The following is a 288,358-nucleotide window of genomic DNA, read 5'->3' as shown; positions in this document are numbered from 1 at the left end:
GCTCCTAATTGCACCAAAGTTTTAATTGATCTTTTTACATCCTGAAATCCAACATTTGAGGTGTGACCTTCCAGACTTATAATACCGACTTCACAGTTGAGGTGCAAGCAATAGCGCCGTGGAAGATGGCATTTAGTGGCTTTAATAGTGAGCACCTGAGATGAGTAGCAGTGTGATCACACTAAGCTGAATAGAAGAGGTGGGATATCAGATAATTAGATTCATTGCTTGACTTAAAAAGGCCTGTGAATTTTGATTTTGTTCAGCATTCATGATTGTTTTATTTTAATACTCATCTAGTGATATTAATCATTACAGCTACTGGGCCCCGCGCTGTCATGTTTAATAATATCACAAGTAGTGAATTCCTCTCAAAACAGACATCAGGTCACCGAATGTTCCACACTTAGAACAAGCGCTGTGGAGAAATGCAATAACAAATGAATGATCGATGTGCAAGACAAAGGCAACGGGTAATTTTGTTACATTTCCATATTTCCGTGGAGGAAATGCTCCGTTCCTCCTTCAGCATGTTGAAGAAAACACTAGTATCCATCATCTCAATAATCCATGCAATACCTGATTTTAGTTTTGTGTCGTATTATTGCAACAATAGAAGGTGCAGGCCGTTTAACAGAACTAATGGAGAAGGGCATGACCCCATTCTCAGGGGACCGTAAAGTCCCGAGATCAACAACATGAAAAAATAATGAGTTGAGCCTCTAAAAAGGCAACCGCAGCAGAGTAACATAATGATACAGTAGCCGGGCCCAGTGTGCATACTGGCTGCTCTTTATGGCCAGCGTTGCTCGCCTGCATCCCACTTCAGCTCTTTATTAAAACGACTGTAACTGATAAGCAGATGTACAGAGCAATATGATAACATGGGGGACTCCAGCTTATGTGATCAGCTGCTTGTATATACAACTGGGTTGTTTTAATACATTTAAATAAAGACAATGGAATTAGACATAAATAGAAGCAAAGGAGAGTGATCTTTATAAGAGATTAAATATTGTCTAAACACGAAATTAACCAAAAATTTAAACGTGAAGTTTTCACTTATCAGCCATGTTGTTTCTAGTAGGGCTGCAACCAACAATTATCCTTATAGTTGATTAATCTGCAGATCATTTTCTCGATTAATCGAATAGTTTTTTGGTCTATAAATTGTCAGAAAATGGTGAAAAATATCAATCACTGTTTCCCAAAGCACAATATGACGTCCTCAAATATCTTGTTTTGTCCACAACTCAAAGCTATACAGTTTACTGTCATAGTGGAGTAAAGAAACCAGAAACTATACCGGTGTATACATCAATCCGGATTGATATATCGACTGAACGATCAACAATCTAATGTCATTGATGCAAAGTGAAAACATCAATACATATCAATACTTTAAGATACGCCTTTATTTTGATTTTCCCATGGCACATCTGTTTCACCATTTCTGTCCAAGCGAACCTCAATTACAAACATCTAAACAGTGCTAGCATTATTGACAAGCCGCTCACCAGCATTGACCAGCAACCAGACCTCCAACAACAGGAGGTCTATTTTTATTCCTTTTATTAAAAAGAATTGATTGTTTTTCATTTAAATCTCTGGAAAAGCCCAGTAAAAAGAAAAATATCAAATCATATTTTAGTTGTTATTTGTGAGTTCATGTAAATGTAACTGATTGAGTTAAATGGGCATATGATATTATCTCATATCGATCACAGTCCCTTGAATTGAATCTAATCGACATTGTGTCGTGGCAGACTTTGTGATATCAGCAAATATTGTATCGTTATCCAAAGAATTGATATAATATTGTATCGTGATGAAACTGGTGATTTACACCCCTAGAACATATTCACATTTAAGAAGTTGGAATTTAAAAATGTAGACTTTTTTGCTTAAAAAAATTACTCAAATGGATTGATCGATTATCAAACTAGTTGGCGATTTAATTTAATAGTTGAAAACTAATCAATTAATTGCTGAAGCTCTATTTTCTAGCCAACTTGTAATAGTCTTGATCTTCTAGTTCTTATTACAGTACCTTCCACTTAAACAGTAGAAAAGCAACGTTTTTTTTATTGCTTAACATGATACAGTGACACTGAAAACGACTTAACCGCCCATGGGGAATACAAATTTCTTTGTATTAGTAGTGTCAGAGGTTGATAGCTAGCCGAGTCACACCAGGTACAAAAGGGTGCTGAAAAATAAATCTGTTGTACAGTAGCAAAGTGAAATATTGCTTGAACAAAATGTGGGTGAATTGTTTTTTTTTCCCCGTCATTTTTCTTTAAAAATGGACTAAAGTGACTTTTTGTCAAATGGTTCAAAGAAAGAAATGCCGACCTCCATCCTCTCTTGAATTATTTCCCGCTGCACAGTGGATATTTTTGCCCAACGCATGCACGTAATTGTATCCTTACAGCTGTGATGGATGAGACTCAAGAGTTAAAGTCTTATAGATTTTGTAGGCTTGTGCAGTGTTATTTTAGCAGTCTCTTCCGGCTTTCCCTGTTCTTTTGAGTAGACGGATGAAGGTAGGTATGGGCACAGTGAGGGCAATGGAGTGTGGCTTGCCTCAACCCTGTCACTTTGATAGAGTGAATACATTGTGAGAGATAATGGAAACTTTCTATTCAGCGAGGGCTGGAATAAAGAGAGCCTTCCTACTCATTCATCAACATTGATTACTGTACAGCCCATGGCCTGGAAAGAGCATGGGAGCACTAGTCCTCACAAAGACTCTGCTGAATTGCAGGTAGAGGAATCAGAAAACAACAAAAGTGCAATACTGGCCTTTTAAGAAACATCACCCCAATTTGTTTTAAGGTGAAAGCCCTACAAGATCTGAAACATTGAGCTTTAGGGTTATAAGGGAGCTTGTATTGTATACAGCACTGCGGAACAACCTGTGATATTTTTGCTACTGGTATTGGGTAACAAGTTGCAGTAGCAAAAATATTTTACTAAATGTATTAGGGCTGTCAATTTAAAATATTTAATCACATGATTGTCCACAATTAAGCGCAATTAATCACACGTTTTTTATCGGTTCAAAGTATACCTTAAAGGGAGATTTGTCAAGTATTTAATACTCTTATCAACATAGTAGTGGACAAATATGCTTGCTTTATGCAAATGTATGTATATATTTATTATTTGACATCAATTACCAACACAAAACAATGACAGATATTGTCCAGAAACCCTCACAGGTACTGCATCTAGCATAAACAATGTGCTCAAATCATAACATGGCAAACTGCAGCCCAACAGGCAACAACAGCTGTCAGTGTGCTGACTTGACTATGACTTGCCCCAAACTGCATGAGATTATCATAAAGTGGGCATGTCTGTAAAGGGGAGACTTGTGGGTACCCATAGAACCCATTTCCATTCACATATCTTGAGATCAGAGGTCAAGGAACCCCTTTAAAAATGGCAATGACAGTTTTTCCTCGCCAAAACTTAGCCTTAGTTTGGAGCGTTATTTAGCCTCCTTTCCTACGAATGCTAGTATGACATGTTTGGTACCGATGGATTCCTCAGGTTTTCTAGTTTCATGTGATACCATCTTCACCCTACCTTTATAGCTGAGCCCAAGACAACATAAAAAATGCAAGTTGCATTAATGCATTAAAGAAATTAGTGGCGTTAAAACAAATTTGCATTAACACGTTATTATCACGTGAACTCTGATAGCCCTAAAATGTACACGTGCAGCTCAAAAGGCCAAAGTCAATAGTGCATTCAATGAAATTTGACTTGAGAGAAGCACAGCCTTTTGCCTTTAGGGACCCCATTAAACACTGATAGTGTACGTATATTATGTTAATAAAGTCACAGTGAAGACATTGCATGATATTAGGACTTCACCCCAGAGTGATGGTTTGATAGCTGCTCTGCCTCCTCTCACATCGGGATCTTGATAGTATAGTATTCACATAAAGTTGTTAAGATAGCTGGCCCTGGAGGACATATTACCATGCCACTGTGTCTTTTCAGGATCTGTGAATGATTTTCACACATTAACAGGGACATATGACAGATCAAGGTCAGTGCTTAATATCAGTATTTAACAATCTTTTAAACCAAAGGTTTATACCGTGTGCTGCAATCCAAGATATCTTTATTGACTGGCCTTTTTAGAGTTTAATATGTCTTTTACCCAAGGATTCAAAACAGTTCACCTTCCAGGTTTGCAGAATTCACAGGCATATGTATTTAATATACTGTAATTTTTTCATTACCAGTTCTTTTTTTCGATTCTTCTTTTAGCATAAAATGTCTAAACATTTTGAAAAGACCAAATGGCTTCTTTTTTTTTCTAACCACCAATCCAAAACACAAAGATATTAAATTCACGGTGATAGAAAACAGAGAAGATCAACACATATTTGCTCGATAAATGACCTGAATTTATCATTTGATTTGTGTTGATCAGTAAATTGTTGCAGTACTATTTTCAGCTGAAAGTGACACAGTTTAGAAACATTACAGCACTTTTTTTTTTTTTAATGTAGCTCCTAATGTTTAATGTGTGAAGGCGCTCTGCTTAGTGATGCAACCCCCATTTTTGTCACTTCAGTTGGACTCCTTTCACTTCTGTAGTGGTATGTGTGTGGGTGTGTGTGTGTTTGCAGTCTGAGCTGCATGTGAAGTACTTCAAGTTTCAAGTGACAATCAGAAACAATCAGAAAACATTTTTTTTCCCCCGCTGCTTGATGAAGCCAAAGCAGCAGCGATAATTGTCATTATAATATGAGCTGCTCAGTTTGCTGCGACACACTCCAGTGGTGCTTGCTTGTCAATATTTTCTCTCCTCCTCCAGTTCCCTGGAGCAGGTACTGTATATCGCTCACCTTATGGTTGAGCACCTTGCGTTCCGCACCTCATTTAGAATCTGTTCCGTCAGCATTACTCGGGTGTCATGTCATATCACACAACGAGCTGGCTATCAACTTAAAACTGTTTAAGTTAAACAGACCGTGTTTCCTTATTCATTTGTTTGGGCCCAGGAGTGAGAGAAGCTGACTGCATCAGTGGGCCGCCCTCTAAACTCCCCAGTCCACATCCTGTAATATCCAGTGTAGCACGATTTAAGAACAGTTATCGCTGGAAAACATGAAAAAAATGTTGATTCCCACATTTACAGCACTAAACCCGCTGGCTCACAAGGACTCTAAATTAAAGCAGTTTGTAGCAAGCCACAGTCTTAAGAATAGCTATTTTCTATCAAGTGGCAGTTAGCTTGATAACAAGCCCGGCGTGTTAGCTTAATATCATTTCACCAAAGTTGTCTGGAGCATAGTGAAGGCTGCGCTCTGCCACGGCTCTATGGCCAGAGGCCTTGTGATGCATACTGAACAATTCAGAGAGCAACGCTATGAAAATACAAACAGGAGTTCTGGCAGTGCTGCGAATTAAAACGAATCACAGAAAGCACCATCACTCCTGACTTTTCAACATTTTGTGATAAAGGGCGGATATTAAAACAGACATCAGACGTGAAAACTGTCACATGTCACATACACACGGTCCGGTTTGATAAATGCTTGTCAAACTTGCTTCATTATTACAACTCCCGGCTTTGTTTGTGCTGACAGTGTTTTTCTCAATCACTTGTTCTTGGACAAATTGAGGTACAGTACTTGAGTTATCAGTATGTATAGGCCTGTTTACTCGGCATTTACAGTGCGACGCTCGCCTCGACAGATATAATTACACACAGCAGACACCGACAAGAATGGATGAAAGTTAGCAAAATACATTTCTCCCCTCATGATTCACTGCTGAATTTCAAGGTTTCAGACTCTGCGAGGGTAAAGCTTTCTTGGTGACCTGTCTTGGCAGTAATACTGCCACAATAGTTTACAATCGGAACAATAAGAAATCTTGCTGAATAAGCTGTCGTGTGTTCATGTGAGAGCAAGACCCGTCTGCTCACCCTGTTCAGCTCAAGTCTCGGCATGAAGCTGGCCCTTTGAAGACCCTTCCAGGCAAATCCTCCGAGGTGCTTTCATTGGTTATTCAATTGATAGGTATGGCAATGTGACAGCAGCAAAGGCAGCTACATAAAGCTGAATTATTTTTTAATTACATCACATTAAAAAGCATACATTTATTAAATAGGACCAAGTGATTGCACAGATTTGTCAAGAAATCCAAGATTGATATGTCAGTGAAATGTCTCCAAGTACAAGCTATAGGTACGAGTGCATCAAGCATCCGGTGCCCTCGGCAGGTAAACAAAGCCGTAAATATGTAAATGAAGAGTGATCTCTGTTACAACAGCTGCTACTTGCATACAGTACATGCATCGGCCTGATTGGTTTGACTGTTTAGCATAATGCAAGTATTGCAAGGTGGCAATTCCCCGGGGTGAAATTGTTTTAGAGGAGATGGCGGCCAGATGTGTCTCACCAAGAATATGCAAAGATTCAAATGTGGCTCTCGCAAAGTGGGTGTCAGCTCACTTGCTCAAGCGCTCAGACAAACACTAAAATGGGAAGAGAAAAGTCACAACATAACAAGTGCTCTGGCACAAAACAGTTTTTAATGTCAACAACATACCTTTAGTGAGAACACTTTATAGAGTACGGTCTAGACCTGCTCTATATAAAAAGCGTCTCGAGATAACTTCTGTTATGATTTGACACTATATAAAAATCAATTGAATTGAATTTAACACAACAAGCACTCGACTGTCGGACAGTTTGGGGCCGTCGGTGAGCGTCTGCCGGCCTAGTTTTTGTGGTGTGTCCCGCACCGTCGGCTCTAGTCTGCCCACGTCGGAGGTTTTCAGCAACATGTTGAATCGGCGGCGGAACCCGTCAGTGAGAGAAATCAGTCTGATTGGCTGTTTAGCTTAAGCGAATGAGTGCACGAGAAGAGAAACGGAAGTGAGAAAAGCCGACGAGTAAAGTCAAGAGGGCACACACAGAAGGCTCCTTTAATTTTTCATCTTCATCTCATCTGATCATTCCAATACATGGATATTTTCACGACATGAACATCTGGAATGAAGCTAAGTGGTGAGTGAGAGTGGTGTGTAAATGGTCAGCAAACGGCGCTTTGTTTCATTTACGTATCATAACACAACGGCTTGTATATCCGCCGTCCTCGGTCTTCCGGTTTCCCTTTTTGAATGACGAATACTACCGCCACCTGCTGGTGTGGAGAGTTACTTCCTCTCACGCAGGCGCAGAACGTACGAGCTAACTGGCGGTCAGCTGTAGTCTTTGCGGTGTGTTCAAGTGCAACCCGTCGGCCAAGACAAAGGCGACGTGAGGCGACGCAACAGTCGGCCTTCATCGCCGCTTGATGTCTGGTTGATGTGTCTGGGCTTTTCAGACAGATCACCCAAAACTTCCCTTCTGCACCAGAATACTGTAGAGCTATATAGTTTTCCCTGCCATCCTTGTGATGATGTTGTGATATCGAGACGCAGGACCAGAGAGAGATATCTTGCTTCCTCCTCATCTATACGGCTCACGCTGTTATGAACATATGAAGTCTTATCTGGCTCACCAGGATATAGAGATCGACTTGCAGACTCCGGCACAATGACATAAAGAATTGTATTTGACCTTGGAGGTGGGGGAATTTGGCTCAGTACAACATGGAGTCAAATCCATCATAGAGTAGTCTTTAAAAGTTTATTCATATACTGTATCTCACATGGCAAAAATGACCATTTTCAGTCCTTATTTGTATCATTTGAAAAGCTTATTTGTGTTCTGACACAAGTTAATCCTCTTCCTGTATATTATCTCTGACATGATGTGTTCAAATGAAAGGGAAGCTGCATGTTTTCCAGTGAATGGGTGTGCTGCAGTCCAATTTCAGCAGGCTACTGTGGGCTTATTAAACATGTTGGACAGTGGGTGGGGAGACAAATATGTCCTTCACACAGAGGATTAGATATGATCAGCTTGTGTTTCCCACAGCTAGCCCAGCCCACTCAGTGTACACCTCAGGACTGCATAGTTAAGCAAACAGAGGAGCCTGGAGTCAGGCGTGGTTGCTGGCAGGCCGATGAAGATGAGCGAGGAGGACTGGTATGCATGTAGAGAGGGCAGGAATATTCCTGTTTATGTAGCCTGTTTGGATTAAGTCCTGTCTCCATTTTATTGTGTGTGTGTGTGTGTGTGTGTGTGTGTGTGTGTGTGTGTGTGTGTGTGTGTGTGTGTGTGTGTGTGTGTGTGTGTGTGTGTGTGTGTGTGTGTGTGTGTGTGTGTGTGTGTGTGTGTGTGTGTGTGTGTGTGTGTGTGTGTGTGTGTGTGTGTGTGTGTGTGTGTGTGTGTGTGTGTGTGTGTAAAAGGAAGAAACACTTTCAGATCATAGCTGATTTATTGATTAGCGTTTCCTTTCACTGCATAATTATTTAGTCAGACCACCTTCATTTTTGTCAATATCACTGTGCACATGCTGCTGTCATGGTTTTCTGTTGTAACACTGGATTCTTACTCAAGCAGGATGCTTAAAAGAAAAATAATTACATAGTTAGGCCTATAATTGCTTTCAATATGAAGCAGCACCGCGTGCAAATGTTTGCAATTTCATATGTACATATAGAATGAGTCACTTGTTATTCCAGTTGTGTATATGCAACATAATAACACGCACTCTTGCTATTATTGTAACATTTATTTCAAGCTAATCTCAAACATTTGTCGACAAAGCCGCACCAGAACAAACCTCACCGTCGATTTCCTGGTATTTAGTTGGCCGGGAAACAAGGAACTGTAATTGATGGAGCAGGTCAGCCCATCCTGGTAGCAAGCTGGGCTGGTCTCCGTAGATAGCAACGTACAGCAAGCGCACTGCAGAGTTGCTAATGGCATTTATTATGAGTGAAAGAGGTTTTGCTGGGCCTGGTTGAGTATTGTTTCTGTCATTCTGTCAAGGTCTGCAGCTTGTCCTCCTTATATGCTTTCCAAGGTCTCTGAACCCACTATCACATAATTACAATCACACAACACGTATCTGACCCGTCCTTGTCTAACTGTGAATTTACCTCGCAGTGAACTGGTAATACTGTAGACTGAGAATGATTTTTTTTTTTTGTCTATCCGTGTAGGAGGAATAAGAGGAGAAGAAAAAAGCCAAGAATTAGGATAACCAAACCTGGAGCTGCCAGATTTCACATTAGTTCCACCTCTTCAGCCAACCACGTAATATTATAACAAAAATAATAAGACTGATAATAAAATAATCATCAAAATGCTTTAAAAAGAGCAATTAACAAGAGAATGGGAATGATTCTGGCCCTTCAGATGATTTGAAAGCTGCTCTGATTGAATGGAACCTCGACCTAATACAGACAGACTTTTTTAAAATTCTGGTAATGATTCAAGTTTTGTGTCATGGTGGTGATCAGTGGTGATCAATTAGGGAATTATGCCTGAATGATGATGTGGCTGACACGGCTGACAATGAGTCTAAATTCTACTATGAGTTTGCCGCACGCTATAAGCTTTGTTTCTGCAGGCGTAACAGAAGGTACACCGCAGTGCTTTCTTTTCTTTCTAATTAAGTTTACTTGTTGCGTTGGGATCTTGGGCTCGCTCGCCATGACCACCCACTGGAAATGAGACTTGTCATACTTTCTTCAGTGCCACATCCACTTGATGAGATAAAAAATAGAGCGAACGTAGGTGCAAAGACTCGCTAAGATAAATCTGTCTGAACTCTCCCATTATGTGCCAAGTGGGACACAGAGATTAAATCTGCTGTTGACTCGTGGGTTTATCAGCAGTCACATTGCCCTTGGTGAGGCCTCCTGTTGCTTGACTTAAGCACCGCTTGTGGCCATGTTTGTCTTCCTTGAAAAGATATTAGCCTTTATAATTGAGATGGGAGGGTTGGCATCCAGGCCTTGATGTCCCATTTCGAGGCTATTTCTTAGCACTCCGCCGAGCAAATTAACTTTATTTTCTGAATGCAGCCATGAGCATCATGAGCACTCAGCTTCCAGTCCTTGTGTAAATACATAATCAAGTTGTCATAAAAATGAAATGCTTGCAGAAAGAAACAGACTATTACATACTAATTTATTATAAAATGACAATTGCTCTATCCTTTAAGCAACTATGGGGTTTGTTTGCTGCGAGTTTGTCTTCTATGAAGTTTAGATAACCTCATTCAAATTGCTATAATGTTTGCGTCAACAGTCTTTAGATAAATATTGACGACGACAGATTTATTTCATCTCAGAAAAAACTGTCTTGAAACCGTTTTTACGTCATCAAGTTTGTCATATATCCTGTTTTCACCGGCTTTAGTTGTTTAATGGCAGAAATGATTGTCGTTGATTAGAGTACAACAGTGATATTAGTCGGTGGTGGCAGACAGCAGATGATATCTGTCTTACCTGATTGTGGGAGGCTTATATAAACGACCCCATTATAATCAGGGAGATTGAGCAAACTTTAGATTTGTGTCGAAGCTGGAAGCTCTGTCTCTATTAAGTGTGCAGTTTGACCTGAAAATCACCAAAAATCATGCTTGGAGGGCTCTCAGAAAACTCTGCATAACATCTTATGCAATTTAAGGAAGGTAGCTCCTCTCCAGCTGAGGATAAGTTGTAGATCTTTATCAACAGAACTGAAAGGAATATGACTTTTTTTCAGACAAGTTGAGCTGCACTGTCTTCTTATCTTCATGTAACACTTAATGCTAGATAACACTGATGGGCATTATAGCCTACAAAACATTATTAAGTACCTTTAATTAAACCATTAAACATTTCAATAATGTATTTCTACTTGACATTTTTACATAGTTGCATGAAATTTGAGCAATGCAGTGATGACACGATGACTCTCGACAAAGATGTTCTTGTAGTTTGTGTACATTTACAGCATAAGAAGTGTTTGTAATCAAGGGTATTTCTTAAAATTAATAGGAATAGTTGGCTTACACTTGCCTGGGTCCAGACCTTTGAATCCGCCCACTCCACCGAGTTCAAGTTGACTGATTCGTCTGGCATCGTGACATGAAACAGCGGTTTCTCGGTTAAAAAATGATCGAACCAATAGGGCTGGGCAATGTATCGATATTATATTGATATCGTGATGTGAGACTAGATATCGTCTTAGATTTTGGATATCATGATATGGCATAAGTGTTGTCTTTCCCTGGTTTCAAAGGCTACATTACTATAAAGAGGTGTCATTTTCTGAACTTACCAGACGGTTCTAGCTGTTCTATTATTTGTCTTTTACACTTTACATTATATCCACATTACTGACCATTATTTATCACAAATGGCATTTTGTAAATATTTTGTGAAAGCACCAATGATCAACCCTACAATATCGTCGCAATATTGATATTGAGGGTATTTGGTCAAAAATATTGTGATATTTGATTTTCTCCATATGGGCCAGACCTACGACCCAATGAGCGCCGCAGGGAGACTAATGATTAGCCAATCAGTGCCAGAGTTGGGACTGTTGTGAAGCTTTGTCAAGCTGTGCGCCGTAGATGGCATGTCTTCTCAATATCTCTCAATATCGCCCGACATCGTAGTTTGTTTTCACTTCGCTCAGCTCAACTCTTAAAAGCCGCAAAAGCAGTAGCTACTAGGAGTGTAAGAAAATATCGATACACATGAGTATCGCGATATTATGTTTTGTGATACTGTATCAATTCTCCAAAACAATGTATTGATTTTTAACTAACCTCTTAAAAATCAGACAGCCCTCCATCGGGCCCAGCGATCCTTCGGAGGTTGTAGCGGGCTCAGTTTTAAAGCTAGAGTGGTATCATATGAAACTAGAAAACCTAAGGAACCAACCATGTCATACTAGTTTGTCAAGAAAGGAGGTTAGTTAACGCTCCAACCTTGCACTAAATTTTGGCGAGGAAAAACCGTCATGGCCATTTTCAAAAGGGTCCTTTGACCACTGACCTCAAGATATGTGAATGAAAATGGGTTCTATATGTACCCACGAGTCTCCCCTTTACAGACTCGCCCACTTTATGATAATGTAATGCAGTTTGGGGCAAAAACCATGCTATTTTTTGCAGTACAAATGTTATTTTCGCATATTCTAAAATGGTGCATTTCTGGTGTGTTCTTTATACTATGACATGTTTCTAGGATAAAATAAAAAAAATGGCATTATATGGCCTTGCTTACAGTATCGCAATATATTGCAATATATTGAATTGTTACCCCAGTATCATGATATGTATCATATCGCCAGATTGTTGCCAATACACAGCCCTAGTGGCTACGCATCAGTGTCGACTTAAAATGCCGTTAGGTTCAGCGACATACATGAAACCTGCCTTGCCGGAGGTCTGCGCTCTCCGAGTGCACTTCTAGTTTTACAAGTGGAATCATTTGCATTTTCCAATATGTAGGGAATTGATTAATTAATTAAGAAAATTAATGTAATAATGTAGTAATAAGTAAAGTAATAGTAATATCATAATGCCCTTATAATGGAATTGAAATGTCCTAGCACAGTGCCTTTTAATGAGTTCAATTACTTGGTTATAACGGTGTCATAACCTCTTCATGACAGACTAATGAAGATTAGTTTTTGTCATGCAGTTGTAATGTAATTAAATGATCTTATTATGTGCTGCTGATCAGTTTGCAGGCAGTCCAGTGATGAAGCAGACACTTTTGAGATGACATCACTGTGCAGACCACCACTTCCTTTATGATTTGAATTTGGTTATCCATCTTTGGCAACATGACATTACCAAGACAGTGCTTTCAGCCTTTAAGGCTCTGCTCTTCTAAGTGCTTTATTATCTGTTTCATCTATGTTTTCCCGGAGTCTAAAACATGTTCCAGGACCGCATCTGTCTGTGCCATTTTATATGTGGTGCCAGTGGCTGGCAGTGTAGTTACAAGGGCACTAGAGCTGCAGCCCTTTTCAGACTAGGCAGATGGATATGAGTCATGAGCCGAAGATTACGCCAACCAGTGGTCGATGAAATGGCAGACGGGTGAAGCATCCCATTAGCTATGTGCTATAACTGTTATCTTCCTAATTACGTATTCACTTTGGGATCATTACGACTGGATGTCACCATTTTTAGCTGAAGAGGTGGTAGGAAATAGGTCTGACTGCTGGAATTAGTGTTTTCTGTAATGCTACTCTATTCACAAAATCCATCACGGTCATAGTAAGTTGTTTATGGCATTACATACGTTACATTGTCTTAAATGAGACTATTCAAATAAATTAATATAATAATACAGCTCAGATGCACAAATTATTAGCATTTAACTGATGTATGTTTAAAAGTCCTTTCGGATTCCTTATTCAATTATAGCTGAATTCTCAGGGGCTATGGGGAAGTGATACTCCGCTGATGTTGAATAATTAGATTAGGACAATAATAGGATTCAATATATTTCTTTGTCCTCCGTGGCAGATATTTTAATAGGAGTTGAGACCCTACCAGGCCATTAGCCAGATGGGTCAGGGCAACTTAATCTCCAAACAATGTCTGCAATGGAGCAAATGACCTAATTAGCTTCATAATACAGGACACACCACACAGTGAGGCACAAATGAAAAAAAAAAAAATTGTAGTTCTCTATTAAGTGTAATTATACATGTTTTTAGTGACAGCAGTAAAACAGACAAGCTGTGAGTGGCACAATGACACACCCTGTCAAACCAAATACTCTAAAATATGAGTAAATTGCTCTTAGTTAAGAAGAATATTCTAATTGATATTTTTTTTTTTTTTTTTTTTTACAACTGTTGACCCTTCAGGCAAACTCCGAGACAGTTGAGGATAAAAAGGCTCTAAAATAAACCTTTCCTCAAATGTTCTCATATATTTAAGACTGATTTAAGAGGTGATAACCTGCTCAGTTAACCTCCGTTCTCTTTGTTAAGTGATTTCGAAAAGGAGTCTTCTCCATAAAGCATCTCGAACCCCCGTGGGTGCCATCGTGGAGTTCTGCTCATCTGGCGACGTAACATGGATCATTTGTTTTGAGATTCAACTGATTAGCTTTTATTTACTGAAATTCAGTCTGTTTTGACAAGCTGCTCTGTTGATTCAGGAAGTACAGTGTAATGGGCTCGACACATGGTGGGCGACAGAAGACAAAGCCTGACGAATCACGCCACCCCCCCACCCCACCCATGTGAGGGACTCGGCGATCGACTGGTGATGAATACGGGTCCAGAGCGGGTCACCGTGCTAGTTGTGCTTGGTGAACATCCTGGTGAAAGGAAAGGAAAGTGTCTCAGTTTTTAATAGAAAAAATAATAATAAGGATGGACAAAATGCTCATATTCATATTTGGACTTTTGGGGGCACTATTTCCTTTATTTAGATAGTATCATAGACTGTATGAAGGACTGTATATAAGAAGTGGACGTAGTCACCGTGACGTCACCCATTGGTTTGTCGACTGCCGTTTTGAAGCCTCGAGTTCTGTGTTTTTGGCCGTCGCCATCTTGGTTATTTGCAACCAGAAGTGACACGAGAGGGTGGAGCTAAGTACCGAAGTACCGAGCGCTGAATAAGACATTTTCAGCTGCCTAAAATATTACAGGTAACTTTCATGAACTGAAAACACAGTGTATTGAAGAAGACTTGAAACTAGCGATTGAGACCATAAACTCATGTTTACAATGTTTACTGAGGTAATAAATCAAGTGAGAAGTAGGCTCATTTTCTCATACACTTCTATACAATCAGACTTCTTTTTGCAACCAGAGGAGTCGCCCCCTGCTGGCTATTAGAAAGAATGCAGGCTTAAGGCACTTGGCTTCCCTTTTCAGACCCGGAGGTCGCCCACCGACTGGATAGTATATGGTTGAAGCAGACTGGAAACACAGGCAGAGACAGACGGGTTAATAAAAGGTCCCTGGCTGAACGCAACCACGGGAAGCTGCAGTTATCTGGTATGCTTCTTAGACAAAGAGGTGACACTTTGTTCTTTGTCCTTGTTTTATTGAAATGAATGCAGCAGAGGAGACTTGGCCAACTGTGTCTTAATGCCCCCCATGAGTTATGAGTGCCACAGACATTTTACTCAAAATAGCTATTTAAAGGAAACATCCTCAAACAATAACATTTCTACTAAAACAGAGACAAAGAAGTGACCTTTTTTTCCAGATTAGAAAGTGATTCACCATCTGATGTCGTCCAAATGAGGTCAGCTGTAATTCAACTGCAGTTATCCAATTATAACACTGGAGGTGCTGCATTATGCACCTATTCTGTAAATCTTGAGAATGAACATAAAAAAAAAAAAAACAGCGAGGAAGAGGAGTGTGTGTGTCCATGACCGAGTGTGTGAGTGTGTGTGTGTGTGTGTGTTTGCAGCTAATAATCCAGCAGCACACAATGGCTGTGATGCTGACTGACGGTGGCTATCTATCCCATTTATGAGCACGGGGGATTGTGGGAATTACACATCTTTACACTCACCTAACAACCACCCACAGCCTTGTTTGACACCACCTCATGTGGCCTGCTGTTACAGTAGTTATGAATGAATTGTGTTTAACTGGGGAAATGGTGGCTACATTTGTGAAACATTTGTATTGGGCCTTGCAGGCAACCTTGATGCTCACAGAGTAGGTGTCATTTCCTGTTGAAGTGGCCATTGTGATATGGTTTTATTGTGTCCCTGTGGCTGCTTCTGTGATCTGACTCTCTGTTTCTTTCTAATACCAGAACAGCAGCCAAAAAACAAGACAATTAAGGGATGTTTTTTTGTTTTAAGTGCTAAATACTTGTGCAGTAGAAGAGGAAAAAATAGACACAGTAAAAGGTGAAATTACTGAATTACTGTCAGGTTTTGGTTAGTAAGGAAAGTCAGGCTTCAGTTTAGGCTATTTATTGAAGTAAGTGTTTTTTTTGTTTTATCTAGGGATGCACTGATTTATCGGTCAAACATCGGTAATGACCGGCTGATTCTAAATCTGTTTGATTGAATTGCTCATTCAAAGACAGTGTAATGAAATGCTAAATGACTTTAAAACAGCTTAGTTATTTTTTTTTTAATAATGAAAATGTCTTTGACAGCAAAAACCAAATAAACAACAACATTGATATTGGGTATTAGCCAGATTTAAACTTTGATTTAGATTATCAGCCCAGAATCTCACAATCGGTGCATCCCTGGTTTTGTCAATCAGAAAAATGATTAGTAAAATAAATGAGTTATTTCATAGTGTTTTTTCTCTTTCTCATGAATAACTTGCCTGTTACAGACAAGGTGACATCATGCCATGACATTTCCCGTTTATATTGAATGCACATGCAAGTCACATCCATTGCCCTTAGGCATAAATGTGAGTGTGAGTGATTGTCTGTTGAAGCCCTCTGATTGACTGTTGAGACGTTCATTGTGTTTCCCCGCCTTTTGCTCAATGTGTGCTGGGGTTGTCTCTGTGACCCTGAATAACAATGAGGGGGTGAATGAATTATTTATTTTATATCGTTCAGTACTAGAGAGCGTTTTAGACGTGAATGACGCGGCTTCCCTCTCAATCCCGTTAGCCAAAGTCCACATCCTCGGTTTGGAGAGTAAACTTCTGGGATTTTTGTCTGACCTTTGTCGTACTTGAGCTGTTGGACAGTGTGCCAAATCTGTTGTTGGTACGAAATGAAAACATCTCAATTGTATGCCAAAAAACAAGCCGTAGAGGTGTGACCTCAAGACTGATCTTTCACACCAAGCAGAGCACAGTTTCAGCCCTGACATTGATCAGGGTCATTTCGAGGCTCCCTTTAATTTCTGAACGGTAATTCAAATATTTCCCTTTTCCAGTGTGAAAGTAGTCCCCCCTTTTAAAGAATATATGACCTGTAACCAGGGATTTGGTTCATGTAAATACACATAAAATAAAGCTGTTAATTGTTATTATTTAAAGATACTTAAAGGTCCAGTGTGTAGGATCTGGCAGTATCTAGCAGTGAGGTGAGGAGATTTCAACCAACTGAAGCCTCTCCCATGAGCCAAGCGTGTTGGAGAGCTAAGGCGGCCGACTCGATAACGCAAATGGCCCTCTCTTGAACCATTTGGAGCAGAGCCAATGCGTAGAGTTTTTGTGTGTGTGTGTGTACGTGGGAAGTGAGTGGTGAAGCAAGAGAGAGAGAGCGGCAGCACCCGGAGCGAGGGCTACTGTAGAGCATGGCGGCGCAACGCGGCGGACTCCATGGAGAGGACCCGCTCCCTACGTAGCTATAGAAACGGCTCATTCTAAGGTAACGAAAACACAATGATTCTTATTATCAAGTTTTTACACTTAAAAAAAAACATACTTATTCATATTATATTCAATTTCTGTCAATAGATCCCTCTAATAGTTACACACTGGTCCTTTAATGTATTTCTTAAATCAGTATTAGAGGTTGTTTGAATTGCTTGAACATCAGCATCCTTCAAGGTTATTTTCTTCATAATGTAATCTTGAAGTTTGGCATAATGCCATTATTTCTTCTGCCAAAAGACTTCTTTTTCTGCCCAAAAGTAAAACTGCCTGGATTGTCACACTTGTGTCTGTTGAGATTCCACAGTTTTTTGTCAACGTTCCTCTTTCTTTTTTTTTTTTATCCATGGATCATAAGTTGTTTGTTTGTTTGTTTATTTATTTATTTATTTATATATTTTGAAAACAAGATCCATTTGTTTTGACAGATGCTTGTTCTGGGGTAGCGGCCAAAGCTCAGCTTGATTTTCTGGATTGTCACGCAAGACTTGTGGTTTATACTTTGTTGTCGGACAAACAAAATTGTTCACTTGGCACGTTGGTGAATAATTATCTCTCTGATGTAATTGTTGAACTTGTTTTTGGTTTTGGGAGGGAGGGAGGGGAAAACGCAGGACATTGATTTCTGTCTGGAACAGTGCTTTGGCCTCGCTACTTGTTAGTTTGGCTGGCGTATAAAGCCCATGCAGATGTAGCTCTAGTGCTGTTTTAAAGTGTTTTGGAAGGCTACGGCAGAAAGATGAATCCAGGTTGGATTCCAGGGATGTTTGAATGCTATAATCACGTGAATAACAGCAGACATTATTTTGAAAGATTGAGGAAGTTTCCATTTGCTTCAGGCGCAGCGGTTTAGTTTATGTGTCTGAGCTGATGTTGTGTTTGGAGCAGAAGAATTACTTGTGGGAGATTTAAGCCGGCCCGATCAGGAATCCCTCGAGATTTGACAAGTCATGCCCTTCATGCAGTAGCTGTTAATTATGTGTTTAATCGTTTAGGATGTCTTTACTTTCAATCTTAATAACTCACCCTTTCCCCTCAAGCACTTAGCAAATGCGGTAGATTAGAAGTCACGTTTGAAGGTATATCTCCAAAGGTGACGGCAATGTCATTTTTCACGGGGCATAAAAATTGGTGCCAGGCGGAGGTTTTATGTGGGCTTACAATGGAATCCAAATGCATGTGATTTACAAAGTGGAGAGGAAAGTAGAAACACATCTATTTACTGTTGCTGCCTGCGACAGCCTCGAGTGATCAGATTTAATCCTCGCAGGTAGCTAATAAGCTTTTATCACAGAGGAGGTTTGTTCCTTTCTTTGTGTGGGGATGGAGCCGGTAACGAACACACGGCTCTCCTCGCTGACAAGGGTGTGTTTATTCAACTGTTTAACATCAATTCAAAGGTCTTGTCTGCCTGCTCTAAAAGCCTCTCTGCAGAGCAACAATGCACATAATATGATGCTGGCTTGATTGAGACTTAAAATTAGACCAGTTCTTATTAATTCCTTGTTTTCATTATTTTTTCTGCAGTGAATAATGTTCCCCGTTTTCTCAAAAGTGTGATCTGCTTCCATCAGTCAGAGGGTTTATCTTCTTCACAGTTTACAGTCAAAACTAAAATTGAACGTTACCTCAGAGAACATCCACAAAATGTGTTGCAGTGTTGTGTGCGCCACTTCCCCCCCCCACACCCACCACCCCACCATCCATTTTTGGATTGAATGCTGCTTCGTCGTTTGTTTTCTTAGCTTTGATAACGTTGAATTGTGGCAAATCTTTTTATCCACGCAGATGTTTGCAGCAGCAGTCAGTCGCTAACGGTTCACACAGCCCTGCTCCGGCAGCTGGCGTTACCTCAGAGGACCGGTTCAATCACAAGAGGCTTTCATGTGTCAAAGAATTTGAATAGTGACCTCTGTGACTCAGCGGCACGCTGGAGATGTGTTCTGCAGGTTGCAACGCTAATCTTGGCTGAAGTCTAAACAGGGATTTATTAGCAATGCTGCGTACATGCATAACAAATTCCCATCTCGGCCCCATTTTAAAAGCTTTTGAGTATTCTGGAGGTGTCGGCAAGGATATTTGGAGGTGAGTTTAATTAGAGCACAACTCCCATCTGCAGTGCTGGCAAAAGAATGCATAATAGCTTGAAGACACAAGAAAGCCGCTTTATAAGCTTGTCATGGTTTTGATTTCTTTACACTTTACTTTATTTCTTTACTGTCCTAGAGGATGGCTGCAGAAACTGAACAACTTTCTGTTATGGGCAGGACAAGTGTTATTGCAGACATTTAATAAGATGTTTTACATGTAGTATAAGTTAACCTCAGGCACTCAAAGTAAGTCTTATTAAAATAAAGGTGTCTCTCTCTGTGTGTGTGTGGCTTGTATGTAAATGCACTGTTCAAATATGAGCGAAAGCAATTGATTTTTCTTTTCCTTCAGGATCGAGCCAGCAAGAGTCTGCAGCATGACGACACAAAGGGAGGGTAATTGTTGGTCACGTATATCTTGGCCAAATGTTGGCTCCTCAAACATCACTTCCAAGTAATGGAAGTGGGCCAAAGAAGAATTCATTATCATGCAGCTGCCAGAGCCATTGCAGCCATGACCTTATGATAATATAGGAACATACACATTTGTGATAGGGTTCAAAGATCCGTTAATAAAATGAAAACATGCTCATTATCTAACAAGGTAATTTCCAGATTAAAGAATTATTTATGTCTTGGTGTTCGGTGAGATGGCCGTGTTCCCACCTGCTTTTAGTTACAGTCATTTTCCAAGACCTCGCAGGGCAGCGTTGCTTTTACACTGAGCTCCAGTAAAAGCCGATAACTGGGTTAACAGAGTTTTAACATGATCATGAAGAAGATTTCCCTCGTTAGAGACTTTGCATGGATTGAGCATATACCTGTGAGAGAGTATTCCCAGATTAGTCGGTGAGGATTAGGAGCAGTGAGCTCTCAGCTCAAATATGGAGATGGCAGCGTGTCGGTTAGTGAGAACAGTCTGTCTCTGCACACCTTTTATCCAGATACAGAGCAGCAGCTCTCTGTCACCGTCCTGATGTGTGCCTCTGTTTGAAAAACATTGCTTTGAGAGTGTGAGAATCAAGATTTCATGATTACTTCGCAGATTAATACCATATTACAGTCAAGGACATCAGTTTTGTTCTGCCAACACTCCTATTTTAGAATATTTAAGGTGTGATAAATGCTATTTTTGCTGCACCGTGGCAAAAATTTGCCTTAATACTGTGTATCTGCAGGGGTGGTTGACTAAGTCTTAACAATGACTTTGCTACAGTTTGAGATTCCTTACTTTCAAAACTAAATTTTCAGCCCCAATTGTCTGAAACCAGAAATGCAAACAAGTATTGTTGCTGCAATATTTGCAGCGTAATATCTGTTAATTTCCTTTTACAAGGGATGTACAGTAGAAATTCTGTACTTCTACAAATGATGTTTGTGTTTGTTCCTAGTAACTATCTAACTAATCTCTACTCAAAATATGACATTGTTTGAGGCAAGACACATTGGCCATTTAAGATTCATGTGTAACATTTAGGGGGATCTATTGGCAGAAATGGATTATAAAATTAATAATTATGTTTTATTTCGATTATAATCACCTGAAAATACAAATTGTTGTGTTTTCGTTAGCTTCGAATGAGCCGTTTATATCTACATACAGAGCGGGTCCTCTTCACATGTTTCTCCCAAGCAACAACCTCCGGTGCCGAGAAACGAAGCTAACGCGAAAGTACCGAAAACCTGAAGTTCTTCAAATGGCCACTTGAGGCTGGCTCCAAAAGCGAGTCAATCCCCATAAACCCCCATGTTAAAATGCCCAACTTTACAGCAGAAATAAACATGTTTACAGCCTGGTACAAAAAACGGTTTTGGTCTCTATAGCTAATTTCCCCGTTCATGACAACTGTACGGGGGGGGTGAATTTTTATATAACTCATCCGTTTAATTTATGTTGAGGCTCAAAGTTGGGCATAATTGAGGGCGTGCCGCATTGAGTGACAGGTTGGTGCCTTACTAGGTCGCTAGCTGCTAGCTGTCTGCTATTTTTGGATTAGCCGTGAGTTAGGCTGTGTTGTCACTGCCATTATGGCGCCGGCCGGGGCCACCCACTTTGAGCTTCACAACGGCTCTTCAGAAACCTATGGGTGACGTCACGGAGACTACCAAAAACTGCCTCTAGATAGGCCTGTTCACGTTTTCGCATGGGCCACCGTAGTTCTCCTACATGCTGCAAGTTTCAGATGGTTGCAATCTGCAGCCTCACCGCTAGATGCCGCCAGATCATGCACACTGCAGCTTTAAAGACTACAACCATTGTATTGGTTTGGTATGAGAACTTTCAGCTATCAATATCTCAAGACCTTGGTACAAGAAACCGAAAACTACACTCAGTGAACTGACCCTTTAACATTGCTTTTATTTAGCATAAATTATAAGGCCTTCATTGTAACTACGAAAATGAAATGGTCACAACTCAACTGACATGTTTTTTTCCAAATTCCTTTTTTTGCCACCCCGGAAATTAAAACTGAAATCAAAATGAAACGGTGACCAGCAGGCCAGCACCTTAGTTACTCAACCACATGAGGTGAATATAAAACTAGAGGTCCCATTACTCTCTTGGGTTTGCTCCAAGCCTTTCCCTTCTTCTACAGGTTTCCCCATACTTTATTTTGCATGTACCTCAGTTTTGAAAGGGGATTAAGAGCGCCGCCGTTCTCTGTAGTGAACACTCAACATGGAAGCAGAGCAGAAGGGTGACCTCCCTCTCTGGCGCTCTCTTGATGTGGCGTTCAGGTATGAATCAGACAGCCAGCTGTGACGGCTGATCATGGAAGCTGTCAGCCAGAGAACTTTTCAAGGCAGTCCAGGTTCATCGCCAACTGCTTCCGAGCAAGATTGATGCCAGGGCTGCGTTGAAGGATTGCTCTCTGGTGCAGTCATTGGGCACGGAGATTGAGGCTCACCCATGGCAGAGCAATGGTGACATGACTCATCACCGGAGAATTATATGGAGAGAAGGGAGATGGAAAACACAAGGTCCCTACTCAATCAATCCTGTTTACTGGAAATTCCGAATGAGCACCAAATTGGAAGATCAGAGTACAGTAAAACAGGAAGCCTGGAGCTGACTTGCTTTTTTATTCACAGCGATGCCGTTTGTTCTGCAGTAGATGTTGTTTTTTTTACTGAATGCTGCTTGATGTACTGAATAGCGCAGCATCCCAGTGGTTCACAAACAAACCAGCAAAAAAATAATGGCTTAAATACACAACAGCAAAGCCCAAATTCCCCATGCATTTCACTACTTTGTCCAACGATGGGCCATAGTAAACCCTAGTTAGATTCCATAGATGGAGGAAAACAAGCAACAGGGGCTTAAAAAGATGCCTTTCAGCAGAAATTTGGCAGTTTAGCTGAAACAGGATTCTGAGTACACAGTTGCTGTCCCCAACAGGCTTGTTTAACAGTGCATGGGATGCAGTGGAGTGCTGCAATGTCATTGTGCCACAGAGAAATGTCAAATGCTGTGTTAATATTTGGTTATCGGTGCATCCATAATGTGGCTCTTGATAAGAAAGGCATTTTTGTCATTCTCACTCAGACTGATAGAGTTTGTTGTGCGACTTTTATTCAATAACAATTTTTCATGGAAGATAAAAGTGTTGTCATTCTGTAGCGACGTAGTTTAAAAAATGGCACATACCCATATTTCTTGCTTCATTTATTTCTTTTTTTATGGTCCATCATTCATTACTTTCATCCCCCCATCGTTTTATTTGACTTCACAAAAGTGCCTCGTGCTCAATGATTTTTTTTTTGAAGTATAGATGGGCTCTCCAGACAATTATTTTACCGGAGTGAACGATTAGCTCTCTAAACAAATTCCTCTACCTATTCCCACCAAGGAGGACTGAAGGTCATCCATCTGTCTGGCTCCATTTTTCCTGTGCTTTGTTGTTGAGTTGCTTTTCCAATATGTGAGGAGAGTCATTCCGTTCAATACACCGCCTGCCCGGGCACTACTGCACGGCACAGTGATAAATCACAACACAGAGAAACAGAACTTTATTTGCATTCAGCTTCCATCCACTTTTGAAGCCGCAGATTTGGAATTGAATTTTTCCCCCTCCCAGCTCTCTCTCTCTCTCTCTCTCTCTCTCTCTCTCTCTCTCTCTCTCTCTCTCTCTCTCTCTCTCTCTCTCTCTCTCTCTCACTCTCTCTCTCTTCAGTAAGAGGCTATGATCTCAGAGCTCTGAGCTATCTACCTTGTTTTTTCCGGGGAAACCTGATTCAGCTTGAATCTGTTAAAGCGCAGCGTACATTTGCATACCCATATAAATGCCACTTGCAGGTTACCGTGTTCTCGGCTCAATAGCAGGAAATCCATGGGGGGAAAAATCACTTTTAGTGCAGTAGTCTTTCAATCCAGCAAAAACATTAGAAAGCGCATGGTCATTTATGTCGCCATAAGTTATGGTGATTACGGTGAGAGGGGAGAGCGGCTGGGGCAGGCCCAGAGGATGCAACCCGCCACCAGGTTTTGGAAGATAAACAGCGGGGCATGTGGCAGGATGTTGACTGGCTCCCTCCTGGCTTTTGCGGGCTGCAAAGGGAATCTATCACGTCAAAGAGGCCATAGCCTCCAGCACACTCCAGATTGCTCCCTCTGCATACGTACTCACACACACATACACACACTCACACAAGCGTGGCCGCTCAAGGGCTGGCCTCTTCCACTTGACCGCTCTCGGTGGCAGAGAGGGTATATACTCCCCGTGACAGTGGCACTCTGTTGTCCTCCTGGAGACGGAGCTCAGCCCCTCCAACCTGCCTCTCTGCCGAGAGCTGGCCCGCATCGAGCCTCGTGTGCTGTGACCTTCATGTCCTACAAGCCGGGGTGAAAAGGCGATCCTGGAACGACAACTTCCATCCAGCCCCCTTGCCGGACGATGTTTCCTCTATCTGCTCGTTGTGAATGAATTAGAGATAATTTTGCATTCATCTGTGAGTCAAATGAGTCAACAGTGTCGCCGGTGTGGAGCCAGGCTAATCTGCTTCGCTCAATCCTGTTTGAAAATGACAGAGTGCTGATGAAGCCCGAACAGAATCAAAGCCACTGATTCATCTGAAGATGCCAAGAGATTGTTCCCCCTGGGATGCACAGTTGAGTGTGAGACACCCTTTGGAAACAGGAAAACACTGATCTCCAAATATTTTCAACCTTATTTATCTTGTTTTATTTATTCAAACTGCATAAAAAGGACACACCCTTCATTTTTAGAATATCCACCCCATGTTGGATAAAAACAAAATTACCAATCATTAATAAATTAGAAAAAGTAAATAATTTAACATAATGGTCGAACATAACATAGAATATATTATCATTGTAAACTACACAAAGCCTCAACAATAACAGTCATGTATATTTTTAAAGTGTAGATATAAACTCATACACTGACAGAACTGAATTAAATTGTTTTCTCTACATTGTGCCATTTGTAAGCCGCATAAAAAATTAAGGGATTTCCCCAATTCTCAAGAGATGTCAAGCTTCTACAAGTACACACTTCTGTGGTAGGACGGCACTGTTGCTGCTGCTGCTGCTGCTGCTGCTGCTGCTGCTGCATGGATTTACATGACATCACCATAATCAAGGACGGAAAGTTTTACTCCAACATTTTTTTTCCCTTTTCAAGAGTTAAGTATTTATATGATGCGTTGGGCATGAAAGTTTTGAGCAAATACCAAACTTCAATGTACCTGAATGCTCCTATATAGGTTTGATAGAGGCATAGAGTCTTTATGCATTCAGCATTCAACACATTTATAAATTTGGTTGTTTATTTCAGTCACAGTATCACTATTGGTGGAAGGTCACTTGGGAACACAAATGTTAATTTACTGCAGAAATTCCTCCTCCTACTCTAATACCAGTGGTGATTTATATTGCTTCACCAGATTATAAAAATTAAGATAATAGAGGCAGGGAATTCATATATATTTTTTTGTTTATCATATTTGTATTAGAGCTGTCAGAGTTAACGCCATAATAACACGTTAACGCAAATTTGTTTTAACGGCACTAATTTCTTTAACGCATTAACGCAACTTTCGATTTTTAGGGTTGTAGCGGGCTCACTTTTAAAGCTAGAGTGAAGATACTGGTATCATATGAAACTAGAAAAACCTAAAGAGTCCATTGGTACCAACCATGTCACACTAGCTTGTCGCAAAGGAGGCTAAATCATTTAAAATTATTTTCAAAGGGGTCCCTTGACCTCTGACCTTATGTGAATGCAAATGGCTTCTAAGGGTACCCACGAGTCTCCCCTTTACAGACATGCCCACTTTATGATAATAACATGTGGTTTTAGGCAAGTCATAGTCAAGTCAGCACACTGACACACTGACAGCTGTTGTTGCCTGTTGGGCTGCAGTTTGCCATGTTATGATTTGAGCATATTTTTTATGCTAAATGCAGTACCTGTGAGGGTTTCTGGACAATATTTGTCATTGTTTTGTGTTGTTAATTGATTTCCAATAATATATATATTTGCATAAAGCAAGCATATCTGTCCTCTCCCATGTTAATAAGAGTATTAAATACTTGACAAATCTCCGGTACATTGTGAACAGATAAAAAAAATTTAGATTAATCGCGTTTAACTATGGTCAATCATGCGATTAATTGCTAATAAATATTTGAATGGATTGACAGCCCTAATTCATATTTATTTTCTGGAACAATCTCGATTTAACATTTACTCTCGTGAGCCCAACAGAGATGATGCTGGTAGCAAACCTGCAGCTTGACTGACAGACTTAACTGTTCAGTGTAATTAACACTCTGACAAGTTTCTTGAGAGGATTCCACCGTCTCAGCACAGTAGCACAGGTTATAGGATTTTCTTAGGAGTCACAAGTTACTTAAGTCATTAACATCACCACCTTCACATACATGGTTTTATGCACCGCTGGCCTTAGCACCATTAAATACATTAAGCACGCCGTGATTAGATCTTGAGTGAAGGCATTATGTGAAGAATTGATTTGATCCTTTGAATAATCATTCTCGCTCTCTTTAATATAGTCAATACAGTGGGCAGTAATGAGCAGCATGCAGGATTACATTAGAGGTCCTTCGACATTTCACTGGGTCCCAGATTGCTTCGGGCACAGACATCCCTCCTTGCTAGGCCTAATGAAGCATTGTGCACTCCTGTGGCAGCCTACTTAATCTCCCCCACCATGGCTGCATTGTTTGGGAAGAAGCCCCGTGTTGGGGAGGTTGGAGGTGTGAGCCCAACTTCCCATCAGAGTTCACAGAGTCGACATAAGGTGCCATCTGTTTGGGTGTTCGGTGTTTTAAGACTTTGTTTGATTGTTGACGAAGCACTGAATTATTTCTGTGGTTCTCAAATTATTGCAATTGTAACATCTGTAAAATGTGTGTCTTTGTTCTCGGCTGCCGTTCCCGGAGCACTGATAGCAGGAAAAAAAATATGATGTGAAAATTTAGTATTTTTATAAACAGTGTGTTTTTTTTTGGTGTTTGTTTTGCGGTAAAAAATAAATACATTTTTACTCTGTCATGTACTGTATAAACTATTACTAGTTATTCCTCATCTATGAAGTTTCTCAATCAGCCAGGTTATAGGACATCTAAAAGTACAAAGTCATAGGCAACTGGATTCTGCTAAATTATCAAAAAGGCAATTTTTATATATCTCTATTGCTGCATTGTTGCTCCCCTTCTCACAGGTAGGTTTTGGAAAATTTAAACTTTGTTCCCTGTTCAAGCACTAGCATATAATGATCTATACTGTACATGCAGCAGTACTTTGAAAGAAAAATAACTAGGGCTGTCAATTGATTAAAATGTTTAATCCAGATTAATTGCACAATTGTTATCTGTTCAAAATGTCCCTTAAAGGGAGATTTGTCAAGTATTTAATACTCTTATCAACATGGGAGTGGACAAATATTCTTGAGTTATGTAAATGTATGTACTGTAACTGTATGTATGTATTATTGGAAATCAATTAACAACACAAAACGATGACAGATATTGTCCAGAAACCCTCACAGGTACTGCATTTAGCATAAAAAATATGCTCAAATCATAACATGACAAACTGCAGCCCAACAGGCAACAACAGCTCTTTGTTTGTAAGCCCTGACGAAGACCTACAGTGGTCAAAACATGTTGGCTTTTTAAATGATTTAGCCACTACAATATAGGCTTTTTAATATATTCTCTTCCTCGTTGCTACTTTTTTGATATTTTGGAGTGCCTAGATTGCCTTCCTGTTTATTTTTTCCCCCGTTTTCCAAGAGCACCCGACATGTTTTGCCTTACGACTGAACACACCGAGCAACCAGTTATCTCTCTTTCCAAGCAACAACAGCTGTCAGCGTGTCAGTGTGCTGAGTTGACTATGACTTGCCTTAAACCACATGGGATTATCATGAAGTGGGCATGTCTGTAAAGGGGAGACTCGTGGGTACCCGTAGAACCCATTCTCATTCACATATCTTGAGGTCAGAAGTCAAGGGACCCCTTTGAAATTGGCCATGCCCATTTTTCCTCACCAAAATTTAGCCTTCATAGGCTAAGTTTGCAGCCTTATTTAACCTCTTTCCCGATAAGCTTGCTATGGTTGGTACCAATAGATTCCTTAAGTTTTTGAGTTTCGAATGATGTTAGTATCTTCACTCTTCAACCTCTGAAAGATCGATATAGCAAGTTGCATTAATACGTTAAAGAAATTAGTGGCGTTTAAACGAATTTGCGTTAACATGTTATTATCGCGTTAACTTTGACAGCCCTAAAAATAACCATTTACTTTCCACTGATCTACAATAACTAAGAGGGTTAGAGCGGAGGCTGCAGTGCCAGTCACAGCTCTGTTTGAATGATAGTTGCAGCAAAGATACAGAAAAGAAGGATTTTCTTGTTGATGGCCACCTCTGTAGGTTGGATCTGCTCACTTGTCACAGTTTGCCACACTGGAAGCCAGCAGCACGCACCCTGAAAAAAAGTTTGACATCTCCTTTGTCTCTGAAAATGCCGGAGCCCCGACACCGCCGAACGCCGACTGGCTTTTCTTCTTTATGATTATAGAGTCAGCGAGTGCTTCACCAGATGTCATCACACTGTTCTGTTTATGTTGGCATGTTGAGGGGTGAAACATTGTTATAGAAATGCATTACCACCCTTCATTAAACTGAGACCAATCGCAGGCAGGATTATGTAAATGAACCCTGATATGAGAATCAGTATGCCCGGGACAGCGGTGCCAAGAAGAGCTGGCTGGGAAGCTCGCACTCAGAGCCAAGAGTCTCTGGCTCCAGCAGTGGAGAGCATGTGTTGGTCTCGATGTTGGAGTTGCTTTGCATTTTCGCTCCTGACAGTCTTCATCATCCGTTTGGAAATCGTGGAGGTAATTGGGGAATATGTCAGCGCCGAGATAAAAAGGTAGTCATTAACTCCTCTTGGAGGAAGCTTTTTTCCCTTATTGTTCGACAAATTCGGTGCAATGGTCCAGTTTTAAGAACAATCACAAAGCAAATCAATCAAGTAACGACCTTAGCCATCTGTGCATCTCCCTGTTCTTTTATCACATCAAACTGGCTGGTTACAATCTGGCACGCGCACATAGGCGCATACATTCAGACACAGGGAGGGAGGGTGACACCCAGTCATTAGCAGCATATTTTTGGAGAAATCGCTTCTGTTCTGTTGCTGGAACTGTTGCAATTAATCTACACTGCTTGTTATTTCACAAGGCTCTATGATAAGCTGGCTGCATATTCCAACGAAACAAAGGAAGGGATAAATTAAATACATACTTTTAGATGCGGCTGTATTAGACAATTGAAACAGTCTAATTCAGCGTTTTACAATAACATTAAGTGGTCTGCGCATAGTGAGACTAAACCCGTCAGCTTGTGGAGAGAGAGCAGTACCTGCACAGTAGCTCCAAGAGTCTGCTCACATCCCCACACAATAAAGATGGACATCTTCCCAAGTGGGAACCACCAGGCACATTTTTAATATTCTTGCCATAAGGAAGAGCCTTCATAAGGAGCATCAGCATCTCTGAGTGTGTGGCTGCCCAGAGAAGTAAAGCTCCACAGGGCTGAAGGTAATGGCCATATTGCCTGCAGCTCTACCAGGGGAGGGATGAGTGTTGCCGGAGGCCACTGTCAGGAGAGGAGGGCTGAGCTCAGTACTTGTCACAGCTCCTGTATAAGAACCGCTTTGAGAGCCCTACCCCAGCAGAGTGCTTTCCCCAAGTATTGGTGGAGGAAAATCCTGCTGATATTAGCCTCAGCGTTGCTGCAACAAAGCTCTGATGCCTTCTCTGTGAAATGATGATTAGATGACAGCAGCTGGAGGGATGCGCTGGTTTGAAAATTATACCGTATCAATTATTCAAGGATTCACCTGGCTTCTTCGCTCACTTCCGGGCCCTAAGATTCTGCGACGCTCCCTTTCAAATCTCTTTGGGATGTTCACGGAGTGGCAGAGGCAGCTTGTATGGATGGCTGTGTAAAACAAGGACAACATTAACTTTGACTGGTGTCCCGTGTATCCATAATTAAACTGAACATCATCCCTAGGGCTAGATATATATCAGAAAAGATGAGTCAGGCTATGAGCCTGTGGAACAGCATGAAATAATGCCCTTGGCTGTTAGCACTTTGTCATGAAGCCACAGATCACAATGTGCAGACCCCATGGCACCACAGACCACCACTGGGCAGTGGACATTATTACAGAAAGGCCTGTGGTTCTGATGTGATATAGAGTTTACCCCGAGGATGTGCTACACAGACAGAAGAGCTATTTTTCTTTTATGGTCAGTCTGTCAGTGATGCATTGTACATAATTCAAAATGAGTGGAAATGTGTGGCTTGCTTTAATAGCCTTTAGCATCTCGCAGTGCAGACTGTTGGTTTACTGATGTCTTTTTAAGTGTGCAGGCTCTCTCAGCTTCTTTGATATCAAATTGTGTTTGCAGGATTGTGATGAAAGCCAAAACGTATCACAGCACATTTTGAGTCCACCCCCCCTCCCACGGTAATGACAGCATGCACTTTGTTCAATATATTTAGGTCGTTTGCAGGTAGTATTTACAGTCCGTCTTCCCTAGCTGGGGACAAACACCTTGCCTTTAGCATTAGAGAAGGAGAGAAAATGGTTTTGATGGACGCATCACTGAGAGCTCCAGAGGACTGTCTGAGCTCTCTGTGAGGGATTATACAGAGGTTAGTGTAAGAGGTGCTTCTCTCTTCAGCTAAGCACTTATGAGACCAGGCAAATGTTGTAAGATATTGTATGAACATTTCAACAGCAGTTATATCAGAAAAGTTGTCAGAGCTGTTCTTTTTAGCCTCTGCCTTGCTGCTGTCCGTTTTCATCGAGCCACTAGTCGTTTTAGCATTAATAAAAATGCTATACTTTAGAAAAGCCCAAGGGTTCTACCATTTATAGACATCTCATTCCTTGCATAATCAGTTAATAGAGGCATTTGGCATTGAGAATGACAGCTAAATCTAAGGTCAAAGAGAAGAAGGAAAGGAAGCTGTGAATTTGGTGCAGCTGAACACTGCTACTCGATGCCAACATATTGGGCAGCTCTGGTTGCTCTTTCTGGAAGTCTCCCGGGCCCCTCCGGGAGCAGAAACATGATCAGATTTATAGGGCAACAGCTGCCACCCCGCTTTCCTCAAGCTACTTGGCTGAAAGGAGATTTGTTAGTATTCACTCTCATCACTGATAATCTGATTTTTGACCGAGCAGTATAATGATGATAATTCTTAAGAGTGTCAGCTTATCCCTGACTGCTTCAGTAGACCAGTTAATTTAAGAGTGTGGCTTCCTATCCTCATACAATAGAAAGACACATTGTGTGTGTGTATGTGTCTGTGTGTGTGTGACCGTATGGATATTCTTGACGCAGCCTGGAGGATTTGACTATAAGGAGGTGTTGAAGTGAGGTCGCACGCCGTAGCCGACCTGATGCACATTGATCTGTCTGCACAAGCGCCATTGACTGTACAAACTGCGGTTTTTCAAATGCTCACAAGTCTGTCGTAGATTTGGTAGATCAAGGTGGTATTTTGTTTCAATCAATCCATACGTTGATTTGTCTGTGAAAGGTGATCAGACATTTTCCATCGAACCAACTCGCTGAAGCAATCAGTCCCGTCAAATCCTATAACGCCACTTCAAAAACCTTACTATTTTACTAGGCGTAAATGTATAAATGTGTGTTGCTCCTTGTTTGTCTCTTTATTGTATTTTATTTAATTCAGTTTCCCTCAGTTTTGTCGTGTATGGCTGTAGTTGCAAGTGTATTGTGACATTCATAGTAGCAGTAGTAGTATAGGCTACCATAGGGCTTGGAAATATATATATATATATATATATGATATGAGACTAGATATGGTCTTAAATTTTGGATATCATATTGTCATAATATGGCATAAGTGTTTTTTCCAAATTTACCAGACTGTTCAAGCTGTTCTATTCTATATTTTAAGATTAAAATGGTTCTAACACATTATTCCATGAGTAATAATCAGCTAATTATATAATAATATCACACTTTAGTTTCCAACTCCAAGGTTGAGAACCACTGACTTAACTAAAAGATCCCAGTTGTGTTTGAAGTAGTCATGTTAGTAGAACTAATTGGCCCAGGAGTCGCAACAGTTACCAATCCCTACTCTCAGCTCCACAGTAGGAGGCCTGAGTGTTGTGCCGTACTGGCCTGACTGTGTAAGTTGTCTGAGCGGTATGTACTGTATGGCTGGAGAGTTGGAGGAGCTGCTGTAGTGAGAGTCCTGGGAAGCCAAGGCTCGATAGTTTCAGTGAAAGAGAACGTTCATGCTGAGCCGATGATACAGTCTACTGGAACTCCAGCGATTTTTGTGCCTCTGTCTTCTGCCTGTGCTTCCTTGCCAAAATTGGATACCGTCCTTCTGTCATGAGTCATTGGTTCTTTTCAGAGATGTTAAACCTGTTCAATCTGGCTCCTGCTTGTGTGCCGATGAAATTGAATGAACAGAACGCTTGTAGAAACAGAGTGATTTGTTACTATTCATGAAAGAACATCGGTTTGCCTCAGTGATACTGTAGCTTTACTCCAAGATACATCTTTTAAGTTGTAAATAGAAAAGTTCAACATGTTATTACTCAAATGTTACTGGTTAATTCTTGATAAATAGGTCTTGAGCTAGGCTTTTAACCTGCCTTGACCCTCCTTACACACACTGACACACTCAACTGATCTGGTGTTTCCCCAGTCCAGTAGCCCACCTACCTGCAGCATAACTGAGGCTCTCATTAGTCCTCTTTTTTCGCCGTGGATCCTGGCCCAGATGCTTATGCTATAGTAGTTCTGTCAGGCCAAGCTGCTGGTGTCAGAAATAATGGTACTGTAGGTGTATGGGTAAGAAAAGTGCGATGAGTGCACTTTCTTTCTCTCCAAAAGAGGAATAATGAAGTACATGGTCCGCGTTCCCCATGGGAGGTGTAATTTCGTTTGCACACCTGACAGTCTGTGATGTGCATTCCTTTCCTCAGGAGCAGAGAACATGATTTATTTGCTCTGCTATTTTTGTCTGACCTAATTGGACATTATTCGCATCACATCAATGACAGGTGTAAATGTACCCGAGGAATATCAAAGTTAAATATTATTCCCCAGAGGCTGAAAGTATAGACATTCAGGCTTTACAGTATGAAATACTTTATGCTTGCTGTCCTTGGTTAGTGTTATATTTCCCAGCTCTGTCAGCTAAACCCTGAACACAGAATTAACTGTGAAACAACACAGATGGAGACGGAGAAATACTGTGACAAATCCAGTCTCGTCTTCACACCTTTACAACGGCTTGATGACGTGATCGTAGCACCCTAACTGTGACCGCATGTGGCCAGACAAACTGATGTTCTGTCACCCGTGTCAACAACTCATTATAAACTCATGGTCCTCTTTTGATGCCTCTGATGCTGTTCCAACCTTCACTTTTACTGCGGTTCATGTGTAAAATGTTGTTTGAGCTGCAACCTGCAGTCCAATATCAGCTGGCCTGTAAAACCAGAGCAATCTCTCCTCGCGGCTGTTATGGGATCTTCATCTCACAACAGATGTGTCAGTAATGTGGCCCAGATACTGGAGCTGTTGGTTATTATAGGCTGTTATAAACTGAGGCCTTTTAAGTCACGCTTAACTTCATCAGGGATATCATCTATGACCGGCCCATCTTGCGATGACGATTCAGTTCCTCTCAAGATTTTTAGAACATATTACACAAAAAAGAAAAATATTTTTTTGGTGGAGAGATTTTCATTATTATCTGAGTGTTTGCACTTGGAGGTGTTGCAAAGCAGTTGCTTGAATTGGGCATTGGCTGAAGTACCTGAGTCTCACAGTTGTTTTTTTTAGCCTCATTAGCTGCTGAGAACATTTGCCCAAAGGTTATACCACGTACATACGCATATTCACTATTTGGTAAAATTTTGTGCTACTGTATAAGCCTGTCTTAAGCTCCAAATCATGAACGCTCACAAAGTGGGACTCATTCCAAAAAGGAAAAAAGTTGCTATCTCAGTATGTGAGATCAGATTCATTCAGCGTAAACCACTTGCTCAACATAAAAATGGTCCATTTAATTTTTTTTCTCCAAACAGATTTATTACCAGATTGGACGAGTAGCATTACCTTACAGTTTATGTTACACTTTATTTTTGTGGGTGGCTAGGTTAGTTAAAGCTCCATTTATCATTTGGTATTAACACTGAATCCAATTACTTTGTGTAATGTGAAGGGGATCGCTGTTAGTGTTCAACTCATTATCCCCCTCCATGTGGTTTCACAGCACATTTGCTGAGTGGTTCAATCTCACCACTCACATTTATTATATTTATATACTCACACATATTCCAGCAGACATATTTTTTCAGCAAGCAAAATCTGATATTTTTGCCCATTTAATTGTGAAGCAGCCACAGAAAGTGTACACAAATATAACAAATATAAATATAACTACTCACAAAATGGTACTTAGCTTCTTGTTATCAACATCTATAAATAAAAAAAGTTAAGGTAATAGTTTCAGCTGACTCATCTGGACTGTGAATCAGCGCTCCATCAAGTTGTCACCTATAGGGAGGAGTTGATATGCACAGAGAAGTGTGAGGGAAGTTAGGGAAAATAATTCAAATACTGTTGCTCTGTAATCTCAGCTCAATTTAAAATTCCAATAATATAATTTGTTCATACTTGGCCCAGGATAAGAATAATCATCTTCATGATGTTTTGCAAATAAACTTTCTAATAAACTTTGAATTGCCTTATTTCAATTATATTAATTTCTAAACCAGAACAACAATAATATTGAACCCTTTTTGGCAGAGAACACAAACATCATGATTTAGGTAAACCTACTGAGTGCTTCAAACTGGCCTGATTGGAAGAATTACTTCCATTCATTCATTTGTAAGATGATTGCTGTTGCTAATCTGAAACTGCCTGTGAAATCAAGTGAATTTCTGCTTTGGCTTTGACAGTTACTGTCCTGCTGAAGATTGCAGAAGACTGCATCTATTAGGAACATAACAGGCTGTCATGAATGAACCCATAATCAAATATTGGTATTTATTATGTGATGAATCTCGAGCAGGTTGAGTTTGGCTTGTTTAATTGACGCAGGATCAGTAGTTAAACTGTATAATAAAACATGGAAGAGTGTCTCAGTCTGATAGGTGATTTTTTATTTGTGATGCTGTGTTGAATTTCAGTGAAAGTTGGCAGTTGTGACATTTTTAAAATAGCAGGAACGAGCTTCTGTTTGACCCCTCTCCTGTAGTCGAATGATAAAGGCAACTCTTAGTCTGTTGAATAATTAGAAATCTGTGGCATCTAGTACCTAGAAATTAACATTTATCTATTTTCTATTCTGCAGTTCTTTAGTTCAGCATGCATTTGGAGGTCAAAAAGGAAGCAAATCTTTCAAATCTCCCAAAGGCTTCAGAATAAAATTATTTTTTTAAAACAAAATATTACAAAATAAACTGGTGCGGACTGGTTTGGTTACAGTGGTGCTGCTGATATTTCTGTTGATTCATTAGGGGGGGGGGTACATGCATGGAAAAAAACCTTATTGAGGGACAAAGATGAGTATCAATTTCTTTTCATAATCACTTACAGTAGTCCATAGGCCATAGATCATTCAGGGTCAATAGATTGCTCCAGGGATGACGTATTCTTTTTGTACGCCAACCAGGAAATTAACATCGCCTTGAGTTCCCTCAACAAAAAGCCAATGGGACTTTTCCATTGGCTTTTGATTATTGCAGAAAATAAGCTTTGAGGCAAACACTTGTTTATGGTACACATTTTGTTCAGCAGAATAATCTTCACAAGTTAACACCACTTTTATGATTTTTGAAGCGTAATTGCAATTGCCAGAAGTAAAAAGCTAACGTTAGGCTATAAACAAGCTACTCCACGGTCACATGGGCGTGAGTATACACAACAAGGCTGTAAAGGCGGATGAGTCGGCGTGATGACGTTTAGTAGTCTCATTTAGACACTTGTTAGCAACCGCCTTTTTAAAGACACAAAAAGGCTTCAAAATTCACGAGTATTTACTGACGTATTTTATTTCGTAGAACAAAACTTTAAAATCTCTAAAACTCGTGTTAACCACAGACCTTATTTCAGGCATCTCACTGACAACCCATTCAAAAAAACCATTGACTTCGACATGAGGGAACCGGAAGTGCTAAAATGCGAACTCCTTTCTGGGTTTTAGGATTCATTCCTGTGGCACTCTTTAGATGAGGATGCTTGTTAATCATACTGTAGAGAAGGGGGAAAAAAAACTTTTACGAGTGTAAATTACATAAAAATGACTGTTATGAATTGTTTTTATCCTAAAAGGCAAGTTAGCCTTTATGCTGTAATTTTATTTTTATGGATTTCCTTCCAATAATCCATGTTACTATTTAAAATGGGGTTATTTTGTATCCGAACATTTTTAAATGAAAATAATGTGCAGTGGCTAAATTTACATCAGACTTTCACCTTTCAGAACTAATCTCTTCATCTCCAATTGGATTTCAAGTCATCCATTTACAAATCCTCGATTGTGATGTCACACCTTCATTATGTTAGCCTTGATAACCTAAAAATTCGAATTACCCTAACCATATATTAGATTTACCATTTTTTATGTGAATACTTAATATATCAAAACTACACTGGACACAGATAGAATCTTACATTTCCAAGCTCACACGGTTAATCCATCCCGACAGCCAACAGCGGGCAATCAATCTTAGCGGAGGAAGAGTATTCTCGCTGTCCATCTTGTGAGGAGTGTGATGGAGGGCTCAGCCAGGGACATCACTTAGCCAACACCCCACCCCGACTCCGCCCTCTCTCTAGGGGCTGAAATGATGCTTCAGCAACGGTGTGTGAACGGCCCCTTCCCGCACCATGCATCCATCACTCCCGACACATAGCAATCAAGACACATTAGTCGAAGGGGATTTTACTTTAATTGCGGAGAGGTTGCTTGGAAGGTGGGTTAATAAAAGTAGGGTAAACGCCACGGCATGCCTCTTCTTTGTGGCGTGTAGTAAACAAACACGTGAATAATAGCCTGCACCGGGGAGCGCTTTGTCGTCAAGGGCACATCCAGTGTGGCTTGACTGGGATGACTGCTGAACTGACAATGCTGATAAAATTGAAGCTCTTGTTTTTCTGTCAACATGGGGACATGAGCAAATCTGATGATTGTTAGTCTATGAAGGAACTCTCAGCAAGACTGTCATAGATATCGGTTATGACAGTGTAAAATTACACATCGCACAGGAGGCAGAGAAACGAGTGAAACCGACACTTGTTTAGACAGGGGGCTGAGATCAGAACATGTTGAAGCTGTTGTATTGAGAACGTGAGAAGCTTGCCCTGGCAACAGCAGTCAATAGTTATGTATTTCCTATTTCCTCTGGAGTGAAGAGTAAAGCCATGAATACATAATTGAACAAAGGCGAAATAGTCCAGTACAAACAACAACCCCTGCAAGACCCATTAGTATGAGCTGCTTGGGCTATACAAAAAACTAATTCCACTTTCTCTTCAATGTTGCTGCCGGGGGAATAGGAACTGGTGGCGACACGAAATGCTCCTCGAGCAGAAAAGTCGCTATTAATACTCGATGGATCAAATTCTTTAGCACAAAAAAGTAACAGTTTCCGTGTGAGTGCAATAATGAACATACCGAGCCTTATCTTAAAGCAGTGTCTTCACCCTTAGACCCTGGCAATTGGTGGATTAGAGAGCTATAATTATCGAACACGGTGTGAGAAAATGGTATTTATTGGCATTATCTCAGTTCATGATGTCAGCCTGACTCGATTAACTCCTCCAGTGAAGAGTGAATGAGGTTATGAGCCTTATCAGGTGGGATTGTGCCTGTGAGCTGTTTGCTGTTTGCCTGTTTGCCTTTGTCAGTCATGAAGACCTTCTTATTGATGGCTGGGGTCCGGGAGGCTAAACCGATATTACAGTTTTTAATGGCAGCCGTGCAGATACTGTGCTCCCCGCGCAGCGCTGTGAAACCTTTGTTCTTCCTGCCTCCGAGCAAACATGCCTTTAATCAACTCCTAGACCTTGTGCTGAAGAGTAGCTTTAGAGCTCTGTTAATGAAAGCAGCGATGAGACACACACCCCGTGTCCATAGGCAAGGATTGACGCTTCGACACATTGCGAAGGATGTTTGCAAAGCTATCATCCTAACAACTTATGTCTCCCCCTCATACTCTTGGCACCATCTGAGGTGGACAGACTGAAATGGTGCAGCACGGCCCTGGTGACAGATGAGGTGTTTGTTCTCAGCTGAAGATCTCTGTGGCGATCTCGGCAGAGACAACAGATTACACATGATGGATGAACAGAGTTGACTGCCACTTTGAGTGCAGGCTCCAAAAAAGTCCAATAAGTAGAATGCTGGCATCCATTTCACAAGGATTCAGTAAATCTCCTCTTATCATGGGGTGAAGCCAGGGCTCGAGCTCGAGGACGTCCCGTCGTCCCGGGGCCAAGAAAAATATGATCGGGGAAGATGAAAATTAATTTGAGACGAGAGTTGAAAGAAAAAATACCCGTTATATTAGAATGAACGGCGATGAAAATGACTGCACGTTTTGTGTAGCGCACCGTTATTATTAAACCTCCTTGACAACATAAACACACACACACTGTCAGTGTCCGATTCGTCCTGCACGTACACACACACAGCATATACCGCCGGCCTGTGACCTCACGTCAGCCACAACGGCAACGGGGAAATTCAACCCAAGTCAATAAGGTAAGCTTTCTAGTATTAACGTTACCAATTAACTAACGATAGACTGTTTGATGTTAATGGTAATGTTATAGATAACGCTAGCTAACGAGTCAGCAGCTGACGTTTGCATTTACAGTGAGTGAGCTGACGATACGTTAACTACGAAGAGTCAAAACTCTGCAACAGCTCAAATCATGTTACCAATGTTAACCACTTATTTACTTACTTACTCCTCTTCATCCCCTTGGTAATAAGGCTGCAATGAGATCTCTCCATTGCATGTTGTCCGTGGCAACATGCTGCGCCTCTCCCCATGACAAGTGCATCTTGTCCTGCAGCACTTCCAACTTTAACATACACCAGCTAGCAGGGCCGCTTTTTGGGGGCCCAAATGCAAAGTCTTGTTTTTTGACCAAATGCTACTTTTTACACATAAAAAATATTTTAATTTAACTTAGCTGCAACATCAAAATCAAAACAAACTTGCAAATTGTAAAAAAAAAAAGAAGAAAAACAATAAAATTACTTTAAAATAAAAAAAAGGTTTTTGATAAATTGTAAATTCATGTACAAAAATAAAGCACTTTTAATATTTGATTCATGTTAAAGATCTCTTTGAATGATTAACTGATAATAATGATGAAGAACAAAGATTTTAAATTTGAGACGGTCCGCATTCATTTCGGGACGGCTTAGGTTGTATTTCGGGGCGGCTCTGGGAGGATGGTGAAAAAAGTTAGTTGAGAGCCCTGGGTGAAGCAAAAACATGTTGAACCTACCTTTATTACAGAACTGCCACAACACTATCAAACAGGCGTGATGCATTAGGAAGATGCAACTACAAGGGAGAATAACAACCAAAAAATAGAGAGAGAGAAAAGAAAGAGAGACGCTTAGCCGGTGACTCATTTGCAAGACTGTTCATTACGCAAAATACAGGAATAATCATGAAGGCATGGCAGAGTTTCCTGTTTGGAGAGAAGAAAACAAGTGGACTCAGCTGTTTGATGCCACGGTTATCTTCATACATATGGATCTCTCAGCTGCTTCTGAGAGCGTTGTTCTAGCACATTTGAATCATTGTCAGCTGCTCCTTCCCATGATTGGAACAGTTTTGCTCCTGCAGGGAGATAAGAGGAAGTTTAGGTTAGTGTGTGAGAACGTGGTATGAATAAATACATATTCTGTTAATCAACAGAAATAAATGTGGATGTTCCCTTGTGGTTAGCCAAGGGAAATATCAGTGTGACTTCCAACAGTCGTGGGTCATTCAAAACTATCGTCTCATTGCAAGAGGCTTTACATCTTCTTTCAAAGGCCTTTCAGTAATCTGTGGACGGTGCAGTCTCAAGGTGAATGTGTGTCATTTCTCTTTCTATTTGCTGTGACACGTTGCAGAAAGACTGGATGCCCTCAGAGCACAACTTTGATGATAGCTTGTGATGGCCTGCCCAGGTGCGAGAATAACATTAGACCTGCTGGACAGGTGGCAATGTGAGAGAGGAGGGCTTGGAGGCTCAATAATGAGGGGTATGCCAGCTAGACCCCCATCTGTTGCCATGCACAGAACTCTGATCCATTAAATTGCGGCACATTCAAGTTTTGTCACAGATGAGAAAATGTCTACTCCTCCGAAGTGTGATCGCGGGGTTTCCAGTACCTTGAAGCCATTTTAAGTCACCTGTTAAAGCACATATTTTAATGGGCCATCTTGTGTCTTCCAGTTGAATTATATTTGCATTTACAATTTTTGTTCTTATGAAGAATGTCTACATTTGAAAGGCACCGTATTTTTTTTTTCACAAAGAGCATATCATTTTCTTCTACCTATACTGTACTTGCTCTGTACTTCCTCATGCTATTCTACAGGGAAGCTATTTTTAAAGAGCCCACTCAGCCTGTGTATTCACTAATTAGAATATGTGGCAGTGCTCAGAGGAAGATGCCTCATAGGCAGTGAAATGCAGTGAAGCCAGAGATAAGAACTCTCTAAAAACAGTTAATAAAACAGGTAGTCCTTCTTCTCAAACCCATTTTTCTTCTTAGAGGATCAGTTCACCCACATTACAACCACCCCAGTACGATATAACTGGATGGAATTGTATTTGTGGCACCCAAAGCTTTGAAAAAAATACATTTATTACATTTATGTTTAACAAAAACATTTATATTACTTAAATATCTCTTTCCAGAATCAGTTTCTCAGTGTTTCTCAGCCAGGATCAGTGTCTTGGATAATCCACAGAACACACTGTCAACAGTTTTCATAATGACTGTAGGGAGGTCTTTGGATTATCCAAAGTAAGGAGACATTATATCAGAAAAGATGCATTACTTTTGAATTGCTATACATATTTATTGGTTTAAGCACGAGAAACAAAACCCCATTGATTTCCATTAAGCTAGGAAGGAGGCAGAAATCTGCAAATATTTCAAAACCTCATACATACCATTATGTACTGTGTGTGAGAAAATTAGGGCTATCAAAGTTAAAGGGACTGTTTGTAACTTCTTACACGTATAAATCACCCGGGTCGGTGTCCCGTGCGCGGTAGGAGGACGCGGGGAAGACCGTAGCTTTGGTCTTCAGAGCCAGAGTCTCTGCTGTACTCTGCTCTGCTTCGTAGCTCTAACTGCTGCAGCTCCTCCAGACCAACAGAGGTTTCCAGAGCAAGAAACGTTATCGTCTCTGACCGGGTGCCGGTGTTTTCCCTGTTTCCTCCGGCTGCGGTCGGGAGGCTGAAGCAGGAAAAGTCAACACTAGGATCAGCAGTGATTCATAGAGAGACCTTCGTCTGGTCAGCTAACATTACTGCCAAGCAGCTGAAATATAGAGTGATATTGTGGTTTTAGCTGACGTGTGTTGCCTCACTGTTTTGAGAGATGCTCGTTCATGTCTATTTAGAGCGAGCAAGCGTGAGCCCGATGCTGACTTTCGTTGACTTAACGGCCACAGGTGTTGCCGTTAACAAGCATTTCTGATTCTTACAAACAGTCCCTTTAACACAATAATAACGTGTTAATGCAAATTTGTTTTACGCCTCTAATTTCTTTAACGCATTAACGCAATCGATCTTTTGGAGGTTGTAGGGGGTTCAGTTTAAAAGCTAGAGTGAAGATACTGGCATCATATGAAACTATAAAAACTTGACCATGTCATACTAGCTGGGTATCGCCAAGGAGGCTAAATAACGCTCTAAACTTGCACTAAATTTTGGTGAGGAAAAACTGGCACAGCCATTTTCAAAGGAGTCCCTTGACCTTTGACCTCAAGATATGTGAATGAAAATGGGTTCTATGGGTACCCACGAGTCTCCCCTTTACAGACATGCCCACTATTAATTGATAATCACATGCAGTTTGGGGCAAGTCATAGTCAAGTCAGCACACTGACACACTGACAGCTGTTGTTGCCTGTTGGGCTGCAGTTTGCCATGTTATGATTTGAGCATATTTTGTATGCTAAATGCAGTACCTGTGAGGGTTTCTGGACAATATCTGTCATTGTTTTGTGTTGTTAATTGATTTCCAATAATAAATATATACAGTTACAGTACATACATTTACATAAAGCAAGAATATTTTTCCACTCCCATGTTGATAAAAGTATTACATACTTGACAAATCTCCCTTTAAGGGACATTTTGATCAGATGAATAATGTACAATTAATTTGCGATTAATCATGATAAACTATAGAGAATCATGCGATTAATCACGATTAAATATTTTTATATTTTCATTTAGGAATTGGAATGGGATACTGCAACGACTGTGTCCAATAAAAAAAAAAAAGAAAACACCTGATCCATCTGAAAGAAGCTTGAAAGAAATCCCGTCCTCACCTGACATGCCTATAGAAGGCACAGAGTGACGTGTGTAGGTCACGGTGGGAGATTTTGCACATCATAGTGAATACATCTTTGCTCTGTTCATGCTCTGCGTTCTGCTTTTGTCACTTTGGAAATCTACTTTGACAATTACACTGTGGAAGTGTCATGAATAATCTACCGTATCCATAGGGAGGAATGTGGATAAGTACTGCCTTGGTTGAACCCAAACAATCTCTTCCTTGAGCTATCTTGTTTTTGTGCCATGCTCTTCTCTCGCTCTGCCTCCGCCTATCTCTGTCTCTCTCTTAAACTGTGTCCTTTATTGCACTAAATCCAGCAATAAACATAATAGGGCTGCTAAAGCTACACATGAAGCATGTGTTTCTCTCTTTTGTGGCTCTGCTTAGATATTATGCATTGTTTTAGAGGGGAAGAGAGAGCATTTTAGGGATTAAGAGTACATTGTGGCACAGTGGGAACTGAGCTACTGGGACTTACCCTGTCACCGGGGATGTTTGCGAGGCAAGCAGTTTCCTTGGATTTACCACTCTCGGCCAAGTGGTTGCTGCGTTGCCAGAACCCGTGGTGCGCCCGGTGTCAAAGGAAAGTGAATTCCCACATACCCTTCCTCAGAACCAGTCTGGGCACTGTGCATCTTCTGGCTCATTTCCAGCAGACACATCGTCTCATCCGCAGCAGGGCATGTCTCTGGTCGCGGTGGTCATTGCTTCCACCCTCACCTCTCCTCTCATCCCTGAGCTCTGTCTGGATTGCTCTTGACTTGACTGGCCTGTATCTGCTTAGAGGTTACTTGATTACTCTAAAAAAGAGGGGTGAAAAAACATTTACTCAGTATATTATCAAAACAGTGACATTATGTCATCTTCCCACTCACGTATTGATCACACTGCAGGATAATGTACCAGCTAGAGTCACGACAATAAGTGCTAGCTCTGAAAGAAGCTCATTTCTCAGTCAGTGTCCTAAAGGAACAGTCACATTGACATTGACACTAAGACGAAAAACAGAAATAAAATGGTAAAAGGCTTCTATTTCTTACACAAATTGCTTTTTGTTGACTTGGCTCTACAACTGATTCAAATATTGTAAATTGTGTTCCCTAATCAGTATTTACCCCACTGGATAATAGTTTGCTTTTCATGATTAAATTGGTTTTTCTCTTTTCCAAATAATAAATAATAGTTAATCATTTACAACCTGCTCATTTGCAGTCATACAAAGGGAAGAGGGCAAGAAAGGTAATAATGATAAAGAGAAAAAAGAAAGATAGGAAACCAAAAGAAAAGAAGAAAACAACATCAACCTCTGACCACAATAATTATGAAAGGGTTTTTCACTAACTGGCTAAAATTGATTTTACAGTCCCATTAAAGACAAGAGAAGGCTGCCGAATGCCCAAATCATATCAATGTTTTTTTCCAGTGCACAGAGAGGACCAGCTGGCACTGAGCAGTGACTGAGTCCTGCCATGAGCCAAAAACAATAAAAGCTCTGTATGGTCATGCTGATTCACTTTTATCAGGGAACCATTATATACATATCAGCAGGAAATATTCAGACATGAATTCAAAATTACACATCAGGTCGTCAACAAAGTATCAGGCAAATCGTGTCCAAAGACTGCCACAAAAACACGAGAGCATCCAACAGCTGCCTTAGTGACCCCTTATAAAACTGTATACACATTATATTTGATTCTTTTAATTATGCACTTTTAAATGTCCTATAGTGATCACGTCTAAACTACTTAAATTTGTGCATCTTTCCTTGTGCAACTACTAGTACCTTCACTAGTCCAGGGGAAGGCGTTTGTACATTGCATCGACATACTTGTTATTCACCAATATGTTATGGAAATATTGTTGAGTAACATTCAATTAGAGTAATATCAAACTAGATGGTCGCACCATAAGCATGACTAATGGATTTTAGACTGGGGCCACAGTAGCTGTTAATTGCATTACTTAGTCTAATGCTGTAAAGCATTGACATGAATGAAGCTATTAGTTTCACCAGGTTAATTTGTTGTGATGGCACTGAGCAGCGCCGTCATTGCAACAAGAAGAATCATGTTTTATTACAGTAGAAATGTCTTAATTCAGAGACAGCGTCACTGGCACGAGATGAGGCCTACTGACCGTCTGAACCACAACATTATTCGTTTTGGGAAATTGTAACAATGTATCAAATGAATTCAAAAGTGATGCATAAAGATTAAAAATGATACAGTATGTATGCAACAAGTGGCAAGTATATAAGAGTGCTGCAGGGATGACATATTTGTGTTGGCCCATCCGGAAGGTAACATTGCCCTGGTTCCCTATGGGATTTTGGATTTTGGATAATTGCAGAAAATAACATCTGTGGCAAATGAACACCACTCTGTGTGAATGCAATCACCAGAAGTAAAAAGCTAACGTGAGGCTATAAACGAACTACACCACGGTCGCATGGACACGAGTATACACAACGAGGCCGTGAAGGCGGACGAGTTGGCGCGATGACGTTTTGACTTAGAGACGAGGGAACCGGAATTGCTAAAATGCTAACTCATTTCCGGGTTTTAGGATTCATTCCTGCAGCACTCTATACCTGAAGAATATCCACAGGCGGACTTTAAGTTTAAAGTGGGGCTGTCAATTAATTGAAATATTTAATCGCGATTAATTGCATGATTGTCCATAGTTTATATTTTTATTTTTACATTTTATCTCTTCAAAAATGTACCTTAAAGGGAGATTTGTCACGTATTTAATACTCTTATCAACATGGGAGTGGTCAAATATGCTTGCTTTATGCAAATGTATGTATATATTTATTACAGGAAATCAATTAGCAATAGCGGCCGGGCCGCTTTGACAACCCTGGTTTAAAGTATCCTCAATACTGTGTGAGCATCACAAATACTCGCCCCTAAACCTGCCTCACCTATTTCTGCCTTTTCGATGATTTCTTGTCTCCCAAAATTACTTTCAACAACATCCAGAAAACCTTTTTTTATACCTATTAGCATTATTAGCGTGGCTAGCATTAGTAATAAAGAAACGAGGAGTTTTTAGATTCAAGAGAAAGCCAGAGCCAAGAAGGCTTTTGATTAGGAAGGGCTGACGACAAAACCTTTTGCTGTTTTCCTTTTACATACAGTAATTGTGTAATTGTAGTTCACTCCAGTGTAGCTCTTCATCGTTAGAAGTATCAACACACAAATGCAGAGGAGTCCACTGTAGAAAATAACTCAAAATAGCATCTACGTTTGACCATTTCACATCAAACACTACCGTCAATGTGAAGTAAATGAAGTCGTGAACAGAGACATATATTTGTCATTGAAAATAAAATGGCATTAAACAGCAGGGAGCTGACATTGAAATCAAAACATTTAATCAAAGCTGAAATGGAAACACTGCACTTGACGACTCAGGCATAGAAAAATATGAACTTGGAATACTTGCTGAGTTTTCGAGCATGCACTTACAATCATATTCTATTGATTCATATTTTTTTCGCGTTGTCAATGTCTTTTTTAATGACAGGCTTTTGATCTTTTCAATGACAGCCTCCTCTGAGTGTTTGATTTCCATATAATCTCCATAATGAGGAGCTGGTGTCAGTGTAAGCTGTCACACACTCTGTGGCCATGACTTCTTTTTATACAGCAAAAGCTAATAATCATTTTACATGTCAAAAAGTCAGTGTGAGAAAAGATAATGGCAAACGTGGGCTTCCCAGGTGACACATAAAGTCTCTAGATGCATGAAGTTAGTCCATTAAGCATTGCTAACTAGCACCTTTTGTTAGTATTGCTAACTGGAATGTAGCAAATATTTTTAAACCAGTTAGAGGAATTTCATCTACCAGTTATACAATTCTAAAAAAATCTTGAATTGCTTCCCCAGCTGTGTTAGCTGTGTGCATGTAGATAGCTGTGTAGCTAGCTATGATGCAGTATGTGATGTAGTAATGTTTGAAATTATGCCGTATTGTTTGAACAAGACTCGGTCAAAGCCGAGTACATGGCTGGACCGTGTATTTTCAGTCTGTGAATTTCTGTCTAAATTGTTTCACAAATAGTCAGTGATCATGTCTATAATGTTAAATCCAAGGGTACATGTCCACCAGGTCCGGCGAGGACACTAGGGGACACGCTGCTCCACTCAATTGGCCGTTCAAGCGGTGACGTACCGTCTCATGGAATGCACGTTATTGTTACCTGGTTTTCTTCTTGTCGTTTCAAACAGGAAACAACATGGCGGGTTGCTCGTAAACTTTCTTTTATTCTTCTAAACAATCCACCAAAATCTACTTCTGAAAACATTTTAAGCTAGAAATAGGCGATGCCACAGCTGACCCTAGTGTGACAGCTTGGTCCAAGTTTTGTGAGCCGGACTCGTCGCGCTGGACAGGCTCATTTGCATGAAGGACTGGTCCCCGCCTTTTCATTTTGAAAGACTCAGTCAGTGACAGACTTTTGCGTTTGTAGGGCTGGCCCTCTGCAGGCCAGCCAAAAATGTGTCTTATATGTAAGAGATATGAGATAAACATTTTAGTGATATGAGGCTAAATAAAATACATTACTACGAGATTTAACTTTCATCATGTTGTGCTGCTCAGAGGACAGACATCCATCACTATCATGGACCCTGTTTCTGTTTCTGCTGCCACAGAACTCTGGCCGGCCACTGGTTCAGCTGCAGCTGAATCTTGTTGTAGCCAGGTGAGACCAGGTAACCAGGTTTACACCAGCAGCAGATTTTGAAGGCTGTGTAAAGGGACTCCAAACAGGCACGAGATGAGGCCAATGATGGAGATGGACTGTTTGCCAAAAGCATGATGCCAAATCTTAAACTGTTTTCACGTTACAATAGCTGAAGTTTGTTCTAAAAATGCAGTTTCTAACAAATGTTTTAAGGAAAGTAAAATCCCTTTGTTTTTCTATTGGAGTGCTTGATCTGTCTCTGGCCTGCCTGTCAGCACCAATACAGCCCCGGTGACTTTACCTGCTGCCACTCACAATGAGAGGATAGTTACATACAAAGATGATTTTAACAGGGTTTTCAAAGTTTTACTACTCCATGCCTTCAATGACCTCACTAACAATCACTATACGTCAACTTTTCTATCAAATAAAGCAGCCAGACGATTTAGTTTTGGCCGCACACCTTTGTGATTTGGTATATGCCCTTTAACAAAATAGATCATTTCTGTGCCACTCTTCACATAACTGTTCTTGACAAAAAAAAATGACAATTCATTCATTTTTGTATAATGCTCGGCATTATTACAATGTGTGGGGTTGGTGTCCTTAAAGTTTCTGTAATTCTATGTGGTTTCATATTTGAAATATTTGAAACTCTTGAGTTTGACTTTCACAGAACAGATTCATTTTCATTGTACATTTTAGTTATACAACTTAGGATGGTAATGAATGTATATTACCTTTGAGGTATCGTCAATGAGACATTTTTGTGATCCGATAAATCATAACAAAATATTTGGTTCGTGGCTTTGTGCACACTCGTTCTTTAGGACCTGGAGAGCAGAGAGCTCAGAGTAGAGATTAGGGATATGGAAGAGAGATAAGAGATTAATGTCGCCTGATAAATATTTTTCCTTTGCTTGAGTTTTATTCCCATTCCTATAAAATAAACCAGAGTAAATGTGATAATATTAAGAATTTGGAATTGCTCTGTTACAAAGATGCCAAGTCCATAAAAGGTGCGTTGTGTAGAAAGTTACTGCAGCAACTGTGGGGGATTCTATTCCACTTTGCCGAGAGGCTGCTCCTGGTCAACTTCCCTCTCGCCCCGAGCACCTGCCTGGTGGCACCTGCGTTGGACAGGTCACCACCTGCCTTGCTTAATTCATTTCCAGGAGGCTCTCAGGCTGTCCTCCTGTAGTAGTTATGGACAACCTGTGGCCTTCATGCAGAAATGCAACTTTGAAGGGTGGAGACCAAGCACTCTTTGAAAAAGTGCTCCATTAAGGAGCCACAATCCCAAAAGTCACTCTTGCCCTGGATAGCCGGTATTTCAACATGCAATGGGATGTTGAAAGCTGGTGTTTGAGTAGGGCCTCAGCAGGTTAACCCTCAAGAGGAAGGCCTCATCACTGATGAATCGGCTCCAGCTCTTAAGCTCCACGAATCAGGTTGGGTGGTAAAATTCCCAGGTCGCCCTGCTGGAGTCCCTGTCCAAAGACCGATTCACGGAGTGTACCAGAATCACTCTCCTTGCCACAGGCAGCCCAACATCAGTGACTGGGAAGCAGTATTTTGCATCTGCATCAGCCAGGAGCACTATGGAAAAGCTAGCGTTCTATTTTAACAAGAGCACTGTGACCCTGAGTATGATGGAGCCTGGGTGACAATGTGCCTTACAGTCAAAATCCATTTCTGCAAGAACTGATGGCTATTGAAAGTTTTCTCCTTGGGAAGAGGCATGAATGAAATCCCATTGGCTGGTTTAACAAAAGTTAGCTACTACTTCTTCACTAGAAAAACTAAAAGTAGTTAGCAGTGTTCCATGGGGCACAATTATATGAAAACTCACCGGGAGATTGATCGTTGTTACAGCTTTCTTCTTCACCAGCTTACCTGCGCTGTCATAGAGAAAGCAGGACATGGAGCTGGTGATTATGAGCTTTTCCTCCATGAAAAAGTCAACAGGGCATCAGAGGAGGTCAACCACACTGATGTTCCCTCCTCATTATATAGAGTATATGGAAATCCCTTTCTCTACCCTGGATGTCAAGTCCTCCTCTCCATGCCAAGAGTGACAGAAAATAGTTTCTTAAAAAAAACAAAAAAACATACTCACTGGGGGGTAAGAACACTGAAATGAGAATATCATTAAAAAAATTATTAGAAGACTGTCACTGATTTTCAAAAAAAATCTAAATTTATGCATGCTAATCTAAATATACTGAAACACAAAGCATTCATCAAATACTGCTACCGTTTGATGTCAATAAAACTTTTCAGAAATGTTCTTCAATAATCGCTTTTCTTGTCTACATTTTAATGCCACCGTCCCGTTGTTTTATACCAAATTGTATTGCCGATGCCAAAAAACAAAGTCACTGCAGTGTGGCTGAAATTTTGTTCTTGAACTACTGAGAGTGTTAAGTGCCCCTCATTTTAACATCTCCAACACATCATATTGTCATTCTCAGCAAGTTTTCAATCCAGGCTGATGTGTCATAAAGCACAACGGTGTTTGCGAGCCGATGTGATTTATGAAGCATCTATTTCATATCAAGGTGGAAGTCGATGACTCCAAAAGGCTTTAAGGATGACACTTTGAGAATGTGAACAGATTCATCAAAGTGGATTATCTTTGCGGACGAAAGTACTCTCCAGAGGTTGACCTTCTTTAGAATTCCATCACTGGGACATGGAACACCACTGTGAGTGTGTTTTGAAAGATAAGGGACTGATCTGCCAGGAGGGTGATGAAGCGAGTGTGTGTGCAAGAGCGCCTCACATGTGGTCACATTATGACGTAGCACTGTCCACCGTTTTGTCCCGGAACATTTGTATGAATTACATTTAGTTGAAGGGTTTGTCACCAATGACAACCTGCTCTTTCCCGGCATGTAATGACCTTGAGAACCTCCTCTTCATCCTCCATTTCTATCTGTTTTTCTACCTCCGAGGCAGGAGACAACACAGGTCTGACATGACAGACCAGTGATGAATCAAAGTGAAGACGCTTGACCCAACAGTTCATTCAATTTTGCATTTAATTTCACCCCGACGCTATTTCCATAAATAGCGTCGGAACTCATTTTTACTTGGCTAGAAACACTTCGTTCAGTAGATGTGACATGTATTTGCTCCAAGTGAACAGCATTATCAGCATTTCACAGCTTGAAATCCTCTTTGCTGAAAACAAGGGCAGAGTCTGTTTTACCTTTAAACATTTTCCATGACAACACATTACAGGGCAAAATATCTCCGGAACTTGGAACTGGGCCCAAACTGACTGCCAGACGTCATGCAGGGTTTTCACTTCATGTAAACGTGCGCAAATAAATCCAGTACTGACTTCCACTCACAGCAAGATAAATGTAAACACCTCCGGGTTAGTCTTTTATTCCTCTGAACAGCACAAAGTGACAAGAAGACGTAATACTGTATATCAAAGTACACTATTTTTTGCATCTGTCACTCCCTCCTGCTGTTCATCACATCTCTTTTAAAGGGGAACTACGCCCATTTTCAAAATTCATACATGTTATTTCCAGGGTCTAAGCAAGGGTCAAAGTAGATGGAAGTTCTTGCCGGTACAACTAGGCTACCCCAACCATCATCGCTTAATATTGTTCTCCTCCCACCCCCTTAGCTTCATGCATCCCTGACAACAATTCAATGTCTGTATGGTTTAGAAAGAAATTAGAAACACTTGACATCATGTATAGCAAATTATATATTTACATGGTGAAAGTGCTGCAGAATAATTTGTAAATGTTGGCAAAACTTTTCATGTTTTGAGTTGTTGTTCTGACTCACGTGAGTTTTACCAGTCGGGAACTCGTAATTGCGATTATTCCGACACCACATGAATGCAGCACAAATGCCCTATCTCGCAATGTTAATGGAAGTGAAACAGCATTACCACATGTGTCAACACATCAAGCTGTGATTAGGGATATTTGATACACCACACAGTTGTACCTAGCCAACAGTAGTGCACAGATGCCGTTTCCATGGTTGCCACGCATAGCGCCTGGCATTTACTCACGGAGCTCTTGTCTGCATGAGGAGCGTAGTCGGACCCCGCGGGTCCAAGCGAGTATGCAGGTGGAGTGTCGCTCCCCGTCTGAAAAGACCTTAATGTGTGTACAAACAAACAGACAAATCGAACCAGAAACAGACCCTCCTTGGCGAAGGTAACTAACTGTATGTTGACCTGATGTTAGCAGATGTGTTTTCTTGTCGGAAATGCGATCGTGAGTGATGGGTTGTATGTGGGCTTTGGCAGGCAGCTGCCGGCACTGAATCTTACCGGACTACTTTCACCCCTGGGTCTAAGACAGTCCACAACATATAGTAGTAGTAGTAGTAAGTAAACTTGAACAACTCTCTTCCAAATCCAAAAAGTGCTAAAACCCAAACTTGTGATGTCATAGGGCATAATGTGTGGAACTGCTCCGTAGACAGTGAATTGAGAGAGATGTTACAGATGACACTGAGAGCACCCAGGGGAATGTTCTGAGTATATGGGAACATTTTCTGTTTCGAAATAGAATAAAACTCATTTTGGGTATAAAAAAAAGAAAAAAACTTAAATTCAGTGGGTCCACAAAGTCTCCCATTCATTGTATATGGAGCAGCCACAGTACCCTATGATTTCACAAGTTTGAGACTTACTTCCTTGTTTTCTGGATTTGAGAGAGAGTACACCATATTCACAGATATTAATTGAACTTTCAGGTCATGGAAATAACGTATTGGAATTCTTAATTTGGGTGGTGTTCCCCTTTAAGATTGCCTTCCTAAATATTAGGTTACATTCTGAACATAAATGTGTCCTGTGGAACCAATTCCCACCACCACTCACTTAATATGCCTAAATATACTAATATAGTGTCATTTCTGCAACATTAAAGTCTTGTTCTTCCAGCAAATACAGTAAAACACCCTGCATAAAACCATCTCCGGGTCCAATTGTATTAACTTACACAGTCCTTTATATCCCAACTGTGCAGTGCTTTAGTCAATGTATGAATCGGATGGTTAGTGTAGAGGAAAAAACTACAAATTCTCATCTCAGAAGTGATTGGAATATTATCAACTCAAACATGAAAATATCAGCATAATGTGTAGGTATTTCTCATTTAAACCTTGTTCCCAACATTATTGTTCCACATTGATTGTAAAATTGGGGTTTGGAATTATGCACTTCCCTTGTGTGCTATATGAAGTCTGACAGTATCATCATCATGCTAGACTGAAGCCAGAGGAGTGGTGTGTGTGTGTGTGTGTGTGTGCCATTATCCTGGGGGTTGTCAGATAAAGACTTAGGAGGTTTGAGTCCTGCATTGCCTTAAGCGGGGACCCTCATCTGCATGCACAGGGCCTCTGCAAGGCATTGGTGCAGCCACATAATGTCAAGCAATTTGCTGTAACACAAGGAAATTTGATTTCTAGTAGAGTGGGGAGTAGAGATGGACACTCCAAAATCACTTTGAAACATCTCAGTTTATATCAAATACAGCTCAGCTGGACTGAAGCGTATCCTCGTGGCATGGTGTCATGCACCCTGCGGTGTACACACCAAAAACCATCTCACAGGTAATGCTGAGTGATAGGGGAACTGCAGGCACTGTGGTTGTCTTTGTTGTGGTGTGTTTCCCTTATCATCACTGCCATAGGGTTTTATTGTCTAGCATACCTGTAACACATGCTATTAAACGATTTCTGCTACACACCAGATTTGTTTGGAGGGTGCAGGCTGTACAACTACCAGACAGAAGCTGTAAGCTTGTGTCTTTTCATATTAAATTGCAAGTCTGAATCGTTCATGTTGCTGCATTGAAAACATCTTATTACAACCTCGGTCGAAAAAAGGCAATTTTGTGTCGAACGAGCTATTGAAATGGTAAATCTCGAATCAAATCTTTGTTTTTGCTTCAGGCACAACCTTTTAAGTGCCATGGTAAAGTTCAAGGCTGCTATGGACAGAGCGCTGGAGAAGAAAACAAAAAGGAAAAAGCAAAGTCATCGGCATCACAGTCCACCACGTCATGGCAGTCTAAAAGCTAAACTCCTGCTCTTTCCAATGTGATTAATGGCTGCATGCAAGCTACCACTTCAAAACTAGGCTCGTGAATTGAGAAAAAAGATGAACCTGTGTTAGCCGTCTCGTATGAATATGTCTAACTTGGGTTAAATGTTCGTTTAGTAGACCCATGTTGCACAGTACGTACACATGTCTCTTGCAATAAAGGTAAAAGAGTACAAGGAACATGCCCCAAACATTTAAGAATATCTTATTAGTAGGGCTGTCAATCAACTAATATATTTAATTGCGATTAATCACATGATTGTCCATAGTTAATCGCACATTTTTTATCTGTCCAAAATGTACCTTAAAGGGAGATTTGTCAAGTATTTAATACTCTTATCAACATGGGAGTGGGCAAATGTGCTTGCTTTATACAAATGTATGTATATATTTATTATTGGAAATCAATTAACAACACAAAACAATTGTCCAGAATAAAAAAAATGCTCAAATCATAACATGGCAAACTGCAGCCCAACAGGCAACAACAGCTGTCAGTGTGTCAGTGTGCTGACTTGACTATGACTTGCCCCCAAACTGACATGTGATTGTCATAAAGTGGGCATGTCTGTAAAGGGGAGACTTGTGGGTACCCATAGAACCCATTTTCATTTACATATCTGGAGGTCAGAGGTCAAGGGACCCCTTTGAAAATTGCCATGCCAGTTTTTCCTCACCAAAATTTAGCGTAAGTTTGGAACTTTAATTAGCGTTATTTAGTTTTTAGGTTTTCTAGTTTCAGATGATGCCAGTATAGTAGATAAAAACTGAGCCTGCGACAATCTTAATTTGCGTTAACGTGTTATTATCGCATTAACTTTGACAGCCCTATTTGTTATACCTTCTTATGTGATTGTGACCACTTTGGAAATCCGTCTTTACCTTCACAGTTCCAGAGGTGCTTGTTGGTTGAAATGAGCCTCTTGAAATGAACAGACAAAATATGCAAGTTCAGCTTTATTAGCATACACCTAAAAGTACCCACTAAAACTTTCTGACAATACTGTGTAAACAAAATGTATATGGCACAGTGCATTTGCAAAAATAGCATCTGTCAGACTTTGGCAAAATAGCAGTAGATTTTGTGTATCCAAGATAGACTTGGAGTAGTTAACATGTTTTTTTTTGTTGTTGTCGTCATTTTTCTTTAAATTGTGAAATATTAATTTTCTTTACATTGCAGTTAGTATTTTTGTATTTTAAAGAAGGAACAATAAGTGCTTCTGTGTGACTGTGTCTGATACCAGGAAACGAGTTGAAGAAAGTGAGGAAAATAAACCTCTGCGTTACCGTCTGGTTTTCAGTGCAGTTCAGGTTTTACTGACATCCTCTATAACGTGTACAAGGATTGTATGTTGCATTTATTTTTACAAATACCTGTGTGACGTGAAAAGATGAGTAGGTCCTATTCATCATCACACAGTGGCTACAACATGGCACAGTAGTGTGAAAACAGGTTTTCTCAATTACTCTGGCTCACCTCCCCATGTTTGTGTTGCTCTAAGTGGAGGGACACTCGCAGGCTTTCGTTACATGAAGCGCTCCGATAGAAACACAGTAGAGACAAGATGAGAAAATTGAAGAAGGAATTGGTTTGGGGCATTGTCGGGAGGAACCATATATGTGCCTGTAATGCCACAGTACCTTTCACAGTGATCTAGATTAGTGTTTAAATTGTGGTGTTTTCATTGGACCAGCACCAGAGATGCAAGCTTCTGCGGCAGCGTATGCCGCCAGGGGGAAAGGAGAGCTTGCTTGTGTTGCTCTGAAGGGAGTCACTGCAGTTTGTGGAGGAGTTGGCTCTTTTAATCGGGTTATTCATTCGGTATTATCGCTGTAAAAAGCTGGAGGCACTGACCATTTCTTACAGCTCAACCTCATCAATAATCCACTAAAACACTAAATTATTCACAGACCTCTGGACACAGGTGAGAGGATGTTACAGCTGTTGAACTTTGCCAGCTGTGTCACCTCATGTTCAATAGATTGCACATCCAAAGTTTCTACTTCTGTTACTACTCACAGTTTTGATCTATTGTGATTAAATCCTCCCACACAAAAAGCAGTTTTTCAATCAAGAGCTGCACAAGGACAGATTTTCTTCTGTAAAAAAAAGATAATGTGTTACTCTCCTGTAAGTCTGTATCTTGAACTAGATTTGCAACACTTAAAATGCTCTAAATGAGACACTACAGATTCTCCATGTTCGCTCAAATAAAATTATAGTGTGCGCTATAAAGGTTGAAAATCTTAGTTATTGGTTGTATAAGAAGTGAAGCATCAAAATGATGCTGGAATGACTAATTGATTAATTAGTCTATCAACAGAAAGTTAATTAACAATCCTTTTAATTAGGGCTATGTATTGGCAAGAATCTGGCGGTACGATACGTATCATGATACAAAGGTAACGATTCAATATATTGTGATGTATTGCAATACTGTAATCAAGGCGATATATTGCTATTAATATATTGATTTTTTTATGTTATTTTAGGAGAACTGTCATAGTATAAGCAACATACCACCATTTGCATAAAATCTGAGTAAAAAAAGTTAACTTTTTTTATGCAATCAGCACAGTGGGATCTGCATTTGGATTCATATTTATATTACGATACCTTGTTTTTGAGAATCAATACAGTATCAAAAACATAATATTGCAATATTCAATTTTTTCGATATTTTCTTACACCCCTACTTTTAATAAGCCATTGGTCGTTTAAATCAAAACAATGATGTGCATCTTTATGAAATTTTATAAACTATACAGTTTATAAAATTACTAATTAACTGATTAATACCAAATTCATTAATAATAATAAATACGTGTTATACAGCCCTAAAAAATTAGATTAAAATACAAAACTGGCTACATCTAGAGAGCGAGAGAGCAGATTACTGATGTTATCTCACAAGATTTTGGTTCTTTGAAGCCCAGCATTTCAGCTACCTGCTGCTGTTTAAGGGCCACCAACATGCACAGCTGCCCAGAGCAGCTATTTAAACTGCCTTGTGATTCCACTTGTGAGCATGTGTGTGTGAGCTGAATATGATGAAGTGCTTCCCTGTCAAAGGGTTACTTACAGTGGCGTTGTCCCAGGAGAGTTTGTTGTGTGACACTGGCAGAGGGAGAGCAGTGACCCCTGTGATGGCCAGCTGAGGGACAGAGGCCAGCTCTCACTGTGTTAGAGGACAAACCTCTCAGTGGTCGGTTAAACTAATCACCACAGGGACCAGCCAATATTGCTTTGTTACAGGCCTGCATCCCCACTTCAGAAATAAGTCTGACAGATAAATGAATGCACTTCACTTTGAGCCTCACACAATGCAAATACAGCTAACAAGCAGTCTGACTGACTGCTCCAAACGTATGCCTCTGGTGGCCAAACTGGCCAAAGTCCCATCTTTCTGCCTCGTTGCATTTCTCTTTTTCTTATTGCTTTCTTATCTCATTGTCATTGACATGCTATTATCCATTTCATTGTTTTGTTCCGGCACATATTGCACTCATCCGTCTCGCGTGGGATCCCTGTTTATCCTGCACATGGTTTCTTCCATTTTGTCTCAACATGTCCTCCTTGTCCTCACTAAGGTTGTTAGGTAAAGCTATGCTTTGTTTTGTTTGTGTCAGGTTAAGTAATGCTTTTGCATTGTCTTCATTTGTTGATCAGTAAGAGATCATTTGAGGCATGATATCTGGTCATATGTATAAAATATGTTATTTTGAGTGTTTTTCTGAACCAACATTACCATTTGTCATACTTTGTCTGTCATACATCATTTTTGAATCTCAATGATGAGGCAGTGAAACAGTATTGTTAAAAAAAACTAGTTTATCGAAGTATATTATTCATGCCAACTTAACTAATCAGGCTGTTCTCGTACACTGACTCTAGCTATACCTACGAAAAGTAATGCACTGTAATTCGTGTATATCCAAATTTGTGTGTAATTCACGTAATCGTGAACCAGGAAATATAAAGAGCGGCAAATGCGGCGCATGGAGGCGGTCGGGGTGGATGGTTGGGTCAAAAAATACCAGTACCAATACCTACTTTGATTTCTTCGTCACGTAACTTGCTACTTAAGTAACGCCACTTCCAGTTATTTTAAGCCAAACCACGATCTTTTCCTAAACCCAACTAAGTATTTTTGTTGCCTAATCCTAACCAAATCAATCTTTTGCCTAAGCCTAACTAAGTAGTTTTCTTGCCTGGACCTAAGGAAGTTGTTTCCTGTGAAGACGGAAGTTTATTATGAAAAGACTGTAAACGTGTAAGGAGCGTAAATTGAAACGTGGTGCTGGACATGCGTAGGGAAAACGGACGAAAAAAGAGGAATAACGTTTTCATAAGATATCATACGAACTGTTGAATGAGAATACGTTGAGTTAATCAGTAATGATGCATTGTTTTCCAGAAAGCAAATTAACAGAATATTTTAAACTATGGCAAAATGACAAATGCATGTTTTAGTGTTCTAAACTTTAGAGCAGTGGGCATGAAAGACTGGTAGGGTCATGGCTGCTATGAAGGATAACTAAAATAGGCCATTGTAATGACTAGTCTTTGCATTCATAACCTACAGTGACACACTGTTGTATCATCCTTTTTGTATTTTGTTCTGAATCATCTAATGAGGATTTCTTTAACATTTAGCACTGATTGTTCACTAAACAACCCCTAAAAGAATCAGTAGGAGGTTTTAAGTGATGAACAATGTTCAGGAGTGTTAATTAGCTACTGCTCTCCACATGTTGTCTGTCCAAGCTAATATAACGGAATGAATGTCACTGGTTCACCTTTGCACTGCCTCAGATAATCACTAATAGTATCATGTTGTTGATTAGAATAAAAACAGCTGAGAAATGCTTTGTTTAAAACAGCAGACAAAGACGATATTTGAGTCCCTGGAATGTTACTAACAAATTACAGGTGCAAAACTAATACTCCATGTGTTGACATTGGAGCTGCTCCAGCCTCTCTCTCTCTCAAAAACAGAGTTGATTGGGCTCTTTTTTTTTAATAGATGAAAACCATAGTTTTTTATTTTTTATTTTATTACAATAAAGGCTGTAACTCAATGTATTCAGGTCAGGTAATCACATGAACACGGGGGAACAGGTAGATGTTTGCAGTATTCCTATGCAGTGTTGGATTTATTAAATGCACTCATGCATTTAACCATGCGATAAATGTGTTAAACACATTGACATTCTTACAGAGAAATGTGTTGTTATGTGCCCTGCTATTGATTTTCAGTGGAAGTCCTCTTAGGAATGTCAACGCGTTATACTTTTCAGATAGAATGTATTGATATGCTCGCCGTGTGCTCGCAAACATTTCCAGTTCACAGCAAGGAGAATCTTATCATGGTGTCTGACTTTGTCAACACTATTAAATTTAGAGGGAGTCAGAGATTAATAACTTCCACGTAAGGAGAAAATAGGAAGAGGCGCAGGCTTGGGAGCATACAGAAAGATTAATGAGTGTCAAAAACAATGAATTTTCCATTAGATAATAGAATGGCATACGTTACTTGTAAAGTCTACCCAGCTTCCTCATCAAATAAGAGCTTGTTCGAGGATCACAAAGAAATGACCTATTTTTATAGATAAACATTTTGTCCTTTCTGCAGACTTCAGATTAACACTGACCTATTTTTAAGTCAGAAATAGTACTTTCTTTCCACAAGACTTCATTTCACCAGCTGTGGGTATTGTAATGAGCCTGTGATCACTATTTTTATTGAATGTTTGGCCTGGCTGTAAAAGAAATGCATCGATATGTAACGTGTAGAATTGGCCTTGTGGAGGCTGTTCACTGAGAGAAAAGGCAGATTGAAGGACAATCTTTCAGCTTACATAATACTGAAGGTACCAACATGTAAACACACATACACACATACAGAGCCGTGCCTCTCAAATAGCCTTCTCTGCAAACATGTCATTATTTTTATGATGGATGCCGAGCAGTTCTCAAATATCAGCGGGGAAACACATGAACGCGGCATTGATGAGCATGTTGAATACAGATGCAACTTTGAGCAGCAGAAAGATGGTAAGAAGCCAAAAATTACCCTTGACAGCAACAGAAACAAATGAGGTGTGCAGAGTGTGAACAATGTCACCGGCGCCAGCAGCTGGAAGGGAACGACGGCCTGTTAGCTGTTAGACATTTCCCATAATAGACAGGATGTGTCAGCACACAATGCATTGTAGACCGGAGGTGGAAGAGAGGTAAATACTACAAGAGGAGCTTATTTCTCGAGGAGCCGAGAAGTGCTCTTGTCAGTCAACCTCTGAGTCCACAAGAAACAGCACATTGTGCGACCCCCAGTCGGTGCAGATTTGGTCAAGCTTTTTAAGGAAAAACCTCCAGTCCTGCTTCAGCTGCTACAGCTCTGTCAGAGGCTTCATGCAGGGTGAACAAAAGAAATGCAGAAAAAAATAGAAAAATGTCAAGCCACTCTTCTATGAATGTGTATCGCTGTACGGTAATTTATAGATGAAAACATTTAGTAAATTGCAGATTTGCCAAATTGTAAAAAGAAAAAGGAAAAACAAGACATATAGACTAGGACTGTTAAAAGTTAAAACGATATTAACGTACTAATAATGCATTAACACAAATTCGTTAACGCCACTAATTTCATTAATGCATTAATGCAACTTGCAATTTTTAGGTTGTAGGGGGCTCAGTTTTAAAACTAGCGTGAAGATGCTGGTATCCTATGAAACTAGAAAACCTAAGGAATCCATTGGTACCAACCAATGTCATACTAGCAGAAGGAGATTAAATAACGCTCCAAACTTACACTCAATTTTGGCGAGGAAAAACTGCCATGGCCATTTTCAAAGGGGTCCCTTGACCTCTGACCTCAAGATATGTGAATGAAAATGGGTTCTACGGGTACCCACGAGTCTCCCCTTTACAGACATGCCCACTTTATGATAATCACATGCAGTTTTGGGGTAAGTCATAGTCAAGTCAGCACACTGACACACTGACAGCTGTTGTTGCCTGTTGGGCTGCAGTTTGCCACGTTATGATCTGAGCATATTTTTTAATGCTAAATGCAGTACCTGTGAGGGTTTCTGGACAATATATGTCATTGTTTTGTGTTGTTAATCGATTTTTAATAATAAATATATACATACATTTGCATAAAGCAAGAATATTTGTCCAGTCTCATGGTGATAAGAGTATTAAATACTTGACAAAGGTACATTTTGAACAGATAAAAATTGTGCGATTAATCTCGATTAACTATGGACAATCATGCGATTTATCACGATTGAATATTTTAATCGATTGACAGCCCCAATATAGACACATAAATATCTGATAAAATAAAACAAATAATGCTAAAATCCTATTTTATTTTTCGATAGTGCCCTCTCACAGCAGAAATGACAACTTATGGATGCATGGAAACACACCTTTTTTTAATGTACCAACCACCTTAACTACAGATCCTGCATGCACAATCTCATCAACATTCCCTGACAAATCAGATGTGAGCTGTAAATTATTATAACCTCCTATACCTCACAGATATACTTTAACAGGCAAGATCTTGCAGGAAGACCAGCAGTGAGTTCTTCATACAATTTTCTGTTTTTGTGATGTGTGCTGTGAATGTGTAACATCTGGGGCGGATGTTGTCCGCTATGAATCCTCGAGAGGCTTCTCATGAAGTCTATAGTGTTTCCATGATTTTTTTTTTTTTTTTTTTGTGTGTGTACAAAGACAGACACACAAACATGTCACCTTTGTGGTGGGTGGTTTCCTGTTTGATCCTCTTCCTCTCATCTTGTGACCTGGGGAAATCCAAATGTGAATATTGATGTTTTTCCTAGTGTTTAACTTCTGTCTGTTTGTTTGTTTGTTTTTGGGGCTAGAAATAGGCAATCCTATAATCTTTGCTCCAGGTAAGCAGGTTAGCCGTTTCCTCTTGTGAACAAAAAGTCAATGCACCTCAGCTCTTTTGACAAGGTTTTGCGCATTAAAAAGCCATTGCTTTAACTCTTCTGTCTCAACAGTGTTTTCAGTGTAGTATAGTAGTATATTAGGTTGGAGGGTGGTAAACGTGTCTGGAACTGGGCCTTTTCTGTGGTGTGTGGTGATTTGTCTAATGTTGGGCACAGTTCTATTTCGGATTAGCATTCAGTGCTGATTTTGCAGTTTATGCAATGAGTCTTTTTCAAAAATTGTGCTGGTAAATCTACTGTTAATCTCCTACAGTCTGAATCCCTGGTAACAACATTCTGTCCTCCATTACAACTAACCAAGTGTCTCTACCTGAAAGACAGCAAAGCACCTTATGTAACCAGTTACAGTGGAGACAAACAAAGCGCCTGTCTCTGGAGTGATGATGAAAGGAAATTGTTTACCAATCTGCTATGTTACCTTTGAGTAGTGTGTAATTTGCACAGGAGGTGAAAGTTGAAAGTTATTGAGTAGAATTCCTCCCAGGCACTGTCAGTGATTAGTCCGTAAGGGGAAAGATTTACAAATTCTGTTGCGAATAAACAATTTTACAGCACTTAATTGTTTGGATTACCTGCAATATCCCATGATCCTTTAGCTATATGACACATTACATGGTGATAATCAGTATTCTTCATCCAAAGATGAAGCAGATTTAATAATAGCGTGCTACTGGAATGAGTCCTAAAACCCGCAAAAGAGTATTTTAGCACTTCCGGTTCCCTCATATGGAAGTCTATGGGTTTTTAGTTAGATGCCTGAAGTAAGGTCTGTGGTTAACACACGTTGAAGAGATTTTAACGTTTTGTTCTACGACATAAAATACATCAATAAATACCCCACTCTTGAATTTTGAAGCCTTAATGTGTCTTAAAAAAAGGCGGCTGCTAACAAATGGCTAAATGAGACTTCTAAACGTCGTTACGCCGACTTATCTGCCTTTACAACCTCGTTGTGTATACTCCTGCTCATGCGACCGCGCTGTAGTTCGTTTATAGCCTAACGTTAGCTTTTTACTTCTGATGATTGCATTTTACTCTTCAAAAATCATAAAAGTGGTGTTAATTTGTGGAGATTATCTTGTTGAACAAAACTTGTAAGTATCATAAACGTGTGTTTGCCACAGAGCTTAATTTCTGCAATAACCCAGAACCCAATGGAAAAATCCCATTGGCTTTTTGTCAAGGGAACTTGTGAGATGCTAACTTTTGGGTTGGCCTACCAAAATATGTCATCCATGTAGCACTATATTACCCACGACACACAGGAATCTTATACAGGCAAAGACGAGACAAACTAATACAGAGGCACACCTGAGAATATTTTTTTTTTAAAAACTCCATTTACAATATTGGTTGTATTACTACAGTTTCTCCTATTAATGCACAATGATAAGATTTCACTGTGGAATGTAAATGGAACCAAACTGCAGACAGGTTTATCCACTGAAATGTAACCTGTTGAATAATCTTACTGGTAGAGATGTACTCGACTCAGCATGTTAGGCTGTATCAGAGACATTTTCAATACTGGTACCGTTAACCTGGTATGTAGTTCCATGTCTCATGAACTCAGGTGTCATGGGCTCTGCTTAAGTTTACTTCTTACTATTCGCTTAATACTGTTTGGTTGCTTATTCTCTATTTTATCATACAGTAAGTTGTATCATTTAGGGCATATGAGAGAATACTTGTGAAAGAATCTGCAGAAACATAATTTCTAAGTTGTGTGTAAATAACTATAATCATATTCTATGGACTACCAGCTACAGAATACAGATACCTGTTTTGAAGATGTTAAATAATCAATGATATGACTAAGCTTGTTATTTGTGTTCATGTTTTCTACTGTCGTTGCAATGTTGGATTGATGTTAAATTCTAACATTTCATATGTCATGGCACGGCATGGTATAAATGAATACTGACTACTTACATTTCCACATTCACAACATTTAATCATATACTTCCTGTCACCATGGGTAGAGCAAATAATCCTCATGCTATCAATGTTACTCCTTCATACTGTACTAGCTATCTAACCTGCTGTTTCCTTGCTTTACCCCCTCATGCTATCAGTGGCTGGGACAAAAAGCAAAGCGAAAGGTGAGTTATTGCCTCCATTTTCTTGGCACATGATTTATGTTGCACACAGTTCCCAATAAACAATGTTTGGATCGCCCTTTTATCTCCCCCAAGAGTCCGGGAAGCATTAACATACGCTGCTTTCTGCAAAGCTTTTTAGGGCATTTTTTAACCTTTGTTTCTCCGGGAGAGGTTTGCTGAACATGCTCGCTGTTTCTCAGACACAACCTGCTTCACATATGTATAGATTCACATGTTCACACCAGGGAGCTGCCCGCCTCACCCAGTCATGCTTTTCCTCTATTTGGCCACTGTGCAGCTCCAGTGGAGCAGCTGGGGGGTTGCTCTCGGTTCAAGGACACCTCAGCGGTAGATGAGGGAGGAGAGTGTTTCTCATTTGCTTTCCCAACCCAGATTTTCTCAGACATACTGTGCACTCAAACTGGAGACCTTCTGGTCACAAGCCTGCTTCTCATACTTTTTACTTTACCGCTGCCCTTCAGTAGCCTAATTCATGTTTTGTCCTGATATTTGGCGGTGTAGGTAGTCACATCATTGCCATTCAATCTGATATATTGCCTAATAAATTGTCATTTTCAGATTTATTAAGCACAGATCCAGCACTTAGGGTGTTTCTTCTTTCTTTCTGGCTGCCCACCCATGAATATCTTCTACCTTTTGAGAAAAAATATCCTGCTGCAGAATATTTGATGATTCACAGACCATTTCTCTTCCTTTCATATTGGATATTCATCTTCTGTTATTGCTCATGTTCTTGCTGGCTGATACTAGCATCCTAACATCAATACCCCAGAGTCTAGTGACTCTGCCTGCTATTGATGTCACTGTTAGTGCTCTTACTGGTGGATTGTTCAGATTTTTTTGTTTTGGTTGTACAATTGACCAGTTTGAAATTTGAGGAGCGTCCTGTACTGTTGTCTTTCTTGTGTCTTACAGTGATTCTGCGTGAAATCTAGCTTCCTACGTACTTACTAATATCATGTGCTCACGCATTACTTAGGCCAGTCTTTTTGTTTGTTGTTTTTTTTGTTTCTTTTGTTCATTTTTTTGTGGACATGACTTCAGCCAAAGCCACTGATTAATATTGTTAATGCTCATGAATGAAACTTTTTGGAAAATGCACTGTTTTCTAATTACAGAAGTAATTAGTGGGCTAGTTTTTAATTAACAGAAGATACACATTCAGCATCCGCACCTCTGGAATCTCCTTCAACATAGAGAAGCCTGTTCCGACAGCACTTTCAGCTCCAATTACGGTTAATAACTTTCATTAATAGCGATAAAGATAATGAATATAACCACATGTATCAGTCTTGAATATTGATTAATGGGTTTTTATCAGCTTTCCTGTTGCATGCTAATAATTGCTGTATCATTTGTGGTGTAATTGGCCAGGGAGAAAGATCATCCTGGCAATTGTCAGTATAACGGAAAACATGCCTCTGGGTTCACTTAGTGAGACCTTACATTGAGATGTATTTACTCGCTGAGGACTCACCTGAGCAGATGAAGCGATGCTTTGACTGGTGCCAGTGCAGAGAAAATATGTACTGTTTAAAGAGAGTTATGATAAACTGCTTCATGAGAGAACATTCCATTGACATCCATCCCAAACTCATGTTTTTTCAGCTTAAAGTAGCAATGCAACTTTTAATAGTTTGGGGGGGGTTTGTCTAATGGGAGAAAATGCAGCAACTCTAACAGTAGTAGTAGAGTCCAATTGTGTTATGTAACCATTATAAAGGGTATATTCAGGCAGGTTGAATGTGAATTGAGCAGCATTTCTGTTAGAGGTTACGATACAATACATTTACAGGGCAAGGATTCTCAGTGTGATCAGGTTTCATTGAATATAAAACATATTTCAGACCACATTATTCAGCAGGCTTTGTAGAGGTGGAACAAGAATGCATATATCTCACGGAACAGTCTTCGTAAGTAACATTTGAAGAGCATGTAGTAATTTACTAATCTCATTCATTCCCACCTCTTGGCTCCTCAACATTTTAAAGAAAATCCATACTTGTGGTTATTGCAAAAATATGCAGCATAAATCACTATCAAGCTAATGTTCCACTGAATTCTCATCAATTAAAGCATTAATCAGTCTGTTGGCAGTCCTCTAGAGATGGGTGGATCCCTATTGGGAGCAGTTGTTGTCTGTCTTGCCCCTTGTTTGTCATTATGTAGTTTACAAGCACCAGGATTTGACAAAAAAAAACATAATCCCAAAGTTCATTTGAGCACATCACATGTTCAGCGGTGTAAACAACACCAGTTGAACGTGTAATTTCCTGTTTCACCTGGAGACAGTACAGTATTTCTGACCCACTTTCTGAAGCTGATGTATTGCCACTTTCCCTCTTCCTGCACAGCAGAAAAAAAAAACACTGCTAAGAGTTTCCCCCAGCTGGGATATTTATTGCCAGTTCTGTGGATTGTCCACCCCCTGCCTTCCCCGTCCCTCCCCCACTGTGGCAAATCACAGGGGAGGCCGGCGCTCAGTACCACCTCTGAGTCGAGGGAGGTTCACTTTTGCTCAGGTGCTACTCAGTAACAGGCACCAAATGTCCTTTTTGATGGAAGGTAAAGCTGACAGACAGCTCACTCCGTCTTGGTTATTTCCTCTCTAACAGGCTTCATCGGGCTCTGTAACGGCTCAATCAACCGACTGCATCATTTAAGATCACGCTATCGCTGCCGACTATGAATACAATGCAGAGATACACAGTTGTTGTCGTATGGTAGGTCATCGCTGCATTGTGTCTGCCTGATCTGCTGTGAACTGTTCTTGTTTACAGCTGATGGAAGCATTGTAGAAAAGCACTATAATCCCAGTGCAGATAAAGGATGCATACAGTCGAATGTGTCTTGATAAGATTCCACACAAACACATTTAATGCAAGAAAGATTCATATTAGATTAGGCAAAAACCCCACCAGGAGCCATTTGCACCTGGAATGAAAACAGCAGTTGAGATAAAAACTGCAGCTGGATTGCATCTGAATCAAAAAAATGTTCATGAGTGACATATTTTGTCTCCTCCAGCCTCTGTGCATTTTTTACTTTATTGCCTGATGCAAATGGGGCGCGAAAGAGAGTGACAAGGAGTACAAAAGTAATCACAGCCTTTGCTTTTACCATAATTACATATGGATTTTCTATGACTGAATGAATTGCATATTGGAGGGCCTGTATAGTAAGATTTCAAATGTTCCCTGCTGATTTTAAATTGTGACATTATCTAAAGCTGACTAAGTTGGAAGTAGTTGCACAGTTTTCAAACATGGATCACTTTGGACAGGTAATTTAAAGATTAGCTGCAGTTAATGGATCAGATCTAGATTTAGTGCTAATTAGCTGCTGCCCTTAAATAGTTGCTTAAATCTCCCCAATCAACTAGGCTGATGGCTTTTAAAATGGCACAGCTTATTGAGTGCCTCAGATCAGCAGGTTTGCCATAAACACGAGTAGCGTTTCTGTTGATGTTGAACCAGTAGGGCTTAAATTACACTGCCAGCGTAAATGATTGTTTTTGGTGACACGTATGACCTTTCTGTCATAGAAATAAATTACATGAAATATGTTTTTGCCCATGTTTCTCCCCTTAAGACTGTTCAGAAAAGGTCAGTCGAGGTGAAAACAATCAGATATGATGGGGTTACTTCACGGGCCAGTGGATGAAAGAAAGCAGCCTGTCTTATCTACTCTCATAACCATTCACTTTCAAAGCATTTCCTTTATCAACACTTAAAGTTTAAGGTAGTTAATGAATGTGTCAGCGAGCAGATTATATGCAGATATTATTTAAATGACGGTGTGGTCACATTCATCATGCTGTTTGCATCATCTCTGCATATTCTGCCTTTTATAATGCCTGTATGAATGGATGTACTTTAGGCCTATATACTGTACATGAACCGTAAAGGGAAATTTCACCACTTTTTATGTAGAAGTCCAATCAGTGCTGATGGTAAATGTAGTCCACATGCTGTATTGACCGAGGAAGCTGATCTCTTCTGCTGCGGAGCCGTGCCGGCTGGGCCTACATGTACCAGGATGCATTGCGCGTGAGCAGCGAGTTTGCTACGTCTGATATATACTGTATATACACTAAATAAACTCACAAAGCGTCAATAAAGGAAATATTCTCATACCAAAACAGAAGAATACAACAGTACACCTTCTGAATTCAAGTTTGTCACCAAACTAAGAGAGACTAAATAGAAAGACACACTTCATTGAACTGAACATGAACTAAATAAAACTCACCAAAACCATTAGTCAGTTAGTCTTTCCACTGTTCCAACAATCAGCAATTCTAGTTTTGGTCGAAATAAATCCTTAATTCACAGAGTAAGATGTGCCGCCTCTTCACGCTGTTTCCCCCCGCTGTTTCTCTCGGTCGTGCTGGCTGCCCGCTGAGCTGCTGCCCCGCTACAGCGGCTCGGCGGAGGCTCTCACTCCTTCTACGGAGGCAGACCATTAAATTAGCAAAATCCAATGACATAAATCACCCTGCTGGTCCTGGTCGTCTTTTCCAGTTTTTCTTCGGGGATCCTGAAGGAGATCTCCAGCACACCTCTGTCCCAGTGAGGAGGAAAACACATGGCTCGCTCTCTTTGGGTTGTCGTCGGCGACAGCATCCAACAAAATCTCCCCTTGCTGACATTCATTACAGCAGAATGATTTCGGAGGGAAATCTGAGCAAAGGCTCCACCGGTCGGTGTTTGCTCTCTGCAGCTCAGGTTCTAGAGGGTCCCAGCCGGCCATATCTTCCCCTCTGCAGCAGCACCCTCGATCGGAGCGGCCTCTCTCCAGCTAAATACGGCTGAATATAAGAGAGTCAAAACACTTCAAAATCTACACTGTAAAAATCCTTGTCCATAACATCTGCACTCATATTTTGGGATGCCGTTTTCGCTGTTGGAAACGTAACACAAGCGAAAAGAACATTGTAGTATTTGCACCCCACAGCTACCAAAGCTGAAGTAGCACTCTGTAGTTCTTCCGTATAGCAAGAACGTCACTGCCACGTCACTGGTATACAGAACAGACTTTGCAGCTGGGTAACTGTAGGTTTCTCAATCAATATAGCACGCACTGAGGAATTTATTGCTTCAATCGACTCCATTTACCATGTAACCACATACAAAGTGGCAAATTTCTCTTTAAACTTCTTAACGTTTTAGTTGCAATCTGAGGTTTTGCATTGATCGTATCTTCTTTTCTTGTTTTGTTCAAATAAACGGATATATTTCGTCATTTTGGTATAATTTCATCACTTGCCCTACTCACACATAAAGCTTTACATATTCCATCATATGCCCCAAATAAATAAGCAATTAGTAGCAGCTACTAACAAAGCTGTTGCAATCTCAAGACTATTGCGACAGACAGTAACCACATAAGGGGTTTGCATGCATTAGTATTCTGCATACTGGCAACATCTAGCCTGAATATTCAGAAGTGGTCTTATTTGGACTCCAGTGAATGGAACATGTTGTTTACATGCTGTGTTTGAAAGAGAGCATTGGTGCACTCCAGTAACATACAGTATGGAATATTAATGTGATGAAAAACTTCAGTTTAGCTTTCTGTTTCTAACCAGCAGATAAGCTAGAGGCAGAGCTGCCGTGAATACAAGACGCTCTTCTTGTTTTGACATTTTATCCAATATGCACATACTGCATTATTTTTTTTACATTTGCTGACAAGCGTTTATATGTACCTATACTTCCTAGACACTTACTCACAGCAACACACCTTCATCACACAATTAACCAAATAGTATTTTTTTTATTCAAAACTACATTTTGTTCATTAAATACCAGCTCTACATTTCAAATACATACACTAACTCTATCAAAACAAGGCAAACCCGACTCAATATCAAATAATTATTTCAAACCACTAGTGCAGCACATGTTTTCTATCCAAGAGGAACATAGTCAATCATAGCAAGACAACTTTCAAAATACTAACTAAGTTGATGGCATTACAAAACATGCATTACTTTTCATGTTTCAGATCTACCTGCATACAATAGACAACATGAAATCCATTGTTTTTATCAAAATTAAACCAAGGCACATTGTAGTGTTTGATCAAAATTAAAATGCCTTCATTTTACATGGAAAAAATTGTTTAAAATGCTAATGTAAAATAAAGGCATTTAAATTTTGTTCAAACACTACAGTGTGCCTTGGATTATTTTCGAGGGAGACTTGCATTTTGTACTTTTTTGAGACCATATTCCACCAATGCAATGAGCCCTTCAAAAGACTGAATAAGCACAACACACCTGAAGGATCCAAAGAGCACCTGTATGTGATTACCACAAAGACCCAGCAACGCTACTACTCCATTGTCTCCATTGTTTTTATCATTCACTTTCCTTTTATTGTAAACTACTCTACATGTTTTGGTTAGGTGTCGAATGTGTGCATTTCTGGCAGCCTGCTCTCTGAAAGTGAATGATTCATCTTCAATTTATAGAATGTACAGATCTAATCTGTATGATCTTCAGCATTTGGCCATATGTTCTCGCCCACATCACATCTTACTGTATGTCGTCTCTCGCTATGCAACCTTGGATAGAAATGCTTGGCATGTCTTATCCACCCCTGGTAGCCTATTTCACACAACTTACAGTAAATAAGCTATTTCTCAATGTTTCAATGATCTGTTCATTCCAAAATGCTTATCAGCTGTTTCAGTATAGCTGTTGAGCTGCTGTTGTTGTAGAAGTAGAGGCTCTATATACAGTATATTTCAGGTTTTGAATATTAGGTTTTCATTTCTGGCATGCTGTGTGCAAGCATTTGTAAATAAGACCAGAAAGATCTATATTGGTTAAGCTTGTATGCAAAGAAAATGTTTGCATTTAGAAATGTGTTGGACTGCATATTCTGTGAAAACAACATGAATTGTGTTAATAGGGTCCACAACAGGTGGATGTTGTGTTTATTGTGTTTAGAGTTTTGAAAATGTGACTACGGATTAAAGAAAATGATGTTAGCGATTGTAAAAAAAAAAAAAAAAAAAAAAAACTGTAATTCACACATTAAAGTATGATAAGAATTAGACACTAAGAATTTCTTGAACTACAGAGAGTAGAGATGGCTCAGTTGAGTAGGTTTCTTGAACCATTGTGTGAACTGGTTTAATTGTTTTAGAATGGAGGGTTGTGTTAATTCATTTTCAGTAGTCCTCTGCAGAAGGGTCAGCATTAATCAAAGACTCCCTTTGAGGGAGCGGTGTTGTTAGTTTTGGCAGGAAGACCACATAAATGGTATACTGAGCAATAATATCAATACTGCTGTGGAGAATCATGTGACAGGCAGCCATTATCTGGACAGGCCGAGACAGACACTCTCAGGGCTGATTACGGGTCTGCCTGAGCTGCTGTATCAAGTTCGGGCTTGAGAACTACTCAAATTCAATTTTCACTAGTTATCCTCAACGTACCCAGATTACCCTCATCTCACCCAGAGGGCTGTTCCACAAAAGCAGTATTAAGAAATCCAGGATAACAGGAAAAGCGAGGCTGGCTAGTCAGTGCATCCTGGCTTAATACGTTTCACGTTGGCCAAGCCAGCCTGAGGAGGTGCGACTAGGTTGATCCAGGTGTAAGTAATTCAGATAGATGCACGTTCACGCCTTTCTTCAACAGACCACAAGGTCCATCATAGATTTACTAATGCTGAAATAGAGTAACTATGTACCGCATACTTTAAACCCAGTAAGCAACATCTACCTATGGAAGATTACGAGGAAGTGAAGCATATATGTAAAAAAGACGCTGTAATAAAACAGAGAAAACGTGGCAAACAATAGTGGACCAACTGAATGTGTAAGTAGCCTAAAAATATTTGAATATATTTACTAACAGCTGCTGTTAAGTGAAACTGTTATAATTATACCATTCAAGGAGCTACCTGTCACTTTGCATTAATAGTGAGCAGTGGAAGTTAATATACTATTCAGGAAATTTACCATGAAGATTAATTAAGCTACAGCCACTAATCCACAATGCTAGAATATTACAACTATTATAAAGAATAACAATGATTAATAAATTGCGTTACATACAAGCTTACAGTGTGCAATGGAATGATCACTTACGTCTCTTTGTATTTCCCTCAATGTCTTTCTTTTTATCTCCATGCCTAGGTCCAAGTCCTGCAGGTTTTTTTGTGATTTAAAACGTCAACTCTTTCTAAATAAATCAATGCAGAGGTGATAAGTGTATCAGGGAATAGACTTCTTTCTTTTGATATCTGATTTTCACCTCTGCCAACTCCTTATTTTTTTAAGTGTGTGCTGTATAGACATCTGACAGTTTGTGAATTCTGTAAAACACATATCAATTAGCAAAGCAGGAATTGTGCACAGTGTATCATACTGTATATATATATATATATATATATATATATATATATGCCCGATAAGAGCATTGTCGGCAAATGACCCCCCCCCCCCCCCCACCCCCACCCCCATTCAGTGGGTTAATTAGAAACCCCCCAATAAATTTCACACAGCATCATCCAGGACTGTAACCATCATCAAATATCACAATGTAGCAGCTCCAAAGCAGAGGATGCTGTTAGAATGAATATGAATGAAACAAACAAGCTTTCCTTTCATTTTAATCTGATTCTTATTTTTTATTATTTTATATACATGTATTGTCTGTCTCTATGTGTCAGCCCTGTGATAGTCTGGCGACCTGTCCAGGCTGTAGCCTTCGCCCAATTTCAGCTGGGATCGGCTCCAGCCCCCCCCCCCGCGACCCCGAATGGGATAAATGGGTTACGGATAATGAATGAACTGTCAGATGTCTATACAGCACATGCTTAAAAATACAAACTGAGGGGATTAGAAAGAGAAGTGATCATTTCAATCTACACTGTAAGCATGTCTGTAACACAATGTATTAATCATTGTTATTTCTTTCTCTCCCAGCAGACAAGTGATACCAGCACAATAAAAGGTCAAAAAGCATTATGGTGTCCTCTCCCTGTTGTTTCATGGATGTACAGTACGCTATATAGTTGTTGGTCCAGCAAACTTCATCAGCCAACAACTGCAATAATATATTCATGAAACGCCTAACAACAATATGAATAGCAGTCTTCATAAATACAATATAACCGTAGCAATGACTATCACACGAATAATTATAAAAATATAAAGGAATGGTCACAATGTTAAAATAATAACAGTGTTTAACTGAATGGCAATATTTATTCAGTTAAGTACTCATTTGTATTATCCTGCATTAAAATACCATATTTTAATGCAGGCTAATAAAAATAAGGCAAAATACAGTATATACATAACATAATGGAACAACTGTAAAAAAAACACAGTGGTTCCTGATTGGAGTGAATGCTGACTGAACAGATAAGGCACCGGGATTAATCAAGCCTGGCTGTTAGCCTGGTCTGGAGCAGGCTAGCTGCACACAATAAATCTCCATGGTAACTACTGTAATGTGCCACTGCTTTCATGAAACCAAGTCAATTGAGCCAGGATAACTGGAAAATCTCGGCTTGATCCGCCATCTAGGTTTTGTGAAACAGCCCCCAGGCCTCTATTTAGGGTGTGCATTTCTGTAAGAGAGGAATCACAACAACAAACACCACGAACAAAAGCTGACAGTCATATTAACAGTCTTTATAGGAACAAACTGAGACTATCACTGTTGAATCCAGTCTGGCTCTGTGTTAACACGCACATCTGTCAGTGCCCTATTAATGATGCTGAATCAAAGCGTAGGGCTCAGGAGATCTGCCGTAGATTTGTTCATTTTTTAAATTCCATGTCAGTGAGTAATTATGAAGTTCAAAGGAACAAAAGAGTGCTGTAGAGCAAAGTACACCTATACTTGACCTAACAACTTCACATCAAGTGATATATCTTAACCTCATTTTCAGCTAGTAATGTATAATGGCAATATAATCTTTGGAAGTGTTGGTTTTATTTATTTCAGACAATATAACCACAATAAAATACCAACATACAGGAATGAAAGTGCAGTATCTATATTTATTACACTGCTTTGTTGAATACTCAATTCTGATTGGTCAAGCACGGCATTCTACAGTCTGTAGCGGACCGTTGCTATGTATAACAGACCGTTGCTATGGCCACAGTTCTGATGTCGGACTCTGGTGGACCATATTTGTGTCAAAATACAGATTTCTTAAGTAAGTAGCCGTGTAATAAGCAGGATAATGTACAGCTAGCGGGTCATTGTTGTGAAATAAACCCAGACAGGGCGGTGTCGCACTTGCCGGTCTTGCAATGCCCTGAAGGGGTTTATTTCACAACAATGACCGGCTCGCTGTATATTATCCCTTACTTACTGACCACCTTCAGTAACTAGCATGCATTTATATGCAGTGCATACTTTACAAGGGCATTATTGAAATGGTGCCACATCACCAGTACTTCCTACTTTAATACCAAAAAGTAAACATTTTATTTACAAGAGCATACTATATTTAAACATACATAGTTTCAGAGCTGTACTAGTACTACAGTTGGAAAGCATTTGGGCTCTTCAGTCCAAGAGGAAACTGAAACCAATGCTGTGGCACTATTAAAATATAGATGTGTTTTTCAACCAAGCTGCAGCACTAAAAAACTGTGTGAAGTTAGATTTTCTTCAAACAGAAAGAAATGTTTTGTGTATTTTGTGTAGTTTCACCCCCTCACCCCCATGTTTGCCAGTTAAACCCAGCACATTTCCACTGTTAAGGCTCCCAAGTTGGCGAAAATAAAAAGGATTTCATCACAGAGGCCGGTTTGATTGAAACAGATTCACCTGGATTCCATTATAACTTCAGGATACTGTTGTTTGCAGCAATGTGAGGATATAAAAGATGAAAGCATCCTGGAATGGGCTGGTAAGGTGGTTATAAGTGGACAACTGAGCATAACTTGGAAGTCATTTATACACTGGCTTCACAGATTTGAATTTGTCTTGTGTTAAATTTTCTCAGTTCCCTCTGCTCGCTCTCATGTCCCTCTTCAATAACATTATTGGAAAATACTAGGAAACAATTACCAAAGAAAAGCTGAATTAATGCATTAATCAGTAATTATTTCCCTTGACATATCTAATATTATCAGAGTGGCTATATTGTAGACCTACTCTACCTCACACAGTTGCTTTTACCACATTTTATACTTTATGTAACAGTGCTTATTGTTCTAGCAACAGCATTAGAAACAGTGTTCATGGGTACTTCAAATATTGCTGCAGATGCAATTACCACTATTTATGCAAACAGAAGTTAAAAAGTGCCTGCCAAACAAGCAATTAAAACAATTTGAATTTGAAAAGGCCTTTTTGTTCTGATAGAATTTTAGAGGTGATGCTGATTTAGCAGTCTGAGCTTGTCTGGCAGGACATTTCACAGCCTAGGTGTCCTGACAGTGAAATCCAGTCATCTTTCATCTTGAGAGTAGACTTAGCAACTGCCAAGAGCCCTGCCTGTGGTGTTAAAGCTGCACTCTGACTCATGAGGGGCCAAAAGGTCAGAGACATAGCTGAGGGCGAGGCCTTGACAAACCATAAAAGTTATCAATAAAATCTTGACATCAGTTTAAAAAAAATGAACGGTTGCCAGAGTGGGTGTAATCTGGCTCCTTCACTTAGTCCTGGCCAAAAGCCTGGCTCGATGTTATACCGATTGTCTGCTTGTTTGCTAAAACAGATAAGGAAGTCAAGGCAATTTTATTCAGCCCAATCACAAATTTGCCTGAAGGGGCTTTATCTGTACAGCATACAACATTCTCTATCCTTAGACCTTCGGTAGAGGGAATGACAGGTATAAAACAAGAAGATATAAAAGTTATGTATAAAAGATATAAATGTATGACTCTCCGCATTAGTAGAGCAATTTCATATTGGAGAAAAACTTCACTGGACCAAAATTATGAATGTCATCCAACACTTTATACTTGTATTGAAGGTCATAAGCTGTTTTGAAAAGCATTCAGCTGAAATGACAGGAAATTCAGCTTTGTCAGAGTTTACCTACAGGATATTCTGAGATGTGTAGTCCAGGCACGTATCCACAACGATTTGTATATCTTATGAAAAGTTATTCCTCCAGCAACACATGTACACACGTGTCATTTTTCACGTGAGGAAAAGATGGACTTGGTTAGGATTAGGCATCAAAACTATTTAGTTAGGTTTAGGAAAAGACCGACTTGGTTAGAATTAGGCAACAAAACTACTTAGTTAGGTTTAGGAAAAGATCAACATGGTTAGGATCAGGCAACAAAACTACTTAGTTAAGTTTAGGAAAAGATCGACTTTGTAAGGCTAAGCAACAAAACTACTTAGTTAGGTCTAGGAAAAGATGGACTTGGTTAGGATTAGGCATCAAAACTATTTAGTTAGGTTTAGGAAAAGACCGATTTGGTTAGGATTAGGCAACAAAACTACTTAGTTAGGTTTAGGAAAAGATCAACATGGTTAGGATTACGCAACAAACTACTTAGTTAAGTTTAGGAAAAGCTCGACTTGGTTAGGATTAGGCAACAAAACTACTTAGTTAGGTTTAGGAAAAGATGGACATGGTTAGGATTAGGCAACAAAACTACTTCGTCAAGTTTAGAAAAAGATGGACTTGGTTAAGATTAGGCAACAAAACTACTTAGTTAAGTTTAGGAAAAGATGGACTTGGTTAGGATTAGGCAACAAAACTACTTAGGTTAAGGAAAAGATCATGGTTTGGGTTCAAATAAATCCGGAGTTGGCATAACTTAAAGGGACTATTTGTAACTTCCAGAAATGCTTCTTAACAGCGACACCCGTGGCTGTGAAATCAACGAAAGTCAGCGTCGAGCTCGCGCTTGCTCGCTCTACATAGACATGAACGAGCATCGCTCAAAACAGTGAGGCGACACACGTCAGCTAAAACCACAATATCACTCTATATTTAAGCTGCTTGGCAGTAATGTTAGCTGACCAGACGAAGGTCTCTCCATGAACATGATTTAGATCTGATCTTAGTGTTGGCTTTTACTGCCTCAGCACAGGCTGAGGCAGCGGGGCTCTGCAGCGTGTCTCCCTGCTCTCTCCGCCCGCAGCCGGAGAGAGCAGGGAGACACAGGCACCCGGTCGGTAACGAGACGATAACGTTACTAGCTGAGGAGCTCCGTCACTTCACAAGACACGGCAAACCTCTGTTGGTCTGAAGGAGCTGCAGCAGTTATTTCTGCACAAACGTCCACTGTACATTCACTAGATATTCTCAGAGCTAAACTAACTCTTCTGCAGTGTGGAGTGAGCGCGCGTTCACGTCTAGAGGTGGAGCGAGCTGAGAACGCGCGCTCTCTCTGAGTGAAGGCAGGCAGGCAGAGGAGGAGAGGCAGCGGCCACACGCGAACGCGCATATGCGAGCGCGCATGTGTGGCGACCCGCTACATTTATACGCTTAAAAAGTTACAAATAGTCCCTTTAAGTGCGGACGTTCCGTGAAAATGTATCAACGTTGACTTCTGGTTTCACCTTGGATACATACAGTGGTCTCCTCGGCCAAAGTCCAGTGTTTTTTGACCCACCCATCCACCCCAACCTTATACTTATACTGGTTGACAATTATGTGGATTACATACGAATTGATTTTGTGGGATATATACAAATTACAGTGCATTACTTTTCATAGCTACGAACGGTGTATAATAATAGCCTGGCTCAGGACATGAGCTGAACAGGGTGTAAAATAGCCAACTTGGTTTTACTGACATATCGAGCTGCCAAGTAACACTAGAAAGAAACATCTGTGTGACAGTAATGTATGATGCAATGATAATAAAACTGGTCCCAGAATCAAGCCGTTGTTTACCACATGTACTGTAACTAAAGAGGTGAAGGAATCCGGGTCATCTATAGAAAACTCAGTTTTGTTTCAAAACTATTTGGAGTATTCCCAGAGAAGCTCAACTTTCATCTGTATCTGCTTTCATATAAAATGATTCATACATTTGAGTGGGATGTTTTCAGTGCTGGAGAAAATCTTATTGTTGACCTTTTTCAAATATATGTTTATTGAAGAGCACACATCTTAGCAATGGGTATATACTGTAGGTCTTTAGTTAGTAAGAAAGGTTGAATCAAGGTTGCGTGTCTTCAGAGGAGGCTATACTGGATTGTAAAATATGGGACTCGACCATAAGTCCTGGAGTTATTTACGAAGGAGAACAGTTGGTGTTACAACCTATGTGACCTCTGAATACTTTTAGTATAGGTAAAATGTCTGCTGAACTGGTGGATGAGTCATATGTGAAAGTGTATATTAGTTCTTGTGGAGGAAGGGACTGAGCAAAGTGAGGATTATTTATTCCAACACAAGTAAAAGAGGAGTAACACTGGGAATCCAACAGGATGTGGAGAGCAAAATGTAAGCCACGCTTTTACGAAACTTCACACTGAGTTGGAACTGAGAGCTGTCTGTATTTGTCTCACATGGGAGACAGCAAGCTCCATTATTTCTTGTTCCCTCCACCAAGGAATGCACGCCACAAGAGGCTTCAAGTTTTAATTAAATGGAATATTTATACACTGCGGATGTTCAACTTCCTTTTCTCCCAACATGCTGGCAAATAGGCCACGCCGTTTAGAGTTAGCCAATTAATTACAATTTTGTCAAGTCACAGCAATTGCAGTGATTAATTACTATGTTCTCAAGAGTATATTGTCTATTTAAATACCTTGTGAGTACTATTATTATATTTTCTTTTCCAAACTTTCACTTTTCAGCTTCACAGCATTTACTGTGTACAGGAAATGAGGATTCATGTTTTATGTTAAAAATAGGTTCGGTTTGGTGTGTGTTTTTTTTATTTTAGATTTAGCAATAATTTACAGACAGCCATGGAAATAATGACAGAATTGACATACGGGCTGTCTGAGATTCAAGGTCAATTTTAATCTCTGTACAAAACATGGAAAATTGTGTAGATTAAAGTCATTTTATGTGTAAATCAATCACAGATTACTGCTTTTTTTGCAAGAGAACTTCTCAGACTATTTGGGAATGAGTTATGTTTAAATGTGTCATAAGTATTTGCATTCTTTTTTTTTTTTAACCATTTAGTTTTAGTGGCATAATTGAAATAACCTTCTTGAAATTGTTTTTGTAATTATTGCTTGGACCTAAAAGTATAGGCAGTCTTTACATTGCAATACCAGCAAATCAATTTCAGGCATCAGTTTTCAGTGTGGACACATAAGGGATTTGAAGACGCATGTTACTATATGGCATGTTGTCATTGGCAGGCACTGTATGGCGTTGCCATGACCCATTAGCATGTAGAAGGGAGCTCAGCACCTCCAACATCTCTATTTGCAAAGAAGCCCTCATAAAATCAAGCACCAGAGGTGAACCTGTGGTTTGATTAACTGCCTGGAATTAATTTCATATGAAAATTAATAATTGTTAGCATTCCATAATGAATGGAGGCATCGGCTATTTCTTGAACTATTTTCTGAGTTATTTGTTTTCTTTTTATCCTGCCTGCAGTTTACAGTTTATTCTGCAGTGGTGTGCTTGACTGCTCTCCAGCCATTCATCAAGGCACTGCTTTCCATTATTTGGTGCAGTCAGCTGAAACTGAGAAAGGCTTTTGGGGTGGTACGGCTCATTCTTCCTCCACTAACTCTCTGTTCTCAACAGAGATGTTCCTCGTATTTTTCACCTCATGCCCTGAATCAGTGGTCATTAGACGAGTCGATTAAATTATATATGCAACACGGTGCTCAAATGATCCAGATTTCAGACCTGGTTTCCCAGCATGCTGTGATTTTCCATGAGAATCACATCAAAACGGAACCAAAAGATTTCCACATCATCAATAATAATAAAGCAATCCATTTACATTCATCAGCTACCTCTCTTTATCCTCCCTTTTAAGTACAGTCATAAAGATTTCTATCTCCCTCATATTCACATTTTCTACCCAGCCCACAAGACTCTCAAAATCAATAACCTAAGTATCATATTCTTGGCTTCTAATATTGTCAGACTCGGATTCCATCAGGCTACGGTCTGAGCTGCATTCTTACAGCAGCATGAAGAGAGGCTAGTTGAGATGAAATGAAATAGTTTATCGTTAATGCACACTCAACAGCCAGCCATTCTGAACATCTGTATTCATATTTATACTCTACACCTGCTGCACAGACCTCATCCCACACTAAAATGTATAGTGATGAAGGGCAGATATTTACTTCTGCGTTTTAGCAGACATCTGTTTCTGTGGTTCCCCTTTAAAATCTAATCATCAAATATTTGTTTTTGCAATGAAGATGCTATCCTCTGCCCCCCATTTACATTTCTACCTAATTTCAGCTGTGCAGGTAAATATTTGATTCATGAGGCAGTGTCACTTGATTCTGTGTGAAAGTTAATGTCACAGTGGAGAGATGCGTCAGCAGCATTCTGACTGTGTGAAGCACAGCAAACAACTTGACTAATCTCATGTGTGCTGACATTGTGACTGATGATCAGTGTGCTGGTGGCCCACCTGAATGTGAACCATAATCTCCCAGCTCAGGGTGATATTGCCAGTTTCAGCTTTCACTGGAGTGGGCTCTTTGCTTTCGCACTAAAAAAAAACAAACAGCAGCTCTCAGATCCATCTGACCGTCATAAAAAAACATTGTGAAAGGAGAAAGCACTGCCATGGGACCAATTCTAGCTTTAAGGTTTAGACCCATAAGCAGGCTGATGTTGGAAATGGTCTGATTAAAAGCACATACACACAAAAATCAAACAATAAAAAGGTTTTAATTGATTAAGTTAAATTTTAATGTAAAAATGAGTTCATTTTCAGTTCAGTGTTCATCATTTCATGTTTTTAATCGTAACCTCCCTTTCTGGAAAGCTGTAGGGAAGATGGATTGGAAAGAGAAAGAGGGAGAGAGATGTGATTTATCACATATTGAATTTTTCTTTTACTATAGCACTTCATGATATTCATGCATTACAGCAAACACAAATAGGGCTTAATTTGTGCCGGATCCAGGTCCAGGACTTGTTGGTTTTTCAGTGCCTGCGTTCCGGTACCTATTTGAGTATATCCGCTACCTCTCGTGACATGAAAACAAAAACAACTAGAATTGCACTCGGAGAGCACTTGTGTGTTATACCCTGTGGTTTAAATGCTTAGGCTGATCGGAATCCTTAAAAATATTCCTGAATCCGGATCATGATCCGGATCGCCACCAAAATCGAATGGATTTTTCATTGTGCCACACCACACCCCTCCAAAAAAATTTCATTCAAATCCATCGCAGACTTTTGGAGTAATCCTGCAAACAGACAAACAAACAAACAAACCAACGCCGGTGAAAACATAACCTCCTTCCTAGGCCTTTGGCCTTGGCGGAGGTAATAACATAATATTTCATTCAAAGCATGAAAAATTAGGAATAACTTTTCATAAGATATACAAACTGTTATATGAGGATATGTTGTATAATAACAGCTAAACAAGTGGCCTTTTGTGCTGTGAAATGAGTGTGGCTAAATAAGGGTGTGCGTGTGTAGGTGCGGCGCTGTCCGTAGTACTGAAACGGAGTGGAGGAGATTGATAGACAGACAGAAGCCGTCACTTAGTTCAGTTTCTTAGCCTGCTTGCTTTTCATGGTTGTAAATAGAACTTTCGACCCTGATTCCATTTCCCCACATTGTAGAGAGAGAGAGATTAGTAAATTTAAATAAATAGTGTTTGTTTGTGATGACAGTTTTGTTTAGTTCTTGCCAGTGGGCAACCTCCGGGTCTGAAAAGTGAAGCCAATGCACAAGTGCCTTAAACTTGCAGTCTTTCTCCTCTGGCTGCAAAAAGAATTCAGAAGTCTGTGAGAAAATGGCCCTACTTCTCACTTGATTTATTACCTCAGTAAACATTGTAAACATGAGTTTATGGTCTCAGTCGCTAGTTTCAAGTCTTCTTCAATACAGCATGATGTTCATTTAGTAAATTATGGTCCCATTTAGAGACAAATGGACCATTAAGCAGGGGAGGCTTTAGGGCGTGGCTACCTTGTGATTGACAGGTTGTTATCACGGCGTTGTCCGGTCTGGGAGTTGTCCGTGTTTTCATCTTATAACTTTAACCCTTTCACAGTGTGTTTTCAGTTCATGAAAGTTAATCGTAACATTTTCGTTGCCTAAAAATGTCTTATTCAGCATTTGGTTGTACACCCTCCCGTGTCACTTCTGGTTGCAAAAAAACAAGCTGGCAACAGCCAGAATGCTGAACTCGAGGCTTCAAATCAGCAGTCCACAAACTAATGGGTGACGTCACAGTGACTACGTCCACTTCTTATATACAGTCTATGGTTATAACAGCTAGTTCCGAGGCGTCCAATTTGCTCCAGGCGCTGTGGATTTGTGATGTGTTCTGTGAATTTTTCTCTTCCCCCTCCACCTCCTGATTTACAAATTAAGCACTCATGTTTCAGAGGGCGCCAGCTACTTTCATCAAGATATCTCAGGTTACTCAATCCTCGCCTCACCTATTCGCTGTCATGGCAGGCAGGTCCCATGTTGTCTCCTGTAAATACGTGCAAGCTGTCAAACTGCAGTGCAGCTGGCTTTGACTGAAAATAAGTAGGTCCTTCTCAGTATAATAAGCCTATATCTAAGCACTGGAAAGGGGATGCAGCAATGCCCAGTGTTGAAGTCATTTAGCCTGTAGAACTGAAATGCTTTGTGTTTAAGAGATGGCATATCCTCCCCGAAGGCATCTTGCAGAAGTGCAGGTTTATTCCTCATTTCATCACTGCACTTCACTGAGTCGTCTTGGATCATCAGTGAAGCAGACAACCTTCATACCTCCATTACTCCTCTCAGAACTGTTTGTTCCTTTCACTGAGTTGACTTTTATAGGAAAACACAGCCACGGCTCAACATAATCTACACTTTTACCTCAAAGCTTTTATTGTATCTTTCCTTACCTACAGTACGCATTCGTTTTTTACTGTTAAAGTCACCATGTGTTGATTTGTTTTTTATTCTGTCATAACTTTTGTTTTGTAGATAAAAGACACAGTCCAAGTCAGAAATGTTTAAATGTTTTCAAATATCTGTTTTGTATATCGTGTCTCTTATTTAATGATTTATCTTTCTTTTGTGGAGCACATTGTATTGCATACTTCTCTGAGAAGTTCTTTGTGATTATTGTTTTTTTTACCCATATTACCCTGTTACAAAAGTAAAACCACAGTATTACCAACAATCTTTTTGTTATTTACAATATATTATCTGATTGTTACCTTTGTAATCATCATGGCATTACCCCAGTACAATATATTAACCATTTATAATCCTCTATATAATTACAGAGTTGTAAGTGCTACCACATCTTTTTGTACATAATGTTACATGTTGTGGAATATCCCTCCTTGTCACACACACCTGAACATATGCCTCTTTAAAGTGTGGTCAGTGTGTAGAGGGTCACATAACACAGTGTAGCGTCCTTGGAGCAGTTTGTGGTTCAGTGACTTTCTAGACTATTGCTTGGCGCTGTACTGTAGAAGTAAGGCCGTCCGCCCTCCAATCACCATCTTGAAAAAAATGAAATACAGTCTGTAGTTGGCGCTGGGGATTATGTTTCCACAGAAAGGATAGCATTTGCCACACTCTAGACTGCTACAGAATGTCAAGACTGGAATTTCATGAATGTATTTGTGAAGCCCAGTTAGCTGCGGTGCACAGTAACCTGCACTGACACTTCTTTCAAAACGCCGCTCACGACACGGCCTTACTACTGATGATGTTAACGGCCTTTATTTGCCTCGCAGGCATAATTAAAAGGAATTTCAGCAACAGGTTCTTGCTAAAGCAATTGTACATACCCCAACCATAATGATGACTTGAGGGATTGAGAATTATATTCATTACTGTTTGGATTTTTCTCTTTTTCATAGCATTGTGTGAATAGCGAGCAGTATACACAGGAGACAGGCAGCAAAGCTACTGGAGAGATGGTGGGGATGATACGACAAAAAAAAAAGTTGAAAGTTATGCAGGAACTGACAACAACACCTCCACATGGTACCCCACACACAATGCATCCCCATCCACTTCCCTTTTTTAATATGACACGCATAGCTGATTTTGCTGGATTTCCTGCTGACATCCAGCCAACTGCATTTGAATTATTGTAATGATGACATGATGAAATGGTGACGTGTTTGTCGATGCGATATTGTGCGATTGGGTGTAATGAGCAGATACTGTAACTAATGTGCACTGTTGGAATCATTTTCCCATTACTATTTATAGTCAGCCTCACCTTCACCTCTAGCTGACAATGGTCTCCATCAGGACAATCGAGGTCAAGGAAGGTCCACAGACCTTTGGCTGTCCCAGCCTCCTCTGCTCCCCCATTTTGAGCTGGACTAATGAGGCAGACAGCTGCTCCCTTAGTTGAAATGTCCCTGTGGTGAACTGTACCTGGGAGAGGCAGCTACAATGTCACCTTCATATTCAGGCACATTACAAGAGGAAAACATAGCAGGCTTGTGAAATCAAGAGAAAACATGCACACAGATTAGCTTGTGGACAGTGAAATGCTCCCAGGCAAATACAGCACATTCAGCTTCCAGCATCAACTCAAGAGCTCTGACACAGTTGTTGTTTACTGTTGTCATCCTTAAAGAGGCCGGTCTGGTCAGGCTCATATTAGCCTACACTTTGTCTTCTCACAATTCCCTGCAAAAGAGTATTGGTTTTAGACATCTGTTTCTGAAGCTTGGCAGAGTTCAATAAAACACAAGCAGGATAGAAATGCTTCTGCAATGTAATTAGGGGACTTTGCTGAGACGACAAGTACAAATGTGGAATAAGAAGGTAAAATCCAGCAAGGCTGGGTGATTAGGCCTCATTTGGATGTCTTCTGCACACTGTGACGAGCGGCTGTTTCAGGGCAAGGCAGTCGCTCGGATCGAAGGCCCACAGTGTCTAGGATTATGTGTCAATTTACCACCCAGCTGCAGCTCTAGACTCTACAGCAGAACATGACTACCTCTAATTAGGCCATGCTACCAATTAGGGCCCTGCAATAAGGCAGCGAGGAAGGCGCTCTGGGAGACTAAAACCTACCATTGTCTCCACCGTAAAAAAAAAAAAAGCCCACTGTTTTCTAGCACCAACAGCTGTCGAAGGCTGGAGTCCATGTCAACGAGGCTTTCATTAAGCTATCTTTGCTTTACTGTGCTGTAATGAAGACATTAATGTAATTGGGCGATATGATGACAGAACATTAACTTTGAAAGGTGTCAAGTCTGAATGGTACATTAATGTGATTCAATGAAAAGACAGTAACAAGCAGTCCAAAACAGCAATCTATTCATGTCACGGCCATGACCTCAAACTCTGTCTCATAATCCCACAGGTAGCCAAGGTCAGTTCCCCATAACTCAGAATGTGACGGTGGTGGAGGGGGGCTCAGCCAACATGACCTGTCGTGTGGATTACAATGATAACACTTCCCTCCAGTGGTCAAACCCTGCACAACAGACCCTATTCTTTGGGGACAAGAAAGGTGAGTAATATTCCCGGGGATAATGGGTGTAATGATAAAATGATGAGATATGATAAAGATGTCATAGCCAGATTACATTACTACAGGAGTCGTCTTCATTAATTTTTCAGATTTGGAATGTGCAAAAATTGTCCCTGCCGGCCTGCGAGCACATCTGAATACAGGAAAAAGACAGAATAGGAGGGAAATTACACGTAATGTAGACACAGACTTTTAATGAATTTATGTCTCCATTGATGTCCCAGGGCACAAACTAAACAGAAATAGGCTGCTTTTGAATTGAACTTTTGTAATCACGCAACACTGACAGTGTTGTTTACAACACCGTAACGCCTGTGGATTGTAAGATGATTGGGCTTAATTAGCATTTTAGCTGCCCTACATTTGTATAGCTGTTTGGATGTCACTGAAAAGGAAGCACACTGTTGCAACCTCGTGAAACAAGGCCTGAGCCAGAATGAATTATAATGTGCTCTCACTAGCCAAATCCAATTTAAAGGTGACAAAAGTCTGGAGTTGATAAATTGGAATTGGGGTGAAAGGGAGTATAACAGTGGACTGGTCTTGTAAGGGTTGGGAGTGTTCATATTTCAGTGTTTCTCACAGCATATTACCCATTCCATTTATGCTGTAGCTGCTAATACAATATCATTGGTTCAGTGATTGAAGATTAACTTTCCCTTTGAATAACAATTGATAGGAGAGAGAGAGAGACGCCAGAGTGAACCAACAGAATGAGAGTCACAGTCTGGTTTGAAGAACAACTTTCTCCCTAGCAAGTGATTGGATTTAGTAATGAGGTCTAAGGTGTTTTATTAGATGGAATTACTTCCAAATACAATTAAACGAAAGTTAACTAAATCTTAAATAGATACTCTTGTGTGAATGGCGTTAATGTGCCCAAAGGATTTGAATTCAAACTAAAGTCATTGAACCAAAACCATTCCTTTTTTTTGGTATTCTTTTTCTGTATTCTCTAGTGTAGATAATGCAGCATTTTAATATTTGACTTTGCAGAACCAGTTTTGAAAATCACCAAATTATTTTAGAAAAAAACAACCTCAAAAACCTTCACTTTTTTGTGCTTTGAAGAGATGTAAGACATGATGAATCATTCAAATCGTATCTTTTGGTTATTTCATTTGGCCTAAAGGAAGCTAGCTGGTTTTGTTCACACCTCTCATTTCCTGTGAACACAAGTGAGTACAAAGCCATACATGTAAAACCAGGATGCTGCTGTTGTAAGCATGTAAGGAGCGCTTGGAGAGCACAATATGTATGAGCCACTTTGCCCTTCTTGGGCAGCCATTTATATTGCATGACAGAATCCTTTTTCCTGAGCAATACGGATGACAAAATGAATGTAGGCCCCTCAGCAGAGGTTGCCAGGGCTAAGTATGGGAACACTTCCTCTCCATCTCCTTTTAAACAGCCAAATGAAAAGCTTTATTGGCACAACTAACACGATGCCTGTGAGGCCATCAGGAGAAACGGGAGGCGTGGAACAACACGGGCTTCATGCGAGGAAGAGGGTGGGACACCTGGGAAGAAATCTCTACTGTGCCAAATCACCAGTTAATTGCTTGGCAGAGGGCTGCAACTGTCCTTCTTCTCCCGTTTGTTGTGCCTTCTAGTAGCAGCCAATGAAAAATGTTAGATTCAACCTTATGCTACCTTTCAGTCCAACAACTAACTGCAGACTGGCTGAGCTTGAGGCAGCCAGTTCTCTCCCTCTGATGAACAGCTGGTCATAGAATGCTGTCAGTGAGTACATTAGATTAATGTAGCTAGCTATGTTGCATTTTTCTTGTTCTCAGTGTTTAGATGTTTGCTATCTTTTTTTACCTGCTGTTTAGATGAATCTTTCATTTTCCCTGTGCTTGTTGTCTCTGTCCGTTGTCTCTGTCGTCCACCTCCCTGCTTACAACAATCCCCTTGGGTGTCCATGACAGCATGGCCATATGTTACCGTTTGATGCACATGCAAGTTCCCCCGCTCTCTCCTCACAGAGGTAGTTTGTCATTGTGTGTGTTATCCAAAGAAATTCTGCGTTTACAGCTTTTATGTGTGATTCCGGATGCTCAACACATACAAGTAATGATGATAAAAATACATCTGCTGTTCTGTCTTAAATTAGACAAAACGCTCTGTGAGGCATTTTTTTTAAATCTACTCGTGCTCTTTCCCTCAAGCTCAGTGTGAAAGATAAGGGCATTTGTCTGGATGTGTTTGGAGTTTGATATAAAAAAGGGAGGGAGGAAAACGAGTATTAAAATGACCTTTTAAATCCCTTTCAGCAGCTATAGTGGAGTAAAGAGAAACATCTGTAAAGAAGCTGAAGATCCGTATTATATCAATTGGGTTTGACAGCTGCTGGGTAAAGTAAGACAAAATCTGATCTTTGCCCTGACTATAATTTGTTCCATTTTAATTCAGGTCTGACAAATGAGAATATGAAAAAAGAAGCCCCAAAGAGTAGCTATTACAGTCAAGGAGAAAAGGGATTCCTGTCTTTCCAGAATTTTAAAGACATTGCATACCTTAAGTCTACTCCAGTATAATAGTAAGAAAAGCAAGCATGTGTTTCATTTGCATCAAACATTATCTATACATGACACGTAATTCACGTAATGACCAAATAGGTTGTTTGTCAGTGCCTTACCAAACAGCGTTTTCTGATCTGCCACTCAATGGTAAAGGATTGGTTAAGTTTAGGCCACTTAAAGGTGCTGTGTGTAGGACTTGGCGCCATCTAGAGGTGATGTTACAGATTGCAACCAACTGCCTCCTGTGTGTCAAACGTGGAGGAGAATGATGATTATGATAATCACATGCAGTTTGGGGCAAGTCATAGTCAAGTCAGCACACTGACACACTGACAGCTGTTGTTGCCTGTTGAGCTGCAGTTTGCCATGATATTATTTCAGCATATTTTGTTTATGCTAAATGCAATAATAAATATATACATACTTTTGCATAAAGCAAACATATTTGCCCACTCCCATGTTGATAAGAGTATTAAATATTTGACAAATCTCCCTTTGAGGTACATTTTGAACAGGTAAAATAATGTGTGATTAATTTGCAATTAATCACGATTAACTTTGGTCAATCATGCGATTAATTGCGATTAAATATTTGAATCGACTGACAGTCCTTTTATTAATATTTATTTCTATTTCTGCCGATAGATCCACCTAAATGTTACACACTGTTCCTTTAAACTACCTGGATAAAGCTGGGAAAGGATATGGTTAAAAAAACATTGACAGTTGGTCGGGGACGGAATATGAACTGCGCTCTCTGGTGTCAAAGTCAGACACTTTGTGTACTCACGTCACCAAAAAAAAAAAATAGGTCATGATGCCGTCATTTTTCTGGCAAGGACGGTCTCCATTAATGGCAAGACTACTCCAATTAACCTTCTTCTGTTGCATGTTGCAATTAAATTAACAGAAGGATGTAAAATGTGCACTATTAGTTTAAAAACCCACTGGGATCCCTCAGGTAGGTACTGTAGGTAGGTAGAACATAATCCCAGCAGTGCTTCCTACAAGTTGTGTCCTACAATTTGTCTACACAGCAATGTCACGTCTCATCACAGACGTAGAATTAAGAGATGTGATTCCAGGTGGGAAGGAAATAGTGGGCAGGTGGCAGCTCAATAGCTCCATGTGTCTTTGGTGAGAGTGTAAATGATAAGAAGGACCTCTATCTCATCCTCTCCCATAAGAGGATCAGTCAAACCTCGTGGAGCTCCAAGAGAGTGTTAACCTTGCTGGATTCCCAAAGCCGATCCATATGGGTTGGACTGTCTCTGCACATTTGTCTAAAGCTGAACACAGCCCTCCTCTTATATCATGCCAGCTGGCTCCCTGGCACACTTCTCCTCATCCATTATGTATATTTGAGTCTTGGTTGATTGTTGCCACCTTAGAGGCTTCAGACTACACTATGGCAAAGACCAGCATGCAGATTCCTTAGCACTATCGCTAACAGACCTGAGACAACAGAGATAGATCCCCTTAATAGCCAGGCCAACACATCATTCATACATTAGACCAGGGGTCTCAAACTCGCGGCCCGCGGGCCAATTGCGGCCCGCAAGACGATATTTTGTGGCCCCCACCTTGATATGAAAGTTTAATGTTAGTGCGGCCCGCAAATTTTTTTTTTTTTTTATAAAGTTTTTTTTTTGCGGGCATTTTTTTCATTTTTATTGACAGGACAGTGGATAGAGTCTTGGAAAGGGGGGAGAGAGAGTGGATGCGGAAAGGGCCACAGGCCGGATTCGAACCCGGGCCGCCGCGGTCAGGACCAAGTCTTGTTACACGGGCGCCCGCTCTACCAACTGAGCTAACCAGGCGCCCTCGGCCCGCGAGTTTTATGTGAATGGCAGTTTGCCGCGTTGTGTGTGGAAGGTCCCTTTGTTGCGCGAGCCCGAGCTGAACGAACCTACCCATCACAGTGGGGTATATGGCTCCCGGGGACGGGCAATCGGCCGGGCTTGATGCAAGCAGAGAAACATTTCACAACAACTATGGCGGCGCCCGTGTAACATCGCATAAGCTCGATTAAAGCTTGATTTATACTTCTGCGTTGAATCGACGCCGTAGCCTGACGTGCACCTCTCCAGAAATGTAACTACACGTCGCGGCGACGCAGACCGCAACAGCTGTGATTGGTCCAGTCTCTCAGCGATGCTGAGCGGCCAGGACCCCGGACAACCACAGAAAGTTCTACTTCTCTCTGCCTCCATCTTTTCAATGTTTGTTCACACAAATCCACTCAGATATATTTTCTCTTTTCGGCGTTGCAGTAATATCAGTAAAAGTTCTGTGGTTCAACAGTTATGAGCTCCAACTCCGCTCAGTTTCTGTTTGTAGTACAAGAAGAAGAAGAAGAAGAAGGAAACTCATAGAGACGCCGCCGCCAACTAGCGGTTTGGTGGTGTAATTGCAGAGCAACACAAACACAGCAGGCACAACTTTATTGCGGAGTGACACCAAGTGGAATGAATATATATCTTGTCTTTTTCAAAGCCTGCAGTGAAGAGAAAGGTTGGTCACGAGCACAGACAATTTCAGGAAAAGTGGGAGACGCAATAGGCCATGTTCAGAAGAACCGTTCATGTTCTTCAATGTTCCATTCATGTTCAGGACAGTTCATGTTCAGAAGAACCCATTCAAGTTAAAGAACTGTTAATAATGACGTTTGAGAAGATTGTTTGTTTTTTAACAAAGCTTTTTTTGTGGAATACCTGATGCGGCCCAGCCTCACCCAGACTCTGCCTCCAGCGGCCCCCAGGTAAATTGAGTTTGAGACCACTGCATTAGACCAATTAGCGGGGACCGTTGAACGAAGCGGCTCTGTGGTGGGCTGCCATGATGAAGAAATAGATTTGGACCATATGTCTTTTGTAGAATTATCCCTTTTATATGTTGCCGGGGTTATGAGTTATTATTACTGAGCAGGACAAATGAGAGCAGAGCTGTCCTTTGCTGTCTTCATTATGATTTACTTCACTTTTGGCTTCTGTGGGGAACGGAAAAAACGTAAGTGGCGATGCTGTAGAGAATGGTAATGACATTCCTGGAGGCATGCAGGATGGAAGCAGAATCTTTTGTCAGATACGGTGAATATGAATAATGCAATTAATGGGAAGCTACTGCAGGTTGCATGTCAAAGGCAGATAATGAATTGCTCATTTGAACTACAGCATGTGTTTGTAGCAGAGATATGGAGACATATGCAGCATATACATACTGTACATGCTGCGGCACATTGTACAGCACTTTACCTCATCTCAATTCAATCTCTCAGAAGTTTATGGTTCATCATTCATGACATTTAATTGGGGCATTCAGCTTGGATCATAAAGGTCACAACGCAAAATTGATCTTAATTGGCTTGTAGTAATCAAAATGCTGTTATGTGCTAAATGAATGCTCTAATGTGAGCATTAAAACATTCATTAGCTTGAGAGAATGAAGGATAATTACCAAGGATGCAATTACTGGAGTGAGCACCAATGAAAGCACATTTTAACGTCCATTCTAGTAAACACACAACATTTGATGGTGGGTCTGTTGGAAGCAAGTGTAGTGGACATTTACCTGAGCTTGGTCTCAAATATCTGTGTTTAAATCTATTAGTTTGAAATCCACATGAGCTAACAGGGTTTTTTTATTACCTTGTGAGTCTGTCTCTGTGTGTGTGTGTGTGTGTGTGTGTGTGTGTGTGTGTGTGTGTGTGTGTGTGTGTGTGTGTGTGTGTGTGTGTGTGTGTGTGTGTGTGTGTGTGTGTGTGTGTGTGTGTGTGTGTGAGTGCGTGCGTGCGTGCGTGCGTGCGTGCGTGCGTGCGTGCGTGCGTGCGTGCGTGCGTGCGTGCGTGTGTGTCATCATAGCAAAATGTGGCCCCGGAGACACCTACCGTAGCAGGAACGGGAACTACCACAGAGGAGGTTTTAAGTACTTTACCAGGTGTTTATATTTCTGTCTGTCTGTGGACAGATTTTCTCACCGTGATAGCATCACAACCATGTAATATCGTCACGAAACTTTACAGGTGTGTAGTTGAGATTAAAATGAAAGTCTAGTTTGAAGATGTGTGTGGTCCGAGCAAGGGCGCCAGAAGCAGGGGCGGTAGGAATTGGGAAAGGAGCCATTGGCCCCCCACTTTAAGCCCCTGGTCCAATTTGACGTCGCGGCTGGTGTGATCCCATTGCAAGATGGTCTCTAGTTATTATTATTATTATTATTATTATTATTATTATTAATAATAATATTAATATTGTTATTATTATTGTTATTGTTGTTATTATTATTATTATTGTTGTTGTTGTTGTTATTGTTGTTTTCTTGTTTTTATTTATTTTGCAATTGATTTTACGTTGTTGTTTTATGGACACACCTGGAAAGCAGGAGGAAGGTGTAAAAGAGGGTAAAAGTCATACAGTAGACAACAAACTCATAAGCAACAAATACATATAAAGAAAAAAATCAAGTTAAGTGTGTTTAAGAGTTAAACACACCATGATGTTGATTTATTTCATGGATTTGCTTGGTCATGCTTTCCCACATTTTCTTCAGATGTCTTGGGGTGTGTCTCTCACACTGAAGGGACGCTGAGGGAAATTTCACAAGCCACAAGTTTGCTCTTACAAGTGTTTTGTTTACTTTTCAGTGACTGTTTTTACTGGCAACAAAATGTAGATGGGGTCTCATGGCCACAGCTAATGTCTTTCTTCAGGGACTAATGGGCTTTTAAGTGTACTGGGTTACCTCCAGCTTCACTGAAATGTGAATCTACCATTATGGCACTATACAATCCGCTATTATCACTAATGTGCAGAGCTGCTCTTGTATGTACTATGCTAAGCTCTGTGCCACACTGCACTCTCATGTTTAATGTATAGCTCTATAGAATAATGGAGAATATGTGGTATTTAAATTCCTGTACAAGTTTGAGACCCACCTGAAAAATGTTTAGATCCTTCTTACAGGGGCTAAGTCATTATGTGTTGTACTCTAATATGTCTTTACACACCCTGAAATGTGTAAAACGGCTTTGAAAACTAACAGCATTATGTAACCCCACTGTGACTCGTTGTAATGAAAATTAAATTTAGAAAGTTCGTGATAAAAGGGACTCCAAGGCAGAAAAATTCCCGCAGTGTACAATCAAGCTTATGTCAGTGGGCTGAAAAATGGACAGACAAAAATATATTCTGTCTCATTATTCACCACTTGAAGAGGGGACTTGGCATAGCCGCTAGGAGAATTCCTCCTTCTTTCCTTCCCTCCTTCAAGTGCTGAAAATGAGTCCAATTTGAGTAGCATCTGCTCTGTGGGATCTCTGAGAGCGCGGGCAGTAACAATGGCCCTCTGGAACAAGGCCCTTTCCTTCTCTTAATTGCAGCCACATGTGTGGTGGGAAAGAGCCCCCTGCCTGCACCGCTAGCCCTGGAACATATCCAGAATCGCCCACACAGTCACTGAGTGAGCACAGCCAGCAGCAAACACACTCTAATTGCAAAGAGTGGAGCCCCTGGCTGGAGAGCAGGGGGGGTGGGGTGCGCCAGGACCCCGTGTTCTCGCTGAAGGACAGCTAGTGCTTTCACATTCCAGGACTGGCTCAAAGTGGTTACAGGCCATGCAAAAAAGGGCCAAATGGGGACACTCGGCATTGCCGATGTAACGTATTTTGGCTGAACCTGAGAGCCATCAGCTTGTTTCCAAGACTAATGGATAGATGTAAAATGTCCTTTTCTATCTGGACTGTCAGGAGATACTTCATCATTTTGGATTAGAAACATTGGGTAACATCTGTCTGCTGCTCAGTGGAGTGCAGACGTGAATGCCATGTGATAAGTGCACTTCCAGTTCCTCTGCCTCCGGTTTTATCTGAGGATAGAGCTAATGTAGCTACCGAGCTCTTCTCTTACACATCAGAACAGTGCACCGTATTGTCAGTGTAACTGCTGTTTTACATGTTAAAGGTTATATTGATAAGATTTTTACGTAGACAAATCATTTAAAAAAAAAAAGAATACATTTAGAAAGGTGCCGAATAAAAGTATGGCTTTACCTCAAAAAAATTATTATGACTGTGAATTAATCATTTTAAAAATTGTGACGGGTCCAAAATGAATGTTTTGTTTATATCTGTAGAAGATATCTGACGTTGATATCTGACAGTGTGGGAAAAACGGATAAATGTCTGAGTTTGACACTGGTGTCTCCATCAGGCTGCAGAATAAGTGAATATTTACTGCGGTAACAAGTGACAACTGACATTAGTACATATTAGCTGTCTTTAGCTTAATTCATAAAATTACAACTCGGCATATTTAAACAAAAAAAAACAACAACCAACAGCCATAGTCTAATGTGCTGTCACCAGTTAGATTATCAAAATGAGGAGAATAACAGCTTCAATCCCTGAGAAGCTACGTTAGCATCTTAGCATTAGTAATGGTTTGGTCCAGTTACCTAACGTTATAAAGCAACCGCTTTATCCTCGGGGACCTTCTGCTTTCCGGCTGGATACCTGTACTGCGTGCACATTGATGTCATGACGGGAAAAGGAAATTATTTTCTCATAAATGAAAAACGAATGTGCACGGGAAAAGCACCTGTGGTCAAAGCCGCCCTCGTCAAGTGGAATGATAATGCCTGGTCACGTAATGACTCAACAAAGATGCGAATCAGAGAGGATTTAGAAGTGGGTGGCCGACTGAATCAGAGTTGGTGATTGTTGGAAAGACTAACCAAAACAGTTTTGGTGAAATTTATTTTGCTTCTGTCGAGTTGGACTGAGTTGTGTTTTAAGATGTTCCGCCGCTAGAACAGCTGATCTCCCAGCTGATCTCCCAGCTGAAACTACGGCAGCGGGGGAGGACGGGGATGGGGTGTGCGCATTGCATACACACACCTAAAGTAGGCCTATAGCTATATGTTGCACAATGACTTTTTCTCTACCACAAATGATCTGAGTGATCTGAGTCTCACTCCACTCGGCCATAAAATATGCAGGTTGTGCAACGAACTGGCAACCATTTGTTGTGAAGTGAACACAATGGAACGGGGGAGGGAGAATGCAACATCTAGTGGCTGAATCTTAGCAATGTTATCAATTGTAAATTTAAAACCGGTTCTTGGACATTTTACATTCTGATAATAATTTTCAGCAAAATTGATTGTTAAAACTGAATCTGACAAACTGCAGCTCTCTTGGGAGACCTCAAATTGGTCTTCCACTGACATGGTCGGTGGTGCAAAGGACTGTCAGGGAAACAAGGCAAACATTACTTTGCATTAAAGGGCCATAGCAACAGTATCCCCTGCCCTGAGGGGGAACCGGGGTGTCAGTTTTACTGATTTGAGACAGCCTTGGTAAGGCCTCCATCACAGGAGATGTACTGCGCATTAAGCTGCCATGCTGCAAGGTTGTAGCATACACAAGGTTAGGGTGCCGATTTATGCTTTCTCCTAAGCAGAATGAACAACGCGGGAGCTATCTAGGGTTTGGGGGAAATGAACCTTTTCATCACATTGATTTCCTAAAGCACCTGGAAAAAAGCTTTGTCAGCCGCTGGCATTTGGGTCTGATTGTGACGGATCTGCCCACAATCTGGGCCTCTAGCCTGGATTGGATGCTAGTAGTAGGGTTTTCCTGGCCATACGCTGTTTGAGTAATAGATAACACTTGTCTTAGGGTTATTCAACCCTTTGTACATCTCATTCTATCAATATGTCATTGATTCACGTGCTGTGTAGTGCCAGTGGCTGTCTAACAAAAACGCATCAGTCAAGTCCATCTTTTGTTTAAGTTGTTTCTCAGCCACTTCTTGGGTTCAACCTATCTGAATCAGTATTTCAGCTACTGACATTTAGATTTAGTTCTGTTTTGATGGTAATGTGATATTGCTCGGCAGCCTAACTGGTACTTTAAATGTCACTCGGAAATTATCAGTGGTCTGTACTGTATTTGGTCTCTGCTTTGTGTTGCTTTCAATGGATCGCAAAGATGATGCATTTCAACAAAGACATTAAAAGAAAGACCAAAAAAAATTCTCTCAGTGCCTTCAAAACAGTCATAATCTTGGCTAAATATGCTATTATGGAGCTTCAATGGGGCAACACGGAAGCTCCAGCCATATTTTGCCAAAACAGTGATTGTTTGGATCAGACTGACTAGATGGACAGAGGAGAAGTTTCTATGGGCATTTTGATTGTTTGTTTGTTTTGGGTTTTTTTTTAATTTGGAACATCTTGTCAAAGTAAAATCTGTTGTAATGGACATAAATTCAACCTGGTCACAACTGCTAGAAATATCTTTCACTTTTTACACCTACAGATTTTGGGTGGAATATCACTTGAACCAAAAGATGTCTGAAAAATCCCTCTTAGGAACCAGCCAGAACATTTATCAGCATCTCAGAGGTTGGTTAAGAAGAAGAAGAAAAGTCTGTCTATTTCTCCCCGCGTCTTTTCTCTGTGCGATGCAGAGATAGAGGCATATGCAGGGGAAGTACAGTATGTCATCTTGTCCAAAAGCTTTGATCTTCCCAGCCTGTACTTCCTTATCTTCTGAGTTCCTGTACGATGTTTGTTTAGACCCCATCACCTCTCCAATGCATCCATCCACCAAAGGGTTTTCTGTTTTCTGCCAGAGCCTCTGGGCATTTTCAAGCTCTGCAGTGAGGATGCTTAACTACAAAGAACATCAGGCAGCTTTGTTTCAGGATGCGGTTTGCTACAGTAAGACTATCAAATGTTTGTATTAAGCCCCGTAGCACATAATAAGCTGGCTCTCTGATGGCACAGCTTGTTGTTAAATTTTAATTCGGGCTTGAAGATTGTTTTTATTTACTCTTTATTCTTGACTAACAAAGAGTCTCTAATAAGAAACATCTTAGGGCCATCAATATCTCTATAGCCAATCTTTCTTTTTTTATTTTTAGTGTGTGTGTGATTATAAGATAATGATCATCAAATGATATGGTGTAATTGAAGCTGAAGAACAGCGTTGTTGATAATGACCTATGTCTGTGTAAATCTAATAATCATTTCAGCCAATCTAATTTAACTGTGTACCACACTGCTGCTGTGTATGTTCGGCGCTGGAATCAAATAAATGGGAACGGAGCAGGTAATTAATGATTTTCATAGAGACGTCTTCTTTATCTGATGCGATTTTACATTGGCCACGATGATTAAATCCTAATCAACACCCACTTCTGCTGCATTTTGCCAGATTTAACCTCGTGTACAACAATCCAATAGAGTTCAAATGACTTGAGATGAAAAAGTGTCCGGGGAGCGAGCTGGCCAGGCCTAAAGGGAGCGAGGATTAAGAATGTGTAATTTATTCAATGAAGAGCACTTTCCTTCCTGCCCTCTGTGGTTGGTTGCATGTAGGAGCAGGTGATTTTCAATTTGAAACTGTATAAGAGATGACAGGTGCGAGATGACCTTTTTCAGCGGAGCTGTGTGGTTTTCCCAGGTTTATGAGAGGGTGTAATCTGAATAAGCAGTGTTGAAGGTGGCACTGAAAGGTTTTATTTCAAGCTGTGTTATAAGAATGCCCATTTTGATGATGAATGTTTCATGAATCGTATTAGCAGTAGTGGTTAATTTGAATGAAGCTGTAGCAGCTATTTTTTTTAACTACTATTGTTTTTGTTTTTTACTTTAAGTTTATACTAGACCTGGGCAATTTGGTTGGAATTAATTTTACAATATTAACAAGAATGTTTTAACAATATTGATGCTCGTCATGGTACAGCAAATGCATGAAAAATTCTAAAATGAAATAATCATTGAGGTTCAGTAAAATAAAGTGTGTTTCATGGTTATACATTACATTTTTAATGTCTTTGTTTTTTAATATATAATTTGCTTAAAATCATTAATTTGGTCAACCGACATTTGTAACACAAAAACACAATGTGATTATCCCGATATGATAGTACTGATGTTAATTAACACAATGTTGAATTACTGCTCAGATCTTATCTGCACTGCATTCATTTATCCCATATAGTTACAGTGAAACAGTACTAAGTGGTTCTGTATAAGTCCAGGGAAGGTTTTGGTATCAATGTTCAAAGGGTGAAATGTCACAGGCAGAGCCAGTTGCTAAAAGTGGTAAAGTGAGTGTAAATCAATACCTGGAATGTAAGTGATTACCTAAATAGATATTGTAATCTGGGACTATGAGCTTTTTCTGCTGCTACGCTTCAGTGCATCCCGCTGATGCCTTCGGTATTCTCACTGACTATGAATAAGACGGTCAGGCTAGAATGCAAATGTAAAGAAAATGTTTCAAACCATTGGTCACAATAATGTTTGCTGCATTTGACAACTATTTGAAGTAACTGAATTACAAATGGTACTTCTACAAGTTAATTGCCATCACTGAATTTAGCGTGTCCATTAGTTGACTCTGTCTTTTTTTCTGTGCGCTCTGTGGCTCTTTGTGTCCTCCTTCCTCATACAGCTCTGAGGGACCACAGAATCGAGCTGGTGCGAGCCTCGTCGCAGGAGCTCATCATCAGAATCAGTGACGTCAGCCTGTCAGATGAGGGCCAGTACACCTGCTCGCTCTTCACGATGCCTGTCAAGACCACCAAGGCCTTTCTCACTGTTCTGGGTGAGCATGTCCGCTTTGGCCCAGTCTCCACAGTCCAATTACTTGTGGCTAATTCTTCACGTTCTGACAGCATGAATACATGCACATTTTGAATTATAGCCTGTTCTTTTTCATCACCACGCACGTGTTACTTTGTAGGAAAATAACATTTCTGCATCCCATTTTACCCTTGTCTACTAGAATAAAGAGCTGCAAGCTAGTCATGTTACTATATTGGATTTTCTGCCAGGCAGGACAGCCACACAAAAACAACTCAATGAGAATCTTTTCACACCTGTGTGAGACAGACAGGTGTGTTGAAGGATATACAGAAATAGACGAAAAATAAAAATCAACTCTGTACAATGACCTTCGTCAGGCATCTCTCTGCCAGACAGGAAGAAATTTGCCACAGTTGTCTTGAAGGACAGATTTTGGGTATTTTATCTTTGACATGATATAATAATATTTTCACATTAATCATCTACCTTTGCAAGGTTTTGTCTTTTTTATCATATCTTTTTGTCTTGCTTTAAAAAAAATAATCAAACAAAAAGACAATTTTATCTTGCCACTGAGAGAAGAAAGCATGAATAAAGTGAATTATTCTCAATTAGTGCTGTCAAAGTCAACGTGATAATAGCGCATTAACGCTATTTGGATTTTCGGAGGTTGCAACGGGCTCCGTTTTAAAGCTAGAGTGAAAATACTGCTATCATATGAAACTAGAAAACCTGAGGAATCCATTGCTACTGACCGTGCTTGACGTGAAGGAGGTTAAATAACGCTCCAAACTTATGCTAAACTTTGGCGAGGAAAAGCTGGCATGGCCATTTTCAAAGGGGTCCCTTGACCTCTGACCTCAAGATGTAAATGAGAATGGGTTCTATGGGTACCCACGACTCTCCCCTTTACAGACATTCCCGCTTTATGATAATCACATGCAGTTTGGGGCAAGTCATAGTCAAGTCAGCACCGTGACACACTGACAGCTGTTGCTGCCTGTTGAGCTTGTGTTTGCCATGTTATGATTTGAGCATATTTGATATGCTAAATGCAGTACCTGTGAGGGTTTCTGGACAATAGTTGTCATTGTTTTATGTTATTAATTGATTTCCAATAATAAATATGTACATACATTTGCAAGCAATAAAGCAAGCATATTTGCTTACTCCCATGTTGATAAGAGTATTAAATACTTGACAAATCTCCCTTTAAGGTACATTTTGAACAGATAAAAAAATGTGTGATTAATTTGTGATTAATCACAATTAACTATGGACAATCATGCGATTAATCTAAATCTAAAATCTAAATATTTGAATCGATTGACAGCCCTATTCCCAATCAGTTAATCATTTTTTCATTGTCAGACGAATACAGCCTAATATACATGCATTCAGTATGCTATTTATAATTATATTTCCATGCACCACAGGAGTGCCAGGCCGACCAGAGATCACAGGATTTACCAAGCCTGCCATGGAGGGGGACGCAATCACCCTGACGTGCACCACACCAGGCAGCAAACCAGCTGCCAATATCCGGTGGTTCCGAAATGACAAGGAGGTCCAAGGTAGGCATGTGGTGTTGATTTCACAGCACATTGTATCCTCTGTTACCACTTGTACCCTCTTGGAGACATCATTACTGTCAAGTCATTCAGCTGCAGCATTCCTTTGTGCTCATATTCATGCATTGTTCCACTGGCCGGGGTTTAGTGGTGCCATGATTCTCCTGGCTCACAGCCAGCATTGCTGCTGTCGTTGGACAGCGTCCAAACGTCGTTGGACTGTGGCAGAGCCTTCCACATTTCACTACCTGACCACGGTGAAGACGTGTAGGAGTGCCTGTTATTGATTCTAATTATAAAGTTAACTGTACATCAACAACAAGTTCTGCACCGCATTCTGTTTTCACTGTTCGTGGCACTAAAGTAATGACCATGTACTGTACAGGTTGATTAATAGAAACACAAATCAATCATGCAATACTAAAGGTGATCATCATTAAATCTTCAATTTACAATAATATAGAACATTGAAGCTGCAAACCCTCACATTTTAGAAGCTGAATCCAGCTGAATTTGGCATTTTTGGCATTTTTGTGGATTGGCTAATCGACTCAAGTATGCCACGTAGAAGAATCATGATTTGAGGTCGGCTATCCCGCCAAAACTGTCTGAGAGAAGAAGAAGAAGATGAATTGCATGCTTACTCTGCTGAGGCTGTGCGCTTCATGTTTTGTGTTCACCTAAAAAGACACACAGGTGTTAATTTATCCCACAGTTTCAAATTCCCTGTACAACCTACAATAGCGCTGTTTGCATGTGATGAGTTGCTGGGCATTCGTTCCGCAGGTGGCTCTAAGGTGCTTTATTTTTTTTGGAATAGCAGCGATTAGATTAGTCAAACGAGTCAAGGAGGATGCAAGAACGCACAAGAATGCAAACTCAGAAAGGCCACATAACTAGCTTCACCCAGACGGAAATAAACAGTGACAGAGACAATGCATTAGGCAGCAGATGGTGCAGTGTAATGTGTGCTGATCACACTAAACCAGCAGAAGTTTTCTGTGGTTTCACACAGTGCGCCTTACAAGCTTTCACTTTGTTGTATACCTCTTTCCAAACTGTCTGAAGCTCTGCACTTTGTATTTTTAGAGCTTTTATCACCGTCTTATTTCTGCTTTAAAAATGCAGAAAAAGAGACAAAAACATAAAAAAATAGGAATGGAATGTTTTTTCCTCAATTTGATGGCAGAGGTAAGCTGTGTGGAGCTCTTTAATGTAACGCAGCCTGCTGCAGAGACTCAGTGTGACAGTTGCTCTTTATTGAAGATTTGCACCAGAGAGCTTTTTCTTGGTGGTTCTGTCTGTGTCTGCCCAACATGGCATGATGATTGATGGGAGAGAGGCCGAGATATGAAGTTTTCTTGTTGAAATGACATGCACGTAGATTCCTGAAAGGCCAGTGGAGAGCTGGCTCACAGCGTCACAACCAGACTCGCTGTCCATCTCGAGAGGCACTGACTGAGATGATCTCTATTTTTGCTTGATGTCTTGAGTTGCACTTTAAAATAAATCTTTAAAGCTCAAAACTGAATATCCCTAACATATATCTATATATATAGAGAGATATATATAGATATATGCACATAAAACAAATGCCAAAACGCAATTTAACAGAGTTTAAGGTGTGTATCCATGGCATCCATCCAACTGAACTCCCGTATTTTGTGGATACAAATAAAAATGTAATACCTTCATCCTGTTCCAAGGTCAGCAGGCATCATATGTGCATAAATGAAAATTAAAACAAAAGGATGATTCCTTACATTTGTATTTGATATATGTAATGGCATTGATATGTCATGTGTGAATTGCATATCTCTAAAACTCCATGTCTAAAACTCATCTGCCCAAAACTGGTGTCTTGTATACAAATGTGCTTTTATTAGTTTTACTTGCGTGCGGTGGGTTTTATTAAGCCGCTTGGGCAAACAGACCTGGTGTGATGCATCTCCAAGTCAAAGTGAGATAAAGAACAAAGCAGAGACTGGAGGGCTTGACTTAAAAACTTAATTTCCATGTCAAAGTGTCAAAGAGGAGGAATGTCAATCAGTGCTCCGGATCCAACTCTTTTGTAGGTGCTGCTTTAAAGCTTTCTTTAGCGAGTATGTGCTGGGAGCAGCATGTTTTGCCATTGGTTCTTCCGTGGTAGATCATTGCCGCCAGTGTCTGCTGTCAGTCAAATCTATCCCCACTGGGGGACCCAGTCTACAAAGCTCCTAGATGACAGCAGGTATAATAGCAAAAACATGTCATATTTATTTCATGCTCTGATGATTTGTTTTTCAACAATTTATATGAGAAGCACACAGCATTACAAACCTCAAAATGCAACTGTCATCCAGTGTCAAATAATTTGTTTGCAGAGTATAGAGCCATACAAATTACTTGTGTCGCTGAATGACAGCTAGGCTTCAAATTATAATCTATTGAGGGAAAAATCCACCCACTGTCACTCTCTTTGCATACATAAAGTGGCCTATATATTCCTTTCACAGTGACAAAGGCACATTCAGATACACAACAGCTCCAACATGGACTCATTTAATATTCAGTTAAGCAAGATATCAAGACATTTTAATCTAGACAATAAATATAATAATAATAGTACTATTTTGGTGTTAAATATATGTGCTCCATTTTGAATTGGGCTCCCATCTTGTTCTGTAAAATTAAACAGAGCAAAGATGAAATATCACAATTTAACAACACATTATGGCCTTCATGTTGTGTCTGAAGTAAAGAAAAGGAAAGAAAAAAAGTCAATCTGATCTAATGTTTGAATCTTTTGTGTCACCATACAAAACTGACAGCATGCTATTATACTACCTTATCATCATACAACAGTTTGTATGATACCTTAGAAAAAGTAATTCCTTATTTTTTGTGCGTTTTCCTACGAATGTCCAGCAACACGTGACACACGTGTCAAGTTCCGCTCCAGTCTTTTTAAAATAAACTTCTTCTGTCTTCACACAACTTGGTTAGGTTTACGCAAAGATCGACTTGGTTAGGTTTAGACAACAAAACTACTTAATAGTAGTACTATTAATAATTCTAATACTAATGCTAATAGTACTACTAAATACGGAATTTACGTGACAAATAAATCAACGTTGACTTCTGGTTTCACACAGGATACAAACACCGGTCTCCTGGGCAGGTGTTTTTTGACCTACCCATCCACCCCAATCACTTCCCTACGCAGCGTTTGTCCCTCTTTATGCTTCCTGGTTCACAATTATGTGGATTACATATGAATGGATTTTGTGGGATATATACTAATACCAATTACGGTGCATTACTTTTCGTAGGTATAAATATGAATGATAGCAAGCTCTATACACATACGATGTAACCACTATGCTTTATTAGATAGAAACTACCAGGGAAGTGGTATATGCTATACTTTAGACACCATTCTAACAAAAACACTATTCTAAAGTTTATAATTTACATATTTTTGACTGTTGAGATTATTGATAAAAACAAATATTACACCATTTTAACTTGATAAATCTCCACTTTAATTGTAGAATAATGTGCCTTTTTTTTCTCCTAAGTGTTTATTTGTGTGTGTTTTCATGGACATGAGATGCAGTATGTGACAGTGTTGACCAGAATGTAACATCACTGTGAGCAGGTTCCACCTCGTCATCTGTTGATTTTTTTTAATTTGTTGACTGGATCACTTTCAGTCCAAGTCCTTCGCTTTTGTGGTCTATTTACTTTATTTGTTTGTCCTCTATTTCTGAGAAGGTTTCCATCTTTTACTTTGCTTCTTCAGGTTTGATATTATCGTCTTCATCTAGGCCAGGATCCAAAATTAGATCAAGTGCCTCATTCATACAGGAGCTCAGTGTGGTGCTACCGCTGACGTGTGAACATGAATGGTGTTGTAGTCATACCTTAAGCCATTACCGGCAGAAATGATCTATGTGTTGCTGTTTATATATATGCGCACAGTTTAACTGTAACATTTTTTCAATTATGTGTCTAACATCTGTTGACCTAACTCGAAGAACACAACTCCCTGGCTGATAATGTTTCCTGTAGCTCCTTTGTTTACCCACTCTCTACGTTTTAAGATATGGGGAATATTGGAGAATTTTACAAATGAGCCACATTACAGGAATATACCAACATATGCTGTAGAACATCAAAATGTTTTCTCACATTTATTGCCTTAGATGGTGGTTTTGATCTACTCGACTTTCCACTGTATCTGTTTACCCCTTTAGAACTTAGTTGAAAAACATTTAGTAACCAATAAAGTTTAATGGCCTGGAAACTGTGGAGGAAGTTATAGAGGGTTATGAAAGAGTTATGGATTTTTACGTGGTGACCAAATGTAAGATAAAACTTGTTTTCAGCTTTACCGTTGTAAAAAAAAAAAAAAATTAAACTCTTCATTTTAATGGTAAAATCATTTATGTGCTAAACAAGCGCGTGTGTGAATGTATTTAGGCCTTTTAAATTGTTTCATTCAATTCATTCTCTAAGTGGAGACATCACATTGCTATTCACAGATACACTGGGCATTGATTTGTGCGGCTTCATACGGCGCTCCAGCATCATCTGCTTTAAAGAGGAACCTGAGCTCAGTGCACATCTCTGCTCTGATTTTATTAGTTGGTAATTTCACATTTTCAGCCATTTGTAATAATGCTAACTGTGATCTAAAATGACAACAACAACAGCTAGAGATCATTTGTTTGAAACAGTGTTCCCTGTGGCTACACTACTCAGCCCACTTGTGCGCTGGGAGTATAGTACAATACAGTATAGATACGTGCCAGCCTGTGCTGCTCTCTTCTACTATTGTAGCTGAAACTATTATAGCATGATAAAACATTAGACATTACATTATTTTTCTCTTTTTAATTATTGTATGTGCTGTAGAGGTATATGCATGTACTGTATGTATGTATTGGGGCTGCCCCCTCTTAGTTGATTGGTTGACTAATTGGCCGTTTTGGTCTTGGTAGACTGGGATTTCTGTGTTAGATTGATTGTTCTCTTTGTGCTTTCTTCATGCTGAATGACTTATTTGCAAGAGGCTTATGAGCACAACTCTGGTAAACACAAGATTTACAGTAGTGCTTTTGTGCGATTCTTTAGGGAAAAACTCAGTTTTACAGACATGTCAAAATAACTGATCAATTCGGCGACAGGATCGTGTATGTGTTGGTCGACTTGACTGAGAGTTTCTTTGGTCGGGGACAGCTTTGGTATGTATGTGTTCATATGTGTGCGTGCGTATGTATGTGTGTGTGTGTGTGTGTGTGTGTGTGTGTGTGTGTATATATATATACATATATATATGTGTGTGTGTGTGTGTGTGTGTGTGTGTGTGTGTGTGTGTATACATATGTATACATATGTATGTATGTAATCTGACAATGTATAATATTCTATTAAGCATCTCACTGCATAGACCTGACAACCCCATAAATAAATCGGAAAAAACAACAAAAAAAAACATTAGATTAATGTGTTGTGAGGAAATGTTTACAACTAATCAACAGTCAAAAATAGAAGTAGTTATTTGTTATTTGTTTTTGAGCCAGAACTATTTTTATGAGATTTTCATCTCATTTCATTTTTATTAGTATCAAATTGAACATTGTAACGGTTTCTTCCTGTGCCTTTTTTTATTTTTATGGCTACTTTGATGTTTAATTTAAGTAAACACTGAAATATAAAAACCAAGAAGCCATTTTAAACAGGTGTTACAACTGCATTATCAAATCAAAAAAATGCCTCAAACATGTAAACAAGGCTTAATGAATATCGAACAATACTGTATCATAGACAATTAGTGGCAATGAGTGGATTAAAATCACCTGTTAGCATGGATAGTATTGTCTATGTGTGAACATATTTATGCATTGTACTACACAAGACCACATTGATTCAAACTATGTTTGCCATCTCACATGGGAACCCAACCACTAAGTTACCAGCAGAGCAGTTGTTAGCATGTCCCTTAGGTCTCTTTGACCCTCCAAACACCAAAATACTAAATGGCAAGATTGTTCATTAAGGATGAGCGAGTTCCAGTGTGGGATTAAAGATCCTAACAACTGCTAAATGAGGCAAAAAACATGTTTTCTTCCGAATGTGAGTTTATACTTAAAGGGCTTTCAACAGTAAATTAATTGAGAAATTAGGTCACAGAATGAAAGAAAAAAGAAAAATTCTCAAAACATTTTAGGCTGTAATTATTGGTCAGCAGGCAGTAGGTTGCAAACTGCACCAAGCAGGGGGTTCTGGTGTTAAAAGAAGCAAATGTGCTATTAGAGAATGCCTCTAATGAAATAACCAAAAGCTCAAATTGTTATTTATTCAAGGCTGAGGACAACTTGACCCAATGAACATAAAACAGTAATTAATCTGAAGGGCAGCCAAAATTTAAGTCTTCCAAATTATTCCCGACCAACCCTAATATTATTCTTATTAAACTATAATAATCCTCCACGCCACTGAGGTTCCTCCTTGTTAAAACAGATGCAGAGCTAGTGATTACAGGAGCGCCCCCCGGTTGTCTGAATGTAGATCTGCTTGCCTCTTGGGGTTCTGGTTCAAAGCAGGTGCACCTTGGCACATTCACATTCTTATGGAAGCTGCCTCTGCATGCTCTCTGGCGATGCTAGCAGCCGCCTTGAAACAGACTGACAGCTTCTTCTATGGCAGCTCTGATGCTGCAGGCGACTTGATGAATGAGAGAAAAAGCTGGAGAGATTTGTGTTTGACGCCACAGAGATACTTACTATCCCGCCTCTGTACTTCAGGGCAAAATGCAAGGCCTCTGACTTTCCTATTTGTTCAAATGATGTGTGATGTTTGAAATTAGGTCTAAAGAATGATCTCATTTGTGATGCATTAATCAATAAAAGCGTGTTGTCAGGAGGCCAGTGAGGTTAAATGTAAAATGGCTATTATTACTATTAGTTTTGAAGTTTTACTTTTTGTGTGTCATGCATACTATACAAAAGATATCAGCAATTAATATAAATCAGATCCAGAATAAAGCACAGAAATTGGTGTAAAAAAAGAAAGAAATTACCATTTTGTCATGTCTACTATTAAATTCATAAATTACTAATTATGTACATGTAATTGTATCTTACAGTAAAAGATAAATCAAATTGAAGACTAAATAATTAGTTTATCTTGCATTCTTTTCTAAGCTTCTTTTGAGACAAAGTTATCAAAGAAAACCAAATTATCACCATCTGTACAACAGAAGATTTCAGGATGTTGTCAAGCCATTTCATGAAAAAGTATCACTAATTACAATCACATAATTGTAGTATGTACAGAAGAATAATTATTATTGAATCTGCCAATACCAATGGCAAGAGAAAAAAGACGTGAAGTAGTAGTTTTAGCAGTAATAGTAGCAGTCATAGTAGTAATAGTGGTTCCACTGGAAAGTTCAATTACATAATGAATCCCCTCACACATGACAAAATCAAAGAGAATCAGTGGAGTGGAACAAATGGGACAGATCAGCCCAAAGTGATGATGATATGGGTGATCTGGGTTTCATTGCAAGCGGCTTTTAGTATTTAATAGACCAAGGGATTGAACAATCCTTTTGTGAGGGAAGGAGTGGAGTACATACGTATGTATTGATTGACTCGGGTTTGCAGTGGATGGCAGAAGGTCCAGGGAGAGGAGGGAGGTGTAGGGGGGAGGATCTAAGGGGCTGAGCAGCTCCAGCAAAAAGTCTCTCTGAGTCCGTCGTCAAGTTTGTCTTTTTTTGCCTTGTTCAGGTGCAGTGGACTTGTACGTCTCTTTTCAGGAAAAAGTGACGCTAACGCACAAAGCGTTGACATGAGAGACGCAGCAAACTACAAAGAAATGCTTCCAATTATAAGTTAAGAGGCGTCTCTAAATGAAGACGACATCAGGGCAGGGACGAAACAGACACAAATCAAGATCTGAAGTTGTGTAGAGGGCGAGTGTTTGGGCATGAAACTAAGAGGAAAGAAAGGAAAGGTGTGACTACGACTATGGAAATCCACTCCGCACTGCCGGGTGTGTCTGTTTGTGTTGACTGGGATGTTTGAGTGATGGTCCTGGAGGAGCAAACACACCCAACCAACCGAGTCAATGCTCACACTGCTCTCCCCTCACTATTCACTCTACTTTGACTTGACTTTCAAAGGCCAAGGATGCTCTCCCTCAAAGGAGATGCAGAGAAAAACAACAACAACAACAACAACACTGCAGCTGTCTATGTCAGAAAAGCAACATCTTGAAATAAAATGTTTCTCACGTTTTAGTTAACGTACGAGCGAATTGTTCTGTTTTTCTCTGCTTCTTTTTCAAAAGTATTTTTTTGCATGAAGACCTTGCACAAAAGCCAGAACTGTTCCCCAATAATATTAGTAATCCACGCGTATAATGCACCCCTGTTCATTTTCTGACTCTGCAGGCACCAAGGAGGTGAACGCCACGGGAAAATCATTCTCAGTGAGGAGCAGCCTCCAGTTCCATGTGGACAGACGGGACGATGGCGTCGCCTACACCTGCAGCGTGGAGCATGTGTCTCTGTCGAACCCTTACATGACAACCGAGGTCCTGGAGGTCCACTGTGAGTGCAGTCATACACACCCTGCAAAGCTGGATTAGGTGTAAGATTAGCATTGAGAAGAAATACAAGGATTGAGATTACATTTATGTCTGCAGGTTTAGCTTTGCATTTGTTCAGGATTAGTGTGGGATTAGTTTGCAGGTAAGGGATTAGTACCAAAGCAGAACAGGGATATGGGCCAGAGCTAAGAGCTGCCCAATGGGTAAAGAACTAACTACTGCGGCGCTTTGTCAGTGTTAGAGTTAAAGCCTCTAACACACAGTACTGTCATAGCTTTTGATTTGTTTGTCTTTTCTTCACAGATGCTCCCCATGTGGAGATCACACATTCACTGATTATTCCACAGGAAGGGCAATACTTCAAATTGGAGTGTGTGTCCATAGGCAACCCAATGTAAGTTGGCATTTCTTTACAACTTCAATTTGATTGCAGTTACTTGCATGGAAATGGGCAGAAATTGGACTTGAAATGTGATTTGTCTTCATTACAGAATGTTTCTTCACTTTCTTTCTTTCTTTACATTTAGGAATTAATATGCAGTTAGATGAAAAGAAAATATTGTTTGTATTTTCTTTCCCAGACCTGAACCGGTGCTGTGGTCTAAAGATGGAGGAGACCTGCCAGACATCGAGCGTATGATTGTGGAGGGCAGGGAACTAACCATCACCACACTAAATAAAACAGACAATGGCACATACCGCTGCGAGGCCAGCAACCACCTGGGGACCAGCAGTGCTGAATATATACTGTTTGTATATGGTGGGTACAGTAATGGTTTGTCTTGTTATGGATGATCAGTTTTGCTGTGGCTTCATACTCGAGGCTTTTGCAGCACACTGTGTGCTAACTCAAAGATTGTCGGTGTTCATTACAGAGATACAAAGCCAGCAGGACTTTTCAATCTGGCAATTTAACCGCTAGATGGTGCATGTTGTAATAAAAAAGCCTCTGGATTAAAAAACATAATAACAAAGCAATAATAGCTATATTAAATATGAAAGATTTTTCAATAGAATCACAAAGTTCAGCATTTCCTGGAACCACAATGTTTCTGACAGATAATCTACCGATCATAATGACTGTTGGAGACATGTTTAAGGGACAATTTTTAATGTCAAATTTGCATGGCAAGTAGATTTGACTTTAGTCCTTCAACAGTCATTGGTGATTCATTTATGAATATCAGCGGACGTATGCTCCCCGCGGCCATGAAAGCGAGTATAGCTAATGGATGGATGGAAATTAATAATTATTTTGCCAGTTCAATGTAGGTCAAATTGGTTTGATTTGATTTCAAACACGTAGAAGACCCTGCTAGTGTGTTTGCCAGGTTTAGCTCCTCAACTGCAAATCATGTGCACATTTTGGCTGACCATTTTTGAAAGCGTGATGACAGTTTTAGATTTATTGATGTATTTTTCTCACCCTTTGAGGTAGTCCTTGGTTTCCATTCATTTTTGAAAAAGACAGTACTATGTTATGGTTGTGTGTAGGTGCAGATTGATTTGACAAATTTCCATTGCATTACCTCACAACAATGTTGTAACCCGTGGGCAACCTCCGGGTCTGAGAGTTGAAGCCATAGCTGTAGTGCCTTAAACTTGCATTCTTTCTAATAGCCAGCGGGGGGCGACTCTTCTGGTTGCAAAAAGAAGTCTGATTGTATAGAAGTCTATGAGAAAATGAGCCTACTTCTTACTTGATTTATTTATTTATTTACATTGCAAACATGAGTTTATGGTCTCAATCGCTAGTTTCAAGTCTTCTTCAGTACAGCGTGATAGTAAGATAGTAAATTTTTATCCCATTTAGAGTCAAATAGACCATAAAGCAGGGTATGCTTTAGGGCATGGCTACCTTGTGATTGACAGGTCGCTACCACGGCGTTGTCCGGTCTGGGAGTTGACTGTGTTTTCATCTTACAACTTTAACCCTTTCACGGTGTGTTTACAGTTCATGAAAGTTAATTGTGACATTTTGGTCGCCTAAAAATGTCTTATTCAGCGTTCAGTTGTGCTTAGCTCCACCCTCATTTGTCACTTCTGGTTGCAAAAAAAACAACATGGCGACGGCCAAAAAGCCGAACTCGAGGCTTCAAAACAGCAGTCCACAAACCAATGGTTGATGTCACGGTGACTATGTCCACTTTTTATATAGTCTATGATTGTAACTCCGACAATAATGAATGCAGTCTTGATGTTACACAACTCAAGTAAGTTAAAACAGTTGGCTAATTTATTTGTATGCACTGCATAGAAATGAATGGAAACCAATGGCTGCCTGGAACAGAGAAACAGTAGCAAATCTCTTTATTTATTTTATATATAATTTAGCATCATGAAAATGAACAGCACTACATTGCATCCTGCCAGGTGTAATGAAGGATTGGAGAGAATACAGTAAAAGGTGGCTCCCAACTGACCTTTAAATGTGAAAATCAGGATAGTAAGTTCACTTTCAAATGTTATTAAATATGTGTAATTTTTTGGTTCAAATGTGTAAAAGTAAGGATAATGGCATTTTAGGACCAGTACAAAGTGATTTGTAGTCCTGCAGGTCACCAGTTTGCATACCATTTCCTCAAGATTTCACTTCCAAATCTTGCCTTGGCACTGTGGAGGATAACCCAGTTTACCTCACTGTACTGTACATATCGCTACACAGGTTTAGCTTTGGACTTTTCCTATGAGGAAACGGTTAAAAAAAAAAAGTGTAAAGGATGCAGAATTTAGTTTCCGAGTACTGCCTGGAGGAGAGATAAGTTAATCCCGAGACAGTGGAGCGGCTGAGAGAATAAAGACAGCATGGTGCAGGAAACGGATCATTAAGGCCTCTGCAGCACATGTTTATAACATTTATCAAATACAGCCAAGTAAAAATACAAAAACAAGGAGAGAATATTAAAATTCAACATGGATTTAATTGTTTCCATTTTTGCCAATTAAGCAGTCCCACAGTTTGTTTGGGAGCGACTTATCACAGCTCAGACGCTGGACTTATTCAAGCTCACAGGCAGTTAGTGGATGCACAGCAGCTTCTTTGTTCGATTTTAAAGGCAGAGACTTTTGGGGAGAGGAAGCCCTTCATTTGGGAAAAAAAAACAAAGGAAAAGGAGGGTGACACATTCGTCCTTTCAGCTTTTGCTATCTCAGTCTTTTCTTTCAGCATGCTCATTGTGGGGTAGGCAGTGATGTCAGGCTAGTCCATATCATCCTGTCATATCTGGGAGCCATGGTCCAAAGTTTCAATCCTCACATTTCACAGTCAGAGAGATTTTTCTATTAGTTCAAATGAGTTCAAAGAAAAACATTCAAATTTCTTGAATTAACCTGGGTTTTTAGAGGTATGCGTGTATGTGCCAGGGAGCCGTTTCTCCCTTTCTGACGGATTAACAGAGGAAATAGCGAAATGTATAACCCTCGGCAGCACTCTCACACTAAATACAAAGGTCCTGGTTAGTGGGAAGGATGAAAAATTGAGTTGAGCAGGTAAAGGATGTGCGAGACGGGCTCATTTCCACCGATGATGACAGTCATTCTTCAGCGCTACATCGTGTCTGTCTGAATACTTACCGGGTCTCTTCGGATCATCTCAGCCTCTAAGCCTAATTTGCTAATGACAGGAGAGCTGAGCAGCAATAAATGTCATTGCTCCGCCGCAATTTATCACCGTCTGCAATTATGCTCCTTAGTGCGCTGTATTAAATAAAGCAATGTATTGCACCGTATACGATAATTACTCTGAGTGAGATGTTAGACACATGGTAACAGATAGTAGTTTAGTTAAATACAGTTGAGAAATGACTACATCTGATTGTGAAGCTGCATCCCTGCTTATCACCCCCCACATGTCACTCGTTCATTATACATTTTGACCTCAACAAGCATGACACATAATGAGTTTCACATTCTCTGTGTGTGTGGCCCATTTACCAACCAATCATTAATAGCTTGAAAATATAATAGATATAAGAAATATGAGTCCTTCGTGTACGACTCATCCTGTTCTCAAAGATATTGCTGAAAGAATTCACTCATTCAGAGCTTGAGACATTTGCACAACTCGTATGTTATCATTTGTGCATTTTTTTCATTATTTTACCTGTAGTCACTGAGGTGATAGACCAGAATTAACCCTCTGCACCAGCCACGTGCAGTAATTGATTAGTGCTTTTGTTTTTCCTGTGAGTTCTCTCATGTTGAGCCTGTTCCCCACGGAGAGGTTTGCTTTTGCTCCCCTTCTGTTCCCATTTTCATTCAGCAGATGTCATCACCTTAGTGCCTCCATCTTCAGCTCCCCTGCCTCCTCCCTCTCTAGCCTCTTTCATTCTATTCATTCTATTCTTCAAGTCCGCTAATGCCGACATTCCCACATCAGACATAGGCAGTCACAGCTGCGTTCGCAGGTACGCTTGCTCCCCCTCCATGGCCCCGCCTCAACGCTCCATGCACTCACAAACATGACACTGAACACACTGTTGATGATTGATGAGCTAACAACTGAGCTTTGAGCTAGAAAATAGCATTGTTTTACTGGATGAATTCAATACTCTATTTTTGCTCTTTCCTCTCTGCTTAGTTTTTTTATACACCGTAAACCTCACCAGCATTTTTATTACTGTTTCTGATTAGTTTTTATTATTGGTAGCTGACAATACGTTACCACATCGGGTAGTTACTGTTTGCAAACCACTGCACACATTTACATCTTCGCAGAAGCAGAAAATAGAAAACATGAGTGTTTGTACTTTTGTTCTTAGGCTGGATGATTTCTACCATTACAACCCAACAATAACAACACATGCAATTACGTTTGAATAATGTTTACCAAAATCACATGCTCCATGTGTTTACTTCAGTTCGTCTCTCCTAATGGGATTCGTGTTGTAGTGGTTGGGTATGACTTTTTCCATATTGAGGCACAAGAGCACTCTGCAGGTAAAACATGCTAATTGGCTTAACAGTCGAAATAGCTCCGGTGTTGTGATGGAGAAAAACACAAAGGTTACTTAGATTTGGGTCGTGCTTCATTTTGATAATCAACCTGTGAACCTTAAAGGTGCCCTGTGGAGTTTTCCTGTAAGTAAACAAAAGTTATGTTAATATTCAGTGTTTCTCACCAAAACACATTATGTGTATCCTTGAGGTCTAGCAAACCTGTTGAATGTGTTTCCTTCCTCATAAAATACTTGAAAAGCTGTTTTTGTTTTAATATTGTTGACATTCATGTCTACCAGCTTGCCGTCTTACTGAGACGCCCTTTGCGAGTGCAACTGTCGGTCAGTGGAATAGTTTGAAACTGGCAGGAATGTGTATCGTGTTGACCACATGCACGCGTATGCATTCAAAATGCAAACACTCATAAAAACAATGCTCCATAGCACTACTAGATGGTCAAATAAAACTCTACAGGGTACTTTTAAACTGCCATGATATGGCTTCTAAAAGCTGTGACTTCACTTTTCCGAGCAACTTGTCATTTGGCCGTATTTTTAAACTCCTACCTATCCTTCATCACAGACTGCCAGATATTTGTTGTTTAATACTCTGGTGCTGGCAAATGACATGTTTCCTGATACCTGAATGTTTTAAAGTAGATGAAAAGTCCTGAAGTGTTAAAGAAAAAAACACATTTTCTTATTTACCTCTTGTGTTGCAGATAGTTTTGGTTTTATATTGCCCAGGTTTTGAGATATTTGTCTCTAAGATATGCTTCCACCCTAAAACAGTGGTGTGGACCTGTGAATTCTTTCTGTGAATTGACGCATTAAGGATGTACACAGCCAATTACACACCAAAAATCTCAGTCTGTACACCTTTGTTCTTCATCTTGTCCTTGTCGATGTATCTTGTGCTGCTCTCCCAGTGACCGTTTCCAGTAACTCCAGTTATGCATGCATGTGGCTGTGACAGCAAGCTTTGCTTTTCGCCACTTCTGCACGCTGTCAGCGTAAAAACTCAGAAAAACAGACCATGCTAATTTCTCATGTTTCCTACGAACTTTGTGGTCACCTTTTTTATCACGGTGTTGTTCCCCTCGTCTTCCCTTACTGCTGTCACTGTCTGCAACCATGGCAACAGCCAAAGACTTTCCAGGGCCAACAACAGGTAAATATCCCACTGGACGATCATTGCAAGCCAGATTTACAGTGTGTGATGCTGGATCTGGATCTGGGTCCACACAGCATGAGCCAAACCATCAGCATGCATGGATGCTCACCCTGCTGACGCCAGCCGCTTTCTCTCCAGCCATGTCACAGGCTGCATAAGTTATCACACAATATGTTTCTGGTTTGGTTTGTCTTTGCACGACGAAATAGACGGCTCTATCTGAGTGGAGATGGGCTGGAGATTGCTTCTGTGCCAGTGTGTAAATATTCGATTTCAGATCATGTGATTACGCAGAAATTCTCTTTATCCTTCACATTTCTGACCACATACAAAAATATTTCTGTTTACCATATTTTTCTAGGTACATTCATGATTGAATCTATGTGCATAGCTTGTGGTTGCAACAATTTAGTTTGATATGGAATTTATTTGTGATATGAATATATACAGTATAATATAAGATATAATATAAAAAATATTCATACATATACAGACAGGATGCAAATAGGATAGAAACAAGATTCACAATTCATGTGGTCTTAATCTAACTAAATGCCAGATAGGACAAAATATGGCATTGATGTCCCTGTGTGCTGCTGAAATGTCTGTGTCGTTTCTCAGTGTCATCTTAGTGTTTCAAGAAAGTTGTTCAAATTTTTTTCCTACCGCCTTGATTTTAAATGAATTGTTCCTCTATAGTTTGTTCCAGGATTGACATACGAATAATAAGTGTATTTACAATATAAGTATAAAGTACTATGAGTATAAGTATAAACACTCATTTTGTCCCACTTTAAGGGGAAAGCATAAGTAGCAAGTTGTGTTGAGATGGAGACGACACGTTCAGCTGCAGTGCAGCAGGAGCAGTTCAGCTTGTCTCATTCCTGTGAGCAGTGTGCACCAGCCGAGTGTGATATGAAAATTGCTTATGCCCCTTGTTGACAGTGGAATCACCCGTACAGATCATTATGTCCATCGACATGCAACCAAAATTGAGCTAATTCAACTGTTGTACCAAAACAGTTATTGCTTCAAAGTCTGAAGTGCCTGCTTGTGAGTCCCTGATAAAACAATATTGGTGGTTCTATCCTGCATGGAGTTAATAATACTGCATGTTTCACACGCCATCTCTTTTTATTTTTAACGTCCCACCCTGGGTTGCTGAAAATGATGGTTGCATTCCGTTAAAAGAGGAGTATAACAAGGTTTGTAAGAACATCCCCGCCGTCATTTCCCAGGGTCACTTTGCAAACCTGAGCACAAGCCATAGCCATCCATCAGCTTGAGATAATGAGAGCACACGAAGTGCACAGTTAAGACACAGCCACTTACAGTTTATTACAGGACAGATACAAAGGCATGCTCCCGCCTGGGAAACCTTCAGCTCGCTCTCTGCCCGGAGGACGCCTCATGTTAAATAACACTTATTTTAAAAAACTGATTCTCAGCAGCAGAATGTGGCAGCGAGCAAGAAGGAAACACAAAAGATAGCATGTGTAGAGGCTTTGGCGAAAAAACTAAATCATCACTCAGAGCTCGACTTCAGTTTTCTTGCAGCATGTTGCTTTTGCTAATGCCACATTATTGAATTGTGCAGAGATTTGTGGTATTTCCTATGATTTACACCTTTTATACCTCAATTCAAGCACTTCAAAGCTGTGTAATGTCAGGTTGCTCTAAATATGACAAAAGCTCATTTGGGACTGTTGCACTTTGTTTGTGTGTGTTGAAGTGTTAAAGCTACATCTGGATATTTTCATGATACTTGCAGGAGTAAATTATTTTCATTGCTTTTTGATAAATGTCTACGCCTGCATTAGACAGCAGTGAGACATCTTGCAGGTGTTCATTTTGTCCCTCCTCTTTCCTCTCCATTTCTCTTTTTGTTACAGATCCTAATGCTTTAGGGCAACATGGACCTGACCACGCTTTAATCGGCGGTGTTGTTGCAGTCGTGGTCTTCATCACCTTGTGTCTGATAATAGTTCTCGGACGATATCTGGCCAGACATAAAGGTAAAAGAGGTCACTTGAGCTTCCTTGAATAACAATTTTCTTGCTTGGAGTAAATGTATATATCTAGTGCTTTTCAGCGGGTGAATAACTTGTGGTATGGCTCTGTTTGTCTACAGGGACGTATCTAACACACGAGGCCAAAGGAGCCGAGGACGCCCCCGACGCAGACACAGCCATCATCAACGCTGAGGGAAACCATGTGCATGCAGAAGAAAAGAAAGAGTACTTCATTTAGACTTCTGTAAATCTTTTCATGACAACTTTTGACAGCAGACATGCAAATTTAAGCTGCCTCAGCGCCACTTCATGATCTGTTTTCTTTTACTTATGATTCTTTTGTCTTTTCCAGAAAGCTCATGCTTGGATATGCTTGTTTTCAAAGCATTCGCTGACAATATAGCCTTCTCCTTTTGTAATTAATGTAAACCACGTACAATTGGATTATTTCCATTTCAGTTTTACGGTGCCTAAATACTGTATATTTTTCTGCATTTCTTTCATCGCTTACATTAACGTTTTTTTTTCCTTTACTATCTCTTACTTTACCTGTTACACAACTTTTTTGCAGATTTTTTCAAATTCAGAATCAGCAAGAAACGTGCTTCAACTCAAGTTCAAGTCAAGTCTTAGCTTTTCAAAATGTTTTGCTTTAAGAGCAGAATATGTTAAATACGTAAACAGGATTAAAGAGTGGTTTTGGATGTTGCCTGGAGCTTACCCCACCACAGCCATACTGCACACATTCAAAAAAACATTAAACTGACCACACACTTTGACAAAACAAAACACGGAAGCACAATCTATGTGATTGTCTTTAGATGAAATCAACTCCCTCTTAGCACTGTCTGTATATTTCTGCATTGATCTACTTTCGGTTTTCGCTCATGTTGATTTGTACCAACAGAGAACAAGTCAGAAAATTAAAGCACAAAGTCTGAGGACTAACATGGAGGGAAAACACATTAACTGTTCCTTGTCTCGGGATTCAATATGAGTCTAGATGGAGAGACGGTGTCAGACAGGTGATGGAGATTTCAGTACACTTGCAGTTATCGTCATGGATGAGGAACTTTAATTTGGGTTGGCGATTTGATGTAAGATCCAAACTGAATGAGTGGAACCTTGTGGGGGTTCATTATTTATGTTGAATTTTATCAAACAACTATGCTCAATGTGTGGATATTGCTGTAAAATACTTTGCTAACGTGAATATTGGTGGACAATATTGTTGAATCTTGGGATCCCTGACATATTACAATTTGTATATTAGCATATACAGTATTTAAAGTATTCTTAATTTTTCTCCATTTATCTAACAAGAAGTTGTTTTGCCAGGCGGCATGTAAATAATGTGTAAGTATTCAATTTTAGTAAAAGATAAAAACATAGCTTTTAATTTCAGGTCCCATCACTTTGATGAGATTCTTTTCGCATTTTTGAAGATTTTTTTTCAAACAGGGATTCTAATGAATTGTTTAAAATGAAAAAAAAATGAAAAAAAATCTGGTCAAAATATATGTATTTATTATTATGATTGATTGACATTTATTATATAATACTATATTGATTGATATTATTGCTGTTATTACTAAAGTAGTTGTCTGACATTAACTTTTCCATTTTTTAATTCTGTAACTTATCATAAAAAAACAATACAAGGATCACCGTTATGGCCTTTGAGTTTGCTGCAAACAGTACTAATGACATGTTGAGGCATTGGTGAATCAGACATGCCCTCACTGTATATAGTCACTGTATCAAAGACATTGAACCATATTGCCAATGCTCATACATGTTATTTTGTTAGTTCAGTATGATGCTATAAATAACTCATTTTGTACAAAGTTTTAATCGCTGTAATTAATTTGCTTTTTATGGGGGACGTGTGAGGTTTGCTTTTTTCTCAGTATTGAATATTCATTTTTCAACTATGCCACTGTAAAAAAAAAAGAAGAAAAAAGAGAGACAAAGTGCGGATTAAAATATCAACAACTTGAAAACTGCCATTTTGTTGTGACTAGATTTGTACTGTGAAATGCACTCAAGAGAAATGCTTTTTGCCAGTATGTTACAGCGCTATTACCCCGAGTCACAATATGAATCTGCATCGCTACAATTCTTTAAAAGGGAGCATATGTTGATGGACAGCGCTATGACCAAAGCTGCACTGTAATTGTTATTCCATGCAACTGTTGAGTATTACTCGGCCTTTAGTATTAATAATATATGCAAAGTGTTGAAGGATTAAAAAACCATGAAGTTCCTCAGGAAGATTGCCCAGGGCTCTCAGCTCCCCTCCTGATTTGTGCATTAATACAGGGTGACAAAAGGAAGACTCGAGTCTCCCCGAATTCCTCCCCGTCTCACTGGAGCCAAGTTCGATATGCTTGAAGTGGCTTCATGAAAGTAGCCGCAGATGTCAACGCAGCAGGCTGCTGTTGCCCTTGTTTTAACAAACTTGAGAGAGGAAGTAGGCTGGGAGAGGAAAACCGGAGGCAAACCACTTTGTGATTTGACATTATGGTCAAGGATGTTAGGATGCAGCTGATTGCTTTAATTGGAAGTGAAATGATAACACTTAAGATGAAACTTTATTGATCCCTGCGGGGAAATTAGATCATTGAAAATGCAAATAGTAAAAGCATCTAACAGGAAAAAAAGACGAATGGAATAAATGTACTAAAAAGATGATAAATTAAGAAGAAATACTTAGGAAAGAAAGAGTGAAGCAGTAAAATAAAGTGGATACATTTGTTCAAATATATTGTGTATGTGTATGTATTGAAGTGGAGTATGGATCACTGATAGATTGGTACAGGTATTATAGCATTCATGTCTTCTTAAATTAGTATGCCTAAAAATGCAGTCTATACAAAATCAAATAGAAGAGTGTATGAAAATACTGTGAATAAGAATCAAAATGCAAGTATTCCAAAAAGATGGTGAGCAAATGTGCATTATATCCACAGGGCCATATGTATGGACATGAAGTGTAATGGTCTAGAGACGAGCATTATAAAAACTAGACATTTGGCTAAAGCAAATGTTGATTATAGTATCTTACATTTAGTAGTAATCTGGATACTACACGTGCAGTAAACCCTAGTAATTTAGAATAAAAAAGAAAGCACCTTTTATGGCCCATTATCCCTGCTTCAGTGACACAGATGAACTTTTTGAAATTTGATGATGGATATAATAGCCTTGTGCAGATTACTGAGCTCATATTAAATATCTCGACATCCTTAAAGGGAGATCTCGTTCCAGGACACGGGGCCCGTGTCATTATGATCCTCCATTCTTCAGCTCCCATTGACCTTGAGCATAATGTTGCTTCCCAGCAGACTAATGTTGCCATTATCAACACACTGTCCGGCCAGCCATCTGCCTGCTCCGCACAACGCTTCGCTCCCCCTCTCCTCTCGCAGAGACGGCTCCCAATGCTCACTTCATAATCATTACCACCGAAAGCCCAGCCAGTTCAAATAAACATCAGCTCCCACTATCACACTCCTTCGCGTTATTAAAAGCTCAGTGCTTCGTTAAGCTATGTAAATTGAGATAGACTGTCTTGAATAATGCCTGGCAGAAAATAATGCTAAAAATCCATCATAATTTAGTAATTGGATATGGAGGGGGGGAAACATTCATGTGCAATCGTAAATAGTGAGTTGGAAAATGGATTTTCTCTTTACCCTTGAAATGTGAGAACCATACCCTGGGCAATGTAACAATCACAGCATGACCTCTGAGGAGGCCTTGTAAGTCTTACTAAACTGAAGAAACTGATACCCACTGTACCCTGTAGGCAGTGTCCATATCAGTCCTCCAGCTCACAATAAGCTCTTATCATAGCAGAACAGAAGTCTCTGACAAAATCCTTCAGGGACGAATTGATATCTTTAAAAAAAACATTATTACACTTAAACATATTAGGTCTACAGCACAATTCTGATTTAGCGATGTTGAACATTAATTCTTGAGCTAATAGTTGCATTTGGGTGGGGTGATTCATGAGGATTTGCCTAAACATCAAGACTCTGGTAGAAGAGTTCGGTATTTTCCAGTGACTTGGACCAGACTGTTATCAACAGTTTGTTTTTTCTGTTTCATCCCACCGTTCTGCTGTAGATTAGTGACAACTGGAGGAGCCGTAGCAAGACTTTGCATGAAAAGCCCTCCAACCCTGACACAAATAGTGGTCCGTCTTTTGGATTAAACAGCACAACTCTTTATGCAGAAATAACAGTAATTCCACTTGTTTTCACTATCCAAGCATGTAAATTGCCTTGTGTAATTCACTGGGCGATTTGCAGAGGAAGAAGAAGGATAAAAGGATTTCAGAGATGGAGTGGGATTGCAAGGCAAATGCGGTGTGTTAAACAGAAGTGATGAAGAAATCTTTGTCCTCTGGATCATGTTTTTAATTACAGATTTAATAGGTATTAGTGACACTGTGAAGTGATTCATCCAAACCTTATTGAGTCAATACTGTATTTACCGATAACAATAATCACAAAATTCCCACTATCCAACTCTGTACTTTTTATTTTATAAATATTGTGTCATCTTTCATATTGCCTGCCAGGCAGGACAAATATTTTGGAAGAGTTTACTTGTAATCATTGCTCTGCACCCAAAGATGAGGTGCAAAGAGCAGACAGTGGAAGATGAAATTCACAATTTTTCAATATCCTCCTTTTCATTTTCAGAACTTTGTGTTTGGGAGTCTGTTATCGTTGCCCTTAGAAGCCCGGGGTTGCATTGTTTGTGTAAATGGTTTTGTCTTTGATTGACAGCTCATTCTAATGGAGAATTGGGTAGAATAATAATGGTATGTTTACAACACTGGTGCTGCCTTTGAATAGAGTCTTTGCGGAATAAATCTCATGATGATGCCAACTCGCATCGCAGGTACACTCCTTGAACATCATGGATTTGTCAAAATACCCACAGCTAGATTAGCTTAATGTTTTCTTACTTTTATGTATGTTCAAACAGCACATTTAAAGCAGCATTTGGTAGAATTGGAGCAAATATGATTCAAAAAAAGTTATTTTATGAAACGGTCACTATATCCTGACAGTAGTGCATGAGACAGGTAATCTGAAAACAATCATGTGCCTCGGTTTCCTCCGGTGTCCTCCGGTGTCCTCCGGTGTCCTCCGGTGTCCTCCGGTGTCCTCCGGTGCTCCTAATGACATCTGCAAGATTCCACAGACCAAACGGTCGAACTAGGCAGCGCTGATGAAATATGAATCAATATTCTGTTAATGTAATGCCTATTTCTTCCATAAAATGTTTTCAGAAACACCTTGTCAGGTACTGTTCAGCTGTAAAACAGGAAAGTTTGTTGAGGAAATACCAAGCACCGCCCACCAGCCGCAGCAAACTTTCTCATTTTACAGCTAAACAGTACACTACAAGATGTTTCTGAAAATATTTGAGGCGAGAAATAGGCATTACAGTTACAGAATATTGATTCATATTTGACCAGCGCCGCTTAGTTTGACCGTTTGATCGGAGTTCGCGAGTGATTGACAGCTGCCTCCATTGAATGAACAGCCAATAGGAACGCTCTCTCTCTGAAATGACCTGTGATTGGTCAAAGTCTCCCGTCATGGACTAGATTTTCTAAAGCCTGAAAACAGAGCCATGAGGAGGTGCAGAAGTCTAGTTTCCTCTCAGAACACTTGAATTACAATATGCTGAAAGGTTATTATGGATTTTTTTGCCCAATGATGCCAAAAAACATTCTTGCTACTGCAGCTTTAATTGAAGCTAATAAAGGTGGAGCACAGCTGAGCCTTCTGCAGCCCCCTTTTGACTTACAGCTGCAACATTCACGCGTCATCTGTATCGCTGCTGAATCAGAGGGCTGTAGGATATTATCTTGAGATGTGTTTTGCCTAATCGTATTTGATGAGATTAAACAGATCACTCACACTTCCACTTGTGACAGGGCTGAGTGGAAGTCAGAAGGAGTCAAATGATCTGGAACAAAGAACATGAGCTTGTGTATCCCCCTGGATGCATCACCATGCCATTAGGCTAGATGAATGTGTACAGTCAGATGCAATTCCCTTGTTTGCTGCATGAGGGCTTCCACTTTGTGAGGCAGCGGCTCCACCGTTCGAATCAGGCCACATGCAGGCCCGTGGATTGATGACTGAAACAGGGCTACCCACTGTATTTTAAACTCATTCATCCACACTGACTCGCATTCTCTGTGGTGCATCTTTAAATAGCCCGCCCTGGGATTGTCTGTCTGCCATTTGATTTATTCTATATCGTATTTTTAGATCTAATTAAAACTTTTCTGTATTGTTTGGCTGAATTTTGAATTGTGCAGGCCCAGGAGACCACATAAAGGCAAGCCTTATCTTGGTATACTTTTGGGGGAGGGGGAGCTAGTACCTGTGGCATAAGGTATGCAATAAATAGAGTGCCATCTGTTTGGATTTGAGCACTTGAGATTCTTCCAAGGAACTCACCAGAGACTTAATTAAAGTTGGAATATTAGTGAGTGGGAGACTGATGCTCCTCCAATAAAATGACAGCTATAGGAAATCTTAGCATTAGTTTGATAACAGAGATTCATTTTTCTTTAGAGTGAAAAGAGAGCGCTGCACTTTTATTAAAGTGTTTATCCTCAGAGATTATCATAAGATATCATTTCAATGCTTTTTACCAGTGGTGTTTTTGTAGTCGTGGATCTATTAAAGCTTTTTTAAATCCTAGTTTTTCCATTTATCGTAGCGGGGTTGCCATTTCCAGCTAATGTGCACATCTAATGGAAGCACGGGAAGTTATGTATGTTCAGACAGGAAATATTGTGTATATATGCAATAGACGTGCTAGTGGCTAAATGGATAATTAGTCAGTTAATGAATGTCAGCACATTTTTGGGAAAGATGATGTTCCACCTTTTACCATAAGCAACCATGCCTAACTTACTGTAGTTAGAAGCGTGTTTGTGATTTAATATTAAAACCCTCCTGATTGAAGATGATTGTAAGGTTTACATGAATTTGTCTGTGTATCATAAGCCAACAACTGGATGATGTCCTAACACCATTAGTAGTGAGGGAAGTTACTCATTTGTTCTATAGACAGGACAACAGTGAAATAGATTTAAGGAATTAAAAAAATAAAACAATTACAACATAGTTAACGAACACAACATAACACTCTTTCTCCCGTGTATTCTATTATAGGAATTTCATTTTCAAATAGCAAACCCTCTCCAATGCAAACAGAATAATAATGTGTAAACAGTGTATTGAAAAGGTTCTGACAAACTGCTGTGCCTGCAGGATGCCAGCTGTCTGGATGTGGGTGGACATCAGGCGTTGGCATCAGCCTCATTATCATCAAGGTCCCCCTCTCCCTCTCCCTCCTCTGGATGTTCTCTTTTTTTCAGTATTTATAGTAATGGCATAGGACGACATCAGGTTTAATTGCCCCTGGTTTAAAATAGCGTCATAAGCACAACATATGCTTTGGCTCAATGCACGGCTGTCTGTTGTTTGTACTGTACTTTCATCTATTGCATCAATAATCACACACACTTATATCTTACATATACACAATTAATTATTTTGCAAGTGATGGTTGCGTTTATTGCTTTAAAATTTCATGACTATCTTATTTATTTTACATCAAACATTCTATTTTTAAGTCGGGATTTCAACAAAGTTGCACAAGAACATCATTAACCGAATTGTTTGAACTATGGTGTAGGAGGTAGGCACAACCAGTAGCTCTGTAGGATGTGATAAATTAGGGCCTAAAACAAGAAATGTATTAATTCTACCCACAGTGGTTTTAAGCAGACACAACTGTTGTTGCTTGGAAAATACACCCATGGTTTGTCCAGGAATGTGAGTTTCTCTTTCTCATATAATGAATTTCTGGCAAGGCCTATTGACCCCAACAGTCAGTTTTACATGTTTCACATGAAAACATGCTTGATATCACCACCACTTAGCATCAGTGTCGCCAAATCTTCTGGAAAAACCCTTCAGCATGGTTTGCAGGAAAATGTTTGAAATGAGGGAAATAATCACCGATTACACACACAAGCATTTCCTAAACCCATAAGTCTATATCTGTATTAAAGCACTTTGCAAAGATAAATCATACTTGAGAATTGGTCAAGGGGTGACATAGCACATTGCAAGCATATAAGGAAGAACTTCTCTTGATTTATAGGGTTGTAGCTGTATAAGCTGTGTAAGAGCGCATACAAAAAGAAGGGAGGGACCAGTGGGATTGCTAAAGCTTGAATACTTCCATAGCAGCGTGCCAGTCGTCTTTATGATGCCAGTCAGTGTGATGGTGAGCCTCGGGGATTACTCCAGACAGACAGCTCAGTAAGACAACTGATTAAATAGTAGTGAGAAGAGAGAAAATGTTTAATTCAGCCATATTTAGTATTCATGGGATGGACAGCCATACAAGAGTTCACCTTGAGGGGTCATCGGGGGAGAAGGTCCAGAATCCCAAAGAGCTGCCAGGCCAAGTTTCCACATAGCACTTGGAAACACAACTGATTGTGTTTTTAATTGCTTTGATTATCAAGTTTACTTTGGCTGAATTGAAAATGGTAATGCAGCACATAGCGAATTAACAGACTGATATGCGGAGAAAAGGAGTTCTGTTGTGCAGCTCTTGTGACATTGTGATAGATTTACCAAAGCGAAATCAATGCTGAACTTCAAGTGGAGGATATAAATGAATACCTTCCTCATACATTCAACCCGTTGCATTGATACATTACAGTAAACATTAATATGCTTGTGTGCATGTTTTATGGCATTAGAGTATCTTACAAAAAGAAAGTGAAAAATTGTGCACGATTGGCTGTGAAAGGAGGTTATGTTTTATTATAAAAATGATCAACTGCTTATGTCACCACATTTATTATATCACAGTACAGGTAATGCTCCAAAATAACTTGTGGAGGAGTCAAGTACAACTGTGCTACATCTAAGAAAGACAGTATTATTAATGCTCATCCAGGAGTCTGTAGTTTTGACTTCTCTTCTTTGCAACTGGCTCCAAGAAGAATAAATATTGTTCACGTTAGCTACAGAACAATGTGGGATGAAGCCACCACGGTGCACATCTTTTTTCAGGACTGTGATGATTTCTAAGCCTAAGTTTTGGATATTCAAATTCTCAAAACCTTCTGTTCAGTGTTTGCAGCTCCAAGTAATTCAAAACAATACTATTTATATTAGCTCGGCTCTGTGAAAGAGTGCCAGTTATAGAGACATGATGAAATCCCTGTGTTGAAATACCTCACCATGACGTTCAAAACTAATTCAATTATATGCATCACCAGTTCAATAGACCTACAGAATTGGGTTATTGTCTGAAATGATGAAAAAAAGAAAAATGCCAGTAAATCATGTGTGAATGAAGTTTAATGTAAAAATGATTTTCACAAAGAGTTGCCAAAATGGGCCTCAAGAACAATGGGTAGGATTTCTGCAGTCATTTGCCAAGTTATTTACTCTGCATCAACTACAGATCCTATTTACTATGCATCTTCAAAGGTGTTCCTATAGTGGGGAGATAATATGGTTGTTACGCTTCACTTGAAGTCCTCCTATTTAGCCTTCATAAGCAGTATACAAAAAATAATAATAACACACTATAATGTAGTTGTAAGCAGATATAAGGACAGTGTTTATTAATGAGCAACATTTGTCAGCAATTCTAACTCCTATGAAGACATATTTTATACTGTCATTTATTATGTTTTTTGTTTTTTTTCAGCAGTCACTACCTATGAGTGTTCACCAAAGGAGATATAGTTTTTGATAAATACATTAATAAACACTAGGGCTGTCAATCGATTAAAATATTTGATCGCAATTAATCGCATGATTGTCCATAGTTAATCCAGATTAATCGCAAATGAATCGCACATTTTATCTGTTCAAAATGTACCTTGAAGGGAAATTTGTCAAGTATTTAATACTGTTAACATTGGAGTGGGCAAATATGCTTGCTTTATGCAAATATATGTATATCCAGAAACCCTCACAGGTACTGAAGTTAGCATAAAAAATATGCTCAGATCATAACATGGCAAACTGCAGCCCAACAGGCAACAACAGCTGTCAGTGTGTCAGTGTGCTGACTTGACTATGACTTGCCCAAAACTGCATGTGATTATCATAAAGTGGGCATGTCTGTAAAGGGGAGACTCGTGGGTACCCATAGAACCCATTTTCATTCACATATCTTGAGGTCAGAGGTCAAGGGACCCCTTTGAAAATGGCCATGCCAGTTTTTACTCGCCAAAATTTAGCGTACGTTTGGAGCGTTACTCCTTCATGACAATCTACTATGACATGGTTGGTACCAATGGATTCCTTAGGTTTTCTAGTTTTATATGATTCCAGTATCTTCACTCGTTAAAACTGACCCGCTACAACCTAAAAATCTGAAGTTGCATTAATGCGTTAAAAACATTTGTGGCATTAAAACAAATTTGCGTTAACCCGTTATTATCGCGTTAACTTTGACAGCCCTGATAAACACATATATCCAATTACTACTACATATAAACCATTTATTTAATGTTTATATACTTAGGCTAAATAGGGGGACATAAAGTAAAGTGTTAGCGATATGGTGAAGGGCCAGGCAAGTAGGGAAAACAACAGGACAACAACAAAAGAAAGGTTCACAGCACAGAGGAAAGGAAATCTGCCTTTAATATTTACATCATGCACTGCTCTAGAGGAGGAAATATTCCAAGAATGTACAGTATTTTGCTTATTATACTGTATCGGCTGACTCATTAAATCAAGGCTACATGTTTGAGTTTTGATCGATAGCTCATTGCATCAAACATGGGGTGGGAATATATCTGTGGAAAGTCAATATGGATGATGAGTTTCATGATGAGGACCAGAAGATTCCAGAAATGTTGTCTGTGGGTAAAAATCTCAGTTGATTGATTCAGAAGCTTTTTTTTTCTCAGTCCCTGATTCCGCTCCTCAATGTCACCCCAGTAATTCAACAAGAGATAAAAGTACGCAATGGTCTCACCAACAGTCTTAGTCATTTAGGTACGGTCCCATTCACCGCTTTCATTTAATGTAAAAATATTAATATGTCACAGAACAATGAAACGCTGTGAGGCAGGGAGGTGGAAGGAAATGAACACCACCATTGCCCCAACCTTCACCACCTGCACCACCTTGTCCCTGCAGTTTTGTGATAATGATGTTAGAGTTGCAGAGACCCCTGATCAGAGGAAACGGAAAAGCACCCCAGAGATTTCCAGCTACTCCGAGCAGAACCTTGATCTGCTGAGCCATCTCTTTGACATGTAGCCCAAACTCAAAGTGTCCAGGTAGGCAGGATAATCATCGTATAGTAAATGGCCTCTATATACTTTTATGAAACTATCAAGCCCGGTCTGTGAGTTGAAGGACAGTGACACGTTCTATTGTTTTGGTTCTGTACTCCAGAAATGAAAGGAAATAATGACTCAGGTTAGAGTGCTGACTCTTTCAGCTTTAAGAGTGTTATGTATTATGTATTGTGTCTGTATTGGGCAGGCTATACAGTATAGAGCTCTTAGCCTTTCAGGGTTTCACCCAGGAAATTGTATAGTGAAGGTGTTAAGCCACGCATCCATCCTGATGCATCTTGTCACATGACAAGCCTGAAAAATACGACCTAAGATAATCACATTCGTTGTGTGAAATAGCCTAGTGTCCCTGAAGGTTTATTTTATAAATGTGTCAAAAATCTGCCTCTGGCTTAACTCTTATGTGGGTAGTCAGTATCAGTAGGTAAGTAACTAAGGATGGAGAATACAGAAGCTGCAGGTCATTTACTGTAACAAAGAAGATAATATAGCTGCTAAGGAGTGGTCTACACTTGACTTGTTTATGGTGTTGTCGACGTGTATTGACCACAGGTAGTGTTAATGATTTGCACTATGGCTGTAGCTGCAGTATGCGTCAATAACACTGCTCCATTGCCCAAGATCAGTATTGTAGACAATGAAGTTAAAACTACTAGAAACAACATCTGTTTACATCTGGCAGGTAGATATCAGCAATGAACCTCTGATGGAGGGAGCCGGTGGCTATGACTAAGGTATGTTTCCATTTCCCACTTGGCCATTCATAATCATACCTACAGGCACAAAATCATCATGGCTTTAGTTAGAATGGCAGTCATTTTTGACGATGTCAGGATAAAACATCACAAGTGCTACTCATCAGTTCTTTTACTCAAGGAATGGAGGACATTCACAATGTTCAACCGTACGGAAAAGAGCATTACAAGGTTTTCTAGTGAAGTCAAACATTCCTCAACACATTTCCTTTGAATTAGCACTTTGGCATTTTCAAGTAAATCTTTAGGATGTGTCGCCTGCTCTTCTGTACTTCTACTGTTGTATACTTAAGTCAGAAAGAACTGAAAGAGAAAATCAATGAAGCATCTTGAAAGTCATCTGTGCATGGAATGAACCAAAGGACCAATGTGGAGTAACACCAATTATGCCTTTACAACTGATTTCCTACAAAAGCTGTCAATTCATACTTCATTGTCACTGGTCATTGCTTTATCAGAGATATTGTGAAATGATATAAATCATTACATTAAATCATGGCAGGTGACAATTATATGTAGAAAGGAGGCATTCTTCGTGATTCATGTCAGATCATTATGATATATCTACTGATCGACTGTCCAGCTAATTCAAACTCTACACGGATGAAACTAGAGATGCTCAACAACATTACGACAGAAATAGATCTACTGCTTGATCCACACATTTTTAATCCAGTATACCAACATTCATCAAATGATTCAGTTAATTTGTGTGTCAAGGTGATGCTTTATAAACCTTTAGTGCTTGTGTTTGATATATCTTTGTTTAATTTTTTTTATGAAAACATTTTTGCATGCTAGGATTTTTTTTTTTTCTTGCATCTTCATTGTTGATTATCCTGCTGTTCCCTGGCTAGTAAGACTGTGCTGGAACCAATAGAGATCCTTCTTAAACAAGCCTTGAAGGTTTTTGATAGGAAATAATTAAATCCCCATCATGGTAACATATTGTCCAAATACAACCTCTATTTTGAAAATCTCATTCTTTTTTTAGAAGTTCCACTGGTAGATAATTGACAATGCTACTTCTCCTCCACCACTGAGGAGCTTTTTTTTTCAGCTCCGCTCTGTGCAAATGAGCAGAACCTCTCGATCTGCTCTAAACTCAGACTTAAACATCCCACAGCGGGGCGGACTGCCTTTGCACAATCTGCTTTTTCATTTACGGCCACCAAGCATTGGAATAGGCTTCCAGCTGAGATTAAAACTTGCACAGACTTTCATTCTTTTCCCCATGGTGCAAAAAAATGGATATTGAGCCACCAGTCATGTTGACATTAACTTGACCGTGATTCAAGTTTTTAATTGTGATTAATTATAATTTTATAGTACTGGATGTATGTTCTGGTATTTATGTTAATATGTATGATAGAGGCCATCTAATGGTGTTGCATGTAAATGGATGTTTTTAGTGTCCGGTGATTGTTCTGTGTGTACCTACCCACCCAGGGACTGCAGATGGAAATTAGGCAGTAGCTAAATCTGGCATGAATCATCTCTTCTCATTTTGAGATTAATGTTTTTTGTACATGGTCCTTGTTTAATAAAGACTAATAATTAATTAAAAAAGGAAGTCCTCAGCTGTCCACAGCTAAGAGCCAGATACTTGGTATGTCTATGGTGGATGTGATGTTTCCCTAGTTAAAGTAAACATTAATTAAAGCCAGTTTAAATTGCATCAATCCTGGTTATTTAGGGGGGGGGGGGGGGAGAGACTGTTTAGTCATAGCCATATACAGTACAGTTATGATAAAGGCATCAACTGACCGATTCAGCTTAGAGACCTTACTGTAGAAATGCTAACTGAGAAATGGATTTTAGACCCAGAAACGCAGGATGAGGGGGTGGAAGAGGTTGCTCATCCTGATTTAGAGTATCAAATCCTGTGGGACAAGCTGGAGTTGTGGATGCACCTGGGAGTTGAGTTCTCCTTGATAAACAAACAGAAAAGCACGTTATAGGTCCGTCTGGGGTGAGTATCCACTCTCTGAGGGCAAAGTGAGAACACGTAACATCAGGGGGAGCAGAACAGGAGACCACCAGGACCACCAGCTGACCAGCATCTCCCAGGAACAAAGAGACATCCTCCCCCTCATGACCATCTCTGGATCTGGTATCTGTTCATCAGTTACCAATTCTACAATAATTACTTTGAAAAGCTATATCACTGTTAAAACAGATGCATAAATGACACAATGTAGAGTAGCATAATCTGATTGATTCATGAATGTTAAATATTTTAAAATAATAATAATAAAAACAAAAATTGATCCAAATAACACCTGTAATTATTTTTACTAAATCATTATTATTATATATTCATTTAGGTAAATACAGGTCTTTTTGGATGCAGGTCATTTTATTAGGTTTAAATTTATTAACATCCAGAAATCACATGTGACATCTAAGGATGCCATGTTTTCCAACTTGGATTATATAATACTGCCATCTGCTGGGCAATGCAGCCCAAGCAAGTTGGCAAGTTCAGAGGCGATGTAAAGGAAATCACAAGGACACACAACTTGAAGACAGAGCTAGTTTAGAAGTTACAGTCATTGGATTTCCTATCATCATATAACTCTATGTTGAGCTGGACTTCACCAGGTCATCTAGTATTGATTTAGTACCACAGTCCTGGTGAGAAGGCAGTACCGAAAAGTACAATATGCTGATTTTCATTAGTTTCATCAGTTTCTTTTTAACAAAGTCTGAACTCTGAAATGCTCACTCAGGGTTCAAACTCCTGTGAGGAGATAATCTTCAGTGGTATTTCTACAACATAAATAATATACAGTATATTGTGTAAGGCTACGCCCTGTCTTACGAGTCTTGTAATAATGTATGTGCGCATGTGACAACAATGGTATGAACTGATAATGGACTTTTAAAGCTACAGGATATGAGTACTTCCTGTAAGGAGTGCTCTTTGCTATTAAAATCCACTATAAAATATCCATTAGTACTATACATTTGATATTATAACCTTCCACTGAACCCTAGATGAACAAAATGCACATACAAATCTATATGGAAGTTTTTTTTAAATTTCCATCTCAGTGGGCCAAAAATAAGATTCATGTTCAATAACCACACATTTTAATCACCAGAGTGTAATCCACAATTACGCACAATTTATCTGAGAATGAATCATTCAAAGAAAATTGGAGAGAGAGACTTTCCACGGTTGTTATCTATAATTCATAAGAGAAAAATCAACAGATTTCATAAACAGATACCTAGCATATTGTTGACTATGTTGTCCAATTATTAATGTGGTATCAGACCTGAAAATCCTATAATAGCCTGGTAGTAATACACAGTGGTGCCATTTGAGGAAAGAAACACCTAGGGCAAGGTGTGATTCTTGCAGGAGTATTAAAATTGCAAATATAACTGAGGTCCTCGAGACAACTCTCAGATAAACATGTTTTTAATGCTTCTCTTTGAAAAACATGCCTATTAGCTAAAAAGAAGTTTTAGTTTCTCAAAATTGCAGAAATGTTCTTTCTGCCGCTTACCCCGATAAAATCCCAGGTGAAACGGCTGAGCAACGTCTTTAAAAAGGTTATTCAGTTATTTCCGTTTTTCAGGCACATATGACCACGTGCTCACAATTCATTTGCGTGCTTGTATTGTGGAAAACAGTAATGAATGCATTTTCATTTTTAAGTTAACACTTATTTTCAGGAGAAGTGACTTCACTGACAAGGCACCAGTCAAATACCTATGTATATATATTCTCCGGGTCTGACCACTACCTTCCTTCAATGCCAAAATACATCTGAAAGACGTCACAACAGCCTTTCTCATTTAAGAACTGGTAGAGCTGCCCAAGGTCCATGTGATTACCTCTGTTCCCATGTGGGTCAAACATTGCCTCTTCAAAGCCTGTGAATTTGCGCATGGAGTCTATACTTTCAACAGTCCTGCTGTCCTCGCCCTGACCATCAAGGGGAATATCCTCTCTATGTCGAATCATGATCTTCTTCCATGTCAGAACCTTCACTCTGTGAAATGGGAAAAAAAGTTTGGAAAAATCATAAACCTGGGACCTCAGCAGGCTTCTGGCTGTGACATCAGCTGCTAGAAATAACAACACTTAAGATACCTGGACCAGAACTCCTCGCAGGCAGAATGAGGACCTTCCACGCACACAATCCCCGGCTTCCCAGGCATGCTGAATCCTGACAGGCCCAGCTCCTTGGACCACTCCAAGATGTTTTTCCTCTTCGTCTTGTTGTAGATGTGGTGACTGTAAATCCACAGTCGGCTGAACACTTCCTGTGGCCGCGGAGAGGAAGTCTCTTTCTTAGAAGCCGTAGCTGCTGATAAGCTCTTATTAATGAAGAGCTGCAGGTTGTCTTTCGCCCAGTCCACAGCGGAGAGCACACATACTTCCCCCTGGCAGTTTCCCATGAGGTATGCATTGAGATCCGTGTGGAGCTGTGTCTGCTGGGCCCTGCTGAGACCAGCACACCTAGGGCACGAATAAAACATGCTGTAAGAAGGATTCAGAGAATATTCAAGGCCACTTGGAGCTGGAAGTTTCCATCCTTGGGAGCAAAAACTTTGAATAGAAATCTTGAAGAAGCTGAGATTTGCACTCTGCAACATAGCACAAAATAACTACAACAGTTCTTCCAGAGGATGAATGACTACTCCCAATACAATATTTTCTGAAAGCAACTTACAAGATGTGTTTTTTCTTAACTGCCACTGCAGTATTTTACATTGTGATATTCATATACATAACCTCTTCTCTACTAGATCTCTACACAAAATGTCAGGTTTAAGTTTACTCATCTTTATTATGAAAATTAGATTTTATGATTTGTGTCAGATACTGGCCCCCTAATTAAAGTGCATGATTAACCAATATATATCATCCCACATAAACACTACTACCACTTCCACTACTCATCAACAGAGATTGATACATGTCATACTACCAATTTAGCAGCTTTTACGGGATTTTGTAAAAGAAAAAAAGAAAAGATGAATTAATATAACTGCATAACAACTCCATAAAGTTGGGGATGGGCGATATAGCTAAAATCTTCTATCACAATATAGGTCATTTTATATCTTGATAACGATATACAGTACAGTATATCACAATATAGCATGTTTTCTGGTAATTCAATAAATAAATAGTCTATATGAAACAACCACATGGTAAAGCCCATTTTTGTATACTCTTGTGTGAATTAAATACTTGACAAATAAAAAGTTATAGAGATAAAAGGAATAAATAGGCCTCGTCTATATCGCGATAGAAACAATATAGAAAAACATACGATAGACATTTTATATCGTTTTGACAATATATATCGTCATATTGCCCAGCACTACATAAAGTGATCACATACAGTCCACAGCTAATTGTATGCCATCTGTATTCAATCATGCAGATTTCTTAACTTCCAATAAAGCCATAACAGTAGAAAATAACCTCTTACTATCTGCCACAGTCAGATTACCTTTTTCCTCTGTGTCATTATTCTGTTGCACATCTATGTCATTTTCTGTCATTTAATTCCTTCATTAGGCCGCATTAATTATACTGTTGTCCTTGGCTTCTTGTTGTGGCTCCTTGCAGCTCAGGTTTTGCAGGTTTATGGATTGAAAGCTTTTTCTGACAGAATGGCAAAGTTGAAACGTGTGTGCTTGATTTATTGTCTAATTGATACGGATATTTTATGAAAATGTTCCAATATTGTAAGATATCAAATTGCAGGAGCTGCTGATTTCACATTTCATACCTGGCTCCTATTCATACATGACTTCTAAATGGAAAAGCCTGCACATTCAACACAGATGAGTCTCGTATATACAGCCATAGACTATATAGCTACTGTATACAGTCTATGGCTTCCTTAACATTAAATTATATGCACATATTATGTTGCTGTTTTTTAAGATAATGTTTTCTAAATTAACAATTGTGTGCACATTTTATAATTATTATATAAACTAAGGAAATTAGTTATTTAAGTTCTTGTTTTGCATATGTGAAGAGTTCTTCACCACACACATTGTCTTACCGGACTGTTATCTCTGGTAACACACTGGGGTATTCGGATGGATAAGTACAGGATAGAATGACATCCGTCTGAGTGGAGCAACAAAATAAGACAATAAGTATGTGTTAGGACATGTTTAGATCACAATGACAAAGCTCTGACAGTTCTTCAGTTACCCTCTCCATGCTCGCTGTGTCCAGCTTCTGTTTGATGAGTAACTGAGGTCTGTTAGGAGGAGGTCTGTCTGTTGAAGCGGAGCCCTCCACATAGTCCCTGAGCTCGGCTAGAGCCAGCTGGTCTGTGATCTCCAGCTCCTCCTGGGATGGAAACATGCTGGTCAGCAGCTCGAGCTCTGCAAGCTGACACTCAGCCCACTCCAAGTAAGACATGATGCTGATAAAGGACACAGATTTTAAACAGCTTTCTGTTTACACATTCACATATGTTTTCGCTTTAAGTCTTGTCAAGCGTCTAACATTAAACAGAATATATTTATACAAGCTATATACAGACGCAGGTTAGTTAAACACCTGAACAACTTCAGCAACCTCGCTGCTAGTGCTGCACGGTGGCTGTAGGCTAGTAGTAGAGCGATGTTTCCACTCGGACTGTTTCAAGCGACGCACATCGGAAATACACGTACCCAGCAGCACAAACAGCGCCACCGTCACATGTTGCTCCTCTGTTGTCTGCTGGATGTCTTAAAACGACATGTGTCAGCTGGGATCTTTCTGGCAAATCAGCGCAGTGATTTTTCGCGAATCTGAAACTTTGTAGCTCCCTTGTCTTATCCGGTTGCTGTAACATTAACGACTGACGTTACGTTACGTTAAAGCAACTCACTGTGTCCGGATGGGAGAATTACTCCACACAAAGTAGGAAAGGAAACTGAAAAGTGAAGGTTTTCGGCTCCGTTTGTGACAGTAAGTTGACTGCACCCTGAGAATGGTCATTTAATTAAACGTTACATTACTTGTTGTTTGCTTTCCGGCACTGAATGAACTAAATAAATAGTGTTAAGCAGCATTATAATGTAATTTAGCTGTTAGCCCAAGCTAGCATTACTTCAGGTGACTGCTGTGTGTTTGCTTTTCATTCATCTCTAATTGTGATTAACATCAGGTGAAAATGGGAAAGAAAAGAGGGAAGGACAAGAGCTCCAGAGAGGACGAGGACATTGACCTGACAGGTAAAGAATAAACCATCACCTTCATGACATATGACGACCTGTAGGAGGCCTGGTGACTTTACCACATTGTGTGTGTGTGTTTTATATCTTCATAGGTCCATCCTGCAGGCATATTAAAAAGGGAACAGAACAAACTCTTCTAAAGAAACTCTCTGGCAATTCTGATTGGACGAGGTGCCAGGATTGTAAGCATGAAGGAAATGAAGAAAATAAAGAAACTATCAGCACCACTGAGCCACAGGACATTAAAGAGGAGAAAGAAACAGCAGCCATATGGATGTGCTTGAAATGTGGCCATATAGTGAGTTTATTCAACCCGTTCATTCAGATTTTGACAGAGTATGAAGTGACTTCTTGCTAAATGACCAGATGCATCTTTTCTACCAGGGATGTGGACGACACTCTGAGAACCAGCATGCCATCAAACATTATGAGACTCCTCGGTCGGATCCACATTGCCTGGTGATCAGTTTGGACACCTGGAGTGTGTGGTGAGTATGTCGCTGTGGTGTGTTAATCACAGAGACATAAGCTGTGTTCGAAACGAGAAGCACTTGTTCTTTTTTCATGTGTTATCAAACTTGCAGGTGTTACATATGTGATGAGGAAGTCCAGTACTCCAAAACTGGACATTTGGCTCAGCTGGTGACCAACCTAAAAAAGCAAGCCTCTGCAGAAGAGGCTCCCATAAAGACGCCGCAGAAAAGTAGGTCCCATTGAAACGTTTAACATCACTGTGTTATGTCAAACTGTATATAAACTGGGGAAAAAAAGTTCGGAAACTTGTGTTTGGTGGATTATTTCTCTGTTGTTTCAATGCTAATGGTCATTGTATTTTACATCGTTGGAAAGCCTGTTTATTTACCTTCACAATGATGTCCAACTTGTAAGGATCATGCATTTGTGGGATGAGCAGCACAGCTGATTATGTGGGTAGCGCCCAAGAAAAATTTGCCAAAATGCTCTGCCAATGGTAAACAGTGTATTCTCCTGTTGGTATTGACTCTTGTTTTGAGTTTTTTGGTGGATTGGATTATTGAACTCTCTATCAGTAACAAGGAACAAACAAGACATATTGGCTATTTTACACTTTATTCATTTAATACACCGTCAGGAGCCTCAGTAGCGGTAGGAAGATCCATACGTAGTCACAACAGCCTGGCACCTCCTCCTCATGCTGGTCACCAACCTGGTCACACGTTGCTGTGGGATGGCGTTCCATTCCTCAACCAGGATTGGTTGCAGGTCAGCCAACGAGGTTGTGTTGGTCACTCTAACACGTACAGCACGCCCAAGCTGATCCCACAAGTGTTGAATTGGGTTGAGGTCTGGACTCTTGGCAGGCCGTTCCATTCTCTCTACTCCCACATTGTGGAGGTAGTCTGTGATAATCCTCTGTGGGGGCAAGCGTTGTCATCTTGGAGGATGAAGTTAGGTCCCAGATTGTGGAGATATGGGATCGCCACTGGCTGCAGAATCTCATCCCGATATCTTACTGCATTGAGATGGCCTTCAATGATGACAAGCCTTGTTTTGCCAGTAAGGGAGATGCCCACCCCCCCACCATGACACTGTCCCCACCAAAAGCTGTTGCTCGATCGGTACAACAATCAGCATAGCGTTCTCCGCGTCGTCTCCATACTTTGACCCTTTCATCCAACTTTGGCAGACAGAACCTGGACTCATCACCGAACATGACATTCCCCCACATGTTCAGGTTCCATTGTCTGTATTGTCAACACCAGCGCCAACGGGCCTGACGGTGAAAGGCAGTCATTGCCAGGCTTCCTGGTAGCCTTATGAGAATACACTGTTTACCATTGGCAGAGCATTTTGGCAAATTTTTGCTTGGGCGCTACCCAAATAATCAGCTGTGCTGCTCATCCCACAAATGCATGATCCTTACAAATTGGACATAATTGTGAAGGTACATAAACAGGCTTTCCAACGATGTAAAATACAATGACCATTAGCATTGTAACAACAGAGAAATAATCCACCAAACACAGTTTCCAAACTTTTTTTTCCCAGTTTATATGTACATGTCTCTAGAACCATGTCCACCATGTTGTGTTTGGTTATTTAGGAGTAAAGGAAGAAGACAGCTTGGTGGAAGTTGATCAGAAGACCGAGATTGTAAAAGCAGAGGAAAGTGAGGACAAGGAGAACAAAGAAAACAAGGGCCACCAAAAGAAAAACACCAAGAAAGAGAATGTTGTGAAATCACAAAAGTCTGGCACATCTGAAGACAATGGTGGTGTTTCAGTAAAGGGGCTGAGCAACCTGGGAAATACATGTTTCTTTAATGCAGTCATTCAGGTAAGATTGTGCGAAAATAGGACTTCAGTCTTGAGTTGTGAATTCTAGAGTTATTATTAATTGCTGTTATTGTCTTTTCCAGAATCTCTCTCAAACTCAGCTCTTAAGACAGACTCTCAACAAAGTGACAGAAGAGAAAATTAGTCTTGACATTAAACCTGTTGCCTCCTCGGACCTGGTGTGTTGCCATTATTCTTTAAATCTTTGTTGTTGTAAAGATGATAGATTTATCCTGCCTGATATACACTGTTTATTACTTAAAAACTTTTTTTATCATGATTGCAGGAGCCTATCGTAATGCAGTTAGACCAGCCCGGATCCCTGACTTTGGCTATGTGTCAGCTAGTCAATGAGATCCAGAAATCCAAGAAGGGTGTGGTAACACCACGGGAGTTGTTCACACAAATTTGTAAAAAGTGAGTGTGACTACAAGTTCAGGTGGAACTCAGCCTTAAAGGGTAACTTCTGTATTTTTCAACCTGGACCCTATTTTTTCCATGTCTTTCTGTCTAAGTGACTAATGGGGAATTTCTGAAATTGGTCCAGTATTGAGGGAGAACACTGTAACCGGCAGCCCCGAAATGAGCTGCGAGGGCAGGTGAGCGTTACATTCACTAAAAGTGCTTGTTTTTGCCACTGATAGCCTCAGATTGTTATTTTGAGTGTCTGACAACATTATGGAAAGGACCCTAAAGAGAAATATAAACTTTTTTCTTTCATTTGCTTGATCCAGTCTGTTTGTTATTGTGTCCAAATCCCACTCAAGGAGAAGTCTTGTTGTGAAATCTGAATATCTGGCCCTTGCGGCAGTCGGTTTACCCTCCTGTACCTGTTGCCCCTCTCTCTCTCTTTCCTTGCCAGCTTTTCAATTTGTAGGAGCTCTTCATCCATATACGCCGGCGCAAATAAATAGAGGCGGCCATTGAATTCAAAGGCCTCATCTACATTGTGTAAATCATCTAAATATACAACCATGACATTGAAAATATTTTAGAAAACACTAAGCTACGCTTTCTGTACTCCAACACAACAAACTGCCCGGCTTGCACTCGTGTTTCCACTATGGATGTATTCCACTATTCCACCGGACTTCAGAACGAGATTACTCCTTGATTGAGACTCTTTCTATAATGTTAGACACATATAATAACAATCAGAGCCTGTCATGGCAAAAACAAGCAGTTTTAGTGGACGTAAATGATGGAGCCAGCTTACCCCGATAGGATTACATTGCAGCCTCTGAGCAGCTACAGCGCTCTTCCTCAATTCCCGGACCAATTTCAGAAATTGTTGTCCCCATTAGTCAGTTAGATACAAAAACATCAGAAAATAACGTCCAGGTTGAAAAATGCAGAAGTTACCCTTTAAATAAATGTACTTCCTAGCATCACTGCATTAAGTGTTGTTCATGTCTCGTTTCCTTTCTGCAGGGCTGCCAGGTTCAAAGGATTTCAGCAGCAAGATAGCCAGGAGCTGCTGCGCTACCTTCTGGATGGGATGCGAGCTGAGGAGATCAAAGTATGCATTCAGTTTTAAACAAATCTCTCTATATATCACATTGGTGAAAGATTTACTCTTGAAATGGACTCTGTAGGTGTCCATGTGACTATGTTTGACGTGGCAGTATATTGTATTGACAGCAGGACAGAACTGCAGTGAAAACATAAGCCAGTTGATATGTATTGTACTGTGCACTTGGATTTCTTATTTCAGGCTCATTAGCACCAAGTCATTCAGATTCTAAATTTAGTCACAAATCGAGGACACGTTATGTGTGAAATGCAAAGAATTGTGGCTAAATAGCATTTCCCCCTCTCATTTAATGACCTTAGGGATTTCGCTCTCCCAGAAAGGTGTTCCGACAGGTTGGCTAATTTTCACATAGTGGAGGTTTTATAAGAGTGCAATTACAGTGTTAAGAGGCTGAAATGATTGAGATTCTGTGAAAATGTTGTACATCCTATTTCTACAAGAGCTCCTCCTTATGGTCTATCAAAAGGTTATTCTTGTCATTTACATTTATAGATTGTATTTGTCTCTACAGAGAGTAAGCTCAGGGATCATGGATGCATTGAAAGAATCTAGAAAAAGCACAGATGGTGAGCAGCTGAAAACACTAGTTAAAGGTAAGCAACTGGGCTATACATTTAACACCTTGGATTTTGTATCGTACTATAGTATAAAATCTATACTAAATACTAATAGTTAAATGTGGCCCTCTGACAATGAAGTTCTGATTTCAGAGTATGAGAAAAATGGATTTCCCAAAAACTTTGTTGACCAAGTTTTTGGTGGGGAAATGACCAGCACTGTAATGTGTCAGCAGTGTAAAACGGTATGTATTCTGGGGAAAAAAATGTAAGATAACCTGCTATTACTATGTTGATGTCAAGCTAAATGGCCACTACTTTATACTTACAGGTGTCTGTAGTCACAGAGATGTTCTTGGATCTTTCCCTTCCTGTTTCTGATGAGGTAAAGTCCTTACGAGTGTTTATTGACAATTTGTTGAGCAATTATTTGTTCATGTTTTATTTGTTACACACACGCACCCTCTTGTGACTACATCTTACAGACATACAGAAAGAAGAACCAGAAAAAAGCCGTTCAGAACACCAGTGAGTCGAGCCAGGATGACAGAGACAGCCCTGCTTTGACAAACGGGAAGGATGACATTCCCACCGGGTCCGGCAGCAAGTACCAGCAGAAGAAAGCCAAGAAACAGGCTAAGAAGCAGGCAAAGGTACCTCACTCAATGTAAACAGATGAGGGTTTTTTGTCTTGCTGAGGATGAATGTGTTGAATCATTATGCAGAATAAATAGTCTGTATTGTTTCCTTGCCTTGGCTTACAGCATCAAAAGAGGCAGCAGAAGATTGAGGGCAGAGTCACTTTGGACAGTCTTTCATCTCCAAGCCAAACAGAGAGCGAACAGACCGACCCTACTGCAGATGCAAAGGACGGGGAAAATGCTGACAATGAAACGCATGAAGAAGACTCACTAAGTGAAGAAAATCCTGCACAAATTGGTGTGTCTGAACAGGACCAGAAGAACCCTGATACGGTCCAGGATGAGAATGACAAAGAAGAGGATGAGGATTCAGTGATCGACTGCGACTCATCAGCTACGTCATCAGTCAGCAACCGTTTTACCGTCTTGTCAGAGGAGCAGCACTCAAAGGACGGCATCTTGGACGATGACAAAATATCTGAGATGGATCAGGAAGGAGAAGAGGACACAGAGCTGGTGAGTGAAATGGAGAAAGTAACCCTGGATGATGCCTCCATGGAAGACTCTAATGATGTGGAACAAAGCATGGAGAGTGAAGATGAGCAACTGGAGGCTAAAGAGTACACCGTAGTAAGTCAGGATCCAGAGCTGGCCTTCCAAACACTGGCTACCAGGACAGCCCCTGAGAAACAGGAGTGTTCAGTCCAGTCATGCCTTTTTCAGTTCACACTAGTGGAAACCCTCACGCAGAACAACAGCCTGCTATGCGTCACCTGCACCAAACGGCAGCCAAACAAAGACAAAGCTGGAGGTATGTGGACATTCTCTGACTGACGTGTTTTTTGTGCAGTACAGTATCACAAATCGAGTAATTCTAACAAGTAGGGGTGTAAGAAAATATCGAATATCGCAATATTATGTTTTGTGATACTGTATCGATTCTCAAAAGCACTATTGATTTTTAATTAATAGTTTACATGCAAAGATTAGCTCAGTCAATACTTTATTTCATTTACAAAGAGATGCACCCTCTCAGTGTATTTTCCCTCTCACAGTAGTGCTACAATGCGGGATGGTAACAGGACTGACAAATGCAGATCCCACCGTTCTGATTGCATAAAAAACTTTTTTATATACAGATTTTATGCATATGGTGGTGTGTTCTTATACTATGACAGTTTTCCTAAAATCGCAATATATCGCCTTGCTTACATTATCACAATAAATCATAATATATTGAATCGTAACCCCTGTATCATGATGTGTATAGTATCGCCAGATTCTTACCAATACACAGCCCTACTAACAAGGCAAGAAGCCAATCAAATTGCGTATCTTTGGTCTTTTTCCTATGTTTGGCTGCTTCTTTTTTTCTGACCAACTCACTTTTCCATTTGGGGATCAGTGAAGTCCATCGTCTTTATTTGTGCTTTGTTTAGGATCCAAGAAGAATGTCTACACTGATGCCTTGAAGCAAATGCTGATCTCCTCTCCCCCACCAGTGCTTACTCTTCATTTGAAGAGATTTCAGCAGGTAAGACAGTTGAAGACAATTTCAGTATGTGTACACCTTTTGATCCAGTCAGCCAAGCTGTTGTTTTTCACACAGCTGTGAGCCAACTATTTAAAGAGCATGACACATTGTTTGCTTTTGATCATTTTTCGTCTTTTGTAAGGCCCTGAAACTCTTCCTTTTAATGAATTGAATGAATTTTAATGGCGTCACTTTTGTTGTTTTCCTCTAGAATGGATACAGTATTTGTAAGGTGAACAGACACGTCCAATTCCCCCTGATACTGGATCTAGCTCCCTTTTGTGCAGTGAAATGCAAGGTAAATATTGGGATTAACAGCTTTTATCAATTATCAATAATCTTATAGGCCTATTTGTAAATGTATCATTGTTTTATTATAGTCTGGGCACTAACAAAAAGTTGTTTCCAAACAGAACTTTCCAGAGGGAGATGCTCAGATTTTGTACAGTTTGTACGGTATCGTAGAGCACAGCGGGACAATGAGGTCAGGTCATTACACAGCGTATGTGAAAGCACGACCTGAATCTAAACCCTCATCCAACGGATTTACAGCTGAAGGTAGGTGTACTCGGGCATGACAATCGATAGAATAATAACTTGGTCCTAATGTTTTATGCATCTCCACTAACTCATCACTTCCCATCAGGACATGCGGAGCCACCCAGAGGATCCTGGTTCCATATCAGCGACACAAGTGTTCAGCCTGTGAGCGAGAGTAAAGTCCAGAGTAGCCAAGCCTACCTCCTCTTCTATGAAAGAATCCTCTGATCGAACTGTGCCTCACTTCTCAGGAAAATCCAACCAAACCAACCTGCTGCTGCTGCTGCTGCTGCTGCTCCACAGTATACAAGTGATCTCAAACAATGAACCAACACTTTTTGTCAGTGACTCAAACTGGGCTGTGATGAAATAATATTGATTATACTGAAGGGACATTTTCATCACAGTGGTTTCACACAGTGTTTCAAGTATTAAACTGGGCCAGCTGTATGTTTGTCACACTCATGGAATATCGCAAGGTGTCAAGTCAATGAAAGTCAAGATGGACATCGAACAGATTGTGGTATTGGATTTGTACAAATGACAAAAATCAATTTCAGGAGGCAAATGAAATGTTGGGGGAAAATAATTTGTAACACATATTTATATGTCTATTTTTATCAATGTCATCTTGTAATGAAATGCTTCAAAATTGGATTTTTGTTCCCTGTCTTGTCTTGTGTGCTGTGCTGGCTTTCTGACGCTTACACTGAGCATGCGCAGTAAGTGCTGACAGTTTTTCCTGGTCCAAATAGTCACATGACGAGAGGAAAGTCTGGCTCCGGATGGTCAGAAACATCTCTACCTAAAATATACCAATGGCAGTGTTATCAAGCTGACATGGCAGGTCAGTGGACATTTGGCCTTTTTAAATGATTAAAAAGTACCGTTAGCTCGTGTTTCAGAGTGTTTTAGCTTGTAGCCAGCAGCAGGGAGAAGTGTCTGGTCGGTTCAGTCCTTATAGCTAACCTAGCCTAGCGAATCATCTCCGACCATTAACATTACACTAATTACTTATCTTCATGAACATGCTGTCAGTCGTTAGTAACATGAGGTTCTTGTCGTGACTCTGGATGTGTTTTCGTTTCGCCTCTCCACCAGGCCCAGTTGGGTAACTTGGCTAAACATGAGTCAGCATTTTTAACTCGCTGCACAAGTTAAAGTGAAATCTATCCTGGCTGCACTAACAACTGTTAACTGGTCTCTAACTGAGAGCTAGCTCATTAGATTTAGTCAGACAACCGTCTAGCTAATTCTTTATCACGGTCAGTACAATTTCAACATAAGTTATTGTATTAAGCTACATCAGCATGTTTCTTTTTTACTGAACTCAGATTGGAGCATGTAATAATTGCCTTGAATGATAAAATACAGTAAAGTGTCTCGCACAAGGGCAGGTCATACGACTGCCCTGTGATCTTTTCTCCTGCCCATAACAATAATGTCAATTAAATAACTTGTTCTTGTGGCAAGGTGGTGTTAAACAGTAATAAAGTACATTGCAGTAGTTTTACATAATCATATAACAACTTTTCCTTACCCTTTTGTATGTTTTGAGTTATGTCACCAGTGCCAAGGAGAAAAATTTAAGATTTCTCTGGAAATGTTCACCCTCACTATGATTGTGCAACATTGCATCACCTGTTAAACACAGAACCCAGTATGGCTGCAACTAAAGATGTATTGTTGATTTACCTATGGATTATTAAATCAGTTAATCCAATCAACCAATCAATTATCCAGATTGTTGCAGATTAATTTTCTGTCAACAGACTGATGAAACATTGACTAATCACTGCAGCTAGAACCCACACTGTGGTCTGTTTTGACAAACAGTGTATTGTGATCATGATGCCTTTTTTAACTCCCTCCTGCTCCCTTTGTCACACAGGCTGAGCTTGTATGAACCATGTCGCTCCAAGCTCCTCGCGTGTCAGTGTTCACCTTTCAGTCTGCAGTGCACAGTGCCCATGTTCTCCAGTGTCTGAATGACCAGAGGCAGCAGGATGTCCTGTGTGATGTGACGGTGGTGGTGGAGAACAGCAGTTTTCGGGCCCACTGCTCTGTCTTGGCTTCCTGCAGTGAATACTTTCACAGCAGGATTACCAATGTCACCAGACAGAATCCCATCATCACATTGCCTGATGAGGTTGGTGTACTGCTGTTCAGCTGAAGGGTTTAGGAAAAAAATGATGCTGCAAATTATTTAGTCTGTGCATGAATGAATGTATTATTTACAATTTCACCAATATGTGCCACTGCTGAATTCAGTTGCTTTATTTCATAATATTGAGCGATCAGACTTTTTAGAGTAGGAATTAAGGCAGTTCTGTACGCACACTTATCATGATACCAGCAAATTTAGACTGAAGTCCATAATTAGAAAAATATTAAGAGATCCTAAAAGAAGGGAGCTCATCTATGAATGGCTGCTGTGTTAATTTTGTTACATTATATTTAGCAAGCTGCAATTTCTTTACATTCAGAGTATACATGCAAGACCAGCCACCAAATAGTTTCTGAACAAGACTAAATTGTTATCACAAAGACTAGAAAGCTTTTCTTCAAGACGTGCCTCGGAAAATGCAGACGCTGCAATATCTATTTTCTCCAGCAGTAGATCTCTTTGTGCAACATGTGACTCATGCCTGTGCACACACGTACACCACAATGTAGGTGACAACAATATATGTGTCAGCCCTGCAGAGATTAATATAGCACTATGCTATATTGAGCTTTGTTGATTTTTGATTGATGTGTTAGTACCCGCTGAACTTTATATTGTAGTATAGGCTATTCTACATGTCAAGTTATACATTTCAGGACATGTTTATATATTTATTTTTATTTAACCAGGCAATTCAAAATCATAATTGGTGGCTTATAAACTGGTCACCTTTCTAGTATGGTCAAATTGTAGTATTTTACAGTTGTTTTTGTTTTGTATAGTTTATGATGTTCGTTTTATCGCAGTATCTCCTTTCTCCACAGGTGACTGCTGAGGGGTTTGAACCTTTGCTTCAATTTGCCTACACATCAAAGCTGCCTTTCACCAAAGAAAACATTCATGCCATTCACAGCAGTGCTGAATTTTTAGGATTTCATGACTTGGAGTCAGCATGCTTTGATTTCCTCATCCCAAAGTTTTCTGAAGGCAAAAGAGCCTCACAGGAGGTCAGGCGTAGAGCCTGTTGTCTGAGCCGGGATCCCAGTGCCAGTTTTGGCCCCAGCGTAGAGAGCAGCCAACCAAAATCAATTGAGTCACACAGCTCAGTGCCTTCCAGAGGTGATGAACCAACAGATTTCCCATCACAGTGTCCTCAGAGCATACAGGGTCAGACAAACAGCGGGGAAGAACACTTCTGTTTGGAGAACTGCGGGCCTCAAATGGCCCCCTTATCTCTGGAGTTAACAGCAAATGGTGTGTGTCCCATGTTGTCTTTGCCATGCCCGGACTCCGACAAAGCAGATCATCCCACTCAGTTCTGCGAAACAGACATTTTAGAGATAGGAGATGTGTGTAATCAAAGTGAGTTGAATTTGGCAGACTGTGGCTTACCCTGTGAGCTGTCATCCCCAGGGGATGTGAATCCGCCAGAACTCATTGAGCCAGCAGGCGGAGATGTTAAGCAGACTGTCGAGACGCTGGGTGCTGAAACTGACTGCAACCCCGGTTCATGTCCACTCAACACATCAGGGGCGGAAGATTGCAGTGAGTTATTAGAGCAGAGTGAGGCTGGCCTTGAACAGAAAATGGAAGGTGATCTCTCAGACCCCACACTAACTGCTGTAAGCCACAAAGAGGGAATTGGGGAGAGGAGCAGTGTGGAGAGGGAGGTGGCTGAACATCTGGCAAAGGGATTTTGGTCTGACCTATGCCCATCTCAGGCTCAACCCCTCCCCTTGGAACCCATGGACCAAAACAATCTGGCAAAAGCATCAGACTTTCATTGGCTTAAGCAGCTGGACCTGAGCTCCAGTGTAGGAGACTGTCCTTTCTTCCGGGACATTGGGACAGGTGATGACCCGGCCCCACACACTGACAGCCTGTCCCAGTCAGAGAAGAGCCCCTACATGTCCTCCTCGCTCAACTCTGGGGACGACTCAGACTTGGACACAGATGGAGATACTGAGGCCAACAACAAAAGAGCAGCAGAGGTCATTTTGATACACAACTGATGTTTGCTTATTGATAGTAGAAGATATTAAGTAAAATAAATCTAACTCCCAAACACTGTACTCTACAGATTCAGCTCCCATTCCCAGTGGAGCAGATCTCAGCACTGAGCCGGAGTGCCTTCCAGCAGCTTCTGAGACACCATAACCTGACTCAAGATCAGCTGGAGTTTGTACATGACGTCCGTCGACGAGGCAAAAACCGTGTGGCTGCACAGCGCTGCCGAAAGAGGAAACTAGACAGCATATCACAGCTGGAATGTGAAATCAAAAAATTAGTAAGTTGCCTTTAATATGTCTGGTATTCTCAACATGTTGTCAAACATGATATGATTGAATTTTGTGTCCTTTTAACCTTTATTGGCCTCTAGTGATGACCAGTATGTACTGCAACAAGGTTGATGGAAGTACTTTGTCTTGGAAGTGGGGGTGTTTTTTTCTGTAGGGTTTTCTTTGCTATTGCAGCACGTTTTTGCGCTGCGTTAAAACAACGTGGAGAGCATCAGAAGCACATGGACTACATGGTAGCCTTTGCTGCACAGCTAACCAGCAGAGTTATTTGAGAAGATTAAAACAAAATGTGCACCTACTAACCACTTTACTTTAGTTAGATGAAGTCTGCAAGAGGAGCACAAGACAAAGAGTGAATGCATCTTGCCCTCTCCTTCATTGATATTACTTTGGTGTAAATTCTGTAGCACCTGCAGAAAGGTGAATGGTAGATTTTGGCTTATAGATTAAACCGACTGGACCAGAAAACTGTAGACTGATTAAGGAACATAAAGGAATGGGTAAGAAGCATGAATAAAGGAACAGAGAAAAGTCTGACTAAATATTTGCTAAGCTCCATTGAGTGAGCTTTTCCTTTTACAGAATAATCTTCAATTCTAAGTTTTGTCCAAAAAAGGCCTTTGCAATGATGAGGATTTGAGGAATGAATGAACTTTACTGTCATTCCTTCTACAGAGAAGTCAGAAGGTGCGGCTGCTGCAGGAGCGAACTGAGCTGGAGCAAAACCTGGAGGAGACGCGGCAGAGTCTATGCGGGTTATGTAAGAGTGTCAGCATCGAGTCTTGCTCTGATCAGGACCACTTGCAGCTTCTTGCCAAGGTCTCCTCGCCAGACGCCCCCATCTCCTCCCGTAGCCTTTCGGGTAAAGATGAGGAGTCCCAAATCACTATCGAAATGGTAAGTTGTTCTTCTGAGTGTGACCCAAGCAAACCGCCTGCAGGCTCAGTTGAAACTGCTGCACCAGAGGCTGGCACACAGACGGAGGAGGCAGGTTCTCCACAGAGCTGCCCTGTTCCCACTTCTCTGCTCAATGTCTGTCTGGACATGAACAACAGCTTATAATTGGACTCGGGTTCCATTGTCATTTCATATCTTGCAGGACCACGGAGCAGGGGGTGGACTCTGAGTATATACTGTAATCCCCCTTTGGGATTGTTATGCTTTCCTGTGTATTTCACTGAATGATTTTCTGCCTGATATAGGTATCTTAAAGTGACATAGAGAAATGTCAAATTTCCTTCACTGTATTTTTTAATATGCATCTCACTGTAGTAAACACAGAATCCAGTATTCATCATTTTGAAAGTGCAGACAATTTTCAGGTAATTCCATTACATGACATTTCTTAAAATTCAGTTTGTTTTTCTCAGGGAAACTCAAACCTGACTGTGTTTTGATGGCTAAAATAATTCTCACTGCACATCCGCAGCCCACATACACATACACTCATGCTTATGAAAATAAGACATTTCTTTCACTTTTGGCTAATTAGTCAATCAATTCTTAACATATTCTTTATTATTCTATCACTATGCTGTTTCTTTGATTAAATATGCACCGCACTAACAGAACTTTTTTTTACAGTAGACGAATTGTTACAGCTTACATGAATTTTCAACAGCATTATTTGAATGCCAGAGCATGGTTTGAATGAATAACTGCCAGCTTTCCCTGATATTTGAAGAATGGTTCCAGTGTGTCTGAAAGTGTTACAGGGCAACATAGGAAATTATATAATTTTATGCAAAATGTGCCTTATGCAGTAGTATAGTATGAATACAGAAAGATAAAAGGCAATCTTATATATTCTTGTCTCAAGCACTGTTGCACATTAACCCAGAGCCCATATTGATGGCATTCTTTTACGTTAAAGTCTGTCTTCATGTTGAGTATTTTTTATTAAATGCTTTCATGAATTACAGATTTAAATAAACAACATTTTGTTACCATTTAGTGTTTTAAATAAACAACATTTTGTTACCATTCATTGTTTATGTTTCTTTTCTCCAACCAGCAAGAAGAATATTACCCCCTCTATTGATGCACAGTACCACAGTTTGGCCAATAGATGGAAGTACAACTCAATTTACCTCACCAGCTATGCCGACCCTTGATTAACTCAGGAGAGCACTGTAACAATATGAATTGTTCCTTCTGCGATTTATCTGCAAGAGATTGAGCTTTATTAGAAAGATATTTATGCAACTTCAAGGTTTGAAGTGAACTTTGAGCCACAAACATCAGTTAAAAAAAATGACCCTGTCACAGTGCAGTCAGCACTGGTAGACATGACATAATCAACAAAACAAAACTGTTATTCGGAAAGAAAGTGGCCCAAAGCTTTACATGAGGAACAGGAAGCTGGTTCAGAACTACAAAATTATGTTTTAGCCTTTAAAGTCGTGTGCTTATGCACTGCTTTCATTTTTGTAGAAGCAAAGCAACTCATGGAGTGACTTGTTATTTATTCATGAATATACACATTCATATTTAGCAGGCTGCAGATTGGGCGCCAGTCATTATTCAACCAGTTCAACCTGTGCCACCTATTGTAAAAGAAAGGAAAGAGCCACCTGAGCCATTGTATTGAGCCACACATACACAGATGCTATAAAAGAATAAATAAATAAACTGCAGTTGTAACGTTCACTGCCTGCATTTGGCACAAGCGTCCAAACTGCAGCAGATATTCCTCACTCGCCTATAAATGTCCACATGTAGACATGTTGCTGCAGATACTTCTGGTGTAGGTTGGACTGGCAGGTTGCCTTCATTCATGAAGTGTAACACAAAAAAATGATTAAAATAAATCAGAGATATACAAGAAACAAGGTTCTGATGCTCATTCTGACAAAAGCCCTGCTTTAACTACAAACATGGCAGGTGTTGGGCTTCTTTTCAAAGACCTTTCAATGAAATCTTCATCAGAAAATAGTCATTCTGATTAGAGTGTTTCCTAATATTGTTTATCTCTCTTGCATCACAGCAACCTAGTTTATATGCAAGCTATGCATTGCTTTTAGCACACCTGTGCACTTGTAAGTCATCTTAGATCAATGCATAAGATACATCAAGATAATTATAAACAAAATAAGAAACAGTTTGATTGAGCATGATGCTTACTTGTTCATTATTAGCCACGTTCCTCACCGCACTTTTGTTTTAGCTGCTTATTCTATTCAACTAGTGAAATGTATGTGTATAATGAATAGCACCGTAATACAATCAAATCTATACACCCCGTTCAAAGACCCATGTTTGAGCAGAAAACATCCCAACATAGTAGCAAGTATTGTATGACTAACAATTCATTTTATTATTGGATATTTACTGTGTCTGTAGACCTGAGTGTCAGGCTGTGAATATCCATCATTGAGCTGCAAAAGCAAACTAGGATAAACATTTGTTAAAGTTTAAAGTTTTTGGAATCTAACTATAATGTGAACTGACACTGGTCTGAGTGTGCCCTCTTATTTCAGAAAAGAGAGGAGTAGCTTGTATCAGGCTTGATCAAACAAACCAGTATTGAACAGAACAGCCATTTTAAAATTGAAGAAGCTATTTGGTTAAGACCTTTTTTTGTCTTCTGATATGAATTTCCTACTTCTTTGAGTTTGGACAGTGCTTGCCTTGTTGTTTTGTGTCCTTTAAAATAGCTACTGTAGCACTTGGGGACAATGAAGGGAAAAACAATCTCATTGTGTTTTCCTCAGAACACAATCCTCAAGGTTAAAGTGGTAATTACACGGGCAACCCTGAAGCCACTGGTAAAACGTGTACCTATCTTTGAGAAGTCAGTTCACACACACAATGAAAAACAAAGCTGCAACTCTAAACATGACAAGCTGTGTTGCATCTAAAAGTCAAAAGGATTAGATGATGATAATGCCACAGAGATCAGATATCATGACACACATCTGTAGAAAATCCTCAAGTTGATGTTTGTCAAAACTGGCATCACCTTCAAATACCAAAGCGCTCCAAAGCATTATGAATCGGACACGTTTCTGATTTCCCCTCTCAAAAAAATTAGGATTCTTCCCTGGTGTCTTTTATGCACAGTTTGGCTTTTGGAGCATTGTAGCGCAAAAAGTAAGATTATCCTCTTCTGCAAGCTACACAGGAAGAGAAACTTGATTTGAAGAGGAAGCAGCTGTGCGGCATGGCAAGGTCAGAGGCCCATAATCCGCGGCCTCATTCATGCGAGATTAAAAACCTGCTCTGAGTTCTGATTAAGAACGCAGGGTTAGAAGATTAAAGACCAGCAAACAAAATGAAAGCAGTTTAAGCCCAATCCTGGAATTCATCAGAATACCAAAACCTTAAACTGTCATTACAACGTGAGATTAATGCAAAGCCCCCTTGAACTCTGTATCTGTCTTGATATATCTTCTGTGTCAGAGCCTATATTTCCTTTTTTCAACCAAAAATCTGGATGAAGATCTCTCACTTTGTCATATCTCTCCATCTCCCTCTTCTCAGATTTTTTCTCTCATTGAAATGATTTTTTTTTTAATCCTAATGAAACATTGTCAGTATGAATTGGCTCAGATTACTGTCAATACAATTACCAATCCTTTTATTTATTTTTTTGTTTTGTTTTGTCACACAATACATGGATTTATTTTATAAAGGATTTACGTATGTAAGGCAGCTCCAACCTGCTGGCCAGCTTGGGCCCTTCTGTGTGGAGTGTTAGCGTGGGTTTTCTCAGGCTTCGTGGGTTCTCCGGCTTCCTCCCACAGTCCAATCTAAAGATATGCAGGTTAGGGTTAATTGTTGACTCTAAATTGCCCGTAGATGTGAATATGAGCACGAATGGTTGTCTGTCTGTTAGCTCTGTGACTGACTGGCCCTCTCTCACCCAATGTCAGCTGGGATCACCCCCCCTCCTCCCTGTAAAGGATAAGTGGTTACAGATAATGGATGGATGGGTTTACGTATGTCCCTTTTACCTACTTTTCACAATGACTCCAGTCATTATCCTCTGACAGACAGACTCCACAGTACTTAGGTAGCAAGGATTAGGAAACAGGAGGCAAGGGGAAAAACAAGGATTAGAAATTAAAACATCTGGAAGTTAGCTTGCTTGCGAAGTTGCTAAAGCAGAGAATGTATATGCTAATAAAATTGACAAACACTATTGAGTGTGGCACTCAAGGAGCTGACTGGACTTTTCCTGCAGGCTAACACTGACCACAGAGACAAATGTTATCAAGTAGGTCTTGTTAAACAAGCAGCAACGGTTACGGGTTACAGATTGTGGTTGCTAAAATAACTTTTCCATATCCACTTTTATTTTGAGACATATATGAGTTGTCCATATAATCCAATTGTTGGAACATCAAAACAATTTAAACCAAAATTCTTGATATAATAATATTAACCTTCACCTCAGTAAACACCAGATTATCAACTGATATGTCAATTAGCTTTCAGATTCCTTCTTATTTACTGCAAGAATGCATCATATCCTATTGAAATACAAACAGTCACACTGCAGTGACCTCTGTCATGGACCCCTGAATGCAGAACTAAAGAGTGGACATCCATATAGTATTGGAGTTTCTCTACCAGGCGTCAAACTTCCAAGAGAAAGACACAATACTTGTATAATCAATCCAAGCAGAAGGTCCATGACCTTCTTGCAACACACCATAAATCTTATAAGCTGTTGAGCTACTGTATCCTAACTGATTACATGCTGCAGTCACTATGAACTTCATTTTGGGGGTAGCACAGAGAAGGGGGCTGTATCCTATTGACAGGATTATATAAATGAGGACCATAATACTGTAATCTCCCAGAGAAATGAGAGAAACCAGGGGACGTGCCGACCCCAGCTAGCTAGCACCCTGGTCTGCAACCGTCAGATTAACAAACAGATGCTTGTACATACAGTGACAGATTACATTCACACTTGCTTTCTTGTCTCAACGGTCCTCACAGTGTTACATTTGTAAGACTAGAAGCACAAGGAAAAGTGCCTCTCATCTGTCAAAGAAGTCATACTGTATCAGAGTAAGACTATTTAACCAGTCATGCGGAAATTGTTTGAATTTATCAGTGTCAAGAGCTAACTGGAAAGGCAAAAATGATGCTTACAATTGTGCCAAGTACATTGGTTTTTAATTAACTTTGCTGTTTTCAGAATTAGATTGAGCATTGAGTCATTTTTTTCAGCTTAGCAGTGCAGAAAATATCCCCAAAGTTTAAGGGAAGCAGTCATCCTTTGAACAAAGTCACTTTCTGTTGGTTAGTCATGCATTTGATATGTGCTGGTGTTGATAGAGTATAATGCAAAGAAATTCCCCGTCTTTGGCTATATTATAATTGACAGCTGGACAGAAAGAATATCTCTCATCCAGAATTAACAGTTAGATCATACTACATCCAGAGTTGCTGATTCACTTGAGTGCAATACCAATACCTAAACAGTGAACATCAGTCACAAAACGTTGTCAGATCTATTCAAAAGATGACCCGTTCACTCAGTTGAAGCACATATGCTGGTGGTTTGCAAGTGCTATTCTATCAACAAGTTAAAACATTTTAAACAGAGATATGGGATTCGTCTTATTAATAAATTTATATCAATGAATAGAACAGCATTAAATTCAAATGACTTAAAAACTCAATACCCTTGATATGTGCAGATTGTTTCTTTTCTGAAGGTGTGTTTTGTATGGCAAAGGAACTGACTGTGTAATCCTGCCCTGCCCTTTGCTTGGATTTTCTCTTCATTGTCGTGTGACACTTTAAAGACATACCAAGGTCCTCCATTACAGCATTGAAAGGAATCAACTGTAATAAAGGATAGATATTGGATAAAAATGTAGACACATCACTGAACAGTTGTCGGGTCAAAATCAAGCAATCCATTGGAAATGAAAACACCTTCAACCTCCCAGTAGAGTTCCAGTTGATTGTTTGATTTTGACCTGGCGTCGTACTATTTCAGTGACTGAGACACCTCTAAAAAACTGGAAGAGTCATTTTTGCTGTAGTTACACACTGGTGGTACCTGAATAGTTAAAATCTGATGAGTCCTGATTTCATGTCAAAATATCTTACGTGTACGTGTCTCCTTAGTTTGTTGTTGGGCATTCACACGCCGTTAAACAGTCTCAATTTAAATCTTGCATTCAAATTGTGTCCAGGAACAGTTAAACCTTCACTTCTGAATATTAATATCTGTTCTCCAGTAATTCAAATTAGATGATGAAAACTGCAATGTCATTGTGTTCATACTGGTGATGCTGTGTTGAATACAACATTGGATTCTCATTGAATGTTTGGGCTTTTCACATCCAAATTAGCATTATATTGAAGCAATTCTCTATGTATATTGCAAGAAATCTGTCAAATTTCATCTATGTAATAATCATAATCACCAATCAAACATAATTGTTGTTCATGAATCCCACTCAACTGTCTTTAGTCACAGGCATAATTATTTCAAACCTGAAATTCCGTCACATCCTCCTGAATGTGACACAAATCCTACAATGCGGAGACAAAACAAGCAATGCTCAGTATTACCTGTCAGATTTGGGGGAAGAAGAATTTCATTACTTATGCAGGATTTTCTAATCTGTGTGACAAGGCCTGTACACTTCTAAACCAGGAGTGTTTAATATGTGTTTGTAATCCACTACATAATGAGGATGTTATTTACAAGCCTGAGCCTGAGTGAGGTGAATATGGGTCTGGTTAGAGCTGAAAGCAGGCAAAGAGAAAGGTGATGCAGGGAAGCTACTGCTTAACCAGTGCCATGTGTCATCAGCCAATGTGATGACCATCCACTTTAACATTGAATCCAGAGGCCATCTCTTTATAACCTAACTGTACTAGGATTGGTTGCTTTACAGTCTGTGGAAACCATTTTAAATAGCAGTTTTAAATGCACGATGCGCTGCTTTACTCCAATGGTGAATGAATGATTTGCAAATGCATAATAGTTGGTTAATAGAGTGCTCCAGGGATGACGTATTTTTGCAAGCCAACCAGGAAGTCAGCATCGCCCTGGGTTCCCTCCACAAAAAGCTAATGGGATTTTTCCATTGTGTTTTGGATCATTGCAGAAAATAAACTCTGTGGCTAACAAACATTTATGATATTTACAGGTTTTGTTCCGTAAAATAATCTTCACAAATGAACACCACTTTTATGATTTTTGAAGAGTAAATGCAATCGTCAGAAGTAAAAAGCTAGTAATAAGGTTATAAATGAATTACTCCACGATCGCATGAACGAGAGTATACACAAAAAGGCTGTAAAGGCGGATGAGTCGGTGGGATGACATTTAGTAGTCTCCTTTAGCCACTTGTTATAAATCGCCTTTTTTATGAAACATTAAGGCTTTAAAATACACGAGTGGAGTATTAATTGATGTATTTTATGTCATAGAACAAAACGTTAAATTATCTTAAGCTTGTGTTAATCGCAGACCTTATTTCAGGCATCTAACTTAAAATCCATTCAAAAAACCTATTGACTTCCAGACGAGGGAACCAGAAGTGCTTAAATGCTAAATCATTTCCGGATTTTAGGACTCATTCCTGTGATACTCTATTGGTGAAGAAGCAAGCAATATCTATAAAAATAAGACATTAGTGATATACAATGTAATATGTAAGCCTACAAATAATATGTGTAATGAAGTAGGGTTTCTATAGTGCAGGCCAACAACAATAACAAGCAAACCTGAGGTTACGTAACTCATAACCTCTGTTCTCTGATAACATGAGACTGAGTCTCATGAAGACTGGCCAAAACAAATAATTGAAAGAGAACTCAAAATTATCACAACAATCAAATATTCAAAATGGGACGGTCGTAATTTAAAAGACATACTACTTTTACAAGATCTCAGATCTTCTTGATGTAACGTTCCATGAATGAAATCATGGAGACGTGATCACAATTGATCGCGTCGCCATCCAGTAATGCAGAGTAAGGGAGCAATCAAAACCAAAACAACCAGAAATGAAAGGTTAAAGGATGTAATGTTCTCACATAGCTTTAGTCATTCTGAAACAATTCCAACATGACGAAACGTATACATGCATGTTTATGAACTTCATGTGATACAAAAGCAAAACAAAACAAAATAAAAGCATAGACATTAAGCAACTGATGGCCTGAGTTTCAAGCAACTTGAATAAAATATTTTGTGGGAACACTCATTCATAAACAAAGTGGAAACAACCATCATTGAATAAATCAAGATTTTTTTTTTAAATACATGAGTACATACAAAAGTGATAAGAAGAAGTGCTGTAATGTCAAAGTTTCTGTGCGCTATAAATATGAAAATTGCAAACATTTTCTAACAGAATACTCTCAAACCTACTGCAGTTGTTGAAATTCATACGGCAAACATGCCTCAAAAGATAACACTTACCATCACTTACCCACACTATCATGGCATCACAATGACAATTTTTTTTTCCAACATAAAACAATGTTACATTTTTTGCAAAAAACAGCAAGGCCAAGATGGTCAAGTGTCATGATGTCAGAAGATAAAAGCCATCTGTCATCATAAAAAGGGTTTCAAATTCTTCCAATTAAGACTAAAATGTTCATGTGCTCTACGTCAAAACTACTGAAAACACTAAACTGCGTTAAAAAGTATTTCTGTTTTGATTGTAACAATGCAGTTCAACACATTCAGACTTCAAATTTTTGTTGGCCCAGTGATTACTGTAGTCCTCTGAAGACAACAATGACAACGCAAATGTGTAGTAGTGTTCATAACAGTCTTCGCCCCTAGTGTGTTAATACTTGTTGTGCCATTCGCACTGACCAACACTCACCTCCTCAATGTCCAAGTTTTTTCTGGATTTGTAAATAAACTCTCCAATTGCTACAAAAACGGAGAGGACTAGTCCGGCTGCCAGCACAATAAAGATTCCCCCTATGTTCTCCACACCCAGAGCACTGGCCTCTTTGCTGTCCTCCTCTGGGCAGCCATTCCCTCTCCACCATTTCTCTTTCATCATGTGCAGCTTGCCTTCCTCTTGAAGCTGCAAGATGGCGATGGTGACCTTGTCTCTGTAAGGGGAGCCTATAGCAGGATAAAAACCATTATTACTGCCATTACCAGTATCATAACCTTTGGGTTTGTTGTTCTGTAGACAGATAGGGAGCATTTATTGGTTATTATTGTTACTGTGTCATTTGTTACTCATCTCTCTTACCAATCGGGGTTCCCACTCCATAGCCCTTTGAATCTATCAAGCCTCCAATCTGTGTGAGGTTGCAGTTTCGCTGGCTGATGTACTCAATGCTGGTCGACTCCATCAGAAGAGCGTAGTCTGTGGTCAGGACCCTCTGAATCCCCTCCCGGTTGTTTTTCACCAATGCCGTGTTTTTCCTGCTGCTCATGAATGCCCACATTTTCTCGTAAGTTGAGATCTTAGATTTCTGTAGAATCAGAATTGGGATTTACGGATGTTTAAAACAATGCATCTTGATGGTCAACCCAGCAAACAACCACACAGAGGTTTACACAAAACCGATAATGTTGATACACGGTCAGTGGTTGATGCTTGTTTCCAATATTTCAAATGACACCGTATTTGGAGACTATCTGGTGACTAGAGCAAACATTCTAATGCACGGCAGGAGATGGGTGGGATGTGACAAGTGTGTACAAATCTGCCCAAGTTCTTTCAATTTCCTCTGTACATTCAGATAAAGTTGTTGCTGTGCTACAGACAAAACAATAAATCTTTGAAATCTTTTTGGAAAAATTGGCCCCAGGTTTTTGTTAATCTGCGTGTATGAGGAAGTTTCAAAGATACTAACCTTTAACCCTACTCTTTTTCCCCAACCCAACTATCAGACAGCACATCATGTTACTGTAATGGCTGAGGACTGATGACTTAAGGGTAAAACTCCCCCCATTGTTGTCCAATTACTTTCCCATTTACTGTTCAGTGAAAAGAAGATTACCTTAAAAAAGGTCATGGTGGAGCCGTCTCTTACAGCACCGTACTCAATTTTGGTTTGCTTGGCCAAGTCATCTGCAGAGTCGATTGGTGAGTCCATTCTCTCCACAGTGAGGAAGGCAGCCAAGTTTGCAGTGTATGAGGAGATTATGATCAACGTAAAGAACCACCATATTCCACCGACTATCCTTGTAGAGAGGGCCTTAGGCATCAGTTCGGATCCTGTGACATAACAACACAAGGTACATTATGAATTCGACAAACAAGTACATGATGATACAATATGTAATAGGAAATGGCCATGACACTGACTATCTTCTTTTTTCCCCAGGCACACCACAAACATTATTCTATGTATGACGGTGATGATTGAAGGTGCTCCACCAAAGGGAAACTTCTGCCAGGTATGAACACAGCATAATAACAAAAAAACAATTATAAGTATACCTTGCTGCATAAGTGCTCCAACTCCAAACCAGACACTGTTTATTAGAGTGAAGTTGTTTTCAACCACATCTGAGTCTGGGTTGCAGGGGTGAGGGTTGTACCACTCATAGGGAGTGAACCTGAAGGTGAAGAATTAAACAGTCACAATTAATGATGTAGATAGAATATCATGACTTGATGATGACAACATAATACCACATAGGCCTTTGGCAACCGCTGATTACTCATTACTACCTCCATTGACCCTGTTTTTCCATCTCATGTTAATGACATGATGGAAACAGGCATTCTGACTCAATTCTGACCAAGGGCACAGAAACATTACTGTGGTCAGTTAGTGCAGCAGTGTGCAATGAATCTATAGGATCTATATATCTAAAATATCCATAGATCTATTAATAAATCCAAATGGCCTATTGCATACAGAGAGTTAAAATGTTCAACCAAAGTGAAATTTTGGTTTTGGCTAAACAAAGCTTTTTTGCTTAAAGTGCAACCAAACATAATGGACATATAGAAGTAATTCTAGTTGAAGCTTTATACACACACTAATCCTTTGCTCCCATTTATTATAATTTGCTTTATGCTTTTACCTGGCGATAACAAACAGCACACAGCTGACACCGAGGCATGCCAGTAGCACATACATCCAGATGTCAGGAGACAGCGGGTTGAGGAAGGAGAACACTCCTGGGTTGGTGCCGTTAGGTTTATGGTAGAGGATGCTGATCCCCAGCGTCATGAAGGGCTTGGAAAAATCTATCACCTTTTCTCTCACGTATGTGATAGTGAGAGGGGCCACGGCGAGGTCAGCCACCTGGTACAGAACACAAACATCAAGCACAGCCACAGTCAAAGACAGATGACACTCGGATATTCTCTTACATATAAGATTGATTGGTACTCACATGGTCAATGAGTTCTCGCACCATGCCGTTCCACTCCCCCTTGTCATTCTGAGCTCCATATTTGCCATCAGACACCAGCTTTACCTCGTAGGAGAAGCCCAAAATGTTGGAGAGCTCTTTGAGCAGGTCCAGGCAGTAGCCCTCAAAGCGATCATTTCCATACAGGGGCTTATCAGATTTCTTATACATGACGTAAGGATTTTCCTGGAAAAAGGCGCATAACCGTTAGTTTTAGCAAGACATTCCTGATCAAATGCTGCCTGATGATTATGTTTAATCATACCAGAATAGTTGTGACAATGAGAGTCCTGTTGGCCATTGAGTCGGTCACATTTGTGGATGAGTCCTTGTTGTTTTCTGTTAAATTAAGGCCTGTTTGGGAGTTCCACACGCCAATCTGTAAAGAATAAAATATCGAAATAAACTGACTGAACGACAAATATCAATAGTTTATCCATAGTCACCTTCACATGATCACGGTAAGGAATGAAAAGAAGGGAAAAGAAACAAGTAGGAAACAGAAAAAGTACAGCGGAAGAACAAACAGAGATGAGTGTGTAGGGGAGGGAAAAAAGGAAAATAATATAAAACACTATTTTTATAAAACTTGAAATGCCATGTCTAGTGGAGAAATGTTGAACATTTCTTCCCACCAGAACCTAAAACGTATTTTTTAGAAAAAGGGGGAGACATCACAGAGGGCAGCGGGGTCGAGTAAATTAATAAAAAAGTGTCAATATTCCTTTAGTCTGCCAGGGCAGCTAAAGTACAGACCTTTTTCCACACTTTATTCAGGCGGCTGTTGCCCGCGATTGTCTTGCAGAAATAATAAAGAGAAAGCATTTTAATCACAGAGCCCTGAACTTAAAGAAAAACAAAAACAACAAACAATGATGGTGAATTTTGGCTTAAAGACAAATGCGGAAAATCTTTCATTCTTTACATCCCACTGTGTTAACTTAAGTTTCATATCTTTGTTGTGAAGAGGCCTGTTAATGACCTGCCAAAACTTTGAGCAGCATTGTCAATGTGATTAAAGGAACATCCACAAACTGTTGACCTTAAAATGACAGCTACAACTATTTGCAAGAGCTATGCATCAAAACAGTTAAAAAAGTTCCTTTTTTGAGGTATAATTAGTGCACCAGATTTCAAGATACTGTATACTGTTTTACAGACAAGTCATCTTTCTGCAATTTTAGAAAAAAAAGGCGTTTACAGTGAATAGCAGTGTCCCTTTTTGTCTATATTATTCCTACTCTGTTCAGCTCTGTACCGACAGTATAGACACGGGTCAGATAGTTCACCTTCTCCAAGCCATCTTCCTTCAGGCTGATGACATCTAAATCAAATTCCTTCCGCAGGCCGTCTGTCTTGTTTATAAGTATTTGTCCCGTCAAGCCGTTCCATTGCGCCTGTGGCAAAGAGAGCGCAGAAAACAAAACCAATGAATCCCTTCGTTCTTATTGTCATATACATAATGCAAAGTCAAGCAGAAGCCTGGAAAAAATGAAAACAATTCTTAAAAAATGAATAATTGATGAAGCAAAGAACATTGACAAAGGCTAACTGCATCTTAATAGACATTTTTGCATTGGCTTGATCCTCAATGGAAATATTAAGCATCTCTGAGTATATAACATGGTGGACAGTGATGTAAATGGAGCAGGCAGGCATGGCCTCTGTCTGAGTGGAGAGCAGCGGGTGGGCAGCGGAGCTCGCAGATATTTGAATGCAGTTGATAATGAAGTGAGCTCAGCTGAATAACAGTCAGGTTAAATCTCTGTTACAGAGGACTTAGAGAAATGAGCTGCATCGCAATTTTGCACTGATGGAGATGTTCAGCCCGTGGCATTTCATGATTTCATTTTTGTCTGGCTGTGAATCAAAAGACCTATGACTGATGATCTATAAAACTTGTTGTGCACAGTTTATTCTTTCTGCACAAACATAATACAGTTGGTTGTTGTTCCCAAAGAAACTGATTACAACAAGGCCTGTGGATTATTGCGAGTAAGCATAACAGTAATAACTTATTATGTTTGAAAATGGACATAGCTGGTCTGTCCAATGAACAGAAGCTAATAATAACAGCCAAATACGTTTGGGAAATAAAGCCGGTATATGGCGGGAGAAGAGCTGTGTGACTTGTTTATCTTTAAAGGACTTGTGTTGAAGCTCACACTAGTGCAGTTCACTGTGTGCGTGCTTTCAGAACTAGAAATTATTGGGGGCACTTGGAGCTACACAAACCAGATGCCACTGAGCACATAGCACTGGCAAAAGCTTCAAACCAACACAAATCATGCCCGAACTCTGAATGAATACATGGCTTTTGAGGTAAAAGGTTTTATTGGCTATTTGGGTGAACTGTCCCTCGCTGATTGTAATATAATCTTATAATCTGGGTAACTAATTTAGTGTCATGCTACACCACACATTAGATTCTACGAAATACTCCAAACTCATTCTACTCTCTACTGCTCTACTCTCTCTCTTTTTTGTTAGAAATCAATTACACGTGTATTAAGAGATTAAGAGATGCCAAACAACACTGAGCCTTAACATTTCATCATCTTGTTCTTTCAGTCTTTAAACAGAAACTTACATCAGTCAGTTTGTAGCTGAAAATAATTCTATTTTAATGTACTGGAACCAAAAAGAATGTATCCTGAGCCATTAGTATGTACAATAAGCAATAAACAAAACAACACCAAAAGTGCTGCATTGCTTCACAAGGTTTACATTATGATTTGAATTAAAATAAAATTCACGTTGGCTCTAAACAAAGAGAAACGCATATTACTGAGTGTGGTACGTGGCAACACACACGCACAAGATTCAAGATTAAACTTGATGCCATCACGAGGAACGTTATCCCCTTCGTTAAGTTTCTAATGCAAAGATCTTTCCCATCTATAGAAGGTTCCAGGGTATCATTTGGTGAAGTTGCTCTTTGATTAGACCGCTTCACACAGTCTCATTGCACACATCTGTGAGGCCTACTTGACCCCTAAGTCCAGATTTATTCATGTCATTAAGTCTCTTTTTAAATCCCCACCAATCAAAAGTGTCTCTGTGTTGACCATGTGTTGGTGTCATTACTGTACATGTAGTGATGACATGGATCCGCTCGGATTGGAGAATCACCAGATGATAAAAAGGATGAGAATGACTTCCAACACAAACCTCACTGATTATCCATGAATATACTGGACAGACCATCAGCACCACTCTGAGAAAAACTCATTTGCTTTTTCCACTCGTCCCTTAGGCCTCTATGCCCCACCCTCACAAGCTAACATGCTCTGCACAGTCCAAGTGCACACTGCTGAACCTTATTTTCTTGAGCTGTGAGTTCTCCATGAAACTTTAAAATCTCGGCAAAACTTAACTTTTAGTTTTAAATATGTGATACAGCGCTGATTCCTGCAGGGGAAACTGTGTTTTTGCCTTCCCTCCCCCACGAGAGCAGAGTGCAGAGTGAGCCACAGAGCAGCACGCCAGGATTCAATGTCTTGCTCAAGGGCACTTCAGATAACTTTGTTATAAAATACACTCCGTAGGGACCATATCATAGTTTGGCATGTTTTAACCAATTTAACTTGAATTCTGTATACTTTGCTAATTCCTCCACTGCTGGACAATATGATTCCTAACACAGAAAGTCTGTATTTTATCATTGAATGACATTGCAAAGCACAACTTTTATTTTCTTTGATAGTGTGAGAGTCTCATGGGTAAAAAATGAGACTTGGTAGGTATGCTAACTTTCAACAGTATTACCCCGCAGTGACAAGATGTTCACTGTGATAGACTAGAAGTCTCTCAAGTTTATCTTGATACAGTAATGTAACACAAATTGTCATGGTTTCTACCAGTTCATAACATCATTAGCCTGCCACTAACCTCTCCTGTCATTTCAGACCCTGCTATTCCTTCACCCTCCAGCAGTTGTCCTCAGCTCTTCCCACCTTTCCCCGTGCAGTCACCTGAGCTCCACCTGCCTCACATCTGCCCTTCATTCTCCCATCAGCTCCCTGCCTGGTTGTCCACTGTGCTTTTGCTGAGCCTTTCCACTGGTGGCTAACAGAAAACCTATATGGTAAGCTTTGGAAAGTATTGTCTGGTAGAGTAAAGTACAAATAGTTTGTAGTAAATCGGCCAAAACATGGAAAGAAAGCAACAGTCCTTTTAAATGAATGCACTGTAATAAAAACAATGCTTGCGAAGATATAGCATGTTGTGTTTATGGAGTGGAATACACAACAAAGAAAAATACACTGTTAATCACCAATGGACAAGAAGCTCATGTCCTATACTTCAGTGTGTTTATGTAAAAACGCTGATCACAAGTCTAATTACAGACAATGTAGGCTATTGAAAACTTAATTTACTCACACTGCGCTCTATTCTCTTTGGCATTGCCCGTGTCCTTCAATATTCTGTCCGCACTCGCAATTGAAAAGCTCATTTGTCAAAGAAACATCTAATTAGAGAGTGCTACATAACGAGAGAGCCTATTAAATCTAAATTTAAATATCATAGCTGAGAGCTGCTTCCACAATTAAATTGGGATATTTTTCAATCTGTCAGTGTTCACATTTAAATGTGATTTTGTGTTCATTGTGTTCCTCTTCTGTCTGCTGTCAGATCAATAGTTGTAATAATGCAAAATTTGATTATTATTTTTTTTTCATTTTCAGTTACTTAAGATCTACACTACAGGATACACTTACCATGGCATCCTTCAAACTTAAAACAGTGAGGATCTAGAGTGAAATTTAGAACAAATATATTTTAAAGTGAGTATTAACTTTGGGGAATCTTTATTATCTTATCCAGCCGTATAAAAAGCTACAGCTCTCATCTGACAACCTAATAATCAAGAAACCTCCAACATGCAGCACATGATGTCAATCCCTATCTCCTGAGAAACATATTTTAAATATAATCTTCACACACACGTTCCCCGTTCATCACATCTGATCTTGTGACTCTATTGTTTCTGCTCCTGCACCCAAGGAAATGAAATAAAGGCAGCAGGCTGTGAAAGGGATGGATGGAAGGATGGATGGATTGATGGAGGAAGAGGGGCGAGTGTCACACATTCACAAACCAAACTCACGTCTTTGAGCATGCTCATGAAGCGTGATCCAAAGCGCCAGGGTTTGTGTCGGTGGCACTGAAGGGAGCTGACAGTGATCTGGGAGGCGCGTTGCGAGGCAGCAGCCACCATATAGACGGCGTCGTACATCAGAGCTGCTTCAGTCTGAAAGAGAAACGCGGTCGTCAGCATCCATCAGAGGGGATCATGCACTTATCACATCAGGACTGTTGATGTTCATGCACAGCTGCAACCGTATGGTTTCTCAAAGCATACCCAAAACGTATTACTAGATGACAAACCACATGGAAAGCAATCAAACGGGCGACCACAACCAGCCACAGTGAGCAACGTTTGGTGAGCAATTTTATTCAAAACACCTTTCTGATTGTGCACACAATCAGAAAGCAACATGCTAGATTGCTGTATTCTGACTCAAGTGTGGGCGATGAGGGGCTCAGACTAATCCTTTGTAAAGGTCTTGTGCAGTTTCCCAGAATAGGCTTCGTGTTTACACATTTACATATAATCTCTCAGTGATTATGTCTGGATGTTGACAATGGCCTTGTTTGATATTAGAGTTTAGTTTTTGGCCAAGTTTGACAGGCAAAGTTACCAATATGTATGCCAAATTAGATTTGAGCACTGGGCAGCTTTAATCACTAATCAAATTGTCTGAACGTACACACAATAAACATACAAAATCAAATCAATAAACAACAAAGAAAGTGTGGAAGTCAAATTTGGCTGATGAAAAACTGATTGTTCCCAATTTTTCTTGGCTGACAAGCTCAGACTGTCCATTTAACGCTTAGCTTTATATAGAATTAATGAGCTTTCAGTGACCTTTTGAGCATGTTGCTTACAGCATGTGAACAATCACAATACCATCAGAGAGGCCATTGTTAAGATGGGCGTCCCCACTGAGAAACACAGCGCCTGCACTTGATAGACCGTTTCTCATGAGGACTGAAAGGAGGAAGGTAAAGTCACTCACTGTCATCATCCCCTCCATCATTCCCGTCTCAGCTTTGGAGGGAGCCTGCAGTCGCTCCATGGCCCACCTCTCCACCACCGAGGCCACCTGAGGGCTGTCTATGTTGAGCAGTCTGAACCCCGTCATGTTGACCCCACTGTAGCGGTACGGCTCCAGGTCGAGGGCGAACAGGTCCTGTAGAAGTACAACATCATCAGTGCAGAATTAATGTGACTCTGCTTAAAATTATCCACAAGTAGATGGGAGTTAGTCAGCAAGGGTAAAGGGACACTTTCCCATGGAATTATGCCAAGGGCACTGAAAACATCCAGCAATCTTATTATAAAACAAACCACAGATGTTTGAGTTCATCTGCATAATCTTTGCATAACAGAATCTCTAGGTGAATTCACACGTCTAAGCTTGCGTAGGATAAAAAGACACTTAATTAAGACAATGGAACAGTGTAATTACGTGCATATCCATCAGGATTTTCTATCCAGTTTAAGAGAAACTCAAGAGTCAAAGTGCCTGTGCACATATGTTGCATAAAACAATCTTTGTGAGTTCTTTAAATTGCAGAAATGTGGCTCTTACCAGTGTGGTGAAGAAGAAGTGGTAATATTCAGTCATCATCCCCATGGACAAGATCTAAACAGAATAAGAGATGACTATACATTCACATTTCTCTCCAGACAGCCAGTATAAATAATCGTTTCTTTCCCTAACGCGATCCAACCACATCTATTACCAGGAGACTCTTCTAAATTACACATTCCTCCCATTGTCTGAATTGCCTCATTTAGTATTGTCTGCGTGGTTTGCATTAACAAGTATCCAAGTGAGTATAAGCCACAATTTGTTCATGTTAGCATAGTGTTTCCAATTAATCTTCCGTGCAGCTTCTGGTTCTAAATGTGTATGTCTGGCTCAAAAATAGGCTCCGCTTGGATTTGGAAATGATCATAGGATTTCTGAAGGGGATAGAATTAGACTAATCTTACACATAGTGAATATTAAACTAAAAGCAATGCAGAAAACAAATAACACAGAGACTACTCTCCACTGAAAAATTAAAATTGGATTTCTGACAGAACATTGCGTTTTGGGTGTCAAGTTATGAATTACACCTTGAGGACAATGACCTCTGCCCAGTGTGGACTACATGCTGGTAGATGTTTGTGATATTCACCTGCTTGAGAACATCAGCTGATGTTTGGTAAGAGCAGTCAAAGATGACGTAGAACTCCTTCCCCTTCTTCATCTCTTTCAGCAGAGGACGGGCATCTTTACTTCCTGTTGGCAGCTGGCGGATCTTGATTTTAATGCTGTATCTGGATGGAGCTTTGATCAACTCTTGCAAACGAATCAGTCCTTAAATTAAAAGACAAGAAGACCATTATTAGGCTCAACAATCACATATTTACAACAAACCCACCCTCTGGAGACATAAATTATAGTACTCCAAAATAAAAAGGTAATTTATGGTGGCGTGGAAGAAAATTAAAACATCATCAGCTTTTGTGTTTGAGTGTTTTAGTTTCATGCTATTGAAATTTCAAAAAGTGCATCTGCTTATCTACAAATAGTACATTTTGCTGCACAGTTGTGGTGTTTTTTCTGAAGTCATTAGGCAAACAGATTATAAGACCGCAAAACAGCAAAAATCCATTTAACAATAAACCTGTCATCTTTATTTGCCCTAAAATAAGATGAGATGAGATAAGAAGAGGAAGTCTATTTAATAAATGTCAATTTTGCAGGATTAGATACAATTCTAGCACATACAATCTAGATTATTTTGTAAGCATCCCAAAACACCACAAGTAACCCATGGGTTTTAGCTGTTGGCACACATTCAAAGCCTCATGGGTGGAAACAGGCTTATCATTGTTGTCAGCATTTATATAGCGGTGCTAAAATGTAACCTGTGTGACAGTTCACACAACCATTTATCTGAGAATGTGAACAGAAACCCTCCACAAAAAAGCACCAGCAAGCTCACCTTATCATCGAATAAAAAACTTCTTTAACAGCAAATAAGAAGGAAGGAGCTAGAGGGTTTAAGTCTCCTACATCGAGCACAATAATTAACATACTCATTTAATAATTATTTCGGTTAGTTCATTTATTTTGACTGCTTCGAGTTGGTCACTTTATTTTGAAAGTGCACACAGGAAGTGTTAGCACGCTTTTTAGTCTTTATTGACGCTAACTTAACGAATTTCATATTGCAGTTCCTCACTATGACCACAGGAGGGCGACAATCACTCATTTCTAAATACACTCCGGTCAGTCGCCGTCCCCACCTAACGCGTTAAGGCAGTCACAGAGCTTTAATCAACAATGTTATCCTGGTAAAATAATACATCCACAGAGGTGAACTTTATATCACAGAATGTTTTAAATCTTCAAAATATAAAATGAAACAGTTTATTCAAACAATATATCTTAACATATAAATTGTATAAGAGAGGCATCTGAACTGCTAAAGGTTTTGATATATTTAGTGTTACTTATTTTAATGTATTTCCGGGTGAACCCCTTCATTTGTTTGCTATTTATATAGATAGATGTAATGCTTATCTGTATTATGCTCCTACCTCTGGTTTCATGTGCCACTCAATGCTAAGTTTTCCACCTGGAGATCAAAAAGTTGTATCTTTTCTTATATTTCTGCACTAAAAACGGGGAAGAATTGCGACACATTAAATTCGTCAAGCGAAGACATTGCGGACATGATATTTACCTACACTTCCGGCCTTCAAAATAAAACGTTCAGATTAGACTGGTGTAAATACGCACTTTGCTTCAACTACTACGGGAATAGGGATGTTGCGCTCGTGATTTGCAAGGCCATGACTGTGTGAAGTCTGTTTATCAAACTAAAGACCATTAACTATGACATTATCAGCTAATCATCAGTAATGACGGCAGCTAACAGCTAGCTAAGTTGGCTCAGTAAAGCTAGTGGTCGACAGCTCTTTATTCTCTTTATGGGCCAGGACATGACGCCAGAGTGAACCAGCCATGCAGACGGCAATAGCGCGGGAGTTTTGAGCTGCGATGAAACAACGAATCATTTTCAACAGCAGGATTACAAAATACCACCTCAATGTTCTCTCTCTAATGAGCTGTTTCATTACCACCTCACGAACATGCAGACTGAGAGAATATCACTGCTCTACCAGGACACTCAGTACAATTTATAACCACAGCTTGTAACCGGATATGAGACGAGTGAACACCTTGACCATCAAAACATGTGCTGCTGGGACTGATGGAGTCTGGCCTGCTGAGAGGATGTTCTATGTGAACAAAGTCAAAGAAGAAGCTCTTCCAAAGGTAAAACACATGGTCCATTACCTCTCTATAGTCTACTACAGTTTAGAGGCTGGGTGCTTATTCAGCTTGTTGCACAGTTTGAGATGATTCTGAACAATTTTTTCATAAACTGCAGTTTGCATGGTTTTGTCATTTTGCTTTATGTTTGGTGCTCAGTGGTTGGTGTGATGGTTTATGTGATGGTTGGTGTGATGGTTGATGTGATGGTTGGTGTGATGTGATGGTTGATGTGATGGGTGGATGTGATGGGTTGATGTGATGGTTGGTGTGATAGTTGATGTGATGGTTGATGTTATGGTTGGTACTCAGTGGTTGGTGTGATGGTTGGTGTGATGGTTGATGTGATGGTTGATGTTATGGTTGGTACTCAGTGGTTGATGTGATGGTTGATGTTATGGTTGGTACTCAGTGGTTGGTGTGATGGTTGGTGTGATGGTTGGTACTCAGTGGTTGGTGTGATGGTTGGTGTGATGGTTGATGTGATGGTTGATGTTATGGTTGGTACTCAGTGGTTGGTGTGATGGTTGGTGTGATGGTTGATGTGATGGTTGATGTTATGGTTGGTACTCAGTGGTTGATGTGATGGTTGATGTTATGGTTGGTACTCAGTGGTTGGTGTGATGGTTGGTGTGATGGTTGGTACTCAGTGGTTGGTGTGATGGTTGATGTTATGGTTGGTACTCAGTGGTTGGTGTGATGGTTGGTGCGCAGTGGTTGATGTGATGGTTGGTGTGATGTTGGTGTGATGGTTGGTGTGATGGTTGATGTTATGGTTGGTACTCAGTGGTTGATGTGATGGTTGATGTTATGGTTGGTACTCAGTGGTTGGTGTGATGGTTGGTACTCAGTGGTTGGTGTGATGGTTGATGTTATGGTTGGTACTCAGTGGTTGGTGTGATGGTTGGTGCGCAGTGGTTGATGTGATGGTTGATGTTATGGTTGGTACTCAGTGGTTGATGTGATGGTTGATGTTATGGTTGGTACTCAGTGGTTGGTGTGATGGTTGGTGTGATGGTTGATGTGATGGTTGATGTTATGGTTGGTACTCAGTGGTTGATGTGATGGTTGATGTTATGGTTGGTACTCAGTGGTTGGTGTGATGGTTGGTGTGATGGTTGGTACTCAGTGGTTGGTGTGATGGTTGATGTTATGGTTGGTACTCAGTGGTTGGTGTGATGGTTGGTGCGCAGTGGTTGATGTGATGGTTGGTGTGATGTTGGTGTGATGGTTGATGTGATGGTTGATGTTATGGTTGGTACTCAGTGGTTGGTGTGATGGTTGATGTTATGGTTGGTACTCAGTGGTTGGTGTGATGGTTGGTGCGCAGTGGTTGATGTGATGGTTGGTGTGATGTTGGTGTGATGGTTGGTGTGATGGTTGGTGTGATGGTTGGTGTGATGGTTGGTGTGACAGTCTGTTGAGGTGTAGATCCTGTGAGTGGACTTGTTCAAAGTGTTGTAGTTGTGACAGGATGCAGCAATCGTGGATAAGCAAGTTTGTCTTACTGTAACTGCACAGCAGATGTTGTGGGGTGATTGTTGTTACAGGTTTCAATGCAGCCATTTGGCCTAACACTGGCCTCCTGTAGCATTTGATTTGACCAAGTTATTGTTTTGGTTCCTCGGTGTGACCGCTAGAGGGCAGTCTCACCGTAACTCATCCTGTAAAAGGATATAACCCTGCTCAAGCAGAGAACAATTAGCACAAAATTACATTTGGTCAACTGAATAATGTGGAGTTGTAACCTCAAAGTGTCACCACTAGATACAAATTAAAAACACATTTTATCTAGTGGTGACAGTTTGTTTGTTTCTGATTGCGTCAGTTTGTTTGACTTTATTTTGAAAGCATTCAACGGAAGTGCTAGCATAACTGTCATGTCGCTATTGATGCTAGCTTAACGGATTACATATTGCAGTTCCCCACTATGACCACAGGAGGGCGACAATCACTCCTTTCTAAATGAACTCCGGTCAGTCGCCATCTCCACCTAACGCTAGCGTTAACACAGTCACACCTTTAATCAAGACTGTTATCGTGGTAAACTAATACATCCACAGAGGTAACTTTATATCACAGAATGTTTTAAATCTTCAAAATCTAAAATGAAACAGTTTATCCCAAAAATATATCATAACATATAATTTGTATAAGAGAGGCATCTGAACTGCTAAACGTTTTGATTTATTTAGTGTTACTTATTTTAATTTATTTCCGATGAACCCCTTCATTTGTTTGCTATTTATATAGATTAGATAGATGTAACGTTTATCTGTATTATGCTCCTACCTCTGGTTTCATGTGCCACTCAATGCTACATTTTCCACCTGGAGATCAAAAAGTTTGATCTTATCTGCAATAAAAACAAATCACGAGTGTACTGCCCTCCAGTGGTCGCGGTGAGGAATTGCAACACATTAAATTCGTCAAGGGACGACATTGCAGACATGATAGTTACATGACTTCCGGCTTTCAAAATAAAACGTTCCTTGTGTAAATACGCACTTTAACTACGACGGAAATACGGATGTTGAGCTCGAATAAGAGCACATGATCCCGATTTCTGCTTTGAAATGTCATTACTGTGTGGAGTCTATTTTTTGGAGCTAAACATCACTTTGCCATGAATCAGTAATGAAGGCAGCTAGCTAAGTTGGCTCGGTAAAGCCAGTGGATGACAGCTCTTTATGGGCCAGGACAAGAAGAAGCCAAAGTGTGCCAGCTGCTGCTCCATGCACAATGAAACTATGAATCGTTTTCACGAACATGCAGACTGTGAGAGAATATTAGTTACTGCTGAGAGGATTTTATTTGTGAGTTTGCAAAGTCAAAGAAGAAGGTCTTCCAAAGGTAAAACACATGCTCCATTACCTCTCTGTAGTCTGCTACAGTTTGGAGACTGGATGCTTATTCAGCTTGTTGCACAGTTTGAGATGATTCTAAACACATTTTCTATTAACCGTTGTCTCTGTGACATTCTCTTCATAAACTGCACTTTATGTCATTTTGCTGGTGCTCAGTGGTTGATGAGGTGGTTGGTGTGACAGTCTGTTGAGGTGTCCTTAGATTCTGCAGCAGTCGTTGATAAGCGATGTGATCTTATTGTAACTACACAGAAGGTTGATGTGGGGTGATTGTCATTACAGCAGCCATTTGGCTTTATGCCACACTGGCCTCCAGCATTTGGCAGATGTTTTATGTCTGTATACAGTTGCATATTCTTATGCAGACCACAGTTAATCTGTGGTGTGAACCACAGTGCTTCAGTCCCAAACCCAGTGAGTTTGTGGGTTAAACTGTAGTATTGTGCTGTACTCTGTGAATCTCTGGCATGGTTGCATGGTAAATTACTACTTTGTACAGTGAACATTATAATTTATGGTGTAAACGGGCTGCAACGACATCTTTTTTTTATTTTCAAATAATCTGTCGGTTATTTTTGTGATGAAGCCATTAATAATTTACTCCATAAGATGTTTAAGAATAGTGAAAAATGCCTCTCACAACACTAAAGTAGCTTGTTTTGTCCGACCAACAGTCCAAAACACAGATTAACAGATTAAATCACCAAGTAGCTTTATTATAGAAACACCAAATGGTTGATGTTTGATAACCTCCCAACACTGATTTGCACAGAAAGTGTGTCTATTAAAAGCCATACAGGAGCATTTTGAATGAAGAGAATAAATTGTACATTTCAAAACATTGTCATCTCTAAAGAGAGACAAAGTCTTGCCCTCTTTCCAGGCTAGCCTCTGTTTCGATGGATTCATTCCCATCGTTGCTCCTTCTGAAGCTTCTCCAGCTGATTTGTTATATTGGGGTTCTCTGGCCATATTTTAAGATAACTGAACAATGCTGGTTAGTAAAAATGGACATATTATAATGTGGATGAAACATATTTTTTTTTGTTGGCATTCAACAACTACAGCTCCCATGACAATTTGTGACTAAGACTTGCTGGAGCTTTAATTGTTCAAGTCAGATTCTTCAATGCCCAATCAACATAAACTATATACTGTCTGCAACCACTGCACATCTCATCACATAGCTTAACTTTAAAAACAGTGGAGGTCCTTCCTGTCTGCCACCAATAGACACTTTAACTGTAGTGTTCACGTTCCACACCTTCGTGGTTAATACTGTATCACACAAACAGCTCGACACAAACATGTACTGTATTCGCAAACATAACCACCAATTCACGCATTTTTGTAAATGCACTCATATGGCCATCAGTTTTGTAAATATATATGATATAATCTGACTCTTAATGTGTGTGCTTCATGTTTTAATTAATGCTGACATATTTGACTGCTGATATGTTTTAATAAGGGCTCTCAAAGTTAACGGGATAATAACGTGTTCAATTGTTAATTTTGCCGAGAAAAAACTGTCATGGTCATCTTCAAACGGGTCTCTTGACCTCTGACCTCAAGATATGTGAATGAAAATGGGTTCTATGGGTACCCACGAGTCTCCCCTTTACAGACATGCCCACTTTATGATAATCACATGCAGCACACTGACACACTGACAGCTGTTGTTGCCTGTTGGGCTGCAGATTGCCATGTTATGATTTGAGCCTATTTTTTCTGAACAATATTTCTCATTGTTTTGTGTTGTTAATTGATTTCCAATAATACATATATACATACATTTACATAAAGCAAGCATATTTGCCCACTCCCATGGGGAAAAACACTTGACAAATCTCCCTTTAAGGTACATTTTGAACAGATAAAAAATGGGAGATTAATTTGCGATTAATCGCGATTAACTATGGACATTGAGCAATCTTGCGAATAATCACGATTCAATATTGTAATCGATTGACAGCCTTAGTTTTAATGCTTTGCTGGTTTGACTCACCAGTTGCATCCTCATAGACAACAGTAACCGTCTTCCACTTGTAGTACTGCACTATGTCCAGCACAGCTCGGCTTATGGAGGTGTATTCAGGATAGAGGTTGATGTAGAAGCTGTCTTTGTTGTCCACTGAGGGGTGTTTCCAGCGTGTCTGGATGTGAGGGACTTCCAGAGCGTTACAAATAGACTGGACCGCACTGACAGATGAGCTGTGAGAGGGGCCAAATACCGCCCCAACGCCCAAAGCCAACTGGTCGCAGGCTGAAACAAAGTGGAGATAGAGAAAATAACAAATGACCATAAACAATCTCTTTTATTGATTCTTCGACACAAAAAGCTTTCAGAATTAAACAAGATCCTCCTTACCTCTTCTTGAGGCCTCAAAACTGTCAAATAGGTTTATTCTCTGGATGTCATAGGTCAATGTGGTGTTTGGCATTAAGGTCCGGTTCCTGTTTATGTTGGTTACAGCAAATTTAAAGGCCAGTTCTTCAACGCTAATGGGCTCATTCTCAAGCGTCTCAAAGATGCCGCCTGTAGGAAGAGCAGAAACAGTGGTGGTGTGAAGGTGGTAGCCAGATCACACTGAAATAATAGCAGAAATGTTATTGATCGAATGACTTCACTCAGCGTAGTTATTCACCTCCATTATAGCGTTTTGAAGGTTACCACGACTGGATTCTGACAGTTGCATAATGTGGCCCAATTTTCTATGTTATTTCGACTACATAATGCTACTAAGGCACCTGGTTCAGATGACAGGGTTTAATCTCATTCAGAGAAAAGCTTGACCTTTACTGACTTCACCCTATTTACATGGCCTAAATTTCACAAGCTGACACAATGGGGTGCGGGATGATTTGGTTAGAAAAGACATGGCTCACCTTCGTTTCATTATAGACCAGTTCCACAGCTAATATATCTACTATTTAACATATCCATTAAAACATTATATCATGGCAGACTTTTAAAAACATCTCATACCATCTTCTTTGCAACAGTAATTCAGCCCAGCTCAACAGATGAACTGTTGCACTTGTTCACCTCACACAGTCATATTTCCAATATTTTTCAATTTACTGCTCTAGACAACAGTCACCTTTGATGAAATCCTACTTAAACGTGTACTCACCAGCTTGTGATTTATAGAATCACATAGTGAAGCCGCCAAATATAATGTAATTTACTGTGAAGAGGTTAAGTTTGTCTGTTCAGGCTGCCAAAAACACTGTTGCTATGAAAGGCTGTCTTCCATTAAAACCCCAATACTTTACTTTCTAAATACATTATGTCTTCTTGTCTACATGTTTCTTTTTAGCTGATTAGTTGCCTTCTTTATTCTGGACTGACTTTTCTGCCATGTGGGTGTTTAATATGAACCATTTAGGTTCTCTAATAGAAGACATGGAGTTTTCATTAATACCATACCAGCATCTGTGGCTTCTGCTACTTGATATGACCAAAGAATCTATATATTGTGATATTTGGTGGTCAGTCTGTAATAACCTAACATTGCTTCAAGTGTAAACTACAGTATTTATAGAGAAGCTGCTTCATTGTCCCTTCATATTGTAGTTTTAAGAGAAGGACTTAGAGGCTAAGTGATGCTGCAGTGGATTAACATCATTCACTCCTCATGTAGAAACTGCACATTATATATTGTAAGACTAAACATTTTTCATTTACTAAAACATAATCATCAGCCGTGCAAAAGGGATTTCCTCGTCATATCTGTCTCTATAGCCATTATTTTAAGTACCAACATGCAGCTGGAAGAAGCATAACGGAGCACTTTTCAGAGCACAACCGTCATTTTAGAAACCTGATGATCTCGTGTGTATTATATTTAAGGATGCAACTGATAATATTTTCATGATCAATTAATTGGTAATTACTGTCAAAGTTAACGTGATAATAACGCATTAACACAATTTTTTTTTAACGGCGCTAATTTCTTTAACACATTAATGTAATTCAATCTTTCGGAGGTTGTAGCGGGCTCAGTTTTAAAGCTAGAGTGAAGGAGGATAAATAACGCTCCAAAAACTGGCATGGCCATTTTCAAAGGGGTCCCTTGACCTCTGACCTTCAAGATATGTGAATGAAAATGTGTTCTATGGGTACCCACGAGTCTCCCCTTTACAGACATGCCCACTTTATCATAATCACATGCAGTTTGGGGCAAGTCATAGTCAAGTCAGCACACTGACACACTGACAGCTGTTGTTGCCTGTTGGGCTGCAGTTTGCCATGTTATGATTTGAGCATATTTTTTTATGCTATTTGCAGTACCTGTGAGGGTTTCTGGACAATATCTGTCATTGTTTTGTGTTGTTAAGTGATTTCCAATAATAAATATATACATACATTTGCACGAAGCAAGCATATTTGTCCACTCCCATGTTGATAAGAGTATTAAATACTTGACAAATCTCCCTTTAAGGAACATGTTGAACAGATAAAAAAATGTGCGATTAATCGCGATTAACTATGGACAATAATGCAATTGATCGCGATTAAATATTTGAATCGATTGACAGCCCTAGTAATTTGTTTTTAAAATATCTGAATATCACAATTTTCCTGAGCCCAAGGTAACATCTCCAGATTACTTGTTTTAATAACATTTCAAAATCCAAAGCTAATCAGTTTACAATAGATAGTTATTTCTGTCAATTGACTTATCAATTAGTTGACTTATCTTTTCAGCAAATCATTTCAGACTAATTGTTTCAGATGCTCAGAAAATAATGAGAAAAAAAACATCAGCGTAATTGAAAAGGCACCTAACAGTAATAATCTTAAGTATCAACCTTTATCAAGTAAGTAATGACAAACACAATATATTTCAAATAAGCGACAACACTGCAATTGTCTGCTGCCTGCCTTATCTGCCTCTTTATAGAAAACTCCTTCAGTAGATGCAGTCTGACAATGCCATTTCCCGCTACATAGGGCGAGGAGATAAACACTAACCAATGCTTTTAAAATGAACTAAGACCACAACTGTCACAATTTAATTTCAAGATTAATTTCTCTTTTAAGCCCATTTCAGCTGGCTGTGTGTGCCAGGCCACGGGGAGGAGGGTGTTTCAGAGTTGAGAAGATCATTCTAAAAACCGTCCAACTGTTAATCCACCGCGCTGTTCCAGAAAGATCACGGGTCTACTAGCATGCCATGGCTGGCATTATGGATATATATTACTCCAGCGGGGCATGAGCGCTACATACAATGCTTTACATTTCAGTTACATAAAGTGCAGCATGAAGAGCATTAGGATTAAGGCCAGAAAAATGTTGGATTGTCACTGGATTGTCGCCACCTGCATATAGGGCGGACAGACTCGTGTGAGATTCAGTGTTCTTATCCCTGCTGAAAATGCCCCTGCACGTCGATTTCACCCAAGCCTTTCAAATGTAAATCATTTAAAACAGCTGGGCCTTCAGTGATAGGATTTCTGAAATAATACATTCAGGGTTAAATGTTTGTTCTCACCACATTGACATTCATGAGTGCAGACAGAATCGAGGCCAGTTCTGAGCAGTCAGGGTAAGTCACTTTCTTTATCCTAAACCATATCGGAAATGAACTGTTTTGCTGCAGGAAGAACCCTGTGTATGTGGCAAACTTGAAAACAAGGACTAAAGGAAGGTACTTTTAAAAGCTCTGCCATTTTCAAAGTTGTTAATCAATAGTTACATTAACCATGAACACAAATCATGAAGATGCCATTTCGATGCTACAATAGTTTGCAAATGACCTCACGTCAACACAGAGGCTACAGATGGCAATAGGTCAATGCACTCCCTAACAGTGTTTGAAGAATTGCCTGTGAAATTGTGATTGATTTGGAAGGAGAAAGGGCCTTTAAAAAGCTCCCCTTGAGACCTTGATTGTGAATGACCTTTTTCTTTGGTGTAGCATAGCCTCAAACCCCAAACTGAGAGAGCCTTGTCTGGACTCCCTGGTCACTAAAAGCATGCTTGAAAGTGCCAATCCTAATTATGGTCACCAAGCCTCAGTGAGCAGCTGCTAGGACCTGTTAAAATTCTTAATTCTTTCCACTGGAATATGAAATTTTCATTCCAAAATACAATAGCCGTCTTCCAAATTTGCCAAGAAATTTTATTCCATCTCAGCATCTTTGATGTCTCTTGAATATAAAAGGGGAAATAAACATGAGTTTTGACCAGACCGTCTTGATGTTTGTTTGCTTCCAGTGCAGAGGCTGTAGCAAATGTCACAGGACCTATTAAGGATTCAAACAAATTAATCCTAGTGGCAGCATCACAGCATCATTTCCAATCAGCGATTTTGTTTTCTTCATGCTTTAACGGGGCTGTGAAAATACATGGTGCAGTTTGTGCAAAAGGCAAAAATAGCTGCTGCTTTTTAGATTTTCTGATTTACATTTTTGTTGCTGACCTCTAATCACACTCATAATAACATGCATCCATCCTGATGCAAGAGCTGAAAATACAGCTGAAATATGTAGGCCTACTGTATGCCTCTGCAAAGTATATTAATGGAAAATAATAAAAAATGAAAAAACTGAATAATGAAAAAGCTAAATTTGAGACTATATACCACTTCCTAAAATGAAATAAAGTTAACTTATAAATTCAGCATTTATCAGTAGCTTTTAATAATATATTGATTTTCCATTACAGGCCATTTCATTTAGTGCCTCCTCCGGTGAGAAATGACTGTAACTTCGTTGACTATCCTACAGTAGGTCTATAAGCTTAAGTCAAAAAATAAAAACAGACCTGTTAGAAGCTGTCAGACAGTGGCAGCATCCGGTCACGTCTATAGACCGCTGTGTCCAGTCAGACGTGTATTTGGTTGGAAGTTTTTATATTTGAAATAAGCTATATAAACTATTTACACACACAACTTTTATTGCCAGCAAAAGACAAATATATCTATTTTATTGCACTGCTCACTTATTCATTTCCTCTCTGAAGCTTTGTGGAAAGGCACATCCCACAGTGAAAGAAATCACATTTATCTCTCCTCTCATTTCCACCTGAGATAAGATCTTAAATTTCTGTTTAAAGTATAATGAGTTTCTTGATTTCCAGAGGGCGACCCGGGGGATTCAGTGTGACGGCAGTTTGTTTGCATCTCAGCATGAAGAGCGCTGGTCCAAGCAATCAGTGCTGGTCTACATCAGCAAAACACTACCATCATATTTATAGTGTTTATAGTAGCTGAGCTCTTTGTTAAAACATGTCTTTGGACAACACACATTATTAATACACGTGAGATGGTTATATAGACTCTATCAGGGAATGACTGTTAGTTGGTTATTGTGCAGCAGAGTACTAAAGCTCAGCTATAATCAGTCAGTTATTATCACACCCATAACCACCATCAACCATCCAGACATCTGAAGTGAAGCAGCAACAATACTCCACTTCATTTCTGGAACAGTGGTTTCACGTTAGCTTTTATATTCATGTGGTTGAAAACTGAACTCAGTCTTATCTCTTACATGCATTTTCAATTAAAATACCCCACAAAATATTATGCGCATATCACCAGGGAAATTATTAAATTTGTCTCTACCCCAGGCTTTAGCATTTGCGGTCCAATGAGATTGAGTCAACATTGATGTCCAGAACGGCGTTTAATGAGTCCTCTACTGTTCAGGCAGACATTTTTGAAGTATGAGCGCCTTTGTGATAGAAGAGCTATTCGCACACAAACGCCCGGGCCACACTGCCTGCATGAGCAGCGCATGTGCGTCACGGAACCTCATGCTTTTTATTTCGGCGCCCTTTTTAACAGGTTAGAGCAGTCCCAAAGCCGGTGTGTGCAGCGTTGCTCGGCTACGTTTCAGCTTCATCTCTTGTAGTGAATCAAGGTCTCACCTATTTCTTCCGCGTGCCACGCAGTTCACAGCAGAAACAGGGAAAATGATCTTCTGGCTGTATATTTACATCATACCAGCAAAATGACTACAGTTTCAAGTTAACGTCTGTATCTGTGGAATATTTCACAGACATGAAAAAAAGTAAAAATGTATTTTAACTCAACACTTCCTGTTTCCGATTCTAAATAAAAGCCCTATAGCACTTTTCTGTGGACAGAATCCCTTCAAGGCTTTTATTCAGAAATATTTGCAGGACAGAAAGCACTGGCTTATAATTGTGGATTATTATTATTATTTACAAATGAGCACACGCTTCTTAAACTTGTTCCGTCTAAAATAAATATAAATTACATTTATAATTAAATTAAATGGCAAACTCTATGTAGAAAGAAAGGGCTGGCAGTAGCAGTGCAGCAGCAGCAACGCTGTCGGTGTGGACACTACATCCATGAGAGACGCAGTAGTTCAGTTCAGTGAGGTATAGCCGTCACACGCTGCTCACGCAGGCAGTATGGCCCGGTAGTTGGATAAGTTGAGCATCTTTGGAAAAAAATATACCTGATAAAGCACAGACCAGATCCACTCCTTCTGTTCTTACATTTCACAATAAAAGCCCTAGTTATACAGTATAATATTCCGGGCGTGTATTTTGCATTTTTGTGCCGTTTATTCGTCACACCCCTGGTGTGTAAAGGTCTTAACATTGAGTTAATGCAACTCTATAGCTATCACATAATGTCTTAAACATGATCAATAATTTGTGAAATTGAAAATAGTAAAATAAGATGAAAACATCTTTGACGAAGAAATCGATCCTGTACGGCTTTGCAACATGATGCTGTGGCCTGTAAGCAAACCTGCCTGAACTCAAGCTTTTTAGCAGCACTGTGTGGTCACTTTTTGAGTGTAAATGCCCAGACACACCAAGCCAACATCAAAGAACTAGCGGCGATGAAGGCCGACTGTTGTGTCGCCTCACGTTGCCTTTGTCTTGGCAAAAAAGTTGCATTTGAACACACTGCAAAGACTACAGCCGACGGCCAGTTAGCACGTACGTTCTGCGCCTGCTTGAGAGGAAATAACTCTCCACACCAGCACGTGGCGGTAGTTTGTATTCGTCATTCAAAAAGGGAAACCTGAAGACCTCGGTCTGTGGATATACAAGTCGTTGTTATGATACTGTACATACATGAAACAAAGCAGTGTTTGCCGACCATTTTCACACCACTCTCACTCACCACTTAGCTTCATTCCATATGGCCAAGTTGTGAAAATATCTGTGTATTGGAAGGATCAGATGAGGTGAAGATGAAAAATGAGAAGAGCCCTCTGTGTGTGCTCATGACTACTCGTTTGCTTGCTTTCCTCACTTCCGTTTCTCTTCTCGTACCCTGATTCGCTTAGGTTGAACAGCCAGTCAGAGTGATTTCTCTCACCGACGAGCACCGCCGCCGATTCAACATGCTGAATCGGCCGAAAAACCTCTGTCACGGGCAGACTAGAGATGACGGTGCAGGACACACCGCAAAAACTAGGCCGACAGACGCTCTCCGTCGGCCCCAAACTGTCCGACGGCCAACCGGCGGCTTGGTGTGTCAGGGCCTGAACTCTAAAAATGGGTCATGGGATCATGGCTCAGTGCATCTTTATACTCTGCACTTGTACTTTTCATTGAGTAGGACAAACTAGGTCTGTAAATGGGATTCGTTTTCTATACTGATGCAGAGTAAATAGGGAATAAGCACCTCACACTTTCTGTTTGCAGATGACACATGGATCAATGCACTCACTTAATAGTCTATTGACAAGCAAATTAACAAATGGACAAGAAAGTTGGAGCTGTCTGGGATCATTTATACTTGAGTAATTACAAGTTTGAGCTTAGAGGTGCAGTTAAAACTATAAAATTAGAGCAGAAATCACTGTCTTGTGAGACACTTTATTGTCCATTGTAAAAGAAGAATGCAATCATCCATACTCAGTCCTCAAAAATAAAATAAAATTAACATGAAATTAACAATCTATGTATACCTTCATATTAAAGCCCAGCTTCTTTTCAAAGCTTCATCCTTGTAATTTGAACGCTGAGAGAGTTCCGTTTTTTTTTTTTATCAGGGCTTTATGATTAATGCAATTTATAAAGAAAGGTGGAATGCAAATTCTTGCTATAGCTATCATTAATTACTTTCCAATATAATTTTCAGGATCACTGAGCTTCTATCTCATCTTTAATAGGCCAGACAATGCTGTGGGGTGATGCATGCTAGGAGGTCACAAAAACAAAAGATTCTGCTTGTGCTGCAGGCAAATGCTGATAAAGCCTCAGGCTTTGCTTTTTATAGACTTGTGTTCCTCCCTTCAGTGCTCAGAGCAAGAAAAATATCAGGGTTCAGGTTTAGGCAGCTGGGTGGACCTTTTTTAATCCAGAAACCCAAAGTAAGATGTTAACATTAAGGAAGTGATCTTTAGATCCTGATTCTAATCTGTGATTTTGTGACTCTGTGCAATTATCACATGAAGGGGAGTCTTTTAAGGCAGAGGAACACAATGACGTAGTGTTTTGCTTTCTCCCCTCTCCCCATCCTGGGCCAGTTCCCAGTGAGACCCCCCACCCCCACCTCAACAACACCACCAGCACCACTCCAACCTGGGCCCATGCCAGACTGTGAATGAATGAGGAGGTCCTAACCAGTCTACTATCTTCGTTTGATGTGGAGCACTGAGGTTTCTCTGTTTATAGGATAGCTGCTTGCGACCCAACAACAAAACATTTAGACCGAAAGAATAAAAATCAGGATAATGATCTTTATCAAATCCACCTAATTTATTCCACCGCTGGATGTAAAACTATTACACAGGGAGATGATTATATCAAAGGATATTTTTCTGGCCAGTGTAGCTAATCCCACCTTTCACATAATATGGGTCAAATCATAAATAAACAAATTAGATATCGCTAATAAATTAATCATGCAAGCAAGAGGAAACGGAAATTTAACAACCAGCAAAATGGAGTGGAGGCCAAGCCACAAGCTGCTGCTTCTGTGCTCTCCCCAATGATGAGATTTGGTCGCTGCCTAAGTACCATATTTGGGGAAGAGACTTTCTGCATAAAGAAGATTAGTGTTAGTTGTTTAAGGGCTTGAGGGAGAAGATTTACCATTATTACCAACCACAGTGAAAAGAGTGGAAGCCAGTCACAAGCTGATGCCAGCACTTGCCAAGACAGAGAAATGTTAATTGAACCAAGCCACACACCATATGGGAGAGATTATGATGTGTGCGGGTCATGAAGAGAATGACAAAGATTAGGTGGCCTCGGAGAGTGATAGATGATTTAGAGGGATTAACAATATAGAGAACAGATCGGGACTGTTAGAACGGGGAGGTGGCACTGGCCTATTAGCCTCCAAAGTTATGCAACTGCACAAGTCTGAATGGTAAAGTCTTTAGAAGTAGAGGGAAATTAGAAAAATTCAGAGTTGCCCTGGGCATTGAACGGAGCAGAGAGTCCTGAGGCCTAAATTAAAAAAGTCGTTTTCATGATGCAATCTTCTAACCCACGAGAGGAACGGAGGATAACCAATGGGTGAGGAGCAGAGACCATTAATTTTCCAGCAAACACTAGCTCATTGTTACAAAGTTACATCATAAATCAAAGGGGGATCGTCGGAGCAAGAGCTCTGTTTGTGTAATTACAAGTGAAAGCAGAGTTCTTGTCAACTCTCAAAGGCTTTACAGATGGACTCAGATCCACATTCACAGTTGTCATTGGCCATCAGCATACATACTGTATGCCCCAAGTCTAAATAACTTTAGAGTTTGTTAGGTAGAAGAGAAGCCTCAGTTTAGGGACTGCCCACTCTGTACTCTTTAGGCTCTGTATCCATTTCACTTTCCTCAGTGCCAAAGACATCATCATGCCAACAGTACATGCTTTCAGATGCAGCAGTAGGCCAACTTAATCACTCGTCTGCCTCTGACATGCGCTGTCGACATGGAGGAACAGAGACCGAGACTGTGGCATTAGCCAACCAAAGTGGATTAACATGATTTTGATGAAAACCAATAGAGCTGTTTTATGTGGACACCCCAGCACTCTGTCCTCAGAGTACCTCCCTCGTGAAAAAAAAATTTCAGCAATGAAACCTACTGTACAAACATCACACCAACATGGAAAATCTCTGCAGGCTAAAAGTGTTTTTTATTTCTAGTGACAGTCAGTATAAGATCACCATTGAATAACACAGGCACACAACTGTATGTCCCTTAGGGGTTGCTACAGGATACTGATTATATGCATGATTCAGTAATGAGTATTATAGAGACACAGCAACAGATGGAATTAAAACACATCACAAATGTACCCTGAACACATCGTGACTTCCTATTATAAGTTTTGGTTAATAGTGTCAGAAGTTAAATGTCATCCTGCTCCCATTAACTTACTTATAGCATCTGAGCTGCACAATTGCTATGAATGGATATCCTTGCATGACATCCACATGTATGATCTCTGCATTTATTATCATGGCTGTCTTTAATTAAATATGATGTTTATTTGGTAATCCTTAGAAAGAAGCCACGCTAAATGCTCTATAGACACTGTGAGATATTGAGAATATCATACATTATGATAATGCCACAGAAACTTTTTTTTTATTATTATATCTACAAAGAAAGGCAGAATAGGTTATTAATCCCAAAGGGAAATGACCTCCAACCCAGGTCTTGTAATCATATAATCAAATATAAAAAAAGCTGACGAGTGTATAGTGGCAGTCTGTATATTAACAAATAGGAATGACATTAAAAAAATCTGACAATTTTGCACTTACCAATTCTCAGGACCTGCTGCGAAGTGAGCCAAAACTCTGCTATAAAGTACAGCAGTGAAAATAACAGTCCCTTCCTTTTCGCCATGGTCCTCTCTCCAGAGTCGATTTTAACATTGATATCAGTTTTTCTGCCCTCGGTAATTCATGCTGATAACTTGCCAGTCCTTGTATCCGTAACGAAAACAAACTGGCACCCGACCCACATCCATCCCTCACACATTGTGATGAAAAACAACAACAAAAATACACACTCCACCTGCAGCTGTCACTGGTCAAAAGAACTCCAGTTTTCCCATTCTAAAATCCTTTATGTGCCAGTAAGGTTTTGCTTCCCATATTCACTGTCCAGACATCCCCCTTATCATTCTTTTTTCTGGTGCACACTTGAATTGTAGGCTGCAACTGAGGAGGAGGACCGTGTGCTGGGCTCCTCCTGTCAAGCTTGCATGAATAGAAACGGGCTTTTCTGATTACCACTTTCAAAATAAAATGTGAATTGGCTACCGTGTGGCAACAATAGAGAAAATCAACATGCTTAAAGAGGAATAAGCTGTATATATTTCAGCCATTAAATTTGTATTTTAAAAAAATAAATAAAAAAATACCAAGCATCCAACACAACGTTGCTGCAGACCATCACGCTGTAGTTGTATGTATATTTTAGTGTTTATAGATAATTTCCCAATAAATATTGTTATATATTTCTTATTCGTTTATTCTACAAACCTGATCCTTAATTAGCCTTTTTCCAGTGCTGTGCCTGTTTATTGATTTAATTAAAGGATCAATCTTACCTTATCTATTTTCCCCATATTCAACTAAACATGTTGCTCATAATTCTGTTTCCCTAATCTCCAAACTTTAGTCATGTAAATATTTTATTTAAATGTTTAGATGCCTGCCTTGTTTCCGGTCTCACTCTCGCTGTCTTCGGCTGACTTGACACAGCTGAGCATCCCTCCCGTGCAGGCGCTCAATTGAGGGCACAGCCAAGCTGCTAATCCGCAAACATGGATACGTCCTGAAGATTAACTTCAAATCTGGCAACATTCGACCTCGACAACGTCTTTGCTTTGGTACACCGAGGAATGATTAAATCTTTGCTCCAGTACTGATGGAAATGCAAATCTAATCTTCAAACTGGTCTGTGGCGCTCCCTTGAAGATTAACTACCTCAAACTGTTTATTTCACACAGTCTCATAAAGTCAAATAAAATAAAGTAAAGTAAAATGTTCACATCACCCTAACCCACTTGAGTGGTTGGGGGTGGAAGTTAAAAAGTTCTCTTGGCTGCTCAGTTGCACCGATCAGCAACTGGTGAGGATGCTCCAAACTACTGCTCCCCAAGCAAGGCAGAAGCATCAGGGATGTTTGATGGGTTTCTTGGGATTAGTATAATCTCACTGTTATTTCATTCCCCAGAAATTAGCAAAATTGGAGAATGATAGTTGAGAATAATTTCTCAATTTACACACTGAGAGCTAGAATATCTTCAATTGGCAAAAGGTGCTGTACAATTTGTACAACATCTCTACTGGAGATGAAAAAGTAAAAGAATGCATTGTGATATAATGCACTCACTCCTCCAATTTGCCTAAACAGCCTGTTGCTTGAAATATATGATTTCATGTTTTAAATGTATGAAGTTGTTCCAATTAAAGCTTCAGCTAATGAAATGCAGTAGAAGAAGGGCATTATTCCTCTGACACCTGCACTGTGAGTAGGGAGGATTACACTGTCTGCCCAAGGTTTAGGACACTCATCACATCCTCTGGTGTCCTCTAGTGGTGAATAATGACAGTGTCGGATTGGTTCAGGCAACCATGGTGTTAGCATTGCTGCCAGCATATGATTGCTTTTATCAAGCAATAATCGCAACCCATGAAGTGTTTGCTTTTGTTGATCCAAAGCAGATTTTTATATTCAAATAGTTTAATAGCCCTCATCTATGTATCTGTGAAGACCCATTCAGTTAGTCTCACTTTCTTTACAATAATATATAGTTTAACAGAAATAGATTTTGAGTTCAGTACCATTGTCATGCCAATAATAGGTTTTAAAATAACACCTTTACTGCTACCACAAGGTATTAAGTGACATTTATTCATTTTTTTCTGTCTGACATTAATTTGTTTATTTTACTTGTTTATTTTTAAACTGCAACACAGATTGCCCATCCTAGCCGCAAACATGGGCAATATGCAAAGAAACATTCTTGACGGGTTGCCAGTCCATCATAGGGCTAATATAGACTCTGAAATCTACCTGAACTGTATATCTTTGGAAAACTGCTGCCCCCAATGCAGAGAATGAAATTTAACACCTGCCACCTGCCAAATACAGGGTAAATGTTGGCTGTGGCAGGTACAGATTTCAGGTCACTTGCCACCATGGCAGATATTAATAATAATATTAAATAATATTTTTTAAAAGCAATTACTAAATTAAAAATAGTCTGGATTAAGGTTTCTACTGTCTGGTACCACTGATTCAGCGTTTACAATTCTAAAGCGTTCTACATAGAATTCACAAGTGGTAGACAAAAAAATTGAGTGGCCGGTAGAAATGTTCAGTGACCTGCTACAGTGGCACGTGAGGAAACATCTTTAGTTCAGAGCCTGCCCCCTAGGGAAACATAGAAATTCCACACATGGTTCCTACAAAGCCACTAACCCCTAACCCTAAGGTGCTGAGTGAACTGCTACATCTTACAAACTGCACCTGCCAATTACTAAGCAATTGTCACTCAAAATTTTCATTTAATGTTTATTGCTAATACAACCTATAACAAATAACTAAGTCATTCCATTATATACGTTAGCACTGCATGACTTCTAATTAAGTGGTTACAAAAACATATTGACAGTAAAAGACATTAAAAGCTGAATGTATTTAAACACGTACAATGATAACCACAGAAAATTAAAAAAATATATTGAACAGACTGTTACAAATATGTAAAAGATAAGCCTCTGATGTTCCAAATCAATGTTCATTTCTCATGTCTCACTATTTTGGGAAAGTAAGCCCGTGCCAGGGCTTCATGAAAACAGCACGTCACCTTTATTTACACCAACAACAACAGCAGTAATGTTCAACCTGTATACCATATTTAGTTTTTTGCACAATACAAACTACACGATTAATAGTAGAAAAAAGATGAACACGCTATTTAGTCTAGGCATCAGGATAATGTTAAGCAGAGGAAACAATTTACCTTCATCTTTCCACTAATGTAGAGCAGTTTAAATTAGCTTGTGATGAAAAGCATAGTGCTTTGTGTCTGTAAAAGTATAACCAGCTATAAAAACTCACTCACGATTTGTGTTTATATGTATACACCAGCACTGCTCCCACTGTGAGAATCTGGTTGAATTCTTGATGTTTTATATCCTATAAAAACAGGAGTGTGTGGAACCGGATGAAAACTGGACTGGTAGGACGCAGTAGGATTGCCGATATAAGCCGGTGAATATGGCGTTGTGTTTTGGCTTATGTAAAAGGAGTTGCCTGGTGTATACAGGCTTCCAACGTGGTTAGAACTCCGCATGGAGGAATGGTGAGCCATGCTACCTTGATGAAACAATGATGCATTTTCAGGCAGACCCGGGTTATAGACAACAGGAGGGTTGATTAATGCTCCATCATTTGTCATTACTTGCTGGATGTTTTGCAGTGGCGTCGCAAGTTGTTGTCCAACATAGCCATTGTTCTGCAGAGAAGGATGGTATGCAGTAGATGGAAGGCTGGAAACACTCGACATGGGATGATACCTCATTAGATTTGGGTTGCTGGGTGCTGGCTTGTAACTGAGCAAGTTGGCTTGGCGGTACACATCGAATGAGTCTTTGTCTGAGGGTATACGGCGGCAGATGAACAACATGGCTGAGGCGAAAAGGAAGGCGCCGGTCACCCAACCGATATAGAGAGCCTCTCCCAGCTCCCTCCTCTGGGCATCAATTAGCAAAGGATTGTAAAAATCTCTAATGATGACATGACCTGTCCACGACACAGGGATAAAGACACAGATACAGGCCACGAACTGCATACCACCTGCAACCATCAGGATTATGGTCTTAGCCCGATCATTATCCTGAATACAGGATGTGCAACGCATTCCTGCCAGAGCCACAAGGAGCCCCAGCCCCGACAGGGCCAGAGAACAGCACATCAGCCCCCTGGCCGCCTGTAAATCCGGAGGCAGGAACAGCAGGGAGTCGTACACCTTACACTGCATCCTGATGTTGGCCTGTCTGAAGCAGTTCATCCACAAGCCTTCCCAGCGGGTTTCCATCACAATTATGTTTTCCCCAATGAAAGCTGTCACCTTCCACATGGGCATCCCTGTAGTAGCCGCCGCCCCGATCAGCCCAATCAGGCCAACACACACTGCAGCAATCTCTGAAACACCTTGAACCATTGTGCAGTCTACAAGAGTTCAGTTGTGTCCAAATTCAAAATTAGCTCTCGTTGACAGTAAATTCTGATGCTTTAGTATAACATCTCAGAGTCTGAGTCAGAGACGTGTCCAAGGCAGGGAGGATCTTCTGATCTGATGCAGTTTGTATGGTGTAAGAGGTGGTTTGTTGTGGGGAAAATGCTTAGCTGTCACCTGGTTGGCTCAGGGCAATGGGGGTAAAATGGACCTCTGCTTATTTTGTGTTTATGGTTCCTCTGGCTATAGGGGTATATCTGTGCCATCAGCTTCTCCAGCAGTAAACACCAACAACAAGGTATACCAGAAACAGCTCACAACTTGAGAAAGTTGACATGTTTTTATTCTCTATAATTATATGTGATAAAATACTCATAAGTAAACAAATATACAGTGTAGCACATAAGCTCCTGCAGTACTTCTGTTGTCCACAGGGGAGCAGAAATGACTTTCAAGAGGGAGCTCCCATCACACAGTCCAAACACGGTTATTGATTGTTGAGTACCAGGAATATAGTTTTGTATATTAAAAGTTAAAATATTTCAGATTCGTATAACTCTAGGGCTGTTGAGAAGACATAACATAGACAAACATGCCGCTCATTTTGATGTAACCTTAAACAACAATGGAGAAAGACAACATTGTCATTACATCATCACCAAATATTTTCGGCATGACACATCAATGACATGACTACTTTTACTGTCATTACATCCAGTGTATTAGGAATTGAGATTCTACAGTTGCCACTTGCTTTAAACTCACTGAAAATGAAATGAGCTGACCTAGTAGTTCGAGAGCTAATATACTTTACTGAACAGAGAAATGTTTTTTAATTGCTCTAACATACAGTATGGACCTGGGATCAACGTAGAAATGAACTAGACAGCTATAAGTCTAAAGCTCTCTGTATTCAAAGTGACTTGCAAATTCTTATCACATGATCATGCTGTCAGGTTGTCTCTCTGGCTTCTTCACAAACACTAAGGTTGCTGTCCACACCTTTAACAAGCAGTGTTAAACCTGCATCACATGTTTGCTCAGCTATTTGTTCAGTTCCATCAGTTTCCAAGAGCTCCAGGGCATCATACCAAACTTAAAACAAAGACTCACAATTGTTTTCTGATTAAATAGACACACACAAAATGTTGATGAGTTTTAGAAACAAATGTCTGTGTAATTCTCACACAATCAGTCACCAATATAGCATTTACCTTGTCCTCAGAGTAGTACCTGTAACTGCCTGACCTTGTGTCGAATACTTGTTAAAACTGCTAAAAAAAAACTGAGCAGAAAAATGTGAGGACTGTGTGTATTAGGGTAATTGTTGCCGGTGAGATGTTATTTGTACCACACAGATGTGTGTTTTGTTGATGGGATGGGGGATGTAAATTTGAATACACAGCACAGACGCAGCTAATGTTGAAAGAAAATGGGTTGAAATATCTGTTAAGAATAAAGTATCTGTATAAAAACATAGTTCAGTCGTATGTGCAAACAACAGCAAAAGCATTTTAACAGTAAACACAAATACACTCGTGTCACATTACTCATTGGTTAAAGGTTGCATGAATTGTTCTATACAGCATACACATACAAAATTGGTAACCTTATATACAAAAAATAAGGTTGTCCGTATAAAATTTGATTATACAACACACATAAAAGTAATGGAAATCATGTATTGGTTTACACAATCATGGTTATAACTATGATTTTGTATTATAATCTGTAACTAGTGCTCTTCAACACAAGTACTCCTCAAATAATGTATAAAAAAAGATTGATTTAAAAGACATCCATATGGATCAGATCCATTTGCATTTACAGTACATGTATTCTTGAAATGTAAAATAATATTAAAAAGAAATTCCCTTGCATATATTGACCATAACTGTGATCTTCATTACCTCAGTTAGTTTAAATGCTCAGAGATAAGCCACCCCGCTGTGTACAGAGGGGTATCTGGACTGGTAGCTGTAGATGGTTGATGGGTGTCTTGATAGCACTGGCTGAAACTGGGGTTGTTGTTGGGGAAGCATCACCAGCTGTTGAGGCTGTAGAGGCTGTAGAGGCTGTGGAGGATAGGCCATGTAGTCGGATGTCCTTGAGTACACATACCTCTCTGAAGCTTTGTCCTCGGACTGCAGATTGCAACAAATAAACATGCATCCTCCAGCGAACAAGAGAGCGCCGGCCACCCAGCCGATGTAGAGAGCCTCTCCGAGCTCCCTTCGCTGGGCGTCGATCAGCAAGGGGTTGTAGAAGTCCCTGATGATGACGTGCCCTGTCCAGGACACGGGGATAAGGACACAGATGCAAGCCATTATGATCATGCTTCCTGCAATTATGAGGACCAGCCGCTTAGCTCGATCGTTGTTTTCGATACATGACGTGCATTGCAGCCCCAGCAAAGAGATCAGCAGACCGAGGCCACCCAAAGCCAGAGAGCAGCACATGAGCCCCCTAGCTGCCTGTAGATCAGGGGGCAGGGCCAGGAGAGAGTCGTACACCTTACACTGCATTCTGATGTCGGCCTGCCGAAAGCAATTCATCCACAGACCCTCGTAGCGGGTTTCAAACACAATAATGTTCTCCCCAATGAAGGCTGTGACTCGCCACATTGGCATCCCAGTGCTTGCTGACGCCATAATCAACCCGAACAGGGTCAATAGCAAACCCACTATCTCCAGTGCTGAGTTGGCCATCCTGTCCTCCTCCTATTCCTCCAAACTCATGCATACAATAATGTGCGGACACACTATAGTACTTCTGAAGTTAGAGTGAATTTGCATCCTAGCAGAGGAGGAGCAGGTTGATGTTCACCTGTACTGCCTCCTCCCTGTGGACAGGACATCAGAATGGGAGGGGTGGGAATTGCGACCGGTTGCTATGAAACAGAATCCCCCAGGCCTTTTCTTCTTTGTACACCTACTCCAAGAGCTGCTGTAAGCTGCCACTTTGTTTGTTCTGAAGTCTCAATTCACATTCTAAGATCACACTTTACAAGGAAGCGTTAAAAAAAAAATAGGGTGTTCATTAACAAGGCAAGGCCATTTTTAAATTTGTTACTAGCTGCGTGCATTTAAAAAAGACTTTATGTTAATGTATTACCAGTTACATCTACAGATATCAAAGACATCTAACAGCTCCTAGGCCTAAAGGTATAATATGTTATAGTTAGCGGTTGCTGTTTGTAAACACAGGGCATTCACTTCAAATTGCCCCCCCTCCTCCTCAGCCCAATGAGCGAGGGAGGGAGAGAGAGAGAGTGAGAGAGAGAGAGAGAGAAAAAGTATGTAGTGATCGAGGGCCATTAGTGACAACAAAGCAGTGAATCAGAGAAATAAAATGTTATTTTTAGGACAAAATCTCCTATTTTCTTTCCATGTCACCGAGGACACTAGTTATCAAAAACTCCTTTTTAAAAACGTTATCCTTTCTCCGTCCAATCTAGCTCAGTCAAAAAAACTACTCATCCTAATTTTGGAGGCTGATCCATCCTGATGAATAGATAGGCTCAGAGAATGTGTGTAAGAGAAAAATGCCCCGATTCTACTTTGTCCTCAGTTTTTATATTTAAAGCTTGGATGTCCGTGCGCAGCTCCTCAGCAAAGGGTGTGGGGCTCCGTAGTGCCCTAACCCCCCCTCTCCTCTTAATTCAATAATTCATTACAACATCATTTCATTTCTCAATTCATCCTCTGGATCTGTCTATGCCTTTAGACACTTCTCCTTCTGGCCAGCAGACATCCTCTGGGTGCCTTAGCTCAGTAAGTTTCACTTCCCCCGAGTTCAACTGTCTAACTGTCAACTGTTACCACACACACACTTGTTAATTCTGTGGATTTGTAAAACACCATAAAAAATCATTTGTTACATATAAAGACTATATACCCCCTGTTTTAATTTCCATGTATATTTCCTTACTCAATCAGGAACAAATCTTAACACTTTCTTGCTAACATTAATCATTGTTATCGATTAGTGGTTACATACTGTGTCACAAGGGTCCATTTTTGTTGTTTACTGGCGTTGGAATGGCCTTCCTCTAGCGGCTTGCCGAGGGTAAGGCCAAGACCGGACCTGCCCCCGGGTGCGTCCTCTGTTGTTCTCCCATCTGTCTCTACGCCGCCCGTTGCCCTCCCCTCGGCCCCGAGGCTGCTCGTTCCAGGGCCGAGGAGGGAGCACATATAGGGGTCGAGGGACCTCAAAATTACTTGACACAGTGTACTGACTTGACTATGACTTGCCCAAAACTGCATGTGATTATCATAAAGTAGGCATGTCTGTAAAGGGGAGACTCGTGGGTACCCATAGAACCCATTTACATTCACATATCTTGAGGTCAGAGGTCAAGGAACCTCTTTGAGAATGGCCATGACAGTTTTTCCTTCACAAAATAGTGTAAGTTTGAATATATAATTTCTATAGCGACATAGGCCTATATTAATTTATTTTTTTCTCTATAATTTCACTTCAAACCGTAATGTTCATTTTGCACTCAAGTTCTTGAAATTAGAAAATACTCAGTACTTTTCATTTGTCAAGTATTTAATTCACACAGGAGCATACAGAAATAGACTTTACCATGTGGTTATTTCATTGAGACTATTTATTTATTGAATTACCAGAACACATGCTATATCGTCACATACAGTATATCGTTATTGAGATATGAAATGACCAATATTGTGATAGAAGATTTTGGCCATATCGCCCAGCACTAATCTGACAGAGCTAAAAGGGATCTTGTGCTTCAGTATCAGATGCCGAGGGGCGTGCGTGACAAAGCGGCGGTATTTGACCACCTGAGCGGACTGCACACCATGTGCGCTGTTATTGGCTGAGGGTTAAACCTCCACGTGGGGCACAAAGCCACAGAGCAGGGTTTCTGTAGATACAGACACCACCACACACTTCTAGTGGGGCATAGGTGATGAGTGAGAGGGACTTTTTTTAGGAAATTCTTACATATTATACCTTTAACATAGTCTTTTTCTTATTTGAACTGTAAATCATTCACCATTTTGGAGTCCCTTATGTTACAACGCAGTACTAAAAATTACAACTGTAATGGCAGCATAGACACAAAATTTTAGCGAAAAAAGCATTTAGAAAATCTCATACATCATTGTTTGCACTGTCTGTGTGTGTCATGGGATGGGGGTACTACTTGGGTACCCATGTGTCACTGTCAGTGTTGGATTTCTTGTCTGGGTCTCCTGTGTCGGTCTGTGCTCAGTAAAAAGCTGGCAACTCTGGCTGGGTTGAAATGTAATCTCTTGGCAGGTTTGCATTGTGGGTGGACCTGTGTGAACAGTCTGGTTTTACCAGTTTAGGCACATTTCCACCGACAACAATGGAGACAACATGACACCTTTCCATTTACACACTCATGAGCTAAACAGGTGCAGTTTCAATAGGACGTTTTGAATCCTAGTCAAACTCGAGAGCTTTTGGCAGGAAGTGAGAGACTGGCCATCATGTAAGCAATAGTTCACCCTCACACTTTCGCGTCTCTTAATTAGGCAACAGAAAAAATAACAATACTCTTTTTTTTGTCAACTTTATCCCTTTTATTGGAAACCACAATTGACCTTATATTTCGGCCAGCACTTAAAAAAGTATGTACATTTACAACAAAAACTCAAGCAGTGAACACAAATCATCTGGAGGTATATTATCTGAGAAAGGCCTAGTGCATAATTTTTTTTCAAAGAGAAAGCCAGCAAGGGCTGTTGTTAAGACAGTGATATCAACAACTATTGTATTATTACGGATTAAAAATACTTCTAAATGACTTATATAATTCAGTGTAAGCTAAGCATATGGAAACAAAGCATACAGTAATTCAGCACAGGTCATCATGATCAAAACATAATCAGTTCCATAATGACTTTAAATCCCTGCAATACACTTGGCCCTCTTTGAGAAAGTAATGAAATATTTGGCCATTTCCAGTGACAGCCTTTATCATAATAGTCAATTTAAACTGTGTCAAATCTTGGCAAGTAAAAACAAAAACAAAAAGACTCCAAAATTGTCTCTGTGTTTGATTCCCCTCACTAGTACTGACTTGGTGTGTATGCTACAGATCCTGGCGGGGGTAGTGAGTAGGGAGGCTGGTAGCTGTACGCTGGCTGGTACGTGTACGCTGGCTGGTATGTGTATGCAGGTTGGTAGATATTTCCGTTGGGGTTGTATACAATCCTCTCATCTGAATCCTGGGTGCGGGGAGCGTGACGACACAGCAGGATCACTCCGGCAGAGAAAAGCAAAGCTGAGGTCACCCAGCCGATGTAAAGAGCCTCCCCGAGCTCCCTGCGCTGGGCATCGATCAGCAAGGGGTTGTAGAAATCCCTGATGATGACATGGGCAGTCCAGGACACAGGGATTAGGATAGTGAGAGTGGCCAAGAGGAACAGACAACCTCCAGCCACAAGAACAACATGCTTGGTGCGAGCCCGATGGTCCACCACTTTGGTACACTTCATCCCCACTGCTGAAACGATGAGGGCGAAGACGGTCAGGGCCACAGAGCTGCACGCCAGACCCCTAGCAGCCTGGAGGTCCGGGGGCAGAAACAGTAGGGAGTCATACACCTTGCACTGCATTCTGATGTTGGCTTGTCTGTAGCAGTTCATCCACAAACCCTCCCAGCGGGTCTCCATGACAATGATGTTCTCCTCAATGAAGGCTGTTACCTTCCACATCGGCAGCCCTGTCACGGCTGACACTCCGATTAGTCCAATGAAACCAATGACAAGGGCCACTACTTCACAACAGATGGCATCCCGACGGTCCTTCTTCTCTAGTCTCTTTTTTTCCTCAATTATAGAGTCTTCATAATCTGCATATGTCTTGGCCTGCTTCTCATCGTAGTAAGAGCCTATGTAAGATTGAGGTGGCTTGCTGTAGCCACTGTAAGCAGTGTAAGAGGCCATTGTGGCTATCACACAGAGAGCCAAAGATAGCACTTTGGTTGTACTCTCCCAGCTCAAGAAACAAATCTGAGAGGAAGAGCAAGTCAAGACACTTATACACCCACAAAAAAATGCTAATGATGCAATGCAACCTTACTGGTTGAGCTGCTTTACAGACAGATACATGGGAACACAACAAAGAGTGCTGCTTGTTTTGAATGCAAATAGAATTGCCTCTACTAACAATCAACCAAGATTACTTAATCAAAAACTAATTAGATCACTTTATCAGGTCACAGTTGATCAAAGCATGTTTCCTCTCTTAAAGTGTAGCCATTAGATATACAACACAGTTTCAATAGTACACAGAACAATGTTTTTTTTAACTAAAGAACTAATTTATACACCAAACGGGATAGCTGATGTACTATAAACATGAATATACATAAAATCTCTTTGCTATTAATAGTAGTAACTTGGAGCTAAAATGGATTAATTAAATGCGTGACCTTTCTTACCTCTGAAACAAATTGATATGAAATTAAAAACAGTTTTATATGAAACAAGAAAACTACATAGTCTTTTATGTAGGTAAATGTACTGTATGTAGGTGGCGGCTGCAATCTGTTGTCTCTCTCAAACCGAAAGCTGATAGGATGATCACGGATGGATGTCTACCTGTCTGCTCCTTTATTTGTAAACTGAGCTGATAAAAAGGTGTTGAGCACAGAAACTTGAGTAGGATTGGTTTCAGTGTAACACAGTGTTGTCTGTTTGCCAGCAGTTCTCACCTCGTCACTGCCACACTGAAGTCTCCCTGCCCTCTTAAACATATAAACAGTGTGATAATAGATAATCTGTGCATGCGCTGAATGAGTTTTTACTACTCGGCTGCATTTAGTTTTTAGTGAAACAGTAGAACTGAGGTGTGAGCAGTTGTTGGTTAAACGTTTGTATTTCATGTTTTTGTGGGAAGCATGGTAGAAATATACAAATGATGCACTATAAAAAAACGCCATGGCACAAGCATATGTAGAATGAAAACTTTATTGAGCTATCTGTTGACAAGGTTGGTGTGACTATTTGGCCTTGAGTTGTTACCAAATCAAAAGGATTAAGAACAATTGAGCAGTTGAAAGTGACAGTTGACAGTTGAGAAATGCAGTCATATAAAAGCCCAATAAAAACTGCATGACAGTGTAGAATTGCAAAAACCAATTGTATCATTAAACATACTGATTACATTAATAGGCATATCCAGGTACAAATAGTTTTATATGTACAAATATCACTCATATATTTTAGTACTGTGATGGATTTGGCAATATAATACAAACAATGGACATGAGAGCAACTTATATAGTGCAATAAAAACAAGTACATTAGTCATTTAAATAGCAAAAACAAATATGTTTATACAGAATTTGCACACCCATGACATCTTGTGACCTTCCTCAGGCATCATCTTTCAAATGTTAGAGACATGACAAGTAGAAGTTGCATATTTCAGGAAGTACAGTTCAGTTCTTTAAACATATTCTTGATGCTTATGAAAGCTGGATGGAGTCCTCTCCAGGTACACGCTCTCCTCTCTCTCTACATCCCTCGCCGCCATAAGATACGCATCAGTGTAAGGGTCTTCCTCCTTTGATCTGCGTCTGCTGAAGCTGATCAGAAGGATGACCCCGGTGATCAGCAGAATACCAGAAGTGGCCCAGCCAAGGAAGAGGGCCTCCCCCAGCTCCCGTTTCTGAGAATCCACCACCGTTGGGTTGTAGAAGTTCCTGATGACAGTATGGCCCATCCAGCTGACAGGGATGAGCGTGGTCAAAGAGGACAGCAGATACAAACTACCCCCTAAGGCCAGGGTGATGTTCTTGCTCTTTCTGTTGTCGTTGCAACAGTTGCTCTTCTGGGTCCCACATCCTGTGACGGACAAGGAGATGACAACCAGGACTATGGACACGCACATGAGCCCCCTGGCTGCCTGCAGCTCTGGCGGGAGAATTAGCAATGAGTCATACACCTTGCACTGCATCTTGATGTCAATCTGTCTGAAGCAGGTCATCCACAAGCCCTCCCAGAGTTCCTCCATGACAATGAGATTGGCACCAATGAAGGCAGAGACACTCCACATGGGGAGGGCAGTGACCGTTATGGTCCCAAACAGCCCGATAAAGCCCAGGACCAGAGCTAAGACCTCCAACTTCGCTCTCATGGTTCACAGGGAAGTGCACTCTCGTCTTTCGTCTGTCATCTACTGAAAAGACTGCTCAATAAATCTGTTTTTGTAGAGCTGTAAATCTGTGATAATATCACCGTGCCTGCAATGTCATCCTACTGGTTTTCACTGACTTGACCTTTGTTCCTACCGGTGTTTTAGGTGCAAGGTATTATGTGTTTGTTTATCTTTCATTTTCTCTGAAAACCAAACCGGTGTTACACATTTGTCATCATTGCCCGTCATGCATGACATGCGCTGATGAAAAGAGTATGACTATGTTGCCATGTGGAAACCTTGCAAGTTTAGTTTTGGTGACTTTAATGTTTACATGATCTTCTGCAGGTCATACATATTTGGGGTTGTAAAACCTCTTCAAATTCAGTTGGATAAAATCAAAAAGCTCAAAACTGTATGTCTTTACTTATTTCATGAAAAGAAGTGGCATTTGGAGATAGCAAGTTTTCACCTGCCTTTACTGCAGTATATTGCCGTACTGTACCCTATCTACCCCTAGGGTTGTGATGTGGCGAGTAATTCAGCTGTTTACATTGTGGTTAAAGGACACCTATTTTGTGTCAACGCATGAGAATAAGCCTTGTTCCTGTTTCCCAACGTCAACAAACATTGGCACTCCAGAAAAGCAGAAATTTTGTCTAATTTGCTTCCCAAATCCTGGCTACTCTCTCTTGACCACTTCTTCTTTCTATCGTGCATGTGCTATGGGGATCAATTAAAGCGTCACGATGGTACGAGATCAGTGTGTGTTGCATTGAAGACAGCATTAATTTGAAATGTAATCTTTTTCTAGAGGGGAGTTTGCGATAGATCTGTAAACTTCAACATGGCTTCAGTGCGAGGCTCGTTTACTCTCTTTATTAAGGATGGAGAGTTGACACTGTTCCTAAGTATAAAAACAACAACAACTGGCCATACTCATTAGAATGAGATGAGTAAATATCATCAGTCAGTTAAACATCTTATAGAGGGTTTTTCCTTTCAACTGACTTGTCTGTTGTAACTTTGAAGCAATTAGGGTATAGAAACTTATTAAGCTACCATGAAAATAACCATTTTAACTTACTCTAACTAAGACTAAAAATTCTTTAAACATGACCAGGTAGATGGTCTGATTGCAGATAGATTTCACAATTCTTAAGGAAGAGACACTCCTTTATTCAAACTTCAGTTGGCCTAGAAAAGGTAACACCCTGTTGTTTCAACCTGTTTGTGAGAAGTAGTCCGAGACCGAACAGGAAATAGAGATAGAGAGAGAGCGATGAAGCAGGTCACAAAACAGGAACAGAAACTGGAAAGCCTGTTGAGCAGGTTGGCTGAGTGATACTATCGTCGTCACATCCTCAGCTGCTTTGGCTGTAAACAGATACACTCGTGCTGAGAAACTTGTAGCTGTGAACTCAAATATATCAAATATGTGCTTTGAAGTAGTTTCTGTAGTTATGTAACCTCTAAGCTCCTGACCCTCACCTACAAAGCCCTCCACCAACTTGCTCCCCCTTACCTCTCTGACCTCCTCTCCCCCTACCAACCCCCACGGTCCCTCAGATCCACCTCAGCTGGTCTACTTTCCACACCGAAGTCCAACCTCCGCAGCTTTGGGAACAAATCATTCTCCAGGGCAGCTCCCAGGCTTTGGAACTCCCTCCCAAAACTCATCAGAGACTCCGATTCCCTCACCCTATTCCAGTCCCGCCTCAAGACCCATCTTTTCTCCTCTGTCTACTCCTAGCCTCCCCTCCCCTTACCCATTTGTCCGTGTGTATGTACGAGAGTGCGCCTGTGTGTGTCGTTTGTCTCACACCGTTTCTCCCTATAGTGTTAAGCATCTTTGAGTCCTTGAAAAGCACTATATAAGTTGAATTTATTATTATTATTATTATTAAGCTGCCAGTATTGGAGCTTCTGATTTTGATGTGAGATGGATTTGATTACAAATATGATGCAAATGGTAGTAACTGAATACACAGAAAGGTGTAAGTTGTTGGTGGTGCAGTGGCACAGGAAGTAGCCTAATGTACATCTACAACAGACAATGTGTGCCACCTGCTGTATGTAAATGTGACTGCACATTCCTGGGCCACAATAAGATAGAGATAACAATTTGCAAAAAATAAGTTAATTGCATTTCCTTACTATCACTTGTAATCCAGTGTTCATTTTTAGATTTCAGAAATTATTTGTTCAGACAGAAAGAGAGTCCTATAAATCAAGATTTTGGCGTTTTTTCTCGGGTAAGATAAGAGTCTGTTCCTTCAAAGCAAGGCTATTGGCAAACCAACCCGGTCCCATCTCAGCACTTTGTCTTTAAGCACTGCTGCAGATAATGTTGCTACAGATCCACAGCACAATGAAGTCTGAAGTGATCTTTCCCCTTTATCTGAAGAAGCACCACCGCTTTTGTGGTGGGGGTGGTGATTGACAAGAGTGAGGGGGCTGGTGAAGGGGAATGAGCCTGGGTGACAGGATGTCCACAGAGCTCAGAGACACAGAAAGTGGAGATAGGGCTGTGGGAGCCTGTAGCTCATAGCGTATAGGGCATGTGCAGCAATGTCTACCCCATGTTTAGCTTTAAATTGCTGATGATTTATAATGCTGCCTAAACGGGTCTTCTAATTAGCAGAGTACAAGGCATGAGATATTTGTTGTTATTATTTCCTTGGTCCTTTTCATACATAGCTGTCATTGTAACAATGAAAGTGTTCGAGAGCTTTTGTTGATGTTATTCAACATTGGGGCTGAGCCCTGGTCGTACCACCTGCGGGAACATGGTATCTCCCTTCCTCATCAACTTCTCAATTGTACCATTCAAAAACAGAGGGAGTGGACAATATAAAAGAAGCACTTTACAAGATAATAGTCCAGTAAATACAAATTGGGTTTTGTTGAAATTGTCAGGGATCTTGATTTAAGTTGTTTTTTTGTGTAGTTGTGGAGCAAATATCCATGTTACTATAAGTGTCTTTCAGTCGGTGCTGGTGAGGGTCTATTTGTGAACACTGTTCATCTTTACTAATGCAGTTTTTCTGTGATTGGCATGATTTTTGACACTATTTTGATATTGATATTTGCTAAACAAAAAAAAGAGCCATGGTAAAGGAGCAGACCCCCACCAACACTCACCAAAAGACACTTACAAATACAATGTCATAAAAAAGTCATAATATAGTATGTCATAAAAAAGAACTTGTCATGACATACTATATTATGAATTATTTATGACATACTTTGCAATAAAAATGTTATTAAAAAGTCACAGTATAGTATGTCATATTTTTTTTTAGAATATGTTGAAAAAAATTAAATTAAAAACATCATAAAAAATCATAGTATACTATGTCATCAAAAAATGTCATACTATAATGACATTTTTGATGACGTACTATATTATGTCCTAAAAAATGCCATAACAATGTCATAAAGTCATGAATGTCGTAGTATAGTATGTCATGAAAAGTCATGGTAGGCTATAGTATGTCATAAAATATTACAATATAGTATGTCCTAAATTAAGGCCATAAAATGTCATAAAAAATATTATAGTACGTCATCAAAAATGTCATGATATAGTATGTTGTAAAAAACTTCATTTGAAATACTATTTTATGAATCTTTTATGACTTTTATGACATACTATGCAATAAAAATGCCATTAAAAAGTCATAGTATCATATGTCATATAATTTTTTTTTATAATATGTCATAAAAAATGCCATAAACATGTCATAAAGTCATGGTATAGTATGTCATAAAATAGGGCCATACAAATTTCATATCATGTCATAGTATAGTATTTCATAAAAATGTCATAAAAAGTCAGTAATAGTTGCTTAACAGAAAAAAAGTCTTCAGTAATGATGAGTGGAATGGAGCTCCATGAGCTTGACCATGTTTTTGTATTGTATGATGTCTAGTTTGTCTATCCATCTATATAATTGATGGTTGTGCTACAAGATTAATGCTGATCAATGGACTGATTAGACCAGAGATTTGTCTGCTACTCATGTTCTTATTCAACCCAATGAGTTCATGTTAGTCTTCATTGTAGACATCACAGGCTCTACCCTGTATCAAGACAATTTTACTCTTCAGTCTGTTAACATTTCTCAGCTGTTTCCTTTACACCTGAGTATAACTTATTCCAGGTGAGAGCATCTGTCTGAAGTGAAAACTACACATTGACTACAGACATTCCTTTATCCTTTCTGTGATAATAGGGGTTTTAGCTCCTTCACCATCATTCAGACACCTAATCAGCCGTGGCTTGCAAACACGCAAAGTGGCTCTTAACGTCTTCTGAAGGTTTGGTTTTTAGTTTTCCCCCTTTGTTCTGGAATTGCAGCCTGTCTTTGTGGGTTGCTTTGAGGCAGGAGAGCATCGATTAGCTGCTTAGCTCTGTCGTTCACAGGCATGTCTGAGCACATTGGGCTTTTATGTGTTTTTTCCTCACATCACAATTGTTTTGCTGGTATGATGTCTGCAGAGCTGCAGGGAATGAGTTAGGCTGTTGAGTAAAACCACACAAACCAATGAATCACTACAGAGAAGTGATTTGAATTATAAGTAGGAAACAACTGTATTTATTATGATATCAATACATTTTTCTATATACACACAGTAATAAAAATGCAGTCTTAGTAGCACAATGAGTTGTTTACAAGTATGACTTCTTTCACGGTTCAGGCATACTGCAAGTCTTTCCCCTTGATTGCTTGAGCAAATTTGGACTTTCTTTGTGAAAAAAATGATTACTTATGTTTTTGCTAACAAATTAATTTACATATCAATAAATAAAAAGCATTGCTTTGTGATCCATTACCAGTGAACAACTGTTTTAAACACACAAGACCTTTTAAAATAACTCATGTGCAAATTCTCTACAATACAGAATGTGCACGCTAAGTTTTAAGAATGAAATGTAACATTGAGCGTTCTTTAAATGGCAATACTGAAGAGGAAAAAACAAAAAATACAAGAAAATGGTTTCACAGTACAACAAAAACATGAAACAGCAAATTCAAGTAAAACAGGATTATGTTAAATTAAAACAAATTAAAATTCCCCTTAGCCTCTGTGACATAGGGGCTATTATATAATTCCAGTAACTAACAAGATAACCAACAAAATATTTTCCAGGCTAAAAAGATAGCTTTAAGTCTGTAAAAGAAGAAATCAAAATCATATATTTTACATAACCAGGAAATCTGTTCCCAAAACATGTCAGTGTATATTCATGTGAAAATGTACAAGTACAGTAAACTATGCAAGACAAGACTGTCCTTTGCAATTATTCTATTTCTTTAAGGACAAATAATATACAGCCCTTATCTATGATAATATCTCTGAGTCACACAGACAAAACAAATATCAATGTTCTCACAATACCCAAATTTGGCAACAGCAGGCAGGACTATAGAATGCTGCCCAAATGTGCAAACCATGCCAATCAAAGCAACTGATTAGATTCCATGATTGTACCATTAGTTCATCTCTCAAAGCTTACACTTACAACAGCATTTGATTTGGGATGAAGCTCCCTCGTTCTAGATTCCTGTATTGCTCCACTGATGATCTCACCTGTACAAAAAGCATTCAGCAAAAGTAAGGTAAGGAAGGATATATCTTCTACTAGCTGTGCGGTATACGTCAATGCCCATGCATTGTTTGTGAAGACTGATGACTGATCTTTATGGAGCCCGTGTAAAGCTGTCCTCTTCAATCTGGGGACGAACCCGATTGCTGCCTTCTTACCCAAATCTCATCCTTCTCCGTTTGCTTTTGATCCTCCACGTTGTCATCGATTACGGCGCTCTGCTTCTCTGTGTTGGACAGCTTCACATCATCAGGTGTCCCACTAGCCTCTGGGGACTTAAGGCTCTCGCTCTCCTCTGTTTCCTCACTCTCCAGGGACAAAGCCATGACGGGTGCCTCCAGGTCGGCCTCAGCGGATGGCGCTCTGGGTGTCTGGCACGACTCGTCATCGTCATCACTGAGGATGTCTGTCTCCTTCACCTCTTCCCGGTCCTCGTATTCTTCTAGGTCAAACTGTTCTTCCACCCAGCGGTCTGTGTCACCTGCTAACTCAGGCTGCTGCAGCTGAACAGGTACGTCCTCCTGCTGCAGCCGATTCGAGTCGGGCTCCTGTGGTGAAGCGAGGTCCTGTTCGGGCTCGCCATCAAAAACAATGTCGGTATCTATGGTGAAACGGTTGCGCACTAACTTCCTCCTGCCTAGAGTCCTGGTTGGTGCAGATGCTGCAGAAAAACAGGAGATCACAAACAAAAAAAGTAGAAATAGATAATAGAAATGAGTTAGTTAACATTATCAGGACATGATGTTGGTAACATAACATTAGTATTAGTCATGTTCCATATTTTGAGGACAAGATGAATAAAAACGTAGTCCATTGATTAATCAGCAATTAACAATACTGGTGTACAGCACAGTATAATAACATGTTAAAAAAGGTTGGCCTGTCTGGACAGAGTTGAGAATTACAATATCCTATCTGCGTTGACAAATACAAAAATACATGCTTTGAAAAGGATTCTTAGTTACAGTTACAAACTCTAAATTGAAGATAAAGGAGAAAGACCCCATACATAATGGTAATAATGTTATGATACACTTTAACAGGTCTGTTTCTATAGTGAGTGATGAGCAACAAGTAAAAAGGTAGAGAGAGAGAGAGCGAGAGAGAGAGAGGGCAAGCGAAGAGCGACAGAGAGAGAGAGAGGGCAAGCGAAGAGCGACATAGAGAGAGAGGGACATAGGGAGAGAGAGAGAGGGCAAGAGAGAGACAGTGCGGGACAGAGGAGAGAGAGAGACATGGGGAGAGCGAGAGAGAGAGCGAGAGAGGGACATAGGGCGAGAGAGAGAGAGAGCCAGATTGACATAGGGAGAGAGAGAGAGCCAGAGTGACATAGAGAGAGAGAGAGAGAGCGGGCGAGCAAAGAGAGACAGATAGAGAGCGGGCAAGCGAAGAGAGACATAGGGAGAGAGAGAGAGGGCAAGAGAGACATAGGGTGAGAGAGAGAGAGCGAGAGAGGGACATAGGGCGAGAGAGAGAGAGAGAGCCAGAGTGACATAGGGCGAGAGAGTGAGAGAGAGAGTGAGCGAGACATAGCAAGAGAGAGAGAAAGTCATAAGGCGAGAGAAAGACATAGGGCGAGAGAGAGAGCGAGCAAGACATAGTACGAGAGAGACATGGGGACAGAGGAGAGAGAGAGAGAGGGCCCAAAATGGTCTTGATTCTCATGTAGTGTGTGTCCGGCGCAAGACAGTCTGTAATGTTCCCTTTTCCAAACAGTTTGAATGCAGGAATCTCCCCACATTAATTAAATCTATAAATCTATAAATGTGGTTGAAACCCTAAATGAAAAGCTCAGATCAACTTTTTTGTTCACACTATACCAAAGCATCCAATCTGTGTCAGGTAGGAAGAAACACATTCAGAATTGGGCCACTTGGAGCTGTAAGGTGGATGCAGCCACAGACTGGCCTTTACCTGCTCTATTTATGGCAGGACGGGCTCCCTTCAGGGCACCGAGGCGCTTTCCTCCAAAGGGCACATACTGCTGGTTGAGGGGTAAACTCTCCGTTTTTAGGAGCTGCCTGCGGTGCTTTTCCCTCAAAATGGAATGGACTGTCTTCAGAAAGTCTTTTCTACTCTCTGGAGAACTGAGGGAGATAGAAGGGCACGTTATCAGTTTGTCACTCTGTAGCTAGCAGCAGACAGGACCGTATCAGTGGCACACAAGCTTCAATCTCCAATGGAATTAAACCTCCATTAGAAGAGATCCTCACCTACAGCACAGCTGAAATGTCCTCTCTGGCCTTCCCTCTGACTCAGACTTTGTGTGGACAATCTCACACACGGCCGAGCCTTCGCCATCTGAGGAAGTAATCAACACCCACATGTGATCTCATGCACAGAGCAATCTGGAGAGATATTCTGAAAATTATTTCTGGATTTAAACAGAATAGAATACGTATTTCCAGTACTGTACGTTATTCATTGAATTATCTACCTGCATTCGCCAAGGATCTGACTTGGAGGGCATCAGTTGGGATCATGTGACGGAATCGGAAGGGGTCTTTTTCTTCTGAAGATGCAGAGACTCGATGGGAGCCACCCTACAAACAAAAAAAATGTAGATTTTGTCCTATGAAATTATACCTGTGAAATGAGCTGTATCCAGTTTAATCAGCCTTAAGGCTGGTTTTACAAGTGACCCACTGGACTGATTAGGAAAGTGGCATGTGGGCAGTGAATTTACAATGCTTTAACAAAATAGGTTATATTTTAAATGGGCTTGGTGTTGCTGATGAATTCTTGCTTGTTTGAAAACGTACCATTTTCTTTTTCTGCTTGGATCCGTCCTTGCATACAAAGACCACTGCCGTTTTGAACACTAAAAGGTAATGGAAGAAAACACATCAGTTATCACTCAGAGTTTCAGATGACTTAGACCTATTCATTACATAATCATGGAGGAAACTCCCTGACTAAGGATGGGTATATTTAGGATTTTATCGATACTACTACTACTACTCTTATCGATACTCCTTATCGGTTTGGTTATTTATTGATAGTCTTAACAGTTCTTTTTCATAACTAAAAGATTGCTTTTTAATATACTATTTAAAAAAAGGATAAATTCAGAACAGGATTAGAATTTATTTATATTTTAAATATAACTAAATGTTTTAAAGCAGCAACAATAATGTTTACAAAAGCAAAGTCACAATATAAACTAAATAATATCTTACTGGAAGCAAATCTATGGCCCTGTTCACACCTGGTATTAACATGCGTCCTCAGTGATCCGATCACAAGTGGACAGCTTTAAGTACAGGTGTGAACACACTCTAGACGCATTGAGGATGCATTGAGATCGGATCTTTTAGACCACATTCAGAGGTGGTCTTGGCCACATATGACCACATTCTTTTAGCAGTGTGTACGCGAATGTGTCCTTGCCACATTAAGGACCGCCTACTCATCCGATGTCCAGCTGGGATCCGCGGGATCACCGCGCCCCTCAGGTGGATAAACAGGCGGACACGGGCGCTTGTCAGCATGGAAACGGCCTCTGTGCTCTACTGTATGTAGACAAGGCACGCAAAGTGCATTATTACCATACTGTCGGAGATGTGTCAGTGTTTTCTTTCCGCTGCTGACACCCGACCGCCCACCTGTTCTGTCCTCCCCGCTCTCTGGAGCTCTGTACCCCTACAGGCTGTTGTCTGGCAAAAGCAGCGTTGCCGTCACCGGCGGCGCTCAGGTCCCCGGAGACCGCCGGTACAATAACTTTTTATTTTGACGTTAATACAATGTACCAGAATTGACGAATATGTAGGATATTACTAGTGACATTCATGTAATATTACGTCACAACGGCTGCTGTATTAGCCGTGTGTTTACTAGGTGTTGATTTGCATATAGAGAGGGGAAGTGAGATCTGATCACAAGTGGTCACTGAAGACGTATGTGGAGACGCATTTTAATGCCAGGTGTGAACAGACGTACTTAAAGCTGTCCACTTGTGATCGAATCACAGAGGATGCATGTTAATACCAGGTGTGAACGGGGCCTAAAATGTCTTTGTGTGTGTGTTAAGAGGAGCTCAGCCGCGACACAGAGAGGAGAGGAGATGCGCGCTCCAGTGTGATAATAAAATTACACCAAAACGTTAAAAAGAACCGAGAACGTCGGAGCTTATCAATACTCCCGTCTTTAATAATTTAGCACAGGTGCCCGTTTAATACCGGGTTTCGGTACCCATCCCAATCCCTGACATACCAAATGTAGCCATCTGGGGCTCTTTCTTCCATTTTCCTAAGGAGGTAGGGGGGTTGATCCAGGCCACACTGGTGTGGAGTAGCAGGTCCCCCATGGACAGATCAGCCACCTAGCAAAAGCAACAAAATATCCGCTGTCACTCCACATGTGCTCTTAACAGAACAGAGCCACGCCACTTTTTTTTCAACCTACCTCTTTCTTTTCACCACTCTGCTCAGTGATGAGCAGATCGAACACTGCTCCAAACTCCTCATGGATCTTCTGCATCTCGTTGATGTGGCTGGCAACTTTGTTCATGGCTTTCATGGCAACTGCAGACAAGCACAAAACAACATGGTTAGTGTTGAAATGTTGTGACTGTATGCATTCCCCCACGTTTTCCCCCGTCAAAATGATATCATCTTCTCAGTCAGCCTTGTGACTGGGTCTTACCATCCAGGTGGTAGTGCTCCTCACTGTCTGGGTCTGTGAGCGAGTAGAGCTCCTTCAGCAGGAGGGGATACTTCAGCACCCTCTGGATGGGTTTGATCAGGTACGACTCCAAAGTGGAAGAGTGCTGCTGCTTGGGGTTGCGCTCATCCAGGAAGGCCTTGAAATCGGGATCTGTTTTGGCTGGAATGATCAATAAAACACTTATTGCAACACTTCTAGACATCTTATCCATTTTTTTGTCCTTTCCATAATTGATTGTTGTGTTCTTTATGGTCTGTAATTTACAGTAATTAAGCTTGTACTGTGATTGAAAATTGATGTTGTTTGATATTACCCTGGTTAATGTGGCATAAACATGTTGATCTTGTGCAAACCCAGGCCCAGTTAGTGCTCGTTTTGCTTTACTTTTAGCCTTAGAAACAGTCAAAGACCTACAGCCAAGTCAAACGACTGAATGGTTTTATGCTTTAGGTAGACAAGTCATTTTATCTAAGAGCATGCAACCACAAGTGGGCAGAAATAACAATGTTAACTCCCAGCACCTCACCAAACTCAGTATGGCCAATAACTAGTTGTCTCATTAAATGTAAATGCAGCAAACAAAATCATCCTCTCAAGTGTTAAAGAGAGTGGGCGTACTAGCTAGAGAACAGATTGCTCAGGACTGCTTATTATACATCATACAATGTTGCAGGGCTTTTTAGCCCTGGCAGCCACCAGCTTGAAAGTATGCAGAGGTCAAATGGACAACTGTCTGGCTGACAACTCAGCAGAGCAGATTTATGGAGCCTTGCATGATATGGCAGATGGTTGATGGATACATACATCCTTCTCCTTTGAGTCCAGGAGGAATGTCGACCCAAGAGCACATTTACTCACCCTTTACGAGGACCTTAGGGACTTTGGTGTGGCTGGCGCAGAAAGCACTGTAGATTTTAAAACGGTCTGCATAGTACAGGAAAGAGCCTCCCAGGGAAAACAGGATTTTCTGTGAGAAAGGGAAGAGAAGTTACCCAACCAGTAGTTCTGAAAGACTTTAGGTGTTTTAAAAGCTTGTTGGCGGTCATATCTGATGTTGTATGTTTCTCAAAGAGGGTGTACCTTAAACTGATCCACTCTCTCCAATTTTTCTAGATCTGGAACCAGCCTGGTCCCGTCTTCCAGGGTCTTGAGAAACTCAACCTGAAACTCCACCATTTCCGCGGTGTTCCCAAACAGTACATCCAGCTGGAGGAAAAGGACATTTGAGCAAAGTCAAAATAAATTCTCCTAATTATACAGTTTGTGTTGTGTAATATTTCTCCATCTTTATCTGGTACATCCAAGATTAGCCCCTGCTACAGCTAGAGCATGGAAACGCTCAAAACATAAAACAATCAAATGAATTTCATTATTGTAAGTGCATGTAAAACATCTCGTTACTTTGCAAACCTCCCCCTCTCTCTCTCTCATCATCCACCCCTCTTGTCCTCATACACGGCTACTATTCACATGATTATGTAACCCACTTTTCTTAGAACATTTAAACAGTGTTGGCATTTAAAAGCCAACTACCCCTCAAAGGCTCACGGGGCACATTTGACATACCTCATCCTGTGTGAGGAAGGTCTCTTTCTGCAGTGGGGTTAAATATCTCCCGATGAGGCAATTGAGATCCTGCAAGACAAGAGTGAATTATCTTTGATTCAGGGTTGCCCAAGTCATTATGTGGAAAACAGACAGGAGAAACAAAAGGCTTAAATATTCCTCACAACAAAACAGTGATAAAGTCGCAGTGATCTGAAAGTCCCTCCCAGATCAAAGATGGGGAAGCTGGCGGATGCCTTTCTGCATGCACTTTAAAAAGGGAAAGGCGCTATATGGAAACCCAATTAAAAGCATGACTATGATGACAGTTACCTAAGCTAGACTGTAGAAAGCCTATGAGATCAATTAGTAGCTTTGCCAAAAAAATTGGGAAATAGAAGGATGTCTGGCTTAACAAAACATTGCACTGTAATTAACATATTTATCTTGCTTATTGTTAATTCAATAATCAAAAAGCCCCAAAGAAGCTAAATCATCTGTACCCAAATTGGTCAAAAAGGAAAAATATTTATTATAGAAGTGTGTGAAGGATTAGTCTTGATAAAAACTGCAACCTGTGCCAAACAAAACCAGCATCAGCAACAGTTGAAACTAACCAACAAGGATATGATCGGTATGTAGCCCACGGTATTTTTCAAATACGGCTAATTTACACCAACCATTGCAGCATTGATTTATGAATAGTTACATCAAAGTTAAACTCCCTCTTCATTTAATCTTTTTTCATTATTTTGTCTACCCCCTATATTACATTAGCAGTTGTGCTACGAAGTCCCACTACTGCAAACTGCACACACATAGACATACAGTATAATGATGCACATGTCTGTTTGACTCTGGGTAATTAGAACAAATAGCTCAAGTCCAGCAAAAATCAAAGTACCCTCTTTGAAGGTTGTACAATACACCATATATCATGCATAATGTGATTTCTATAATAAGTATATATGTGCCCCCTGTAATGAGGTATGACATTAAATAGCCTTGACATTATCCCATTATGTACCCTCTCTAACCCAGTTATTCCACCAAGCCACATTTATACAAGGCAGAAAAAGATTAGGCAATATCCAGGCAAGGGCACAGCTGTGTCCCCCTCATATCTCCCGGGACACAGAGATAAATATGGATTGGTCATGTGGAATAGGTAATGTGTAAGGCTAACACAACCCGAGGCAGACAGAAACACACAATCGATGGACATGAGGAACACATGCACACTCACAAAGACCACCTGCCCCTTACAAGTAAGATGAGTGATACTTACTTTGACATAGGTGCGTTCGGTCTCCACGAGTTCACAGATGACTTTGCGGAGCTTGTCGGCATCGGAGAGCTGTCGGAGAGTTGCAGGAGGTGGGAAAGGCGAGTCCGGGCTAGGCGAAGAGGACACACACTCCGTGGGATTCATGTCATGGAGACTGCGGCAGAAAGCAGCGACCTGCTCCGTACTCTAAAAAAACATTTGAAGGACAGAAAAGTGTTGATGAAAAAAGTGATGCAATTATGCAACTCCAAGCTGAAAAGGAAATATCCAAATATGGAACAATCAGCACCACAAATGTTAACTAGCAGGTGTCCACCTACTGATGTGCACAGATTCATGACTGTGCAGAGAGTGAGCCTGGAAAGAGGCAGAGAGGCAGCTCTAGAAAAAAAAAAAAAAAAAAAAATCATTTGCACTAATTTGGTCTATTTTCAGTCTGTCGTAACAATGACTCTCTGCCTCTCTCTCTTTCACTCACATCCCTCTTTTCCCTGGTGTTTTCCTCCTACTGACGGATCGGTGGTGTAATGATTCATCTCTTTCACAGAATCAAAATATACACACAACAGTGTCTGTCCACATACAGTATGGGTTGCCGTGGAGACCAGCCCTGATGTGCATTAGACTAGCATTTTGGACAAAAATAGACCCCACTCAGCAACAGCCTACATGGCTTAACACAGTTACTTTGTTCGCAACAGGCTACAGTCTTAACAACAAAGGGGCATTTGGGCTTTTTACATCAATACAAACACATAACAGAAAGCATGAAGACAACTCTATTCATACCTATCAAAACTGTATTCCATTATATGAGGAAAGAATTTAATAGATTGGAGACTTTATTTTAAAGTTGATGACACAACGATTAATAGAGAAAATTACAGGGAGCAAACAGTTATGGTCTCGTAACAGGAACCACTAGCAGGTACTGACACCACTGAGTGCATAACAGAGAGCTGAGGGGTCTCTAGTTGGTAATATAAGATTTGTTTATAGGCCAGACAGAAGCAATATATCTTATCACACACCAGCTCCTCTGGGAAATAATAATAATAATATAGCCTCCACACAGATGCAGAAGATGGAACATTATCATTCTCAGATAAAAACAAGCTTAATTAAGATCTGAGTTACTAGTCTATCATCAGTCTACACATCTGAGGGCATCAAAACAACAGTGTTTTTCATATTAGACATTGCCGCACACAAAAAGTGCATATACAAATTTGCATTGAAATACAAAATATATTTTTTAAGACGTACAACAATGAGTAGATGCTCGATAGAAACAGTCATAGGTTAGATAACATTCACTTAAATATGATGGAAAAAGAAATACAAAAAGGAAAATATGCACAGAACAAAAGAGCATTGTGTTATCCAGTGACAGTCGCACATCTTCTCATGCAGCTTTGCAAATAACAATGGTTATCAGCGTTGTTATCTAATAAGACAGACACATCTATGTGAGGCACGACAGCAGTTTGTCCCTCTTGACAATGTACCCAAAATAACCAGACAGCTCCCAGATCAACAGATGAACTGGGAAATGCTATCATGTCTGTAAATGTAATGTAGCAAATGCAATTAACACCAATGCACTGATGAAAATTTAGCTGTATCTATAGTGAAAGAGCTGCCACAAAAACTTTGATGGTTTTGCTTAAGAAATGTTAATGTTAGAGTAAACATGTGCATTTAAGTAATCTTAATTATTTACAAACCCATTTGGCTGTACAGAGGGTTAGGTTATAAAAAGTCAAGTTGCCTGACAAAGATCTATTGCCCCGAAACATCCCTTCATTAATTATTTTACCGCTGATGATGAGCGGGATCCAGTACGTTTTTACACCAAAAACATGATAGATCCTGTCAAAACAGAACAATTAAGATCTGCTCCATAAGAATCCATAAAAAACATGTCTCACCACAAGACATAACAGTTTTCCGTAGTACTGTTACTGCTGTGATACTGGAAATGGAAGTTCAAGTGCACTATCACAGCAAAGAAGTTAGAAAAACAAACACAGTCAAGAGCAGCCCACATTCACAACCCCAAAAAGAAATGTAATGCCAAGAAAAGAGGACAAAAAAAAATATTAGTAAATAAACCTGATCCTTTCCTTCCCAATTAGTCAGCCAGTTTTACTGAGCCTAAGACAGCTACAGTCCAGTCATAGTCGTCACAATCACAATCTAGACTAATTAACACCATGGCAGCTTGTGTGCATGGACAGTCATGACATGGCAGAGTGAAGAGACAGAACAGAGAAGGAGGAGGGGGGGGGATCAAAGCCATATATCATATGAAAAGAACAATATGTAGATAAGAGGGGCTGTCATGGGTACAACTGTGAGATGCCAGAGATGAGCATTTCCCCTAGCGAATGAGATTAAAAACCTTTTCAAAGCATGAAAGCACTGATGATGGAGTAGGGAGAAGATTGCACGTCTGTCCTCTGAAACTGAGATAAGCCGGAGATCACAGCTCGAGGTGCCAAGAGAGAAAACTCTGCAGTCAGAGAGTCACTGCAACAGCCATCAGGGTAGATTGTCACGTAAAGTCCAAGTCATCTGTGGTCAGATCTGTAGAGACTCAGCTCCTACATACAGCGTTTCATTTTGGCATCCTAAGGAGTGCTTCAGTGATTAAGGGGCAATTCTGCGACACAACAGTGACTCATAGCTTCCTCTTGTCTGTCTCTAGCAGCTAAGAGGAGGTGTGAAACAAACGCTGGAAAGGTGTTTTTCTCTCACTGGAATAAGACAACAGCAGCTAGCCAACTATCACAGCAGTACCAAGAGCTAGCCAGGTGAAGTAAAAGAATACAAGGAAGGAATCTCACCAAATGAAGCATGTCATAGATGGAGTCTGAGGAGCGCTTGCTGTGTTTGCTCCACTTCAGGACGGACATAGCCGAGTGCAGGTGGACAGTCCGCGCTGGTTAAAGTGCCAGAGAGAAAGAGACTCCAGGCTTTGGAAAAAGTCAAGTCTATACTGCGCCTCTCCAACACATGTCTCAGACCTTTTTGTCTTTCTTCCGTTTAAAAAAAACGAGAAGGTGCTGTGTTGCTTGTGATGAAGGATGAGTGAAGCTGCTCAGCCTCCTCCTCTCCGCCCACCAGAGCTTACAGCCTTCCAACTCCTTCTTTTCGCCCTCAGAGTCTGCTGTAGTTCTGTCTCCCTCTCTCTTCTCCAAACTCAGGCACACAGTGTGAGTGTGAAGATCTGGCCAACTCCAGCAGCATTGTAACTGAGTGTTGATAATCCTCCAGACCGGTGAGAGAGCAAGGGGAGCAGGAGGGAAGGAGTCGCCTCCTTAAGGTTGTGGGGAAGCAGGATTGGCTGGGTGAGCCACACCGCAGCAGAATATAAATGCAGGATTTCAGGAATAGGGGGAGAGTGATGGGGAGAGGGGAGCTGCAAAGGAGCAGGCTGCAGAGGAGGGTGATTACGGGAACAACTGGTGTGGGAGGTTTTGCAGGAAGAAAATGAAGAGTGGCAAATGTTTAGACGTGCCAAAATGTATTTAATAATAAGTCAAATGAGGTATGAGCTCCACAAGCCCAGAAACAAGCTCTTCAGATCAGTATTTGAAAAAAAAGAAAAATACACCAGCAGATATTGTCACACATTTAGATGTCCTCTATCTCGGAGTAGATTCCAGGAATTATGTAACAATTGAGTCTCATGACTTTGGTGTGTCCTCTTTTCCTCAGTTATTCCCCACTTTTCCCAGAATGACTTTCAACAACACCCTAACAAAGGGCAAACAGTTGTACATCCAGACAGTGACAGTGGTAGCGTATTGCAAAGTCAGTACCAAATTGTCAGTCTTTGCTCTTAATGTCTGGCACTAACCAATGTGACCATCTAAATACACCCCAGAACAAGTAAAAGGGCAATAAATGGCAGCTATATTGCAAATAGCTTTTTTTTAGAACAAGATAGAAGTGGATTTTTGCCCTTATTGCAAAAACAAATAGGTTTGTCTATGATCCAAAGCACAACATAAAATGAAATTTCTACAGCGGTTAGATTGACTTCACTTTACAGCCACTGTAAAAACATTTTTTTTTTTTTTTTTTTTTAAACAAAATGCCCTTGTTTGTGTTGCTACTGACTGTAGGAACATTTGTTGCAACAAAAAGTCAAGGAATGGTGTACACAAGTGGAGCACTTGTCAAGCACAGCCAAAAAGTAGATCAATTCATTCACATAATTTGTATGATTCTGCTCTGTTATTAGTGAGCTTGTGGTGCAATTCCAGACATCATTACCATATTTCAGATACAAAGCTTTGAATCATCGTTTGAATCTCATCTCTGAACTCTGACATTTTTCAGAGTTCAGCATCTTACACTGATTCATCAAATACTTTCAACACTACAAAAAGAATAATGAATAGCCTCAAAGAGAGAGGAGGGACAGTCAGCATTAAACAAGTTGAAAAAGACAAAAGGCACAATTTAGCGGGACAGAAATCACCACCTAATGCTATTTGTGCTCTATTTTGCTCATATCCATGTTATTATTTAAGTCATATCCATAATAATAATAATAATAATAATAATAGTGTTAGCGTGGGTTTTCTCCGGGTACTCCGGTTTCCTCCCACAGTCCAAAGACATGCAGGTTAGGTTAATTGTGGACTCTAAATTGCCCGTAGGTGTGAGTGTGAGCGTGAATGGTTGTCTGTCTCTATGTGTCAGCCCTGCGATGGACTGGCGACCTGTCCAGGGTGTACCCTGCCTTCGCCCAATGTCGGCTGGGATCGGCTCCAGCCCCCCCGCGACCCCTAACGGGATAAGCGGTTGAAGATGGATGGATGGATAATAGTATTATTCCACAGGCAGTTAACTAGAATTGGTATACTTTTTGATTAATTGCTGCTCATTAAATAAGAGAAGTTAAATGAAGGGATTAAAGAGAACAGATAAAAGAGCAGTAATTTGACCCGTCTACAATTTGAAGGGCAAATGGGATGACTGAACATCTCACAGTGATCTTTAATTCCAGTTGGTATAAAGAGAAATGAAGTAGTAATCCTGTGTTTGATAATAGATAAACTAATCTACTAAAAGATATCTAGTTTTTTTCTTTACTCTGAGGCTCACTTTGTAGTCAGCATAAGAAGAATTAGCCATTGTGTTCTCTAGCCATCCCTTCTCTAGCTAAATAGGAAAATATAGGTATTGAGATTTTGTTTGTTTTGCCCAACGTGCTCTGTGATTTATTTTGTTATTTGTGTCTGAATGTTCATTTAGAGTTGAAATGAATACACCTCCATTCATTACCGGATCTTAATCACCACACATAATTAAGCAATTAGAATGCAAGCTTAATCAAAGACCCATCCATCACTTTGGCTGTTACATTCAAAGCGAAAACTTCGCTTTGCCTCGAGTCTCTAATGTATAAGATGCATTGTAAGTGCACATTAATATTTAGGCCCCTTTGATTTTCATTGTGTCAGAGGCTATGCTAAGTGCAGTTAATACAGCTGTGTGTCATGAAAGGAAAATAGAAACCTGATGCAGATTTGTGTCTAGAAGCATGGGATTAACACCTGAATAATATAAATATGGGCACTGCTCTGCTTTCCTAAACAAGATAGAATGAGCCAGTTACAGATGGCGCTTCAAACTGTGGTGAAACAAACTGTTCTAAAGTGCTCTTTTCAAAATAACAGAGTTGAGGGGGATACTGTGAAAATCAAGGACAAGGACAGCACACAAGCACATCATTTTAAAGATGCGCTGTCAGATGTTTTCTGTAGTGATACTCAATCAGACTCCACAAACGAATAATAAAATGGTGCTCTTACCTTTCTGCACTCAAACTCACTGAAGATCTCAGAGTCGTCGTCTAGGCTATCTCCTGAGCTCTCGAGCAAAAGTCCAACCCCGTCATCCAGAATCTCCTCTGCAACAAACATAAGCTATGAGCTTCATGAAACACCGTATAGGATTTTTTCTTTACATAAGTGCATGAGAAATATTGTCCTTGCTTTGTCATTTTTTTTTATAAAGATTGAAGACCTTTATGTAAAACCAGACGACCGTAACAAACTAATCCACAAAGTGGGGCTGCAACACGCTGCTGAGAGCCTCCTATCCTCCCTAATTAAGACCCTGTAGATTCACCGTGTTTGTGTAAATGACACTAGTGTCACTAAGGACACGAGCGAGAAATCTTTTCTGCATGCAAGAAAAGATAAATCAAAGCTTGAGAGCTGCCTACTTTTGTCTTTCTGGTCCATTTGGTATGCTTTGGCATAAAGCGATTACAGGCCAGCTGGGCTGGTAAACATAACCATACTGTGAGCAATTGATGGCTTTACTACACTGTGCATGATTTATGAAAATCAAAGTTTTGCAGTTAAACTCTTCTGTAACCTCTGCTAATTGGACCTGTGAATGTGCCAAGTTGCAGCTTTAAATGAGTAAGTGAAACTAAATGTTAAGATGGACTGAATTTTCATGCCAGGCTGTATTTGACGGTGCTTCTCACCTTGACTCTGGGAGAAGATGTCCGTGTAGAGATCTTCCTCTGCATCCGAGCGGCGTGGCGGCAGGTAGCAGAGCTGACGACGCTCCACAGAAGGCAGGGTGTTGACTGTCAAAGCCAGCGAGGCTTGAGAGAAAGCCACCTTCATGTCGGAGAAGTTGAGACTGTGAGAGTCTTTTCCGTTAAGCTGAAGTATTTCATCCCCTGCATTTAGACCTGCAAAGTGGGAACAACATTAGCTTTGATTCAATTTAATGCCTGTCACACGTCCGTGCACTAAATAAACAGTATCTACTTCCCTCAATATGAGATGGTAACAACAATCCATCTCATTTTCAGCATTGATTAGCAGGCCATTAAACCCCTAATTAAGATGACGAGATGACATTGTTGTAAGAAACAATAACAAAGTAAAAATACTACTTTGGAGACCATTAGTTGCAGATTCATTATGTTTTCTTTGCCTTTCAGACCCACAAGCATGACCCACTTCTCTATGCCATGTAAAGTGTCAGCTGCTGACACAGTGCAGGTTTTCTGCAGCACAGCATCACTGCATGTGCTCTACCTGCACTATGACCAACTCCAGCAATTGACATCACTCAACCCTGGAGTCTAACTTCATAGCAGCGGTACCAATGTGAAGCAGCTGTGGCAAGGCATTGCATTCAGCATCATCCTTCACAAAGGCCAGTGAGAGGCAGTGTGGTTATGATTATAGTAATCAACGCCCTTGAGAACTGCTGTGTTCTCTGAAACCTCCCCTGCCTTTTGGAAAACATGCGCTAATGCATTTCTAAAGAGATACAGTAAAAATGTCTATTGACCTCGATGTGAGAACGGTCCGCTTTGAAAACTTATGTAAACGAACGGACAAACGGACAATGCACCCCCAGATTCTTTTTCTTTTTTCACTATCTGTAACTCATCAATTTACAGACACAAATTGAGCGTCTTTGAAGGGAGTTCATATGGTGGAAATGAAGGGGTAATGAACCTTTGGCGAAGGCTAATCCGCCCGCCTTCACATCAGTGATGTAGAGCTGCTGTACTCCGTCCTCCTCCACCACTGAAATTGAGAAACCTGGAGGAGGAAAAGGAGAGGCAGAGAGGTGAGAAGAGGAGGAGGAGAGAGAGAGTGAGAAGGGGTATCTTATATAAAAACACATCACAGGGATTTGTGCAGTACAAATGGGAATAGTCTGAAAAAAACACAGGTCGTGTATAGGTCAAAGAAAAGCAATTATTCTGCTGAAAACAACAGCACCACATATGAAATCTTTAACATTGAGAGCAGCATCTTAACTGAAAACAAAAATAATTATATAAATCACTGTAAATGTAAAAAGAAAACTACACAGGATCATTTAAATGGTTCCTACCGTAACCAATCATGCAGGATTCATCTCTGTCGAACTGGATTACTTTTGTAATTTTGGAGCAGAGCTCAATTTCTTTGTAAAGCTGTGAAGAACAAAAAGAAGTTATTATATAAATCATGAAACGGCGTCCTATTTTATTCATATTCTGGTGGGTGGGTTATTGACAGCATGGAACGAGAGCGTTAATTTTCTGTATTCTTAGACAAAGCAGCTCTAGCAGAGCCTTTATGCAGGATGGTCTGTGACGTGTCATGATTACATGATGGAAATACAAAAGTCACTACAGATACAGGCTCTCCATGAATAGATTCATGTTTTGGTGCATGGCCCTCGCAGGCAAGCGTTTCTCCGGAGAAAACATATGAAATCGAAAGGATAAAAATACAAACCTATTAAAAATTCACAACAAAGGATGCTCTTATGGTCTGTTCTTTTTTCCATGTTGTGATTCTTCGCACATTCTAATGCAATTGCTAGCGTTTCCTCAAATCATTTTTTTGACCTTTTATATTTTTGAAAAGTCTGGGGGAGATGTAGGGATAAGATCATGTTCAAGCAGGTAGTTACATACCAAGTCGCACACATCTTCTTCTGGCTTGGGAATGTAGAATTGCACTTGGTTTTCGATAAGGAATTTGAGTCGCAAGTAGTGCTTGGTAGGATCGAGCTGGTGAGCCTGTGGGATGACGGAAAGAGGACAGAAAGGGGATTGGTTGTTTGATACCATAAAATTTGACAGCAGCTTATCTGTGACTAATTTTTTTGAGGATAGAAATAAAGATTAACAAAGCTATTCGGCATTTTTACCCAGCAACATAGTCTTGTTACCATGACATATTTGATTCTTCCACAATTTCTTCTCCTCATCTTACTGACTACGCAAAACTTTCTTTTATTTGTCTAGGTAAATGATGTTATGAGAGGCCAGACATTTCAAAAGTCTTCTGCATGTGTTTCCAAGTGTCTTTACATCTTTGTCATGCAAATATGACTGGAGTGAACCGTGGTTCAGGTCAGGTCATTTGAGAATGGCCACTGTTACCTTGCAGATGGTTTCCAGGACGCACAGTGCCGACTCCCCTGGCTGGATGATGGTTAGCACCGGCTGGTCATTTGGCAGACACACCCAGGAGGGGGTGAGGTGGTCAGGGACCCAGATGTCACTTTCCGTGCTGGGCCGTGGAAGGCTTTTCATAGTTCCATCCTCACTTTTCTTTCAACAGAGGCAATAAAACGGCTTATTCAGTTTGTTACTTGAATACATATTCATTTTTACTATGTCAACATGTTTTAGTGCAAAGTGTAGTCCGATTAAAATGGGTGATGATTTCACAAGTATGTTTTAATCATTCCTCCCACCTAAATATAGTGTGGTGTATTACTGTACATTTGCTTAAAAGGAATGAAAGAAAAATGAGGAGCCGTTATAGTTGTAACCTCTGGGCCTCTGCTCTGCTGCTTATTCAGGAAACATAGAGGGCTAATATCTCATTGATATCAGTGTGGACTAAAGATTGAGTAAGTTTGAGTAAGTTCCCACTGTCACATTTATGCATACAGAGAATGATTCCTCCTTACTGTGTGTTCCTTGGAACGATCAACATATATGCCATCTGCAGGCTTTTTCACTGGCTCTTCGCCATCAGCAAAGACCTGCTGGGACGAAAAAGAGGTGAAGTGGTCATAACTCAAGCAGAGCAGTGGAGGATACATGCTTGAGGAAAAGGCAAAAAGAAATCTATTTTTATTGCTTTGAAACTTGAAAATAACTGTAAAATATCGCAGACCTGGTTGATACTGGGATGGGCTTTTGTTTTTTTCTTTGAGGTAGTGTCCAGACCCCAGAGGGAGGAGAACCTGCTCTTGCGCTTGCTGCAGGAACGAGACATGGCCAGTGTTCGCCGCCTCACTCCGTTCTCTGTGCGAGCTGCCACCTGCAAAAATATAACCACTCAGTCAGGGCTCAAACGTACCAAATGACACGTGGACAACAATCTGTATGACCTCATGTCACATCGCATTTTGCAAATACAAGAGTGTCTTTAAAAAGGACAGACAGTAATCTTTAAAAATGTTTTTCTAAGTATTAGCACATATGACGAAAAAAAGATTAAAATATTTGCAAAGAGTACGTTTTCCATGAGCAATAAAAATGTGGATCAAGAAACATTTCACCAGGCTGTCGTCGTAAATTATAACTTTTTCTTAACCGATTTATCTGGTTAAAGAAAATTAGGAAAAGGGTTCACATGGGCCTCAGCATAATGATTAGTTAATACAGATACAGAGCGGTCATATCTATTTCACACATGAGCACTGGGCTCATGCAGATTTTTACACAACCTGGCATTTCTAGGCTACTCGTTTGTGAAAAAGCAAGAGCAAAAGGTCTTTAAAAATATGTTGAATTAGGCATTAAAAAGCACTGAGCATGTTGGAGCAAGCATGCTCCAAACTTAACCTTCGCACTCATTCTGTCTTTTTTTTGTTCTGTCAACTTTCCTCAGCCCTCTTGGACATAATGCTGACACAAGTATTCATAGGAGTAGAGATGAGCAAAATCAGAGAGGGAGTGAAACAGTAGGAAACATAATAAAGGAGGAGAGAGCTGTTAGTGTCTTTGTTAGATATCCCACCCCCTGCTATCTTGCAGCTCAAACACCCACCTACTCCACAGCACTGCGTTGGTGGTGCCTCACTGATCTGCAAACATGTCTCTAAAAATCAAATAAGTGTTTTCCTGTGCTACCAGTGCTTTTAGCTGTGGAGCACATAACCTTAGTACAGCAGTGGGAGAAAAGGTGCCCTGCACGCGACCCAGGCTCCAAAATAGTACTCATAGTGGAAAAACAGGGTTTGACACTATGAATTTTAGTTTCTGGAATCAATTTCCCTGCCAGGAGTCACCTAGTGTACTCAGAGATGACTGTGTGTATTTTGAGGGAGATACAGTATCTAAGGAACTTCTAAATATAAGGGCAGTACAGTGTTTAGAGAGATCATCCTTCAACTGAAAGGTTACAGGTTTGATCCCTGCAACAGCTACAGTTTGTGTTGCTGAAGTATACTTAAGCTACACATTGGTCCCTCAAATATTCACTTATTTCAAGTCACATTCGTGAAGGCTCCAGCTAAATGCATAAAAATGTAAATGAATGTAAACCTAAGATGTTATGTAAAGGCGTATCACGACGATGCTTCATAAAACCAGATTAAATAAGGGCATTTGATAAAGATGAAGGTGATATTTACCAGTGCATGGAAGGAAGAGACAGAGAATATCCCCAGTCGGCCCATTGCCAGCTTGGTGGGGCGAGAGGCAACAGCCAGGAGGCGTTTGGGGTTGGGCAGTTCTCCTCCTTGCAGGCTGGCCAGGTAGCACCTGAAGCGGAATAGATCCATGTGAAACTGCTCCAGGTTCTGCTCCCACAGGAAGATCTGCAGAGTGAGAGGGACACAACAACACATCCAGTTAATTGTTCATCAGGGCTCCTGTTTGTCAACTTCAGACCAAGATGGAGCATCTCCTCTCTTCACCAGAAGCTCTGTTACCGGTTCGCTCCAAGTGTTGCCAACCTGCGCTCTCTGTTCCTAATGGTTTGATGTTTACTGGGGCAGTAGAGCAGGACATTGTGATTATTCACCGAGCCGTCCCCACCCAGTCACGGTCCTGAACTGGTGTTTGGAAGAGGCGGCCAGTGCCATGGCGGAGGGCTCTGTATCACTGCCAAGTAGCCCAGAGACGAGAAAGAAACAATACTGCACATTCCACTGGCAGATAGAGGCTGGGAGCGTTTCAGCTTTCTAAGGAGCAGGCCTATATCCATTCAGCTCTGCACAATGTGAAACCTGACACTGCCAAACAGAACCGCTCCAACTAGGCACTACCTAACTGATCAAACAAAGGCCATTTGATCTCCCTTCTCTGTAAACAGACCTATTAAAAGACAATATGAGCTTTGCAATTAATTGAAAGAATGGCAGGCTATCGACTGATGCCAACCGCATACAGTGTTAAAAAAAAGCAAAAAGCAATGTGGTGGCCGATAGGTGTGTAGCATCAGCAGCCTCTAGCGGATGATACCTCTGAGATCAGTTACTTAATACCCTCATACCACTCCCTGCTTCTCTGTCCATCTCCTGTTTCTTGCATCAGAACAACTTGGTGATACTGATATTGAAATACCTACGTTCATGTGATAGCTGTAATTAAGCAAACAATATGTAACTTTAATAGGTTATGAAAATAATAGTCATAGTTATTGTCACTATAGCTATGGACCAGTAGGAGTGGAAAAACACCTTGAGAGCTACAGTGGTTTGCTTCTTAAGTGAAGAGGAAGTTCATCCTGGAGCAGATCTCCTACTCTTTGAAGTTTAACAGTTGCGTCAACAGTCAGAAAGAGCAGCAGCAGGAAGTTGATGACAAGAGCTCTTGTGTTGATGTAATACTCCATGAGTTTTCTGGTGCTTTAGTAAAGTACCAGAAAACTCATGGAGTATTACATCAACACAAGACCAACCTTGTCCATGACCTTTCATCAATCCCTCCTGGTTTGTTAAGTTGCTTATCAGCTCTGAAAAACTGTAAATAGGTATATAGGTTGGTTTCCATAAAGACTAAACTAAAAGTTTCAATGCAAGCAGTACTTTTATCCTGAATTGAATGATAATTAAATATTCCGACGCATTAGGAAAATCTAAACTCATGTATTCTTGCCGCAGATATGTTTTTCACATTTATGGAAGCTACACTCTTATTTTGTTTCAATAGTATGTTTTCTTGCAGTATTTGAATTTATACGGACACAGGTAAAGTTCTTGACAAATGGAAAATGCTAAATGGGGTAAAATTTTTATGTTTGGACATCATTAATCCCCCAGAGTAACTCACTTTTATAAAAGGTTGAATTGGGAGCAGAAGAAGGAAAAACGTGAATGTAACCTGCATTAACAAGATTGGAACAACATTTTAAATGAACAATGAATGTATCCAATTTTGAAGAACACATTTTAGTATAATCCTGTGAGGTGATTTTCTAATTTTTGTTTGATATTCCGACTACCTCGGAGAACCAATCAAATTTGCAGACTCTTCAAGTCAGGATAATACTTTCTTAAAATCCCACACAACTGCCTGACATGTGGGGATTGTATGAGAGACAAGTCAAAGTGAGAAAGGAGAATAAAACCTACCTGATCTAGGATCGTCTTCCTCTTCTTGGTGTCAGTAACAGCAGACAGCTGCATGTCTCCCATCTTCTTCATCTTCTCGTCCATGTCTATCTTCTGCTCCAGCTTCTTGATCTCGGCGCGAAGCAGGCGCACCGTGTCCTCTCTGTGGTGCTGGCGGGCGACGGCAGTGGCACATGCCGAGTGGATGGCTGTGATCCAGTTCTCCAGCTCTGTCTGGCTGCAGGTCTGCGTGGGGACAGGCAGGGAAAGGTCAGAGGTTAAACAACAACCGGCTCCCTGACATTCAACATAAAAAGCTTTTCCTGTGTTGATTCATTGCTAATTATAATAGCAAATCAGACTTGAGAGAGCATGAAAGGCAAGAAAACAGAACATGTAGGTCAAGGTAATGCTTGCCCGATGGGAGAATTTGCACTTATTCACAGACTAGATGACATTTAAGCATTCTTTTACCTGAAACAGAAAAGCATCTCCCAGGGAGTTGCTGAGACAGAACACAAAGTCCTTTTTGGGATGCTCTGGTACAGCCTGGACAATACTGTTCTCTACCCAGATGGCATGCTTGGGAATACTGTTGTTGTCGATCCCTGAACGGCCGTCAGTCTCATAGAAGAACAGAGTGCAACCTGGAAAACCGAAACAATCTATTACTTTACATACACAATATATTAATTGACAGAATAGATTCTTGCTGGCCTCAATCTCTAGGAAAGAATAACAATGATACTCAGGATTTTTTGAAGAAGCCAGATTTGCTCAAGCAATTTAATTCTGCTCTCCAGTGGCCAACATTAAGAAGTGCAGCATGGCTGACTTATCAGCCAAGGAGGCATCATGATCATTAGAGTACTGATTTGATTTCAAGCCCAGTCAAGTGGCATAAAATCTGACAATGAGGTTTTCATCATGCTTGAATTAAAGCTTGGTTTACTGAGCTACTGTAAATTGAAGTTAGATTAGATTTTAAGTATTTCTGCAAAAGCTACTGTATGTCAGCAAAAAAACTAAACATCCAACGTCAGCATGCTGTGTTGACTGAGCTGTATTAAAACTGAGATTATGGAATAAAATGTAAATGTTATGGACACATTGAGGGCATAACAAACCTTTCAGGCAAACCCAGTAACTCTTCCACTTGCGCCTCGTGGCTGACTCCACTTTCTTGTTCTTCTTATGTACGAGGAAGTTCTTGACGGCAAGCCTGCCAGCTTTGCGCACCATCCCCTGGGCGACGCTGAGCAACTGGTCAGACTGGTAGGCGGAGCTCATAGTGCTCTGCTCGTCACTCAGGGCGGACCCCGCCTCCTCCAGGCTCTCCGTCTGGCAGGAGCTCATCTCCAGTTCTTGGCGAAAGTTCTCGTACACGCCCTGTACACACTCGCTGGCTCCGCCGCCGCTGCTGCTGCCGCTGTCGCTGCCAGCGAACATGCTCCTGCCGGCCGCCGAGCACACGGAGAAGGAGGCTGACATGGTCTTGTAGCGCCGGGACTGGTGCTCTGCCTCCGCCGTCACCCCGTCGATGCCGCTGTCCTCGTACTCACTGCCCTCCCCGGCTGTGACATCCTGCGTCGTGGCAGAAGCACAAGGCAGGTGAGACGGCATGGCAGCCACGTTTTCTTCATCACTACGAATGAAGCCTGTCAACAACTGCTACCCTCACTGATGACTAAGCTGTCTATGTACATACAGCATAGAGCCATTCTTCTAAACATGTTGCAAAAACTGTGAATACAGAGGCCTAACAAGAGTCCACGGGTTGCTTAATCCTGAGGTTCTGCTTAAAATTAATTACTCAAAGCAAAGCGTCTGCAAGTACAGCCTGCCCTCCCTGTGGCACCGCAGGGTCTGCCCTCTCCTACCCACATGGCCAAAGGCTCCCGGGAGATGAAGGGGGTTACACCGAGCTCGGTATCTCCATCTGGTCACATGACCCAATCATGCGCTCCAGAGCTCCATTCTCTAGGGCTGACGGTGCCCCGCAGTGACAGGGCCACCATACACGTTTTACTGTTACACTCTTCCACAGGCCTCCCCTCATTATCATGACAAAAGCCTGAGGCATTTCAAACGGGGAGTGACTTTAAGCTCTGCTCCCCCCCTCCCGTCATCGCAGTCTCCTCTCCCAAGAAAAACAACAGTTTCATCAGGAAACGACACATCGCTCCCCTGACATAAGCTTTCTTTTTACACTTAATCGGTTTCAGCAGCTTATTATCTGTGAGGTGAATGCAGCAGAGGAAACGCTCAGACACAATGGGAAGAAAGAATAAATGAGGGGAGCTGTCTTGATGGTGATGCCACCAGACTACATTAAGATTCTGCACAGCTTTTCATACTCTGTCCAAGGAGCATAAAGGAGCCATGACACAGCTTTAACAGTTCAGGTCCCTGACATTTCGCCAACTTAAGAGTGTCAAACAGACATGAATACACGGTCTACTTTTTCATTGATGGAGGAAATAATTTGTTCTGTTTTCTATAGATTTTGCCAGATTAAGATTATTTGAGTCAAATTAGTGGTTTAAAAGATCAGCACAGTGTGAATTTGCTCAACATTTTACCTGTATAGTCTGCGCCCTCCTGCCCTGCATACTGGCACACATGGCAGCTTGGTGGCTGCTCAGGCCTTCGGACAGGCAGTGGGAACGCCGGCAGGGGAGGGTGTATGCACCGTAGGTGTTCCCATCCTCCTCTGATGGGGAGAGCATCTTATCGTCCTCGCCCTCCCTGATAGCCCTGTTGGCGTCATGCCATTTGGCATAGCGGCCGTGGGGTTGCCTGCGGGCAGGGCTCTTCTGGCTATACAGTTCGTCCAGGGAGTTCGCCCTGTCAGCGGAGTCTGTGGGGCTGGACTGCAGGTGTCCTTTGCAGTCAGTAAAGTCTCTCTCGTTGGCCGTGTCTATGATCTCCTCTGTGCTGGTCAGGTGCTCTTGGCTGAGGTCAGACAGGGAGAACTCCAAGCTGTCATCTCGCCACATGTCTGCAGACTTAGACCTCTTCTTCTTGAAGCTGACGGTCTCCTTGGAGCCGTCCCGAGTTTTCTGGAGGTATGTTACCTCGCCTGTGTACGCATCTTCGTCCTGCACCTCCTCTGCAGTAGGGCCAGGGAGGGTTATGTGCATCGTATTCATGTGCACAGATGGATTAACCAGGTCATTGTGAAAGGACACAGGCCGCAAGTTCATGGCCACACGGTCCACCCAAATGGGGCTTCCAAAGTCTGGGAGGATATTTGTCTCATTGAAGGGCTCCAGGCCATTGTCAGCCAGGGATTGTGGGATACTGGGGGTGCTACTTGAGCGTGTGCTCGTCTCAGAGTTCCTGTGCTCTATTTTCCCTGATGAAGCATGTCGAGAGCGTCTGGACTGCTTGTTGGAGATGCGAAGAGACCGAGACATGTGCTTACGTGACAAATAGCCATGTTCGTTACCATAGAGGGTGTGGTCCCCATTCTGGCTCTCGACATTTCCCATGATTCAGAGGCTGAACAGAAGTGGACATACATCTTAAATTAGCTCCAAAAGAACATGAAACCAATACAGGAACATCATGTTTCATTACTAAACAGAAATGTGTCATCAAATGATATAATTGTGTCTGAATATTAGCCTACCTGCAGGATTGTGTTGATTTTTCTGGCATTTTGTTTGTCACTGGATCTTCAGACAGTTTGGTTCTTCAGCTGCTGGTACGATCCACAAAGCTCTGAAAACAGATATCCAGATGAGAGGAGTTAAATACTGGCTGGTGTTACACTCTTGTTTTTATGTGTCCATAGTGGCCTTTCTTTGGCTGTTATGCATGAGGAATTAAGAAACTACCTCCCCAATACTGAAAGAAAAAGATCATTGCATGATTACTGAGGACATACAAGAGTGTATGATGGAACACATCATATGCACTCATATTTAATTACTTTGTTTCACTGATCAAATTTAGCCTGTCAATACTGCCAAGTATTTATTAACGCATTGTACTTTTGTGCCCCATTACAACTTGTATATCAACTGCTTCACAAAGAACCTGTCAGAAATTGCAAAGTGACATGTGGCCAGCACAGACTTTCCCCTAAAACAACTCTGGTGCTGGTCAGAAAAAAAGAAATTGAGGAGTTGAAATAAGAAATGCAGAATAGAGGAGCAAATGTAACTTGATCCTGTCTTATTGTGTTGCTTCTTCATCACTCACTTTACAGAAAAAAAGTCCATTTTAGTCAAGCCAGCTAGAAAAACACCACCCTCATTTTGACAGAGGAAGTGATCCACTCAGCCCCTTTCAACGTGCACAGGGGTTGTGTGAAGTGGAGGGGACGTAATGACAGTATGAGCACTGACAGCCAGAGTGAACATGAGTTATTCAGAGCTGAATTGAGCTGCCCATGTAGCGTTGTTGTCTGTTCTCAAAAATACCTCCTGCATTAGAAAGGACTGGGAGCAGGAGGGGGGTCATAAGTATTCACTACAATGCACATTTGGACTCTATCTACCTGCCTTCAGGCTGGACAGCCTGCACTAAAAAAAGAGGTCCTATTCTGTGCCTGGGACCATCAACAGATGGGACAGAAGATTAACTAACCACATTGTGGCTGTTGTTCCTCCTGATGTGTACTCCCCTCCTTGTAGGACAGACCCTTTGGGGGTGCAATGTTTTTGCGTGTGTAGCCGCCGCAGATGAGTGGGAGCCCAACCCTCTGCTGCTACATGCACTCAGGCTTACTGTGAAGAGGGGCGTTACGTAAACTGGAGCTGACCCCGTTTTTCTACCTTATGTTTCTCCCTTTCCCCTCTTCATTCTGCTCACTCATCACCTCACTGGTGCTGCAATGCACAATGTTTGATGTTGATGGAAGTCCATTTATTTTTCATATAACCCTGCAGTTTATTGCCTGTTTCATTCAATCCTATTTGGTAGAGGAAAATAACAGAACACAAAGGAGGAGGGACAGATCTATGAAATGCCACTGCACTCATTACAGGAGACGAGATTCACTGAGGGACACGAACATGCTTACAAAATGCTAGCACAAACATTATACCAAGGGCTGTTTCTAGGCTTGTTAGGACACTTTCCAGTACCCTTCATTTTTTCACATGTGTAAGGGGAAAGTTTAATGGCTCTGCAGATGTCATCCCTGGAGAGAAACAAAATGTCCAGTGTGTTTTAGTGAGGCCTAAAGGGCTTCATAAATCTGTAAATACAATAAAATAAAGCTCTACAAGAATCTTTTTGACAGATCTAGCAGTCAGTATTTATAAATTAAGTTTCTGCTATTTATATGGGGAGGTTTAATATGTTGCTGTGCTGGATTTGATAAGGTTGTCTCAGTGGTTTCAATGTTAATATGATGTGAAATTGGCCAGAAATTAATTGGACTGTTTCAAGCAGAGATGAGGGGCTTAAATAGCAGGAGATGTGGTTTCCTCAGTCGGCACATTTAAGGTAACCCACTGTGCATTGACCTTGGATTTTACAGCACAAACTCGTTTGTACAGCCCTGAAATATGTGAACCAGCTGATCATCAAATACGCTAAAATGATCACAAATATTTAATAAATGAAAATAGCTGATTAATTCTGCAACATTTGGAGTTCATCAGAACCTCCCACTACGGTGATTATACATTGACTGTCCTTTATCTTTCTCTCACAAGGGTGGTCCCATTTAGATTAAAAAAAGGCAGCAGCAAAGTCGGAAACAACTTGATTAGAAGAGAGGGAAGTAAAACTGTATATAAAATCAAATTTCAAACAAACATGAGAACAAAGTCAAATTAGTGGTCCAATATGGGCAAGTCCACTCAGCACGTTCATGGGGACAACAGATTTAAATATTAACAGCACAAACTGCTCCTTGTTCAAAGCCACAAGATGATTATTAGTTTGAGCTTACAAAAAGAGAGAATAGCTCTCTTTACAGTAAAATCATTTTGCAGTAGGATCCATGATGGATCAGCAAGCTACTTTTTCCTCTAAGAGATAACAGAACACTGATCCCTCTGAGCGTAGTGATTTCCACCAAAAGTTTTAAGATATAAGAACACCGATAGTTAAGAGGCTGACCTGGAGAAGCTCTTAAGAATATAAATGTACAAATGAATAAGCATGCATGTTCCAAATATTGAAATGCAGGAATATAATGTTTTACTGCATTTGAGTTACCAGAATATCTGAATACACGGTTAAAATGGCCTCAATTCCACAACACTATATTCTCTAAAACTGCAATGCCGCTGGTGCACAGAATCCATCATCAGCTCTTTATTAATACATGAGGAAGAAATGCCAGGGTTGGAAAAGATGTTGTAGAGCACCAAATCCCCAGGAACAGCCAGTGGGTTCTTCTAGAAATACTAATACACATTAGTAAGACGATGTCCCTATCTTGTATCGTCACTATAGTCCTTCATACACAACTAAATAAATAAATGGAAATGAACATTTAGATTGGAAAATGCTGCCAGTAATTTGGTTGTGTGACAGAGTGAAGACCCAAGTAAATGGGTCATTTTCAGCAGGCTGCGTAAGAGCTCAGGACAGCAGAACTCTCAGAGGATTCATCCGTATTCAGCCCTTAATGAAATACATAACCACAGGAGATTCCAGCAACCCACAGATCACAAAGAAGAATAGTGTTATTGTGACTCAAGATTAGCAACACAACAGCCTCAAGGAAAAGCACAGAAATTCACCACAGCTAACACCACTTCTGGTTGTAAACAGCCAGCACATGAAAAAGCTGCTTCTAACTGAGCAGCTGATGTATAAACATCCACTTCATAAAATCTATAAAATACAGTTCTCATGTCAAGACAATTTGGATAGTAATAACAAAATGAAAGTGCTATATCCTGTGTGTTACAAAGGAACTGCTATGTGTACAAAATAGTATTTCACTATATGCAAGTTACTCTACTTGTACAGATTTTTATTCAAAATTCTACAGATTTTTTGTCAACCCCATCAGTGGTCAGATGTAGTCTTAGGGAATTATTAGTTACTGTTGGAGCCAGGCTGACATTTCTTCTATTCTCACAATGTTTTCAAATTGGAACGGGAAAATGTTATATAAACAAAAGATGTTTTATGTCCCTAGTGGCCAAAATCTGGATTTATGGTAGGAAAATACTATAAAGAATTTAACTTTAATATCTGCATGACAGTATTTAAACATAAATGCATTCTAATTTATGCCCGAACCAATCCATTTCACGACAATGTCAATGATATCTGAAACTGTTTTGGGAGAGTCATGCTCTTATTTCCATTCCATGTGCCGTGGGATTTTGTCATCCCTGAAATATGTGACAGGTAGATTTAAGGTCCTTTTGTTATTAAAGACCACTTAAAAGCCCAGCTTATATTTGACAAATACTTGGGCCTGTTGGAACAGGAACAAGGGGACCCGTCCTAACCCCCACCTGCTCTTCTTCTCCTTTAGATCCCCAAGGACAAAAAATGTCAAGTTGCTTGTATTATTTGAGGGAAATGATGAAAATTCTTACCCTACGGCTAAAAACTGTCTTATAGACTTTCAAAACAGTCACACAGACAGTGTGAAACACCTGGTCACACATTCCTATACTCATGAGCTCCATGTAGAAAACCAAATACTTTCATACACCAGATAAATCTGAAGATAACAGAAATGACTTAGCTGCATAGCCCACTGGAATCAGACATGTAATACGACAGAAGATACAAACACAAATTGATCTTTAATCTGGACACAATCTGATTTTGACTCTTTACGTTGCTCTGACTCCTGCAAACACATACCTGTCATTTAACCTAACTACACTGGTGAAAGGCAAGAATGCACCGTGCCGACTAGTTACAAGCTCCAACACAAAACCCTGTAATCTGAACACTCCGGTCTCTAGAGATAATAACACAGGTAGTTGTATAGAGGAGGAGGGGACTGAAAGACTGCACTCAAGACAACTCACATTTCACCACTGATATCGTCATATACAGACGTAGGCAAAGTTGTTGGTAACGTTCTGTTAAAGAGAGAAAAACCCACAATGGTCACTGAAATAACTTGAAACTGACAAAAGTAATAATAAATAAAAATTTACTGAAAATGAACTAATGAAAATCAGATATTGTTTTTGAATTGTGGTTCAACAGAATCATTTTAAAAAATAAACTAATGAAACTGGCCTAGACAAAAATGATGGTACCCCTAGAAAAGATGTAAAATAATGTGACCATAGGGACATGTTAAACTAAGGTGTGTCCTGTAATTAGCATCACAGGTATCTTCAAACTTGTAATCAGTCAGTCTGCCTATTTAAAGGGTGAAAAGTAGTCACTGTGCTGTTTGGCATCATGGTGTGTACCACACTGAACATGGACCACAGAAAGCTAAGGAGAGAGTTGTCTCAGGAGATCAGAAAGAACATTATAGACCTTCATGTTAAAGGTAAAGGCTATAAGACCATCTCCAAGCAGCTTGATGTTCCTGTGACTACAGCTGCACATATTATTCAGAAGTTTAAGGTCCATGGGACTGTAGCCAACCTCCCTGGACGTGGCCGCAAGGGGAAAATTGATGACATATTGAAGAGACGGATAATACGAATGGTAACCAAAGAGCCCAGAACAACTTCCAAAGAGGTGAACTCCAAGGTCAAGGTACATCAGTGTCAGATCGCACCATCCGTCACTGTTTGAGCCAAAGTGGACTTAATGGAAGACAACCGAGGAGGACACCAAATCATAAAAAAGCGAGACTGGAATTTTCCAAAATGCATATTGACAAGCCACAAAGCTTCTGGGAGAATGTCCTTTGGACAGATGAGACAAAACTGGAGCTTTTTGGCAAGTCACATCAGCTCTATGTTCACAGACGCAAAAATGAAGCATCCAAAGAAAAGAACACTGTACCTAATGTGAAACATGGAGGAGGCTCGGTTATGTTATGGGGCTGCTTTGTTGCATCTGGCACAGGGTGTCTTGAATCTGTGCAGGGTGCAATGAAATCTCAAGACTATCAAAGCATTCTGGAGCGAAATGTGCTGCCCAGTGTCAGAAAGCTTGGTCTCAGTTGCAGGTCATGGGTCCTCAAACAGGATAATGACCCAAAACACATCTAAAAACACCCAAGAATGGCTAAGAACAAAACATTGGACTATTCTGAAGTGGCCTTCTATGAGCCCTGATCTAAATCCTATTGAACATCTGTGGAAGGAGCTGAAACATGCAGTCTGGAGAAGGCACCCTTCAAACCTGAGACAGCTGGAGCAGTTTGCTCACGAGGAGTGGGCCAACATACCTGTCAACAGGTGCAGAAGTCTCATTGAGAGTTACAGAAATCACTTGATTGCAGTGATTGCCTCAAAAGGTTGTGCAACAAAATATTAAGTTAATGTTACCATCATTTTTGTCCAGGCCAGTTTCATTAGTTTATTTTTTTAAATGATTCTGCTGAACCATAATTCAAAAACAATATCTGATTTTCATTAGTTAATTTTCAGTGAATTTTTATTTATTATTACTTTTGTCAGTTTCAAGTTATTTCAGTGACCATTGTGGGTTTTTCTCTCTTTAACGGAACGTTACCAACAACTTTGCCTACGTCTGTATGCTTCTGTGTGAATGGAAATACCAAACAGCAATCTCTTGTTCTCGTGACTCATTTTCTGCTCCCGTGTGTGCTCAACTGTATTTAAGATTTTGTTAGGCCAGAGGGAAATTTGAAACATCCGTACCAGTGTAGCATTTATTTGGGATGTTGATTAACAAAATAAGTACTTCCTCCAGTCTTCATTTAATAGCTCAACTGAAAAATATATACCGCTGTCATGTAGTCAAAGAGTCTTTTTCTGACTTGAATCTGTAGCCCTAGAAACCCTGAATAGCAAACAGCTGGAAGAGGAGGCTTTCAGAGATAATGAAAGCAGTTTGACTTCTCTTGGAATAGCTTTGTGCCAAGTTGTGGGACTGAATGTATCATGAAGCAACCGGCTAGCTAGCATTTGGCTCATCCAGCCAAGATTTATACAGCCTTATTCAAAAATGATTTGTAGAAAATACAACTGGAAAAACTGAACAGGTAAAGTGATATTGGTCCAAATAATTCTACTGTTAATATTTGCCGTTTCCAACAGCCACTCTGTTTATAACAATTGCATTGACGTAGTAGCAGGTGAAGTAACGTTACACAAAAAAAATCATTTTTTAACAACATATTCCAGCAACAACAATAACCTCAACCACACAGTTATTTTCATTCGCTGCAGAATTGATTTCACGTTTCAGAGGACGGCGGCAAATGGTGGTGATGCGGGTGTCCTGTCTGACCCCGTCATGAGAGGCTCAGGTGGTTGTGTCTTATGGGACTTTGTTATTGTAGGAAGTGCAGCCTTTAGAAGGATGCCAGCACACATCAAGCAGAATAATGGCTGACAGTACAGCGGGTGTGAGACCTGGCAAGACGGCAGGAACCATTGGTAAAGGAAGATGCTGTAGGAAGATTGGCAATTTGCCTTTGAATGTTGAGCACAGAGGTAGATTGTTATGCAAACTGATGCTTTTTCTCTGTGAATGTTGCACACTAGGCTAAGCAGGACATCTAGTTTTTGTGACAGCTAATATGGTGTGAGGCTCGAGTGAGTTAGTACTCTCATTTACATTATTCGAAACTGACGAGGGTATTATTTGTAGGCTTTAGTGTCCCAGTATGACGAGGAGTTAGGAGTTTCATGTAAAGAGACATTTGACCTGTTTGCTCTAATCAAACAGTTTTCTTTTTACACCATAATGTACAAGCTTAAACATGGTGAAGTAATATATTTTACATTTTTAAACTTGCTGCCACAACATTGTGGTTACAATTACATTAGTCAAAAACACCTTTTTGCATCCTCATCCGAGTTTACTAAACATGGGTCTATGTCGGGTGCTACTGTAGTGTTTGGGTCTCATTTTGCGTTATATTCTTGGCAATAAATATGCAGGCACTGATTTTGGAGCCTGTTGTTGAGCAGCAGCTGGTGTTGTTTAGCCTGGTGGCACCTTTGTCCCTGCCAGTGTTTTCTCTGGGGCACCACTGTGTGCAGAGGTCACTGCTTCTGCTGGTGTTTAAGCTTTGTGTACAGCAGATGCTGCAGGTTTTGTTGGGTCAACAAGTCTTTTGTCCACTCTATAGGTTTAAGAGTGCTTTATAAGCTTATATGGCCACTGGTAAAAAAAATGTAATTCACTAAGGTGTATTTTAAAATGTACACATATTGGCTCATAGTTTTGCCCATACTGCTTGGCAAAATGATACCCAACTAAATCTGATCCTTTTAACTGTGGATCCTGGTTATTATGCACTGGCTGTACTAGGAGATGTGTGAAATAGCACTAAGATAAGATATACATTTAAAAGAGGCCCCAATGATATATAATCTCACTTATAAATAGCTGCAATACCAAGGACAACCCTTGTCTTTTTTCTTTTCTTTTCCACACTGGCTCAAGAGACAAGATTTTGTGATGTAATTTTGTGCCAGAGTACTTTCATCTCTATCATCAATGCCAGCAATTTGCTTGTCCAGAGGGTCACAACCGAGGTGCTATCAGACCACATCCTGCTTACGGCTCTTTAGCTCCTCGTTGACAGCCTTTGAAGTCCTTAAACAGCTGTAAATTGGAGGTATACGTGAGCCACAGACCTCTGTTAAGATAAAGGGGGATGGATACAGGTTGTGGTTGTAGTATTTCCTCTGCAGTTCTGTGGGGGAAGAAATCTGTGGTTTTTATTCTGGTACAGTATATGGAGTTGGGGGATTTCTGTTAAAACTATGATCTACTATATGCCACTTAAAACTATTACAGCATCTAAAAATGAGTCTGTACATGTTCCTGGTTTTACCAGACAGACTACTCCATCTGAGGAGAATGTATTACTAGTTCAGATTACAGGACAACTGACAACACTGTTTGAAACTTGAAGGCTTAGCCACAAATTCATCTTCATTAGTGTGTCAGATAGATACATGCAAGGCCCACTTATCACCTTTGATGATTTGGATTTGCCAGAACAAAGAAATTCTGTTGAATAACTGAATTCAAGCAAACATCCTAAGTAAACTAACCTCCCATTTCTTTAATCTTCCTTAAATTTCACTTCTCCCCTGTGTTCATTACATAAGACGCTGTGTCAGAGCATCAATGATCCGTTTACCCTTTTTTTCTTTAATTCTGGTAGGCGTTGCTTTTAGATTTGGATGCAAGTAAAAGTGCTAAAGTAAGTCTTTTTAAAGTCATTCAAACCTAACTCCCAATAATGTGAAACATCAGATGCTGAAGAACTGTTCACTGCGAGATAGTGACAGCAGGATCACACAAGAATTCAAAATCAATATTTAACAGTTGAAATATTCACCTGGGAAGTACGCATAATAATGCTTCATGTAATGAAAAAGGCTGAAACCACTGTGACAAAACATCACAACCACAATCACTAGAGACTTTCAGTCGTTGACCTTCTCATAGCCTGTTACTGTCACTGTCAGTGAAAAGGTCTCCCCTGGCTACACGGAGCATCAACACCAGTTTGCCTTTACATGCTTCACATTCCAGACTTTTACAATTCGCTCCTCCACAGTCTGACTCCAAACACACCCAACAATTTACCCCTCACACAAGGAGCAAATGTGCTTGACAGTTTTATGATTATAGATTTGTGATCAACGGTATCAATGCTGGGACAGACTGGTTACCAAAACACAGGGTTTCTGTTGCAATGGCAATTTGGTGCATGCACTAGGGAATATTATCTACTGAGCACTGGCACAGCATGATGTATATGAAAAACAGCTGCAAGCTGAAATTAGATATTGGTGGAAACAACTGGGAGTGATAATATATCTTTCTATCTCCATATATCTTTCCTACAACTGCCAATGTCTTACTGGCTTTCTCACACTGTCTTCAGCTCAATAGCCAGGTAGGGTCAATATTAAGGTTGTCGTTGTAAATGAATAGAAAGAATTTAATCTATATGCAATAAGGACACGCCACTGGATAATATAGCACTGAGACCATGTAAAACTAACGGTACGATAGAGAAATTTCATGTCAGTAGGAAATGAAACAATGTCTGCAATTTCTTCGACGCTCAAATATATTTTCTGAATCTGAGGGAGTGTAAAATTCAGCCTTGGTCAGGAGACATCTACTGAGCTCAGCGGGCCAAGCAATCTTTGCATTGTATAAAATTCAAATCTAATCAAATGTTCTGCTCATTTTCAGAAAGCCAGCAATACCACAAAAACAGCGATGAATGGATGTTGATGTTTTCAGACCAGAAGCTAGTCTACTGCTGGGAGAGCCATTCACCTACCAATCTCAGTATGGCAGCTGCCTTGTCTTTGCCTGAATGTCCCTTTGCTGGCAGCAGAATAAACACAGTGCCAAGGACATAGAGGAGCAGCAATTCTGCATTGGAAATGTGTTTTCTAAATCTGGTTCACTCAGGATCTTCTTCCACAGAGGCAATAATTTGCTTTCAGGTCAGTGAGTGGGAATACCAAACCTTTTCTGTAGAACCACAAGTGCAGGCACACAATCCAAACTCCACTCAAAAATCACATCTGGGTCAATGTCTAGGCCCATTTTTGTAATTTTGATTGCAATATTAATGTTAATAAGCAGGGAATAAACATTTTAGTTAATGTTGCAAATAGATACTATTTGAGATAGCAAATAGATACTACAGAGGGCGCCTAATCCTGGTAGACTGGATGATGAGATGAGACTGCATCTGTCTGTTCCTAAACTCTTAAGACCAACTTTCCAAATAACGCTCTCAAAAAACAAGCGTGTGCACTCTTTGGACTGTTTTGTTCTTTTATCACATGTCCAACGTTTACATGCAGTGAGGAGATTTGATCTAAATCATATCTGTGGACAGAGCTCGTGGAGAAGCCATCCCTGAGCACCACCTCAACCATAACACCCCCAGAGCTCCCAACTCCTTACGATGTTGCATTGTGCACTGAAGCAGAGCCGCGGTGGATCCTGACACACATGACTACACAGAGCTGGGTAGAAAATGTGTCCACTTCCTCCAAGCTGTCCTGATCACATGTTCCAATACAGGCCTCTTTTTATTGGCCTGCGGTAAAATGTCACCTAGAAAGTCACATTTCCGCTGGAGTCCAGGAGCTTCACCCATTTACCAGATGTTGGTATCTAAGCAGGAGAATACTTGTATGTAGAAAAGACACTCCCTACTAATGTGGTGCAGGACCATTTAATTAATTTAAGTATCAGCATATTGTAGTGGTAATACTTACACTGTAAACATGCGATTCCTTTACAATTAAGAAAAACTTTGGTCTGAAATAATCATCCATGCTGAGGTATCAGGCAACTTTGGAGAAACCAGCAAGAGCAAGCTAGATTTGGACACTATCCAACTGAAAAAATACCAGCCCCCGCTGCAGGTCTCCCTCCAAAGCCCCAAAACACATGATGAGCATTACATGAGCTTACTATTGCTGAGGGACGGGTCCACGAGAGTGTCTGATTCAAATGTAAGAAAACGCCTAACATTATCATAATGAACACAAACAACGAACATGGTTATTGTTAGTACTCAGCTGTCAAGCTAGCATGTTAGTATTGGGAAATTTTGCCTGCCTAGCCTTGTGGAAGACTCCGGTCACGCGCAATGAGTGCACTGGCAGAGTGCGCACAGGTATGCTGGTATAGGTTGACAGGCAGGTATGCCATCCAGTGATTTCATGCAGGCTGAATGAAATGATTGGAAGGGCTTATTGTAGTCCTGCTACAGCCTCAGGTGCTAGATGTTTTTTTTTTTGTTCAGAGCTTTTGATTTATTGATTGCCGTCGTAATGCCATACTAACATAGCCATTATCATTATATTTTGGCCAAACACCTTAGAAAGGTATAATATGAAAGAATTTCTTTAAAAAAAAACAATGTATAATCTGATAAAAAAAAATAACCCCACTCAATCATCACTTATGCCCCACTAGAAGTGTTTGGCAGTGTCTGTTTCTGCAGAACGCCTCTCACTTCATTCACTCTATAGCTCGCTCGACTATCGCTGCTCTCTCTCTCTCCCTCCCTCGCTCGTTGAGCCGAGAAGGAGTGGCCAACTTTGACTGCTGTGTGTTTACAAACAGTAACCGACAATGGTTAGACATTATACCTTTTATAATTCATGATAACCAAAATCCCACATGATATCTAGTTTCACATTGAAATACTGACTGTAGAAGAAAAGGATTATTTACTAAGATGCATGATTCCAACTTCCACAGTGGGATGCAAAAATTGAGTGAAACTTGAAAGTTAAGGGGTCATCCCACACATACCACCACAATCACATGGAATACCATAGTAGGTTTATGTCCTTTTTCCTACCCTGGCACTCTCTCCTTTTAAAGTATCCAATGAAGGAAAGACTATAAGATTGACTGCATTCACTGACTTGTACTGTTGGAAACAGCTGTTCATGCTCCCTTCTTTGAAAATGTTTAGATGGATTTCTTGCCAAATTGCATATCTATACACTACAGATTTATGACTTATTTTCACATTCATTACTGCTTATGGCGGTACATTAAATGGCAGACCAAAAACATTAAGTGACTGATGATAAAAATCTGCTCCACGTTTGGACTGGGGAACATGCATCTGAATGGATTCTTTTTTTACATGTGCCTAAAGCAAAAATAAAAACACCATTGATGACTAAAACATTGGTATGTACATGTAATTCATAAACGAAACAAAGAGCATTAAATCTATATAGCCTAGTTCTACTGGCTTTTACACTGAGCAAAGAATTAGCCCTTTTTAAAGCTCCAATATCCTTCCTGGGTGCTAGAGATAACAGTTCCTCTCATTTATCACAGTCTTGTCCAGAGTGTTTCTTTAGCTCTTTGCTGTGCTAAAATAACTGCAGCCCTAAGCTACAGGTGAACATTTGCAAGTAAAAGCCAGAACAAAATGCAGCAAAGTGCAGTGGTTTGAGTTGTGTTGTATCAAACTGAGTGACTAGAAAAAAAATCTGCTCCATATATAGTCTAACTTTTATAATAAGCGAAGTATCTGAAAGACCACCTGATCTCTGATGAACTCTGCTGGCTTGTAAATCTACAATATAACCTTTGTTCTACTGCACACTGTGCCTTTCAATTAACTGAAGCTTATGACAAGACCATGCAAACCAATCTGTGATTACTGTGATTATTAATTATTTTCCTCTCAGGACAGTATTTTTGTTAGGGTTCAATTTAGATTGAGGAAACGCTTTCCATTGCATGTGATTTTCATATAAAGCATTTAAAAATAACTCAGTTTGTGTTTATTTAAAGCTTGCTTTCCTCCAGTCATAATGGGAGTATTGTCAAGATTTACAAGCCTGAAAGCCAGAGCCTGACCTCCTGTCCTGCTAAGCCACGAACGGTCAATACATTTCCATAACTATGACACCAGATGACCATTTCTCGCCCCTCTCCCCACCGCAGGAGTCACAACGGGCTTTCAAACACAAAGCCTGGATTTTAAATGAACTCACACATCATAAATGTGTGCCCAGCCCCCCTCCAGGATGCGCTCTGGGAATTCTCCTTGACTTTGACCATCTCTTACATTTGCAATTCATCATCTCTCTTTCTCAGCATCACAAACCCGCCACCACCACCACCACCACCACTTCTTTGTCATTACAACGACACAGACACAAGCAGTATTGTTTGCGTCTGGCACTGAATGGGGAGCAATACAATGGCTCGCTGCCTGCTGTTGTAGTTAAAGTTGTGCCCTACACAGGAGTGCTACAGGTACAAACATGAGGTGGAAAACCCCACCCTAAACACAGGCTGTGAAGACCCCAGGATACGGTTACAACACACAGAAACATGAAATTATAGGCTGAGAGCATGGAAATAAAAAACACTGATGGAAACTAATGAGAATAAATACAAACCCTAAAGGCCCAACAAGATGACAAGAGCTTTGGTTGCATCTGATAAATTTAACTACACTCTAAAATGCATTTAAACCTGTGCTTACAGGCCAATGTTGACTCAGTCTGTTACTGGGGGGGTGATTTAGCACCTCTTTTGGAAAGTGGGAGGTTTGAGGCTGGACAGCCATTTGTCTCCTCTATCTACTAACACAACCAAACACACAATGCTATAAAAATACACAGCGGCGAATACAATGACTTACCTCACTATGTACAACCAGGAAGTGTCACTTCGGCTTTCCCACAGCAGCTAAGAGAAATCCCACACATCACTAAGGGGAAAATTTCAAGCCTCACATGAGAGGCTTATTGATACTCCTCCTGCAAGTCCACAGCAGACTGACTATGCAAAGATGAGTTGAAGAACTGAGGGAGGGAGGTGACTGTTGTAACCCCCCCGCCCCCTCCTCCTGCTGACTCTTTCACACTCTTCTTCCCTCCCTCCCTCCCTCCCTTCTTGCTCCCTCCTTCATTCTATAATTCCAACCCCCTAAACTACAAACCTACTGCCAGCAGGAATGTGTGTTCCCTCCCTCGTCTCCTCTGTAATTGCCCCTCTACTTCACTATGAGAGGTTTTATATTTACACTAAATGTGGCAGCCTTTTTATTGTACAAAAAACTGATTAGATCAACAACTGTCAGATTCAGGCCTGCATTTCTCAGTCTGGATCAGAGGCAGCTTAAATGTAGACTTTACCTCATTTTTGGCTTAGACAGAAAATAATCTTGCTTTCATCTCTTTTCTTTGTGGTTTAAAGAGCAAGACTTGTAATGACAGGATTCAAAAAAATTAAACTAATGTTCTCTTTGCCTCGAAGGCAACAAAGGCTGAAAGGTCGCAGTCTTAATGTGTTGCAGTGCATAATTTGGAACATTCAGTGACAGCCCAAAATGGACCTGTGAATGAGAAAAAGGCTGGACTTGCAGTTGTCATAGCACCAGTGATGTCGTGTGGCTATCACGTCAGCAGTGACAGCGATGCCGGATTCATTTTGAGATGATGGAACCGGCAGAGGGAACAAGGGAGAGGGGAAGGGGAGGATGGAGGATTGAGGGCACAGCGACGTCTGTTCAGCTGCAGCCTGCATCATGTGCCGCAGAAGCAGCTCTGCATGCACGCTGAAAGGAAAACATGCTCCATGCTAGTTGAGGGTGTAGACACCCTGACAACCACGCAGAGGAGAGACAGAGAGAGAGCACTGAGCTTAGTCTGTCTGACAGGAGACCAAAGATTGGAGGGATGAATTGCCATGTCTAGACTTTGCGATGACTATGACCAAAATAAAAAGCCCTCATCACCATGGTCAGGCTGACTTCCTCAGTGTATTTTCATGTCCTGCCAAGGTTGTGACCCTGATATTAAACTAAACCACTGGGGTTTCATAGTAAAGACAGGAATGTCTGGTCTGCAGAGGCAACCAGACATAATAACCTGTGCTCTTATCAACTCTCTGAGCTCGATTTCACACAGGTAATCTTTCAGGATAAGTTAGATTTTTGTTTGAGGTTTTGTCCACAAATTGCTTAAAATTCAACACACAAACACCATGTGCCAATTTCTACATTTCAATTGGTAAAAAAATTGTTGGGACACGATCCAATTACAATAAAAGACTTGAAAGCACATGATACGGTCTGAAGATATGATGTTGAGAGATTAGACTGACAATCTATTTAAATGTGTGATTTTTTTTTAATAATTTTGTAATTTACAACCAAATATTAAAGTGACTTCTGTTGTATTCTCATAGGTGTAAGTTAAATAAATAAAAAAGTTTGTTACATGAAATGAGCTCATCTTATTTGCTAATGTCCTCGCCCAAAACAGACTGGATCAGGCAGCAGCACAATAAATGCGTCTATCAGTGAAATGTGGGCTAATGCTGAATCCACGTCTGCTCTCACCACAGGCATTTTAGAAATGTAGATTGCTTGCAAGGAGCTCAGCTAAACAAAATACTCTGCTTTCTCATCACCGACACAAGGCTATTAAACTCAGTTCTATCCTCACTCAATTTAGGAGCCGATTGAATTGGACATCCAATACATTGACAGGCCATTCAATACCGCTGGAGCAATTTGGCAGGTGAGATTACGGTTACAGATCCACAGCAACACTGAGACAACAACACAGACTGCTGATGCTGTCCATGTGTCACAACCAACTGCAATCACTGCCAATCACCTTCAGCCGTAGTGAACGAAAAAAAACAAACAGCTGAAGGTGGAGGAATGATAGCAATCCATTCCCCAGGATATGCAAGTTCATTAAACGTGACGCTTCACAAAACTACAACAATCTGTTTTACCTCAAATGTTTTTGTTCCAAGTAATTATATTGTTTGTATTTTACCTAGATTAATGATAGCACCTTCAGAAAAAAGAAATAAATCAGATTTTTCATGTTTGTAGCAGAAAAAGTTAAAATTGCATCACAGAGATTTTTTTTGGCAAAATCTTAGAACAAAATTATGATTTTAGATGTTTTCAATTTGAAATTTCAAGATTTGCTAAAACTGGCTCAAGTAAACCTCTGAACAATACTTCAAGTCTAGGTTCACTTATTCCCCTTTATTTTTGCATGTGCCCTAGCTCTGCCAGTAAAACAGCTGGTGCTGCCAACACAGCAGGGATGGTGTTAGACAAGTCGTGAGCTGTGCCTTGTCTTCAACAGAAACAGCCTCATTTAAAAAGGAGATTGGTTGACCCAAACTGAGTTTTCAGTGCCATTGCAGAGAGCCTAAATACTTGATGACAAACATTACATTTAAAAAATATTTTTCTCATTATTTTTTGGCTCTAGTTGTAATTAAAATTTGCCCTTGCCAGTTTGGGTTACTGCATGAAGATCAGTCACATAAATTCTTACTACTTTGTTCTGAAGTGAGGCCTTTAACATCACAACATGTGGAAAAAGTCAATAGCTCCAGTGACTTCCTCAAGGCACTGCAGCCTGAATATCTTAAACCTAACAGGATAAATCACAGCGTGGCTCCCCAGAATAGCTTTAAATAAAGGTCAGTTAATAATTGACTACACACTGGTTTATTATACCAATTCTGAATGGACCACAGGACGACACATCATTCAATACGATGTAGCTGTGATGTGAAATTGTCCATTGTATAATGTATTATTTTGAAGGACACACTGAGGGATACAGTCGACAGCACTAGTGATCAAAACAAAGACATACACAAGGCTAATTTCAATATAGGAGGTCAAAGCAGACCTACGTTGCGCTGCAGAACTAAAGTTATTAGTTATTAACAGTAGCATGCCTTTCCCTGACCAGGGTGAGTATGTAATTATAAAGCCTGACATTCAGTAAATTGCACCACAATATGCAAATGCTATGAAACAACAGTATGCCGAAACCACTGGTGTCTATCAGCATCAACAACTACTTTGAACTGAGCCAAAATGCTGTCTAGTCTCACACAATTAAACTCTCAATTAACATACAGGAGATGAGTATTGCCCATGATTATGCATCAAGATGTAGCTTCAACAGTATATCTGCTCATTCAAACTTTATTCCAAGAACTGTACACAAAGCTACTGGTCTATAAATATAAACTGTGCATACATCACGTTGAAGCAGATTTAATATTAAACAAGTGGTCGGCTGCATACAACATTTAGTCCAGCATAAGGAGGTTTTGTGAATCTACAACGACACTGAAAAGAAAATCCTTCACCACGAGGGTTCAAGTGTTTATTTTCTTGAAGGTCTCCTCAATCACAACAACACACGTCCCCCCGTGTCCCTCTCCATTGTACTGAAAAAGAACACTATGTACAACTGATATCTAAAGAGAAAAATGCAATGGTTACGCAAGACATGAAAGCAGTAACCCCAGCCCGGGTAGAGATCATTAGCGGAGGATCCAGTGGTCTCCAGCAGTGAGTTGCCTCTCAAGAGTCGACATCAAAGACACCGGTATAGAGAGGGAAATTATTTAGAATGCGAAGAAAAAGCTGGAATTGATTGGTCGAGACTGAACCTATACAGCATAGGTAGCACTCCAATACTAGTTATTAAAAGATGCTTGGAGCATGTTAAAATTGCAGTGGTCTACACTTAACAAGCTGCAGGGTAGTGTCAACTATATACTGAGCTAGTTACACAAAGCACACTGACCATAGTTTGGCTGACAAATTGCGTGAAAGCATCTATGGCCCAGTACGCGCGGATTTACAAAAGATGATAACATTTCATTAAATCTTATCTATTAATCAGTTGACTCTTTTTCTCTATTAATATTTCTTATGAAAATTGTGCAAAATGTCCATCTCAATTTCTGAGAGCCTATGGTGACATCTATAAATGTACTTGTTTTGTCCAACCAACATCTCAAACACCAAAATATTAAATTTATGATATTAAAAAAAAGAGAAAAGCAGCAACTCCCCACATTTGAGAGGCATAATGTTTCCTGCATAAATTATTTTAAATGATTAAGTAATTATCAAAATTGTTAATTTTCTGTCAGTTGACTATTTCATTGACTTAACCAATCATTCTCAGCACTGATTTATATATTTCAACATGTATTAAGGACCTACCTTACACTAAAATAGTAATTTAAATGAACGGTTATGCTTTATTTAACCTTGACAGCTTACAAACTTTTACTTTTGTAGTAAATTTAGACCAGTTTTAACCTTGACGTCTAGACATCTTTTGACCGCATGTCACAAAATAAATGCTTACTGAGAGAGGTTCAGATGCACACCCAGGATAACTAATTATTGCAGTATGCCACTTCAAAGCAAATCCCACACCAGAGTCAACCTCAAGCAAAAAGGGCCCTGAGAAGTTCTTGTTTATGATTGATGGCGCGGTAAAGTTAGCCTCACTCCAACCTTCCCAAAGTGACTCATAGCCTCATCAGTTTAGCTCACTTAGTATCTATTATTCATCCCACAAGGCTCTCTCAGCCACGTGAAGCTGATGATCATCACCATGTGCATTTCTGACAGCCGGTCATACGTTCCTGCTCACAGCTCAGAAATGGGAGGAGGAGCTGAGTGTTGATGAGGCCTTTTAATGCTCATCTGTCATTTTCAAAACCCTGTGACCATTGTGGAGCGCAAGTACCAGGGTGCTACTGAATACCATCCTCTAGTCTGCATAAACACACGCTGGCCTCTCACTTTGGAATAGTAGTCCACTGTAACTGGAACAGAATCTTTTCAGAAATCACTTTTCCGAGGCTACCACAACCTCAAAGGAAGCTTTGAAGCTTGAGTCAATACTCAACGGTGCAGGCCAGTTGACTTAATTTGTAGGGAGCACTTGTTTGCTTGTTTCTAAGGTGCAAGCCACAGCATAGAGCCTAGTCGTTTTGACTTTGATGAGAATATCCGTTTAAGTTTGTAATAATTCATGAGAAAGCCCATGTCTTCATTATGCTTAGTAGTCAAACTGAGAATCATACAAAATGCTTCTGCAGCAGTTATCTGCTATAAACTTTAAATTAAAATGTGAAAGAACCTTGAGTTTGGTCCTTGCTTTTAAGGTTAGTGGAATACAACCCAACCTTTTCTCACATTATATGAAGTGCATAGTCACTCTAAAGTGCAGCACTGCTAAAGGGGTTGTCCTCTGGAAAGCATCTGGGATCAAATCTTGGCAAGCCATCTACATGCTTTTCCAGATTACGCTGACTGTCAGCACATCATGAATTCATCACATGTGACCTCACTTTTTCAGATGCTGGAATATGTGGCAACTTCCAGTCTTCTGCAATCTGTAATAAATAAGAAAAATATGCACTTTTTTTTTTTTTTTTTTAAATGCATATGAAATACTGAAGTCAGTTTGAAAGATTCAGCGAATCACCTGCTTAGTAGAACATGGTCCAGAACAAAACAATACTACAGTCCAGATGTGTACAATGTGGCTGATTGTGGAGAACAATGGGATTCCTCTTTTTAACTGTCCAAAGACAGGCTGATACAGCAGGACATCAATAGTACTCTCTAATGGAGACAGATGTCCTGTCAGGAGGAACAAGGGAAGACCGAGCCCTTGTCTGAAACTCAATACAACATGGATGTAAACAGAACAGGAGAGGATAGCATGGTTGTCCTTCATCCATCAACTTGGGCTGAAAGGCAACAAAGACTGCTTAGTTTAGAAAAGAAAATCTCCAACAAACTCTTAATGCGATTATCTGATACACAGTACATGTGAAAAAATAACTGATTTGATAAAATCACTTCTTGCCTATGGCTGCAACACGAAGTCTATCTCGTTCTAAAGTAATGAATCAGTTGACATGCAGAAAGAGAGCAGAAAAATCTCACAAGGCAAATCTGGCAATCTGTCTGTGCAGACTGCATTCAACACAAGAGTCTGGACAGAGCCAACCACTCACAGCTGCAACTTCAACACTGTTATACAATGTGGCTCCTCCATTGCAGGATTTGTGTGGGAGAAGGCCACTTTACATTAAAAGTGTTTAACAGAGTGTGATTAAAGTTGTAATTTTACAACTGTAATACAGTGGGGGTGGTGGGGGGAATTGCTTGTTAACAGCGACACCTGTGGCCGTTAAGTCAACGAAAGTCAGCGTCGGGCTCGCGCTTGCTCACTCTACATAGACATGAGCGAGCGTCAGCTAAAACCACAATATCAGTCTATATTTCACCTGCTTGGCAGTAATGTTAGCTGACCAGACGAAGGTCTCTCCATGAATCAATGCTGATCCTAGTGTTGGCTTTTCCTGCCTCAGCCTCCCAACCGGGTGCCAGAGGGAGACACCGGCACCCGGTCAGAGACGATATCGTTTCTTGCTGCGGAGCCCCGTCACTTCACAAAACCTCTGTTGGTCTGGAGGAGCTGCAGCAGTTATTTCTGCACAAACGTCCACTGTACATTCACTAGATAATCTCAGAGCTACGAAGTCTTCTGCAGTGTGTAGTGTGCGCGCATGCACGTAAGGTGGAGCGAGCTGAGTGAAGGCAGGCAGGCAGGCAGGCAGGCAGAGGAGCAGAGTACAACAGAGTCTCCGGCCCTGGAGATCAAAGCTACGGTCTTCCCCGCGTCCTCCGACCGCGTAGAACTTTGCGGTTTTGGTGCTTCCGTGTAGTTTGTGTTGGAGTCTGAGTCTGAACAGCGTAGCCACACGCGACACATGGGACACCATCCCGGGTGATTTAGACGTGTAAGAAGTTACAAACAGTCCCTTTAAGTTATTTTCTTTTTCAATTATTCAACTTATTGTTTCATAAAGAAAATGCATATCAATTTTCAACAGCCCAAGGTAGGGATGCTAATTTAGATTTTTTTTTCCTAACCGATAACCGACCCTGTTAACTGACAAGATTAGTGCGTTGCATACAGCAGTGTGGTGGTTGTAGTGCCTAACAAGCCGCCCAGCTGCAATGACAAGCCAATGCTCAGCTGTGTCTTTGCCTGGAGAACATTGTCAGCCTGGCGTAACGTTAGCGAGTGTCCGACAGATCGTGTGGGTGTATGTGCTGCATTCGCAGTTATAGCATTGCTGGTGCCTTCGTGCTCGCCGTTGTCACACACATACGGTCTGTCAGCTTGGCGTAAGGTTAGTGAGTGTCCGACAGACCGCGTGTGTGTGGTGGTGGTGAGTGTGAGGTTGTTGGTGGCATTATAGCTGTGAACGTAGCAGTACAGTGTGTGTGCAGTTTATTTGTCGTTGAACAAATGCTACAACTCCTCAAGACCCAAGCCAATTTCCTGTGTCTTGCAACACAAGCTCAGACTCTCTTAAGGTGGGCCGTTAAGGTGGACCAGCTATTCTCCTTTAAGTGTCAAGCAGCTCATCTGAATTTTGCTCAGCTTTTTATTTTATTTTTAATATTTATTCTAACTGTTTAACCGTAAATATTCGTAATGTCGTTTAATGGTTAATTATTAACATCCCTTTCCCAAGGTGACATCTTCAAATTGCTTGCTTTGTCTGACCAGCAGTCCAAAAAAAAACATAACAATTAAATTTTCAATAATATAAAACAGAAGAGGAGCAAATCCTCATATCTGAGAAGCTGGAAACAGCAAATCGTCAACACTTAATAAAATAATTAAATGTCATAAGAATTGTTGTTTATCAATTCCTGTTGATCAACTAATCCATTAATCAACTAATTGTCAATGCACTAAAATATTTGAGTTTCATATTTATGCAATTTAATGAAAAAGCTGAAGCATGGGATCTCCTTTCACTGAACAGAGCTTCTATTCAGTGTCAGCAAATATTCAGAAGACACACAAATCACCAGAGCTTATTCAAATATTTAAACAACTTCACCAGCAGTGTGCATTTAAGTGAACTGCAGTAGAGTATACTATTACTTATTTTATGAAATTTTTTCATGACGTACTATGACATTTCAGGACTTTATATAGGCCTTTCTATGACATCTGACATTTTTATGACTTACTATAATATGACTCTTTTGTGACATTTTTTATGACATACAATACTATGACTTTGTGACATACTCTGCAATGACTCTTTAAAGATATATGGTATACTATACTATGACCTTTATATGACTTTTTATTAGGGATGTCAATCGATTAAAATAGTTAATCACAATTAATTGCACATTTATACTCTCAAAATGTACCTATATATATATATATATATATATATATATATTAATACTCTTATCAACATGGGAGTGGATAAATATGCTTGCTTTACGCAAATGTATATATTTATTTATTATTGGATATTAATAAACAAAACTGCATGTGATTATCATAAAGTGGGCATGTCTGTAACAGGGAGACTCGTGGGTACCCATAGAACCCATTTTCATTCACATATCTTGAGGTCAGAAGTCAGCTAGCTTTCTAGTTTCATATTATACCAGTGTTTTCACTAGCTTTAAAACTGAGCCCGCTACAACCAAAAACGCGCAAGTTACATTAATGCGTTAAAGAAATTAGTGGCGTTTAAATTAAATTGTGTTAATATGTTATCGCGTTCGGCAGCGCTACTTTTTATAGCGTAAGAGGCATTGTATGTCAAGAAAGTTAAAAAAAAAGTCATAGTATAGTATTTCGAAAAAAGTCATAGTATAGTCTGTCGAAAAATGTCATAGTATAGTATGTCAAAAAAACTCATGAAGTCACAGTATAGTCTGCTGAAAAACGTTTTTTAAAAAAATCATAGTATAGTATGTCAAAAAAAAAAAAAAAAAAAAAAAAAAAAGTCATAGTATAGTGTCTTGAGAAAAGTGAAGAAAAAGTCATAGTATAGTATGTCGACATACTTTACAAAATATACTTTGACTTTTTACATAACTTTTAATGCCATACAATATAATGACTGTATGACATACTGTACAATGACTTTCTAAGGACATACTATACTGTGACTGTTTTTTATGGGATAATATACTGTGATATGTTTTTGCCATTTTTAATGGCATACTATACTATGATTTTTTGTGACATGGTATTTTCCTACCACACCTAGAGATATGTCTGCATGGCATTGAGGCTTTAGCTTTGCTCAGTATGCTCACTGTAATACCTACAATCAGACACTCACAACTATGACACAAATTTCCTGGTCAGAAAGATTTCTAGCTTTGTGGTTGTGATCCAACTTGTGAACTTAATATTTCCACAACACACCTCCCGTTCTTATTATCAGATTTTTTTTTCACATACATTGCTTGACTAAGAAACAAAACTAACAGCTGCAGAAGTCAAACATGTAAAAACACACTGTGGTTATGGCATGAAGAATAAAACCATTGATTTTTTTTTATCATTCAAAACCACTGAGAAATAATGGAGTGTGTATAGTGACTTTGTCTTCGAATGACTAGTCTGTACATTATCACACTAGGCTCAGTATGTTACTCACTTGGCACTAAGCAAAACACTAGACTGTCTTCAGTATTTACTTTCTACCACTTTGCAAAGACATGAAGAGTTATGTGCAAGTGGGACGGAAATGAATAATTCACAAAGAACACTTATCAGGGTTAAATTATGCGCATTTCAAGAAATCAACTGTGTTTGGTAGTACATGGCTATACACGCATGAAGAACAAAGTCATAGATTGTACAAAAAGCCAACAAATTACCATATGAATGTGTGGACATTCTTTCATGTGTGGCTACGCCAGGCGCTACACTGCCTCAAGTTGGTCTAACATTTGAGATCTTTGAGATGGAGAGTTAAAGAGTGTGGACACAAGCAAGAAAGGGAGAAAAACTAGTTTCAACTCGACCACACAAAGACAGCCAGACAGAGGGTAAGGTCTCTGTGCAGGCATGTCACACAGGTGGGCTCAGGTTACCACCCTGAGGACACATCACCATACACTGAAGCCATTCTGCTAGATGCTCCACCGCATGGTTGTTTTCTCCATCACCAGCAGAGTCATGCTACTGTTTGGGTCATGCATGTATTCTGTAACCACTGCAGATAACACCTTCCACAGGTGGATCATTGCCTCTGCCTTAACTCGTGCCTTAGATAACTTTTAGGTCATCCATTGAAACACAGTACCCAATATAACAAACCAAACTTAAAATGATTCATCTGCCAAAAACCTACAGCATCTTTTGAGTATCAAACACTGACTGTGAAATGTTTATGCATTTAGACATATTTTGGCAAAACAATGACTGGATGGAGCAATGGAGAAAAGGTGAATTAGCAGGCATTCAAACCAAAAAAAGCAGTGCATTATAAACACAAGGGTCAGCGCTGCAATTTGGGCTATTTGGTTATTTCAGGTACCGGTGAAATTAAGTCCAGTTTGAGTAATAAATCCATAAGTTACTTATCAGATGCCAAAACACAACTCAGCAGGTCTAATTTTTTGACTGCTAAAAAGTCAAAGATGGAGGGAGACCTGGCCAAGACAGCATACCATTTACAGTTGTAGAAATAAATCACAACAGACAGCAAATACAATCATCACACACGCAAGGAAGATACTAAATCAAGCTCAAATAAAATTAAGTTGCATTTCTCAGTTAGCCTACATGTAGTATTTGAGTCCAATCTCCAATTTTTTTTTACGTATCTCACATGTCTGCTGTATAATTGGACGTTACTCAACATTATTTTTTACCTTAAGAAGTTGATTCACTTTTTATTAATCTTTTCTTCAGCAGGTTTCAAACATTTATGCATTTATTAGTTGAATGCTGAGGAATGTAGTGGCCCCTACAAAATATACATACATCATTCTCTATTGATTGTTGAAATTTATGGAATTTTGTTATAGGGGACAGAAGCAATGCATTTAGACAAAGTATAAGACTAGAACACACTGAGCACATGGACAAACAGTGGAGTGGACTGTGCTGAAGGAGTAGTTTAAGAGATATCTATGGGTGTTAGAAACCATCATTACTGACATGAATTCAAGCCACTGCTCTTTGTGAAGAAGTAAACAGACTTTTTACAGCCATCTTTTCAAGGCCACAGGAGGATTGTTTGATACTCAAAAAATAGATTAGGATGATGCCACAACTACAGTTTTTAACAGAGAGCCTAATTGCTGCAAGTGGAAATGTTACTTAAACATCTATCACTGCAAATCTTCTGTAGATATTCATTGTTCTATACTGTAGCAGTTACAATATTATCCTTTCTCTGGTGTCCAAATCCCCTTGATAGAGGCATTTACCATTGCCTGTTTGTGGAGCAGTCATGTCATACTAGACTCACCATAAATACAAGCTGCTGACTGAGAAAAAAGTGCACCTTACTCTCCCAGTGGTGAGATTTGTTTTTGTTTGTAGAAAAACGATATTTCTCTAGACAGCACGCATTACAGAAAACACAATGACAGCATATACACATCTGCCCTGCCCAATACTAAAAATCAGTTTTGCACATTAGTACAAAAACTGCTGCAGCACATTACTGGTCCGGTTTAAACACTGAATAAAAACATGTCAATGTGAAATCTGTTGCAGCACTAGCATCAGTTTACAGTCACCTGTGCACCTACCTGTCAGGATGATTATCACAGACAGCACACAGAAACAGCACAGCAAGGCACCACTTCCAGCAGCAGACTATGGCAGTGACGCTGCAACAAACTTGACACCATAAGGTCATTGGAGGAAAGCAGCTGCACAAATGAGCCATCGCCTTTCAGTCGAGTCACCTGCACATCATCTGTTTGCCAAAGCAATATGTAAATACAGCAGCAACAGCGTGGATTACATGTAGGCTACTACAACCGAGAGATGCAACCAGTCAGATTAAATGACTGCTTCATGCAACAATTTACCGCACTGAGGCCACACGATGCTCCTCCACTCACAAACAGGATGAAATGACCACAGCACCTCCACGGTGTGACGGCGGACAGGTCGCCGTGCATGTTCCACTGCATGTCTTGTTAAAGCAGCATCCTGCAGCTGAAGGAAAGCAGTATCTGTCAGTGCAGTGGAGCTGCGTGCAGGATGCGCATTCATGTACTGGGATGGGAATTGAAATGTCCATGCACGTTAACCCTGCTGTAGCCTCTGTCCACCGTCATTCAGGCTACATGGTTGTTTTTACCCCCAAATCACTGACGCCTGACTGAATGAAGCGACACAGGATGCGCAACACTCCGCAGAAGAAGACGCAGCTTGTCGGCCTTTTCCTCCGCAGCTCACCGGCCGCCTCAGTGCGACAGCAACCTGTCGGCCGAGATAAACTTGTATGATTGAGTGACGCGGTCATGCGAGAATATGTGGCGCTAGGACCACGCGGACACATGGTGGGACATCGAGTCCCTTGTCATGATGAAGACAGCATGCGTCCCGGTGTCTTTACATACCTGGCACCGCCACCGTCCGGATCCGGCTGCTTCCGTCCTGACATTGAAATCTTCATGTTTCTCACGCCGGTAGTGTCCGTCCGTGCGTCTGAATCCTGCCGCCTGTCCAAGGTCTGCCTGTCCACGGACCATGCGTGTTGTTGCCCACCGCTGAGAGGGCGGAGTCCGCGGTCCTTGGAGACGGCGTGAGAGTGGATCATGAGAACGCCACTTATTTATCCTCCGAGCCAATCAGCTGCGGTTCACCTCGAATCGGCATTCAATGACCGTGTGAAATGCACAATAGTAGCTGAAGAGTGTTTAGTTTTAGAATTACGTGAGCAAAGGCAATGAAATAATCTATTTATTTAACCTGAAGGCATCATTTAAATGGTGTTTGATGCAGTCTGTGTGGGCATCCCATTCCCTGCACATACAGTTGCTTTTTCATCAATGTGAGCAAAAAAAAGCAACAAGAAATGTGATGGAAAACCAAAAAACAGGATTATGGTTTAGGCAGCTATAACAAGCCATTGCTTATCATTATCAAGATCCCATAACTATGGTTTAATATGAGACAGATAAATTGCAGATGACTATTTCTGTATAGATGTATGTTCTACAGAAGATGCATGATAGCTGTTTGCTAAGTGGTGTTTCAAATTGGTAGTAAGTTCTCATGCAGGGTTATTTATCAAGAAAGAGATTGAAACGTTAGTTTGATTGAAACAAATAAAAGCATCTGATCAAATGGTAGTACCTCTTTTTAATATTCACTGCACATGATCCTACAAGGTGTGACCTTAATGTACAACAGAGGTTGGCCATGGTAACAGGGTTTACTCTACCCTCTACTGGCAGGACATGAAATCTGCTTCAAATGAAATCCAATTTCTCTGCTGAAGACTTAAACATCAGTGTGTTACAAAGGCATTTTACTAAAAACAAAATACCGAAAAGGTATGAATTATAGATTTTTACAGTCTCCTTCCATACACAAAAACTATGGTGAGGGAATAAGCTCAAAAATACAGACTTTGCCTTTGTTTATATCTCCAACTACTAAGATTAGACTTAAGCATAAACTACACAACTTCAAATATACAAAAAGATAGCAAACAGCTACAAGCACATACAGTATTTACAGCAAAGAGTCTCTTCTCTGGTGAACTTGAAGGAACCTGAACCACATTCAGAACACTGTCTTGTTTTTCCCTATTTGACACTAAGAAAAGGTTCTGGTGGTGTAAAATAAAATCTGAACACAAGTTTATTCACCTCCAAGTGTTCACAGCAGTCCTTGTTGAACCAGATGTCCTGATACTTATCAGTATCTGTCACAGTGATTCAGCATCCTCTCCCCTCAGGTCCTTCATTCACCCGCCCTCTACCACCTTCCACCTCTGTGGAAGGGTGGGCACCCAAACCCTGGTCTCCCATTTCGGAAACGCATACCTTCTCTGTCAACCATGCCCTCTGGTCGCATAGAAGGATGTCGATGGAAAGGAGGGCCACGAGGAGGAAAGGGCATAGGCATTCTGAACCTATCTGGTGGAAACATGGGTCCTCTGGGCATCATTTGCGGGTGCATGTGTGGCATGTTTGGAGGTGAGAGGAATCGAGGTAGATGATGAGGACTCGGCATGCCGGGAGGAGGCTGCATAGGTGGCATACCCGGTCTGGGACCCTGCATGACTCCTGGGCCAGGCAGGGTCATCATCGGTGCTGAAGGAGACCCCAGCTGGTTGTCGGTGCCCAGATCTGAGGGTGTAACTGTGACGTCTCCTTTAGAATCCTTGGTGGACTCCTCTGGAGGTTTTACACTTCCTGCTGCAAAGAGGATAAGATAAGGTTTTATTGATCCCCAGTGTGGAGTTAAGTATAGTGGCAGCACAAAAGAAAAATAAATCAGAGAGCAAAAGTTTGAAGAAGTAACATCAAGCAAAGAACAGTGACAACACTGCAGCATAGATCTGTTCATATTATCATCAAGTACAAAGAGAAGTTACTTTTAATGAACATGACAGCATTCATATCTCCCCTTACCTGGTGCCAACTTTGTCGGGTCAAACTCTGCAGGGATGAAAGGAGCTCCTCCTGGAGGCATGGATGTAGGGGACAGCATGATGGGGCTAGGAAAAGCAGGTGGACTTCCAATGGGTGCTGCCTGTTGAACCGATGGCAACTGGAAGACAAAGAAACACAATGGCATCCTTGTTAAGATTAAAGTAAAACGAGCAAGAAAGCTTTCTTGAAGCAGTGAACTGATTCTTTTGAATCAGTTTCTTGATAGCATCCCATGTGTATTTATCTGTGACACACCTGATGAAGAAACAAAAAACAACCTTTTGATGAGTATCTTTGAATTTCTGAAGGTTTCCCCAATCATTTTCAGTAGAGTTCTCAGAAGACCATATTTTATCATACTCCAGTGATACCCAATATTAAATTAAATTAATTTTGTATTGTAAAAAGGCACACAAGTATGTATGAAGTTCAAAGATCACAAAAGGAGGCTAACACACTCTTGCAAAGAACAGTAACTGCAAGTGTTGTATGGTAAAACTGCTTTCATTCATTTGATATAATCTGCAACAATCTGTAGGAAAAACATGACCATTATTTTTGAATATATATTAGCTTTGAACACACTGGGGAAATGGAACATGGAGCAAATCTGATGAAAAAAGCTCAGCTTAGTTTATGAAAAAAAAATATACTTTGATATGTTTATCCTATATATACACAACACTATGACATAACGATACATTTTTAGAAGCTGAATAGACTCAATACATACATGCAAAAATACTGTACATACATACAATACCCACAGGCTGCCTTTACAGCTCACAAGTGTATGTGTGTATGTAAGACAAAGGGTTTAATCACCACTTAGAAACAGGGGTTGTGGTTGCAGTTGTGTTTGAAATTGCTTTATCACAGCGTCAAATACTATTGATTTATATACACTACATTCTTTGTAAACACTACAACCACACACAGTTGTGAATGTGGCTGCTGAGGGAGATTGACACTTGAGGTGAATTATTAAACCGAAGAGGCTTTCAGAGGATGTAAATGGCCACCCCAACAATGCTGAACAGTTCTTTTGTTTTCCGTAATAACCCAAACAACCAAATGTGTAGATTTGAATTTCTTGTCCCAACAAGCATACCTTCAGGATTTGACAGAGTTCTACTTTAGTTTCAGAGTTACAGCCAACACAATGGTGTTGCTTTAAGGTCAAAGTAAAGGTGGATTTTGGCAAGGAAATGCTGAAGTGCCAAAGAGAGAACAGAGTTCACATGTTTTAATTAGGAAATGATAACAAACATGCACACATACAATAATTTGAACTAAGACAGACTGCCACAAAAATCTGTTTACATGTTTTGAAATATCCTGGTGACCAACAAACTAGCATTGGACAAAAAGTACAGGAGTGGATACAAGACTTACCACAAGACATCTTAGTGTATAAATAAATGGGGTATAATATGTTCAAAGGCACACACACATACCATCAACACATGACTGAGATTAATACAATATAATTGTATAATGAGAACGTTTACATAACCCCTGTAATGTTTATCCTAATATTGCTGATCAATGCTTTAAGTGAAATATTCATCAAGGTACTTTACATCATTGCTTGTGGGAATGTAAGGAGGCTCAAAGATTTTGGACTTAAGTGACACAATATACCTCTCTCAAATTACCTCTTCTCCAATACCTCTCAGTCCTGAACAATGTATATTAAGCATGTATCCAGATGATTGTTCTCTATCCAACAGAAAGAGAGAAATGGATGACCCGTGTGTGCTACAAGCCAGGCGCTCGATTGCTCTGTTTTGGAGAAATGTTGATTGCCCCTCTCTTGGCCACTGGATGAAAACATTAACATCAAGTTTGGCTCTTGAGAAGAACTCGCATATATAGTTAGGAAGAAAGCTTCTGAGATTTTGACATCTGAGAAATATTTTTGGAATTTGTTATATACGGTAACATGGAAGAGGCAGTAGAAGTGTGAAGTTATGTTGAGTGACTCTATTGTGAGGAATGTGTGCTGTACTCTGTTATGTTTGTTAACATATTCATAATTTATTTATTTTTAATTTTATTTATTAACTTAATTTTATTTTTATTGTAAATCCATGCCATCTTTAACTTATGTTTGATTCTTTATTTATTTTCCAGTGATATATTTATATTATTTTATACGCTGCCATATGTTCAATTTGGGGCAATTATGTATGTACAATGCGTTGATTGCATAAAATCAATAAATATGTTTAAAAAACAACTGACAAAAGCTATGGCTCTTTGACAGAGGTCAAGGGCTTTCCTCTGTGATCAGTGTTACTGCTATCACTGAACTGCCATACACAAACACTTTACAGGCTACATTGCACAGGCATACAAGTACTTCCTCTTATTAATGGCATAACTGTACTTGTTTATTTATACTAATGTAAATTTAAATTTAAAGAACTTGTTAATACTGCACAGCTTGCAAATGATGATTTGAATACAACTACCAAATGTATTAATAAATCATGATGCAATGCAGTCATTTTCTACCCTGAGATGATTATAATGATTCTAAATCTAAGAACTAAAAGTTTATGTACAAATAAATAAGAAAGGTTTATGAGCATATGAAATAGCATCAGACATTGTATAATAAATACATACTATTATCTATAAATGACAAGTTAACAGTGTTTAGCAAATAAAGGTTATACTGTACTATATGATTTCAAAGTTAGTCAAAATGACAAAAAATTCAAATGTTAAAGGGGACATATGCTTATTTTCAGGTTCATACTTGTATTTTGGGTTTCCACTAAAAAATGTCATCATCATCAATCATTTTTCTCATACTGTCTGTCTGAATATACAGTACCTGTATTCATCCTCTGTCTGAAACGTTCTATTTTGAGCGCTTGTCTCTTTAAAAAGTGAGTTTTCTTTATATGTCCCCTCAAATTCTATTGTAAAAGTCTGAATACAGCATCTAAAATAAGAAAATAAGAAACATATTCATCGTGCTACATGTGCTGTACCGGTTACTGCATGACTGCACTCTCGAGTAATTCAATTTGATAAGAGCTTTAACTAGTGAGACACATATGTAAATATATATGTCCAACAAGATCATTGCATTCATTTAACTGAAAATGCTCATTACATTCCAATTTTCCCCAGATGGAAATCATGTGTCAAACCTAAATCTACCATTAACACAAATTACATTCCTATCTATGAATGCATAACTGTTGGCCACAGGCTCACTGAGCACATCAAATTAAAACTCTACCAGATGCTGCAAGGTGATCAATCTAAAGTTTCTGTCTTGACATTCTCTCCTTGGAGCAAATTTACCTACAAATCTTGATACTGGTATAAAATGTAATATGCTGTTATACTTCAAAATGTGACTGACCGACCTCCCAGTGCAAAACAGGACAACAAATAATAAAAAAATACCCCTAATAATTCATATGTTCAACAACAGATTTGTCATGTCTGCAAGTCAAACAAATCTGTCCTTGGAAAGCAACTGTTTCTGTTCCAGCTTATCATAATCACTATGTTGGATGAAATGATTATAGTCATCTCTGCACAGATGAGTCACAAATTAATCATTAATCACGCATCAAATGCTTTTCACAATGCTATACTGTAGCTCTGGAGAGGTTTCCCTGTCAATGTCAGAAAAGGTTTAGTGACAACATTCGGAAACAACTATACACATTAAAGCTACCATAGGCAACATTAAGAACTGTTTTTGTAATGTTTGGTAGAAATTAGTTTTTTCATCTTGAATATTTTTAATTAATCAAATGCTCTGAGAAAACCAAATGCATGGTAATGTGTCAAAGATGTGTAAAAACACAGAAAATATACTTACTTTGTATTTCAAGAGAATTTGTGAATTTACCAGTTATTTCAATAATCTTTTTTTTCCTGGAAACACCATTTAGGCCATCAGAAGAACTGCAGGTAAAACACTTCTACACTGGATTCAGAATTTTGGAAGAGGTGGTTATCACTTGATTCATCAGGAGCCAAACTAAGGTCAGTAAGTCAACTAGTTCTGGTAGCTAAAGCTTTGCCATCTTAATGACTAAAAAAACAGTCATTTTTTCCCTTGTGAATAAAACAATAAAAAGTAGCCAGTAGAAACACTGGAGGGCATTGTCAACAAAGACTGGAGTTTACTACTTATTTCACCGTTAACCTCACTCCAGAATATAGTGATGCTCAATCACCTGTTTTGATAATTTGTCTATCTTTGCTGAAATGGCTAGTTGGTGCTGGGTATTGGAGTACATTTCCATCTGCTACAATGTCAATTTACAGCCATTGGGGGGAACCAAAGTTGGAATTTTTCAAATTCTACACATAGTGGCTTTAAGTTGCACTTGTAAACATGTGAATCTTATTTGAAAGGAGGAAGTACTGAGGGAGGAGATGCACTTTTCTTAGTTGTCTTCATCTCGCCAACAGTAGCTTTAAAACTACAATTCATAATTCACTTGATTGTATTCTTTTTTGCAATAAACAACTATAAGATAAGATAAGATATTCCGTTATTAGTCCCACAGTGGGGAAATTTGCATGTAGGGTGTGATATACATATATATGTGTGTGTATATACATATACATATATACTTATATATATATATATACATACATACATGTATATATCTATATACACATACAGTATACAGTATGTATATATGAATGAAAATATATACATATTAGGGCTGTCAAAGTTAACGATAATAAAGCGTTCTTGTGATCATTTAACGCTTTAACGCATTAACACAATTTATATTTCAGATGTTGTAGCGGGCTCAGTTTTAAAGTTAGAGTGGAGCTAGTAAGGAATCCATTGGTACGAACCATGTCAAACTAGCTTGTCGCAAAGGAGGTTAAATAACGCTCTAAATTACGCTTTGTGTGCGCTTTGAGATTCTGGCAAGGAAAAACTGCCATGGGCATTTTGAAGGGGTCCCTTGACCTGAAAATGGGTTCTATGGGTACCCACAAGTCTCTCCTTTACAGACATGTCCACTTTATGATAATCACATGCAGTTTGGGGGCAAGTAATAGTCAAGTCAGCACACTGACAGCTGTTGTTGCCTGTTGGGCTGCAGTTTGTCATGTTATGATTAGAGCATAATAACGCATAACGCAAATTATTTTTAACACTACTAATTTCTTTAACTCATTAACTCAATTGATCTTTTGGAGGTTGTAACAGGCTCAGTTTTAAAGCTAGAGTGAGAATAGGAAACACTGGCATGGCCATTTTCAAAAGGGATCCCTTGACCTCTGACCTATATAGATATGCAAATGAAAAAAAGGGTTCTTTGGGTACCCACAAGTCTCCCCTTCACAGACTTTATGATAATCACATGCAGTTTGGGCAAGTCATAGTCAAGTCAGCACACTGACACACTGACAGCTGTTGTTGCCTGTTGGGCTGCAGTTTGCCATGTTATGATTTCAGCATATTTTTTATGCTAAATGTAGTACCTGTGAGGGTTTCTGGACAATATTTGTCATCTTTTTGTGTGGTTAATTGATTTCCAGTAATACATATATACATACATTTGCATAAAGCAAGTATATTTGTCCACTCCAATGTTGATAAGAGTATTAAATACTTGACAAATCTCTTTGAGGTACATTTTGAACAGATAAAAAAATATGCTATTAATTTGAGATTAATCTCATGATTGTCCATGAATAATGGCAATTAAATATTTTAATCGATTGACAGCCCAAATGTATATATATATAATAGAATATAATTTACTTTACCTGCAGCAAAGGGAACATAATGACAAAACATAAAATAACCAACAAAATATTTTTTTTGTGCAAGCAAAATATTTCATGGTGTTTAACTACTACTAACATACAATTGAAATAAAGAAAAGGCAGTTCATAAGTCTAACAGCCTTGATGCAGTCAGTATTCTAGGGAAAGCAACAGAGGGGTCTGCTCTTACCCTGGTGTTTCACTCCATCAGCAGAAAATAGAGGACATCTGCTGCTCCATTTTTTTCTGTAGGTTATTTACACTTAGGAAACCCCACGAGCCAGGCAGCTGGGCATTGGATCTTTGATCAAGACTTGCATCTCTGATGGGCATCAACTCAGTGCGTTCCCTCTTCCCTCAATATATTTCTTTGTTTATACCTGCTACTTATAAGACAAGTGAATAGACGGTAATAAGGCAGCTTTACAATAAACTGGCCTTTAGATCTTGATAGCTTAGATTATTTGAGTAAACAAATAGAAAATATTCAAAAGTCCATTATGAACAAGTCTTTCATTACCTTCCAACCATTCCACAGTATCATCCAACAGTGGGAATCCCAAAATCCAAAGACCGTTTCTTTAACACTCACCTTTGTGAGGCCTCATGTGAGTCTGATGTTATTGAAGAATTCCCCTCTTCCCTTGAAATGTCACTTGACTTGAAAATGACTGAAAGGAGAAGACTGCTCAGAGTTTATATTATAATCCATGTTAGTGGGCTGAGCTACTGAACCTATTCAGTTCATGTGAGAATGCTCCAGAGGGCTAAGAGCCAGACCTGTGATGTCTACAACATGTAGAATATTGAGCTTTTTCATGCATAAAAAAGTATAAATAGAGCAGCTCGAGGTTTTAGAACATGACACCATAACATTCTGAAACTCTCATTCTCCTTACTCCTCCCGTCTCTTGCTCACATTCACAAATACTTTATATCTATTCTAAGCAGGTTCAAGTATGTTTAAAATTCAAATCCTTTTCTAAAACCTACATCCAAAAGAACCTAATGTGTAAGTATTATGATTTAGAATAAGTTTAGTTTAAGCATCTAAGAGATGGGTGATTTGAAACGTTTAGAAAATGTTAGATTTCTTTTTTTAAACTTTTTTTCTTTTGTCACATCCATCTAAAAGACATGGGTTGAGAGTGACTTTGCAATTTCTCATAATTCTGCAGCTGCTTGGTCAAAACATCATAAACATCATGCAATTTTGATATTTTTCATGTTCATTTCATTTAAACTGGACCACCTCAGTCCCTCATAAACTGACAAATAGATCATGAAAACATTGTATTATTTGATATTATGAAGGTTTCACAAACCAGTTACCATTTACATGTCCTATGGTATATTCTTTCATTCAAATATTACTATGAAAGAAAGTGATATTATAAGTGACTATATTATACTGGGAATGTAAGTGTAATTTATGCAATTACACAGCATTTCTGACTGCTGCATTTTGGAACACCTTTTATTTCTATTATTATTTTGCATTCTATATGTCCTTAAAGTGCATAATAAATTACATGTTTGCATTTCATAGTTTATGGCTTACTATTACTTGTTTTGACAGTTTGTTTGCAGGCCACTTCCCATTCATGTTTCTTTTTTACTATAGAACAGTGTAGAAAGGGGTTCCCAAAAGACCAAAATTGTTTTAAAGGGAGGCCATTTAAAAACAGAGGTTCACATTATGAAATGCGTTCCCCGTGTAAACTGCTTATAAGCAATCTTTACATTCTCTGTAGTTAAATTGTTGTTTATTGAGTGCTAAATGAGCAGTAAAAACTTTTATCATTGGCTTACAACTTTGTTTTTTACCTTGTCCACTTCATTCCGAGGGCTGGCAACATTTTTTGTTGTATCCGCTTTCAACATGCCTGGTTACCTGTAGAAGCAATGGCTAATAGTTGCACTGGAAAAATCCTGTAATGTCTGTTTGGTTATTTATCCATGGAAAATTGATAAATATGCAACCAAACATGGACCCAGGGATGCAAACATCCTGGGTCAAGATTTCTTTTTTTAATGGTGTAAGAAGTACATTTATGAAACTATTTTAAATGTTCTGACCTTCCAATGAAACACTGAGCTCATACAAATGGGCTCTGACATCAGACACAACCCAACCCAAGTTTGCATTACTATACAAGCATACAAACATGTGGTCTAGTAATCCTGCAATAAGTACAAGCTTGTCTGTGATTCACACAGGCAGAAGACCAAACCTTTATATGCAGGTATGAGGTAACTCCCGAATAAAAAAACTCTTCAGATCCTCACAACTCGTGGATGCTGTAACTTGGATCCAAAAGAGTGAATTCGCCAAAAGGTGACAAGGTAAGGATTATCCGCAGGTATTAAGTCTGAGAAAAGCTTTTCAAAAGCCATGTCTGGAATTCAAAGATTTCAGGTGCATTCCCTTTAAAAATCAAGAAATTGTGAGTCATTATGTGGGTATGTAGGATGCCTGCCAGAGAACTTTTTGTACTGATTGGACGGAAATAAAAAAAGTGGTACCGCTTAAGATTTAGAAAGCTGACAAGTGCAGATTTCTGTAAAATCCCATAAGAATCAGAGGGAAATTTAGACAAACAGGGAGGCTTAACTACCAATTATTTTTAAATTCACATTTTCTGTTTTTCAAAAGAAAAAAGCTGCCATAACTAATAATTGGACAGAAATATGGCAGCTCCTTACTGGTAGAAACTAGAATTACTACCTCACGGTTGTATGCCTCTACCAACCAGTCAAATTGCAGTTTACATACATGTCTAACCAAAATGTCATCACTTCAACATTTTATCCTATTAGACATTTGTGTGAAATGCTCATAATTAGCATATGAATTCTTGGGTTATGGCCAAAAATGTATTTTGAGATGTCTCAGTGACCTTGACCTTTGATCACCAAATTCAAATCAGTTCATCACTGAGCCCAAGTGGACATTTGTGCCAAATTTGAAGAAGTTCCCTCTAGGCGTTCCTGAGATATCGCATTCATGATAATGGGATGGACGTGAGGTCACAGTGACCTTGACGTTTGACCACCAAAATCGAATCGGTTCATCCTTGAGTCCAAGTGGATGTTTGTGCCAAATTTGAGGAAATTCCTTCGAGGCATTTCTGAAGATATCACGAGCAAGGGACTTATGTACAGATGGACACACGTATGGACAACCCGAAAACATGTCTCCGAGCATAGAAACTACACACAAGCATCAAGAGTGAAAGCATCTAATTTTTTTTCTCTCAGAACACTTGAATTACAATATGCTGAAAGGTTATTATGGAATTTTTGCCCAATGATGCCAAAAATATACTGCCTACTGACATTTTAAGTGGCACTCCCCAAAGGTTGTCTGATGAAATTCAGTTATATTTTTCATTAACAAAAACTATGATGCAATATGTTCATAAACAACCTTTCCTTCCATGACTAAGATGAGACGGCACCAACGACATTGAACACTAACAGTGATGATATCAAACATGCAATATCTTTGACGAAAAAAGACGAGACAAAAATGTAGGCGGATTAGGTCTCATAATGGGACCGCGGACCGCGCATCACCAATGAGCAGTCAAGAGGACTCTAGAGTAACTACACAACTGTATTCTTAATCATTCAACCTGGGTTTTTCAACTGACTAAAATTATTTTTAAAGTTAAAAAATAGCTGACAAAATTGAGAGAGAACACAATTCGACTAAAAGTAATGACGAAAGGTTGACTAAAATGTAATGACTTTTCAGCAACTAAAACTGGACTAAAACGTTTTGAGTTGTCCTCGACCAAATCTATGGAAAATAGAAATAAAATGTGACTAACACGAATAAGCATTTTCGTCTTAAGACTAATACTAAATCTAAAATAGCCGCCAAAATTTACAGTGCTGGGCAGATATGGACTAAACATACAGACATAGGGCTGTCGCAGTGAAGGAATTTCCCGTGGTGATAATGATTGGCTCCACAGCGCGATATGCGGTATTATTGCAATTTTTGCAAATTACTTCATTTATTCTGATTTCAGTCCTATATAAATAAGCTTTATTGTTAGGCTATTATTGTTATTGTTAAATGCAGAAAAAAGAAGGGCAATGACGCTCAGCATTTTTTCAGCTGCACTTTGGTTGTGTCTGGTTGCTATGATACGGAATATCAAAATGTCGGCACAAGGTAGAGTACTTGCTCTGGATGAAGGGAAGGCTGAAGCATGTAGGGAGAGAGGACAGACCCGCCGGTCTTTGTGTATTAATTTCTTCTCCATTTTTGTTGTTGTCCAGCACTTGTAGCCTACATGTAGGACGTGACTGTTGTTTTACCCCAGTTGAACATTTATAAACTCTCGACCACCAGAAAAAAAACACCATACATGCAGCACTTAGCACAGATTAGACGCTCAGCACCTCGTCACACTGCTTCTGTTTTTAGTGTAAAAATGCGGCACTCCCATTGCGAAGAATTAAAAAAAAGAGAAAAAATGGGGCGGTTGCTTGCCATCCCCTGCGGTTAGCTTGTCAATATTGAGGTATTGCAATATTGAGGTTATTGCGACAGCCATAAGTAGACAACTAGGTTTTTAAGTTTCCAAAAAAACAACAAGTGCTTGATTGAGATGAATCTTTACTGATTGATCTTTTGCTTCTATGTAAAAAATTTTATTTGGTATGACGTGTCCATAAAATGGCTTTGTGGGTAAACATGAAGGCACAGTGTGCAGTTTACTGATGTCATGTTGCATGTTATTTTTTTTTTACATTTGGGGCAAACGGCACACAACATGCATGTGGCCTGAGTGACAACTATGAACTTTCCTTTTCCTTCATGTCTAGAACTCCACATATTTAAAGTAAAGGACTGGGAGAGTTTACAGAGCAAATGTATTTAGACCCACAAAATAGTTTACTTTACACAATAAATCAAATTCAAGTCCCTTGGACTGTATGCTGCTCAATGAGGCGCAAACATGAAACGGTTTGGGAGTGTCAAATAATTAAGTATCTCTGCTCACTGATCTGCTCTATGATGACAGCACAACAGTAAGAATAACAATCAGGATTAACACACCTATCACAGCTTCTAGGCCAAATTTAGCCCCAAATGCAATACATATTTTTTGTGCAACATCATGATTAAGCAGGCAGACATTTGGGCACACACCCTTTTTTGGTTTTATTCATTATAGCAAAAAGAAAAGCTAATCTAAGTAATTTCAAGTGCTGATTTGAATTTTTCAATCTGGCAGTTCCATGAAATGCTATTGTATAAAAACATCTAATCCACAAACAATTATAAAACGGACTGATTTATTTTGTGTCCTGTTGCCTTTGGTACAAAGGCAATTATCCTCAGTGTGACGAATACAGAGTACTACCTTTTAAGAAAAATTGTCTTCAAAAGCAGCAGTAGGCCTGGGCAGAATTAATTTTCTCTTAGCTTTATACTTTTATATCATACTGTACTTTATTGAAAAGGTTTAAACCTGAATATAAGCAAGTCAAACCCATTCATGTCTCAAAAATAGCTAATTGTAGGTTGGCTACTGTAATTATTTCCTGATCATATTCTACATTGATAAATAAACTAACGCCTTGTTTCCACATAGCTCTGTGTACGTATGCGAATCAACCATAAGTCTGTTCATTCCATTGGGAACCTCCCCGATCTCCAATGTGTTTGCGGAACTCCTTCCGTTTTTTCTTCGAATACATTCACAAAAATGTAACTTTTGTGGCAGATAATGGACAGGCCATATGCCCTGTGTGTCACAGGAAGTTAGCATGTTATGTTAGCATGTCATGCTAACTTCATGTGGAATTAGCAAATGAATAACTGATTGACTGATACAGCTCTTTTTATAAATTTTTTTTCTAAGTAAAAAGTTCGACAGCATAAGTTTTCTGAACTATTTCGTTAAAAGACATATGAACCACTGTGCATGTACTCTATGTGCATGCATAGTGCATAAGCCGTTGAACTTTTCACTTCACTCGTCTAGACGGCACAACACAGACAGTAATACATAGATATTAAAACACTGTTTTATATCTAATCAGTAACTTCTCTCCCATATCTGCGGTGATGTTTCTATCTATCCGTAAAAAGGTGCATTTCCTAGCGTTGAACACTAGGGGCCGTAATACGTATGATTTGCGGATTTACGGACACAAAACAAAACTGTGTGGAAACAAGGCTTAAGCAAACTAGAGCCAATTTCTTTTACTGATCTTTTAAGATGTGACAAAGAAATAGATATAGCCTAACAACTGAGTCAGAGGTAAGCAGGAAAAATGGTTAATTCAGAAATAAATGACCAACAACAAGATCGCAGAAATCAGGAGGGCATTCAAAGCGATAGCTGAGCTTTGTTGATACCTAAGACTATGCCACATGAGTGGATTGAGTAGTTTTGGATTGTGGAGTTTTTCCCTAATAAACTGGAAAAACAAAGTTCGGAAACTTGTGTTTGGTGGATTATTTCTCTGTTGTATCAATGTTAATGGTCATTGTATTTTACATCGTTGGAAAGCCTGTTTATTTACCTTCGCAATGATGTCCAACTTGTAAGGATGATGCATTTGTGGGATGAGCAGCACAGCTGATTATGTGGGGAGCGCCCAAGAAAAATTTGCCAAAATGCTCTGCCAATGGTAAACAGTGTATTCTCATAAGGCTACCAGGAAGCCTGCAATGACTGCCCTTCACCGTCAGGCCCGTTGGCGCTGGTGTTGACAACACAGACAATGGAACCTGAACATGTGGGGGAATGTCATGTTCAGTGATGAGTCCAGGATCTGTCTGCCAAAGTCGGATGGCAGGGTCAAAGTATGGAGACGACGCGGAGAATGCTATGCTGATTGTTGCACCGATCGAGTAACAGCTTTTGGTGGTCGGCATCTCCCTCACTGGCAAAACAAGGCTTGTCATCATTGAAGGCCATCTCAATGCAGGGAGATATCGGGATGAGATTCTGCAGCCAGTGGCGATCCCATATCTCCACAATCTGGCACCTAACTTCATCCTCCAAGAAACAACGCTCGCCCCCACTGAGCCAGGGTTATCACAGACTACCTCCACAATGTGGGAGTAGAGAGAATGGAACGGCCTGCCAAGAGTCCACACTTCAACACTTGTGGGATCAGCTTGGGCGTGCTGTATGTGTTAAGAGTGACCAACACAACCACGCTGGCTGACCTGCAACCAATCCTGGTTGAGGAATGGAACGCCATCCCACAGCAACGTGTGACCAGGTTGGTGACCAGCATGAGGAGGAGGTGCCAGGCTGTTGTGGCTGCGTATGGATCTTCCATCGCTACTGAGGCTCCTGACGGTGGATTAAATGAATAAAGTGTAAAATAGTCAATATGTCTTGTTTGTTCCTTGTTACTGATAGAGAGTTCAATCATCCAATCAACTCAAAACAAGAGTCAATTCCAACAGGAGAATACACTGTTTACCATTGGCAGAGCATTTTGGCAAATTTTTCTTGGGCGCTACCCACATAATCAGCTGTGCTGCTCATCCCACAAATGCATGATCCTTACAAGTTGGACATCATTGCGAAGGTAAATAAACAGGCTTTCCAACGATGTAAAATACAATGACCATTAGCATTGTAACAACAGAGAAATAATCCACCAAACACAAGTTTCCGAACTTTGTTTTTCCAGTATATTTCAATCAATGTCACACGCTGGAGCTCAATGTCCAGTATAAAGAAAAGCATAGGTAACTGAAACCTGCTGTAAGTACTGCAGTACATGGGCACCGAGTCATGAACAATGGCTCAGGCCTTGTTTTGCTAGGCAATATTCCCCTTGTTAAAAATGTATCTAAACAAATTCAAAAAGCATATATCCTGCCCAGTTTTCATTAATGGGTTTGGCACTAACGATGCTGTCGGCTTACCTTGTCTCCGACTTGGACACCTCCTCCCAACCGGGCCTTTAAGTCCAACCAGCAGCCAACAGTCAGATTCTCTCGAACCTCAAGACATGTGAGCAACCTTTCTCTTCACAGAGAGATATGCAGTCTAGCGCGCCTGCTGAGTATGGCAGGTTGAAGACAGTCCAGCTGGATCGCGTTTTATTAAACCTTGTTTGTTTATTCAGCCTGTGAGGAATTTTGTTTTTTAAAATTTGCTTTAAAATTGTAACAAAACTGCTAACTAAAACTTAGATTTTTACTTCATATTGGGTGATGACCTGAACCTGTCACATTTGTGCTTTAATTGAGTTATTGCAAGCTCAATATCAGTTTATATATCCATGAGTGTTGGGTTCACACCCATTGCAACCAAAACACAACAAGAAGCTGATTCATCTATTCAACCATTTAAATATTTTTGTGTCATTCAACCACTGGTGGATTGTTAGGAAAACTTTTTTTAGTAATTTGATGTGAAAATGAAAACATTTTTTTTACACAATTACCGATAACTTTGCAAAACACAGACCCAGACATTCTGTATAACAGAGCTCAGATATGGAAAACAGAAAGGATCACATAAATGCTTCCCTCTACACATACCACAGTAATTAAAGTTTTTGTGTGATTCCCACTTTATTTGAATAAGTTATACTGCACAGTACAAGGTAACTGAGTGAAGATGCAAATATTTTGCAAAGAAAAAGGAGAAAGGGATGAAAAAGCATTCCTGGATTTAAAGCCTATCAGCAGAGGAGCTTATCTGAATTGTGGCAAAGTGGATCAAAATCACCAATTTAGACTCATCTGCTTATTTAGTGACTCTGAAACAACCCTCATGATGCATACAAAGACGCGAGTGACTTGTTGACAACCCCTCTTATAGAGTAAATAATCTGATATCCATTTAAGACAGACCCATAAAAATTTATTTTTTCATAAAACAGTTTAATTCAACACTCTAAAATACTCATAATTATCATATCCCATGTCTGTTGCACACACCTTGACTGAGAATGTTTTCTAAAAGCACGAGTCTCGGCAGCAAATTGTAACATGGAACCATTTACAGGCTGTCCGACCTCTTTGAGAAACTTTCACATAACAAGCGTCGAGCTCAGAGTTCAACATCAAGTCAAGACTACACAATGAGAAGAACTGAGAGCTCACTTAGAAAGTTGAGTTCCTCAAAGCCACAACATTTTTTTTATTCTGAGCATTGAAGGGCGTCAATTAAGTGTTTAATATGAGTTTCTCTGTCTGGTTGGGTCAAAGATTGAATATATCTGCGATTGGCTGAAGCTATCCAATTTATATTATATCATAACCAAAATAAGTACCTTGATATTTCCGCTTCGTTAGCATTCAAGGTATCAAATATGACAAATAATGATCCTCTACACAAACACTTTGCATGCCACTGTGTTGCTTTTCAAGCAAATTTGCAAGGGAATATGTTCCATATAAAGAAGTTGTCATCCAGTTATACTTCAGTTGTGAAGATATGACACATGGAGCTCACAAGCTCAAAAATATACACACATAAACGTAAACACTGGCCAATAGGTAAATTTCAAGGGTGCTCCGATCAGGATTTTTGGGGCTGATCAACGATCACTGGAAGCAGAATCTGCCGAGCCGACACAACACAGGGTCTATTTGAAGCCATTTCTCCCCGCCGGGGTCAGCAAACGATTCTGATACTCTGCTCTTTGTTTATGTGTGTATGTGTGTGTATGTGTGTGCGTGCGTGCGTGTGTGCGTGCGTGCGTGCGTTTGTGTGCCTGTGTTTATTGAGCTACTACTACTAAATCTGAGTGGCGCACCCTGTTTTTCCCCCTGATAATGCAGTAGGAGGCGAGTTAGTTATGTTAGCTGCTAGAAGTTGGGGGGCAACACAGTCCTGCTTGGCTAAATAATGGAGCTACTAACTTTAACGGAGATTCCATTGAGTGCTCAACCTGCCCGGCGGCGCCCTCTAAGCAGACCGGCAGACATGGACAAGCGGCAAAGGCCATAACAACACGGGGCGCCCCGCACCTCGAGGAAACTCTGCCCAGAAGCACAAGGGACAGAGCACCAGGGGGGAAGTAAGGCCGAGACCTGAGCGGCCTGAGGCCGACGGGGGCACACAACAATACAGACCCCTCGTATTTGTTGAAGATATCATGGTGAAGTTTTTTTTAATTGTTTTATTTTCTCACCCAGCCCTAGATGCAATCACTACTGACTAAACCGTAGCCTAAACCTAAGTTAAATGTTACAAGAGCATACACAGTCTTGCGGCATCGGCTGAAACTGAAAATTCATTTTTTAAAGCTCTATTTTGGCTGACACAGTGATCGTCTTTGTTTGAAACGTCAGCTAGTTTAAAGTGCATTTCACCAATAACATGGCACAGGCCTCAGTAATGTTACGATGGTTACTTATGGCCTAATATAGGCTGAGCACCACTTTACAGTGTAACAGTGATTTCACTGAACTAAGTATCACGTGTACCAGAACACACTTTTAATAAACACTTTTCAGCCAATTAGGACTAGGTATTTTCCCTGACCCATGGTATAAGCCCTGATGAAAGCTTTCTGAAGCTAGGTAAGCCATAGAAGAGTGGCATGTGTACACCTTGATTTGCAGAGTATTTCTCAATGAATGGGATAGTCTTTCGACACAGTATTTCTAACAGATTTGATTTAAAAGATTTAGAAGATTTTGTCATTCACTTGGGTATTTTTTTTTTTATTATTTAAACCTGCAGTGACTTTTAAAGACGAGAGGGTGGTTCAGATAAGCTCCACTACTTATATGCAACAATAACTGATTTTCCTTACAGCCTCCACAATAAAGATTGTGAAGTAAGCCTCCAACACCAAGGCCATTGAACCAATAAAATATCAGCACTTGTAATATCAAAAAGAAGGTGTTTAAAGACTGTGTTAGCATTACCTGAATGCGAGCAGTGACGGTTCCATCTGCTGGTACACTTTCCAGAGCTCCATTTACAGCTGCCTGCTTAATGAGGTCCTTGCCATTATTCCACTCTGTGCACGATGGAAAATACAAAAACAACGTTAGGAAACTGTTTCTCATTGCCTGCAGCAGCTGAAATGGCCATGCTAGAGGAATTGATGAGTGTTTACCTGGATTTAGTGTCTCTGTGTCCAGTATACCCCCTTCCCGATAGCTCTCCAACTCCTCAACTTTGACTTTGGTCCAGGGAATGTAGGTAACTCCTCGCTCCACATCCCAGAACTTTTTGTGCGCTGATTTTATACCTTTGTTCAAAGCCCAAGCAATCTAGGCAAGAATGATATTAGCTATGATCAAGTTAACAATCACCACTACAACAAGTCACAAAACCAATTTAAAACTGTTAATATAAGAAATCTGTACTCATGTACCTTAACAGGTTTCTGATTGACTTTGTATGACCCCCTACTGAGTTTGTTCAAGGCTGTATTGGCATCTTGTCTGTGAACCATAGCAATATAGGCACAACCCCTCGGAGGAATCATCTGGACATAGAGAAACGAAGAGGTGTTAGTGCAAAAACTTGAGAACATCATCTTAGGACCACAGAGGATTACAGGTATCTTTGACATGAATACTCCAAACCTACATTGATGGAATCAATCTGGCCGAACTCTTCCAAAAGGGACATCACGTCGGCCTGCTGAGTTTTCTTGTCTAGTTGTCCAACCCAAAGTGTAGTGCTGCAAACTAAAAGCAAAATGAGATTACAAACGGCTTGGAACATGCAAGTGTTTAACTTCCCTATCTGTTTAAATGTGAATGCTCAATAGATACTCAAGTTGTCTTTTAAATCTAATTTACCGGTTTTCATGGATAGTGTTTACTTGGAATTTAAGGTTCAAATGTAAAGGTTACTACTCAGATTCCCTAGTCAACCTGTAAGCATGAAATGGTTGACAAATGTGGTTGCCAAGGAAATCTAGGTATGGTTACCCAGTTTTGCTGGGAAATGACAAATCTGGTTGCCTGTTGGCAACCAATGGTCCTGTATTTTAAAGTTAATTCTTGAGACCATGTTGACATTTGTGCCAATTTGAAGAAATTCCCTTAAGGCATTCCTGAGATATTGCATTCACGAGAACGGGATGGACTTAAGGTCACAGTGACCTTGACCTGTGATCAACAAATTCTAATCAGCTCATCCTTGAGTCCAAGTGGACGTTTTCCTAACCGTGTGCCTAAATGAATGAGACTGCTGCTGCTGTTCCATTAATACAAACAAAACAAAAACAATGAACCAAAAACTAAGGATCACAACAAGACAAACAAGTCAAACCAAATCCAAAGTAGGGCTGACAGATAAATCGTATTTTCATCGTCATCGCGATATGAACATGCACGATAAACACATCGCAAAAGGCTGTCTGAAACGCGACGTGAATAAAGTTAAATCATTTTATTTAGGGATGGTTAACTAAACCCATTATTAAATGGGCTCCGGTATCAAGACTGTAGTATTTATTATCACGCTGCAGCCTCTTCCTGCTCTGTGTCAGAGCACTCCAAACACATAAATACACACAGCGAAGTCAGTGAACAGTTGATCAGAGAGGCCGCGGCGGAGACGAGTTGACGACAACTATGCTCGTTTCTGTAAGTAAGTGCAATAAAACTTTGCGTGTAAAGCCAAGATACGTTATAATTCCACCTGTTCAGCCACATGATGAAACGCTTAAACATGTAGTTAGGCGATGTTTCAATCTGCTCTCTGTGCAGTCTCGCTATGTCGGCGCTATGTTTACACTAGCACAGCGCGTTAGCTCGGCGGCTAACAACGAATTGTAAACACGTGTAAGTCATTTAGTTGAGTTGTGAATGACTTTAGTTCCCTCTAGTAAGCAGTGATCCAGCGTTTGTGTCCTTAGAATTTATTGTGAAGGGTGGAACGGAGGGCGTGAAGCGGCGATGCGCTGTTATTGACAAGGGTGCACTGCAGACTAGCCTCAGACAAGCCTCCGTGTTATTATTTTATTATCTTCATAAAGTATAGGAGCAACGTAACCCTCGGCTACACAAGCTAAAACAAAAGCTAAAACAAAAGCTGGCAGTAGGCTATGTAGTCTAACTGTTAGGTTAGTTTGCCACATATCTTACTTGTAAACTCATCTGATGGCTGAGACATAGCAGCCCCTCCTCCCTCTCTCTACCAGCGGCAACATTACCTGCCGCAGTGAATCACATCAGCAGAGGGAGGACAGAGGAAAGGAGGAACGACTGATACTGACTAATGTCTGTGTTCTTCGGTCTTTATAAACTCCATTCAGGAATATTATTTATTTTATTAACATTTTATATTTGTTTTCAGTGAGATATTAATGAGTTTATATGGTGACCGCTCTAGAAACGACATGTAGCCTAGTTGTATTTAAAATATTCAATTCTAATACGGTTCTGAATTTAAAGACAACCAGGATGACTTAAGTATAGCTAATATGCACACTTCAATATTTCCTTATTTATCACTCGTCATCGCAATATTGAACAATATTATCGCACGTCGCAGATTTTCCTTATATCATGCAGGCCTAATCTAAAGACAATGGAAATGTCATCAATACTTAAAATTAACTAGAATTACCGCCTCGCGGTTGTATGTCTCCGCCAATAAGTCAAGTTGCAGTTTACATCCATGTCTGTCTAAAATGTCATCACTACATCATTTATCCTGTTAGAAGTGTGTGTGAAATTGTCATAATTAGAATGTGAATTCTTGAGTTATGGACAAAAACATGCTTTCAGAGGTCACAGTGACCTTGACCTTTGACCACCAAATTCTAATCGGTTCATACTTCAGACCAAGTGGACGTTTGTGTCGAATTTGAAGAAATTCCCTCAAGGCATTCCCGAGATATTGCGTTAATGAGAATGGGACTGACATGTCGTCACAGTGACCTTGACCTTTGACCACCAAAATCTAATCAGTCCATCCTTGAGTCCAGGTGGACGTTTGTGTCGAATTTGAAGAAATTCCCTCAAGGCATTCCCGAGATATTGTGTTCACAAGAATGGTAAAGACGGGCAACAAACCCGAAAACATAATGCCTCTGGCCACGGCTGTTTCTAGCATGGAGGCATAAAAACATATCTCTTGCCCTCAGCGTATAGCTTAATCTTGTGCCTAAATGAATAAGACTGCTGCTGTTGTTCCTAGGGATGTTAATAATTAACCGTTAACCAACATATTTTAACAGATTAACGCTATCAGTTAAAACGGTTAAAAGAAATGTTATTAATTAATTAAAAAGCTGAGCGGCTCGTCACTTTAAGGAGAAAAGCTGGTCAACCTTAACAGCCCACCTTAAGAGGCGGAGCCGGAGTTGCAGGATACAGGAAGTTGGCTCCGGTCTCTCGAGCTTGCTTGAGCGGAGGAGTTGTAGCATCTATCGACCGACAAATAAACTGTAAACACACTGCTACAGCTACGTTCACAGCGAAGCCACCAGCAATGCTAGAGCTGCTCACGTGGCACAAATACACGCACTGTTTGTCGGACACACGCTTAAGTTATGCCGGGCAGACACACAGTTGACAACCTGCTAAACTAAACTTTTACTGGGAAAGTGGCTGAATGACCTCGACACTACACGCAGCATCATGGCTGCTATAGTAACGCTCCCCGACGGTGAACTGGAGACAGTGAACGCAGCACCGTGGCTGCTACAGTAGCTCTCCTGACAGTGAACTGGGGACTCGGTTATCTGTTGTGCTCATTAGGCTGGGCCGATTCGTCGACGTAGTCGATTACGTAAATACGTCGATTTACGTAACGTGCGTCGACGCATCGGATGACGTAATGAAAATGCGCTGCGCCCGGTACAAGCATGGATTCTGATTCCCCCAGCGAGCAAGAAGTGTCAAAAAACCTCTCCCATGTTCATCAAAGGTGTGGGAATACTTCAAACAGAGACCCAACAATGCGGTGCTCTGTAAGTTGTGCAGAATGGAGATGGCGTACCACAGCAGTACAAGTGCAATGCACGAGCACCTGACAAGAAGGCATCCCGGAGCGCTGCGTCAAGAAGACAGCAGCAAGACACACTGCTCCACACTGATGCAAAAGTACATTTGCTAATGTTTATCTTAACTGCATATTATTACAGTGATGAAATAAATCCATGTCTAAACCATTTTAAGTTTTAAGTTAAGTACTTAAAGGGACTATTTGTAACTTTCAGAAATTCTTCTTAACAGCGACACCTGTGGCCGTGAAATCAACGAAAGTCAGCGTCGGGCTCGCGCTTGCTCGCTCTAAATATACCTGAACGAGCATCGCTGAAAACAGTGAGGCGACACACGTCAGCTAAAAGCACAATATCACTCTATATTTCAGCTGCTTGGCAGTAATGTTAGCTGACCAGACGAAGGTCTCTCCATGAACATGATTTAGATCTGATCCTAGTGTTGGCTTTTCCTGCCTAAGTGCAGGCTGATGCAGCGGGGCTCTGCACCGTGTCTCCTCTGCTCTCTCCGCCCGCAGCCGGACAGAGCAGAGGAGACACCGGCACCCGGTCGGTAACGAGAAGACAACGTAACTCTCTGAAGAGCTCCGTCACTTCACAAGACACGGGAAACCTCTGTTGGTCTGGAGGAGCTGCAGCAGTTATTTCTGCACAAACGTCCCCTGTGCATTCACTAGATATTCTCAGAGCTAAACTAACTCTTCTGCAGTGTGTAGTGAGCGCGCGTTCACGTCTAGAGGTGGAGCGAGACAGCGAGGACGCGCGTGCCGTCTGAGTGAAGGAGAGCAGGCAGCGGAGACGAGGCTCCAGCCACACGCGAGCGCGCATATGCGAACGCGCATATGTGCCGACCCGCTACATTTATACGCTTAAAAAGTTACAAACAGTCCCTTTAAGTAAAAATACTGATGAGAATTATTATTATTATTAGCCTAATGTCATAACACAACAGTGCTGTGGAAATTAGACCGACTTTAAAAAGTGCCACTGTTATCATTATTGTAATGGCTTTCTGTGTCTCTTTTTCAGGATAAGACAAAGCAGAGTGGGGGACTTTTTCCACAAAAAGAACATTGCACTTTATTCCTTTTACATGAATTTACAATACAAGCTATTGTTTTAATTTTATTATGGAGAAATTTTATGTTGGACTGAAAACAGATTACCAGTAAAGACTGGGATATTATTTGTTGTGAAATAATGCCATAATAATATTATTGTTTTATGTTTTATGTTTATGTTTATAAGAGAAGATATTTGAATAAAGTATTGAAATAATAATGAGTCAAGTTTTTGATGTTTATTTATTTATAAAAAAATTGATGAATTAGTCGTTAGATTAATCGACTAATCGAAAAAATAATCGTTAAAAAAATAATCGTTAGGTGCAGCCCTAGTGCTCATACACTGCAGCTGGCGCACCGCTGCATGCGAGGCACAAATCTTGTTGGTTAACGGTTAATAATCGGTTAACGAGGGTCGGTTATTGGTTAAGAACATTTTTCAAAATTAGCATCCCTAGTTGTTCCATTAATACACTTGATCATAATTATTAATTGTGTGGAATATAACAAAAAATAAAATTACTGCCACAGACAAGCCCACTGTTATAACATTGGTGTAACTGCATCATGCACCAAAAGTAGTGTTAAATATGGCACTAAAGTACACACTTTAGAAGAATGTGTATGCATACAGTTAACCTCACGTTTTAAGCATATACTTTACTTTCCATATAAATGCTCCGGCAGCTTTACATGCATGTAGAATGCTTGAAAAAAAAACATGTCATTTCTCCATGAAGCTCTTTAAATATGGACTATGACGGAACATCGTAATGTTTCAAGAGCTTTACAAGAGCGGGTGTGAGCTAAAGCCACTACATTAACAAATGTGACACGAACAAGGTTGTTGAACTTACTTACATAAATACATGAACATACTGTATATACAAATTCATTATGCTTTCTGATGCACAAGGAAATACAGTCAATTAAATAAACCACTTCCTAAACAATATCCAGGTTGAGCTTATCAAACCATCATACAGGTCAATCAAAGTTTTCAACTATAAAAATATAAGTGATTTGTGGACATCACTATGGGTTCTGGTAGCTTTGACTAGCACTTGTTTGTATAGACTTAACTATTAATTGATTACTCAAAAAATCCACCACTGATAATGATAATTGTGTGTTGTAGCCTTCTGTAGATACACAGCAATGTGGTTTCAAACTATTATAATTATCGCCTGTGAAATCAACGTGGCTCCTCTCTACTGGGTTAAGTATATATTGTTGTTGCGACTTGCATGCAGTAGTAATTCCAGCAGTTCTGTGTACTCCAAGTATCATAAATTACATTCACAGGTTTGTTTCTGTTGTAGCACTTACCACTGAGTGTCTGGCTCTTTAAAGTGGGAAGACCTTTCTGTCTGCGCTCTCTGTCCTTCTTGTCCAGAGAACGAGAGCGAGATTTCGGGCGCTGTTCTCTGGAGCGAGAATGAGAGCGTCGATGCCTCGACCTTCTTGAGCGGGATGTAGATCTTGATTTTCTTCTCCTGGGGGATCTGAAAAAACAAAAAGATTGAACCAGCTGAAATATGTTGTCACCAAATAATTACATTTCTGGGAGGAAAGTTATCCATTTCACCATAGGCTGAGCAGAAGATGACAACATGAACACTGAGTAATGGGAGTCCACGGCAGCAGCTGAGAGTGTCAGTGCTTGCCCTGCACTAACTGCTACTGTACGTGCTTCCTGATGTGTAATATACTCCTCAGGATGCATTGACTATTACAGCAGATCATTAAATCATTTCTTAACCCACTGTAACATTAACAGTAGTTACAAAAAATGCTTTGAGAAGTGTAACCTGTGCCCCAATAAAAACTATGACAAACAACTGTATTTGATAACCTCTAACTGAAATCCACAGCACTACACAGTTATCTATGATGAGCAGCATCTTACCTTGAACCCGATCTGGATCTTGATCTCCTGCCGTAGCCTCTGTGTCTGCCCTCCCGCCTCACAGTTGAGTCTTCTCTTGAATTTCCCTATTGATACAATGATGACATGATAATTGAATTTTTCCCAAATTAATGAGCAGAGGGTTCCAAGTACCAATTTAAAGAGTTTACACCAGAGGTTTTCATGCCAATTGAGGTAGCCATGGCTTTGTCTTGTTTCAACTGTACTGAGAAGAACTGACTTGTGGAAAAAGTTGACATTCAAATGTAAATGCAGTGAAACTTGAGCTGAAAGCCAAACGCCTTTCTCTCACAGGAGAGACATTTAATCAGGTTAGGGTAAACTGGGTTTGAAGATTTACCTGTGATTGCGAATAAGCCTCATTTAAGGAGCGATATCCATCTAGCATCATATGATGTTCACCGTGACTCATTCCTCCACCATGCTGAGGGATGACAAAGAGACAGCCACAGGAGATAGTTAAAAAACCGGTACCAAAGGGGCATTGACCAAAGTAAATTTTAACTGAAGCTTGCAGCTCCACACATTTGATCCTTTACTTAAAAGGGACTGTTTGAAAGAATAAGAAATGCTTGTTAACAGCGACACCTGTGGCCGTTAAGTCAACGAAAGTCAGCGTCAGACTCGTGCTTGCTCGCTCTAAATAGACATGAACGAGCATCACTCAAAACAGTGAGGCGACTCACGTCAGCTAAAACCACAATATCACTCTATATTTCAGCTGCTTGGCAGTAATGTTAGCTGACCAGACAAAAGTCTCTCCATGAATCAATGCTAATCCTAGTGTTGGCTTTTCCTGCTTCAGCTTTAGCTCTGATTTACTACTCGCCAATAGTTTTTGGAGCACCTCGACAAAAGCCCCATGCAGATCAGGGACAAATCGGCGTTAGCTCGGCGCTCGCAAATTGGCAATAGAGCGCTACGTGTGAACTTTTCGCAAGCCAAGAAGCCCACTGATTTGATTTATTGATAAAGAAAACAAAACAATCCAAGGGATAACATGTAATGTGTAAACACTTATTTCCAACATGGTCCCTGATGTCATAGAAAACAGGACAGAGAATCACACATAACATGCATCGCAGACACATTAGATATCTAGCACGCTAAACATCTGGACGTGTCGGTGAGCTACAGCCAATGAGAGCACAAGACACGGGTTGAAGGGGAACCATGGGGGATGGGTCGCCTGTGCGTGCTATGTGTTGCATTTGCAACATAGACCAAAGTTGGTGTTGCACTTAGAGGAAAATAGATTAATAGTAAAGATCTGTGGAAACCGGTAATTTTGTGAGCATGTGCGCCAAAGACAACATCAACAAGCATGACTACGCGCATGGTATACATCATTAATCTTCTTGTGTGTTTTTGTGACAGAACGTAGTTTGGAGATCAGACGTACTCATCAGGGATTCCTCCTGGTGAAAGATCTTATAGTGTGAGACCTCCTGTCACCGGTCAGTCATGTAGAGTGAAAACAACGACTTCAAGAATCCCGATTACAAGACAGCAGGTTGTGTAGTGTGGACAGTACAGCAATATGACGACTTTGAAAGTTGTGTAGTGTGAACTTGGCTTTAGTTGAGTAATGATATAATGCATTTTTAATTTAATACCTCTATACCACCGGTCTGTCCCGTCATATGTGGATGAACATTCTCTGGGTTGGGCATCTGACCAGGAATCCCCCTGTCGTGACAAAATATACACAGATAGTGAGTCTGGGCATTATAAACCTACACAGGCAATATAATACACAACAAATTAATTACACCAAAACAATTATAGTTAAACCTTTTTCACAGCAGCTATTTCGGTATGTAATAGCAAGAAAAGCACAGATGTAAATTTTTAGCATTAATATGGTCTGCATCAATTTAGGGATTTCAATTCCACAAACTTGGTGTTGTGCATGCTGGCTCAGTGGTATGACTTACTAGGACATTTTAATATGAAAGAGTAAAGAATAATGTTCTTAGTTTCACCTGTGCTTTTAATAATGAGACAAGTCAATATCTGCAGTAAAACGGGCCTCTTAACACTAAATGATGTGTCTCCATCGACTAGTTGTATGCACATTACAGATATGTATATAAGAACTAGAATGAAAAAAAAAGATTTGCTGCAGTGTACACAAGATGTGAAAATGATGGTACTGTGGGTGCCGTTTTGTTTATTAGCCCTCCTTCTCCCTCATTGAAAAATCCAGAATCTATGAAGTTTAACTACTTGACACATGAAGTCCCCCTCTCAAGTTTACATATCGCATTTGCTTAAATTACATACTGGACCGGGATTGGCTTCAAAAGTCGTTGCAATTATGTCACAAAATTCCCTCATATGTACAAGGATTATACTGAGATTAGAGGAAGAGCAAAGAAAAACTTTTTGTCTTCAGTAAATGAATGTGAAAACAGCCTTCTAGTTTGTGGACATACAGTACATCATTTTGCACAGTGATGGTAAAACAACAAACTGAAGGAACAATAAGCAAAACACACTTAAGAGGAGGGGGACTTTAACCTGCCTCGCCCCAAAAACACACAAATTAACTGACGAACAAAACTGAAACTTATCTGAAGAAAAAGCACATTGATCATTTTCTTTTTGTGAACTAAAATCTGGCTACACCAGAGTCAGTATAGGATGTAACAGCAGATATGTTGCCCTCTAACAGCTGATTGAAAAGATAAGTGAATGTATTACTTGTCAGCCACATTGATTGCAAGCAAGCTGTCAAAGGTGAAATACCTGCAATGGTGTGATATATGCAACATTCTCTGAAGTCTAAACCTAAAAATGTTATGTTGTGCTGTTGTTCCTGCACTTTCATACAAAACAAATGCATCAGCATAAATACAGTTTTTGAAACTCACTGTGACTGGGCACTGCCTTCTTTAGCCATTATATCCTCAGGTTCATCGTCGTAGTCAAAACGGTCAAGGAGTTTCTGAGGGAATATATATTGTACACAGTTAATAACAAAAATAAAATGTGTATATGATCAAACCCTGTTATGTTGTGACACTGAGCTATGCTATTACCTCAGCTAAAGAGCTTTTCTTTTCTGAGTGTGCACTGTACGGGTTGAGCTGGGCCGCAGGCATCTGGGGTTGGATTGGTATGTCGTTTGCAATGGTGGCTGCCAGGGTCTTATCCGCCTGCTGGAAGTTCTGGAGCATCCTCTGCAGCTAAAGGAGGAGAGGTCAGTCAGAATTTTAAAATTCTTTACCTGCAAAGATCCAGAACAGATAGAGCACTTACACCAATTTACTGCTTACCTCCTGACCATGTGGAGACTGAAAAAGCTGTGCCACAGCAGCTAAGGCATCAGGACCGGGTAGCTGGGGCACAGCAGGCACAACTGAGGCACTAGTGACAGGACGCTGTGTCTCTGGTTGGGGGTAAGCGGGAACTGTTCAGATAAAAGAAAAAGATTGACGTCTTTGCATGATATCATTGCATGCAGTTCATCAAACAGTGGACAAATTACAACCTGACTTTACTTTACCATCAGGTAACACTCGAGTGTATTGTTAAAAAAGGTTCAAACATTGCCCAAAAATAATTAGATTAATTTCTCTACCTCCAACCTCCAGTTCAGGTCCAGGTACAATGGCTCCATTGACCATATCCATCAGAGGCTGAATGATGTCCATGTCAAACACACCATTCTTCTGCCACAGGTTCAGGACACGGACAATTTTGCTCTGATAAAGGAAAAAAAAAATCCCACACTTGAGATATTTCCTATTATAGTTTATTGTAATTATATAAAATACCACAAGCCATAACATACAAAATAGAGTACCTTATCATCCTCTGAGCAGCGGTAAAGGTTTTGGAAGGTTTCTGTGAAGTTCTTCAAGAATCTGGGCCCAAATACATCCTTCTCAACACCAAACTGATGCCGCGACTGTCGAACAATTGAATCCACCACATACAAACCAGGGACTTTTAATTCTGGCTTGCACTATTGGAAACAAACAAAAACAAAACAATTTATTCGTATTGTCTCATGACAAATTGCATTTAAAATGTGCACTTTGATTGAATTCAAATGTTTAATATAATGTACAGTAAGAGGTTATATAAAACATACCTTCTTGATGAACTTTTCGACAATCTGGACAACATGTTTGTAAAGCTAATAAAAGACAAAAGTTAACATCAGTCACAGTATACTAGATAATACTTTAATTATGCAAGATATAATCCCAGAGGTAGGGAACAGCAATGAAGCATTTACTAAAGGATTTCTGTAATCAGTCAAATAACCTTTCAAAGGTTTCAGCCATTACCTACCAGTGTAGTTAAGCTAAATGGAAAGAGACAAAAATGTCTACGCAAACTATAGGGATGCACCTTTCCGACTTTTTCAGTCCCAATATCGATAGCGACACCTGGGTTTTGGGTATCGGCCGATACCAAGTACCGATCCAATACCAGTATTTAAATAATGAGCTGTATGCCTCACTGTGTGGAAGTCACTGGGATCAATCTTTAATGTGTAAGGCAACATCAGGCTTGACTTAAACATTGCTTTCTTAACTTTGTTAAAATACAAATTGACAAATAAATACATAGATATAAATGTACTGAATTTATATTTATTATTAAAATAATTAATTGTACACCAGCAACTTAAAAAAAATCGTTGAAATTAATAGGAATTATAATTTTGGTGTAAACATTATTAATGCAGCAACAAATTGCTCAAAACTTAAAACAGTAATTAAAATCCCAGTGTATAATGTATATGATATATAAACATAGAATTGAATTGATTAGATCGGCCCCACTTTCACCGATACCCGATCCAGCTATTTGAGTCAGTATCGGTGGATCCCTAGTAAACTACTAACACAGCATTCCCTTAAGGCATCTCCACTCGTATGCTCAAGACATCCAAACACACGTCTTTTCACTAAAATACAGAAAATGCACCCATCTCCCAAAATTCCATCTATAGTTTGTCACTAGTCAGCAGAGCTGCTGGAGCAGCACAGTTTAGTTGTTGCTCACTCACTGACTACCCAGTATGTAGCCAACCAGGTAATCCCCTTTGGTAGCCATATCTCAGTCGATTGAAGACACAGAATTATGGGTAGCTTCTAGTACAAACATTTGCATCCATCAATCCAAACTACTGGAGGTGAGTAATTGATGTGAAAATTATAATTTGTAGGTATAGTATTCATTGAGGTAATGCTTATCAATCAGATGATGAAAGATAGCAATAATTAAGACAGGAAAATTATCATTATTCTGTTATTTACTGCATATTACAAAACTCATAGTGGGTCAAATCACAAGTCGCAATGCTTTGGGTATAATGACAGTATTTAATTCTAAAACAAGTAATCCAAAAGTCTAGGAGATCACCACTTGCATTAGCCACTATTTGCTATGACAATAAAATTTATACAGTATTCACTTTACCTTGATAGCTTTGATGGCTGATTTTGTTACAGACATCATCTTAGCACGGGATATTGGAGGCTTCATGTCAATCATGGAGAATAACTGATTGTTTAAAAAAAAAAAAGAGTTACATCAGTTAATTTAAAAATTAAAGAAAAAAATACTACAACAATAATAATAATATACAATAACATTGGAATGGACAGACACCACTAAACTACAGTAACATACAGACATTTCCCACTAGTAGCCAATATGCAATTCAGTAACAGCACACTCTGAATATAATTAAGAAAATAGATGGCTTAAATAAGATTTCCCATGTGCTAAAGCACTGTATTTATTTTCATAAACCTACATATCCACAGACTATTTGACATAGGTAAGTACAGATTATCCCCATTCTCACGCAACTCGTCTTCTGATCAGCCACAATAACGTGACGTGATTTATGTTCTTAGCTTGATAAAAGTTAACAACTTACACTACCTATAACCATATTCAAGCATCTATGAGTGAGAAGAGTGGATGTGTGTTTTCTTAGTGTATCTCATTGACAGAGCTTATTGTTTACATCAGGCTCACTAACGTGCATATAACGTTACACATATGTGTAAGTACATTTCGACATTTACTGTAGCTTGGATCAAAACACTAGCCAATCAACTTCTACAAGAATGCGTAAGAAATACAAAAAAATGAATGATCATTGTTGTTGATACCCGTGACTAAAGGTATGGACAAACAATGCATTAACGCAATTGTCTTTGGAAGCACCATAATATAATAATATAATAAGCAGCACGTAAGTTAATATAGCAGCTAAAGTCCTAAAGTCCTGCATCATGTCCCACCAACTACACACACATGTAAAACATACATCAAGGCACAACGACAGTCCAGAGTCCTCGTGTGTCAAATAACACACATTGATATGTTTAAAGTTGGTTTAGTGCGTTAATAACGTTAAATGAGATTTACATTGAACTTCCTGACAGAAAGCAGCATTAGAGGGTAACATTAGCCATGATGCTAACACTGACCACAGCTTTATCTTTAATACTGATAGCAGGACAGTGATCTCTGTGGGAGTGAGACATAAAACTACATACGATATTGTTATCTTAACGTCACTACTGACAGCAGTCACCATAGTCTCATCACAGTCTCATCACAGTCTGGAGGGCGGAACAGTTAACTATTAGCTGGACACTGAGCTCACAGGCCTCACAAGATTAACTTGCTTTAAGATAGCGGCTAACAAATCCAATAAAGCCTATACTGTTTAGGGTTTAACCGACCACGTTCAATAGAGCCAACATCTGCCCTCTACCATCCAACACATGAATATAGCTACTATTAGCTTAGCTGTCTAACAAGTTAGCTCTCGTTAAAGTAAAGCAGCTGACATTAGCATTAGCGTTAGCATTAGCTATCGTTAGCATTAGCCTGTTCTGGGCTACAGCACGAGCTAACGTTACCTCGCTGTTGAACGCGTTCACTGCATCCATGATGGCTCGTTATTGATGAATCCGGTAGACGAACACTTCTTTCCCGTTCCTCTACCCGAGCAGAACCATGTGCGGTTATATATTGTTCGCTAACAACATGAAGTGAGTCTGATGTGGCGTCACATTGCTGGTCAGAGCTCTGCTAGGAAGGAATGGCTGCCGAGCTTCGCGCTTCGAGGTCCCACCTCTTCCGGTCATGGATGTAGCTTCCGGTCCGGTCAGCGTATCCGTCCGGTGTCTCCGGGTAATGCTGCCTTCATGGTCATCAGAAAATGGTAATTCAATCTAAATACACAGATTAACATCTTCTTGCATCAACATATGTATGCTAAATAATTCCTAAAAATACTCTGCATGATATTAAATAATTACACTAAATAGAGTTTATTTGTCGTGTTATTATTGTTTATGGCCAATAATAACACGACTATACACTGACCTCCCGCGGTGAACACGAGTAACTACACCTCTGTGTAAAATGGAAGTTTTATTTTGAAATGAGTCACCGGAAGTTTGAGTACGTTATGACGTTTGTATTGATGCCACCTTGACTAATTTCACTGTCGCAGTTCCTCTCTGAGAGGACAGCAACCACTCCTGATTTTAAATACACAGATCAACATGTCTTTGACATCAACAGGTTACATGATGCATGCAGGGCTTTATATTGTTTTATAAACATATAACTACATATTTTATTGAGACCTCTAACAAATGCTGTCAATATTGATGACTGTATTATTCCTACTAAAGTCTGCTATGGAGCTAGCTTGATCAATTCTATGATGCTACCTGTGACGACTGGATGGCATTAAAACTTAAAAACAGATCAAGTTAGAAACAGGTTTTACATTTTTACCAGTTTGTTGTTCAAGCACTAACAGTGCTGTTTTTAAAATCAGGAGTGTTTGCTGCCCTCTAGCGGTGACAGCGAGGAACTGCTGAATTAGTCAAAGTGGCGTCAATGCAGACATTATATCATACTCACACTTCCGGTAGATAATTTCAAAATAAAATTTTCAACATACACAGAGGTGTAGTTACTCGTGGTCACCGCGGGAGGGCAGTGTATAGTCATGTTGTTCATAAACAATAATAATACGACAAATACACAAAATTTAGGGTAATTATTTAAAATGATAGAGTATACTTTTTAAAATTATTTTCAGCTCTCACTAGACCATGATAGACAGTTATGTCCTGTTTTTGGTAAAACAATTAATCTCTCACACAAATACACTTGTAACATCTGATACTTATGGTCAATGCTTTGCATTATATTGAGATTTACTAGTCACAAACAAGTTATGTAAGTCTACAGACCATATTGTTAGTTTTAAATCTACCTCATCTGGCACTGTATAGCCTACTGGGTATGGCTGTGACTGCAGACTCTCACCCATAGGTGTATTA

The 288,358-nt window shown here is 40.1% G+C and overlaps 11 protein-coding genes and 2 long non-coding RNA genes across 29 annotated transcripts in view; 4 read left to right on the top strand and 9 right to left on the bottom strand.

The window, feature by feature from the left end:
* The window catches only part of LOC141770647 (cell adhesion molecule 2-like), a 168,975-nt gene extending 50,578 nt beyond the window's left edge, over window positions 1-118,397 (top strand). The window contains exons 2-11 of one of the 4 annotated variants that reach the window (XM_074640382.1): window positions 63,349-63,375; window positions 84,811-84,960; window positions 97,966-98,118; window positions 99,536-99,673; window positions 108,114-108,272; window positions 108,575-108,665; window positions 108,853-109,031; window positions 114,353-114,379; window positions 116,275-116,397; window positions 116,514-118,397. In XM_074640382.1, the coding sequence (XP_074496483.1) occupies window positions 63,349-63,375; window positions 84,811-84,960; window positions 97,966-98,118; window positions 99,536-99,673; window positions 108,114-108,272; window positions 108,575-108,665; window positions 108,853-109,031; window positions 114,353-114,379; window positions 116,275-116,397; window positions 116,514-116,632 (1,166 nt within the window). In that variant the 3' untranslated portion in view covers window positions 116,633-118,397. Of the gene's footprint in view, window positions 1-63,348; window positions 63,376-84,810; window positions 84,961-90,296; window positions 90,516-97,965; window positions 98,119-99,535; window positions 99,674-108,113; window positions 108,273-108,574; window positions 108,666-108,852; window positions 109,032-114,352; window positions 114,380-116,274; window positions 116,398-116,513 lie in introns of those variants that run through there. The other 3 variants (XM_074640385.1, XM_074640384.1, XM_074640386.1) reach the window with 3 other exon arrangements.
* LOC141770843 (uncharacterized) lies at window positions 39,417-56,527 on the bottom strand. Its single transcript, XR_012594631.1, has 3 exons — window positions 56,365-56,527; window positions 42,969-43,290; window positions 39,417-39,758 (listed from the first exon to the last, which is right to left on the bottom strand). It is a non-coding gene; the product is annotated as an uncharacterized LOC141770843 (long non-coding RNA).
* A 12,675-nt stretch (window positions 118,398-131,072) lies between the features above and the next one.
* On the bottom strand, window positions 131,073-135,380 carry rwdd2b (RWD domain containing 2B). 2 transcript variants are annotated; one of them, XM_074640364.1, is made up of 5 exons: window positions 135,217-135,380; window positions 134,750-134,966; window positions 134,595-134,662; window positions 132,659-133,027; window positions 131,073-132,557 (listed from the first exon to the last, which is right to left on the bottom strand). In XM_074640364.1, the coding sequence occupies exons 1-5, from the start codon at window positions 135,378-135,380 to the stop codon at window positions 132,305-132,307; spliced, it is 1,071 nt and encodes a 356-aa protein (XP_074496465.1). In that variant the 3' UTR covers window positions 131,073-132,304. The 2 variants fall into 2 exon arrangements, with proteins under 2 accessions (XP_074496465.1, XP_074496466.1); XM_074640365.1 differs by having other exon boundaries at window positions 135,104-135,242.
* On the top strand, window positions 134,820-143,543 carry usp16 (ubiquitin specific peptidase 16). 2 transcript variants are annotated; one of them, XM_074640360.1, is made up of 18 exons: window positions 134,820-134,953; window positions 135,696-135,762; window positions 135,858-136,063; window positions 136,150-136,253; window positions 136,350-136,468; window positions 137,849-138,081; window positions 138,164-138,259; window positions 138,367-138,497; window positions 139,512-139,599; window positions 140,126-140,207; window positions 140,325-140,416; window positions 140,503-140,556; window positions 140,657-140,824; window positions 140,936-141,623; window positions 142,252-142,346; window positions 142,558-142,644; window positions 142,760-142,904; window positions 142,993-143,543. In XM_074640360.1, exons 2-18 carry the CDS (start codon window positions 135,702-135,704, stop codon window positions 143,112-143,114), a joined length of 2,571 nt encoding a protein of 856 aa, XP_074496461.1. In that variant the 5' UTR covers window positions 134,820-134,953; window positions 135,696-135,701; the 3' UTR covers window positions 143,115-143,543. The 2 variants fall into 2 exon arrangements, with proteins under 2 accessions (XP_074496461.1, XP_074496460.1); XM_074640359.1 differs by lacking the exon at window positions 134,820-134,953 and adding an exon at window positions 135,360-135,496.
* A 34-nt stretch (window positions 143,544-143,577) lies between these two features.
* Window positions 143,578-149,338, top strand: LOC141770633 (transcription regulator protein BACH1-like). 2 transcript variants are annotated; one of them, XM_074640361.1, is made up of 5 exons: window positions 143,578-143,733; window positions 144,778-145,035; window positions 145,878-147,044; window positions 147,134-147,340; window positions 148,029-149,338. In XM_074640361.1, exons 2-5 carry the CDS (start codon window positions 144,796-144,798, stop codon window positions 148,413-148,415), a joined length of 2,001 nt encoding a protein of 666 aa, XP_074496462.1. In that variant the 5' UTR covers window positions 143,578-143,733; window positions 144,778-144,795; the 3' UTR covers window positions 148,416-149,338. The 2 variants fall into 2 exon arrangements, with proteins under 2 accessions (XP_074496462.1, XP_074496464.1); XM_074640363.1 differs by lacking the exon at window positions 143,578-143,733 and adding an exon at window positions 143,753-144,151.
* Window positions 149,339-156,342: 7,004 nt separating this feature from the next.
* LOC141770628 (glutamate receptor ionotropic, kainate 1) lies at window positions 156,343-185,108 on the bottom strand. Of its 2 annotated transcripts, XM_074640355.1 has the most exons (16): window positions 184,681-185,108; window positions 174,330-174,497; window positions 173,967-174,224; window positions 166,942-167,123; window positions 166,347-166,400; window positions 165,771-165,944; window positions 164,795-164,938; window positions 160,974-161,081; window positions 160,441-160,482; window positions 159,950-160,063; window positions 159,667-159,870; window positions 159,352-159,575; window positions 158,759-158,877; window positions 158,316-158,533; window positions 157,559-157,784; window positions 156,343-157,425 (listed from the first exon to the last, which is right to left on the bottom strand). In XM_074640355.1, the coding sequence occupies exons 1-16, from the start codon at window positions 184,763-184,765 to the stop codon at window positions 157,136-157,138; spliced, it is 2,610 nt and encodes an 869-aa protein (XP_074496456.1). In that variant the 5' UTR covers window positions 184,766-185,108; the 3' UTR covers window positions 156,343-157,135. The 2 variants fall into 2 exon arrangements, with proteins under 2 accessions (XP_074496456.1, XP_074496457.1); XM_074640356.1 differs by lacking the exon at window positions 160,441-160,482.
* Window positions 168,600-209,776, top strand: LOC141770631 (uncharacterized). Its single transcript, XR_012594606.1, has 3 exons — window positions 168,600-169,094; window positions 204,189-204,385; window positions 209,653-209,776. It is a non-coding gene; the product is annotated as an uncharacterized LOC141770631 (long non-coding RNA).
* On the bottom strand, window positions 187,451-189,304 carry LOC141770623 (claudin-8-like). Its single transcript, XM_074640339.1, has one exon. The coding sequence runs from the start codon at window positions 189,099-189,101 to the stop codon at window positions 188,010-188,012; it is 1,092 nt and encodes a 363-aa protein (XP_074496440.1). The 5' UTR covers window positions 189,102-189,304; the 3' UTR covers window positions 187,451-188,009.
* On the bottom strand, window positions 189,442-192,656 carry cldn8.1 (claudin 8.1). The gene has a single exon (XM_074640341.1). The coding sequence runs from the start codon at window positions 191,822-191,824 to the stop codon at window positions 191,045-191,047; it is 780 nt and encodes a 259-aa protein (XP_074496442.1). The 5' UTR covers window positions 191,825-192,656; the 3' UTR covers window positions 189,442-191,044.
* Window positions 194,672-196,119, bottom strand: cldn8.2 (claudin 8.2). Its single transcript, XM_074640358.1, has one exon. The coding sequence runs from the start codon at window positions 196,061-196,063 to the stop codon at window positions 195,185-195,187; it is 879 nt and encodes a 292-aa protein (XP_074496459.1). The 5' UTR covers window positions 196,064-196,119; the 3' UTR covers window positions 194,672-195,184.
* LOC141770622 (claudin-17-like) lies at window positions 197,072-198,315 on the bottom strand. The gene has a single exon (XM_074640338.1). The coding sequence runs from the start codon at window positions 198,258-198,260 to the stop codon at window positions 197,571-197,573; it is 690 nt and encodes a 229-aa protein (XP_074496439.1). The 5' UTR covers window positions 198,261-198,315; the 3' UTR covers window positions 197,072-197,570.
* On the bottom strand, window positions 202,833-254,868 carry LOC141770626 (rho guanine nucleotide exchange factor TIAM1-like). 10 transcript variants are annotated; one of them, XM_074640347.1, is made up of 28 exons: window positions 254,268-254,868; window positions 254,006-254,127; window positions 228,078-228,169; window positions 227,026-227,947; window positions 225,571-226,027; window positions 224,918-225,090; window positions 224,465-224,689; window positions 222,521-222,706; window positions 221,056-221,202; window positions 220,847-220,924; window positions 220,311-220,481; window positions 219,840-219,944; window positions 219,269-219,350; window positions 218,884-218,970; window positions 217,890-218,102; window positions 217,204-217,301; window positions 211,373-211,558; window positions 210,106-210,174; window positions 209,620-209,745; window positions 209,398-209,506; window positions 208,519-208,698; window positions 208,279-208,397; window positions 208,087-208,195; window positions 206,637-206,695; window positions 206,312-206,417; window positions 206,088-206,175; window positions 205,789-205,961; window positions 202,833-204,535 (listed from the first exon to the last, which is right to left on the bottom strand). In XM_074640347.1, exons 4-28 carry the CDS (start codon window positions 227,935-227,937, stop codon window positions 203,997-203,999), a joined length of 4,797 nt encoding a protein of 1,598 aa, XP_074496448.1. In that variant the 5' UTR covers window positions 227,938-227,947; window positions 228,078-228,169; window positions 254,006-254,127; window positions 254,268-254,868; the 3' UTR covers window positions 202,833-203,996. The 10 variants fall into 10 exon arrangements, with proteins under 10 accessions (XP_074496448.1, XP_074496447.1, XP_074496445.1 ...); XM_074640346.1 differs by lacking the exon at window positions 254,006-254,127 and adding an exon at window positions 253,446-253,526; XM_074640344.1 differs by lacking the exon at window positions 254,006-254,127.
* A 124-nt stretch (window positions 254,869-254,992) lies between these two features.
* LOC141770629 (SR-related and CTD-associated factor 4-like) lies at window positions 254,993-287,138 on the bottom strand. The gene is made up of 18 exons (XM_074640357.1): window positions 286,916-287,138; window positions 285,453-285,536; window positions 284,113-284,157; window positions 283,822-283,983; window positions 283,597-283,720; window positions 283,292-283,425; window positions 283,055-283,201; window positions 282,887-282,960; window positions 281,627-281,699; window positions 280,351-280,434; window positions 279,990-280,075; window positions 279,410-279,585; window positions 273,644-273,744; window positions 273,426-273,539; window positions 273,165-273,321; window positions 272,971-273,065; window positions 256,293-256,431; window positions 254,993-256,076 (listed from the first exon to the last, which is right to left on the bottom strand). The coding sequence occupies exons 1-18, from the start codon at window positions 286,943-286,945 to the stop codon at window positions 255,634-255,636; spliced, it is 2,268 nt and encodes a 755-aa protein (XP_074496458.1). The 5' UTR covers window positions 286,946-287,138; the 3' UTR covers window positions 254,993-255,633.
* Window positions 287,139-288,358: the final 1,220 nt, after the last annotated feature.

Source organism: Sebastes fasciatus, chromosome 7 (assembly GCF_043250625.1).
Source record: "Sebastes fasciatus isolate fSebFas1 chromosome 7, fSebFas1.pri, whole genome shotgun sequence".
NCBI classification, from domain to species: domain Eukaryota; kingdom Metazoa; phylum Chordata; class Actinopteri; order Perciformes; family Sebastidae; genus Sebastes; species Sebastes fasciatus.
Note: the sequence above shows the minus strand (reverse complement) of the source record. Positions and strands in the feature narration are given on the sequence as shown.

Coding starts and splice junctions, on each gene's coding strand:
- LOC141770633 (XM_074640361.1), top strand. CDS start 144,796: ATGTCGCTCCAAGCTCCTCGCGTGTCAGTGTTCACCTTTCAGTCTGCA. Junction 145,036..145,877: donor TCATCACATTGCCTGATGAG/GTTGGTGTACTG, acceptor CTTTCTCCACAG/GTGACTGCTGAGGGGTTTGA. Junction 147,341..148,028: donor AATGTGAAATCAAAAAATTA/GTAAGTTGCCTT, acceptor TTCCTTCTACAG/AGAAGTCAGAAGGTGCGGCT.
- cldn8.2 (XM_074640358.1), bottom strand. CDS start 196,063: ATGGCCTCTTACACTGCTTACAGTGGCTACAGCAAGCCACCTCAATCT.
- LOC141770626 (XM_074640347.1), bottom strand. CDS start 227,937: ATGGGAAATGTCGAGAGCCAGAATGGGGACCACACCCTCTATGGTAAC. Junction 219,945..220,310: donor TCCTGGAAACCATCTGCAAG/GTAACAGTGGCC, acceptor GTCATCCCACAG/GCTCACCAGCTCGATCCTAC. Junction 219,351..219,839: donor AAGAAGATGTGTGCGACTTG/GTATGTAACTAC, acceptor TGTTCTTCACAG/CTTTACAAAGAAATTGAGCT.
- LOC141770628 (XM_074640355.1), bottom strand. CDS start 184,765: ATGGCGAAAAGGAAGGGACTGTTATTTTCACTGCTGTACTTTATAGCA. Junction 158,534..158,758: donor TGGAGCACTTATGCAGCAAG/GTATACTTATAA, acceptor GTTATGTCACAG/GATCCGAACTGATGCCTAAG. Junction 157,426..157,558: donor TGGAGTGGGAACCCCGATTG/GTAAGAGAGATG, acceptor ATCCTGCTATAG/GCTCCCCTTACAGAGACAAG.
- usp16 (XM_074640360.1), top strand. CDS start 135,702: ATGGGAAAGAAAAGAGGGAAGGACAAGAGCTCCAGAGAGGACGAGGAC. Junction 138,260..138,366: donor CTGTTGCCTCCTCGGACCTG/GTGTGTTGCCAT, acceptor TCATGATTGCAG/GAGCCTATCGTAATGCAGTT. Junction 138,498..139,511: donor TTCACACAAATTTGTAAAAA/GTGAGTGTGACT, acceptor TCCTTTCTGCAG/GGCTGCCAGGTTCAAAGGAT.
- LOC141770623 (XM_074640339.1), bottom strand. CDS start 189,101: ATGGTTCAAGGTGTTTCAGAGATTGCTGCAGTGTGTGTTGGCCTGATT.
- cldn8.1 (XM_074640341.1), bottom strand. CDS start 191,824: ATGGCCAACTCAGCACTGGAGATAGTGGGTTTGCTATTGACCCTGTTC.
- LOC141770629 (XM_074640357.1), bottom strand. CDS start 286,945: ATGGATGCAGTGAACGCGTTCAACAGCGAG. Junction 285,537..286,915: donor TGAACGCGTTCAACAGCGAG/GTAACGTTAGCT, acceptor TTAAACAATCAG/TTATTCTCCATGATTGACAT. Junction 282,961..283,054: donor AGAAAAGCTCTTTAGCTGAG/GTAATAGCATAG, acceptor ATATTCCCTCAG/AAACTCCTTGACCGTTTTGA.
- rwdd2b (XM_074640364.1), bottom strand. CDS start 135,380: ATGTTACAGCAACCGGATAAGACAAGGGAGCTACAAAGTTTCAGATTC. Junction 134,967..135,216: donor GGCGCTGTTTGTGCTGCTGG/GTACGTGTATTT, acceptor GTCCTTTATCAG/CATCATGTCTTACTTGGAGT. Junction 134,663..134,749: donor ACACAGCGAGCATGGAGAGG/GTAACTGAAGAA, acceptor TGCTCCACTCAG/ACGGATGTCATTCTATCCTG.
- LOC141770622 (XM_074640338.1), bottom strand. CDS start 198,260: ATGAGAGCGAAGTTGGAGGTCTTAGCTCTGGTCCTGGGCTTTATCGGG.